We start from the raw sequence: 288,358 nt of genomic DNA, 5'->3' as shown, positions 1-288,358 counted from the left end.
AATTTCCCTAGATGGGGGCATATGGTGACCTAATTTTCCCAAAAACCCAGTGCTGGTCCTTCTTTTTTTGCAAGATAACAACGTCTGGAGCTGAATGAACATAGCAGGCCAAGGGGCATCAGAAGAGGAGGAAAGCTGATGTTTCAGGCCTAGACCCATCATCAGAAATTGGAGAGGGAAAGAGGGTTCTGAAATAAATAGGGAAAGAGAGGAGGCAGATTGAAGATGGACAAGGGAGAAGATAGATGGAGAGGAGACAGACAAATTAAAGAGGCAGGGATGGAGCCAGTAAAGATGAGTGTAGGTGAGGAGGCAGGGAGGAGATAGGTCAGTGCAGGGAGGACAGACAGCTCAAGGAGCGAGATGAGGTTGGTAGGTAGGAAATAGGGGTACGGCTTGACGTGGGAAGAGGGGATAGGTGAGAGGAAGAACAGGTTAGGGAGGCGGGGACGAGCTGGGCTGGTTTTTGGGTGCAGTAGGGAGATGGGAGATTTTGAAGCTTGTGAAATCCACATTAATACCATTGGGCTGCAGGGTTCCCAAGCGGAATATGAGTTGCTGTTTCTGCAACCTTCAGTGGCATTGTTGTGGCACTGCAGGAGGCCCAGGATGAGGAATTTGAGGGGGAGTTGAAATGGTTCGTGACTGGGAGGTGCAATTGTTTATTGCAAACCGAGCAGAGGTTTTCTGCAAAGCGGTCCCCAAGCCTCCGCTTGGTTTCCCCAATGTAGAGGAGGCCACAACGGGTGCAGCAGATGCAGTATACCACATTAGTAGATGTGCAGGTGAATCTCTGCTTGATGTGGAAATTCTTCTTGTGGCCTGGGATGGTGGTGAGAGGGGAGGTGTAGGGGCAGGTGTAGCACTTCCTGTGATTGAAGGGAAATGTGCCACTTGTGGTGGGGCTGGACGGAAGTGTGGAACAGACAAGGAGAGAGTGGTTCCTCTCGAAAGCAGGCAAGGGTGGGGAGGGAAAAATGTCTTTGTTGGTGAGGTCAGTTTGCAGAGGGCAGAAGTGTCGGAGGTTGACGCAATGGATCGAAAGGTTGGCGGGGTGGTATGTGAGAACGAGGGGGATTCTGTTTTGGTTGTTATTGCGGGGATGGGGTGTGAGGGATGAGTTGCGGGAAATGTGGGAGGCACGGTCGAGGGCGTTCTCGACCACTGAGGAGGGGGATTTGCGGTCCTTGAAAAATGAGGACATCTGAGATGTACGGGAGTGGAATGCCTCATCCTGGGAGTAGATGCGGCAGAGGCAAAGGAATTGAGAATAGGAAATGGCATTATTGTAGAAAGGAGGTGGTAGGAGGTGTATTCTATGTAGCTGTGGGAGTCGGTGGGCTTGAAATAGATATCAGTTTCTAGGTGGTTGCCCAAGATGGAGACAGAGAGGTCCAGGAAGGTGAGGGAAGTGTTAGGGATGGTCCAGGTGCACTTAAGGTTGGAGTGGAAGGTGTTGGTGAAGTAGATGAACTGTTTGAGCCCCTCGTGGGTGCACGAGGCGATGCTGATACAGTCATCAATGTTACGGAGGAAGGGGTGGGGTTTAGGGCCAGTATAAGTATGGAAGAGGGATTGTTCCATGTAACCTACAAAGAGGCAGGCATACTTTGGGGTTCAGGTGGGTGCCTGTGGCCATGCCCTTTGTCTGTAGGAAGTGGGAAGAATTGAAGGAGAAGTTGTTGAGGGTGAGGACAAGATCGGCTAAGCAGATGACGGTGTCAGTGGAGAGGGGCTGGTCAGACCTGCCAGACAGGTCGAAGCAGAGGGCCTTTAGGCCATTGTATGGGGAATGCAGGTGTCTAGGGGCTGGACATCCATAGTAAAAATGAGATGTTGGGGTCCGGGAAATTGGACGTTCTGGAGGTGGTGGAGGTCTTGGGTGGTGTCACAGACATAGGTAGGGAGTTCTTGGACCAAGGGAGAGAAAATGGTGCCCAGATAGGTTGAGATGAGTTCAGTGGGGCAGGAGCAGGCAGAGAAATGGGTCAACTAAGGCAGGCAGGTTTGTGGGTTTTGGGAAGGAGATAGAAGCGAGAGGTGTAGGGTTGGGGTAGGGTGAGGTTAGAGGCTGTGGGTGAGAGGTCATCTAAGGTGGTTAGGTTGTGGATGGTTTGGGAGATGATGGTTTGGTTCTTGGGGGTAGGGTAGTGATCCGGCGGCAGTAGGAGGCGGTGTCAGAGTATTGGCATCTGACCTCTGCAATGTAGATGTCAGTGCACCATACGACAACTGTTCCTCACTTGTCTATGGCTTTTGTGGTGATTTGGGATTGGCACGGAGGGCTGCACATTCTGTGCGGGAGAGGTTGGAGTGGGTGAGAGGGGTGGAGAGGTTGAGGCGATTAATGTCTCAACGGCAGTTGGAGATGAAGAGGTCGAAGGAGGGTAGGAGGCCTTGAGGTGGTGTCCAGGAGGAGAGCTTGTGTTGGAGGTGGGACAAGGGGTCATTAGAGGGAGGGTTAGGCTCAAGGCTAGAGAAGTAAGCGTGGAGGCGAAGGCAGCAGAAAAAATGTTCAATGTCCAAACATGACCAGTATTCATTGATGTGTGGGTGGAGGGGAACAAAGGTGAGCTCTTTACTGCGGACTTACCGTTCGTCCTCAGTAAGGGGGAGGTCTGTGGGGATGATGAACATGCAGCAGGGCTCTATGTTGTTGTTTCCTCTGGAGCTGCTGGCTGTGGAGGCTGTGGGTGGAGTAATGTCAGTATCGGCTGTGGGCAGTGTAGCATCGGCGGTGGTGGGTGGGGTTGCGTCGGCGTCAGTGCTGGGTGGTGTTGCTTCAGGGTCGGCGGTAGGCGGACTTGTGTTGGTGTCAGTGGTGGGCGAAGTTGCGTCAGCGGTGGACGGAGTTGCGTCCGCATCCATGGTGGGCAGAGTGGCGTCGGCGGTGGGCGGAGCGGGGTAGGCAGTGGCAGTAGCAGTGACGGTAGTGTCTGTGGTGTTGGTCTCGGAAATAGAGGCGGTGGCTTCAGCAGCATTGGCATTTGCTGCCCCAGAAGTGGTGTACCCGTTGGTGGCGGATGTTACTTTATCTGTGGGTTCTCTGACAGTGGCCTCATGGCTGATGGCAGCGGGTACATTGTGGGGAAGGTCCAGGGTATGGCTGGGGATTTGGGAGGTGGAGGAATCCCATTTTGGGTGGCAGGCACCAGTAAGTTTACTGTACTTACAATTTTTAGTGTCCAATAAAGCTGATTTTGGCCTTCTGTGTTCATCCAGCTCCACACCTTGGCATCTCGGATTCTCCAGCATCTGCAGTTCCTATTATCCCTCTTTTTTGCAGTTGGGAAGCTGGCCACTTTCATGCTAGTGGTAACCTGGCCAATAATATGCCTTTCCTTCCACTTTCCCCACCATTTCAAAGTAGGGGGAAATCTCACCCTAAGAAATGCTTGGAGATTTTAGAGATATACAGGAAAGAAAGGCAGCGGTGTTCAGGGCTTGGAAAAGTGCTCATTGGTGCCCATTTAGAAACCTTTAGCTAACCACCTAATATATAACATGGCCAGAAGGTGATAATGATTGATATCCTTGTAAGATTCTTAATGAATCTGAATGTGTTGTTTTATGAAGAGTATTGTGAAAGGCTATGTGACTAAGAATTTGGCCACATGTTAGTGCATTTTCAACCTAAACTTTGATCCTCATACAAGATTTCCAACAGATCATTATGTGGGCATGCCTTCCCTGAGCAGATGAGGTGTGAGGATATCACAGAACTCAGTGATGAATAAATAGGTGCCAGCAGCAGTTATAGGATGACTACCTTCCCTAAAAGAAGTCCAAGCTACCCATACGAAGATATTTTTCTCTATGAAATAGTGTTTCCTTGTATTGAATGGTAATGTGAGAATGTTAAGGCTTATAATTTTGGAACTTACATTGAGTTGTGACTTCCCACACCTAATCTAACCTGTAACAGTGCTGTTTACCTTACTGGCAGATGGGCAGGAATGGAATTATCATCAAAAGGAGACATCATGATGATTTAACAGTTACGTCAGAGTTAAATGATAAAGTAAGCTGGAAACAAATGGTAGCTCCAGCCTGATACGAAGAGAATGTGTACATACATTAAGTTGTCAATAAAACGTTCTTGTAGCAAGTTCCAAGAATTTCAGCAGCATTACTTTGGGAGACTATATGAAGTCAGGCTCAAAAAAAAACAATGAAGTATGATGACAGCAGGGAAAGACGAAAGAGAAATTGATTTCAATAACTGAAGTGAACCTCATTGAAAAGAAGAACAGAAAGAAAGATCTTCCAAGGCTCACTTGGATGTCAGGGACATCATGGATGCAGTAGATGGCTGGAAAACAGGCCCAGAGGCCAAACTATAGTGAACACTAACCTGAAACAACAAGCAGCAAGCCAGACTCAGGAATAGCGCCAAAATGCTAAAGAAGAACTACACAACCTAAAATTCCTGGATATATTTCAGGGAATTGAAGGAACACACTAGGCCCAAGGATGGGAGAATTGGAAAAGAAGGTTCACCAGGTACTAGTGATAATGGGAACTACAGATGCTGGAGAATCCAAGATAACAAAGTGTGAAGCTGGATGAACACAGCAGGCCAAGCAGCATCTCAGGAGCACAAAAGCTGACGTTTCGGGTCTAGACCCTTCATCAGAGAGGGCGATGGGGAGAGGGTTCTGGAATAAATAGGGAGAGAGGGGGAGGCGGACTGAAGATGGAGAGAAAAGAAGATAGGTGGAGAGGAGAGTATAGGTGGGGAGGTAGGGAGGGGATAGGTCAGTCAGGGAAGACCTAGGTCAAGGAGGTGGGATGAGGTTAGTAGGTAGGAAATGGAGATGCGGCTTGAGGTGGGAGGAAGGGATGGGTGAGAGAAAGAACAGGTTAGGGAGGCGGAGACAGGCTGGGCTGGTTTTGGGATGCAGTGGGGGGAGAGGGCGAATTGGGCTGGTTTTGTGATGCAGTGGGGGAAGGGGAGATTTTGAAGCTCGTGAAGTCCACATTGATACCATTGGGCTGCAGTCCCTCTTCCGCACCTACACAGGCCCCAAGCCCCACCTCTTCCTCCGTTACATTGATGACTGTATCAGCATCGCCTCTTGCTCCCCAGAGGAGCTCGAACAGTTCATCCACTTCACCAACACCTTTCACCCCAACCTCAAGTTCACCTGGGCCATCTCCAACACATCCCTCACCTTCCTGGACCTCTCAGTCTCCATCTCAGGTAACCAGCTAGAAACTGATGTCTATTTCAGCCCACTGACTCCCACAGCTACCTAGAATACACCTCCTCCCACCCAACCTCCTGCAAAAATTCCATCCCCATTCCCAATTCCTCCGCCTCCGCTGCATCTGCTCCCAGGATGAGGCATTCCACTCCCGCACATCCCAGATGTCCACGTTCTTCAAGGGCCGCAACTTTCCCCCTGCAGTGGTCGAGAACGCCCTTGACCGCGTCTCCTGCATTTCCCGTAACACATCCCTCACACCCTGTCCCCGCCACAACCTCCCCAAGAGGATACCCCTCATTCTCACAAACCACCCCACCAACCTCTGGATACAACACATCATCCTCCGACACTTCTGCCTTCTACAATCTGACCCCACCACCCAAGACATTTTTTCCATCCCCACCCTTGTCTGCCTTCCAGAGAGACCACTCTCTCTGTGACTCCCTTGTCCACCCCACACTCTCCTCCAACCCCATCACACCTGCACCTTCCCCTGCAACCTCAGGAAGGGCTACACTTTCCCCCACACCTCCCCCCTCACCCCCATCCCAGGCCCCAAGATGACTTTCCATATTAAGCAGATGTTCACCTGCACATCTGCCAATTTGGTATACTGTATCCATTGTACCTGGTGTGGCTTCCTCTACATTGGGGAAACCAAGCGGAGGCTTGGGGACCGCTTTGCAGAATGCCTCCGCTTGGTTCGCAATAAACAACTGCACCTCCCAGTCCCAAACCATTTTAACTCCCCCTTCTATTCCTCTGATGACATGTCCATCATGGGCCTCCTGCAGCGCCACAAAGATGTCACCCGAAGGTTGCAAGAACAGCAACTCATATTCCTCTTGGGAACCCTGCAGCCCCATGGCATCAATGTGGACTTCACAAGCTTCAAAATCTCCCCTTCCCCCACCGCATCCCAAAACCAGCCCAGCTCGTCCCCTCCCCCCACTGCATCCCAAAACCAGCCCAGCCTGTCTCTGCCTTCCTACCCTGTTCTTCCTCTCACCCATCCCTTCCTCCCACCTCAAGCTGCACCTCCATTTCCTACCTACTCATCTCATCCCACCTCCTTGACCTGTCCATCTTCCATGGACTGACCTATCTCCTCCCTACCTCCCCACCCATACTCTCCTCTCCACCTACCTTCTTTTCTTTCCATCTTCGGTCCACCTCCCCCTCTCTCCCTAATTATTCCAGAACCCCCTCCCCATTCCCCTCTCTGTTGAAGTGTCTAGGCCCGAAATGTCAGCTTTTGTGCTCCTGAGATGCTGTTTGGCCTGCTGTGTTCATCCAGCTTCACACTTTGTTAGCTTCACCAGGTACTGAACTGCTTCTAAACTAAATAAGAAACATGAGAAAGACTAGATCAGTCCATTATGTTACATGGTATGAACCATCACTTAGTGTTAAATTCATTGTAGATGTTCAATAATTATTTCAATCTTCATCTAACTATTCAATGCCAAATTTTAATAGAAGAATTCAGAGCAGTAGACAGCACAGATTTGTTCATTAATAATCTTTAAAGCTGGCAAATAATTTCATTTTTGAAGAATGTTGATTGCAGACTTAATTCATAAATGGACTGAGGTCACACAAGCAGATGCAAACTTGTCAGATATTTATACGCCAAAAATATCTTTCTTTAGAGAAAGCAGCAGAGATTATTTGACAATGGAAACATGAAAACAGGTGTACATTGAAAGGGAAAATGATTGTGCCTTTGAGAAAATTGATTGACAATTTTCAATTTTTAAGTTGTAAGGGAGAGAGCACATATAAACTACATCCCATCAAAATGGTGAAATTCATGTTGGGCACTATTCCAGCCAAAGGTTCTTGACATGAATGGGAATATGTGACATGAACAAGAAAAAAAATGAGGGGGAATAGTGTCACAATTATTGAAAAGTTGGTAATTCTAAAGAAACTTGAAGAAGTACCTATAAACATCCAGGACAACAACATTCATACTGACCAAAGGAAGGATGCAGAGCATTCTAATGTTAGGCTGAGATCAGAACCAGATCAGGGAGATTTCTCAAAATACCAGAGTGATTGACATTTTGAAGCCTGAGACTTTGTGGGCAAAGGAGGTGATTACAATTTATACATATGGGAGATAAAGACAGGGGAGAAGAAACATTGAGGAATTGGATTAACATCAGAAGAGTACACAATGAAAATGAAATGCTGCTGTCAGAGTTATATGGTTAAGTGTAGAGACTTGGAAGGGAGGAGAAACTGTAAAATTGTGTGAAGAGAATATGTGTCCATATACATTCAGCTGTTAGTAAAGAGTTCTTTCAGCCAGTTCCATGGACTTTGAAAAACTGAGCAGATTTAGACACCTCAAACAAAAAAAAATGAGGAGAGATAATTTTTTCTCAACCCAGGACACTTGCCTAAAATAGGCATTTGGTGCATTGCATATGCACCATGTTGAAGGAAAGTAAAATACCTTGGGTAAATATTGTCAGTGTTGGTACCAATTAAGCTCATTCATTCACAGAATATGTGCATTACAGGCAAAGCCACATTTGTTGCCTATATGTATAACTAGAGAATTAGAGTGAGTTTTACATTAAATGGTGTGGGCACTATTTTGGTATTGGTAATATGCAACGCAGAAAGGAATTAAGATGGGAAATGATAAACAGTGACAGAAAGAGACAGAGAATGCAGATATAAGAACAAATTAGCAGATACAACTAGAGATAACAAAAACATTAAAAGACAAAACTTTATGCACTATATTTGAATGCATGTATCATTCAAAACAGAACTGATGACCAAGTTTCTCCCCCTTGGTCCTGGAACTCCCTACCTATGTCCGTGACACCACACACGCCCTCCACCCCCACCAGAATTTCCATTTCCCCGGCCCCTAAAACCTCATCTTTACCATAGAAGTCCAGTCCCTACACACCTGCATTCCCCATACACATGGCCTAAAGACCCTTTGATTCTTCCTGTCCCGCAGGCCCGACCAGTCCCCCCCCACTGCACTTAGCCGAACTCATTCTCACCATCAACAAATTCTCTTTCAATCCCTCCCACTTCCTACAGACTAAGGGAGTGGCCGTGTGTACCCGCATGGGCCCAAGCTATGCCTGCCTCTTTGTACGTTACATGGAACAATCCATCTACCATAGCTACACTGACACTAAACCCCACCTCTTCCTCCATTACATTGACGACTGTATTGGCGCCACCTCATGCTCCCACAAGGAGATCAACAGTTTGTCCACTTCACCAACACCTTCCACCTGAACCTTAGGTTCACTTGGACAATTTCTAATACCCCTCTCTCTTTCCTAGACCTCTCTGTTTCCATTTCTGGCAACCACCTAGAAACCAATATCCATTTCAAGCCCACCGAAACCCATAGCTACCTAAAATACACCTCCTCCCACCCACCTTCCTACAAAAATGCCATCCACTATTCCTAACTCCTTCGTCTCCACCACATCTTCTCCCAGGATGAGGCATGCCACTCCTGTATATCTCAGATGTCGTCAATTTTTCAAGGGCAGCAACTTACCTCCCTGAGTGGTTGAGAACACCCTCACCCGTGTCTCTCACACTACCTCCATGCAATAACAACCAAAACAGAATCCCCCTTGTCCTCACATACAAGCCGACCAACCTCCAGATCCAGCGTATCATCCTCTGTCATTGCCGCCATCTGCGATCCGATCCCACCACCAAAGACATTTTTCCATCCCCACCCTTTTCTGCTTTCTGGAGGGACCACTCTCTCCGTGACTCCCTTGTCCGCTCCACATTGCCCTTCAGCCCCACCATACCTGACACTTTTCCCTGCAACTGCAGGAAGTGCTACACCTGCCTCGACACCTTCTCTCTGACCCCCATCCCAGGCCCCAAGAAGACTTTCCACATCAAGCAGATATTCACCTGCACATCTGCTAATATGGTATATTGCGTCCAGTATTCCCGTTGTGGCCTCCTCTACGTCAGGGAAACCAAGTGGAGGCTTGGGGACCATTTTGCAGGACACCTATGCTCAGTTCGCACTGAACAACCGCACCTCCCACTTGCGAACCGTTTCAACCCTCCCTCCCATTTCTCAGATGACATATCCATCCTGGACCTCCTGCACTGCCACAATGATGCCACCCAAAGATTGTGGGAACAGCACCTCATATTCCGCTTGGTAGCCCTGCAGCCCAATGGTATCAATGTGGACTTCACAAGCTTCAAAATCTCCCTTCCACCACATCCCAAAACCAGCCCAGCTCGTCCCCACCTCCCTAACCTGAACTTCCTCCTACCTATCCCCTCCTCCCACCTTAAGCCCCATCCCCATCTCCTACCTAGCAACCTTATCCTGCCACCTTAACCTGTCCGTCCTCTCTGGACTGGCCTATCTCCTCCCGACCTCCCCACCTACACTCATCTTTACTGGCTCCATCCCCGGCTCTTTGACCTGTCTGTCTCCTTTCTACCTATCTTCTCCTTTATCCATCTTCTATCCACCACCCGCTCTCTCCCTATTTATTTCAGAACACCATTTCCCTTCCCCATTTTTGAAGAAGGGTCTAGGTCAGAAAGGTCAGCCTTCCTGACCCTCTGATGCTGCTTGGCCTGCTGTATTCATCCAGTTCTACACCTTGTTATCTCTGATGAACAAATAGTACAAGTTGAGATAAATACGTATGATCTGTTGGTCATTATCAAGATGTGGGTGCATGATGACCTAGATTGGGACCTGAATAGAATACCATATATTGAATTATGGAAGGACAGGAAGCTAGGAAAGCGTGCAAGAATGGCTGTGTAATTAAAACAACATAGGGATTGTTGACTATAATTCAAGAAACCAGAATATAGCAGCAGTCCGATCTGCACAGAGATGGGGAAAGATGAAGTAAAGAGTTCACTTGTGGGAATTGTGTATAAGCCTCCTAACTGTAACCACAAAGTAAGACAGGATATCAATGATAATATCAAACACAAAGAAAAAACATCTAGTTCTGCAAAGATATATGCAAGTCAGAAGATTGGAAATAATACAGAAACAAAAACAAAGGATTAATATAAGGATGGAAACTTAAAGTACAAGAGAATATTAGCCAGAAATATTAAAACAGATAGGAAATGTTTCTTCAGATATTCAAAAAAGTAAAGAATTAACAAAAGGAGTGTTGGTCCAAGAGAAAATTAATCTGAGGAACCAGTAATGAAGGATAGAGAGGTGGTAGATGATTTAAACAGATATTTTGCATCCATCTTCTCTAGACAAGCTACAAATAGCACTTCCTCGAAATAATTGTCGATTGTAATTGAAAAGGTGGGAGGAACTCAAAAAAAAATCACAGTTACCAGGGAAGTAGCACCAAGTAAGTTGTTGGAATGAAAAGATGACAATTCCCCAGGTCCTGATAGATTTTATCCAAGGGACTTAAAAGGAGGAGCCACTGGAATAGATAATATTTTGGTTTTAACTTCATAAAACTGATCAGGGTAAAGAAGGTTCCTTTAGATTGGAACATCACTAATGTAGATCATTTTATTCAAAAAGGAGGGTCGGCAGAAAGTAGGAAACATCAGCACAATTAGTCATAAGGAAAAATTTGAGGATAATGCTCACTTGGTTTTGTCAAAGGGAAATTCTAATTAAATAATTTATTGAAGCCCATTGAGGAAGTGTCTTGTGCTTTAGATCAAGGGGAACTAGTGGATTTAATGTATTTAGATTCCCAAAGGCATTCGATAGGGCACCACGCCAAAGGTTGTTGTAGAAAATAAAAGCTTATCGTACTGGGTAATATATTGGCATGGATAGAAGATTGGCTTTCCAACAGTAAGCAGAGAATAGGAATAAATAAATATGTTTTAGGCCTATAGGCTGTCAGGATGAGGTGTGGGATAAGGGTTGATGATGGGTGTCAACTCTTTACAATTTATATGAATGATTTGGAAGAAGGCATTGAAGGTGTAATAGCTAAATTTGTTATCTTTCCAACAAAGGTAGTTGAAAAGCACATTGTGAATAGGATGTAAGGAGCCTACAATGGGATATAAGTAGCTTAGATGACTGGACAAATATCTGGCATAAGGAGTAAAATGCAGAAAGTATGAAATTGTTCATTTGGGCAAAAAGAATAACAAAGAAGCATTATCTAAATGGTGAAAAGCCACCTAATGCTGAGATGCAGAGAGATCTGGATGTTGTAGCATTTGAATCACAGAAGATAAAGAAAGTACTTATGAGAGCTAATAGAACATTATGATTTATTGAAAAGGGAATTGAATGCAAGAGCAGGGAGGTTTTGCTTCAGTTATACATGGCACTGGGGAGACTGCATCTGGAGTACTGTATACAGTACTGTTACCATATTTATGGAAGTATCTTAACACATTGGAAGCAGTTCAGAGAAGATTTACTGGACTAAAATGTAGAATCAGCGATTACTTTATGAGGAAAGCCTAAATAGACTAGGCCTGTATCCTCAGGAGTTTAGAAGAATCAGACGTGACTTAATTGAAACATATGAGATCCTGAAGGGAGTTGATGGGTGCCTGTGAAATGGCTGTTTCCTCTTATGGGTGAGTCTAGAACTAGGGGTCATAGTTTCAAAATAAAGAGGTACCCATTTAAACAAAGATGAGGAAACATTATTTTTCTCAAAAGAGCTGTGAATCTTTGGAATTTCCTTCCTGAAAAGGCAGTGTGAATCCACAATATTAAATATTTTTAAGGCAGAGATAAATAGCTTCTTGATTACCAAGAGGACGAAAGATTTTTAGGGATATGCAGGAATGTAGAGTTGAGGTTAAATTCAGATAAGCCACAATCTTATTAAATGGCGCAGCAGGCTCAAAGGGCTAAGTGCCCCATTCTCATTCTTATGTATGTTCAAAACTATAGAATCTTGAAAGGTCTTCATGTTAGTAACAGCAGTTTCAAACACATCTACTTCACAGTCTCTGACCTGCTCTTGTAGAGACAGACAATATTTATATGGCTGATCACATTCAATTTCTGAATGTTGATCGTGTCAGATTCAGAGAAGGTAATACTAATGAATCTCAAGGGGAACTAATCAGATTCTTCCTTGTTGTAGATGGGTGCATATGTATCTTGTTAATTACCAGTCCACAAGCCTGGATGCTCTCCAGGTCTTGCTGCAGATGAACACAGACTCCTTTAGAATCCTAGAGCCATCGTTAGGGAACAGCATCACTTCTAACATTGTAATAGAAGGTAGGCTATTGCTGAAGCAGCTGGAGATGGTTTAATCTCGATAACTATCCTGAAGCCAGACTTGGTGAAATGTTGTTCAATGCTAAGCACACTCGCTCTCACCTTATCTCTGAACTTGTCCATGTTAGGACTAAAGCTGCCGTGAGTGAGGGGCCCTGGCAGAACAGAAACTGAACATCAATGAGCATTTTATTGTTGAGTATGTTGCCACTTGATAGCATTGTCAATGATCCCTCTCACTCCATAGCTGATGATCAAGAATTGACTAATGTGACAGTAGTTGGCCAGGTTGGATTTGTCTTGCTGTTTGTGGGCAGAAAAACAAAACTTGGCAATTTTCTTTTTTGTTGAGTGGATACTGGTGCGGTAATTGTAATCAGAACAGGTTGATTAGGGGTGCAGTTAGAAACATTCAAGCAGCCAATTAAGCATTCATTTTTGAGAGCAATTTTAACATTTGCTAACCTAAAGAAAATTATTTCAGACAGCACATTGAATATATATTTAAACTCAGGTACAATGCTTAAAAGGAGATAGTTTCCAGCACGAGAAAAGGAGATAAAAGAATATGGAATTTAAAATCCTTAGTGTGTTCTTGGTGATTGAATGTTTCTCACCAGCTTGTGTTATCACCGTGTGCTTTACCCTTTAAGAGATTGAGAGAAAGCAAACTGAGAGAGGAACACTTCACCAATTACAATTATAAATGCATCTCAGTTCTCTACCAAGATAGCAGCTCCCTATGAAGTAGAGATAGTAGGAACTACCGATGCTGGAGAATCTGAGATAGCAAGGTATAAAGTTGGATGAACACAGCAGGCCAAATAGCATCAAAGGAGCAGGAAAGCTGACGTTTTGGGTCTAGACCCTTTCTCAGAGAAGTTCTTCATTTCTGAAACAGAGTCTAGACCCAAAATGTCAGCTTTTTGCTCCTCCGATGCTGCTTGGCCTGCTGTGTTCATCTGGCTCTACACCTTGTCATTCCTATGAAGTAGATGTCTTTGAAACCACTGTTACTAAGATGAAGACATTTCTAGATTCTACAATTTTGAACATACAAACAAATGAATGAGAGTAGGGCACTTAACTCTTCGAGCCTGCTCCACCATTGAATAAGATCATGGCTGATCTGAATTTAACTTCAACTCTACATTTCTGCAAGCCAGGTAGCTGGTTAGTGCATTCCAATATCCGAGTTCCTTGTTTTCAAAGTTGGCTAATTGCAGGCATCTTTGTTATCTTAAACATGTGAATTTTCCATAAAGATGTAAATCCAACAGGACAAGAGATCAGATCAACTGATTTCAGTCTGTTTGGTAACATGTTGCCTTTAGTTCAGATTGGTTCTTATTTATGATTTCATACAGAATTTCATACAGCTTGGCTCAATCTGTAGTCAGGTAATCATTGCAGCCATTTTAACATGAGCGTTTCTTTTCCCTTTCCATACTAGTCCACAAAAAACACAAGTATTAAAATCAGATGATGGAAGCTGAAAGCCGATAGCCCACATTTTACCACATTAAAGATAAAAGATGAAAGGGATATGAGGAAAAGACAGGACCTACATGCAGCATGCTTGCAGATCATCCTAGATCTTTGTAAATGATGTGATCAGAAAAATGGGATAAGAAGTGGCATGGTTTGGAATTCTTTTACCACTTTATTTCACAGAGAATCTGACATCAGGGTGCACATTTTCAATTAAAAATTAGTCTATCAGCATATAAATAATAAAAGCATTGGAAAAAGAGGATTAAGTATGATTAGAACCAAAAAAGGGGATTTACGCATGGAGGCATGGAACATGGCTGAGGTGTTAAACAAATTAATACTCTGACTTCATCAAAAGATAAAAATGCCACCTCGGCCATGATGAAAGAGGAGGTAAGTCTGTTACTAGATGTTTTCAATATTTATGAGGAAAAAATGTTATATAGATTATTGATACTTAAAAATGACAAGACATGGGACCAAATGAGATGCATCAAAGGATATTGAAGGAAATGAGACTGGAAATTGCAGGGGCAGGGACCACAATCTTTCAGACACCGCTTGACTCTTTGAAAGTACCAGAAGACTTGAAAATTATGGATTTGTTCAAGAAAGATTGTAAAGATAAATTGCAGTCAGTTTAACTTCAGTGGTGGTGATGATTCTCAAAACAATTATTTGGGATACAATCAGTAGTCAGGTGGAAAAAATTGGGTTGATTAGGAAGAGTCAGTATGGGTTTTCAAAGGAGAACAGAAAGGCTTGATGACGATAATGCTGTTGATGTGGTGTACATGGATGACCAGAAGTCATTTGACACAGCACTGTAAACAAGCTTGTGAGGAAAGTTATAGGTAGGTCAGTAAAAGGGCTCGTATTAACATAGATACAAAAAGCTGAGTGATGGGAAACAGAGAGTAATGGTCAATGGATATCTTTCAGGTTGGTAGAAAGTTTATAGTGGGACCTTGCTTTCCCTGATATACATTAAGAATGGAGATTTTGTGGAGCAGGTGACAATTTTAAGATTTGCTGATGATACAAAGCTTGGAAGAATTATAGATTGTGAGGAGGATGATATTGAAGACAAGACAACATTGATAAGTTGGCAGAGTGGGCGGAGAGGTGGCAAATGATTTTCAATGTGGAAAAGTATGAGGTAATACATTTTTGGAGGAGAACGGTGAAAGAAAATATAAGATAGAGGGTACAATTACAAAGGGAGGGGCTTACTTGAGTATGTAAGTCATAGCATCACACAGTACAGAAGAGAACCTTTGGCCCATCAGTCTGAACCACCAAAAATATACTACTACCTATATTAATCCAACTTCCCTGTGCTAGGCCCATAGCTCTGAAAGTTGTGGCAATTGAAGTGCTTGTCTAAGTACTTTTTTTAAAGTTTGTGACATTAGCAGCCTCAAATGCCCTCCCAGGCTGTGCATTCCTGATCACCACCATCCTTTGGATGAAAATGTTTTTCGACAAATCTTTCTAAACTTGCCTCACTTCACTTTTAAAAATGCCCCATCATTATTGACCCTTTGACTAATGGGAACAGCTGTTTTCTATTCAATCTGTCCATGGCCCTCATAAGCTTATGCATATCTATTAGGTCTCCTGTAAAACCTCTCTGCTCCAAAGAAAACAATCCAATCTTATCCAGTCTCTTTTCATAGCTGAAATGCTCCAACTCAGGCAATATTCTGGTGAATTTCTTTTGCAACCCCTCCATTGCAATCCTATATTTCCTACTGTGTAGTGACCAGAACTGCATGTAGTACTTCAGTTATGCTGAAACAATATTCTATACATTTCCAACATAACCACCTTGCTAATATAATCTATGCATGACAGATATAGGCCATCATGCCAGAAGCCTTTTTAACTACCTTCTTAATCTGTCCTTCAGAGGTCTGTGAATGAGCGCCCCAAGAGCTTTCTGTTCCTCTGAGCTTCCTAGTGTCCTGCCCTTCATTGGGTACTCATTTGTCTTGCCGTTTCTTCCGAAGTGAAAACTTATCAGAGTTAAATTACATCTGCCATTGATCTGTTCATCTGACCAATATGTTTATATCCTCATGTAACCAAACACCTTCCACATCACAGTCGAGCACCCAGCTAATCTTTGTGTCATTCACAAAATTACTTATTGCATTCCTCTCCCCCACAGCATTCTCATCGACACCATTTATGAGGTTCACAAACTATCTCTACCATGTTCCTTGCAAAGTGTCATTAGCTGCCCTCCAATCCTTTAGCACTTTGCCAGATATGATTTAAATATTTTGGTCAGGGTTCCTGTAATTTTATTTTTTAAAATTCACTCAACGTTCGTGAGTGTTGCTAGGTGACCAACATTTTATTGCCCATCCCTGTCTGCCCTTGAGACAGTGGTGGTGAACTGCCTTCTTGAATCACTGCTGTTCAGATGCCATTAGGGAGGACATTCCAGGATTTTGACCTGGTGATAGTCAATAAATGGCATGGTATATTCAGATCTTTTGCCCATATTTGCATCAAGGCTGTAATGACATCAGGTGCTGAATGGCCGAAGTGAAACCCAGAACTGGGCACTAATGAGCAGGTTATTGATGAGCAGGGGATGATGATGACACCTTCCATAACATTACTGATGATTAAGAGTAGACTGATGAGGTGGTATTTGGGCAGGTTTGAATTGTCCTACGTTTTGTGCAGAGCACTTACATGAGCAATTTTCCGCATTTTTTTAATTCACGGGATGAGGGTGTTGCTGGCTAGGCCAGCATTTATTGCCCATCCCTCATTGTCAGTGGGCAGTTAAGAGTCAACCACATTGCTGTGAGTCTGGTGTCACATGTAGTCTAGACCAGGTAAGGATGGCAGTTTCTTTCCCTAAGGGATATTAGAGAACCAGATGGGTTTTTCTAACAATCAACAGTGGATTCACGGTCATCGCTAGATTCTTAATTCCAGATATTTATTGAATTCAAATTCCACCATCTTCCATGGCGAGATTCTGGTTCTCTGGATTAACAGCCCAGCAATAATACCACAACATTGTTGATCTAATGCCAGTACTGTGACTGTACTGGAAGGGGCATGTTCTGGAGCAAGTCTCCAGTGCTGATGCCAGAATATCGTCTAGACCCATAGCCTTTGCAGTAGAAAAGAAAATAGAATTAAAAAATGAGGAAAATAGCTCATGTGTAGTTGTGCACACAAAATATAGGACAAATTCAATCTGGCTAAATACCACCTCAACAGTCTACTCTTAATCATCAGTAAAGTTATGGAAGGTGTCATCATCAGTGCTTTAAAGCATCGAGTGCCTCCAACCACTCTTTGACATCTCATGGAGTGAATCAAGTTGGCTGAAGACTGGTATTTATAATGAAGAGGACTACTGGTGGAGGTCAAGATAGATCATCCATTCACCACTTTCAACTGAAGATTCCTGGGAATACTTATCTTTTGCACTGATGTGCCGGGTTTTTCCATGATTGAGGATTGGTATGTTTGGGACCAACATTCAGTGAGTTATAGAGTCATAACATCATTGAGCTGTACAGCATGGAAACAAACCATTTGGACTCACTCATCCATGCTGACCAGATAACCTAAATTAATCTCTTCCCATTGGCCAGCATTTGGCTCATGTCCCTCCAAACAATTCTAATACATGTGCCTATCCAGATGCCTTTTAAATGTTGTAATTTTACCAGTCTCCACCACTTCCTCTGGCAGCTCATTCCATACATGCACCTTCCTCTGTGTCAAAATGTTGTCCCTTAGGTTGCTTTTAAAAATTTCCCCTCTCACCTTAAACCTAGTTTCCCCTCTAGTTTTGGACTCCCCTACCCTGGGGTAAAGACCTTGACTATTCACCCTACCTGGGCTCCACACAATTTTATAAGCTTCTGCAAGGTCACCCCTCAGCCTTCGACACTCTAGGGAATACTGCCCCAGTCCCAGACATAACAGCACTATTTATATCCATAAACATTCGCCTAGCCAAAGAAATAATTGCGACACAGCTGAACAAATCAAAGTAAGCAGACAAACCAGAACACCAACAACATCAGTAAGAACACCACCATGAAACTATTATAGGTGTGCCTCACAATCCATTACACCTTCAACGATAGCACGTGCAAATAAATCAACGGAACACCAATGAGATCCCCAATATCAGGGCTAATTGCAGAAGCACTAATGCAAAGTTTAGAATGGACAGCCCTCCCCACTATGCAACCCAAACTTTAGGTTCGATACGTAGATGACGCCTTTGTGATTATTAAATGCACACAACTAGAAGAAACCCATTGACATATAACCAACATTCTTACTGGGATAAAATTCACACAGGAAGAAGAGAACAGCAACCGACCACCCTTCCTGAGCATAATGGTAGAACACAGAAAAATGGGGAATTTGTCTCATGACACACACAAGAGGGACACAAATTTGATTGGGACAATACATTGATAATCGCACAAGCCAAACAGAGACACACCAGGGAATTCCTGTCGGCTTGGTATTCCAACTGGAACTTGATCAACAAACATGTCGAATTAGATCTTGTTAACAAACCACTGAGAAGCAAAACAAGAATATCAACCACAACAACAAACTGAGGCATATAAATAACAAATGGGACAGAATAATTATGCTTCCCTGGAAACATATTGATGATGTTACCTAGTAGGGTGATGAAACATTCGCAACCAAACCCATCGGCTTGGCAAGCATTTCTACAATCTTAGCCCCGGTCTATTTAGCTTCTCCTTGTAGCTCAGATGCTCCAACCCTGGCAACAACCTTGTAAATCTTTCCTGACTCTTTCAAGTTTCGCAATAGCACTCCTATAGCAGGGAGACTAGAACTGAATGCAGTATTCCAAAAGTGGCCTAACCAACGGCCTGTACAGCCACAACGTGACCTCCCAACTCTTACACTCGATGCACTGACCAATAAAGGCAAGCCAAATACCATCAGCACTATCCTGTCTATCTGCAACTCTACTTCCAAGAAACTATGATCTTCACTTTCAAGAAACTATGATCTTCACTTCAAGGTCTCTTTGTTCAGCAACACTCCACAGGACCTTACTATTAAGTGTATAAGATTTGCCCTGATTTGACTTTCCAAAATACAATACCTCACATTTTCTAAATTAAACTCCATCTGCCACCTCTCGGCCCATTGACCCATTTGATTAATGTCCTGTTGTACTCTGAGGAAGCCTTCTTGGCTGTCCATTACACCTCTAATTTTAGTGCTGTCTGCAAACTTACTAGCCATACCTTCTATGTTCACATCCAAATAATTCAAATGAATGCCAAAAAGCAGTGGGCCGAGCACCAATCCATGTGGTACACCACTGGACACAGGCCTCCAATATGAAAAGCAACTCTCCACCACCGCCCTCTGTCTCCTACCTTTGAGCCAGTTTTGTATGTAAATGGCTAGTTCTCCCTGTATTCCATGTGATCTAACCTTGTTAACCAACTTACCTTGTTGAACTGAAGTTTATATAGATCAAGTTCACCATTTTGCCTTCATCAATCCTCTTTGTTACTTCTTCAAAAATCTCATTTAAATTACTGGGACACGATTTCACATGCACAAAGCCATGTTGACTATCCCCAATCAGTCCTTGCCTTTCTAAACACATGAAAATCCTGTCCCTCAGGATCCTCAAACAACTTGCCAACCATTGATGCTAGGCTCACTGGTCTACAGCTCCTCGGATTTTTCTTACCACCATGCTTAGTGGCACGACTTTAGCCAATCTTCAGTCTTCTGGCACCTCACCTGTGGCTATAGACCCACTTCTGTTCATGACTGGATATGGTTGAACCGCTGACTTAGGTCTGATCTGTTGGTTGCAGGATCACATATCTCAGTCTATCTCTTGCTGCTTAGGCTGCTTGGCATGTTGATATTTTCACCAGGTTGGCACCTCTTTTTAGGTCTGCTTGGTGCTGCTTCTACCATGCCCTCCTGCACTGTCTATTGAACCAGAGTTGATCCCCTTGCTTGATCGTAATGGTTGCATGGGCATATGCCAGTCTGCAAGATTGCTGATTGCTGTTGATGGCCCACAGTGCCTCAATAATGCCCAGTCTTGAGCTGTTAAATCTGGTTACAGTCTATCGTATTTAGCACGGGTCATAACATGATGGAATTTATTCTCAATGAGAAGGCAGGATTTCATCTCCACAAGGACTGTGTACTGGTCAACAGTAACAGTACCAATACTGACATAGACTGATTAATCCGTGGCTGGCAGATTGCTGAGGGTGAGCTCAAGTAGTTTTTTTTTCCCCAAGATAGTAGAAACTGCAGATGCTGGAGAATCTATAATATAGCCAGAAATAGGTTTGAGGATATAAAAAGTGATTTCAGGGAGTTAGGATGGAAGCTGCAGAGCAGGACGAACAGAGTAGTGTTCTCTGGTTTACTACCGGTGCCACGAGATAGCGAGGTGAGGAACAGGGAGCGGGCGCAGCTGAACACGTGGCTACGCAGCTGGTGTAGGAGGGAGGGCTTCAGATATGTTGATAATTGGGATGCCTTCTGGGGAAGGTGGGACCTGTACAAGAAGGACGGGTTGCATCTGAACTGGAAGGGGACCAATGTCCTGGGTGGAAGGTTTGCTCGAGTAGTTCGAGAGGGTTTAAACTAGTATGGCAGGGGGGTGGGAACCTGAGCTGTGTACCAGAGGTGAGTGTTGATGCAGGTGAGGCAGTAGCAAGAGGTAGACCAGCTAGTGGGAAGGATTTTCCTGGGAAGGAACCAAGGGATCGGTTAAAGTGTGTTTGCTTTAATGCAAGGAGTATCAGGAATAAAAGTGATGAACTTAGAGCATGGATCAGTACCTGGTGCTATGATGTTGTGGCCATAACAGAGACATGGGTTTCTCATGGGCAGGAATGGTTGCTGGATGTTCCAGGGTTTAGAACATTTAAAAAGAATAGGGAGGGGGGAAAAAGAGGAGGGGGTGTAGCACTACTAATCAGAGAGAGTATCACAGCTACAGAAGCTTCCATTGTCGAGGAAGATCTGCCTACTGAGTCAGTATGGGTGGAAATTAGGAACAGCAAGGGAGTAGTCACCTCGTTAGGGGTTTACTACAGGCCCCCCAATAGCAGCAGGGAGATTGTAGAAAGCATAGGTCGACAGATTTTGGAAAAGTGTGGACGCAGTAGGGTTGTTGTAATGGGTGACTTTAACTTTCCTAATATTGATTGGAACCTCCTTCGAGCAGAAGATTTGAATGGAGCTGTTTTTGTAAGGTGTGTTCAGGAGGGTTTCCTAACGCAGTACGTTGACAGGCCGACGAGGGGAGAGGCCATTCTAGACTTGGTGCTCGGAAACGAGCCGGGGCAGGTATCAGATCTTGTGGTGGGAGAGCATTTTGGTGATAGTGACCATAACACTCTCTCATTCTACATAGCTATGGAGAAGGAGAGGATTAGGCAGAATGGGAGGATATTTAATTGGGGAAGAGGAAACTATGATGCGATTAGACACGAGTTAGGAAGCATGGACTGGGAGCAGTTGTTCCATGGTAAGGGAACTATAGACATGTGGAGGTGGTTTAAGGAACAGTTGTTGGGAGTGATGAGTAAATATGTCCCTCTGAGACAGGCAAGAAGGGGTAAGATAAAGGAACCTTGGATGACGAGAGCGGTGGAGCTTCTAGTGAAAAGGAAGAAGGTAGCTTACATAAGGTGGAGGAAGCTAGGGTCAAGTTCAGCTAGAGAGGATTACATGCAGGCAAGGAAGGAGCTCAAAAATGGTCTGAGGAGAGCCAGGAGGGGGCACGAGAAAGGCTTGGCAGAAGGAATCCGGGAAAACACAAAGGCATTTTACACTTACGTGAGGAATAAGAGAATGGTCAAAGAAAGAGTAGGGCCGATTAGGGATAGCATAGGGAACTTGTGTGTGGAGCCTGAGGAGGTAGGGGAAGCCCTAAATGAGTTTTTTGCTTCTGTCTTTACGAAAGAATCGAACTGTGTAGTGAATGAAACCTTTGAAGAGCAGGTGTGCATGCTGGAATGGATAGAGATAGAGGAAGCTGATGTACTGAAAATTTTGTCAAACATTAAGATTGACAAGTCGCCAGGCCCGGATCAGATTTGTCCTCGGCTGCTTTGGGAAGCGAGAAATGCAATTGCTTCGCCACTTGCGAAGATCTTTGCATCCTCGCTCTCCACTGGAGTCGTACCTGAGGACTGGAGAGAGGCAAATGTAATTCCTCTCTTCAAGAAAGGAAATAGGGAAATCCCCGGCAATTATAGACCGGTAAGTCTCACGTCTGTCGTCTGCAAGGTGTTAGAAAGGATTCTGAGGGATAAGATTTATGACCATCTGGAAGAGCATGGCTTGATCAAATACAGTCAACACGGCTTTGTGAGGGGTAGGTCATGCCTTACAAACCTTATCGAGTTTTTTGAGGATGTGACTAGTAAGGTTGATGAGGGTCGAGCTGTGGATGTGGTGTATATGGACTTCAGTAAGGCATTTGATAAGGTTCCCCATGGAAGGCTCATTCAGAAGGTCAGGAGGAATGGGATACAGGGGAACTTAGCTGCTTGGATACAGAATTGGCTGGCCAACAGAAGACAGCGTGTGGTAGTAGAAGGAAAATATTCTGCCTGGAAGTCAGTGGTGAGTGGGGTTCCACAGGGCTCTGTCCTTGGGCCTCTACTGTTTGTAATTTTTATTAATGACTTGGACGAGGGAATTGAAGGATGGGTCAGCAAGTTTGCAGACGACACAAAGGTCGGAGGTGTCGTTGACAGTGTAGAGGGCTGTTGTAGGCTGCAGCGGGACATTGACAGGATGCAGAGATGGGCTGAGAGGTGGCAGATGGAGTTCAACCTGGATAAATGCGAGGTGATGCATTTTGGAAGGTCGAATTTGAAAGCTGAGTACAGGATTAAGGATAGGATTCTTGGCAGCGTGGAGGAACAGAGGGATCTTGGTGTGCAGATACATAGATCCCTTAAAATGGCCACCCAAGTGGACAGGGTTGTTAAGAAAGCATATGGTGTTTTGGCTTTCATTAACAGGGGGATTGAGTTTAAGAGTCGTGAGATCTTGTTGCAGCTCTATAAAACTTTGGTTAGACCGCACTTGGAATACTGCGTCCAGTTCTGGGCGCCCTATTATAGGAAAGATGTGGATGCTTTGGAGAGGGTTCAGAGGAGGTTTACCAGGATGCTGCCTGGACTGGAGGGCTTATCTTATGAAGAGAGGTTGACTGAGCTCGGTCTCTTTTCATTGGAGAAAAGGAGGAGGAGAGGGGACCTAATTGAGGTATACAAGATAATGAGAGGCATAGATAGAGTTGATAGCCAGAGACTATTTCCCAGGGCAGAAATGGCTAGCACGAGGGGTCATAGTTTTAAGCTGGTTGGTGGAAAGTCTAGAGGGGATGTCAGAGGCAGGTTCTTTACGCAGAGAGTTGTGAGAGCATGGAATGCGTTGCCAGCAGCAGTTGTGGAAGCAAGGTCATTGGGGTCATTTAAGAGACTGCTGGACATGCATATGGTCACAGAAATTTGAGGGTGCATCCATGAGGATCAATGGTCGGCACAACATTGTGGGCTGAAGGGCCTGTTCTGTGCTGTACTGTTCTATGTTCTATGTTCTATGTTCTAATCTGAGGTAACAAGGTGTAGAGCTGGATGATCAGAGCAAGCCAAACAGCATCAGAGGAGCAGAAAGGCTGATGTTTTGGGTTAGACACTTCTTCAGACCCTCTGCTTCCTCACCATCTGCTGCAGTCCCAGTCTAATGCTTAGGATCTGACAGTCTTGCCACTGTTGAATGATTCATAGCGGTGAACGTTGAAATCCCCCGCCCAGAGTACATTTTGTGCCCTTGCCACCCTTAGCCTGAAGTTCAACATGGAGGAGTACAGATTCATCAGCCAAGGGAGGATAGTGTGTGGTAATTAGCTGGCGGTTTCCTTGCACATGTTTAACCTGATCCTTGAAACTCATGGGACACAAAGTCAATGTTAAGGATTCCCAGGGCAACTCCCTCCTCAAGTAGCCAGGACTTGTTGAGAGACCAGTTAATAAAACATATGTTATTCTCGGCTTCAAGACCAAAGAGATGATGTCGAACTTGTAGAGGACACTTGTTAAACCTTAGCTTGACTATTGTGTATAGTTGTGAGTGTCACATTATAAGAAGGATCTGACTATATTGGAGGGAGTACAGAAGTGAGAGACAAGAATGAGATGGGTGAGAAATGTTACAAGGATGGATTAAAGAAGTAAAGATTGTTCTCCTTGGAGATAATAAGACTAAAAGGATATTTCATTAAAATTTTCAAAGTTGTAAGCAGTCTGTTTGGAGTAGAAAGGAAGAAGCTGGTCCCAATCATGAGGGGATCAAGACTGAAAATGCATAGATTTAACATAATGTGCTGGACAAGTAACGATGATGTGAGAAAAAACTTTTATTACGTAATGACTGGTTAAGGTATGGAAGGCATTGCCTGGAAAAGTGATGGCAGAAAGTTCAATCTGAGGCATTCGAAAGGGTGTTGGATGATTATTTGGATAGAAATAATTTGCAAGGGTATGGGAAAAGCAGATGGTTGGCACAAGGTAACAATGCTCATTTGAAAAGTTGTTGCAAATACTCTGGGCTGAAAGGCACTTTTTTGTAGTGCAATACTTCTGTGATTTAAATTGAACAATACAACAAAGCCTGTGATTTTATATACAGACCTATATTGCTCTTTATTACTCATGTTCTATAATACTAAATTTTGACTCCAAAAGGGTTGAAGGAATATGCATCATAAATGACAGAGAGAAAGGCTCGAAAATTTCACTGTAAACTCCAAGGTTTTGCTGTCAAGTTAGTTGGAATAATGGATTGGGAGATGAAACCAGATAGAGTGATAGAGTAACTAACACCAGTGAAATCGATTAAATGTCTGCAACAGAACTAAATAGACAACAACAAGATTGGTTGATTGAGAAAGAAGGGATCGAGGGACTTTGGAAAAGGTCAGTTTGTGTGCCTGACCAGTCAAGAGAAGATGGTTGACTCAATGTTGCAATGCAGCTACAGCATGCCTCACATTGGATTCTGTTGCCACCTCACCATAAACCATGTTCCAAATTCCTGCTGGGATTCCCAGAATTGACGAGCATTTGTGGTGTATTCACCGTATTCAAAAGCCCAGTGTGTACCCAGACAAACACTGTCAGTCCAGAACTGCCCTGCATAGTTTAGCATAGACATGGCAGATATGGGATACTTGGTGCTCCACTCTTTAGGCAGGGACCAGGAGGCCCCGCAGAATGAAGTGGTACTGAAGCACAATGTCCTCTTCCCCAGGACCAAAAGAGGTTGGCAAGACCATGTCTCAGAGATAATGGGAACTGCAGATGCTGGAGAATTCCAAGATAATAAAATGTGAGGCTGGATGAACACAGCAGGCCAAGCAGCATCTCAGGAGCACAAAAGCTGACGTTTCGGGATGAAGGGTCTAGGCCCGAAACGTCAGCTTTTGTGCTCCTGAGATGCTGCTTGGCCTGCTGTGTTCATCCAGCCTCATATTTTATTATCATGGCAAGACCATGTCTGCCTAGTTCAAAGTTTCCACCCAGGTCACTGCTTTAGCCACCTGGAGGAATGGCTCACACTATAGGAAGAAGGTCAGTGAACCTTTCCACTTAAGCTACATAAGTGCACCCATCTTCTCTGTAATACCTAATGCTCACTCTTTGTTGCTATACAAAGAGCACCTTCCACCAAGGGTCATGCTATATTAGTCTTATAATTGTCTGCAACAACTTCTCTCACTTGCTCTCCCCGTCCCAAAACCCTAACACCACTAAATTTGCATCCCTGCATGATGCCTACTTACTCAGAACATCTATCCGCTTGCGCTAACAGTAACAGCTTTACTACCCACTTTCATCTCCCAAATTACCGGCGTCTCTTACAACCCTGGGAACAAACAGCTCATAATAAAACAGGAAGAGTCAAGACAGGTGGGCCCAAATGTCTAACTGACTGTTCTGAGTAAGTGTCACCGGACCTGAAACATTAACTCTGATTTTCCTTCAGAGATGCTGCCAGACCTGCTGAGATTTTTCAGCAACTTCTGATTTTTTGTCTGACTGACTATGCCCAAACCCCTAGGCTGGCATTGGAGACTGTTCTTGACTACAGGACTCCATGACTGAAGACTGTCCTCCATAAATTGACTGAGATCTGTTGACAACCATGTCAAGCCTCCTGGCACCATCTCTACATTAAACAGCACAACAATACAACAGAACTGTGAGCCTGGTATCTATGGCTGAGGAAACAAGATGCAAAAGGGAAAGGCAGGGATGCAGTGAGGATCCAAGTAGGCGAGTGAGTGCCATGACAGCAAGCAAAGAGTCTGGTGATATAGTTTGGCCCAGTTCCTGAGCTGGGTGTGTGCCCCTGAGTGCATAGTGTCCTTGCTGCAGCATAGCATTGTTAGTTGCTGGTGGACCCTGAGGTGCAGCGCTGAAGTGTATAGGCATCCTGAAAGTGAATGTAAGATGTACCAAAAGGGTTCATAGAAGCTGACACCTGTCCAAAACTAATGACTGTGGTGCACATGGCTATGCATGCTCTGAGATACTGGTACCCTATGCCCAACATGGAGATCTTTAGGAGCAAGTCACCAAGTCAACTTCCATTTGAGGATTTGCACGTTGAAAATGTTTGGCTTGTTTCTTGCATTTAATAAGATAGGAGGCTCAATATTAATGTGGCAATTTGGGCTGCTAAGAAGGCCATTATCAATCTATAATCCATCATTGCTGTCCAGTGAGATATTCAGCTCACGCTTTGGCAGCGGCATAAAAAATAAAGCGAGTTACTCTCAATGTTAAAATGGGCCTCGTCAGACTTCTCATCTGATTTTACCACAAATCTTGCCACAGCCCACATTGTTCCAATCCCTATAGGATTCCAATTGGTGTTTTTTTTTGTGTTGAATAGCCATTTCCTAATCCAAAATCACCATATGTTTTTATTTAACAGAGAATGACTAATTTTGACTCAGATCTTGTTAGTTAAAACTCTTAACTTTGTTGCATTTGAGCTTCACTCCAGCATATGAACTGTAAAATATCAATGGAGAAATATCATTTGACCTCAACTGCTTTTTTAAAAAATATATATGTTCTAATACAATAAGAATAGAAGACTTCACATCAGATACTTTCTAGTCATCTAAATAAATCACTCAGTTGCACATCCAGTGCTAAGCTAGATAATGAGCACTTAATATGAGGCGATGATTTGTTGAAGACTTTGGTATAACAGCTCTGGTACTGTGACAGCCCGTAAACCAATATAGATTTCTACTGATTTAAGATGGCAGTTTAATTCCATGCCTTAGCCTTGACTGCAAAATCTTTTATGCACCATATATGCAAGAGGAGACCAAAAGAAATAATATTTAGAAAACAATTTGAAATGCTGTGTAAAGTAAAAGCTTCAGCATGAGTAGAACCAACATACTAGTTTAAATGAAGGTATTCGCAAGATGATTTAAGAAAAAAAGAAATTTGAAGCTTCCTTGGTCATTTTTGGGTCCTTAAAATCTGGTGATTTTTGTATTTTTCCTTTGCAATAAATATTCTAATGAGTTTTTAGCCATCTCTGCAATCCACTGATATTTCCAGCTCTTGATAATTTACCTGAGGAAGTCTAATAAAAGGTAAAGGGTTTCTGTGGAAAATTATGACCTCTATATTTATTTCCAACATGGAGAAAATTGCTTTTCTAATAAGCATAGCATTAGATGTGAATCTTAAATATCTGATCCATGTAACTGGCATTTATTTTTCTTTCAGCAGTATTCTCATGATCAATGTGTTTCGATACACAACAGTGTTGCTGTCACACTATGTAGACAGTTGGTAAGCCTTCAAGGAGCTAAGCACGTTATGTTCCCACACCGTTTGCAAGTTTTCATATGGTCCACATGCTTGTTCAAGACTATTGCACCTATCCAAGTTTTATACATCACTGGACTTGACTTCATGTTGATCATGCCTCTCAGGGTCATTCCCTGCGGTTCCTACATCGAACTTTGTCCCCTGAAGTTAATTGTCTCTCTCGCTTAGCAGAGGCTCGTGTCCAGCATTGGTGATCCTGATGCCATTTACCCTGCGCCCTCGGTACAGGAAGATCACATTTAACCTAACGGAGGGCCTTCCTCCCATTAGCGTCTCTGCTGAAGCTGTAGTTGCAAGAATGGTAATCCTATAATCAAATGGGAACTAGAACAATTTGATATCTAGTGAAGATTTAAGCTGTTTGTTTAAGCCTGCCTTCAAAGTTTGGGCTATTCTTTCTGCCAGACCATCAGAAGACAGATTGTAGGGAGATACCCTCATATGCCAAATACTATTTGGCTTTTGGAAATGCTCACTCTCCCTGCTGGCAAACGATGGCCCATTATCTGTGACCAACAATTCCATGAGTCTATATATTGCAAAAGATGCGCACAGTTTTCTATTGCCTTCCCCATGTTTGATGAATGCGCGTCCATAATGAATGGGCTTCCACAATGACTAAGATGATGCTAGTCTGGGGTTTACCCGACCATTCCCATGATTGTGGCTGAGCTGCGCTGCTGGTGGTTGACTCTCTGGGCACTGCACCACCAAGCGAAAATGTCTGAATCTATCTCTGGTCACCAAACATAACTTCTCGCTAACACCTTCATTTTCGAAACACCTTGACGGCACTAGTGAAATTTAGCCAGTATCTGGCAGCAACTTTTACACAGACAATTTCTTTTGCTCTCCATAATAATACGCTGCCCTCTACTATGATCTGGTCCCTTTAGGTCCAAAAAGATTTCAGTTGTGGTTGTGACGGCCCATTGGTTTCCTCCAGGTGTCTGGGTTTTGCCAGGATCGGATGGTTCTGTGTCTAAAGTCTGATATTGTCAGCTGTGACTGGAACGGCCCAGAAAATTTAAAACCATGAAAGACTCTTTCAGTTGTGTATCTACCAGTGGGAGGTGGTTCAATGCATCCATATTTGCCACTTGGCCTCTTAGACGGTGTTCCGATTTAAAATTATATGCACTTAGTATTAGAAACCACTTCTGAATTTGACCTGAAGCTATGGGCGGGACTTCATTGGCCTTTTTAAGTAGGTCTAGCATGGGTTGTTGAAAATTTATATCCGTAAAGGTATAGGTAGAACTTACTGGCTCCAAATATGACCGCCAAACCTTCTATCTGGGTATATTTATGTGCTGCATTAGCCAAAGTCCTAGATGCATGTGCTATTGGGAAATCCTCTTTATTGGGCTACATACGAGCTGAAACTACTCTGATGCCATATGGGAAGGCATTGCAAGATAATATCAGATCTTGCTTGGGATTATAGTGTGCCAACTGAGAGGATGATCACTGTTTCTTCACTTTCCTGAAAGCTATGGCTTGGCCACGTTCTTATTTCCAAGGCTGACTCTTTTATAAAGTTGAGGAAAAAGTGCCAGAATAGAAATCAGGTTATATATGAACTTTCCCTAAAAATTCACTATTCCAATAAAAGACCAAGCTCCAGGTCAGTGTGGAAGCTGTGTCACTTTGATCACGCTCACTTTGTCTTTCAATGGGTGCAACCTGGTCATGTTGATTCTATAATCCTAAGTAAGTCACTTATGGTGCATGGAACAAACATTTTTTCCCTTCTGAGGTGTTATGCCCACCTGGGAGAACTGTCTAAGGACTATGTCCAAGTACTAAAAGGGCTCCTTGTTGTCGTCCATGTTATTTGCATATCATGTTTCTGCTTCAATGTTTGCCTGTGAAGGCAAGTGACACTGGGTGGGCACTGCAGAAACATGGAATTGATTCCTGGTCAACATGCGAGATGGCCTTGGCTCTTTTGGTAGTCTTTAGATCTTCAGGTAGCCATTTTCTATTCAAAGAATGTTGAGTCAATCTAGATGAATCTTCCTCAATAAAATTTGCCTTCCAAGCTTGTACCCAAGCCTTTTACTACAATCAGCAGTAACTGATCTAGCAGTTTTTCAGAAGAGACCATAACCAAAATTGTACCCTCAATCCGGAAAGGTTCCCCGCTATAAGTTCTCAATCTAGCTGAGGTCTTTCACAAGCTTTAGGATTGGAGTCCAGAACAAATTTTGTTAAAGACTGGCTCTGCAATCACTGAAACAGCCATGCTAGTATTGACTTCCATTAGAACTGGTTGACATTTAACCATATGTTTATTTTGATTGGTTCTGATTTGGTAACGGTTCCAAACAAATAATTTAACTGTTCCAAACCAGATGTAGGTGCACTTGCCAGAGCATGCACTCACCTGGATCCTAGCCTTTGAGTTGTCTTACTCAATTTAGATCTAGTGGGAGGCTTTTGCTGTCTTGAGTCTACAAAATGGCAGCAACTACAATAGCTTCCCAGCCCAGATCCTGAAGAAAAAACAACTGTTTGGCCGAGGCTTGGCTTTCATTTTGGGGTTTTGCTGTGGGCTAACCTAGAGCCTCTCCATTCAAGATAAATGCTGAATGAGGCTGTGCAATTGCCTTCACACGCGTGGTGCTTCCAAGCTCAGTTGGCCTGGTAAGGGTGTCCACTTCCATTGGAATTTTCTGAGATTCATATAGCCCATTTGCCACATTTTCCAATGATAAAGGCAGTGTAGTGTCTATTTGAAGTCCACTTGGGCTTCAACTAGTAGGTGCTTTTGTGTGGTTACATCAGTAATCCCAGTACTGTCTGTCAGCATCTCATTAAATCAAATGTTAAACCAAAGGCACATGCATCCGCCAGTCCTCCTAACCCAGTCAAAAATCCTGACATGAATTTCCTTGGGTCTCGAATTGCCAAGTAAAACCGATAATGTCTCAGAGTTAGAGGAGGCTTGGGGTCACAATATTCCTTAACTAAATCCATCAACTCTTGAAAGGTTTTAATATATGGTACCTCAGAAAAAGTTAGGCTCCTAATAACCAAGAAAGCTGTAGGCTGCCAGGCTGTCGGGAGAATTATTCATTGCTTTTCATCTGTCCCAATGTCATTTAACCAGAAAAAAATAACACATTCTTTCCAGATACTGGACCAATCTTTCACAGCAGGATCAAACAAGTCAGGCTTCCTAAATAACAGCATGATGCCAGAAATAGTTACCCCAATTTGAAGACGACTATTGCAAGTTAATTTCTTCAGGAACCTGCTTTTCTCTCATCACCACTGAAATAACTCCACAGAGACTGGTATCCTATCACCCGGTCACTATCCAATTACACGTGGTAAGTCCTTGACATCGATCCTACTCTTTCAGATCCAGGTCTCAGAATGAACAGGATGTCTGATGTCTGATAGTTTTGTTTTTATCTGTCAGCCAGGGGTCCTTGATTGGACTAAGTTAACAGTCCAGATTGGGGAACTCATATTCTATGAGATTGACCTGGCTGACCTTGTTACAATCACTACAGTGCATATTTTAAAAGATGCTGTGATCACAGTATATCTGCAGAACTGTGTGTAGCCACAAGAATCACAGCAGGATACTAACATTTCTGTGGATACCTCTCAATCGCTGAGGCCTATAATGGTCTGTTATGCACTACACATACACATCTGTTCTTTCAATAAGTGATAGAGATGGTCCTGCACCATGAATAAATTTACAGCTATTTCATAAGAAAGTGTGACTGTGACTTTTCTCATTTGCACCTTTATATTAAACATTGAGATTTGTAGCAGCATATCTCCAAATGTAAACTGTCCAAAGAAATTGAGGTTTTTAGAGAAAGATAAAAGGGGCTGATCAGAAATGTTCAAAATGAAGTGTTGGCAAAGATCTGACAAAAGTATATTCAGTATATATGAGTGCAAAGTAGATCCTGCAGAATAGGATTACCACCAACCCTCCCTAATCCTGTAATATTGTTGAATGGATTCACCATGTGTTCCACTCTCAGCGGACAGAATGCTACAAACATCACTGGTAAGTTAATAAATTGGTTTTCTCCTTCACTGTCAACATTTTAAGACATAAAAGCAGAAGCAGACCATTGAATCTGTTCTGTATGCTCTGTTATTCAATGTGATCATGGATGATCTGAAAATCCTCAACTCTACTTTCCTGACTTCTTCCCATAAGCCTAGATTCCCTTCCTGAGTTAAAAAAAAACTCTTCCAGCCTTGAATATACTAAACAACCAGGCCTTAACAAACGTCTGTCATAAGGAATTCCACAGACTCGTATCCTCAGAGAGAAGAAATTTCTCCTCATCTCTGTCATAAAAGTGTGAAGCCTTAATTGGATGTTATGCCCTCTGGTTCTAGACCTATCCCACAAGGAGAACCAACTTTTTCACCCCTACTCTGTCATGTCCTCTAAGAATTGTGGAGTGAAGGGTATTGGCATGATTCCATTGGCTGCTTTGATCTCTGCTCATCTCACCATTGGCCAAAGGCCATAGAAAATTCAGGATGATCTGGGATGAGGGGAAAAGGGATACACACCTGAAAGCCACCACCTCAGTGAAGACACACAATGAAGACTCGACCTGTCCCAGCAGTGAAGTTCCAAACTTCATAATGAGAGAGCAGATCTGTCCTAATCTGCGAGACCTAACTTTGTGGAAGACAGCCAGCCCTATGTCAGGAAGGATATTCCAACAGTCCAGCTCAAATATGTGGATTGTTGTGGGTAATATCCCTTCTTAGACAGATTGAGCTGGATAAACAACATATATTGTGGGAATTTGGAAAATGTTTACATGGTGCTTTTAATAAGGAATATCATGTTAAAAATTGAGTTGAACTGCAAACTGAATTCTGTGGCCCTTTGTCTGCCTCACCCACAAGAGGATTTGAGTAAAATGTTTTTAATACATAAACTAACCAAAGTGACCAAAGTATGGCAACACAATTTTATATGTTTCAAAGGTCATTTCTTACAAATCCAACCCCCAATTATTATAGGCCCAACCAATTCAACGTCTCTTCATAGACATTCCCCCCCCCGACTTGGCATCAGCCAAATGAGCTTTCTCTGCACTGCTTCTAATTCCAGTGTATCTTTTTTTTAGAGAAGAATGAGTTATTGGCTGAAATTGGATAAGGGAAGAAAGAAAGGTAAAAACAAAGTTACCACACATGTATAAAAATCCAGACGGCTGGTAAATTATGTTGGCAAGTTACAGAAGCAGATTGCAACATGGTATTATGATGTTGCTGCCATGATAGAGGCTTGATTCAAGGATAAAATATAGAACACTACAGCGCAGTACAGGCCCTTCGGCCCTCGATTTTGCGCCGACCTTTGAAGCCAACCTGAAGCCCATCTAACCTATACTATTCCATTATCATCCATCTGATTATCTAATCACCATTTAAATGCCCTTAACGTTGGTAAGTCTACTACTGTTGCAGGCAGGGCATTCCACGCCCTCACTACTCTCTGAGTAAAGAACCTACCTGTGACATCTGTCCTATATCTATCACCCCTCAATTTAAAGCTATGTCCCCCATGCTAGCTATCACCATCCAAGGAAAAAGGCTCTCACTGTCCACCCTATCTAATCCTTTGGTCATCATGTATGTCTCAATTAAGTTGCCTCTTAACCTTCTTCTCTCTAATGAAAACACCCTCAAGTCCCTCAGCCCTTCCTCATAAGACCTTCCCTCTATACCAGGTAACATCCTGGTAAATCTCCTCTGCACCCTTTTCAATGCTTCCACTTCCTTCCTATAGTGCAGCGACTAGAGCTGTATGCAATACTCCAAGTGCGGCTGCGCCAGAGTTTTATACAGCTGCAACATGACCTCATGGCTCTGATACTCAATTCCTCTATCAATAAAAACTAATACACCATTTGCCTTCTTAACAACACTATCAACCTGGGTGGCAACTTTCAGGGATCTAAGCACATGGACACCGGGATCTCTCTGCTTATCCACACGACCAAGATCTTATGATTAGCCCAGTACTCTGTATTCCTGTTACTCCTTCTAAAGTAATTCACCTCACAAATTTCTGCATTAAACTTCATTTGTCACCTCTCAGCCCAGCTCTGCAGCTGATCTGTGTCTCTCTGTAATGTGCAACATCCTTCTGCACTACACACAACGCCACTGATTTTAGTGTCATCTACAAATTTACTAACGCATCCTTCTACGCCCTCATCCAGGTCAGTTATAAAAATAACAAACAGCAGTGGCCCCAAAACAGATCCTTGCGGTACACCACTAGTAACTGAACTCCAGGATGAACACTTCCCATCAACCACCACCCTCTGTCTTCTTACAGCTAGCCAATTTTTGATCCAAACCGCTAAATCACCCTCAATCCCATGCCTCCATATTTTTTACAATAGCTTACTGTGGGGAACCTTATCAAGTGTTTTACAGAAATCCATATACACCACATCAACCACTTTACCCTCATCCACCTGTTTGGTCACCTTGTCAAAGAACTCAATAAGGTTTGTAAGGCATGACCTACCCTTCACAAAACTTGTGTTGACTATCTCTAATCAAATTATTCCTTTCTAGATTATTAAAAATCCTACACCTTGTAATCCTTTCTGACATTTTTCCCACAAGGAAGTAAGGCTCACTGGTCTATAATTACCAGGGCTATCTTTACTCCCCTTCTTGAACAAGGGGGCAACATGTGCTATACTCCAGTCTTCTGGCACTATTGCTGTAGACAATGACGACATAAAGATCAAAGCCAAAGTCTCTGCAATCTCCTCCCTAGCTATCCTGGGAATCCTAGGATAAATCCTATCCAGCACAGGGGACTTTTCTACTTTCACACTTTCCACAATTGCTAACACCTCCTCTTTATGAACCTCAAGCCCGTTTAGTCTAATAGCCTGTATCTCAGTATTCTCCTCGACAACATTGTCTTTTTCCTGTGTGAATACTGACAAAAAATATTCATTTCGCACCTCTCCTATCTCTTTGGACTCGATGCACAACTTCCCACTACTGCCCTTGACTGGCCCTAATCTTACTCTAGTCATTCTTTTATTCCTGACATACCTATAGAAAGCTTTAGGGTTTTCCTTGATCCTACCTGCCAAAGACTTCTCATGTCCCCTTCTGGTTCTTCTTAGCTCTCTCTTTCGGTCCTTCCTGGCTAACTTGTAACTCTCAAGTGCCCTAACTGAGCCTTCACACCTCATCTTTACATAAGCCTCCTTCTTCCTCTTGACAAGAAATTCAACTTCTTTAGTAAACCACAGTTCCCTCACTCGACCACTTCCTCCCTGCCTGACAGGTACATACTTATCAAGGACATGCAGTAGCTGTGCCTTCAACAAGGTCCATATTTCAATTGTGCCCAGCCCCTGCAGCTTCATTCCCCATCCTATGCATCTTAAGTCTTGCCTAATTGCCTCATAATTGCCTTTCCCCCAGCTATAACCCTTGTCCTGTGGTATATACCTGTCCCTTTCCATCATTAAAGTAATCGTAACCAAGGTGCTCACCTACCTCCAAATCTAACACCTAGTCTGGTTCATTACCCAGTAGCAGATCCAATGTGGTGTCGCCTCTTGTTGGCCTATCTACATGCAGTGTCAGGAAACCCTCCTGCGCACATTGGGCAAAAACTGACCCATCTAAATTACTCGAACTATAGTCTTTCCAGTAAATATTTGGAAAGTTGAAGTCCCCCATAACAACTACCTTGTTACTTTCACTCCTCTCCAGAATCATCTTTACAATCCTTTCCTCTGCATCTCTAGAACTTTTTGGAGGCCTGAAGAAAACTCTCAACAAGTTGACCTCTCCTTTCCTGTTCATGATGAAGGGTCTGGGCCCGAAACATCAGCTTTTGTGCTCCTGAGATGCTGCTTGGCCTGCTGAGTTCATCCAGCTCCACACTTCGTTATCTTGGATTCTCCAGCATCTGCAGCTCCCATTATCACTGATGCCTTTTTCCTGTACCTGAGGTGTGGCTACCTCCCTGTAACTCCTCTCAATTACCCCCTCAGCCTCCCGAATGATCCAAAGTTTATCCAGCTCCAGCTCCAATTCTTTCACACAGCTTCCAAGGAGCTAGATTTGGGTGCACTTTCCACAGATGAAGTCAGTGGGGACATTAGTGGTGACACTCATCTCCCACATTCTACAGGAGGAGCATGCAACTGCCCTAACATCCATTCCCACTGTTCTGAATTCCCAAACAGACTACTGAAAAAAAAACTAGTAACCTACCAAATCGGCGCTCAGAACCTTTTATTTGGTTAGAGTAGGAGGATGGGTGGGAGACACTACCTCGGGTAAAGCAACCACCCAAATATAATACCTCACTTGCTCAGCCGTCCCGTGTCCGGCCCTGCTCAGCATGCGGTCCACCTATTCAAGAGGCAAGTTTTTAAAGGATTAAATTACCTTCCCGGCAGCCCACTGGTCCTTGCTGTCACTGCACCTGCCGCTGCTGCAAAAATGCCACATTCACACGAGGTAAGACTTTTATAGTCAAAAAGCTTACCTTCCCAGGCTGCCCACATGCTTCCTCTTGGAGTCCTGCTGGGAAATTTGAGGAGGGGATAGGTGAGAGGAAGGGCAAGTTAGGGAGGCGGAGACAAGCTGGGATGGTATTGGGATGCAGTGGGGGGAGGGGAGATTTTGAAGTTTGTGAAATCCACAGTGATACCATTGGGCTGCAGGGCTCCCAAGCGGAATATGAGTTGCTGTTCCTGCAACCTTTGGGTGGCATCGTTGTGGCACTACAGGAGTCCCGGGATGGACATGGCGTCTGAGGCCTCCCGAACCTGTTCTTCCTCTCACCTATCTGCTCCTTCAACCTCAAGCTGTGCCCCCATTTCACACTTACTAACCTCATCCCACCCCCTTAACCTGTCCGTCCTCTCCGGACTGACCTATACCCTCCCCACATCTCCACCTACAGTCAACTCTACAGGCTCCATCCCTGCCCCTTTGACTTGTCTCTCTCCCCTCCATCTATCTTCTCCTCAATCCATCTTCGATCCGTCTCCCCGTCTGTCCCTATTTATTTCAGAACCCTCTCCCCCTCTGCCTTTTCTGATGAGGGATCTAGGCCCAAAACGTCAGCTTTTGTGCTCCTAAGATGCTGCTTGGCCTGCTGTGCTCATCCAGCTCCACACTTCGTTATCTCGGATTCTCTAGAGCCTGCAGTTGCCATTATCTCTGATACAAAACTGAAACTCTTACTTTTACTTCAAAAGTAAATCTGATTTACCAATCAGCTTCTTCCCTAACACTCATGTCATGCTGTGGTTCTTGATGAGACTCTACCACTGGTTTCCCTGCCAGGTCCCTCTTGAACTATGCCTTTTATCTTTTCTCAATTACCTCTTACTTTGGTAAGTTTATTTCTTGCCGCAAATCCTAATTGAAGCATATCTGACCCCTTTCACACTGAAAATCTATGTTGAATCAAATTTCCAAGAGTTGTCTCACTGTTGTAGTTTCCTAACACTGCCTGTGCTCCTAACCTACTGTGCAGTATAAGAGTTTCCTTTCTTATGTGAATCTGGCCAGGCATATGTTTTAGCTGCTTTGATAAACACCTCAATTAGACAAAGGAGTTTGGGTAAAGCAAATCCAGACCTATGGAGGCCTGAGAAGGAATATACCTTGCAAAATACTTTGAGTACATACATACATGGTAATACAAGTATCCCATTTTAACAAAGCAATGAAGAGCTTTCTGCAAACCAGATTGAAAGCAGCAATTTGTAATCTGCTATTTCCAGTTGAAGAAGCACTGAAAACTATAAGCCTCACCAAATGTGATTCATCTATCTTTGTCTTTGTCCTCATTCTATAACATTGCTTCCATGTTGACAAAGAGGCAGGAACAACCTTGAATAATATGTTGACTCAAATGATAACCTCCATCCATGCAGCGTGGTGATCTTCACATGCAAACTTGGCCACCTTAATTCTCGGTTTGGTTTTCCCAGTGCTCTCTACTCCTGCACTCTTTGTACAAGAGCTGAACTCCAGAGGTGAGATGAGATTCTTAGAATCCCTACAGTGTGGAAACAGGCCCTTTGGCCCAACAAGTCTACACCAACCCTCAGAGCATCCCACTCAGACTCACCCACCCATAATGCACCTAATCTACACATCCCTGAACACAAACAGCAATTTATCATAGCCAAATCCACCTAGCCTACATGTCCTTGGACTGTGGGTGGAAACCAGACCACTCAGAGGAAACCCACACAGACACGGGGGGAATGTGCAAACTCCACACAGGCAGTTGCCTGAGGGTGGAATTGAACCAGGTCCCTGGTGCTGTGAGGCAGCAGTGCTATTCACTGAGCCAACATGCTGCCATAATGCCAAAATACAAATTGACAACTCAATTGCAATAAAAAGAAAGGATGAACTATCACTTTGTGAATGATGGCTGTTAATGGGATTTATGCATGGCCACATTACTGTGAAGCAGAAAATCTCAGGATGTTGACCCAGCAGCGGTAAAGGAACAATGGTATGGTTCCATGTCAAGATGGTTAGTGCCGAGGAGGGGAACTTGCAGATAGTCGTTTTGCCATGAATCTGCTACCCTTGTCCTTCTTGATGTTAGAGATCACTTGTTAGGTAGGACCTCCGAGATTGTTCTTATTCAAAAATGTAATTATTTTCAAGGGAAACATAAAAGTGGAGGGTTTGATGAATTTATTGATTGTATAACAATTGTACCCAGCAACACACCTTCCAAATGAATTTTGAATCATTAACAACACATTTAAATTTGTATCATTTTGCAATAGACTTCCTATGGTGCTATCAATCTCATTGGAGTACTAATGGAAGAAATATAGACAGTTACGCTGTCAAGTAGGTAATGAAACCTCAAAATGTGTGTAAAGCCTGAAATCCAACCCAATATTTTTTATATTAACATACTCAATCAGTTAATTTGTACAAAACCAACCAAGGTAGAAATGGCTAAGGCACCATTCTCACCCTCTTTCCCCACTTTCCTAAACCCAGATCACGGTCTCCATGGCATATATGCATTAGATTTTCTGGCTGGAAGTTGAGATTCTATGAACCAACAACTTTAGTGGAATAAGCAGCAGGGCTGTGATGCATCCAGAGGTTTTCAAGGTCAAATTATTCTGAAAGCAATATCACTTTTATTGCTTTTATAAGAAAGCTCGTCTTTTAAAGTAAATAAGATCTGACATTTGGGCTTTGCTTTTTCCTAAATGTTTCCAAAATTAAAATCCAATGCCTTTCTTTTCTACTCCCTTTGCACATCATGAACTGCCTTCCCCAGACATAACATCATTTTTAAATCTATGGAAAAAATGTTTTTTTCAGCAGTTGTGATAAATGCAAGATTTAAACTGATAATACATCAATAACTGGGAAATACTGGAGAGAGTAGTTTCTAAATGTCACAATTGACATGTCCCTTTGAAGCAGCATAATCTCAAGGAAGAATATATTTATCAAAGCTTTTTTTTCAGTATTAATAATAGTACAATTACATAAGTATATTGAAGTACAGCATTAAGTTGGTATGTGTGACATGATCATGACAACAGTGGTACAGCTGTTCTCCGCACCCTGTTAAAAGCTATTTGCCAACCATTTTTATTAAAGGTAACATCCATTTAAACTCAATATTTAATATATCAATAACATAGTTGAGCAGTTTAGGATGCATGAAAAATGACATCACTTAGTGAGGTAAAGTAATTTATAAATGCAGCTCGTCATGTGTATACTGATACTTTTCTCCAATCTTTTCATAAACATCTTTGTTTTCTTCACATTTTGGCATAGTCTGAGCAGACATTTGGAGCATCTCATCACACATATGAAATTTCGCTCATTTATGCTGAAGATGTGTGTGGGTGATCTGATTTCTAGTTTAAAAAAAGTTACAGCATCTTACAGTGAAATACTGAAGATTTTTGTAGTGGTAATCGAGTCCTGGTAAATTAGATGAATCACTCTTTGGAACAGAAGCAAATATTACAGCATTGCTGTAAACAGGCTGGCATTGCTCAAAAAATTAGTAGATATTTGAAATGCTTCGGCAGAAAACACGTTTCCCAAAGTGCATGAACATATTGAAAATCAAAAATGTAAATAAAATGGTAACCAGATATCAAAGACCAACACATCAAAACATCTGACAGTGTATAGTATTATGATAGCACATCATTATGGAGAGATGATACTGATTGATGTGTGATGTAGACTAGTGGTTCTGAAACAGTTAATGTTTGAGTTGTGTTAAGCTTCAGCCAATCTGATGTCACACATTATTTGGACAGAGAATCAAGCACCCTTGCACATCATCTTTAGAAACCGTGGAGCTAATAAGTTATACTATCATTTGCATTTCTTTCACAATTACAAGTGAATAAGTTGGCAAAGAAGGCATCCAGATGGTTGCCATCATTAGTCAGGGCATTGAGTGTAGAGGCTAGCGAGTCATGTTGTGCCTATACAAGACTTCAGTTAGGCCACATTTAGAATATTGTGTGCAGTTCTAGGCCTTAACTACAGGAAGGATACAGAGGCTTTGGAGGTGGTGAAGGTGAGGTTTACCAGGATGTTGCTTGGATCAGTTTGCATTAATTTGTGTGGTACTCCTCATGTCTATTTGGCTGCTTCTTCCTACAGTCTAAAGATATGCAGGTTAGGTGAATTGGCAATGCTAAGTTGTCCATAGTGTTCAGGGGTGTACAGGCTAGGCGGATTAGCCATGGGGAATGCAGGGTTATGAGTAGGGGAATGGGTTTGAGTGGGATGCTCTTTGGAGGGTCGGTATGGACTTGATGTTCCGAATAGCCTGTTTCTACACTGTAGGGATTCCATGATTCTAAAAGTGATGGAACAGCCAGTGACACCCACATTCCATGAAGAAAAGGAAATAATTAATGCACAAATGCCTCATAATGCCTCTACAGACACAGAAAAGTTAATTTTATATTTGTGGAACGTCTAATTCACTGCTGTAATCATAAAATCTTCAGGTATTTCATTTTCTTAAATCATGCTTATCTTGATATTTTATCTTTTAACTAAATCACATTTATTTCAATACCTGAAAGCAAAAATTAAAACTGAGAATTAATTGCTTACAACATCTGGTTTGTCACTTGTAGGATAGCTGCAGTATGATTAGCTGCTCAAACTGTACTTTTTATTTGTTCATGGGACGTGGGCTTTAGCAGCTAAGCCAACATTTATTACCCTTCCTTAATTGTACAGAGGGAAGTTTTGGTGGTAAACTACATTGCTGTGGGTCCAGAGTCACTTGTAGGCCAGACCTAGTTAAGCAAGGTAGATTTCCTTCCCAAAAAGATATGAGTCAACCAAATGGCTTTTTGTAACAACTAGTGGTGACATAAAGATAGACAAAGTACTGTGGATGCTGGAAACCTGAAACAAAAAAGGGACAATTGGTGAAACCCAGCAGGTCTGGAGGCATCTGTGGAAAAAGAAATATTTCAGATCTGCTGTGGGTCTTCTTTGGAGATTTAGACAATTGTTACATGGTCATCATTAGGTTCATAATTTCATTGAATTAAAATTTTACTGCTTATCATTATGTGATTCAAACTCATGCCACTAGCACATTATCCTCAGTTTCTGAAATATTAGGCTAAGAATATTACTATTACCCACCGTATCTCCTCTTGCTGACATCATTCCTGCTGTAAATCTGGAGATCTTCTTAGTTTCATGCTTGATTAAAATTACATCTTTTGGAACAAAGAGGTCTGTACTACAGAAGTCACTAGAACTTTAAGCAGCTTTCTTCAAAAGTCAAAACCTAGCCCAGAATTTCATTAGATTTTAACTACATTATCATGTCACTTCAAGGCTGCATGTGTGTGGCCAAGGGACAAAAAAGGAGGCATGCTACCATGAGTTTGGTAGGATGAACCCCTGCCCATTTTCCAAGTGGAACTAATGGAGGACTGTGGAGGGTGTCACTGCGAACTGAGATGGAACAGCATGTTGGACCACTTGGAATCTTTGGTGGAAACCAAAGCATGATCTTATGCTTGCATTCAGGTAGTGGTTGGAAGCTGTTGGGAAAGTCTCATAGTGGGGGGAGGGGAATATTCTAGAAAAAGTGGGTAAAACCCTTGGAAGAGGAGGTTTGGAAGAACAAATAAAAAGCACACCTATTTAGAAATCATTGCACATTGTAAAACTACGGCCTGTTCACTTTCATCTAGGTCTCCTCTCCCCTCACAACATCAAGTTAACATCAGAAACTATTAGAAAGCTGATTTTAACTCCGCACTTCCCTGCGCAAATTCCCTTGGCTGGACGATATTTAAATACCCCTCTGAAAGCAAAGGGTGTTTAAAATCACCTGACCTTTTAGGCAATTTCTTAAACTTCAAGGACAAATGGTTTGCTATTTGAATCTTCAATCTTACCTGTATACATATTTACAGTTTGTTCAAGTTTAATTAGATGCTTATCAGATATCTTTTCCTTAACCAGTGTTACATTAATCACTGTCATCCTAGAAGAACACAGAATGAGACACAAAAAAAAACTGCCATTTGGATGTCCTATGTAACATGAGGTTATGAGGATCACACCTGAATTCATGATATCACCATAATAAAATCTCCATAATAATTTTTCGTAGTGAGAACAGAAAGTGGGAAATATCATATCGAGAAGCTTTCTTCTGTTACTTTCTAATGGAAAACTACTTTATTATTTTTCATTTGCACTGAATTTCCAAACTGCAATATGCAGACTACTGATTTAAATGATATTTTATTAACACTTACCTTTGAACATGTTCAAAGAATGAATTTGCATAGACCATAGATAATAACCATCTAAAGACAAATTTATTCAGCTTTCGTGTTTGCAAGCTTATCTCCTCTTTTCATAGAGCTCAATAAATTTAATCAAGCTTTGTAATAGTTGCAAGAAAGATTTACCATTAATCCTGTCTTCAGAGGATTGCAATATTTACTTTGAAGTGTTTCAATTGTTCTTCCAATGACTGTTAAGCCTCTGTGATACACTTTGAATGGTGAAATTTTGTTGATGCTTTTTTGATTGAACACATAAAATATTTTGTAAAAGTAGAAAATCAAGTCAAAGTGTCTTATGCGGTGTCCAAATTAAATGTAATTCTGCAATTGGACAGCAGTTGCTGGATAATCTTGAATATGCGAGGAATTACACTGACAACTAATTTAGTGTCATCAATGGTACATCTGTGTTTACCTGAAGCCTCATACTCTAGTACAGTGGCCCTGTTCTTTGCAAACAGAAAGAATGTTTGATGGTATTGCAACTGTTTCAACTCATCAAAATAGGGAGCGACCATTTGCTGATTCATTTCTCAAGCAATGCCCTGACTAAGCAAAGTCAACCTGCCTGATTAAAATTTAAATATACCTGGTTGTCAGCCATCAATGAGGAATAATGGCTGAAATTCCCATGGCAGTACAAGTCAAAGTCCACTTGCCAACCAATCAGCATTGTCCTCTCTGTATATATGTAGAATTCCCCTTAATTTGTATTCTTTTGAACTGCCCTGATGAGGGGAAGGTGAAAAGCTTCAAAAGAATCTGTCTTTTTCAACAGTACCCAAATTTTGGAATAGCAAATAACTGCTTAAATTTTTAATGTAACTGATTATATTTTATGATTAACCAGTAAATAGCTTTCAAATAGAACATCAGTTCAAATGTTAAATCTAGGGGAAAAATTGACTTTAAACGACTAAAAATGACTAAGCAAAAAAGATTTGATGGAAATATATAGGTCAGTCAGTACAGTTGAATTAATCGTTGAAATTTAATAATTCAATGTGTATATTTAATTTTTTGAAAATAATCTCGTGTAATGATAAATTATATTCAATAACTACTGTGCATTGTATTGCACTGCAGGTTATAAGTACGATATTACTAGTAGCTGCCCTAGATTCTGCTTCTTTGTTCTAAATGTGCAGCCTTGAGAGTTACGTAACCCCTTGTGAAATAAGACCGTGCTGAAAGAGACTCTATGCCTGCTGAAGACAAAATGAACTCTCAGATAAAAGTAGTTTTATTTATGGCAAAGACCTCACATTAGTTGGCAAAATATACATATACAAACAGAACAGACTTCCTGCCAAATGATCTATACAATGACATTAGGCATAAATCTCAGAGTCACATTTGGCACAATGATAGGGACTGAAAACACAATGTCCTTCATTTTAGATCTATGTGTTAAAGACAACAAAAAAAATGCCTGGGATAATGTGTGTGACAGGTCTATTGGTGCATTCAATAGGTGATTGGAACAAAATTTTCAAGAATGTCTTTATCCAGTGTAAACTGTATAAGTGATTTGTGGAAGAAAGAGGGCACTGTAGTTATCTAAATCCCTCAGACAACAGAGGGAAATATATATCAGGGTACCTGGCAGCAAACAAATTGAACTGAGTTGGAGAGGAAAATAGATAGGAAACAGGGAATATTGAAAATAATGAGAATAAATCAAATGATATATTACACTATAATGTCTGCAATCCACAGAAGAGTGGAGAAAAGATTTAAGAAACGTTTCATTTATTCATTGGATGTTAAGCAGAGTAGAGTCAGCGCTTCAGTGATGTTAGGAACAGATCTGGAAGAGAGACTGTAATGATCACATCGTAATCAGTTCTTTCTTACACAATAATACACATGTCATCTTTGCCAGGTAAGGCAAATTAAAATCATGGCTTGCCCACTTTATCTTTGATTTTATATTTCACTGATAAATAATCATACTCTAAAGACACAGAAATGATGAAAGAATCACTGAGAGACATGCAACTCCAAGCATCATTAATTAAATCTACTTCCCTCAAATCATTTATTGCGTGAGTAATAATAGATGGTTCAAGCCATCATATTGATAAAGTCATGCAACAGAGATTTGAATTATGTCACAATGAGAAAAATACTTGCGATAAGAACAGATACCAGTGCCTGGGCATCAAGTTGATGTGCTATGTTGGTCCATATTATGTGTTGCAATGCACAAACTATATTTGGTCTCCCTTGACGCTGTTTTCAAGGCAAACATGAAGCAATAAATGTCAGTTTCTGTGAAGACCACTCCCTTTCATTTTTCATTCATTCACAGGATGTGGCCTTCATGGCCAGTTCAGCATCTATTACAAATCCCTAATTGCCCAGAGGAGAGTTAAGTATCAAACACATTATTGTGGGTCTGGAGTCACATATAGGTCAGACCAGGTTAGCACAGCAGTTTCTTTCCTGAAAGATATTAGTGAGCCAAACAGATTTTGCCCTGAAAAATGACAATGGCTTCACGATCACCATTAAACTTCTCATTCAAGATATTTATTGAATTAAAATTCCACCACTTACTCTAGCAGGATTTGAACGTGAGTCCTCAGAACACTTATCAGAGTCTTTGAATTAGTAGTCTAGTGATAGTACCACAGAGGTCAGCACCTCTCCTACATCCTATATCTGTCCCTAATCTCTGCCTTGCTGTCTCGTTCCTTCATTACTTCCACTTTTCCTCCTATCCTTTCTCTCTCTCTCTCTCTCGCTCCCTCTCTCTCTCTCTCACATTTCTTTAAACAGCTTCATTTGCTTGGTGTATCATAACAATTCTGCTTGTGGCTTTTACTTCCTCCATTTGATGTGAGAATCGAGATTGAACATAAGTTGAATCTTGAAAGAATATAAAGATTTTCGCTAGCTTAGGCTAGGGCTTTATTCCCAGGTCAGATTTTGCCTCTTCTACATGATTGATTGATTGATTGATTGATTGATTGAATTATTGTCACGTCTACCAAAACACAGTGGAAAGTTTTGTTTACGAGCGGTACAGACAAATCACAGCAAGCAGAGGATGTAGAGACCAAAGAGACTTAGAGGCATACAGGTTGCATTGCAGCTTACAATATTTGAGGCTAGATTTCATTCAACAGTCTGATAATGGCTGGAAAAAGCTGTTCTTGAACTTGTTCATGTGTGTGCAAGCTTCTGTATCTTCTGCCTGACAGAAGAGGTTGTAGGAGGTCATGGCCAAAAGTGCAATGGGTTTTTGATGACTTTGGCTGCCTTTCTGCAGCAGCGAACCATATAAATAGAATCTGAAGAAGGGTCTAGATTCGAAATGTCAGCCTTCCTCCTCCTCTGATGCTGCATGGCCTGCTGTGTTCATCCACCTCCATACCTTGTTATCCATGGATATAAGGTTGGCTTCTGTGACGGTCTGGGCTGTGCATACCACCTTCTGTAGTTTCTTACAGTCCTGGGCAGACCAGTTGCCATACCAGACCATCATGCACCTGCAGAGTGTGCTTTCAGTGGTGCATCTATGGAAGTTGATGAGGGACATTATGGACATGCCAAATTTCCTGAGCTGCCCGAGGCAAAAATGGTGTTGTTGTGCCTTCTTGACTCTCTCATTTATGTGGGAAGCCCAGGACAGGTTGTCTGTTATTATCAAGCTGAGGAATTTGAAGCTGTTGACTTTCTCAACCTCAATTCCATTGACGTAGATGGGGCATTGTCTCCTCCTCTCTTTCTGAAGTCGATGCTCAGTTCTATAGTTTCGCTGATGTTGAGAGAAACATTGATTTCATTGTACCATGCCACCAAGCCTTCTATCTCCCTTCTGTATTTTGACGTGTCATTGTTAGATATCTGTCTCACTACAGTGGTGTTGCCAGCGAGTTTCTGATGGCATTCATTTGGAATTTGACAACATGGTTGTAGGTGTACAGAAATTACAGTCAAGGGTTAAGGATGCATCCTTGGGGATCTCCAGTGTTGAGTGCTGTGGAGGAGGTTGTGGAGGAGGTGCAGCTTCCTATCCTCACTGATTGAAGCCTATGGTTCAGAAGCCTGAGGATCCAGTTGCAGTGAGCAGAGCTGAGGCCAAGCTCACACAGTTTTAAGTCAGTCTGGAGGGGACATTGGTGTTGAAGGTGCAGCTGTAGTCAATGAGCAGGAGTCTGGTGTAGGTGTCTTGGTTGTCCAGATGTTCCAGAGATGAATGTAGGTCTAGGGATACAGCATCTTCTGTGAACCTGTTATGCCAGTAAGCAAACTCTATTGAATTGAAGCAAGTTGGGAGACTGAAGTTGATGTGGGACATGGCCAGCCGCTCAAGACGCTTCATGATGGTTAATGATAGAGCTATTGGACAGTAGTCAGTAAGGCACACTGCATATGTTTTCTTGGGTACAGGGATGATGGTAGTCTTTTTGAAGCAGGTGAGGACTTTGGCTTGTTGGTGGGAGAGGTTGAAGATGTTGGTGAATACTTTTGCTAGTTGGTCCACACAAGATCTGAGTGCTTGGCTGTTGGCACTGCCTGGGCCCATTGTTTTCCTTGGGCTGACTCCCAAGAAGACTGATCTGACTTCTGAAGCAGTGACGGAGGGAACAGATGTGTCTGAAGCTGTCAGTGCAGGCATCGCCACGTTTGTGGTATTCTGCTCAAACTGAGCATATAAAACATTGAGAGTGTCAGGGAGGGAAGTGCCACTGTCCGCCATCTTACACTGTTTCATTTTGTATCTCATAATGTAGTATAGGCCTTGCCATAGAAGGCAGGGCTTTGTTTGGTAGGTCTAGGCCTCTAACTTGGTCCAGTACTGTCTTTTGGCCTCCCTAATGGCTTTGCGAAGGTCGTATCTCGAGTTTGTATATTGGTCCAGGCCACCTAACTTGAATACTGCACATCTGGTCTTCAGTAGGGAGTAGATTTCCTGGTTTCCTGGTTCATCCAAGGTTTACAGTTGGGAAACACTTAGAACATAGAACATAGAACAGTACAGCACAGAACAGGCCCTTCAGCCCACAATGTTGTGCCGACCATTGATCCTCATGTATGCACCCTCAAATTTCTGTGACCATATGCATGTCCAGCAGTCTCTTAAATGACCCCAATGACCTTGCTTCCACAACTGCTGCTGGCAACGCATTCCATGCTCTCACAACTCTCTGTATAAAGAACACGCCTCTGACATCCCTTCTATACTTTCCTCCAACCAGCTTAAAACTATGAAATCATTGTACCATGCCACCAAGCCTTCTATCTCCCTTCTGTATTTTGACGTGTCATTGTTAGATATCTGTCTCACTACAGTGGTGTTGCCAGCAAGTTTCTGATGGCATTCATTTGGAATTTGACAACATGGTTGTAGGTGTACAGAAATTACAGTCAAGGGTTAAGGATGCATCGTGCTTGCCCTTTCTGCCCTGGGAAATAGTCTCTGGCTATCAACTCTATCTATGCCTCTCATTATCTTGTATACCTCAATTAGGTCCCCTCTCCTCCTCCTTTTCTCCAATGAAAAGAGACCGAGTCAGTCAACCTCTCTTCATAAGATAAGCCCTCCAGTCCAGGCAGTATCCTGGTAAACCTCCTCTGAACCCTCTCCAAAGCATCCACATCTTTCCTTTAATAGGGCGACCAGAACTGGACGCAGTATTCCAAGTGCGGTCTAACCAAAGTTTTATAGAGCTGCAACAAGATCTCACGACTCTTAAACTCAATCCCCCTGTTAATGAAAGCCAAAACACCATATGCTTTCTTAACAACCCTGTCCACTTGGGTGGCCATTTTAAGGGATCTATGTATCTGCACACCAAGATCCCTCTGTTCCTCCACACTGCCAAGAATCCTATCCTTAATCCTGTACTCAGCTTTCAAATTCGACCTTCCAAAATGCATCCCTCGCATTTATCCAGGTTGAACTCCATCTGCCACCTCTCAGCCCATCTCTGCATCCTGTCAATGTCCCACTGCAGCCTACAACAGCCCTCTAAACTGTCAATGACACCTCCGACCTTTGTGTCGTCTGCAAACTTGCTGACCCATCCTTCAATCCCCTCATCCAAGTCATTAATAAAAATTACAAACAGTAGAGGCCCAAGGACAGAGCCCTGTGGAATCCCACTCACCACTGACTTCCAGGCAGAATATTTTCCTTCTACTACCACTCGCTGTCTTCTGTTGGCCAGCCAATTCTGTATCCAGACAGCTAAGTTCCCCTGTAACCCATTCCTCCTGACCTTCTGAATGAGCCTAACATGGGGAACCTTATCAAATGCCTTACTGAAGTCCATATACACCACATCCACAGCTCGACCCTCATCAACTTTTCTAGTCACATCCTCAAAAAACTCAATAAGGTTTGTGAGGCATGACCTACCCCTCACAAAGCTGTGCTGACTGTATTTGATCAAGCCATGCTCTTCCAGATGGTCATAAATCCTATCCCTCAGAATCCTTTCTAACACCTTGCAGACGACAGACGTGAGACTTATTGGTCTGTAATGGCCGGGGATTTCCCTATTTCCTTTCTTGAAGAGAGGAATTACATTTGCCTCTCTCCAGTCCTCAGGTACAACTCCAGTTGAGAGCAAGGATGCAAAGATCTTCGTAAGTGGCAAAGCAATTGCATTTCTCGCTTCCCAAAGCAGCCGAGGACAAATCTGGTCCGGGCCTGGCGACTTGTCAATCTTAACGTTTGACAAAATTTTCAGCACATCAGCTTCCTCTATCTCTATCCATTCCAGCATGCACACCTGCCCTTCAAAGGTTTCATTCACTACAAAGTTTGTTTCTTTCGTAAAGACAGAAGCAAAAAACTCATTTAGGGCTTCCCCTACCTCCTCACACTCCACGCACAAGTTCCCTATGCTATCCTTGATCGGCCCTACTCTTTCTTTGACCATTCTCTTATTCTTCACATAAGTGTAAAATGCCTTTGTGTTTTCCCTAAATCCTTCTGCCAAGCCTTTCTTGTGCCCCCTCCTGGCTCTCCTCAGACCATTTTTGAGCTCCTTCCTTGCCTGTGTGTAATCCTCTCTAGCTGACTTGTGATGACTTCTTTGATACACAGTCTCCACACATTGGCTAATGAAGTCTGTGACAGTGGTGGCATGAGTTGTCCATGCTTTGATACATTTCACAGGCTCAATATGTAATAAAGGTGAAATTGACTCTATAGTAATTATTTTTTGGTGATGAACATTGATATGATGTCTGTGGTACTCATATACATATCCAATGGAAAATGTACCAAATATCATCTTTGCAAAGGTACTACTGCATGCAGCAGCATACAGACCAGACAAGTCAAGATGTCAACCAGCATGTAAAACTGACTCAATGCTCAAGCTACATGTTTTAGCATCTACACTTCAGCATACCCCATGGCGCTGGCAGCCACCGACTTTCTATTGCATACCAAAATACAGAGGATTCACACTCTCAGGCAAAATATTTTTAAGTCAGGATTTTGTACAGCTTGAAAGGTAACTTGCAGATGATGAAGGTTCACTGGATCAACAATGTTAATTCTGATTTCTCTCCATTGGTGCTGAAAGAGCTTCTGAATTGCAATTTCTGTTCTTGTTTTTGTCTCTGACTTTCAGCATCTGCAGTTCCTTCAGTTTCTTTGCCGACGACGGTGGTCCATGTGCCAATAAACTTTGGCTTCCTTTGTGGTTGAGGTCACAGATTTGGAAGGTGATACGAAAAATGCCTTGACAAGTTTCTGTATCATCTCACAGTTGGTACATGCTGCACCTATAGTCTGCTGGTGGTGGAAGGAACAACTGCTTAAGATGAGCAAAAGCAAATAAATTGGTTACTTTTTCTTGAATGAAGTTCAGCTTCTTGAATGTTGTTAGATTGCACTCTATATGTATTCCATACATTTCCGCTATGTCTCTTGTTAATGATGGACAGGTAATGAGGAGCCACTCACTGTGTAGTAACCAGCTTCTGCCCTGCTCTTGGTGCAAAAGTATTTATGCAATCATTCCAGTTGAATTTCTGGTCAATGGAGAGCCCAAAGGAGTTGACAGTAGGGCATTTGATTTTGTTGATGCAACTGAAGGTCAAACAGAGACAGCTTCATTTTTGAGGAATTGCTGAAGCCCCCAATAATAATTGAGCCTAAGACATTACCCTGAAGAATTCTGACAGAGAGGTCATGAGGCTGAGATGACTAACCTCCAAGAACTGAACTTCTTTTCCTTATACACTAATAGACTGTCTCTTGACTCATTTACAGACTGGCTATTTGCTAACTAACTGAAAAAAGAATAATTTGAGTTTTTTCTCCTATGTTAAAGGAGGTAGTGGCATTGTGGTAATGTCATTGAACTGGGAACTCAGGCCATTTCTCTGACATGGGTACAAATTGCCATCATGGCAAATATTGAAATCTGAACCTAATACAAATTTGGAAATGAAAAGCTAGCTTAATTGCAAACCTGGAAACATTATTGATTATCATTTTAAAAAAATATAACATCTTTCTCACTAATGTCATTTTGGGAAGGAAATCTGCTTTCCTTATCAGGTCTGACCTCCATGTTACTCCAGACCCATTGCAATATGCTTTATTCTAACCTCCCTCTGGGCAATTAGGGGTGTATAATAAATGCTGGATTTACCAATGATGCCTGCATCCTATGAGTGAATTAATAAAAACTTCCCACTGACTTCATTTATACTACAAGTTTTTTTCATACAAATGTTGTCATGATGTTGAGAGCAGCCACTCTTACTTCACTTTTGGAATTGAACACTTTTGTTTATGCTTGGACCAAATCTGTAATGATATCTAGAGCATAATGGCCCAGACAGGCCCAAACTGGGTATTAATGAAAATGTTCATTAAGTACCCTTTTATGGCACTGTTGGTGACCTGGCTGTGATGTTGCTTTCTGTATGGTAGTCCATGTAACATATGTCACAAAAAGTAGAGTTCTTGTTGAACCAGATGTCTTGAAGTTTAGTAGTGGTTGTGTACATGAATACAGCACCTCAGATTGAAAATATATAGTCTTTGCTACCTGCTCATTTTGATTACTATTATATATAGTTAACTGGCTCATGAAAAGACTGACTGTTGACTCACTAACAGACTGTTTCTTGACTGACTAACCGGCTGGCTGCTTGTTAGCTAACTGCAAAAGGAATAAATAGAGACCTCTGTACGCAAGAATCACATGCTATAATGTTATCTAGCTGTCTTAAAGGCATAGTGCCTTTCTAAGATCTGTGTAATAATAAAATTGACCACTTTCATCACAACGCTGATGATTAAAGTTAGACTTATGGAGTAGCAATTGACTCAGTTAAATTTGGATATGTCCTGCTTGCATGGACAGGATCTGTTAAGGGAATTTTCCACGTTGCTGGGTAAAGGCCAAAGGTACAGCTATATTGGAAAAGCTTGGTCAGAGGTGCTGCTAATTATGAAGCACAATTCTTCAGCACCGCAGTTGAAAGATATTAGTTCATATTTGTTGCCGTACACAGTTCCTTCAGACAAATCTTGATAGTATGTGAAGTGAATGCTAAGGATGTATGCTTCAGTAAGGTATTTTTAAACCATTATCGAAATGCCCTTACCCAAATGTGAATAAAATAATTGCTATGTCATTGGCTGTGCATTTGCCCATTGAGTGAGGTAGTATCATATCCAAAAATGCAAACTGTAACAAGGTTATGGGACAGTGCAGATAAATCAGGATAGAAATGAGGAAAGACGAAAAAAAATTGTGTGGAAAGAATGAGAGCGTGCAATCTTTGAGTTTACCCAGGCTTACCTTAAAAAGCCAGATATCAAATCATCAGATACAGGGCATGGATGACCAGGAATCTCAGATATATGAGGGAAAGCTTCATGCCAGGTGACAGAGAGAGATCACGAAGTCTGATCCCTACATTCATAACCACCACCAATTAAAAACACACACATGGGCTCCAGCAACTTACATGGGTAAAAAAAAGGTAATGAGTAGGGATAACTTCGTATTATAATCCTAGAGACAGTGACACAGGGAGTTTTTAAAGAAAAAAAAATCAAGAAGTCTTAGGATTTTCCATTGTTCTCCAAATAATAAGTTTACAACATAACATGACAGTGGGGATGATTAGCTTACAAAGAGAAATGAGCAAAAATTTTGCTTAAGGCATTTTTGGTCAGAGGATAAAGATTCTAAACATGCTAGAAGGTCATTGTGAATAGGTTCAGGAATGCTACAGAAAATCAAAAGAAAGGACCATAAGTAGGCCTGTCAGCCCCTTGATCTTGCTATATCAGTGAATATGTACATGGTTAATTTGATTTGGCCGTAACTCCAATTTTCTGCCCTTCTACATAATCTTTGACTCCCTTAATGAAGTCAGCATGACTAGAGGGAAGAGTAGATTCCCTACAGTGTGGAAACAGGGCCTTTGGCCCAACTAGTCCACACCACCTCTTGAAGCATCCCACCCAGAACTATCCCCCTATAACCCACATACCCCTGAACACTACAGGCAATTTAGCATGGCTGATCCACCTAGCCTGCACATCTTTCAACTGTGGAAGAAAACCCGAGCACCCAGAGGAAACCCGTACAGATATGGGGAGAATGTGCAAACTTCACACAGACAGTTGCTCAAGGTTGGAATTCAACCTAGATCCCTGGTGCTAAGAGGCTGCAGTACTAAGCACTGAGCCACCCCGTAGGCACAGATCTGATCATGAACACAAAGGGACGGGTGGTCTGAGGTGCATTTGTTTCAATGTGAGAAGTGTAGCAGATAAGGCAGATGAACTTAGGGCTTGGATCGGTACCTGGGAGTATGATGTTATTGCTATTACTGAGACTTGGTTGAGGGAAGGGCATGATTGGCCACTAGATGTCCCAGAATATTGATGCTTGAGGCGGGATAGAGAGGGAGGTAAATGGGGTGGGGGAGTTGCATTACTGGTCAAAGACGATATCATAGCCGTACTGAAGGAGGGCACTATGGAGGATTCGAGTAGTGAGATTATGGGCAGAACTCAGAAATAGGAAGGGTGCAGTAACAATGTTGGGGTTGTACTACAGGCCTCCCACCGATTATGGAAAGGTGTAGGAGCAATAAGGTGGTGGTGATGGGAGATTTTAATTTTCCCAACATTGACTGGGATTCACGTAGTGTTAGGGGTCAGATGGAGCAGAATTTGTAAGGAGCATCCAGAAGGGCTTTCTAGAGCAATAAGTATGTAGTCCAACTCAGGAAGGTGCCATACTGGACCTGATGTTGGGGAATGAGCCCGGCCATGTGGTTGAAATTACAATAGGGGACTACTTTGGAAATAGTGACCACAATTCCGTAAGTTTTACAATACTCATGGACAAAGATGAGAGTGGTCCTAAAGGAAGAATTCTAAACTGGGGAAGGCCAACTATACCAAAAATTGGCAGGATCTGGGGAATGTAGATTGGGAGAAACTGTTTGAAGGTAAATCCACGTTTGATATGTGGGAGGCTTTTAGAGAGAGGTTGGTTAGCATGCAGGAAAGACATGTTTCTATGAAAATGAGGGATAGAAATAGCAAGCTTAGGGAACGATGGATGAGAGGTGAAATTGTGAGACTAGCTAAGAGGAAAAAGGAAGCATACATAAGGTCTAGGTGACTAAAGACAGACAAAATTTTGGAAGAACATCAGGAATGTAGGGCGAATCTGAAATGAGGAATTAAGAGGGCTAAAAGGGGACATGAGATATCTTTAGCAAACATGGTTAAGGGAAATCCCAAAGCCTTTTATTCATATATAAAGAGCAAGAGGGTAACTAGAGAAAGGATTGGCCAACTTAAGGACAAAGAAGGAAAGTCATGCATTGAGTCAGAAAAAATGGGTGAGATTCTTAACAAATACTTTGCATTGGTATTCACCAAGGAGAGGGACATGATGGATGTTGAGGTTAGGATAGATGTTTGATTACTCTAGGTCAAGTTTGCGTCAAGAGGGAGGAAGTGTTGGGTATCCTAAAAGGCATTAAGGAGGGCAAGTCCGCTGGTCCTGATGTGATCTCTCCCAAGTTATTGAGGGAAGCGAAAGAGGAAGTAGTTGGGGCATTAACAGATATCTTTACAGCATCCTTAAACATGGGTGAGGTCCTGGAGGACTGGAGAATTGCTAATGTTGTCACCTTCTTTAAGAAAAGTAGCAGGGATAATCCAGGTAATTATCAACTGGTAAGCCTGACATCAGTGGTGGGGAAGCTGCTGGAGAAGATACTGAGGGATAGGATCTATTCCCATTTGGAAGAAAATGGGTTTATCAGTGATAGGCAACATGGTTTTGAGCAGGGAAGGTCATGTCTTACCAACTTACTAGAATTCTTTGAGGATGTGACAAAGTTGATTGAGAGTTGATTGATGAGGGAAATGCTGCAGATGTCATATACATGGACTTCAGTAAGGTATTTGATAAGATTCCCTATGGCAGGGTGATGGAGAAAGTGAAGTCACATGGGGTCCAGGGTGTGCTAGCTGGATGGATAAAAAACTGGCTAGGCAACAGGAGGCAGGGAATAGTAGTGGAAGGGGGTTTCTCAAATTGGAGACCGGTGACCAGTGGTGTTCTACAGGGATCTGTGCTGGGACCACTGTTGTTTGTGATATAAGTAAATGATTTAGAAGAAGGTATAGATGGTCTGATTAGCAAGTTTGCAGATGTTGTGAAGATTGGTTGAGTGGCCGATATAGATAGATTGGAGAGTTGGGCAGATAAATGGCAGATGGAGTTCAATCCGGGCAAACATGAGGTGATGCGTTTTGGAAGATCTAATTCAAGAGCAAACTATACAGTAAATGGGAAAGTCCAAGGGAAAATTGATGCACAGAGAGATCTGGGTGTTCAGGTCCATTGTTCCCTGAAGATGGCAACGCAGGTCAATAGAGTGGTTGAGAAGGCATACAGCATGCTTTCCTTCATCAGAAGGGTATTGAGTACAAGAGTTGGCAGGTCAGGTTACAGTTGTATAAGGCTTTGATTTGGCCATATTTAGAGTACTGCATACAATTCTGGTCGCCACATTACCAAAAGAATGTGGATGCTTTGTGTAGGATGCAGAGGAGGTTCACCAGGATGTTGCCTGGTATGGACGGTGCTAGATATGAAGAAAGGTTGAGTAAATTAGAATTATTTTCATTAGAAAGACAGAGATTGAGGGGGCGACCTGATTGAGGTCTAAAAAATCATGAGGGTATGGGCAAGGTGGATAGGAAGAAGCTTTTTCCCAGAGTGGGGGACTCAATTACCAGGGGTCATGAATTCAAAATGAAAGGAGGAAAGTTTTTGAGAGATATGCGTGGAAAGTTCTTTATGCAGAGGGTGGTGGGTGCCTGGAACGCGTTGCCAGCAGTGGTGGTAGATGCAGACACAATAGTGTCCTTTAAGACATATCTGGACAGGTACTCGGATGGGCAGTGAGCAAAGGGATACAGAATCTTAGAAAATAGATGACAGGTTTAGACAGAGGATCTCGATCGTTGCAGGCTTGAAGGACCGAAGGGCCTGTTGCTGTGGTGTAATTTCCTTTGTTCTTTGTTCTTTGTTCTAAACAATGAAAATCTGTTAAATTCTGCCGTGAATATGTTCATTGAGACAGTCTCCACTGTTTGCAAGACAGAATTCCAAACACTAACAATTTCCTGATGAAGAATATTTCCTTTTAACTCTGACTTAAATGAAAGACTTGTTATTCTTGAATTGTGTTCCCAACTGTTAGGTTTCATAAATCCCATCTGTATGATATTGGATCCTGACTTCCATCTTAATGTCACTCCTGGTGTACTGAATCTCGCTAAACTTAGACTGTGGCAATTTTGTAAGCAGAGAACTTGGAAGCTAGTGCAAACATTAATACAGAAAGTACCTATGTACCTGCAGACCTTCCTTATGCTTTGCTTGACAATGTACTTTTTTTACACCTGAATTCATCTTTCAACAGGTACCTTACAGTAAAAGTAACCTTATCTGATCATTTCTCTTAAGTTGGTTCCATGTACATCTTTTATTCTCTTTTGAAAGTTGATGCCAACATCATCAACAATTTCTGAGCATTTTCTCAAAGCCACAACTTGTCCAAATGAGCCAAAATGTAGCTTCCAAAGCTGATCTGGAATGTGGTTTCTTGTCTACAAGCCAGTAACAATTTGTTGAAGCAATGCCAGCTTTACTCAGAAGTCTCACACAGTTATTTCCACGTTGTTGATGTTATTTATTTTCTTGACATTAGTTTGTGTTTGACTTAACTGATTTTATTTTCAGCTGATATATTATAACCGTAAAAGCAAAACAAAATCAGGACCTTCATAGAAAACAGATAGAATTACAACTGTTTTAAGATTGTACTCTAATTTACCCTTGGATTTTTGTTGTGAAAATAATATTGTTCTTTGGTCTTTTTGTTAACATTTTTAATGCATGTATGTACTGAGTTGATTGGTGAGCTAAGACTACCAGTGATGCATTTGGACAGAGACTGATTTTATTTCAATTGCCCTATGTTATAAGATGAACCACTCACATGAATAAAGCAGCAATACTCTGAAAAAAGTAGCTGTTATTCTGACTATACCCCTTGTGGGAGTTGTCATACAAGCCTTCTTAATACAAGATCATAATACAACTATGCTGCAAAGTTACGGAAAAATATCCCTCAAGCATTTTGTGAAGGAAATAGAATTGAGTGAAGCTATATGAGTAATAAAGAATGTCTATTGTCATTGGAGATTTGATATAACTTGGATCTAGTGTTGATGTATTTGATGGGCAAAGGGCCAAATATAGAGGTTGGTATTCAAATTCTTAAGGTAACAATGGTCTTGATATGGAGTCTATTTGACCATTCTTAGACTAGATTACTTTGGCTGTAATTTCTTTGAATACCCTCTCCATACTACAACAAAATTGATGAAAGACTTAAGAGCCGGCTGAACTTTTTATAACACACTGTTTGCAAACATTTTTAGGGTCAGTACTTTATCTTATACGTCCGCAGGATTTCTTGAATCTTGAGAAATGAGAACGACATCATGTCAGACCTCATTAAATATTTTATGCAAATATCTTTGCAATGAACAAGCCAGAAACAATGTTAGATTGTTCAAATGTGTAGTTATATTAAAATTGTATTCTTGTAGCTCAGTTTGGATATTCATCTCAGTTGATGGATTTTATGGTGGAAAAGCAACAATCATGAAACTGCTATCATTTAGACCTACTACTCTGAATTACAGATGGACTTCAGAATATGTGAAATACAAAATCAACTCCAAGACTTGAGCATTTTACTGATTGCCATCAACGGCATTATTAATACCATCAATTAATTTTCACTTCAACCCTCTTACTGTCTAACAATAAGATTAAAATTAAGCATTTCTGTTATGCTATTGTGTCATCATGAGCAACGGCTCCAATTTGTATGTCTGTAATATCTCTGTTTTTGTTGCATTTTATTGCTTCAATTGTTTTTTTATCCTGTAGCCAAACTGCTTTTGTATATTTTTGCACATTCTTAAATTTAGCTTATCAGACCCCTTTCCTGTTTTTCTACATGCTGTTTTTCCTCTGTAGTTTACTTTTAATTTTGTAATTCACATAGAATTACCTTACAGGTAGAAAACAAAAATAACCAATTCAGCCTAACTAGTCCAAGCTGGCATTTATGCTGTTCTTGCTATCCCATTTCATTTAATACAGACAGCATAACTTTCTCATCCCTTCTTGTCCGTGTGTTTATCTAGGTTCATCTTAAAGGGGCTGAGGACCATCCTTACTTCGTGTTATGCATTTGCCAGTGACCTATATGTCTTTGATGTCTGATTATTTCAAAACAATGCAAAGATGACGTCAGTTCCAATTTACGACAGGTTTATTTACCACACATTCAAATATCTCAGAACTTATAGGGTTTCTATACACAGACATCTCAGCCAGAATCTAGGCCTTTAAAGTTTTTGAGAAGATTTGTAGCTCAGATTGTGGGTGAGATTGTAAACACGCTTGCCAAGCCAGTGCGTTTGGTTGCAAATATTTTGTCACCCTGTCCAGTAACATCATCAGTGCCCCTCCGGTGAAGTGTCGGTGTTCTATCCTGATATTTATATGCCTCAGTTTGCTGGAGTGTTTGGTATCTTGAAACCGGAAGTAATACCAACCACCCCAGAAAACCGAGGCATAGAAATAACAAGTGGGACAGAACACCAACACATCACAGGAGGCACACCGATGATTTTACTTAGCAGGGTGACGAAATGGTGGCAACCAAACCCACTGGCTCGGCAAGATTCTCTACAACCTTAGAATCTAGGCTTTTTACACCAGAAGCTTTTCTTTAAATTAACATCACTTCCTGGTTTAAGCAATCAAGAACTGTTACACAGATCAACAAACAGGCAAACACAATCAAATACAGAGCAATCAGAGCACTGAAAACAATAATTACAGCTTTTTTCTTGTTAGGTATATGTTGTCCTCTAAACCAGCACTATTACTCAGCAATTTTGAATGGATATCACAACACACCTGGTGCGGATTAGGCAAGTCGACATTTGACATAATTCAATGTGAGGTACACAGTATATTGTTCTATGTCACTTTTATTTCATGTTGTCTCTTTGTTAAGACTTTGAAAGAGAAGAAAATTGAAGCTGCCTGTTGTTCACTTTCACAAGCTTAGTACAATAGATATATCTGGCTCTTCCACTGTTCCAAAGCTGCTCTTATCAAAACACAGTAACATTCAATATGAATGTGACAAAGGTAGACTTTCCCTTTCACCCTCATAACCTGTGTGTACACATCAATGTGGTTTCAGTCAGCTGGGTTTCAAGTTTTACCAATCTATTCATAACCAGAATATTAATGGTTTCTCTTCAGCTCCCATAACAATACCTCTGCTGATTCCTAAGGATTGATCATTGAGGCCATCCCTACCATTCCCTATTTGTCACATTCACACTCTTCCATGGAGAATTGTCAAAAAGAGCATGACTAGTTTTTTTTTTATTTTTACCTTAAGGATGTCAAGCTTTACTTTCCCATCACCTTACTTGACTCATTCACTGTTGCTACATTTTCAAAATTCTAATGTGCAAGCAATGTTAGATGAACTGAAATTTCTTGCCATTAACTATTGCGAAGATTGTCCAATGGACCATTGATCCAATGCTTCAAATCCTGCTCCTGGCCTCCATCTCTCCCTCTGTCAACTGTCTGAAGTGAAACCAGATCCTTCTCAAATGTGAAATTAAATTTAACAATGAGTCAGGTATCCAATGTCTGTCCACTCACTAAGATCATATTTCCAGCTTTGTGATAGGTCACCTCTTTACACATGCTTCAGCTTATCAGCTGCTGAAACCTTGATTCATTTCCTTATTGTTATAATATTTGGCTACACCAATGTACTCCTGGCTGGCCTTCCACATTCCACCCTCAGTAAATTTAAGGTCAGACAAAAGTTGGCTTCCAATGAACATCTTTGCAACAAGTCCAGTTACCTTATCTTAAAAACACACAAATTAGAATCATAGAATCCCTAGAGGGTGGAAACAAGCCCTTTGGCCCAACAAGTCCACACTGACACAAAAAGCATTCCACCCAGACCTATCCCCCTAATCTACACATCCCTGAACACTACAGGCAATTTAGCATGGCTAAGCCACATAGCCTACACGTCCTTGGACTATGTGAAGAAACTGGAGTACCCAGAGGAAACCCAGAGAATGTGCAAACTCCACACGAATAGTTGCCGGAGGCTGAAATTGAACCCAGGTCCCTGGCACTGTGAGGCAGCAGTGCTAACCACTGAGCCACCATGCTTTAGGAGCAGAGCTAGGAGCAGAAGTCGGCCATCAAGCCAGCTCCACTATCCAATACGATCATGGCTGATCTATTTGTGTTTCAAAGTCCATATTTCCATTAACAGCCATTGATTCCTTAATCAAGAATTTATCTTTCTTCACCTTAAAAATATTCAATGATCCCACCTCCACCACCTTCTGAGGCAGCGAGTTCAAAAGTGACATAATCCTCTGACAGAAAAGAAAATCCCCTCACTGCTACCCTGAAAGGGCTACTCTTAAATTTAGAAGTGTGCATCCTAGTTCAGGACTTACCCATGAGAGTAATGTTATTTTTTCACATCCACCTTGTCAAGATTACTCAGGATCTTATTCACTTCAATTATGTACTTCACATCCTTTTAAACTGCAGTGCAAACAAGCCCATTTGGCCCAACCTTTCCGCATATTTGAGGTGTGATCCTACCCTATATAACTCGGCAAAGCATTCTTATTTTTGTGTTTAGCTCCTTTTATGTTTAATGTTAAATTCTATTTGTCTTCTTGTACTGGTTAAGGTTACCACGAAAGGCTCTCCTTTTGAACCTCTCCCCTCACCTCAAGTAATGAGTGATAACGTAGTGAACATATTTTTGATCTACTTTGTATCATCTCCAAATTTACTTATTGTGTCTTTAGTCCACTCATCTAAGCCTTTGATGTAGTGGATAGTTAAGAAGATTATCTTGGTTTACAATGGAAACTTGATCAGATTAGGATGGCACAGTAGCTCGGTAGTTAAAACTGCTGCCTTACAGTGCTGGGGGACTCTTCGATCCCACCTTTGGGTGACTGTCTGTGTGGAGTTTTCACATTCTCCCTGTGTCTTGGGTCGGTTTCCTTCAGGCGCTCTGGTTTCCGCCTACAGTCTAAAGCTGTGTAGGTTAAGTGGATTGGCCACGCTAAACTGCCCATTGTGTCCAGGGATACATAGGCTAGGTGGATTAGACATGGGAATTGCAGGGTTACGGGGATAGGGTAGATAGGTTTGGTGTTTGGAGAGGTCAGTATGGGCCAGATGGCCTGCTTCCACACAGTAAGGATTCTATGAATCTAGATGTGCCAATGGGCTGAGGGAGAACAGATAGAGTTTAGTTAAGATAATTGTGAGGTGTTGCATTTTGTTAAGGCAAACTATGGCAGTCTTGTGTAAGGCTCTGGGAACTGTTGCCAAAGAAAAGAGGTTCAGGATTGCAAGTGCATAGTCCCTTGTAAGTGCAGTTGCAGGTAGACAAGATGGTGAAGAAGGCATTTGGTACTCTTGCTTTCATTGCTCATAACATTGAGTAAAAGAGTTGGGATGTTATGTTACAGCTGATATTGGTGAGGCCACTTTTGGAATACTGCATATAATTCCGGTTGTCTTTCTAAAGGAAGGAAGGGTGTTGTTAAACTTGAGATGGTACAGAAAAATTTACAAGGATGTTGCTGGGACTGAAGGGTTTGAGCTATAAGGAGCAGCTGAAGAGTCTGGGTCTCTTTTCCCTGCAACATAAGGCTGACCTAATCGAGGTTAATAAAATCATGAGGGCCTTGGATAGATGAATAGCCAAGGTCTTTTTCTCGGGTGGGGAAGGACAAAACTAGAAGGCATAGGTCTAATGTGAGAGGGAGAAGGACCTGAGGAGTAATCTATTCACACTGAGGAAGTGGTGGAGGCGAGTACAATTACATTTAAGAGACATCTGGATGGGTGTGTGAATAAAAAGGGTTTAGAGATATGGGTCAAATGTTGGCAGTTGGGACTAGGCCAGATTGTGATGTCCAGTTGGCGTGGATCAGATAGACTGAAAGGTCTGTTTCTGTTCTATATAAATCTGAAACTCCATAACACGACCGCAGCATAAGACATTTTTAAAAAATTCATTCATGGGATGTGGGTGTCATTGACCAAACATAGTTTATTATCCATCCTCAGTTCATAACATACGAACATAACATTAGGCTATTCAGCCCCTTGAGATAAGATCACGACTGAATGTGGCCTGACCCTATTTGCTTTCCTTAGGCACATATCACTTGACAGTCTTTCTTAATAAAAGGTTGTCTATCTCAGATTTAAATTTAACAGTTTAATTCACATCAATCAATGTTTGCAGAAAAGTTTCAAATTTTCACTACTCTGTGTGTGTAGAATTGTATCCTAACATTTCTCCTGAATGACCTGGCCCTAATTCCTCGAATATGCTCCTCGTTCTATATTCTTCAATCTGTGGAATCTTTATCTATTTCCCAAAGGACTAAATTAGTCCTTAACCTTCTAAATTCTAGGGAGATCTAATTTGTCTAACCTGTCCTCACAACTTAACTCCTAAAGTCCAGGTATCATTGTGCTCCCTCCAGGGCCAAAATATCCTCCTAAGATGATTGACCAGATCTGCCCACAGTATTCTAAATGGCGTCTAAAAAGCATTTTGTACAACTACATTCCTAAACTGCAGCCCTTTAGATATTAAAGTCAGCAATTGACTAACCTTTTCAACTATTTTCTGCACTGGTTCATGGCATTTTAAAGCATATGCACTTGAATCTCAAATGTCATTGGACACCCACTGTATTTAACTTTATGCCTTCGAAAAACTCTTCTAAAAATATCCTATTTCCATTTGAAATGGACTTCACTTGCTTATATTGAAAGCCATGTGCCACATCTTTGCCCAATCACCTAATCTATCAAAATCTGATTATAATTTTATGCTGTCATCAACACTGTCTGGAATGCTGCCCAAATTTGTGTCATCAGCAAATTTCAATATCTGATATTTTGTGCCATCATCCAGGTTGTTAATGAATTTGGTAATAATTGAGGCCCTAACACAAGCTCTGTGGGACACCACTAGTCACGTCCTACCAATTTGAATAGTTATTATTTCAACATTCTATTTTCTGCTACTCAACCAGTTTCTTATCCATGGCAGTAATTTGCCCTCAGTTCTGTGGGCTTCCACCTTAGTTAGCAGTGTCATATGTGGGGCTTTATGAAAAGCCTTCTGGATGCCCAGGTAAACAATATTCATTGACTTACCACCTGTTATCTTTTCAGACAAACGTTATGAGATTTGTCAGACATGACCAACACTTCATGAATCCCTGTTGATTTTACCTAATTACTTGACGTTATTTGAGGCCATCAGTTACCCTATTCTTGATTATAGATTCCAAAAATTGCCCCATCACAGATGGGTGGCTCATTCATCTGTAATTACCCAGTTTCTCTCTGCCACCCTTCTTAATGAGCAAATTTCCAATCCAGAAGTATACCTCCTGAACCCAAGCAATTCGGAAAGATTATGGTACAGGGTATTGGCAAGTTGCACCCTTGAGAAGATGAATTACTGCAGTCCATGTCATGTTGATGCACCTACAGTGTTCTGACGAGTGTAGCTCCATCACTTTGGCACAGTAACAGTGAAAAAAAAAGAGATATATTTCCCAGTCAGGGAGGTGAACAACTTTGGTAGTGGTGGTGGTCGGGGGTGGGGGGAGGGTGGGGGTGGAGGGCGCGGTGTTTGCGGGGGTGAATTGAGGACTCCAAAGAATAAACAAAATTTCTTCACATGACGGCAAATCTTTGAATCCTTTACCCTAGGCGGCTTTGGCGTCTCAGTCATTGAACAGGTTCAAAACAGAGACTGATAGATTTTTAGATATAAAACATATCAAAGAATGTTAAAATTGAGGTAAATGATGGGCCATGATCTCATTGAATGGAGGAGCTGGTTCTAGGGGCTGAATGCCCCCCCTTACTACTCCTGTATCTGATATTCTTTCGGCAAATCTGAAAGACCTTTGGAGCCTGTTGCCTGATGACAACTTTCCATTCACAGCAAAAGTTGTAAAAGGATGCTCAACTTTAAGCCAAGTCAAAAACAAATTTTCAGGCCAAACCATAAAACGTGTGTACAAGCAGACCACAATTTTTGAATGTCCGATCTAGAAATGTTCGTCCTTATGAATGCAATCCCGTATGAAGATTAATTTTGAAGATTCGACTTGAAAACGTTTGCTCAAATTTACAATCTTCATTTTAAGTTTGTGAGTTTATATTGCTCCAACTTGTATGCAAATCAGCCCACAGACAAATGTACTCGGGAACAGAACTCGAATATATTCATAAACCGGGACTGTCTGTACGCGCTCCTCAGTTGGAGACAGGATAAATGCGTCTTGATTTTGCTCCGAAGTTTTAGTTTCTCAGCTGCACAAGATTACATTTTTTACTAGATAACAAAGTGTGAAGCTGGATGGACACAGCAGGCCATGCAGTATCTCAGGAGCACAAAAGCTGACGTTTCGGGCCTAGACCCTTCATCAGAGAGGGGGATGGGGAGAGGGTTCTGGAATAATTAGGGAGAGAGGGGGAGGCGGGCTGAAGATGGAGAGAAAAGAAGATAGGTGGAGAGGAGAGTATTGGTGGGGAGGAAGGGAGGGGATAGGTCAGTCTAGGGAAGATGGACAGGTCAAGGATGCAGGATGAGGTAGTAGGTGGGAAATGGAGGAGCGGCTTGAGGTGGGAGGAAGGGATGGGTGAGAGGAAGAACAGGTTCGGGAAGCGGAGACAGGTTGGGCTGGTTTTGGGATGCAGTGGGGGGAGGGGAAGAACTGGGCTGGTTTTGGGATGTGGTGGGGGAAGGGGAGATATTGAAGCTTGTGAAGTCCACATTGATGCAATGGGGCTACAGGGTTCCCAAGAGGAATATGAGTTGCTGTTCTTGCAACCTTTGGGTGGCATCATTGTGGTGCTGCAGGAGGCCCATGATGGACATGTCATCAGAGGAATGGGAGGGGGAGTTAAAATGGTTTGGGACTGGGAGGTGCAGTTGTTTATTGCGAACTGAGCGGAGGTGTTCTGCAAAGCAGTCCCCAAGCCTCCGCTTGGTTTCCCCAATGTAGAGGAAGCCACACCGGGTACAATGGATACAGTATACCACATTGGCAGATGTGCAGGTGAACATCTGCTTAATATGGAAGGTCATCTTGGTCCTGGGATGGGGGTGAGGGAGGAGGTGTGAGGGCAAGTGTAGCCCTTCCTGCGGTTGCAGGGGAAGGTGCTGGGTGTGGTGGGATTGGAGGGGAGTGTGGAGCGGACAAGGGAGTCGCGGAGAGAGTGGTCTCTCTGGAAAGCAGACAAGGGTGGGGATGGAAAAATGTCTTGGGTGGTGGGGTCAGATTGTAGATGGCGGAAGTGTCGGAGGATGATGAGTTGTATCCGGACGTTGGTGGAGTAGTTTGTGAGAATGAGGGGTTCTTCTTGGGGCGGTTGTGGCAGGGGCAGGGTGTGCGGGATGTGTTGTGGGAAATGCGGGAGACGAGGTCAAGGGCATTCTCGACCATTGCAGGAGGAAAGTTGCGGTCCTTGAAGAACATGGACATCTGGGATGTGCAGGAGTGGAATGCCTCATCCTGAGAGCAGACGCGGTGGAGGTGGAGGAATTGGGAATAGGGGATGGAATTTTTGCAGGAGGGTGGGTGGAAGCAGGTGTATTCTAGATAGCTGTGGGAGTCAGTGGGCTGAAATAGACATCAGTTTCTAGCTGGTTACCAGAGATGGAGACTGGGAGGTCCAGGAATTTGAGAGATATGTTGGAGATGGCCCAGGTGAACTTGAGGTTGGGGTGGAAGGTGTTGGTGAAGTGGATGAACTGTTCGAGCTCCTCTGGGGAGCAAGAGGCGGTGCTGATACAGTTTTCAATGTAACGGAGGAAGAGGTGGGGTTTGGGGCCTGTGTAGGTGCGGAAGAGGGACTGTTCCACGTAACCTACAAAGAGGCAGGCATAGATTGGGCCAATGTGGGTACCCATGGCCACCCCCTTTGTCTGTAGGAAGTGGGAGGAATCAAAAGAGAATTTGTTGAGGGTGAGGACGAGTTCGGCTAGGCGGATGACGGTGTCTTTGGAGGAGGAAGGGTCGAGCCTGCCGTACAGGAAGAAGCAGAGGGCCTTGAGGCCATCTGCATGAGGAATACAGGTGTATAGGGACTGGATGTCCATGGTGAACATGAGGTGTTGGGGACCAGGGAATTGGAAGTTCTGGAGGAGATAGAGGGCGTGGGTGGTGTTACGGACATAGGTAGGGAGTTCCTGGACCAAAGGGGAGGAAATGGAGTCCAGATAGGTGGAGATGAGTTCGGTGGGGCAGGAACAGGCTGAGACAATGGGTCGACCAGGGGAGGCAGGTTTGTGGATTTTGGGAAGGAGATAGAAATGGCTGTGTGGGGTTGGGGAACAATGAGGTTGGAGGCTGTGGGTGGGAGGTCCCCTGAGGTGATGAGGTCATGGATGGTGTTGGAGATGATGGTTTGGTGCTTAGGGGTGGGGTCATGATCAAGGGGACGGTAGGAGGAGGTGTCAGAGAGCTGGCGTTTGGCCTCGGCGATGTAGAGGTCAGTGCGCCATACTACCATTGCGCCTCCCTTGTCTGCGGGTTTGAGGTGAGGTTGGGGTTGGAGTGAAGGGAGCGGGGGGCTGCCCGTTCTGCGGGGGAGAGATTGGAGTGGGTGAGAGGGGTGGAGAGGTTGAGGCGGTTGACGGCAGTTGGAGATGAAGAGGTCAAGGGAGGGTAGGAGGCCTGGGGGTAGTGTCCAGGAAGAGGACTTGTGTTGGAGGTGGGTGAAGAGGTCAGTAGAGAGAGGGTTAGGCTCCCGGTTAAAGAAGTAAGCGTGGAGGCGAAGGCGGCGGGAAAACTGCTCGATGTCCAAACGTGATTAGTATTCGTTGATGTGTGGGTGGAGGGGGACAAACGTGAGCCCCTTGCTTAGGACTGACCGTTCATCCTCAGTCAGTGGTAGATCTGAGGGGATGGTGAAGATGCGGCTGCGCTCAGTGTGGCTGTCTGCTCTGGGGTTGCTGGCTGTGGAGGTTGTGGGCGGAGCGATGAGGTCGTCGGCTGTGGGCGAGGTTCCGTTGGCACCGGCTGTGGGCGGGGTATCATTGTTCACCACTCCAATTGGTTCAGACAGCATAAAAAATGATCTGTTTTCCAATGAATTGGAGCAGAAGAGGTCTCCATTGGGAAAGAAATTGAAATTCTTCTCATCTTTGAAGCTGAGTTTATCTTTGAAAGAATTAAAAGAATAGATCAATTCTCTCCATAGTGCAATTATATGGAGTTGCTCTCAGAGACTGATTCCTTTTAATTGTAAATCAGATCTAATCTTTTGCTTGGAAGTGCCTTATCTGACATCCTAGGAATTCACTATCAGCAGAAGTTTAATGAATAATATTGTCCAGAAGAAATGAATTGTACAGGTCCTGTTTTGCCCAGCAGTTTTGATCCATTGCTGGATTGCAACCTCTTTAAGCCAATTGATTTTTGTCTGAATGAAAACCTTGACTTGATACTGTGCTTTACTTGGATATGCATAGTTAAAGTTAAGATCACTGAATTATGGTTGCTTCTTTCCCTGTACAATACATGGCATGATTGCCTTGCAGGACCCAATCAGATAGCTAAAAAAAAATATGATTTTCCTTTGGTGAAGGGGCAGGAAATTGGTCAGGCATGACCAATACTTTTATTTTTCAATAATTTTCAACTTTGAAGTGCCTTCACAATCCTGTGCTATTTTGTCTGGCCTTTACTGGAGAAAGGAAAGAATTTAGTCAAGCTCACACATGTTGGACATGAGGGGTCTTACCAGAACTTTTAATTCCTTAAAAACATAAGGCAGAAAAATGTAGGGCAGAAGTCGTTCATATAGCCCTTCGAGTCTGCTCCACCATTCAAAGAAATAATGGCTGATATGATAATCCCCAACTTCTGCCTTTTTTGTATGACCCTTGATTCTTTTACTGATGAAAAATCTAGCTCAGCCTTGCATGTACTTTATAGCCAATTTCAGCAGTGCTCTGTGCTCAAGCCTCTCCCTCCCAAATGCCTTTTTATGATAGTATGAGTCTTGGGAGAAAATCCATGGGTAAAGAAAAGTAACATCATATGAGTTCAAAAGAGTAGAAAGATATGCTGGAATATCATCCTGTAAAGTTTGAAACTAACTTAAATTTATTGAGATCTTTACCTTTGAAAAATAAAGAGTCCTGTTGTTGAACATTTAATACAAATATGTTCACCTGTTCCACTGCATTGAGTGAAGGTTAATCTGTTTTGAAATATAAAATAAACCATCTGCACCTGAGACAAAACTGGTCAGACCTCACTCTGTATTCTTTTGTACATGTGTTAAAGCATTCCCTGTATTATCTGGAACATTTTCTCGGATTTAAAAGCAACAGATGAAATATTATTTAACTGCTGTGACGAAGGCACATTTTTACAAATATATGCAAATGATGATGGAAGAGAATGTACTATCACGAAAAAAGGCTGGAAAAACAAGAAGTGAGAACAACACAAAGAGTCTGAAACGGGGTATATAAAGGTGAAGACAGTGGGCAAAACCTTGGCAGATGCGAAACAATATAGGAATATGTGAGGGTATGCACTTTGGCAGGAATAACAGAAGAGCTAAATATTTAAATAGAGAAAGACTGCAGGAAACTAGAGAACAAAGTTTTTGGCAGTCTTTATCCACGTCTCACAAAATGCCAGCATCTAAGTTAAGAGCACGTTAAAAGGAAGACAAATGGAATGCTGACATTTATTTCAAAGGAAATGGAGTATAAAAATAGAAAGTCTTGGATATACAACAGGAGTTAGACTTAAACCTTGACTACTGTAAACAGTCTTGGTCCTTTTATCTAAGGAAACAAAAGATATATTGGAAACAGACCAGAGAAGTTTCATTAGATGGGTCCCAGGCACACAGGGATATTCTTATGAGAAGAGATTGAGTGGGTTGGGTTTGTATTTGTTATATTGATCTTATAAGATGGAGAGGTGACATTCTTGATACATTCTTGACAGGGTAGATGTGAAGAAGTTGTTTTCCATCATGATAGCATCTAGGACCAGAACATACAGCATTAGAATATGGAGGTGTCCAGTTAAGACTATTCAGGGCTGACATGGACAGATTTTTAATCAGTAAGGGAATCAAGCACAATGAGGAAAAGGCATGAACGTGGATTGGATTAGATTCCCTATAGTGTGGAAACAGGCCCTTTGGCCCAACAGGTCCACACTGCCCCTTGAAGCATGCCACCCAGACCCATCCCCCTATAACAGACACACCCCTGAACACTACAGGCAATTTAGCATGGCCAATCCACCTAGCCTGCACATCTTTGGACTGTGGGAGGAAACTGGAGCACCCGGAGGAAACCCACACAGGCACAGGGATAATGTGTAAACTCCACACAGACACTCGCCCGAGCCTGGAATTGAACTCAGGCCCCTGACACTGTGAGGTTGCAGTGCTAACCACTGAGCCACCTTGCTGCCCCCGAAAGTGGAGTTGAAAATGATCAGATCAGTTATGGTTTCATTGAATGGCAAAGGAGACCAGATGGACTGATTGGTTTACTTGTGTTATGACATTTTATGTCCTTATGCATCAAGAAGGAAGTCATCATAATGATGTTTGTACCATCTGAGTTATATCACTATAAATTCCCGATAAAATGTAGAAAATTGCAGCCCAGATTTAACCTATAAATTATGTTATTTTCAGTCCAAAATTTTCCCAATGTTTACTTGCTTGGGAATTTCATGAGACAGCTTATAGACAGATCAGGAAACAAGACAAATAATAAATTTATGGTGCTAGGAGATTCTAATTACATTCTAATTGATTGGGAGAAGAAACAAAAAAGGTGCGACACAGAGAAATTAAATTTCTTAAATCAGCATCTTGGTCTGCATAGAGCTATGGAGTAATAGAGTTGTACAGCATGGAGAGAGGCCTTCAGCCCAACTCATCTATGCGACCAGATCTGATCTGATATAAACTGATCTAATCCGATTTACCACCTTTTGGCCCATATCCCTCTGTATCTTTGATTATAACTTGAGATACATTATACATTAGTGATATATAAAAGTTTTGAAATGCTAAATCTGTCAATCACGCCATGAATCCCTGACTAAAGCATAAACAAATTACAACGTCCTCTGGACTGACCTATCCCGTCCCTAACTCCCCATCTACATTCACCTTCACTAGTTCTAACCTCCCCTCTTTGACCTGTCTGTCTCCTCTCACCCTATCTTCTCCTTTATCAATCTTCCGTCCGCCACGCCCGGTCTCCTTATTTATTTTAGAATCCCCTTTCCATCCCCCATTTCTGAAGAAGCATCCCAAACCAAAATGTCAAGCTTTCCTGCTCCTCTGGTGCTGCTTGGCCTGCTGTGTTCACCCAGCTCCACACCATGTTATCTCAGATTCTCCAGCATCAGCAGTTCCTACTATCTCTCTACAACTAAATATTGTTTTCTCATAAAGGAACCAAGAAGAACAAAATGTTAATTGAGTTTTTTTTTTGTTTTGAGTTATAAGCTAAATCAAACTCTTTTGAAGAGGAATTACGCACTGTCCAACCCAGAAATCATACAAATGCCTACAACAATTAACCATCTCCTCACAGGCATAGTGAAGACAAGCTAAGAGCACAAACTGTCCAATTGTGTTTCCAGGCTTCAGATTATCAGGAATCAACATTACAGTGCATCAACCAGCCATAGAATCATGGAATCTCTACAGTGTGAAAACAGGTCATTCAGTGTATTGAGTCAACACTGATCCTCTGAGGAGCCAGGCTCACACCTCACCCCCTCACTTTAGCTGATAACTGACATTGTTGTGTTCGAAGTGAGGCTGACACAATATAACCTGATTAGGTAGTTCATAAAAACTGTTATTAGATTAGACCCCCTTCAGTGTGGAAATAGGCCCTTTGGCCCAATAAGTCCACACTGCCCCTTGAAGCATCCCACCCAGACCCATCCCCCATATCCCACACATCCTGAACATTAAGGGCAATTTAGCATGGCCAATCCACCTAGCCTGCACATCTTTGGACTGTGGGAGGAAACTGGAGCACCTGGAGGAAACCAACACAGACACGGGGAGAATGTGCAAACTCCACACAGACTGTCACCTGAGGCTGGAATCAAACCCAGGCCCCTGGTGCTGTGAGGCTGCAGTGCTAACAACTGAGCCACCATGCCGCCCCAATCAAATTATCCTCAGAAGTAGGATGTATTTATTAAATCACACTGTTGCTTGCTTTTCAGTTCATATCATCTGTGTAAAATAATTTGTAATTCTGTTTCAACTCAACACGATGGGTGAGAACCATCCTCAGGTCCATTTCTCAGGGCAATAACGTAATCAAACACAATAAATTGGCCTGCTTAAAATTTGAACAAAGCTTAGCAGTTCTTTATTATTCATTCATGGGATGTGGGTATCGCTGGCTGGGCCAGCATTTATTGCCCATCCCTATTTGTCCCTGAGGAAGTGGTGGTGAGCTGCCTTTTTGAACTGCCTCAGCCTATGTTCTGTCGATAGACCCACAATGTTATTAAGCAAGGAATTCCAGGATTACAACCCAGCAAAAGTGAAGCAATGATGATGTATTTCCAAATCAAGATTGTGAGTGTCTTGGAAGGGAAATTGCTCGTAGTAGTGTTCCCATGTATCTGCTACCTCTGACCTCCTAGGCAGTTGTAGTCAATGGCTTAGAAGGTGCTCTCCAAGATGTCTTGGTGAACTTCTGTAGTGCATCATTTGATTGTATGCACTACTATTACTGAATATTGGCTAGGAGGGATTGAATGTTCGATCATCTCAAGCTTCTTGAGAGTGTTATTGGAACTGTATCCATCCAGGCAAGTGGGAAGTATTCCATCACACTCTTGATTTGTTCTTTGTAGATAGTGGGCAGACTTTAGGGAGTCAAGTGCTGAGTTACTCACTGGATGGCTCCTAACTGTTGACCTGCTCTTTTAGCCATAGTCACTATATGGCTAGTCAGTTTCTGTTTAATCATAACCCTCAAAATGTTAATAGTGGCTTATTCACTAATGGTAATGCCAATGATATCAAAGGGTGATGGATAGATTCTGTCTTGTTAGAGATAAGCATTGCCTGACATTTGTGTGGCGTGAATGTTAGTTGCCACTTTTCAGCCCAAGCTTGCATACAGCCCAAGTATTATTGCATTCAGACATGAACTACTCCAGTATCTGGCGAGTTGCAAATCATGCTGAACATTGTGCAGTCATCAGTGAACTCCCCCACTCTTGATTTGTGATGGATGAAAGGCTATTGATGAAACAGCTGAAGATCGTTATGCCTAAGACATTAACCTAAAAAGTTCCTGAAGAGATGCCCTGGAGCTAAGGTAACTGACCTCCAACAATCACAACTATCTTCCTTGATTCCAGACATGACTCAAACCAGCGGAGAGTTTTCTCCCTGATTCCCATTGACTGCAGTTTTACTTAGACTTCTTAAGGTCATTTTAACTGTCAGTCATTATTAAATTGAACATTCTTAATGGCAATACCTTTGCAAACTTGAGTTTTCAGCAAATCCACACTCTCCTCTTATATATTGTAAATATTGTTTTCTCTTTACTTTGGTCTTCTTGTGTATTATTCTAATGATTGCAAGAAGAAAAGTTTCAACAAAATGTAGCAATACTCAAGTTCTGGACTACTGGCTGACTTCCAAATTAGTAATCAATAATGTTTCTAAATTTGAATGATGTGACATTTATTGCTATTAAGGGCTTCTCAGACACCCAACCCTGGCACCTTTGACTCCACCCCCTCATTCCCAGTCAACCATCCTGCATTCCTATTCAACTAGCATATCCAGTTACCCCATCCCACATTGCTGATCCCTTACCTCAGCTGCCTCACATCTTAGTTACCCAACTACCCAAAGGCATGGCTCCACATGTGGATCATCACTGCAGCAGGGAAAGCTAGGAAGGTATGTATTCAGCAGTGTACACCTCCCTTTCACTACTCACTGCAAAATTCAGATGGTGTCCTTAAGTTCCACATTATTAGTAAGTATTAACTAAAAGAACATAGAGCATAGAATAGTACAGGCCCTTCAGCCCACGATGTTGTGCCAACATCTTATCCTACTAAGATCAATCTATCCTGCATGCCCTACATTTTACTAGCCTTCATGTGCCTATCCAAGAGTCACTTAAAAGTCTCTAAAGTATCTGACCCCACTACCACTGCCGGCAATGCATTCCACATGGCCACCACTGTCTGTATGAAGAACCTACCTCTGACATCTCCACAACACTTTGCTCCAATCACCTTAAAATTATGCCCCCTCATAATAGTCATTTCTGCCCTGGGAAAAATTCTCTGACTATCCACTCTATCTATGCCTCTCACCATCTTGTACACCTTTGTCAAGTCACCTCTCATCCTTCTTCACTCCAATGATAAAAGTTCTAGCTCCCTCAACATTTCATCATGAGACCTGCCCTCCAATCCAGTCAGCCACAAAATGACCAAGTACTTATCCTAAACCAATTTTTTAAAAAACCCACTGGATACGATTTCAAAATGAATTGAAGGTTCAATTGAGCAATGTAAATGTGACGATAAGACACTTATACCTCTATTGTTGTAAAATTTTGATTCACATTTTCCTAAATTGATTTCTGTTGTTTTGCCATATTGGATGAATCATGGCAGATGGGATAAAGTAGAGTTACTGAGTCAGTTGGCCTCTCACCATTGATAATCAACAATCTCATGCCTCTGTTCAACAAGTGATTGGGAAATGGGAGTTCTTTCCTTTGATGTTATGAAGCTCTTTGTTGGCCATCTCACATGGTTTTCCCAACCTTCTCACCATGAACTTCAGGGGCTGGGAGTATTCTTCCGTGTGCATATTATTGATGGGTTTTATTCTGCTATCAGTTAATGAAACTCCACTCTTCTTCACTTAAGAAAACCATGGAATTAGCTCTCCTTCATTTTCAAGTTGGGTAACTAAGATTAATCAAAATGTGATAGCAACATGCCAAAATCAAAAAGAAAGATATTTGTTGTGAGTGACCAAGAGGAGGTTTTAAACAGGGGAGCCAGAGAGCTCTTCACCTGGTCATCTCACTGAGCTGGCTTGATTTTGTTCATTGAACAAAATCAAGCCAGCTTGACAAACAAGCCAGCAACCTTATCCACAACCCGAGCCACAGATCTTTGCCAATATTTCAAATAACAGTATTGTAATAATGCATACAAATATTTTTCATTAAATTATATTTTGTTATATTAAACCAGTTGGAGGTGGTTGAAGTGCAATTCTATGTTGATGGAGTTGATTTTTACGCTGCAGCATAAAAAGGAAACATACTCTCTGTACAAAACAGAGATTTTGTACTGATTAGCATATTTTATTAGTGTGTGAAACTCTGATTAATCCAGGAAGAGATATATTTCTTCTGTGAATAACTCATTTAAATGAGATCAGTGATTTTAAGTCAGCCATATGTATATTATAAATTACTGGAACTTATGAAGTTGATTGTTGGCTTTCCATTTTCAAAATTTTCAATTCCTACAATTTACTGATCCTGATATAATTTAAATTGCATTAATTTTCCAAGGTTGCAGGTAGCAGTGTACATCTCCCTTTCATCATATACTGCAAAAATCAGGTTGTGTCCTTGATTTCTACACTATTAATAAGTATTAAGCAATGACCAAATGTTTATCATAAAGCAATTTTTGAAAAAAATCTCAACTTCAAGGAACAACAGCCTATCAGTGAATACAATGGCAATGTTTTTTTCAGCTATTTGTGTATTATTAAAAGACCTTTCACTTTCTGTCAACAGTGCTTTCAGCTGAATTTGACTGAAAACAATATCAGGGAGTTTCAGGGAAGTTTTTACCTTGCACACTCCAGTAAGATTTCCCATGCAACTCACTGCAGTTCACCTTAGTAAATATGCACCATGCCTGTACAGTGCCACTCTCAGACAATCTTATGCACAGTGGAGGTAATCTGCTTCACGGTGACAAGACTTCATGGCATTTACATCACTTACACCATATTTAAAAGCAAAATGCACAGTATTTCAATCATTGCTAACCTAATCTATAGTAGCCAGTTGCGTCAATACAGTGCCTGTCGTCTAGAGGAACATATGGCGCTACAAAAACCTTCTGTACTCTACAAGGTTATGTGCTGTCCTTCTATTACCTCACACCTACTCTAACTCTGGTGCTGCGCCCACCTCCAATTAAGGCTCATGGTCTACGACTCTCACGATTGCATGCAGTATCTTCCCTCACTTGAATAATTGACTGATTTGTTGAAAATTAATGATTAGGAAGCTGTTCCCACTCATAAAAGCAAACCGAACTAGAGTGCATAGATTTTAAGTGATATGCAAGTGAAGTAGAGGTAAGTGAGAAAAAACTTCTTCACATAGTGAGTAGTTAGGGCAAAGACAGGATGGCTCACAGCACTAATGACAAATCCCTACCAACACCGCCCAACATCTGCAGTGATCTATATTCTACAATATGTTATTATCTTTCCAATTTATATTTTGAATTGCGGCTCCTTACAATTAATGCCCTTTATAAATTCTGGTGTGCAGTCTCAAATTTTACAATTGAAATCTTCAGTTTCCTTATCACAGCAGTGGTAGCACCTCCTTGACTTTCATTGAGCACACCCCAGGACTAAAAATGGCTCACACCATGACTGACTTAGACAGGCAGCCCTGAGTGATTTCTGTATAGCTCTGATTGACCTCCAGTGAGTGCATAAACTGTCTGTACTCAAAATGTAGATCTGACTGTGGCCCAGTATCCGGTTTACAATGATACCAAACCTCTGACCCTTAACTTACTGTGCCTTAGCCCCTAGATTGAGAATGGACACTGCCATTGACTGACTTTGCCTGTGACCAGTGGTGTGCCACAAAGATTGGTGTCAGGCCCACTGCTTTTGTCATTTATGTAAATAATTTGGATATGAACATAGGATGTGTTGTTAGTAAGTTTGCAGACAAAACTTAAATTGGTGGTGTAGTTGACAGTGAAGAAGACTGCCTCAGAGTATCATGGGACCTTCATGGATCAGATGAAGGTCCCATGATACTCTGGGACCATTGGGCCAAGGAGCGGCAGACGAAGTTTAATTTAGATAAATGTGAAGTGCTGCATTTTGGAAAGGCAAATCAGATAGGACATTACAAATGAAGGTAAGGTCCTGGGTAGTGTTGCTGGACAAAGAGACCATAGAGTGCAGGCTCATAGTTCTTTGAAAGTGGAGTTGCAGGTAGACAAGATATCAAAACAGGTGTTTGGCATGCTTCTTAGTGAATAGAGAAAGGAGAAAAGGAGTTGGGAGGTCATGTTATGACTGTGCAGTACAATGGTTAGGCTAGTTTTGGAATACTGCATTCAATTCTAGTCTCCCTGCTAAAGGAAGGATGTTGTGAAACTTGAAAGGGTTCAGAAAATATTTACAAGGATGTTGCCAGGGGTGGAGGGTTGAGCTGTAGGGAGAGGCTGTAATCCCTGTAGTATCAGAGGCTGAGGGGTGACTTTGTAGAAGCTTATAAGATCATGAGAGGCATGGATAGGGTGAACAGCCAAGGTCTTTTTCCCAGGGTAGGGGAGTCCAAATGTAGACTGCATAGGTTAAGGTGACAGGGAAAAGATTTAAAAGGGACCTACAGGGCAACATTTTCATGCAGAGGGTGGTGTATATATGGAATGAGCTGCCAGAGGATGTGATGGAGGTTAGTACAAGTACAACATTTAAAAGGCATCTGGATGAGCATATGAATAGCAAGGGTTTAACAGACTATGGGCCAAATGCTGGCAAATGAGACAAGATTAATATAGGATATCTGATTGGCATGGACTGAAGGGTTTCTATGCTATACCACTCTATGACTATATGACCGTGGCAGGGCCATCTGACTAATGACAAATTTCTTAACTTGTCTGAGGAATACACTGATTAGACTTTGACTCATGGGCATTATTTAAAGCACATGCAGTTTGTTTGCTGTGTAAGTTGCTGGCACATGATTTAGGCATGCAATTGACATATGACTGTACTATACAAGAAGATGTCCACCTCCCTGACTGCCCAGTGCTGACAACCATGACAAGCTGCCTGGATTTGTGACTGTGCTGAGCAGTGAAGCAAGACAGGTGTATAATCAGTCTTTAAGTTCTTAATAATGCAACAAAATGTGAAAAGGCAAGGCAGAGCTTCTGTGACTGTCCGAGTCGTGACAAAATGAGGGACTGATAAGAGAGCAAGGAACAAACCCTGAGCTGTGCCCTGCTCCAATTCCATGGGTCCTATTTCATACATTCAAACTGTCTTGTAAGCCCTATTACAGTAAAAGGTGTCAGTACATTCAAAAGTGCAGAATTAAATTAGAGAACCATATTGTAGTGAGTCAGAGACATGCTAAAAGATGTGGGGAGGTTGGTGTGAGTCCAGTGTCAACCTTTGTGGTTAGATAGTGCTTGTAACAAGGTCAGTCAGGTGTACCTCATTGAACTGAGTTCCCAATTTGAGGCAGTAATCCTGCCTTCGCAGTTCAAGAGCCAGACAAACCTGCATTAGGATTTTTGAGGCAGAGGCACATGACTTTGATATAACCCAAACGAGATGCTGAGAGACCACTCGGTATGTAGAATTAATGATGTGACCATGCAAAAGTGCTGATTAGCTGAAGCTCAACTGCATTTCAAACAGACACTACAATGGCCATTGCCATGGAAAATATAACACATGGAGCATATGAGTTACAGGGTATGCCAATTAAAGTGGACACACTCATGAGGTTGACTGAGCTTGGGGAACACTCCTTGAGTGAAGACAATTTCACAGCCTCATTCGAGACATATCCTGAACAGAGGGATTCAAGATCAGACCACAACAAAATGTCAAAACAAAGCCAAGTCTCGCGCAAATGGCCACAGTTTCCTTCAGGGTTGGCAAGCCATTGTAGTTGCTGCTGGTATGTGGGCTCAAGGTGACAAAAGAATCCCACTAGGTCTGAATCAAGTAAGGGAACTCATATGCTGATATCCAGAAGAGTGCACACCCTGGAAAGCCCACCTATATCAGGCTTGGAACAATTAAATTTCTCAGCAACATCCAAATAAGAACCAATCAAAATAAGCATCTGGTTAAATGGTCACCTAGTTCTAATGGAGGTCGACACTGGTGCAGCTGTATCATTGATTGCAGAACTAATCTTTGACAAAACCATTCTGTACTTCAACCCTTAAATTTGTGTGAAATCTCGGCTAGATTGAGAATCTCTACCGGAGAAACTTTACAGATTGGGGGTACAACTTGGTTTTGGTCTCTTAGTAGAAGCAGTTGGGTCAGTACAAGGCTCGGGCACAAGCCTGATGGAGAGCAATTGATTAAGAAAGATTCACCTTGATTGGCTCAACACTTTTCAATTTGACAATGGCTGCCTGAGTGAAGTCCTAATTAAAAATCCATAAGATTTTCAGGAAGGTCCAGGCCCCATCACAGGAGCCAAAGCCAACTTGCATGTTAACCAGGAAGCAATTCCACAATTCCACAAGACCTGCCCAGTGCTATTTGCCTTATGTGCAAAATAGAGGCAGAAGTCAGGAGGTTGAAAAGCAAAAGAATCATTTAAACAGTCCAGTATGTGGAATGGGCAGCACCGTTAGTACCAATTATGAAGCCCAATGGATTGGTTCACTTTTGTGGGAATTTTAAACAAAAGGTAAACTGCTTTCTGTGGCTGGATGAATATTCAATCCCTTATATCTAGGACTTATACGCAAAGCTGGAAGGGAGGCTGTTCTTTGCGAAGCTGGACATGAGCTAGCGTACTTGCAATTGCTATTAGATAAGCATCCCCAGAAGTATGCTATAATTAATGTGCATAAGGGTTTGTACCAACATACGTGACTGCAATTTGGGGTATAAACAGCTGTGGATGATAGAGAGCATTTTACAAGTTCAAGTACCTCAGTTCCTATTTATCTGGATGACATGCTAATAACACACAAAGACCAATAAAGAGCACATAGTCAACATGAAAGTAGTCCTTAAAGGATTCTCCAAGGTAGGTATGTGCCTCAGGAGGGAAAAGTGTGTATCCAGGCATTCCAAATGACCTCCTTCAGCTAGAGAGTTGACAAGGCTAGATTGCACCCATTGGAAGATAAAGCGAAGGTGATCAAAGGTGCCCAGGCTCCAATGTCTGTATTCAAGCTTAGATCTTTCCATGGATTAATGAATTATTATGGAAGGCTCAAAACTAACCTAACCTCCATCTCGGCACCCTTACATTTGCAGTGGATTGTCAGCCTCGGAAATGGTTCTCAGAGCCAAACATAGTCTTTTTCGAAGTGAAGATGCAGCTATCATCATCTAAGGTGTTGGCACACTATAATCCCATCACCATGTACAGTGGATGCAGTATACCACATTGGCGGCTGTGCAGGTGAACATCCGCCAGATGTGGAAAGTTATTTTGGGCCCTGGGATCAGGGTGAGGGAGGTGGTGTGGGGCGGGTGTAGCACTTCCTGCGGTTGCAGGGGAAGGTGCCGGATGTGGTGGGGTCGGGGGGTCGGGGGCGGTGGGGGGGGGGGGGTGAGCGGAGTGTGGAGGGGACAAGGGACATGCGGAGAGAGTGGTCTCTCCAGAAGGCAGACAAGGGTGGGGTGGGAAAAATGTCTTTAGTGGTGGTGTCAGATTGTAGATGGTGGAAGTGTCGGATGATGATGTGTTGTATCCGGAGGCTCCGGTGTGGCTTTCTGTACATTGGGGAAACCAAGCAAAGGCTTGGGGACTGCTGTACAGAACACCTACGCTCGGTTCGCAGTAAACAACTGTACCTCCCAGTCGCAAACCATTTCAACACCCCTCCCATTCCTTAGACAACATGTCCATCCTGGGCCTCCTGCAGTGCCATAATGATGCCACCTGTAGGTTGCAGGATCAGAAACTCCTATTTCGCTTGGGAACCCCCAGCCCAATGGTATCAATGTGGATTTCACCAGCTTCAAAACCTACCACCCCTCCCCCACTGCATCCCAAAACCAGCCCAACTCGTCCCCGCCTCCCTAACCTGTTCTTACTCTCACCTATCCCCTCCTCCAACCTCAAGCCGCACCTCCATTTTCCTACCTACTAACCACATCCCGCCTTCTTGGCCTGTCCATCCTCCCCGGTCTGACCTATCCACTCCCTACCTCCCCACCCATACTCTCCTCTCCACCTATCTTCTCCTCTATCTATCTTCGCTCCGCCTCCCCCTCTCTCCCTATTTATTTCAGAATCCTCTCCCCATCCCCCTTTTCTGATGAAGGTTCTAAGCCCGACACGTCAGCTTTTGTGCTCCTGAGATGCTGCTTGGTCTGCTGTGTTCATCCAGCCCCACACTTTGTTATCTTGGATTCTCTAGCATCTGCAGTTCCCATTATCTCTGATAACTTGTCTATCCTTTCTTTCAATCCCCCTTCCAATGAAGGCAAGCATGCCATAGGCTTTTTACATAACCTTATCTACCTGTGCTGCCACCTCCAGTGATCTGTGGACCTGCACACCCAGATCCCTCTGCACAGCAATACTCCTAAGGGTTCTGCCATTCACTTAAAATTTTTACCTGTACTTGACTTTTCAAAATGCATCACCTCACATCTGTCTGGATTAAACTCCATCTGCCATTTCTTTGCCCATGCTGCCAACTGATCTATATTCTGCTGTATCCTCTGACAATCCTCCTCACTATCTGCAGTTTCACCAATCTTTAAATCATTCATAAATGTACTAATTGGACAAGCTATATTTTCCTCCAGATCATTTATGTTGACCATGAACTGCAGAGGTCCAGCACTGATCCCTGTGGAAAACCACTAGTCACAAACCCCCAATTCAAAAAGCATCCTTCCACTGTTACCCTCTGTTTCATATGACTAAGCCAGTTCTGCATCCATTTGCCAGCTTACCCTGATACCATGTGACTTCACCTTTTGTACCATTCAGCCATTGATTTTTAAATCCTCCAAACAGGAACTCCATTGTTAGAGTTAAATTTGAACTGTGACCAGAAATTCATGTGTGTGTCTCGTGGGGATTAAATACAATTTTGTAGAGGTGGGTTAAAACAGGAGTAAGACAGTAGTTTACAATCTAATACTGTGAGACTTTTTTTTGGCAGGCATGAATCTTGAACACCCTAAAGATCTTCTTCCTCAGAAATTATTGAAGAAGCACCTTGCATACCCAAAGGCTTGTGTCAGCTTTGAAAGCAGATTCCTGTAGACAGGATAAGGCAAAGACCTAAGATGGAACATTTATGTGTATTATACAGGAATGACTTGTAAACAAAATGTGCAGATATGATTGCAGGGTATAAAGCTTGATGGTTTTCTGTATGTATGAGATCAAGTTATTACCGAGTTCTGTTTAACCAACTGAAAGCAGATTCACATGTTTTTTGCATAAACATGAAGTTAACCTGCACACTCAAGTCCTCCTGTGGTCTGAGTAGGAGATTCAACAGTTCGATTGAAATAAAGTCCTTCCAAAGTCCATTTATATTCCATTTTTTAAAATGTAACTCAGGTTTGTTCATTAATGCTCAAAATGATGGTTTTCCCGAAACTATAGCACAGAGACTATTTGCATACTATGGGAACACCAAGTCACTAACACAATCTGGAAATGCAAATATGGTGGTCAACTTCGCATTTATAAAACACACTCCACTATCTAAAAACAAAATTAAGATTTAGCACCTTTATAATAGGGATTAAGTCTTGCTTACCTGCCTTGGTTGAGTTAATCAAGCTGAGCTTTCATGAATTTCACTTTCATTTCTTGGATATTAGTTTTGTTTTAAAAACAATTGATTTTAAAAAAAGGAAAGAAAATGTAACTAGAGGGAATTGTGAATAGATCCCAAGAGTCTTTTAGATTTTCCTTCAATTAATTTCCATGAAAAATCCACTGATCTTTGGAGAAGTGTATTCATACTTACCGTACTAGCTAGCTTGGTATAGGCAAATGAATTCAACCACTGCTGTAGCTTGCTTTCACTTTAGTTGTATAGAAGCCAATAATGACATTACTTGAAGGAGCCTCCATTACTAGTATGCAATCCTCTGTACCTATTTATTTATTTTTTCACTTCAAACAGGTAATGTTTGATGCTGAGACTGATTAAATGAATCAAGTAATTATAGCAGCTTCTGTGCTCTCCAACTGCCAAGAACAACATGGGAGATCAACCAGCATTTTAACAGAACAGTAAATTATTCCAGAGAGGCTTTTTTTAAAATTGAATTTTCTCCTAAAATTTGCAAATACTTGTTAACAATGACATCATTACAATGGTCACAAAAGACAAAAACGATATTTCCAGCTGAAAGTATCACAAACATGTGCTTAATAATATTTTAAAACAAAATTTTGATTTATAATTATAAAATAATGAAATGAAGAAAGTTAATGCTTCTAAATGAATGAAAGTTATTTGCATAAAAGCTGTAGCAACATTTTGGAAGTTAATAAAAACCGATAGCTGGGTACCACACATGCTAGATTATCATGACAGGATGTAAATGGATTATTTGTGCAAGCACTACATTATAACTCATCTCAGTGCAAAGAAAATAATTAAATTGAGAACGCTGAGCATCTGACTGACCATTTTAATCTGTACATATTATAGTCATGTAGAGATACAATTAATTACAGTAAATATGGAAGATATTTTAAACTTTGTAAAAAGTTAATTAGTTGTAGTATCTGGGGTCTGCTGATCTGCATATGCAGAGCTGAGATGAAATATTAAACTGTCACAGATTGTTTTGCAAATTGGACTGCAAATAACAAAATGCTACTGCCAAAAACAACATGAACTTAAGCAGTCGCCTCCCGAACTTACCCCTGCTGGTTGATAGCAGCTTTGATATTGTAATCAGAATCTTGTTATTTGATATATGCCAACACTTTAAATCTGTTTAATAGTCCCACTCTTCTGCTCACACTTACACCTCCCACAAAATCCCTCCCACTTCAACGTAGAAACTGAAATTGCCATGATGATCTGAGACACAGCACTTTACATGAACAGAATGATTCATGAACCCTGCATCATAGTGTCTTATCAAGCTTGTGGCAGAAGAATATGTAAAGAAAGTCTGATGCCAACACTAAGAATGTTCATCACAGTATCTAAAATGGACCATTTTGTTTTGTTGTTAATTTTATTGGGAGCAACAAATTTTTCACATTTTTGGACTGAACCTGAAAACCATTAATTGATCTATATTAAGGTTATTAAAAACTAAAAGCAGTGACAAGGAATGTTACTAAAGTTAAACAATTTTTTTATTTATGGGTAATTAGTAAGAAACAGTACTGGGAGCAAAACAGCAGCGAATCAGCAGTAAAACAATCAAACCTATTGTGTAAATACTGACCAAATCGCAGGAACAGGAACTATACATTCAAAGACTATTCCTGACATACCAACAAGAATAATAACAAGTCTTCTTCTAAAGAGCACATTGTTAGAATTCAATCTCCTTTATTTTCTGCTATTTGCTGTCCAGCAAACAACGGAAGATTTAAGTGCTTGGAAGTAAGCTGATAAATGGGACATTAAGCCTTTTAAGCATAGATGTGTATTTACATCCAAGGCGGTGTCCCTCACCTGTTTCATAGCTGGCCAATGTGTTTTCCAGTTCATTCATATTTTGAGGCATGTCAATGAAGTATGGATGATTCCTTTAACATCAGATTACAGACTTTTTTTATTGTTAATATAGGTGCCAGAGTATGGCGACTGAAACACTTCTCACTGTATTTTATGTAAAAATGCAAGCGACAATAAATTACTCTATTCTATTCTGTTCTAAACTGTACCATCCAGATGGACAAGGACAGCAAACACATGCTTCTTTCAATATCACACAGTAACTTGACTTGAAATTATATCTTTATTGTTATTTCTTCCCTGTCAGTGGGTTAAATGCCTGGAACTCCATGTTAAATACACACTCAGTGTATTTACACTACACAGACTAGAGCTGTTCAAGAAACACCACCTTTACAACAGGATTAGGCCACACAGCTTGCCCTAGCAATGTTCTCACATTCCGTGAAAGAATCTTTGAGGAATGACCTTTCTATATTTCTTCTATCCTTCTACGGACGCAACAAACATGATTTTCTTGCCTTTACTCCAATATGTACCATTGTTGGACTAGAGCTTACTGGATGCATAGTATATTTTCTTCAAAATGATGAGCTATTTTAGGGATACAAATGATGTGAGCAAGAGCAACATTTCATCTCTAGTAGCTCTGACAGAAAGTGTGATGAGCATGATTCTTGAACCACGATGTCCATGAAATGATGGTACAACCACATAAGAATGCATCAGAATGTTATAACTGAGATAGTATATGATTGGGAAGGGAACTTGGACATAACAATACTCCCATGCTTCTGTTCCCCTTGTCAGCCTAGGTGGTTGAGAATCTTTTGTCATGTGGTTTTATGACCACAACTAAGAGATAGGCGTTCAAACAGACTGGTCAAGGAGAAAACAAGAACAAGAACAGCCTTCAGGCTAATTTAGAATGTTTTAGTTACATATTAACACAAACGCAACTGTAAATGGTAATCTCAGAGATAAACAGTCTTGCAAATTAGTAGTAATTTTGGAATATGTAAATTGTTGGTTGGGCTAGCATTTGTTGCTCATCCCTAGATAAACTTGTGAAGGTGGTGGTGAACTGCCTTCTTGAACTGTTGCAGTGCATGTGCTTTAGACAGGCTATCAATACTGTTAGGCAGGGAATGCCAGGATTTTGACCTAGCAACAGAGAAGGAATAGCAATACACTTCCAAGTCAGTATAGTGAGTGGCATGAAGGGGAAGTTGCAGGTGATGTTCTGATATATGTGCTGAACTTGTCCTTTTAGGTGGAAGTGGTTGTGCATTTAAAATGTGCTGTCTAAGTGATAATGGGATTGAAAGATGCTATCTAAGTATCTTTGGTGAATTTCTGTACTGCGCCTTGTGGATAGTACACACTTCTGCTATTGAATGTCGGTGGTGGAGAGAGTGGTTATCTGTGGATGCCAGCCAATCAAAGAGGCTGCTTTGTCTTGGAGATAGCAGAAACTGCAGATGCTGGAGAAGCTGACATAACAAGATGAAGAGCTAGATGAACACAGGCCAAGCAGCATCAGAGGAGCAGGAAGACTGATGTGTTGTTCTTGAATTTTGTTGAAGCAATTGTCATGTAGACAAGTGGGACATATTCCATTGCAGTCCTCACTTGTGCATTGCTGATGGTGGTCAGATTTTGGGGGGTGAGAAGTTTAGTTTCTTGCTCCTGTATTCCTAGCCTCTGACCTGCTCTTTGTAGCCATTGTATTTATATGGCAATGCCAGCTGAGCTTTGGGTTAATGGTAAGCTAGCAGGATGTTGATAGTGGGCATTCAGTGATGGTAACATCATTGAATCTCAAGGGGTAGTGGTTAGATTGTCTGTTATTGGAGATAGTTATTAACTGAAAATTCTTAGAGACTATTCCCTGCATGAACTTACAGCTACAACTCATACATGGTAGCGTTCATATGTTTGGACAATGTTGTCAAAGATGCCTAAGTTTGCTGAGTTACATTTGCTGGATAGTGCAAACTCAGCCAAATTCTGCTGGTGAGAAGTTGATGGATTTCCAAGGTGAGCTGCAAACCAGGCAGAATGCTTCTTTTCTGAATGGTATGGAGCTTCTTAAATTTTTTTTATCCTCCACCCATGCAGATAGGTGGAGTGCATTGTACCTGTTTTTGAGAGCCAAAGCTTTTATTTTGTGACGAAGTACAGTGATTAGTACAGTACTACAAAATGTGATGGCCTATTTGCACATGATAAGATCCTACAAACTGCATTACGGGAGGCGATGGCCTAATTATACTATTGCTGGTCTCATTATCCAGCATACCAGATAATGCTCCGAGGACCCAGGTTTGAACTTGAATGAAAAAATGGTGGGATTTGAATCAAATAAAATAAGTCAAAGAGACAAACAATGGCCATGAATCCATTGCCAACTGTTAGAAAAAACTTTAACTGGTTCACTAATGCTGTCAGGCAAATTGTCCTCTCTACCTTTTAGGCCTATATATGCTTCCTGAGCCAGAGCAATTTAATGGCCCAGCATACCACTCAGTTTTCACCAACACCTTCTCAATGACAACTAGGGATGGACAATCAGTGTTGCCCAGCCAGTAATGCCCATATCCTCCAAGTGAATCAAAAATGTGATAATATTGAGGTCACTTGATTTAGTGGTTGCATCAAACATGTTAACCGGGGCCCTCCAACAAAATAATGCCCTGAAATTTATTTTATATTCTTTTGGAAATGAAGACAAGAGGTGGAACTTTTTCCCTCATGAGATGCAGCAGGGAAGGCATCTGGAAGGGCAGGCTGACACTGAGGAGACAACTGTCCTCTCACATGAACTCAGAAATTAAGTTCATGTTGAGCACCTACCAATTAAAGCCCTTGAGGTCACTGAATGACCACATAATGGCTTTGTCCCTCATGAGCTGCAATTGCTTCAATTCTAGGACAGATAAGAAAGTGCAAGTCGAGCATAGAGTCATTAAGGTCTACAAAATAGAAATAATTCCTTCAACCCATCAAGTCTACACCAGTCAAAGACAAGCACCTGATTATTCTAATCCTATTTATCTAGCACCATGAATGAACTGGTGAATCAAAGCAGGCAGGCCTGCAATCAATACAAATGCATATGTGTGATTCATGGACAGGACCTTGGGCAGGGTTGTGGCCTCTGACAGTCAACCCCTGCAGTCACTTCCAACGGTCATGCCCGCTAACCCCTGTGACTCTCAACTCCATAAACAAAACCCACCTTTCTCAGCACTGACCCTGCTTCTGGGAGTTTGTGGAAAGTAGATGAGGTTGTACGATGGAGTTGCCCCAGCTGGTCGGCTTCATTGGGCGGATGGATTTTACTTTACTGGACTCGCAATTCCAACAGAGAGTTTTCCAGGAGCCAATCAGTTACCCAGTTAGCAGGCTACCCTGTAGACCTCCTATGCATGGGAGGCCTTGGATTTCTCTTCAGGAAACTCTCACTTTCAAACTTGGTCCAAAAGCAGGAGGTTTCAGGCTAACTGCTTATTGTCCTCAGACTTGTTCCGAACTTGTTTTGTTATATGTGCTCAAATTTCTGGAGTTGTTAACCTGAACCCAAAGACTTCTGAATCAGGTCGATGCCCACTAAGTCAAAGCTAACGTTTTGAGTATTCAGCTTCCTGAAGCAACAGTTGAGATTAATTAGACTCATTAAGAGGAATAAAAATATTTCAATACTAGCATGAAATATAAGATTTGCATCTTTCATCAATTAAGGCTCTGCTAATGTTGTCACGTCATGTGTTGCAATAATTTCAATAAACATCTTGATTTCCTAGAGCAATGGAGACCTACATAATACTACTGTAGTTAAACTGACTATTAAATTAAAATATGTGTATTTTTAATTCTTCAGAATCACTGTTGCCATGCTTATCTGCAAAACTGTGCTATCTTGTTTGATATATAAAGTGAGATGCAAGTTTCAGTTCTCGAGAGCAAGATCTAAAGAGGCAAAGTAAGTTGGATTGAATGGAATTAGCATATTATAATACAGATACCTCAATTATCTTGCTGTTACAGAACAGTGGTCTTATTGCATATTAGACCCTGCAAAGCCCATAATATGCATGGTCTGAATTGCAGGAATAATTAAGTAAATCTAGAATGACATACAAATGTGACAACCTTGTCGGTAAAGTGTGTGAAATAAAATTTCACGTGGAGGCATAGAAGTTATTAAATAAATGTTTTACTGTTTCTTAGAAAGCAGTGTGGCGAGGGACTCGACATAATTTCTGGGTCTGCATTTGTGCGAGATTGAACACATGAAATTGTTTCAAAACACAACTTGATGCCTATTTTTTGGTGACTGGACATTCACTAATTGGCTGATCATGGGCTGGATCATTTCATTGCCCTGCAGCACTGTTCTGAATATTCAGCCAGACAAACATATAGTTTATACATGTTCCTGATGCAGCAGAAAAACAAAACTCTTGGGTCTTTGGGCTTTACAGGTTCAGCCCTACCTCCAAAATCTGATACTGGGCAAGACTGAAGTCAGCACAAGCATGTAAAACAATGTGCTCAAAAATCTTGAACTTCAGGGATTAGAAAGAAATTTGAATTCAAACTAACCCAGCTCATTGAGGAATGTGGTATGGTCTCAAAGTAGAAAAGAAGAGGCCATTTTCTTCAATGAGTGAGTAATGCAATTTAAGGGAGGAGAACTGAAAATCCCAAAATTATTCAAAATAAACTTCTCAGTTCTTTATGGATAAAAATTGCAATAAGCTGAATGACTGTCCACATCTGTGTTTTACTTGTTAATGAGCAAATAACAGAGAATTAATCAGAGAACATAAAGAGGTTAGATGTTACTTTGTATAACATATTCTTGTATTTGCAAACAGTGGAAGATTTATATAAATGATTTGAATGTGAAAATAGAAGGTATGTTTAGTAAGTTTATAGATGACATCAAAACTGTTGGTGAAATAGAGAAGCAAGAAGGTTATCTCAGAGCACAATGGGACCTTGATTAGATAGTTCAATGAGCCGAGGAGTGGCAGATGGAGTTTAATTTAGATAAATGTGAGCTACTGCATTTTGGCAAGGCAAATTAGGGCAGGATGTATACACTTAATGGTAAGATCCTGAGGACTGTTGCTGAGTAGAGGCCTTGGAGTTTAGGTTCATAGTTCCTTGAAAGTAGTTGCAAGCAGATAGGATAATGAAGATAGTTTTGGTATGCTTCCCCTTGGTCAGTGCATTGAGTATAGGAGTTGGGAGGTCATGTCACAGCTCTACAGCACATTGGTTTGACCACTTTTGGAATATTTCATTCAGTTCTGGTCTGCCTGCTATAGGAAGGAAGTTTTGAAACTTGAATGGGTTCAGGGCAGATATATAAGGATGTTACCAGAGTTGGAGGATTTAAACTTTTAGGAGAGGCTGAATAGGCTGGGGTTATTTTCCCTAGAGTGTTGGAGGCTGAGGGGAGACCTTGTCGAAGTTTATAAAATCATGAGGGCCCTCGATAGGATGAATAGACAAGGTATTTTCCCCAGGGTAGCAGAGTCCAAAACTGGAGGGTTTAAGGTGAGAGGGAAAAGACTTAAAAGGGACCGAAGAGGCAACTTTTTCACGCAGAAGGTGGTGCATGGATGGAATGAGCTGCCAGAGGAAGTGTTGGAGGTAGGTATAATCATTTAAAAGGCATAAGATGGGCATATGAATAGGAAGGGTTTAGAGGGATATGGGCCAAATGCTGGCACATAGGACTAGATTAATTTAGGATACCTGGTCACCTTGGATAAATTGGACCAAATGGCCTGTTTCCATTGCAATACAGTTCTATGCCTCTAACTAAATAATAGAGAGCACATGTTTTGACCCAATTTCTCTCATTTGTGCTGAAGATGTGTTCACAGGGATAGAAAATAAATGACAGAACCTCACTCTATAAGTTTCTTCACTATAAAAGGAATTCAAAAACAACATTCAATAGTAATACATTAAATAGAAATCCCTCTCCAATAGAGGCAGGTTCAGGACTGAGTAGGGTGAAAAATTTTCAGATTGAAGTATGCCTTTGCTGGCTTATTCCAGCGTGATTTGATGGTTTTGATCATCTGTTGACTGAGTAATTGTATAGTTGATGATGTCTTTAAAAAAAATTAGAAGGTGAGGTATTGTTCTTAATCATGGATTTTCCAGGCGTGGAATGTCAATTTCAAATGGTCAAAATTTTACTGGGTTACCAAGTTAAGTGCACAGTGAGAAGAGTTCCTTTAGTGCAATTGACAGACTGGGACGGCTTTAATAAGTTATGCTGAAGATCATCAGCCATGGCCATTGAGAGATTGTTGTTTAAAATCCTTCTTTTCTCAGAGAGTGCTTCTCTCTTGGAAAGCATTTCACCGACCTAGGCTTTCACTCATGTTCAGACGCAATTCCCTGCAGCTAGCCTTCAATACATTGGCAGAGGAAGAGCTTATATAACTCTATATTCCACCTCTACTGAGGGCCAAAAGCAGAGTCCACACCATTATCAGCACTAGCGGTCACAACATGTGCAGAAGCAAAAACAAGCCTCATCCACAGGACAGTTTTTACATATCTGCGTATTGGTATCTCAGGAGGATCAGTCTGTCATGGAAGTTAATTCTGACACATAAAACCTTCTGGAATGTGAGGTTATTTCTGGTGGACTAGTTGGAAATGCATCGGCATTGGTTAACAAGGTACTTGTCTGTATCTGATAAAGAACAACTGCTGGGTGGCTATTATCCCACTGGACGCAGTATTCCAAGTGCGGTCTAACCTAAGCTTTATAGAGCTGCAACAAGATCTCACGACTCTTAAACTCAATCCCCCTGTTAATGAAAGCCAAAACACCATATGCTTTCTTAACAACCCTGTCCACTTGGGTGTCCATTTTAAGGGATCTATGTATCTGCACACCAAGGTCCCTCTGTTCCTTCACACTGCCAAGAATCCTATCCTTAATCCTGTACTCAGCTTTCAAATTCGACCTTCCAAAATGCATCACCTCGCATTTATCCAGGTTGAACTCCCTCTGCCACCTCTCAGCCCATCTCTGCATCCTGTCAATGTCCCGCTGCAGCCTACAACAGCCCTCTAAACTGTCAACGACACCTCCGACCTTTGTGTCGTCTGCAAACTTGCTGACCCATCCTTCAATCCCCTCATCCAAGTCATTTACAGTAGAGGCCCAAGGACAGAGCCCTGTGGAACCCCACTCACCACTGACTTCCAGGCAGAATATTTTCCTTCTACTACCACTCGCTGTCTTCTGTTGGCCAGCCAATTCTGTATCCAAGGAGCTAAGTTCCTCTGTATCCCATTCCTCCTGACCTTCTGAATGAGCCTAACATGGGGAACCTTATCAAATGCCTTACTGAAGTCCATATACACCACATCCACAGCTCGATCCTCATCAACTTTTCTAGTCACATCCTCAAAAAACTCGATAAGGTTTGTGAGGCATGACCTACCCCTCACAAAGCCGTGTTGACTGTATTTGATCAAGCCATGCTCCTCCAGATGGTCATAAATCCTATCCCTCAGAATCCTTTCTAACACCTTGCAGACGACAGACGTGAGACTTACTGGTCTGTAATTGCCGGGGATTTCCCTATTTCCTTTCTTGAAGAGAGGAATTACATTTGCCTCTCTCCAGTCCTCAGGTACGACTCCAGTGGAGAGCGAGGATGCAAAGATCTTCACAAGTGGCGAAGCAATTTCATTTCTCGCTTCCCAAAGCAGCCGAGGACAAATCTGGTCCAGGCCTGGCGACTTGTCAATCTTAATGTTTGACAAAATTTTCAGCACATCAGCTTCCTCTATCTCTATCCATTCCAGCATGCACACCTGCTCTTCAAAGGTTTCATTCACTACAAAGTTTGTTTCTTTCGTAAAGACAGAAGCAAAAAACTCATTTAGGGCTTCCACTACCTCCTCAGACTCCACACACAAGTTCCCTATGCTATCCCTGATCGGCCCTACTCTTTCTTTGACTATTCTCTTATTCCTCACATAAGTGTAAAATGCCTTTGTGTTTTCCCTGATTCCTTCTGCCAAGCCTTTCTTGTGCCCCCTCCTGGCTCTCCTCAGACCTTTTTTGAGCTCCTTCCTTGCCTGCGAGTAATCCTCTCTAGCTGAACTTGACCCTAGCTTCCTCCACCTTATGTAAGCTACCTTCTTCCTTTTCACAAGAAGCTCCACCGCTCTCGTCATCCAAGGTTCCTTTATCTTACCCCTTCTTGCCTGTCTCAGAGGGACATATTTACTCATCACTCGCAACAACTGTTCCTTAAACAGTCTCCACATGTCTATAGTTCCCTTACCATGGAACAATTGCTCCCAGTCCATGCTTCCTAACTCGTGTCTAATCGCGTCATAGTTTCCTCTTCCCCAATTAAATATCCTCCCATTTTGCCTAATCCTCTCCTTCTCCATAGCTATGTAGAATGTGAGGCAGTTATGGTCACTATCACCAAAATGCTCTCCCACCACAAGATCTGATACCTGCCCCGGCTCATTTCCGAGCACCAAGTCTAGAGTGGCCTCTCCCCTCGTCGGCCTGTCAGCGTACTGCGTTAGGAAACCCTCCTGAACACACCTTACAAATACAGCTCCATTCAAATCTTCTGCTCGAAGCAGGTTCCAATCAATACTAGGAAAGTTAAAGTCACCCATTACAACAACCCTACTACGTCCACACTTTTCCAAAATCTGTCGACCTATGCTTTCTTCAATCTCCCTGCTGCTATTGGGGGGCCTGTAGTAAACCCCTAACGAGGTGACTGCTCCCTTGCTGTTCCTAATTTCCACCCATACTGACTCAGTAGGCAGATCTTCCTCGACAATGGAAGCTTCTGTAGCTGTGATACCCTCTCTGATTAGTAGTGCTACACCCCCTCCTCTTTTTCCCCCCTCCCTATTCTTTTTAAATGTTCTAAACCCTGGAACATCCAGCAACCATTCCTGCCCATGAGAAACCCATGTCTCTGTTATGGCCACAATATCATAGCACCAGGTACTGATCCATGCTCTAAGTTCATCACTTTAATTCCTGATATTCCTTGCATTGAAGCAAACACACTTTAACCGATCCCTTGGTTCCTTCCCACTAGCTGGTCTACCTCTTGCTACTGCCTCACCTGCATCAACTCTCACGTCCGGTATACAGCTCAGGTTCCCACCCCCCTGCCATACTAGTTGAAACCTTCTCGAACTACTCGAGCAAACCTTCCACCCAGGACATTGGTCCCATTCCAATTCAGATGCAACCCGTCCTTCTTGTACAGGTCCCACCTTCCCCAGAAGGCATCCCAATTATCTACATATCTGAAGCCCTCCCTCCTACACCAGCTGCGTAGCCACGTGTTCAGCTGCGCCCGCTCCCTGTTCCTCGCCTCGTTATCTCGTGGCACTGGTAGTAAACCAGAGAACACTACTCTGTTCGTCCTGCTCTGCAGCTTCCATCCTAACTCCCTGAAATCACTTTTTTTATCCTCAATCCTATTTCTGGCTATATCATTTGTGCCAATATGTAACACGATTTCTGGCTGTTCGCCCTCCCCTTTTAGAACCTTATACACCCGATCGGAGACGTCCCGGACAACATACCTTCCGGGAATCCTGATCCTGACCACAAAATCTCCTGTCAATTCCCCTTACTATAGAGTCCCCTACCACGAGTACTTTTCTATTCTGCCCCCTTCCCTTCTTTGCCACAGTGTCAGGCTCAGTGCCAGAGAACTGACTACTATGGCTTTCCTCTGGTAGGTCATCCCCTCCAGCAGTATCCAAAATGGTATACTTATTGCTGAGGGGAATGCCCACAGGGGATCTCTACACTGTCTGTCTGTCCCCTTTCCTCCCCCTAACTGTAACCCATCTATCCTTGTCCTGAGCCTTAGGAGTGACCAACTCCAGGTAACTCCTCTCAATTACCCCCTCTGTCTCCCGAATGATCCGTAGTTGATCCAGCTCCAGCTCCATTTCCCTAACACGGTTTTCAAGGAGCTGTAGCTGGGTGCACTTCCCGCAGATGTAGCCAGCGGAGACGTGTGCCATGTCTCCCAACTGCCACATTCTGCAGGAGGAGCAAGCAACTGCCCTAGCATCCATACCCTACTTATCTGAACACCCACTCAGTACTAAAGTAGAAAGCTTACGTCAAGTAATAATAACAAATTAATAACAAACTTATATTCAATAGAGAAAGTTTAGAATGAACCTTACCTTATTAACTAGGTTAGAGGAGGAGGGCGGGTGGGAGACACTACAGTTGTAGAGTCTCGGGTTTAGCCGCCTTGCTGATATATATACTCACTGCTTTCCTTCCCGGCTGCCCCTCTGGTCCTCGTCACTTCCTCCGCTGCTCCCGCTCCTTCTCTGAAAGAGGAAAAACACCGCTTCCCGCTACCGGTAAGTAATTTTAAAAATAAACTGCTTTACCTTAGCTGCAGTCTTCCGGGTCCGTCTTACATCCGCTGCTGCTCGCACTCAAAAAAAAAATGATGTTGGCAAATTAGAGCAAGATTTAAAATTTAATTCTACTTTAATTTGCTCACAGGATATTTTGCGTATATAGGTCAAGTATTTCTCAGTTCATAGATGCTGACTTACCTGGTTATTATTTTTGTTTTGTTTCAATATTATACAATTCTAGAGGATGGAAGAGGATATTTTATGGGCCAGAACACCTAAAATAACATTTCACATAAATTCATTATATTGCCTGCTCCCTTTATTCAAAGATATGTGTTGGCTGTTCTAATTCACATTTTATATTCTTTAACATTAAAGTAATGAAAAATATAAAATATGATGAGAATTAACTGAAATAATGAATGTTGGTTGCAAAAGTAATGAGTGTTTGTATTGTGTATGATCTAAGATGCAAATATAATTTCAGCTCCTTGAACAGGTTGTCTTTCATGTACTTATATTGTGAAATACATCTACATGCACTTTACATGGAAAGAATAAACATGGGTGATCGTCACAAGGTGTTCTATATATGGCTTTTGGGGTTTTACTTGAACCTGACCTTCTAGTCTGAAAAAACCAGCATATGTGCTGGAAATATTTTGTATTGTTGGAATAGTGCTGCTTTCAAAAGCACCTTGTGTCTCTCCTGTTGCAACTGGTGCTTGCAGTCCCTGTGTCATAATAGCCACAGATGTACGTTCTTGCATTGCTTCAAGCTTGAAGCTGAGTTCTCATCTTGTCCAGTGATGTTAGCACAGCATAGCAGATTTCACTAACACAACCTCTTCGAGACCCAAGCAGATAGATGCTTTCAACTGGTGAGCAAGCTCTGTAAAAGTCAACACTAATTTTGGATTCAGCTCCTCAACAAAAAAGCAGAACAATCATTATTGACTGATGTCTTTTGCTGAAGTTAGACGTCAGAACTCCAGATTCCATGGATGTTACCAATAAGTCATTAATACTGTGCTAGGTGAAATTTTGACCTGCCAGCATGGCCAATATTATTTATAACAATGCAGATCAGATCAGTGAATGCCTGCACGTACCCCAAATTATTGCGCAATGTTTGGCAATAGAGACAAGCAGCTGCTTTGTACACTGTTGTGTATACAACACTTTCCCTTGAGAATTGCTAAAGAGAGACATACTGTGTGTCAAATACAAATCAGATTGAAATTGAAGACTAATATAAAGGGGAACAACGTCTTTACCGCCTGGGAAGCTTACCAGTTAACTGCCAAGCATCAGCTAACTGGTGCTTTCTCTATGACACCACCTCTATCCATCAGTACGCTTTTTTCATGCAGTATAACAATTTGCTTTCCCTTTATTATTTTATTTCCTGCAAATGTCTTGAAGAGTACAAGCTTCAACATTTGTTTTTCAGCAATACTCGTAGAATCATAGAATCTCTACAAACAGGCAACATGTCCACATCACCCCTCTGAAGACCATCCCACCCAGACCCACTCACCTACCCTCTGCCTGTAACCGTGCATTTCCCAAGGCAAGCCCATCTAACCTACACACCTGGACACTATGGACAATTCAGCATGACCAATCCACCTAACCTGCACATCTTTAGACATTGGGAAAAAACAGGAGCACACAGCAAAAACCCACACAGACATGGGGAGAATGTGCAAACTCCATGCAGACAGTCACCTGAGGGTGGTATTGAACCTGGGTCCCTGGTGCTATGAGATTCTTCTGTACCTCAAATCATGCTAGTCTCTCTCCTATGTTTTCAGCCTGGAACACCCCCATTTCCTATCTAATGTAGTACATATTGGCTGAGATTGACACAAGTAGTGGCACAAATTGTGTGGAAAGTTCTTGGGTGTTTAACTCCCAAACTTGACTGGTGAGAATACTCACCAGATCAAGAATCAATTGTATATCTAAGACCCTGACCAGCAAACTTAATGTTCCAACAGGAGCCTTGCCACTGAATTCAGTCAGAAGAGTTATCTCAGCTGTCTGGGTGACTGGTTTGTGATGTGAAGTGACAGCAACAGCATGCCTAAAATAATAGTCACTGGACCTGAAACATTAACACTGCTTTCTTTCCACAGATGCTGCCAGACATGCTGAGTTTCTCCACTAATTTCTATTTTTGTTTCAGATTTCCAGCATCCAAAATTCATTGTTTTAAATTACCTATAGTGTCTTGCCCAATATCCTACAGTCAGCATCAGAAGGACAGGTTACCTGTTCTTTATGAAATAGTAGGAGTTTGCTGTATGCAAATTGATTGATATTATCATAATGAATGCATATAGAAAGTATCACATTAGCTGTAAGGAGCTTTTGAAAATCCCAAGGTGCCAATGTTATTTTTAGCAACCTGTTCAATCATGATGCACCTTTGAATCAGATGGGATTTGGATCCAGAAGTTGCTGGAAAAACTCAACAAGTCTGGCAGCATATGTGAAGAAAACGTCAAGTTTAACATTTCCTGATAACTGTTAAGGGAAAATGTCACCGGACCTGAAAGGTTAACTCTGATTTTTTTCTTCACAGATGATGCTTGATCTGCTGAGTGTTTGCAGCAATTTCTCTTTTTGTTCATGATTTATAGATTCTGCAGTTATTTTGAAATTTGAGTCCAAAAGTAGCTCAGAGGTAGGGATGCTAGGGCTGCACCACAAGACCATAACATATACTTTTAATACATATACAGTACATCTTTGCTTTCTCCATATTGGCAAAACATGCATGGCACTAGATACATGCTTGGGTTTAATTGTCAAGTAAAGGCAAAATACTATGGATGCTGAAAACCTGAAACAAACACAGAGAATGCTGGAGAATCTCAGCCCTACTGGCAGCATCTGTGGAGAGAGAAACAGAGTTAACATTTCAAGTCCAGTTTGACTCTTCTTCAGTTATGTAATACAGCCACATCAGACTCAAAGAATTAATTCTATTTCTCTTTCCACAAAGCCTACTAGATGTGCTGAGCTTCTCTAACACTCTCTGAGTTATTTAGGGATAATTGCTTAGTTCAGCACAAGATGTGAATTCTGTTTCAGGTAGGCCTCATGGAGGGATGGCACCTTGACACCTGGCTAAATAGAGCATGGAATGCTGTGGCCAGGCAGAAGATGGGATTATGAAAGTGACTGTTACAGCTAGCAGGGTCAAAGAGTACCTAAAGAGGAGGATTTTCTCCGATGGAAGGAAGTGGGCAGTGCATACCTGTTGTTTCTGCCATAAGTCTGTATGCAGCAGAAATGCCCATGGCTCCGTGAAGAGGCCTTTAAATTGCCACATAAGTAGCTTTATTGCATTCCAGATCAATGGGGCCATCTGTCTTTTATGCCATTAAATTGTTCATATAATGGCAAGGCAGCAGCTAGCTATGCCACCTGACACACCCCCCCATTCTCCTGACATCAACTTTCTGAATGTGGCCACCTCCCGGGCTATCCCCAAAAGGAATCACTTTCTCTCTCTCTGTAAATGATGTCAGACCTGCTGAACATTTCTGACACTTTCTGTTCTTATTTGTGGGTTCTCCAGGGTCCTGGTCAATATTTAGCCCTAAATTGGATAGTTTCAATGTTGTTTGTGAGAGCTCATTGTCTCCATTTTGTGAATATTACCTTGTGACAGTCACAACACTGTATCTCCTTGGATTGTCAGCTTTCAGCCCATTATCTTAGCAACTAGTTCCTGAATGGACATTTAACTCAGGGCCATTCTAAAGCCTGCTCCTCATGTCTCTGCATTTTCTTCCTTTTCAGTCTAATTCGCTTCTGAATAATTTGTATGAATCTGCCTCCTCCATGCTCGCAGGTGTGGTTGCACATTCCAGATACTTGGTACATAAACAAGTTTCTCGTCATGTCAATTTTTTTTGCTTCCTTTGCCAATTATCTTAAATCTGTGCTCATCATCATCGATATTGTCAAGAATCCCTACAGTGTGGAAATAGGCCCTTTGGCCCAGCAAGTCCACGCTGCCCTTCAGAACATCCCACCCAGATCCAGACCTCTATCACCCACCTAATCGACACATTTCTGAACACTATGGGCAATTTAGCAAGGCCAATCCACCTAGCCTGCAAATCTTTGGACTGTGGCAGAAAACCCGAGCATCCAGAGGAAACCCATGTTGACACGGGGAGAATGTGCAGACTTCACACAGACAGTCGCCTGATGCTGGAATCGATCCCGGGTCTTTGGCGCTGTGAGGCAGCCATGCTAACCATTGAGCCACCATGGTCTCGCTTTCTTCATAACACTTCATAATACTTCATAAATACTTTGAGTTCATAAAAGGCCCAATATAAGCTTATATTCTCTCTGTGTGTCCTTTACCTGTCATCCAAATGCTTGTACAGCTCCTCTGTCCTGTGGGAAACAAGCATTTCTTTCTGCTTCCACTGTGGTCTTTATCCCCTTTAACCAATGGGAACATATTTTTGGATTAATCTGTTTAGAGAAGTTATTACACACCTCCAAAGCAGGTAAGACTTGAATCCAGGCCTGTTGGCTCAGACGTAGGAACACCATCATTGCACTAGGAGAGCCTCTTTCCAGTCCCACTAGAAGACAAATCAGTAATGAGCAGGTAGAAATTCAGGCTCTGGCCTTCCAAATTGTTGGCTATTAGTTAATAGGTTTCTTGTTGGTGGGAATATTATTTTACCAACCTGCATGGACAATTATTCTAGTTGCTTTGCTTTGTGGCTGTAAGTACACTAGAACAATAATGTGCTTACAGTGCCATTTCATACAAGAGCTATAGTAACTCTTCTCCCATTAGCAAATTTTCCAGCTGTGGAGAATGGAATATATTTTACATAATGCAGTTCAGTTTTCTGGGTTATTTTTAGGTATAATCAGTTTCACAATCCAACATACAGAACCATTTGTTTCACTCTATCAGTCCACATACAAATCAATATGGTGTGAGACCTTTTTACTTTTAGTGTTATGTTACAATTAACATGGTGCAGTTAACTCTGAATGGGAATCCTGTCTTCTATGAACATGATATTAGAAATTCTCTAGCAATGCAGGATATAATACTTCAGTGACATTCTGACACTGATGCTAACAGACTGAAATGTTTTACAAATGCACTGCAAACAATTCCGTTGACAATTCCAGTTGAACAGAGCTCTTCAGCACCTGGCCATCAGTGTTTCCTCAGCGCTTTAACTTCTGAAGCAAATTAGCACCCTTTTCGCTCTAGTACCCGTTTCAAAGAAATTACAAGGTCCATTATTCTTAACTGCACCTCGATGAAGAATAATGAATTCTAATAAGCAGCAAACTGAAATGATTAACATCAAAAAATTGAGCAAAATTGTTTGATCTCTCAGGATAGGTAGCTCACAGTGGAATGTGCATACTGCTGCATGTAACGAGTACAAGCAAGACATCCCGCATAAATGATCCACAATCCTTTTTCTTTATATGTGATGATGCCTTTTGTTTAAAAGGAAAACTGCAGCCAAGCTTACAAATCAATCAGAATGTAAGTAAATCTTGTATATTAAACTTTAAGTTTTCATCTTCACTATGACAGTTTTTGTTTAGAGTCAGGAAACCTGTAATCAGGACAAACATGTGTTTTATTATCTGTATATACTTTCATGCAAAATGGGGATTGCTGGAAAGATAACCAATATTTGATGCCCATCTATACTTGCTTTTGAAATGAGAGTCGTATTGGATCATTTCAGAGTGTAAGTAAGATTAATCTACATTGCTATGAATCTGAAGTGACATGTAGACTGGATTAGATAACAATGGCAGATTTCCTTCCCTAAAAGGGCATCAATGAACCAGAAATAGTCAGAATTGCAGATGCTGAAGAACCTGAGATAACAAGGTGTAGAGCTGGATGAACACAGGAGCTTGAAAATCCCATTAGACCAGATGGAAAACTTTGAATTCAACCAAACTCTGAAACATGAAAGTAGCCTATTGGTGACCATATATCCACTGTAGTTTATTGTAATAGACCATCTGGTTCACTGAGATAATAAGGTGTAGAGCTGGATGAACACAACAGGCCAAGCAGCATCAGAGGAGCAGGAAAACGGAAGAAGGATCTAGGCCAGAAACGTCAGCTTTCCTGCTCCTCTGATGCTGCTTGGCCTGCTGTGTTCATCCAGCTCTACACCTTATTATCTCAGTGAACCAGATGGTCTATTACAATAAACTACAGTGGATATATGGTCACCAATAGGCTACTTTCTAGTTTCAGAGTTTGGTTGAATTCAAAATTTTCCATCTGCTCTGATGAGATTCAAACCCATATACCCAGAACAATAGCCTAGAATTCTGGATTTATGAGCCCACTACACCGCATCCTCTCCACATTCACTACAGACAGAACTAGTGCAAGGCTGATGTCTCATAGAGCAGTGCAACTGTGTACAACATCCTCAGTGAACCCACCACAACATCTCAACATGCTAGAACCTAATTGCAGTACAAGGTTGTTTACATATTTTAAGAGAGCATTGCACATTTTGCCTTCAAAAATAAGTAGTTTTGAGTTGTGATGCTTTCCTAGGCACGCATCTGATCCTGTCCAATCACCACCAAGATGACTGAGATACATGATCACTGGAAAACTTAATTTATTGAATAGTGTGTAGCAAGGTGATTTTCTATTATCATCTAGATCAGCAGCTTTTTTTACATCATAACATCTCAGTCAGAAGAAATTCACTTATAAAAAGGCAAACAAAAACATTTTTATTTCTCAGATATATTCTTCAAGAAATGTAGTGTCTATTGTACACTTAGCACAACTGCCTGATTGTGGCATCCATTTTTTTTTAAATTCTTGAACGTAAGTATAGAGAATCATATGTGCTGAATTTTCCGAATAGGCAGATCACTATCAGTAAAATGTTAGGAGAAGGCCTGTGCCCCCTATGCCTGCTGCACCATGTTCCTGAATTATTTTCTAAATTCACCTGCTCATCAGTTATACAATGTGGGCTACAGTCTAAAGTATGCCAATAGTGAAGTAGTCTAGTTTAACTGGCAAGTGATGTCACTTTACAAATTTTCATGGAGGGCCTGTCACAAGCCAAACATTAAGTGATAATGCTAGATGGAACAGAAATCAGGTGTGAGAGGTGCCATAGGGGTGGAATTGATAATTAATGAGATAAATTTGCTAAGACACAATGAGAAAACTTATTGAACCTTGAGAAGTCAAATCATCCAAGAAACATGAGGAAACTTGTATTTAGTCAAAAGAACCCATAAAAGGTGAACAAAAAGAATAAAGAAGGAGAAAATAAGCTTTGAGGGTAAATTGACAAGTTATAGCAAGATGGACAGCAAGAGCTTCATCAAATATACAAAGAGTAAGAGGGATGGTGTTGTAAACATAGGGTCCTCAGACAATAAGGCTGTAACATAATAACAGGGAACCATGAAATGTCAAAGGAGATGAGTAAATACATTGTATTAGCCTTCATGCTGGAGGACAGATTAAATTGAAGATAATATGTGATAACAAATATGTTTGTACATTGATTTTGCATCACAAAATTAAAGGCCTGTATCTGTTGTTGAAGGAGGTTATCAGGAATCATCATTCTTAGCGTATAAATGAGACAGCAACCTGTCATCAGAACACTCCACTTGACAAAAACAAATGGGACTTTCTCATGTTTTGTCTTGGTCCTCCTCATGGTTTGCTATAGTAGCATCTCACTGGTAGGTGTAAATATTTGAAATGCTTGAAGTGTGAGACTTTCACAGTGTTTATTTAGCAAGAAGGTCAGAAAATGTTAAGGCTGATGAAATTAGGTATAAATGAGTTAAGAAGTGGAGTGCCACAAGGAGTAGTGCAGGAGATGCAATTACTTAAAGATATTGAAATGACTTGGATAAGGAAAATAATTGTACAAGCATGAAGTTTGTGGATTATCAAAAGCATATGAGAAGGCAAGTAGTGAGGATGACACAAAGAGTGATATAGACCAGTGAAACAACTGAGGAAAAAGTTGGCAGATGGAACACACTGTGGGGAAATCTTAGGTTATTCACCTTGTCAGGAAGAACAGAGGTACTAAATATTACTTGAGTGGAGAAAGAGTGGCGAGAGTAATAGAACAGAGAGATTTTTGAGTCCTTGTCAATGGATCACAAAAGTTAGCATCCAAATTCAGTAAGTAATAGGAAAGACATATGGAAGATTGGTTTTTATTTCAAATTGAACAGAGTATGAAAATGGGGCAATTTGGTTTCAAGCTGGTACTAGTCAGACCATTGTTGAAATACTGAACTGATTTGGGCTCCTTATCTAAGGAAAAATGTACTGGCACTGGAGACAGCCCAAAGAAGTTTCACTAGGTTGATCCAGGTTTGGAGCAATTTTTCACGAGGTGAGATTGAGTATTTTAGGCCTGTAATTATTGGAGTTTCAAAAAATGAAAGACAAGGTTTTCTTTTACTAGTTTACTGGATTAGGGTGTCACTGACTGGCCGTCCCTAGTTGCCCTTGTGAAGGTGGTGATGAGCTGCCTTTTTGAACTTCTTCAGTTCATCTGCTGTGTGTTGACCCATAGGGAGGTAATTCCAGGATTTTGACCAGCAACAGTGAAGAAACGGAGATATATTCCCAAGTCAAGATGTGATGTTGTTCCCATGCATCTGCTGCCATTATCCTTCCAAATGGAGGTCATTATGGGATTGGAAGATGTTTTCTGAGGACCTTTTTGTGAATTTCAGCAGTCCATCTTGTAGATAGTGCACACTGCTGCTACTGAGTGCCCATGGTGGAGGGAGTGGATGCTTGTGGATGTCATGCCAATAAAGCGGGCTGTTTTGTCCTGGATCATGTCAAGCTTCTTGAGTGTTGGTGGAGCTGCACCCTTCCAGGCAAGTGGGGAATATTCTATTATACTCCAGACTTGTGCCTTGTAGATGGTGGACAGGCTTTGAGGAGTCAAGAGGTGAGTTACTTGCTGCAGTATTTCTAGCCTCTGACCTTGGGTTGTAGCCGTTGTGTTTATGGTGTGAGTCCAGTTGAATTTCTGGTCAATGATAAACCCCAGGATGTTGATATTGTGGATTCAGTGAAGATCGCTCAATGTCAATGGTGGTGGCTAGGTTGTCACTTATTGGCAATAGTCATTGCCTGCCATTTGTGTGGTGTGAATGTGACTTGCCACTTGTCAGCCCAACCCCGGATATTTTCCATATATTGTTGTATTTGAATATGGACTGATTAGTATCTGAGGAGTTGTGAACATTGCTAAACATTGTGCAATCATTGGCAAACATTCCCACTTTTTACCTTATGATGAAGCAAAGGTCATTGATTAAGCAGCTGATGATGGTGGGCCTGAGGAGCTCCTGAAGAAATATCCTCAATCTGAGATGACTGATCTCCAACAATCACGACAATTTTCCTGTGTGTCAGGCATGACTCCAACAACCGTAGAATTTGCCACTAATAACCATTGCTTCCAGTTTTTATAGGGCTCCTTCGATGCCAGACTCGGTCAAATGCATTCTTGATGTCAAGGTTTATCACTCTCATCTCACCTCTGGAATTCAACTCTTTTGTCCAAGCCAGCACCAAGATTGAGGTCAGGAGCTGAGTGGCCCTGACAGAACCCAAACTGGACATCATTGAGCAGATGCTGCGTGATAGCATTGTTGATGACACCTTCCATCATTTTGCTGATGATTGAGAGTAGACCGATGGGGCAGTAATTGGCCGTGTTTGATTTGTTCTTCTTTTTATGTACATGACATACCTGGACAATTTCCCTCATTGGTTGGTAGCTGCCAGTATTGTAACTGTACTGGAAGAGATGGGCTAGGGGAGCGGCAAGTCCTGGGGCATATCTTCAGTACTATTACCAGAAATTAGTCAGAGGCCTTTGCAGAATCCAATTTCTTTGTTGCTATGACTTGGAGTGAATAGAATTGACTGAATACTTATACCTGTAATGTGGGGATGGGGAGGAGGCCAAAATGAATCATCCACTGAGCAGTTTTGGCTAAAGATTGCTGTGAATGCTGCAACCTTACCTTTCGCATTGATGTGCTGGTTCCTTCCATTATTTGTGGAGCCTCCTCCTCCAGTGAGTTTTTTAATTGTACACAACTATCCATGTCTGGATGTGGCAGGATAGCAGAACTTAGATCAGGCCCTTTGGTTGTGGAATTGCTTAGCTCTATCTGTAACTCACTGCTTATGCTACTAGACATGCTAATATTCCTGTCTGGTAGCTTTGCCAGGTTGACACCTCATTTTCAGGGATGCCTAATGCTGCACCTGGTACACCCTCTTGTACTTTCAATTGAATGAGGGTTGATCCCCTGGCTTCTTGGTAATGGTTGAGTTGGTGATATGCCCGGACATGTGTTGGAGTACAATTCTGTGGCTGCTGATGGCCCATGGTGTCTCTTGGATGCGTAGTCTTGAGTTGCTAGATCTGTTCAAAGCCTGGCCCACTAAGCAAGGTGCTAGTGTCCACTCAACATGATGCAGTTTATTCTCCATATGAAGACGGGAATTTGTCTCCACAAAGACGATGAAATGGTTGCTGTTCCAATACTATCATGGATAGATGCATCTGCAATTGGCAGGTTGGTAAGGATGAGGTCAAGTATGTTTTTTGGACTTGTTGGTTCCCTCACCACCTGCTGCAGACTCAGTCTAGAAACTATGTCCTTTACGACCCAACCAGCTTGATCAATAGTACAACTGCTGAGCCTGTCTCGGTGGTGGACATTGAAATTCCCCATAAAACCAAAAAAACTGCAGATGCTGTAAATCATGAACAAAAATAAAAGTTGCTGGAAAAACTCAGCTGATCTGGCAGCATCTGTGAAGAGAAAATCAGAGTTAATGTTTTGGGTCCAGTGACCCTTTTTCAGAAATTCCCCATCCAGAGTACATTTTGTGCTCTTTCTATCCTTGGTGCTCCCTGTAAATATTGTTCAACATGGAGGTATACCAATTGATCAGCTGAGGGAGGATGGTACTTGGTAGTCAGCAGGAGGTTTCCTTGTCCATGTTTAATCTGAGGCCGTGAGACTTAATGGGGTCTGGATTCTCTGTTGAGGACTCCTAGGACAACTCCCTCCAGACTGTAAACCACTGTGCCACCATTTCTGCCAGGCCTGTCCTGCCAGTGGGACAGGACACATCCAGGCATGGGCATGGTGGGCTCTGGGGCATTGTCTGTAAGGTAAGATTCTATGAGTATGACTGTGCCAGGTTGTCATATTAGCCTGTGAGTCAGCTCTTCCAATTTTGGCATTATCTCCTAGATGTTAGTAAGGTGGACTTTGCAATGTTGACAGGGCTGTTTCTGCTGCTGTCTTTTCCGATGCTTACATCAATGCCAGGTGGTCTGTCCAGTTTCATTTCTTTGAGACTTTGTAGCAATTGGTGCAATTGAATGTCTTGCAAAACCATTTCAGAGGGCAGTTGAGAGTCAACCATATTGCTATGGGTCTGGAGTCATATGTAGGCCATACCACATGAGGATGGCAGATTTTCTTCCCTGAAGGACAATAGTGAACCAGATGTTTGTTTTTCCAACAATCAACAATAATTTGATGGTCATCAGTAAACTCTTAACTCCAAATAAATTACTTCTTAAAAATTGAATTCAAGTTCCATCTTCTACTGTGTGGAATTCAAACAAGGATCCTCAGAACAATAGCTGAGTTTCTGGATTAATAGTCTAGTAATAACAACCATCGCCTCCCCAATTACTCAAACTGACTGATACTTACTGAAAATTTTAGCGCACTTGACAGAATAATGTGGAGAGGTAGTTGCCCCTTATGGGAAAATCCAAGGTCAGAGCACATAATCTCAGAATAAGCAGCCATACATTTAAGGCCGAAAAAGCAGGAGGAATTTCTTCTTGCAGAATCAAAGGCAGGAATGTAGGTTTGAGAGTTATTATAGCAGTTCATGATATCATTGAAAGTCCAAGCAGACTCGATGGGGTTTATATCCCAATGTTATTCTTATGTCTTATTTCTTATGATAAAGATAAGAAATGTGAAGTCCACAGAATGATTGAGAAACAAGGACATGAACTTTAAATATTTTTTTTTAAAACTTTAGACAGTGTCGAACTAGGAGCCAGCAGTGAGCACAAGTGTGATGGTGAATGGAATTTGGCACAAGATGGAACTGAGGCAGCATGGTGTTGAATATCCCGGGTTTGCAAAGAAAAAAGATCATGTTAGTCAGTCAGTAACATATTGGAATATGCATGCCCAGAAGCAATAAAAAGCAGAAGAGTATAAATAAAACAGGAGGAGAATCATTGTACATAAAACCTGTTCTATTATTTAATATGATTGTAGCTGATCTTTCCTTTTTCTTGTCCCTTGAATTCTTGAGCATCCAAAAATCTGTCCACCTCAACCTTTAAATATGTTCAATGATGGAACACCTATAACTTGTCTACATACATAATCTTGTATGCTTCAATGAAATTGCCTATCACTCTTTTAAACATCAGAAAGAATAACTTCTCATCTCAGGGCCTAATTGCCTGAACCTTTGTTATTCTGTCTCCAATGCAGGCATATCCTTCCTCAAATGAGGAAACCAAAATAGCACACAATAATCTAGATGAGGTTCCACCAAAGTGTCACACAGTTGTCGCAAGAGTTTTCTTTTTCCTGCCCTTCATGAATGCCTTTGCAATAAATGCCAACATATCACATGCTTTCAAAGCTGAGTGCTGTACCTAGAGGCTAACATTTGAGCATTCTTTGTATATGTACCCCAAATGTCCCTGATCACCGGCATTTGCAAGTTTTGTACCTTGTAAAGAAGATCCTTCCTATATTTATGATTGAGTTGAATGACATAATGTTACGTTTTGCCAAAGTATGCTCATCTGCCACCAGATTTTCTGATGATTTAACCTGTCTGTATGTCTTTGGAACCTTTTAAATTCCTCCTCACACAGTGCATAACCTTGTATCATCAGCAAAATTATGGATTATTCTTAGACAATAGACAATAGGTGCTGGAGTAGGCCATTCGGCCCTTTGAGCCAGCACCACCATTCATTATGATCATGGCTGATCATCCACAATCAGTATCCTGTTCCTGCCTTATCCCCATAATATTTTCTCATCTATGTTACTAATGCAAACTATTTATGCCTCAGGCCTCAGCACTGATATATGTAGCACTCCACTAGTCACAGACCGCCAACTTAGAAAAAAATATGCTATCTCTCTGCTTTCTAAACATTAACCAGTCATCTATTATTCCTATTTACATGAGCCCATATCTTGTGGATTAATTGGTTTTAAAAACTAACATGTATATTTGTTTCAATCACACCATGCTTTGTAAGTACACTGTTAATACATCCTTAATAACACATTTCAGCACTTTTCTGGTGACTTCTGTCAGGTTAAGTGGATTGTAGCTCCCTGTTTGCTCTCTTCCCTCCTTTCTTTAATATCTCCTGGGACCCATTCCAGAATCCAGAAAATTTTACAAAATGATAGCACATCCATAACATCTATCACAATCCTTTTTGGAACCCTAATAAGTAGGCCATCAGGACCTGGGGATTTGCTGGAATTTCTCCACTGCTTTATCTCTATTGATATTAATGATCCAATTTGCTCACTCTTAACAGCCCTCTTATTTCCATACACTGCATATGTGTTTTATAGTGAAGGTGGATACAAAAGCCCTGGTCAATGTTTCTCATTTAGGGTGGCACAGTGGTTAGCACTGCGGCCTCACAGCATCAGGGACCCAGATTCAATTCCAGCCTCAGGTTACTGTCTGTGTGGAGTTTGCACATTCTCCCTGTGGCTGCATGGGTTTCCTCCAGGTACTCCGGTTTCCTCCCACAGTCCAAAGATGTCCCGGTTATGTGGATTGGCCATGTTAAATTGCCCGTAGTGTTCAGGGGTGTGTAGATTAGGTGGGTTTATAGGGGGAATGGGTCTGGGTGGGATGCTCCAGGGGGCAGTGTGGACTTGTTGGGCTGAAGGGCCTGTTCCCACACTGTAGGGAATCTAGTCTAATTTCCTCAAACACCATTATGATTTCTCCTGCCTGCTTCGCTAAGAGACCTATGTTGACTTCAGCAACCCTCATCCTTTATATAGATCTCTCCAAGCTCTTACAGTATTTTTCTACATTCTGGAATAGTTTATTCTCATATGTTAATCAACTTTTTGGTACACACTTTTTTTAACACAATCCCAATTCTTAGTTATTACAATTCCTTGCAATATTGCATGGGACTGTCTTTAATTTATGCCAAATGCTCTGCAGCAGTTCAAGAAGGGAGCTCACCACAACCTTGTCAAGAGCAACTAGGCACAAACAATAATTGTTGGCCTGGCCAGTGATGCTCACATTGCATTAATGAATAAAGTAAAACACTCCTTGAAAGCCATGAATAGGCCGGTCTTGCCAATCATTCAATTTTTTTCACTTTTTTTAAAATCGAGCATGCTGAATTATTTCCTTAATTGTATCTTTTTGATTATTTGTTGCAATATATTTTACATTTTTTTATCCAATTAATATTAGCTAGTTTTCCTCTCTGTCTATGGCTCTGTTCAAGTTTAAGATTCTTGTCTGTGATTAAAATATGTTGTTTTCAGACTCAATGAGGAATTAAATAATATTATGATCATTAGTTCCAAGTGGATCCCTTACCACTAGATTACTGATTAACTCTGACTCATTGCATAATCTTGGATTTAAAATAACTTGATCCCAAGATGGTTTCACAATGTATTTCTCCAGGAAACCATTGCAAAATCATTCTAAAAGCTTGTCTTCTACTTTGCCTTTGTTAATTTCATAGACTCAGTCTATTCAAACACAGTTTTGCCTCCCTCACAACTCTCATATCCCCTTTGTTTGTGAGGGAATTGAGCAAGTAATGGATTATTAGTAGAATCATGTCACAAAAATTAAAAATCTAAGTAAATTACCATCAGGACAGGTTAAGAAAATGAAATTTATTTAATTGTGAAAATATTTTTTGGGCAAATAATATTTAAAGTTTAATACTTTCCTGTAACTTTTTTATTTCATATTTATGAAATTAAAATTATTAATTAAAATATTTGTGCAAATGAAGTTAATTGAGTGAACAAATCTGTTGGCTACAAAATTCACTTCAAATAAATTACTTCATAGAATCAATTTTAGTCGACTTTTCAGTATTTAAACCTATCCAATTCAGTCAAAAAGACAACAGGACAAATATTTTTGCATATTATTTCATAAAAAAGCTTTATCTCATATCTTAAATCATATTTTCAACTGTCATCCTTTAATTTCCCACATGGGATAGCCCCGCTTGTACAGACATATAACTTAAAACACAAACATTCTCTATTTTATCACAATCTACTGTGTTTGAAGCAAAACAGATGTCAGGCCAATTTTAATAGTGCTTTCTGTTTGTGCACTGAATGTTGGAATACTGGTATGCTGTGGATTTAAAAATCAATCATACCATCACTTACACTGCCTCTTGTATGGAGCACAGAATCAGTTGAATAACATCAAGAATCGACTTTGTGCTGGCTATGGCCTGAATTTTGTGATCGATATGAAAGGAATTGCTCTAGCTATTTAAAATATTGATAACTTCCCACAGGCTTCAAGTGGGCCTTTGAGGAGAAACTTAGAGTATTTAACAATTACATTCACTACCGCACTTTACAGAGACTCTGTCAACATGTAAATAGATTAAGCAAAGTAAAGGAGCAACATGTAAAGAGGCATGCCTCTTTAATCAATCATATTGAATGTTCTTCTCTGAGCCATGCAAAGTTTCAATGAGGAAGTCTGAATTAGAATATTTACTTCAATATAAGATCATGTATAGAATGGAAAATAAAGATTTTGAAAATTAAGTTGATAAAAGAGACAGAAAATGTTGCTAAAAATGTAAAAGTTTGCAACAATAATTCACTTCTGAAGGATTGAGATTTCCTACTTATTTATTTTTAAGTAATCAAAAACTAATTAAACTCTAAAAGGATGAGATTCTATTATTATAACATTATATTTTCTGACCAAATATTCTGACAATGACTAAGACTTTTCATAAGACCACATGTTGCAGGAGCAAAAGTAGTCTGTTTTGCCCATTGAGCCGGATCTACCATTCAAAGTGATCATAGTTGACCTGATAATGCTCAGATGCACTTCTTTGCCTTTTTCCTGTAATCCTAATTTCCTTACTGATTAAACATCTGCCTATTGCAGCCTTGGATACACTTGACCTAACCTCAACAGCTCTGTGCAGTAATGAATTCCTTAGATTCACTACCCTCTGAGAGAAGAAGTTCCTCCTCATTTCTGTCTTAAATTGCTGACTCCTTATTCTGAGATTATGTCTTCTGGTCCTAGACACTCCTATGGGGAAACAAAATGTCCGCATCCACCTAAGTTCCCTAAGCATTATGTACTAATAAGGTCACATCTAATTCTTCTAAATTCCAATGAGCAGAGGGCAAAGTTATTTAATGTGACTCAGAAAACAGTCCGTCCTTGCCTGGTATAATCCGAGTGAACCTTCTTTGATATGCCCCCAATGCCAGGCCATTCTTCCACAGATAAGGGGCCAAAACTGTTCACATATTTCAGCTATGACAATTTTGAGAAGGGTTGTGTAGCAGTGAAGTGCTGCTGCAAGGTTAAGTGTGAGCTTTGCTGAATACTGGACTTCAATAAGGAGGGTGATCAGCAATGATGTTAAGAGTAAGGTAAGATCCTGTTCTTTGCCTTACTGTGAAGGGTCAGAGATGGCAGTTAGGGTAGTGATATGCTCCACCTGCCACATGCGGGAGATTAGGGAGCAGTCTAGTGTCCGTGACAACTATGTCGGCAAGAATTATGACAATCTGCAGCTCCTCACAGACAGTGTGCTTCATTTGCAGAAGGAGTTGGACACACTGAGGAGCATACCGGGTACAGAGAGTGTGAGAGACAACATTTACAATGACGTAGTCACACCACAGATTCAGTCAGGTAGACAGGTGGCCATCAGGAGAGGCAGGCATGTAGTACAGGAGCCTCATGTGGCTATTTTCCTCTTTAACAGATAAACTGTTTTGGACATTTTCGAAAGGGATAGCCTCTCTGGGTAGTACAACAGCAGCAACTAGGCCTTTGGCATCATGATTGGCTCTACTTTAGGCCATGGTCAGGAAAAGTCCAAGCGAGCAGTGATAGTAGGGGACTTACCAGTGAGAGGCTGACTTACCAGTGAGAGGCTGCATTTCTGTGGCTGCAATCAAGACACCAGATTGGTATGTTTCCTCTGGTGCCTGGGTTGAGCAGTTGCATGAAATCCTTAAGGAGGAGAATGAGTAGCCAGAGGTCGTTATATGTATTGGTGCTAATGACATAGATAGGAAAAGGGATGAAGTCCTGAAGAGTGATTGGAGGGAGTTAAACATAAAATGCAAGAACTCAAGGGTAGTAATTTCTAGATTATTTCGAATGCCATGTGTCAGTGAGAGTAGGAATAGGAGGCAGATGAATGTGTGACTTGAGAGCCGGTGCAGGCGACAAGAATTCACATTCTTTGATCATTAGAACCTCTCCCAGAGTAGACGTGACCTGTGCAAGAGGGATGGCTTACACCTGAACTGGAGGGGGACCGATATCCTGGCAGGGAGATTTGCTGGAGGGTTTAAATTAATCCGGAAAGGGTTGCGATCCAAAGCAGCAGGGAGATGAAAGAGAAGGCTAAAGATAGTATAGAAGTTAATGAGAGCAAGTCAGATAGTAACGGCAATGGTGGTAATCCAAATGTTATATAGGCCAGGCAAAAGCACTGCAGGATGTCCGGGTTAAACTGCATTTACTTCAATGCATGAGGCCTGACAGGTAAGGCAAATGAACTCAGGACATGGATTGGTGTATGGGGCTTAGGTATTATAGCTATAACAGAAACATGCCTGAGGAAGGGACAGGACTGGAAACTCAATGCTCTGGAAGACAGATGCTACAAGAAAGAGAGAAGGGGAGGCAAGAGTGGAGGGGGGACTTGCATTTTTAATTAGGGAGAATATCATGGCAGGACTGAGAGAATATATTCTTCAGGGTTCATTCACTGAGTGTCTATGGGTAGAATTGAGAAATAAAAAGGGGAAGAACACTTTGATAATATTGTACAATAGGTTCCACAATAGTCACCAGGACACTGAGGAGCAAATATGTAGGGAGATTACAGATTATGAGTAAGAGTAATGGGGTTGTAATATTAGGAGATTTTAACTTTCCAAACATTGACTAGAACTCCTGTAGTGTTAAGGGCTTGGATGATGAGAACTTGGTTAAGTGTTTTCAAGAAGAATTTCTCATACAATATATAGATGGCCCTATGAGAGAACAGGCAAAACTAAACCTCGTCTTGGGAAATTAGGCAGGTCAAGTGATGAAAGTGTTAGTTCAGAAGCACTTTGGAACCAGTTCCCATAATTCCATTGGTTTTAAAACAGCTATTAAAAAGGCTATGTCTGTTCCACAGGTTAAAGTTCTAAATTGGGGCAAGGTCAATTTTGATGGTAGCGAGTTTTGAGAAGATTTGTAGCTCAGGTTGAGGTTCCGGATGTGAGTTTGCTCGCTGAGCTGGAAGGTTAGTTTTCAGACGATTCGTCACCTTTTTTATTGTTTGAAAAAATATACTTTATTCATACGATGTACAAAAAATAAAACATATTTATACACCTACCCAGTCATGCAAGCCGCTCCGGATTACCCAGGGGGTACGTACACCAACTAAAGGAAAAAAAACAAAGAAGAAAATAAGAAAGCAAAGAAAATACCCCGGCAGTCGTCACCCCGCACAATCCCCGTTGGCCCGCTGACCAGTTGGGGAAGGCGCCAGCTGGGCCCAGTTACCAGATAGGGCCCTTTTTTTCATTCTGGTCGAGGAGTTTTATACAGTGGTCTTTCCCCACCGCACCTTGGTGGCGGCTGCCCCAAGCATTAGCGCGTCCCTCAGCACATAGTCCTGGACCTTGGAGTGCGCCAGTCTGCAACACTCGGTCGGGGTCAGTTCTTTCAGCTGGCAGACCAGCGAGTTGCGGGCGGACCAAAGAACATCTTTCACCGCATTGATGGTCCTCCAGGCGCAGTTGATGTTGGTCTCGGAGTGCGTCCCGGGAAACAGTCCATAGAACACGGAGACCCGCATCACGGAGCTGCTCGGGACAAACCGCGACAAATACCACTGCATCCCCCTCCAGACCTCCTGCGCATAGGCACACTCCAGAAGGAGGTGATCGACAGTCTTGTACCCCCCACAGCCGCCTCGAGGGCAGCGTGCGGTGGCGCAGAGATTCCGGGCATGCATAAAGGATCTCACTGGCAGAGTGATGTCCAGTTGACTCTCCCCACCCGCTGTCCCCACACTGGATCTTCCATCTGCATCGATGATGCAGTTGAAGTCTCCGCCTAGGATGACCGGCCTGGACGTAGCCAGCAGGGGTGGAAGCCGCTGCAGGACAGCCAAACGCTCATTCCGTACCGCTGGGGCGTACATGTTGATCAGCCTCAGGGGGGCATTCCTGTAGGTGACGTCAGCCACTAGGAGGCGGCCCCCCACCACCTCCTGAACTTGAGAGATGGTGAAGTTGTGCCCCCGCAGCAGAGTAGCCAGGCCCGAGGACCGACAGTCGTTACCCCCCGACCAAATCGAAGGCCCACAGGTCCAGGCGCCAGACCATTTCCTGTACCTGCTGAGGTGCGGTATCCCGCACTCCTGCAGAAACAGGAGGTCCGCCCTGACGGTGGTCAGGCAGGCCAACATGGACACACATCTTGCGGTGGACTTGACGCTGCGCACATTAATGCTCGCAACTCGTACCCCCATTGTGGGCAGTGACCGCAGTACCCTCCCCAAGTCCAAGGTCCAGCCCCTCTATCTGTCCCTTCATGCCCATTGCTCGGGCTAACTGCTGGATGCTCTCCGGGCTCAGGAAACCGTCCGTGCTGCCTTCCGGGTGGCATCCCCCTGTTGGGAGTACGAAGGCAGGAGAGTCTGGCTCTGGGTCAGGCTGGGGACGCGATGTTTCCTCCTTCCCACCTGGAAGTTCCGGGGGGCCCTCCAGTGCCCCTGCAGCAGGTGACTGGGTGTCGGAGGGAGCCTCAGGACGCCTCCCGTCACCTGAAAGTGTGGTGCTGCTTTCCTTCCCCCTTGAGATCTTTAACTTCTGCTTTGGGCGGGCCCTCTCCGAATCCCCCTCGTCAGAGGAGCTCTTATAGCCCCCCTGTAGCTGCCTCTTCCCGCCTGATGGTTGCGGTTCCTGGGTCCGCCGACGCACCTTCCTCTTCGCTTTCCGGACCGTCGTCCACTCCCCTGGGTCGCCTGTCGCTGCCTCCATCGACTCCGGGTTGTCGACAGGGAGCAGAGCCTGCAGGGGCGTTTTGCTGGCCTCGGGCCCATCCTGAGGGGCTGGGCCCTCCTGCACGACCTGGGCCTCCTGCACATTAGTGGGGTCCTTGCAGGGCCCTGGTGCCTTCCTCTCCTCGGGGGGGGGGGGGGGCTGGCCCCGCATTGCCCCTGCTGGCGACCTGGACGTAGGTGGTCTCCCGCTGCGGGCATGCCCTATAGAGGCAGCCCGCTTCCCCGCAAAGGTTGCAGCTTTTCTCTTGTGGGCAATCCTTTGCAAGGTGAACCTCCTCCCTGCAGTTCCTGCAGATGGTGGCTTTGCAGTCAGCCGCCACGTGACCTGACCTACCACAGGCATGGCAGACTTTAGGTTGCCCTGCATAGGTCAGGTAGCCCTTGCTCCCGCTGATTGCGAAGCTGGATGGTCGGTGTACGACGTTCCCGTCCTCGCCCATCCTCAGCCTCACCTTGATCTGCCTCTTACTGGTCCAGATGCCAAAGGGGTCCATGATGTCAGTTAGGTCCCCTTCCACCTTCACATACCTTCCAAGGAAGGTCAGGACGTCAACTGCTGGCACATGCGGGTTGTACATGTGTACAGTCACCATACGGCTCCTCTGCGCTGGCATCACAGACAGCGGGATAGCGGTCAATTTCTCCTTGAAAACCTCCAGGAAGCGCTCGCAAAGCTTGGCACTCCTGAAGGTCACATCGTAAAAACCTCCTCCAGGGAAATTCTGCAGGCAGTAAATGTCCGCAGCAGCGAACCCACAACAGTCCAACAGGGCCCTCTTCATGAAGAAGGTGCGGTCCACAGGTGCACCTTCATCCACCTTCTTCACGGAAACACGGATGGTGTTCCAGACCCCCTGACCTGGGGCACGAGCATTTGCCGCAGCCATCGTTGCAGGTTGGCTGCTCCCCTGAACCAGCGTTAGGCCGAAGCCAGCATTAAGATCCACTGGTTGCAAGGGTGCACAGCCAACCCAACGTCTTCCTTTCACCTCCAACACAGCACTCTCCTCCTCTCGGTTCACAAGAGAGTGGGTCTTTATTTTGTTCCTGATGTAAGCTGGTTCACTGAGCTTGAAGGTGTGTTCCCAAATGTTTCATCACCATTCTAGCTAACATCATCAGTGAGCCTCCGACGAAGCGCTGGTGTTATGTCCCACTTTCTATTTATCTGGTTAGGCTTCCTTGGGTTGGTGATGTCATTTCCTGCATTGGTGATGTCACATCACCAACGCAGGACATGACATCACCAACCCAAGGAAACCTAACCAGATAAATAGAAAGCGGGACATAACACCAGCGCTTCGTCGGAGGCTCACTGATGATGTTACCTAGAATGGTGACGAAACGTCTGAAAGCGAACCTTCCAGCTCAGCGAGCAAACTCACATCCAGAACCTCAACCTGAGCTACAAATCTTCTCAAAATTTGTGATGCACAATTAGCACTGCAACATATTTGTCATCACATTTAATTTTCAATTTAATCTGAAATTTAAAACGTAAAAATTGGTCTAATGCAGGGATAGTTCCAACTAAGCATCAATACAAACATATCTTAAATTTACCAATCCAATTTTATGAACCTACAAATACAAGTGTGAGATTGTGAAGGTGAACTACTGCCATTCTATTGACAATAATTTATTTCTGATACCTGAATATTATGATAAGATTAATGAAAGTAAAGTTGTATTTAGCAAAGATTTGATTACTAGTTACTGTAAAATCTAATCTCTACAAGCCACTAAAAAAACCATAAATTACATTTCAAACATGTTCCATTGACACGATGAATAAATAAGCATTTGATTTAATTAGAATCTTATTCCATTGTAATACATTTATTCATGGATTAAGCAAAAGTATGTCCCAGAATGCGTCTCCATCCAGCTACAAAAATTGCAATCAGAAAATACCTCCCTCCTAGTTTTTTTTCTGAAATATAAGATCAGAGAGGAAATGGCAATTGTACCATGATTCAATGTTTTTTTTTAAAAATCACTCATGCAATATGGGCATTGCTAGTTAGACCAGCATTTATTGCCCATTCCTAAATACCCAGAGGGCAGATAGGAGTCAACTATATTGCTGTGAGTCTGGAGTCACAAATAGGTCTGACCTGGTAAAGGTGACAATTTCCTTCCCTAAAAGGATATTAATGAACAAGTTTTTTTTCTGACTGTCAACAATGGTTATCATCAGACTCTTAATTCTAGACTTTTATTGTATTCAAATTCCATCATCTGCTGTCATAGATTTTGAATCCAGGTCCCCAGAACATTACCTGCGTTTCTGGCTAATATCAGGATAGTACTACTAAGTAACACCTCCTCTTCATTAGATAATGACTGACATGTATCAGATTTAAAAGGGACCTAAGAGGAAACATTTTTTCTCGCGGACGGCAGTGCATGTATGGAATAAGCTGCCAGAGGAAGTGGTGGAGGCTGATACAATTACAACATTTAAAAGACTGCAGGGTAGGCATAAGAAGTGGGTGGGTTGAGAGGGATATGGGCCAAATGCTGGTAAATGGGACTAGATCAATTTAGGATACCTGGTCAGTATGGACAAGTTGGAGCGAAGGGTCTGTTTCCATGTTGTACAGCTCTATGACTCCATGAATACTCCATTTAATCCTATATTTGAATACATGTGTCTTTAAACTCATTTTTCTCGATCTTAGTTTTGGAGTTTTCAATTGAGCTAACCTCAACAGCTGTTTTGGAAATGCAGCTCCAGAATTCAACCAACCTTTGTACATGATGCTTTTTGACATCACGTTTAAGGAAAGACTGATAAAAACCTCTAAGGCTTTCCAATTATAATATAAACTGAAAGCGTCCATCTGCTAAGGAAATCGCTTCATTTGTTAACACACATCTTGAGTATAGCTGAAAAGAAAGACACATTGAGTTGAACTTTATTGTCTTGGTGTCACCAGGATAATTTGTAGGAAATGCCACTGTGGGTGGAAAAACTATGTTTATGCCACATGAAAATAGAGTGCTAGTTTGTTGATAAATTAACTCTGATGGGGAGAGATGCTATCCAGGAGAATAATGACTGACAATAGCTGTCAAGTCTTATTTGAATTGATCAGGATGTTGCCTTGATAAATGAACCCTAAAATGGCTTTCACCTATTTTTGTTCAGTAAAACAGATGCAGCTACTAATAGTTGAAATCCAAAGAACAGGGACGAGATAGAAAGAAAGTAGTGACAATTACATAAAAGATAAAGGGAGCGAAAAAAGTGTGTTATAATAGTGGCAAAAATTGATGACCAAATTTTGACTTGCTTCATCTGATTTCAATATCTGGGACCTTTAGTGGGCTAATATGGTTTTACAAAACACTAACACAGATTTAAAGAATAGTGAGTGCAGAGATCGCCTGATCAGGTCAAGTCAAGTTTCGCGAAAGTGACAAGAAAAACCCACTATGAACTAATTAACATGTCACCAAAATCAAAAAAGCAATCAGTCAGATTGATATTTCCTTTTTAATTTTCACTCTCCTGGAAGTTTCAGGCATTGGGATAAAAGATGCACCTGCAGATTATCTAGGCTTTTCACAATGAAGCCAAACACAGCAAGACTGTATTTCAGTCAACTGATTTTAGAAAGAGGGTTAAGGAGAAAAGAAATTGATAAATAACAGCTGAACTGAAAGGCTTGCTCTCTCTGTCTGTCAGTTTTTGTCAGCCTCTCAGATGCTGACAACTGATGAGAAACAAATTGGAGGAATATCGATTTGTCGAGGAGTCATATATATCTCTCTACCAGAGAATTGTGGTAGCAAGATCATTTAAAGTGTTTAAAGAGGAGTTAGATAGATTTCTGAAATATCCTGAACTTGACAGTGATGCTAAATGGTACAAAAGAGGAGTTGAGGCCTGGGTTAGAGCAGCCAAGATTTTGTTGGTTGGTGGGAAAGGCTTGATAGGCTGATTGGCCAATGTTTGCACCTCTTTCTTGTATTCTTATGTATTGACAAATCTTATTAGTGCAGATACAACCCATCAATTCATCCACCACAATCTTAGGCTTAAAACCTAACACCTCATGGACTTTAAGAACTTTTAAGTTGCACATTATTTTATCTTTCTGCAAATTCTGGGCACTCTCCCCTTCTTGATAACTTTATGCTTGTATTTGCAAGTTTGATCTGACATTTTCTTTGGGATAGCAATTAATAAGATTCCTCTTCTTTTCATTCAGGCAACTTTGCAATTGGCTTATTAATTTTGAACAAATGAACAATGTTAGTTAAATTATGATATAGAACATAGAACATAGAACATAGAACATTACAGCACAGCACAGGCCCTTCGGCCCTCGATGTTGTGCCGACCTGTCATACCGATCTCAAGCCCAACTAAATTACACTATTCCATGTGCGTCCATATGCTTGTCCAATGACGACTTAAATGTACTTAAAGTTGGCGAATCTACTAACGTTGCAGGCAAAGCATTCCATTCCCTTACTACTCTCTGAGTAAAGAAACTACCTCCGACATCTGTCCTATATCTTTCACCCCTCAATTTAAATCTCATGCTCGCCGTCACCATCCTAGGAAAAAGGATCTCCCTATCCACCCTATCTAACCCTCTGATTATTTTATATGTTTCAATTAAGTCACCTCTCAACCTTCTTCTCTCTAATGAAAACAGCCTCAAGTCCCTCAGCCTTTTCCTTGTAAGACCTTCCCTCCATACCAGGCAACATCCTAGTAAATCTCCTCTGCGCCCTTTCCAAAGCTTCCACATCCTTCTTCTAATGCGGTGACCAGAACTGTACACAATACTCCAAGTGCGGCCGCACTAAAGTCTTGTACAGCTTCACCATAACCACTTGGTTCCGGAACTCGATCCCTCTATTAATAAACGCTAAAACACTGTATGCCTTCTTAACAGCCCTGTCAACCTGGGTGGCAACATTCAAGGATCTGTGTACATGGACACCGAGATCTCTCTGCTCATCTACACTCACTAAAGAGTACGATTGTCCACCTAGAAAATTCCATGGGTCACTGATTATGGGTTCTGAGAGTCCTTGCCTGGCTGATAAGTCTGATCGTAGATCCTCATTTCCAATCACACATTTGGCATTTATATTTGTGCATTAAAAAGAGTATTGAAAGCCTGTTGATACAGCCAACTGAGAAGCTTAAAAAGAGGAGAGGCTATTCACCTCTTTTCTCCTGATGTTAACTCTGTGAGGAACATCAAGGTCAAAACAAAAGGAACAAATACAATTGGACAATGCTCAGATATAACCCAACAATAAGGGAGCTGAATCATCTCTAGTGGCTGCTTCTGTTAACCTATGTTTTGAATTTCTTAAAGCATCTAAACTATCTCAATGATATCATCAATAATATAAACGAGGGAGCTAAGTGCATGCATGCTTAGCAATACACAGCCGGTGTTACCATGCCTTGCAACCACACTAAACCACAGAGACCTACAGCTTTGACAGTACAACAACACAAGTCATGCCACCACTGGCCCCAAAGGGGAGACAAGAGGGCAAATCAATTCAAGTTTCTTCTTTTGTTTAATATAAAGGTTATTTGAATTCAATAAAAATCTGAAATTATTAAAAAAACTAACCGAATGACCATTTGGCCACTCTTGACTGTTATGAAAATCATCTCATTCACTCATAGAAAAAAAATCTGTCGTTCTTACCAGATCTGGCCTACATGTGAGCCTAGCCCCACAGCAATGTGGTTGACTATTAACTGCCCTCTGGGCAATTAGTGATGAGCCTAAATGCTGGCCTATCCTGCAACACCCATGTCCATTGAACAAGTACAAACATGCTGGAAAGATTATCTGGAGCAACACCAATGGATAATGAACCCCTAAATCTCCTGAAGCAGCATAATTTCACACATTATTCCAAAGACCAAAGTCTTCAATGTGCGCATTTATATTGAAGCGAAATTGATTTTGCAGTTCACACAAGCTGAGAAGTATTTTGAGCTTTGAGGAATTATTAAGATACAAGCTGATGGGGTGGAAATTATCGTGGCTGATGAAATTCAATGCAGAGGAGGGCAGTGCAAAATATTTTTATAGGAAAAAGAAGAGTTGAAATAGAACATAGCAAACTCTATTATTGTGATGATTAAGACATTTTGAGTGCTCTGCATCATTTCAGAGAAGTTGCTGGAGTCCAGGGCCTCTTTAATTTTGCTGTTTATTCAACACTCTATAAACTAATTAAACTTTTAGATTGAAAGCAGGGTTTAGACAGGAGCATCTCTCTACAGTTATGTAGTAATAGTTGCTGTATTTATTATTCTGTTAATTTTTCCAATAGACTTGTTCTTTTTTTTTCCAATTTCTTCTTTGTTTCATTTAATTTTAACTACAGTGAGTGCATAAAGTATGTTTTTCTTTAAATCCTTTAGTTTGAGCAATCAAGTTGCATCTGGAACACAACACCTTACATTTACCTTTAAAACAAGAAAAAGGTTAGAGTCTAGACTATCTTCTGAATATTTTGAGGGGGTTTATTCTGGTCCACAACAAATTAGGAACTTTGTCAGGATCAAAATCTGTAATTTCAAGTTGAATTTAGAATGATTGGACTCGAAGGCTGCGAGCGATCAGTGTTCGTGTCTTTTATTTCGGGTGTTGCATTTGGTTGGTTTGAACTCTGTGTGCCTAGTAATAGTTCTGTCAATCACTGAGTTTTATAATGGGTGGAAGAAGTCACTTCCGGAATTTACAGACAGTGAACAAGGCAAGGCTTTTGGAAATTGCCAAACAAGCTGGAGTTGGGTTTGCCTATATCCGTTGGGAAAGATGGGATAGTTGTAGCAATTATGCCACATTTATAATTGCCAGGAATGTCATCAGAATATTTTGAGATGGATAAAATTCAACTGCAAATGAACCTGCTTGAACTTGAAAAAGGAAATAAAATTGTTTGAATTACAGTTAAAAGCAGAAGAAAGGCAGCAAGATAGTTAGAACTTCAGAAGTTGGCAATTAGAGAGAAAAAATGACCTTAAAGGGCAGAGGCGAAGGTAGAAGGTAAGTTTAGTAAAGTGGAGTGTGATGACAAGCAAATTCATCATTGCCAAAGGCCTGGTGGGAATCTATTTAAATCTGCCCAAGCATTGCCAAAGTTCAATCAGAAGGATATAGAAGTATTTTTCAATTCATTTGAGAAAGTGGCTAAACGAATGAAATGGCTGGTGATCATATGGTTATTGTTGATCCAAACAAAGTTGGTCAGTAGTGCTAATGAGATATTTGCATTGCTATCAGAGGAGGCAGCATCTGCGGAGTATAATGAGATGAAAAATATCATCTTAAGCTCATTGGAGCTGGTATCTGAAGCCTACAGGCGGTGTTTCAGGAATCTAATGAAGGATTCTGGTCAAACATATATTGAGTTTGAAAGGATCAAACAAAATAATTTTAATAGGTGAATAAGGGCATTGAAACTAGATCAGACCAAACATATGAAGCTGTAAGAGAGATAATTATTTGGGAAAAGTTCAAAAATTCACTTCCTTGCAGTAGTGAGAATTCATGTGGAAGAGCAGAGAGTTAAAACTGCAAGATTAGCAGTGGAAATTACAGATGATTATGGGTTGGTTCATAAATAAAAGTTGAGCTTCTGACTTCAATTTCACTCTGTGAAAGCTATAAATTGGGGAAAAGAGGTGGTAAGGGAAAAGGAGATCTCATTAAAGGTAGTAAAAATAGTTTAACACGGTAAAAATGACAAAGTGGATGTTTTTACTTCAGATAAATTAACTGATTTAATAGAAAGATGAAAAACTAAAGCAGTTGTATTTAAAAAAACAACATACAGAGAAGAAGAACCTGAAAGTACCACAGAATGTTACTATTTTAGAAACAAAGCCTTGATGAGGAAATAGAGACCATCACATTTGCAGGCAAATGAAAACTGAGCAGAAGTTCATCAATGATAATGGGAACTGCAGGTGCTTGAGAATCCAAGATAACAAAGTGTGGAGCTGGATGAACACAACAGGCCAAACAGCATCTTAGGAGCACAGAAGCTGACATTTTGGGCCTAGACCCTTCATCAGAGAGGGGGATGGGGAGAGGGAACTGGAATAAATAGGGAGAGAGGGGGAGGCGGACCGAGGATGGAGAGAAAACAAGATAGGTAGAGAGGAGAGTATAGGTGGGGAGGTCGGGAGGGGATAGGTCAGTCCAGGGAAGATGGACAGGTCAAGGAGGCGGGATGAGGTGGTAGGTAGGAAATGGAGGTGTGGCTGGAGGTGGGAGGAAGGGATGGGTGAGAGGAAGAACAGGTTAGGGAAGCAGAGACAGGCTGGGCTGGTTTTGGGATGCGGTGGGGGGAGGGGACGAGCTGGGCTGGTTGAAGTTCATCAAGTTGTATTGCCAGTGGGTTATAGAAATGAAGTATTGCAAGTCGCACATAAATTACCAGTAGGAGGTCATTTGGGCATAATGACAGTTCAAGCCAAAAAGCAAAAACATTTTCATTAGTTTGGAATGCATAAGATAGTAGTTGAATTTTGCCAAAATGTCATATGTGTCAGGCAATTGGAAAATCTCTGACAGTAATAAAAACAGCACCCTTAATATCCATTCCTGCATTTGAAGAACCCTTTACAAGGGTCTTAATAGGTTGTGCAGCATCCCTGCCTGAAACTAAAAGTGGAAATTCGTATTTGTTGACCATAATGAATATGAGTACTAGGTTTCTAAAGGCTATGCTACTACGCAGTATTGCAGCTAAAAGGATTGTAGAAGAGTTACTCAATCTTTGTTTACTAGGCACAGACCACTCACAGAGATACTATCAGATCACGGGTCAAATTTTACATCAGTGTTAGTAAAGGAAGTTACAGGTTGCTTAGGAGTATAATAATTTAAATCCACTACGTACAATCCAGAATCTCAGGTGACATCAAACTTTAAAGATCATGATGAAGGCTTATAGTCCAGACTGTCCACAGAATTGGAATAAAGGAATTCCATTTGTACTATTAGCGACTAGGGTTAGACCTAATGAATCTACTAAATTCAGTCCATTAGTATTAGTTTTTGGGTATGAGGTGAGAGGACCACTGAAATTAATTAAGGTGAATTCAGTAAGTCAGAGTTCAGAGACCACACATTTGAACTATGTATCAAACTTTGGGGAAAGATTAAATAAAGCAGGTGATTTGGCTGGACAGCATGTAAGAGTAGTACAATATGTAATAAAACAGGAAGTAGACAAGATATCAAAAATTCTGAGACAATCGTATATACTGAAATTTAAAGATAAAAATCCCAGACTGTGTGGATGAAGCTTATTATTAGTAATTCAACTTGAAAAGTAAACACATGGAAGAATGAAAGAATGCAATTGCTGACTCATTGTTGTGACTTTGATGAAGAAAAATGCAGGTATTTGACCACGGGGAAAAGAAGGACCAAGATCAAAGATTTTTAAAAATGAAGTCATCTTTATATATTGATGGCTCTATCCTTCAGGGGCGAGGTATGACAATACTATGGCTTTTCGGAGTATATTTTGTCCTGGCTTTCTTTTGGAGAGAGGTTTTGAGCTGTCTCCTCCAACCCAGTAAAGTAAACATCTTGTGAGTCCTTTTTTTTATTATAAGAACAATAGAAGCAGCCTGAATGGGTCTGATCAAGATCCCATAGAACCAGGATTTTCATTATTTCAGTTGTAGCAGTTATTCCTGGGGGCACAGCAAGGTTAGAAACCATAGTAAATCTCTCTAGGCTGCGACAGTCTCTGAGATTTCTCCTGATGTTTTTCCTCTGGGGCTGCTGGAGTTATAAATGAGACATCCTGTTTTCTGACTTTGTCTTTTTGCCCAGGGTGTGTTTATGAGCTATTACTATATTGGAACAGCTAATTAGTAGCAGTTACTGTATTCTTATCCTCTTAAGCTTTCCAACGGAGTTAAGTTATTCCAATTATTTCTTTCTTTTGTTATATTTTAACTACAGTGGATGAATAAAGTTGATGAATAAATTTTAAATCTGCAGTTTGGCCATTGAATTGCACCTGGAATGAATGTCTCATATTTAAATAAGAAAAAGGTAGGATCTAGACTATCTTCCAAATGTTTTGAGGAGTTTTGGTATGCTCTATAGTGACAGTTTTGGCAGGCATGTTTTCTACTCCGATCATCACTAAAGCAACATCAGACAGCAAAAAACAAGAAAGTTAGTGAGATAACACAAATATTGAGGAAACTAATAAATCACAGAACATAGAACTGTGCAGCACAGAAATAGGCCCTTCAGCCCATGATGTTGTGTCAAACATGATGTCAAATTCTGTTTGCCCTTGGCTCATATCCCTCCATTCCTTGCATATTCATGTGCTTATCTAAAAGTCCCTCAAATAGCTCTACTGTATCTGCCTCCACCTACACCCCTGGCTGTGTATTTCACGTTCCTACCACTCTCTGTGTAAAAAGCTGCTCCTCACATTTCTTTTGAACTTTCCCACTCTCACTTTAAGTGCATGCTCCTAGTTAGAGATTTCAATTCTAGGAAGAAGAATTCTGACTGTCAATCCTATCTGTACATCTCATAATCTTACTGATTTCTATCAAGTTTCTCCTCAGCCTGTGCTGCTCCAGAGAAAACAACCGAGTTTTTCTAACTTCTCCTTACAGTTCATGCCTCCTAATCCAGGCAGCATCCTGGTAAACCTCTTCTGCAGCCTCTGCAAAGCCTCCACATCTTTCCTGTAATGTGATGACCAGAATTGAGTGCGACACTCTAAGTGTGGCCTAACTGAAGTCTTACAAAGCTGCAAGATGACACCCTGACTCTTGTACTCAATTCCTCAAGCAGTAAAGGCAAGCATGCCATACACCTTCTTTACTGTCCTATCTATTGAGCGGTCACTTCAGGGAGGGATGGACTTGAACCCCAAGATGACTCTCTACATTCATGCTGTTCAGGGTCCTGCCATTAACCATATAGTACAATACAAGTATGCTCTACTTCAGTTATTGATTCATTTTCAACTGAGGGACTCAGAAAACATATCAGGTTAAATTTTCACAATCCAGAAAGACATGTGAGTAAGTTAGGGAAATATAACAAGTTCAAAAATATTAGATTCTCAATGTTGGAGAAAGAAAATTCCAAACTTCCCAGCAATGTTTGAACTGTAAGATGGAGTCTCACTAGTCAGCAGCGAGAAACTTATTTCATCCATTTATTTGCTAATAGTGCTGATAGTTGCCTCATTGACAGGCACTATTAATAGTACTGTACTCTTCTCCCTTATGCCGGACAGCAACGATTTCAATACGAAATTACATGGTGGCTGCTTACTCCTCCAGTCACTCTGGCGGACAACAGTCCTCAATATTTCATTTTACCCGCTATGGGCAGGGACCACCTACACCTTCTCTCCACAGAGGTCAGCATCAGACAACCTCACCACATCATCCCGGCACATTACTAACGCATTAGAATAGAGTTCTCCACTTCAATGTACTGCTATCTTTTATTGTATTGTTGCTGCCAGAACAGCTTTCCTGTAGAGATGGGCGCTCAATTCATGGATAGTAACAGGGTGCATCTCAAGGTTCCTTACTTGCTGTCTTAGCATTTAGTCACTTTGGACCTATTTGGATGCTTACTGGAACTCTGCCTTACCTTGTCATGTTTTACATTTCTGCCTCATTGAAAACTTAAGAACGTAAGAAATAGTAGCAGGAATAGGCTATCTGGCCTGTCGAGCCTACTCACTCTTTAATAAGATAACAGTTGATCTTCTTGTGGACTCAACTCCACTTGCCCACCAGCTAACCATAAACCCCCTTAATTCCTAATTGTTCAAAAATACGTCTTTGTCTTGAAAACATTCAATGAAGTTGCCTCAAATGCTTCACTGGCAGGGAATTCCACAGATTCACAGACTTTTGGGTGAAGTTCCTCCTAAACTCAGTCCCGAATCTGCTCCCCCTCATTTTGAGGCTAGGCCACCTAATTCTAGTTTCACCTGCTAGTGGAAACAACCTCCTGGCCTCTATCTTATCTACTCTCTCCATAATTTTATGTGTTTCTATTAAATGCACCCTCACTCTTCTAAATTCCAATGAGTATAGTCCCAGTCTACTCAGTCTCTCCTTACAAGACAACCATCTCAACTGCTGAATCAACCTAGTGAACCTCCTCTGTGCCCTGTCCAGTACCAGTACATTTTTTTTTCTCAAGTAAGGAGACCAAAACAATACAAACTACTCTAGGTGTGGCCTCACCAGCATCCTATACAGCTGTGGCATAGTCTCCCTATATTGAACTTAAAGGCTGAGAGTAGTTTGGTCTTGCTTTGCCATGTATTGCAGACAAAAACATAAGCAGTTGGCCATTGTTGTCAGCACTGATCAGCCAAGGATGTGGACACGTCGCTGAATGTGTAATCAGAAAAGAGCAGCTCAGACTGTGAACACATTTGTATAAAAGTTAGCAGCTAGACAAGACACATTTGCGTTTACCACCCTTTCAAAAATGCAGAGGTATAGGGGTTAAAAGTGAACTTCAATTCTAGTCTTTGTGTGTCAGTGGCCTGATCTTATTGTGTGTGGATTTGTGTACTGTGAAAGTCACAGCTCTTAGATCAGCTATTCAAACACCTCTGCACTGTACATGATGCAAAAGACCCCGTCTCACTCTGAGTACTATTAGTCAGCTACTGCTAAAAGGAATCAGGACAGAAGTGTTTCAAACAACCTTCAAACCAAGAATTTCAAAATTAATTGTTCAGGTGCCTTTGTCAATTCTACCAATAACCTATACTGCAACGACCACGATGTTCAAACATCTACGCTTCACTAACAATCCAGAGACTGGTCAGTTTTTTTTTATTAACTGATCTTTTCAGATTCATTTCTTGTTTCTTATCTGTATGTATGTATATTAATTCTACTCACTTTTAGTCATTAATAAATCTATTTGTTTTGTTAATTTAACAAAGCCTGGCTAAATTGGCTTCTTTTAAAATAAATGTTCAAATAAGTCTGGGAGAACAGAAAGGGAATGTTTTCAAATTAACATTGTTGCAACTGAGTGAGCAAGAGGATAACAAAGGGAAGCCAGTTCACCCCTCCTCACCTGGCAGCTCAGCAGTTTGCAGTATCCTATCTGGACACATAATAAACTGGAGAACATTGTCCAGGAATTGTTTGCAGTAGCGTTCAAACTATTTAGCAAGCCATTTATTTTATCAAAGATAGTGGATGAAATTACAAATTTATGCCTTGAAAGATTGGGAATCCCTCATTAAATTGCTTTTACTAGAGAAAAAGAGAAAGGAAAATTATTGGAAACTATTTTTATTGTAGCAGAAAGGGGATAAAGTCAGCCATTTTAGTAAACTCATAGAAACATATCAGAAAGTCAGGAAGACAGATCAAAGACAGACAGAAAGGTAGTCCACAAGTCCAGGAACATCAAGAAGCATATAAATAGAAAATTAGCACCTTAGTCTCCCGAACCAGAAGAAATCGATCTCCCTGAATTTCTAGTTATATCACAAAATAAGTTTGTGACTGAAGCTCGTCTTTTAATGTTAATTAGACTAAATATTAGTAATGTTTAAAACATTAGTTGGTCATACCTCTGAATTCACAAAAGATTTAAAAAGTAAAGCTTGGAGTAGGATAACTCTTGGTTAAATATTATACAGATATTTAATTTTTGTGAGGGTTCATACAAAATCATTGTGAGAGTATTGGATAGCTGCTGAAATTTACAAGAGACATGTTTATTCATCCTAGCATAAATAAACGAGTTCCAAAAATAGAAAAAGTAACTATCTTTGAAGAAAACACAAGTTATGTGTGAAGCTTGTTATCATGTGACAGGCAGCATTTGTGAAGGTTGAGCATTTAATATTCTCTCACAAAGTGGCATGTTGTGGGTTCATGTTCATAATTGTCCAAGCCTCATTTATATCATCCAGGCAAGTGCTGATTGAGATTTGGAATTGTTTCAGATGTTGATAGGTTATGAACAGACTTTTAACTTTCTGCGTGTTTTTCCTAAATCACACAATACACATGCACTGAAATATGTAAACAATTAATTTATTTTGATTTTGTTTGTAAGTGAGAAATTGCTACAGTTGGCTGTGCGCCAATGTGCCCCATTAAACATAGCATGCTACCATTGTATCCATAGTAAAGTTAAAAGGAACTATTTTGGTGATGCCTTGATATCTGAGAGTGGATATCCTGTTTGTTTTGCATTCCACACCTTGTAATGTCCCTGTTTCATAATGATTTCAGTCTGTTAAAAACCATTAGTGAGAAATCAAGACATATGTTTCTCACTCTAAGATCCCTATTTTTGTATCTTATAAACTTTCCATAATTTTGCAACTAAACTGTTTTTGCTTGGATCTCATATGCTGCAGTTTGCAGAAGAATGCTGAGGATGCATGACCTTAGAAACTCCTGTCTACATACACTATTCAGCAAATTATCTAGGCTCATCTTGAATTAGTCAGTGCCTGGTTAGTATGTGTAGTACCCATTAACCTCGTGGAGAGCCTGTTAGTACCCCATTACCACCAGGGAAAGGGTAAGGAATTTAGTCAAGCGTGAGGGATACTCCCTCCATTCAGTGAGTTGGTGAGTCTGTAAAGGGATAAAACATCAGTAAATGTTCAAAAACTTTGAAAATGAAATACAATGATAGCATGTCAAGAAGGAATAATAAGTGAAGAGATTAATTGATATTCAGATTGGACATATTGATAAGCATCATTTTTCTGTTCAATGTGACCGTAGTTGTTGCAGTTAGAACTACTTTGATTTGAGCTTATAGATTGTTCATTTCAAATAGGTTACTGCTATGTCAATGAAAAGCAATTTGAAAACTTGGATGATTTTGTAAAAGAGAAAAAAAAAGGACTCAATAGCAGATAGAAAATTTTGGTCTCTACTTCTCCCTACGTAGAAAAGTGAATTTTCTGTTCGCTAAGGCAGTGGCTCAGCAGTTAGCACTGCTGCCTTTCAGCATCTGGGACCTGAGTTTGACTCCAGTCTTGGGCAACTGTTTGTGTGAAGTTTGCACATTCTCCCTGTGTCTGTATGGATGTCTCCCATTTCTGACCACAGGCCAAGATGTGCAGGTTAGGTGGATTGGCCATGCTAAATCACTCATAGTGTCCCAGACTGTGCAGACTAGGTGGATTAGACAAGGGAAATTCTAGGTTACAGAGATAGAGTAGGGGCGTTAGGGTCTAGATTGAATGTTCTTCATAGACTTTGTGTGGTTTCAATATGCCAAATGGCTTGCTTCCACATTGATTCTATGACTCTATATGAAGAGTGGGATACTTTTTAAGAGTACAGTTTTCTATTCCAGAGGTAATAAAATTAATAGCCAGACATAAGAAAAAAGCAATAGCCAGCATAATGAGTTAACCGAGCAAAGATCAAATTCTTCTTGTTGAGATAAACTTTTCGTGATTGAGGTCTCCCTCCTGAGAGATTTTGATCACTTTCTCACAAATAAGTAGCAAGAATCCTACCTGTCTGAACTTTCATCTCATTAACAACACTACTTACATGAATTAAATTCCCATTCCCAACTCAGTCTTTCACAGATAGTAGGAACTGCAGATGCTGGAGAATCTCAGATAACAAGGCATAACGCTGGATGAACACAGCAAGCCAAGCAGCATTAGAGGAGCAGGAAGGCTGACGTCTTTCTGAAGAAGGGTCTAGGCCCAAAATGTCAGCCTTCCTGCTCCTCTGATGCTGCTTGGCCTGCTGTGTCCATCAAGCTCTACACCTTGTTATCTCAGTGTTTCACAAACCTGTTCATAGCAAATGTGTTCCTGTCAACCTTGTCCTCTGGCTCCATTCCAGATGATTATATGACTGCCGCAAGCATGAGAGATTCATTGTTTGATGTCTTTGCTTTTGCTGTTAGCTCGACATGTGCTGTCGGTTCATCCAAGTGCACCGAGGCAGGGTGTGTCCATAGCTTATGATAAAACCCAACTCAAAAGCCTCACAGCGCCAGAGACCCGGGTTAAATTCCAGCGTCGGGCGACTATCTGTGTGGAGTTTGCACATTCTCCCCACCTGCGTGGGTTTCGTCTGGGTGCTCCGGTTTCCTCCCACAGTCCCAAATGTGCCGGTTAGGTGGATTGGCCATGCTAAATTGCCCATAGTGTTCAGGGAGGTGTAGATTAGGTGGGTTATAGGGGGATGGATCTAGGTGGTATGCTCTGAGGTTTAGTGTGGACTTGTTGGGCCAAAGGGCTTTTCCACACTGTAGGGATTCTTAATCTCATAATTCTAATTCTAATTCTAATTCTAATTCTAATGCTCCAGTCTGATCTACAATGGTGTTGCAGAGGCTGCAAAGCAAATCACAATGTGCTAATGACTGGTCAGAGTGTTTCCACCAATTCTACTTCTGAAGATCTATTAATTTATCTGGTTCACTGTGATAGAGTATAACCTAACAGAAAGAATCAAGAGTGAGTCTTACTGAGAAAGAGTAACAGATGTACTTTTTTGCATAAGAAAGCAGTAGGCACAAGTTAGTGTGGAGCTGAAGGAACACAGCAGGCCAGGCAGCACTAGAGGAGCAGGAAAGCTGACATTTCAGCTGTTCGTTTACTTTCAGTGAGTCAAAATCTTGGAACTCCCTCCTTAACCAGCATTATGAGCTTCTCTATATTGCATGAATTGCTGCAGTTTGTAAAGGCTGCTCACCAGAGAGCTTTCTCCAGAGAGATGACTTGCTTAATTGCTCGAGGTTGCAGGCATCTCACTGCAGTCAAACCACATCTATATTTCCTTGCCTTCCCAACATCTTCTCAGGGTGGGAAGACAAAGAACAAAGAACAAAGAACAAAGAAACCTACAGCACAGGAACAGGCCCTTCGGCCCTCCAAGCCTGTGCCGATCAAGATGCTCTGTCTAACCTGTCATCTATTTTCTAATGGTCTGTGTCCATTTGCTCCCTGCCCATCCATGTACCTGTCCAAATATATCTTAAAAGACGCTAACGTGTCTGCGTCTACCACCTCCGCTGGCAACGCGTTCCAGGCGCCCACCACCTTCTGTGTAAAGAACTTACCATGCATATCTCCCTTAAACTTTCCTCCTCTCACTCTAGACTCAGTCCAATGTTTGAGTTCTGCTGATATTTTAGATGATTGCCTTTTGTAGAAATGCAATAATATGTTCTGGCACACTTTACTACTATCAGATGCTATCATACCATATACAACAAAAATAATGTCCAAATAATGTTTTACAGGAATGGATATCTTAACATCTTCAATCTTTAGCAAAATATACCCAGTCTACTTGTCAAATTTTTTGAGCCAATATTTATAAAATTTTATCAACTTCATTCCTGTGGGTCTTTGAAATTCCCACTTATTCTGTTCCTAACAGACCAGATCATGTTTAATCCCAAATACTTCTGATCTATGTTCAGTGATACATTCCCACCCATGTAATTTATCATTAGTTGTGTTCCATGACAGCAGTTCACATGTCAGACTTTCATCTCCCTGAGTCATTAGGTCTTGTTAACACCACTTTCCTCTTTTTAACTGCATCACTAATCCACTGAATAGACCAGATTCACAAACAGGAACTGATTAAAAAAAACTCACTGGAACCCATGCAATCAAAAGGTAATGCAGTGTGCTGAAAATTTCATTTAATTCTATTTCAGTCGTATGGACATCGTTCACTCATTTCTGCACTTTAAATGATTTTCTTGGGTGCTTATTTTACTTCAATGTAAAATTAAAGATTCAGAATTTTTATCTGCTCGCACAGCTTTGTACAGAACTGTGCACTTGCTATTCAGAGAGCTATGAGAGGTGGTGGGATGGCTGCAGTCAGAAGACAGTCAGCTATCCCAATTCCGACATAGATCAACTAGTCATTGGTCCACAAGCATAGTGGTCACGACAGTGAGGAGTTATATTTAGGAAACCAGAGAACTTCTTTTTGTTTGATCCAACTAGGGGAGCATTAGTTGTTACGTGCTGTTCAATAGCTGTTGCAGTTCTACGGATGGAGATAGCCCTTCCCTCCCCAAAGCTCAAGGACATGGAAATGGATTTGATTTCATAGAGAGAGATTGGAGATTTTTAAAGCCAAAAATGCAAAGTTGTATGCTCAATGATCTGCATAGCTTGCATATTTTTTTCTATTCATTTGTGTAAAGTGGACATTGCTGGCTGGCTAGCATTTCTTGCACATCCCTAACTGCCCTTGAGAATTGGCTGAAGACTGTCTTCTTGAACTGCTGCAGTCCACCTTCTGTAAGTTGACCCACAATACTATGAGGGAAGGAATTGTAGAATTTTGACCCAGCGGTAGTAAAGGAACAGCAATATATTTTCAAATCAGGATGAGTGGCTTGGAGGTGGTGCTCCCACATATCTGCTGCTTTTTCCTGCAAGATGGAAGTGGTTGTGGGTTTGGAAGGTGCTGTCTGAGGATCTTTGGTGAATTTCCTCTGTGCACACTGTTGCTACTGAGCATCAATATTGGAGGGAATGGATGCTTGTGGATGTTGTGCCAATTGTCCTGAATGATGTCAAGTTTCTTGAGTGTTAGTGGAGCCGCACCTATCCAGTCAAGTGGCGAGTATACTCGCTGTAGTATTCCTAGCTTCTTGTCTGCTCTTGTAGCCACTTTGTTTTATGTAGTGAGTCCAGTTGAGTTTCTAGTCAAGTGTAACCCCTCAGGATGTTGATAGTTGGGGATTCAGTGATTGTAACACCATTGAATACCAAATGGTGGTGGTTAGATTATGACTTGTTGACGATGGTCATTGTCTGGCATTTGTGTGGCATGAATGTCACTTGCCACAAGTCAGCACAAGCCTGGATATTGTCCAGGTCATGATGCATTTGAACATGGGCTATTTCAGTATCTGAAGAGTCGCAAATGGTGCTGAACATTGTGCAATCATTGGCTAACATCCCCACTTCTGACCTTATGATGGAGGGGAGGTCATTGATGAAGCAGCTGAAGATGGTTGGGCCAAGGACACTATCCTGAGGAACTCCTGCAGAGTTGTCTTGGAGCTATGATGATTGACCTCTAACAACCACAGCCATATTCCTAAGTGTGAGGTCTCACTCCAACCGCCGGAGAGGTTGCCCCCTGATAGCCATTGTTTCCAGTTTTGCTAGGGCTCCTTGATGACACAATCTGTGAAATGTACCGTTGATATTAAGACTAAGACTCTCACCTCACCTCAGGAGTTTATCTCTTTTGTCCATATCTGGACCAAGGCTTTTTTGAGGTCAGGAGCTGAGTGGCCTTGAGCGAATCCAAACTGGGCATCACTGATGAAGTTATTGCTGAACAAATGACGGAGAGTAGTCTGATGGTGCGGTAATTGTTTGGGTTGGATTTGTCATGCTTTTTGTGTACAGGACATACTTCGGCAATTTTCCACATTGCTGGGTAGATACCAGCATTGTAACTGTGCTGAAACAGCTTGACTAGGGAGCAGCAAGTTCTGGAGCACAAGTCTTCAGTACTATTGCTGGAATGTTGTCAGGGCCCTTAGCCCTTGCAGAATCCAATATTTCCAACCATTTCTTAATATCACGTAGAGTGAATCAAATTGGCTGAAGACTGGTGTTTGTAATGCTGGGTGCCACTGAAGAATGCTGAGATGGATTATTCACTCGAATGCTTCAGCCTTATCTTTTGCGCTGATATAATCAGCTCTTCCATCATTGAGGATGTGGATATTTGTGGTGCCTCCTTCTCCAGTGAGTTGTTTAATAGTCCACCATCATTCACGACTGGATGTGGCAGGACTGCAGAGTTTAGATCTGATCCGTTGGTTGTGGGATCACTTAGCTCTGTCTATCACTTGCTGCTTTCGCAGTTTGGTATGCAAGCAGTTCAGTTTGGTGCCTACACCAGGTTGACACCTCATTTTCAGATATGCCTGGTGCTGCTCCTGGCATGGCCTCCTACACTCTTCATTGAACCAGGGTTTGACCCCCTGCTTGATGGTCATGGTTGAGTGGAAGATATGCCCGACCACGAGGTTACAGATTATGCTGGAGTACAATTCTACTGTAGTTGATGGCCCACAGCTCCTCATGGATGCCCAGTCTTGACTTGTGGGATCTGTGTGAATTCTGTCCCATTTAGCAAGTGGTAGTACCACTCAACACGATGGAAGTTATTCTTAATGTTAAGGTGGAACTTTGTCTCCACAAGGACTGTGTGATGGTCACTCTTACTGATACTGTCGTGGGCAGATGCAACTGCAGCTGGCAGATTAGTAAGGATGAGATCAAATATGTTTTTCTTCTTGTTAGTTTCCTCACCACTTGGTGCAGACCCAGTCTAGCATCTAAGTCCTTTAGGACTTGACCAGCTCAATCAGTAGTACTGTTGCTGAGCCACTCTGGGTCGTGGTCACTGAACTCCCCCACCCAGAGTACAGTTTGTGCCCTTGACATCCTCTGTGCTTCCTCCAAGTGGTGTTCAACTTCGAGGAGTACTGGTTCACCAGTTGATAGTTGAAGGCATGTGGTAATCAGCAGGAGGTTTCTTTGTATATGTTTAACTTGGAGCCATGGGGTCCAGAGTCGATGTTGAGGGCTACCAGTGCAGCTCTATTGCAACCTAATCAGGAAGGCCATGAGAAGATTTGATCAAAGTTTTCAAAATCACAAGGGTTTTGGACAGAACAGGTAGGGAGAAACTGCTCCTGATTTTGAAAGGGTTGAGAATGACAGGGCACAGATTTAAAGAAGCAAGGTCAACATCAGAAAAATGTTTTTATACAAGTGCTTTGGATCGGGCATAAATTGAACAAATCCGGTCTGGAAAGTGCCTGTCAGGGTGGAAGAGGCAAGCTTAATTGAGGCACCCAAGAGAATAATGGATGATCATTTGAATTACAGCATGCACGGGGTTATGAAGAAATGGCAGGAGAATTGCATGAAGTCATATTATGTATTCAGAGTGTGATGGGCCAAATGGTTTTTTTCTGTCTACTAACAGTTTTATGATTTCATCAAATGCACAAGTCCGAAGTTAACATTCAGATAACAATAATTACTTACCCTAATATTGTCTATCACCACAGTGATACAAATCTGAGGGCAAAATGAATGATGCACACAGTCAGCATTTACAAGGTGCACACGTAATAAATAGCTTACAGAATGCAAGGTCTTTCTTTTTGGTATAAAGTGGTGCAGATAGCTTACATGGTATAATTCATTCCTTATTGAAGTCCATTCTGAATTAATTGGAAAATGAACTATCTTTCAAACCATTCCAGTGCAAAATCTTATATTTTTGAGACTAAGTGCAGCATCAAGCCAAAGAACAGAATGTACTCCTACTTGGAAATGTGACGGATTTATTCACATGATTGCTTTCTTCTCAGCTCATTGTATGTGCAAACATAGATAAAGCATCAAAAGTGATGTGCAGGTGGGCAGGATTCTGTTCTTTGCTAGGACCTTCTGGGCTTTAGATTCCATGCATCATATTTCAAAAGGCACTTCGATAACATTTCACTCCCTGTAGCGCATTTCATGTGGTACCACACCCTATGACTCCTGAGAGGTTTTCCTGAAGGCAGTTCAAGAGAGAAGGGAAGTTATTTTCTCTATGGACAATAACAAAGGTCTATTTTGATTGAAAGGACCAGCCTGGACAGAGGTGCTTGCAAAGGGCAGAACCTATAGCTAGCTCAAGAAACCTGGCTCCAATATTACAAGAGGATGAGTGATTTGCTGCATCATTTTACTCAATGTTTCATGACCATATGAAGGAGTTAGCATTCTAATGTTACCACTGCAGAGCACTCTCACATACAAAATTGGATGCCAGACATCTGCATCAGATGCCTCATATGTAGCCAATATCTGTCACTTCATTGCAGCTACTAACATAACAATACTGGCACCATAGTAATACTGGGTCTCTCACATCAGCTAAGGCTCATATTTAAAACATGAAAGGAACCACGTCAATCAGCAACTCACTCACCATTAACTCACTGATCTTATATCACTGCTGAGGGAATATACCAATCTGATAGATTTTACCAATGGCTTTCATAGGACAAACAGAAACCTCTAAAAGATAACTTTGACATGAATATCTCACAGATACCTCAGGTGCACACATGTTTTATTGTTTTGGTATCAATTGCAGCTGTTTGAGAACCCTGAATCACTTTTCATTCCAAACCAATTAAAATATAACTTTCCTCATCCCACATTCACCTTAAAAGTAGTCATGATGTGGAGGTGCCAGTGTTGGGCTGGAGCAGATAAAGTCAGAAGTTACATGACACCAGGTTATGGTCCAACAGGTTGATTTGAAATCACAAGCTTTCAAAGCACTGCTCCTTTGTCCTTCACCTGAAGGAGCAGAAATGCAAAGCTTGTGATTTCAAATCAACTTGTTGGATGGTAACCCGGGGTCATGTGGTTTCTGATTTTGTCCTGAAAAGTAACCCACAAAGTCACAGCTCTGGGGATTGACACCTCTAATTGTAGCTAGTAATGCAGGTTCATGTGCCTGCTCTGATGTTTTGTAATGCTTCACTCTTTCTGCAGGAGCATAAAATGCACAATAAACACAGATGTACCCAGACAGAAGAATGTGGAGGGTGGGGGGGGTCTTTCAGACACAAGCCTCCTGGCTCACTTTGAAGAGAAAATGCTGAGCAAGCAGGAGAGCAAAGAAAATGTTCAATGAACTGAAGAAGAGATTGAATATCCACAACTATCTAGCAAGAAAGCTGGCAATCTATCACTCCCAGCTGTAAATCAAGCACTGAAATTTTAATGAAATTGTAGGTAAGAGTAGCAGCTGGCAACATGAACAAATCACAATGTTTCTCTATGCAGCCTTCACATTCCATTTTCAAGTCAGGACAAACAAAAAGAACTCCAGCCTTCAACCTTTTCTACCTGACTCTCAAATCGCACACTGAACTTCATTTCCACTTCCTCCCGAGAGCCCCAACACCATAGATGTTAGTTTTTAAGGAAGTTGATTACCTTCATATAATATCAATAAATGGCCAAAGGCACTGGGCACTGCAAAGTGGATACGGCTCCTGAAGACTTTCCAGCAATTATATAGCAAATCTGTGTATTGGAAACTCTGATTCAAGATGTGTGTTCCAGAATTTACTGCACGATTAACCAAGCTGTACTGCTTCAACTACAATACCGACCTCAAGCCAACAATGTGGAAAATTGCCTAAGTCTGTCCTGCAAACAAACAACTGGACAAATTCAACATAGATAACTACCCCATCAGTTTTATCTCGATCATCAGAAAGGCAATGGAAGGTGTCATCAACATTATTATCGAGCAGTACCTGCTCAGTAATGACTTGCTCACTGGCACCCAGTTTAGGTTCTACCAGGGCCATTCAGCTGCTAACCTCATTACAGCCTTCATTTGAACATGGGCAAAAGAGATGATTTGCCGAAATGATGTGATAGTGACTGCCCTTCACATTAAGGCTACATTTGATATTTGACCAGACTTGGAATCAAAGAACCCTAGCAATGTTCAACAACATTCATGACTCAGAGATACTGAAGTATTCCACATCCAAATGCAGCAAGACCTGGACAATATCCAGGCTTGGGCTGGCAAGTGGAAAGTAGCATTCATGCCACACAAATGCTAAATGAGATAATCTCTCACTAGACAGAGTCAAACATTTTCCCCATCATGCTCAATTGTATCACCATTACTAAATCCCCTAATATCAACATCCTAGACGTTATCAAGACCAAAAACTGTACCTGATCAGACATATTAATCCTGTAGCTACAAAAGCAGGTCAGAGGCTAGAAACCTTACAACAGGTAACTCACTTTCTGATTGTCAGCCAGCTACAAGGCACAAGTCAGCAGTGTGTTGGAACATTGTCCATTTATCAATTAGAAATATATCACTGTTGCTGAATCAATATTCTGGCATTATCTCCCTAACAGCATTACTTTGAGTTTATCCATATCAAATGGACTGCATTGGTTAACCTCATCCTGCCTCCTTGATCTGTCCGTCCTCCCCGGATTGACGTTTCCGTTCCCCACCTCCCCACCTATACTCTCCTCTCCACCTATCTTCTCCTCTATCCATCTTCGGTCTGCCTCCCTGTCTCTCCCTATTTATTTCAGAACCCTCTCCTCATCCTCCTCTCTGATGAAGGGTCTAGGCCCGAAACGTCAGCTTTTGTGCTCCTGAGATGCTGCTTGGCCTGCATCATCCAGCCCCACACTTTGTTATCTTGCATTGGTTCAGAAAGGCAGTTTTCACCCTTACCATCTCACGGGCATTAAGTATGGATGATAAGTGCCGACTTAGTCAGCAACATCCAGGTCCCATAAATAAATAAATAAAAGCTTTTGAAAAGGAAAAGCCATGAGCCTCAGCAGGTGTACCATTAGGGCTTTCCATCCCATCTCCCACATGTGCAGAGAGAGTTCCCTCAGTAGAGTATCTTGAGTAGGTTCAGGATCACATTTTGGTGAGCACACACTGATATAGGCTTATAGCTAGACTACCAAGGTTTCTAATACTCAGCACATTGTTGGAGAACAGGCTGCTGCCGATCACAGTGCAGAAAATGAGCTGCTGGTGGCAGCAAATAGTAAGCTGAAAGAGATGCAGATGTTGGTTGGAGAACATCTGACAGAGGTGCCAGAGAGCATGTGCGAAATGGAGTGAAGTGCAAATCAGTCTGCTCTCAACGCACTCTGATGTTATGAATCCATTGTGTGACTTTATGATTGCTTACATGGAATGTGTAGTGACTGTTGTGTAATGTGAAGATTCAGGTCCAAAAGGAATTAGTATCTGCTGGATTTAGGCAGGGATCTTTACCCCATCCCTCAAACCTTGGATGCTTTAATTTGCTTAGCTCGTGAGAGGGGTCAAGGGCAATTGATGTGTCTCCATATTCCCCATTCCTTCATGGGGGAGGTACAAAATGCCTTTGTACATTGACAAGGAAAAGGAGAGAAGCTCATGAAGCCTGACAGATCGTGCACCCAGGGATTGTCATTTCAGTACAATTCAGAGTTGCCTTGCCTCATCACTTGCCCTCTGCCTCTGACCCAGACACTACCAGTAGGTCTGCCATTGTTGTTTATTCCAAGAAAAATAAACTGGAAAAATTGCAATGTTTTATTGTCATTGTTCACACTATTGATGTGCACAAATCTGGTCTCTTTATTTAAGAAGTGGCGTAATTGCATTACAAGCAATTCAGAGGCAGTTCACTTGACCCATTCTTGGGAAAAGGAGGGTACCTTTAAAGACACCTGGTTGTCATTGGAGTTTAGAAGAATGAGAGAAGGTTTTACTGAATCATATAAGATGCTGGAGTGACTTGACAGAGTGCTTGCTGAAAGGATGTTTACTCCATGGGGAAACTGGAACGCGGGGGCTCAGTTCAAAAGTAAAGGGCCTCCTCTCCATAAATGGGAGAAGGAACATTTCTTTCTCAGAATGTCATGAGTCGTTGAAATTATCTTCCCCAGATAGCAGAGTAGACAGGATCATTGAATATTTTTTAAGGCAGAGGTTGACAGATTCTTGACCAACATGGGGAGTTAAACAATATCAAGGGTCAAGCAGTGAAGCAGAGTAAGGCCATTGTTAAATCATGCATGAACTTATCAAACAAGATCTTAACAAGTGACCAAGCATATTGTTGGGATCAAATGGCTATTTCCAGCTCTTTATGTGTATGTTCATATGAATATCCATCTATTGGAAGCAATTTTCATGCTCAGATTTAAGGTAGTGTATTGCTCATTGACAACATTTTACTATGATAGTTTGGCACTTGTTTTAGACTGGTACAGACCAGATAGACCAAGGGACCTTTTTTTTTTATCTGTGCTGTAGTCTTTATGACTTTATAGGAATACATAGGAAGGAGAATAAGCCACTCTGCCCCTTTCAGCATGTCTGCCATTCAATGAGATCATGGCTGAGCTGAATTTGAACCCACAAAGACATGTTGGAATCTCCCACAGAGTTCAGTAAGCTAGTTATGCCTTTGGTACCATCTAGCAAACGGATAAGCAACTTTGAATTCCAATTAAATTATATTGAGGAGCAAATTACTACAGATGCCAGAATCTGCACCGAAATCAAAAAAATGCTGGAAATCACAGTGAGTCAGGCAACATCCATGGAGAGATCAAGCTAACATTTTGAGTCTAGATGAAGAGTACGTTGAGAGTTGGTGAGGCAATCCTAGGAGCAGACCACAGTAGGTTAGATATTATTTTAGTGTGTGATCAGTTTGGGTACAGAAAATGAAGGAAGGCTCCTTCTGATGTCATGACCCTTATTTTAAAACTCTTCTCTATACCATTCTTTAAAAGCCTCCTTCTGTTCTTTCCAGAGCCACTGTTCAGGTCACTTTATGTTGACCAATTTGTTTCTAAACCTTGAGATCTTCCAAACATCGCTAGATCTCTATTTTATGTTGGTTAATGAAGCTCTGTTTTTTTTAAGTTTTCTGGCTGACAACCATTCCCATGCCCTTACCAAAATGGCAGTAGCCTTGATATATTTAGAATTGCCTACAGTGTAGATGCAGGCTATTCAGCCCGCTGAGTCCACACTGACCCCCTGAAGAGCATCCCACCATAACCAACCCCTGATCCTATCCCAGTAACCCTGCATTTCCCATGATCAACCCACTTAAATAACCTGCACATCCCTGGACACTATGGGCAATTTAACTTAGCCAATCCACCTAGCCTGCATATCTTTGGAGGAGATAATGGGAACTGCAAATACTGGAGAATCCAAGACAACTAAATGTGAGGCTGGATGAACACAGCAGGCCCAGCAGCATCTCAGGAGCACAAAAGCTGATGTTTCAGGCCTAGACGCTTCATCAGAGAGGGGGATGGGGTGAGGGTTCTGGAATAAATAGGGAGAGAGGGGGAGGCGGACCGAAGATGGAGAGAAAAGAAGATAGGTGGAGAGAGTATAGGTGGAGAGGTAGGGAGGGGATAGGTCAGTCCAGGGAAGACGGACAGGTCAAGGAGGTGGGATGAGGTTAGTAGGTAGATGGGGGTGCGGCTTGGGGTGGGAGGAAGGGATGGGTGAGAGGAAGAACAGTTTAGGGAGGCGGAGACAGGTTGGACTGGTTTTGGGATGCAGTGGGTGGACGGGAAGAGCTGGGCTGGTTGTGTGGTGCAGTGGGGGGAGGGGACAAACCTGTTCTTCCTCTCACCCATCCCTTCCTCCTACCCCAAGCTGCACCCCCATCTACCTACTAAGCTCATCCCACCTCCTTGACCTGTCCGTCTTCCCTGGACTGACCTATCCCCTCCCTACCTCCCCACCTATACTCTCTCCACCTATCTTCTTTTCTCTCCATCTTCGGTCCGCCTCCCCCTCTCTCCCTATTTATTCCAGAATCCTCACCCCATCCCCCTCTCTGATGAAGGGTCTAGGCCCGAAAGGTCAGCTTTTGTGCTCCTGAGATGCTGCTTGGCCTGCTGTGTTCATCCAGCCTCACATTTTGTTATCTTTGGAGGAAACTAGATCCTCACGTGAATGTGCAAACTCCACACAGAAAGTCACCTGAGGGTAGAATCAATTTAGAGTCCTTTACTCTGTGAGCAGCAGTGCTAACTATTGAGCCAATGTGCCACCCCCATTATTACAATTAATTAAGGAGAATTTATTTCCCTATCCTTTATAACATCAATCCTGCCAGAGGAATTTATTCCCAGAATTATTAAACACCATGGTAAAGTAATTTTAGCAAACTAATGTTGTATTTTGAATGGCTAGCTAGGAAATAATAAAAGTGAAAGGTAAAAGCCAGCTGAATATGTGTTAATATTTATATATAAGATTTATAAGATATGATAGAATGCCTTGACAGATGCAAAATCTGCACAACATTGTTCTATGCAGAGTACAATTCTGAATAATAAAAGGAAAGATAAAGATAGGTGTATAGAAATAAGACCTACAGTAACAATTAATGTAGCATCTTCTGTTTGTGTTGTGAATTATTATGTTTGTACCAATATTTTTTCTATTTATCTCGACTTTAAATGACTCAACATAATGTGATTCAAATGTAAAAACAGAAAAGCTCAATAAAATAACAGTCTAAATGGTAGAAACAATTCTGCAAAGAAAAAATTCATTTACGTAATTAAAACATATACCTCTCGCTGAATGTGCAAATATAATATACTATGGTTAAAGCAAGCGATTACAATAATCTATTAACAACAAAGAAAAAAAGTCAGGGTAATTCAAAACTGCTATTGTTTTTGCTGTGTATGCAAAAATCCAATTATGAAATATTACGGCTATTATCATAAAGTGTTTTGATTTATACATTTTAATCATAGAAGCACATGTGGCTAATAAACCTAATGTATGAAAATTGCTTTCTATTTGGATGTGTAGGAACTAACCTGAAAGATGACAATGTGAGTTTACACATAAAACTGTGTTTCTCTTCCTTTTAAGAAAAATCTACTTCTTCAAAACTTTTCATTATGCATACTCGATCCCGTTTTTACACTCAAGTTCGGTTTTTTAAACTTAACCCTTGTGTGGTCAAACGTGTTGAAAGAAGGTTCTGCATCAATGCAAGGCGTTGCTGCATCTCAGATGGATGTTCATGCAATGAGGGAAACAAACATAATACATTGCTCCTTGATAGGCTTAGACAGGCTGTGTTCAATTTTAAACTCTCACTGTCTTGCCAGATCTGCTTACATGTATTTGACTAGAGCAGATAAGTGCTCAAGTATGTTCCCTACACTTTCACACAAGACAGTAACATCACTCACCAGTGACAAAATAAGCTACATTGAGATATAATACATTGAGGTGTGATACATTCTGATTTTTGACATCTCTTTTACATAAAAATTGAGATTTACACTTGCTTTATGAATATGAGCAAATGGTTATAAATAACACGAATGAGTAAGATCGGGAAGAGAGGGAGGCAAAGAGTAATTAAAAGCGTACCTACGCATGTTCAAACTGCCTTAGAACCAAGAAGTCAATTTGGTCCAGCTACTGATTGTCATCTGCCAGTCTTGGAATATTTAATTTGTCTGTTCCACTGCTGAGATTGAAAGCTGCAAGGCCATCAGATAAGAACCTGTAATAAACTCAGATTTTTAACTGAAATCAGCCTGTAATTGGGTATTTCTTTCTCCTATCTAAGATGTCACAGAAGACTTGAACAGTGTCGTTTACATGTGTCATACTGTTAATTACAACACTTGCCCAGGGCACTCCAAAATTGTGGTGGCAGAATAGGAAGTTGGGCTATTCTGAACTGAATCCTGTAATCATCCTCAGCAGTGTTATTGGCACAACATTGTGCTCATTTAAACCCTGCATTGGCCCAGACTAGCTTAGTGCTATTGTTATATAAGAGTAAGACAATCTGTAGAAGTCATAAATACAATTTGGAAATTACTGTTTAAAGCAGCTTTACTGTCTTCCTACTCTTCTTGTGACTTCCATCAAGACTAATCCAAGGTCTGAAAATTAACAACCTGTAGGTTCTAATGTCACAGAATGAGTTGATTGACTTATTCATTTCCAAATACAAATTAATTTCTTTTTATTTATACGAGCACCAACACCTCAAGTCAAAAAACTAAGGATCTCAGACTTCAGTCGTCTTCTTTTCAGGCCCAGAGTCATTGTTGCCCCGGTGATGAAGGTCGAACAGTGGATGTGGTGTATATGGATTTTAGCAAGGCATTTGATAAGATTCCACATGGTAGGCTCATTCAGAAAGTAAGGAGGCATGGGATTCAGGGAAATTTGGCTGCCTGATTACAGAACTGGCTGTCCATTAGAAGACAGAGGGTGGTAGTTGATGGAAAATATTCAGCTTGGAGCTTGGTGATCAGTGGTGTTCCACAGGGATCTGTCCTAGGGCTTCTGCTCTTTGTGATCTTTATAAATAACTTGGATGAGGAAGTGGAAGGGTAGGTTAGTAAGTTTTCCAATGACAGAAGGATTGGTGGAGTTGTCGATAGTGTGGAGGGCTATTGTAGTTTGCAATGGGACATTTACAGGATGCAGAGCTGGGCAAAGAATTGACAGATGAAATTCAACCCCGAAAAGCGTGAAGTGGTTCATTTTGGAAGGTTGAATTGGAATGCAGAATATAGGGTTAATGGCAAGATTCTTGGCAATGTGGAGGAAAAGACGGATTTTGGGGTCCATAACCTTGGATCCCTCAAAGTTGTGACCCAAGTTGATAGGTTGTAAAGAAGGCATATGATTTATTAGCTTTCATTGGTAGAAGAATTGAGATTAAGAGCCGCAAGGTTATGCTGCAGCTCTATAAAGCCCTGTTTAGACCACACGTGAAATATTGTGTTCGTTTCTGGTTGTGTCATCATAGGAAGGATGTGGAAGCTTTAGAGAGGGTGCAGAGGAGATTTGCCAGGATGCTGTCTGGAATGGAGGGCAGGTCTGATGAGGAAAGGTTGAGGGAGCTAGGGCTTTTCTCATTGGAGTGAAGAAAGATGAGAGGTGATTTGATAGAAGTGTACAAGGTGAAGAGACGCATAGATAGAGTGGATAGCCAGAGACTTTGTTCCAGGGCAGAAGTGACTATTACGAGGGGGCATAATTTTATGGTGATTGGAGGAAGGTATGGGGTGATGTCAGAGGTAGTTTCTTCACACAGAGAGTGGTGGTGTGTGGAAAGCGCTACCGGCAGTGGTAGTGGAGTCAGATAGATTAGGGGCTTTCAAACGACTCTTGGATAAGTACATGGACGATAGTAAAATGTAGGGTATGCAGGATAGTTTGATCTAACGGTAGGATAATAGGTCAGTTTCACATCATGGACCAAAGGGCCTGTTTTATGCTGTACTGTTCTATATTCCATTTTCTATGTTCTAAATCCTCCCTGTTCATATACTCATCCAGATGCCTTTTAAATGTTGTAATTGTACCAACCTCCACCATTTCCTCTGGTGGCTCATTCCATACACACACCATCCACTGTGTGAGAAAGTTGTCCCTTAGGTCCCTTTTAAATCTTGCCCACCTCACCTTAAACCTATGCCGTCTAGTTTTGGATTTCCCCATCCTGGGGAAAAGACCTTATCTATTTACCCTATCCATGCCCTTCATGATTTTATAAACCCGTATAAGGCCATCCCTCAGCAACCGAAGATCCAGAGAAAATAGTCCCAGCCCATTCAGCCTCTCCCAACAGCTCAAACCCTCCGATTCTGGCAATATCCTTATAATCGGTCCTGAATCCTTTCAAGTTTCACAACATCCTTCCTGTAGGAGGGAGACCAGAACTACATGCAGTATTCCAAATGTTGTGTTCTATCCAATCTCAAAGCTGCTAGTTATACCATCATAACTGCTCATCATAGTTTGAGCAGAATCAGCCCTGTTATGCTGACCATTTTATGAGGGAATGAAATAAAGTAAATCTTCTATATTAATAAAGTCACAAATTGTGAATTAACCTATCCAAGCCAAAAAATGTGTAACAAAATAAAAATCAACTTCTGCAGGCAAAAATCACATATGCACAATTTTTAACCTATTTTAAATGAGCTGCACACCTGTGAATCCCATCATTCATGGGGGTTCTCAGGAACAGAACTCTCACAGATGTAGAGGATTGACTTTATATGTAAAGAACTCATACTTGATTGAGAAAAGTCTTGATATTGGTTTTTAATGGGAGGAAGATGAACTAAATGCCAATACTGATGGAAAAACCAGGCAGAATAAGTGCTGCAAGCAATGTGTTCCACTACAAATCTTTCAATTTTCTTCCAGTGACCACAGGTTTTACTCAAACGCCGAAGAGAATTGAAATGAATGAGTAAAACTTTGAATGGGATAGATTTTACATTGACCCAAGGAAAAAATTAGTGATGTTACTACTAAATCTCAACTGGGCGGTGAGTGGAAGGTTGAGATATTTAGATAGACCTTTTTTTAAACAATTAAGGTGTATGTAGAAATTCATGGCCTTTCTATTCTGAGAAAGGTAACTCATGCTGAGGAATACTTTCAAATAATCTATGACTGTTCATCATGCAACTGCTTGGATTGTGAGTAATAGTGAGCAGTTAGTCACAACAGGCATCACAGTGAAACATTGTATGTTTCCTGTGTTCACACAGATACACCACAAGTAAGGATTGCTAGATATCGATCTGGAACTGCACCTTCCCTCTGGTTCCCTTTGTGAGGTCAAGGCTTCTTTCAGTGTTAAGTTCATTACATTCATTAACGGGAATGGGAAAAGTAACTTGCTTACACTTGCAACAAAATTGTCATCCTGCCAAACTAAAATGACAAAGAGTCATGTTTGCTGCATGACTAGAACTAACTAACATCAATATGAGGAACAAAAGCACAAGTTGCTGGAAAAGCTCAGCAGGTCTGGCAGCATTTTTGAGGAAATTCAGAGCTAATGTTTCAGATCTGGTGACCTTCCCTCAAACGTTAAACCTGATTTTTTTTCTTCACAGATGCTGCCAGACCTGCTAAGATTTTCCAGCAACTTCTGTTTTTGTTCCTGATTTACAGCAGTGTTTCAGTTTTTAGCAATATGAGAAATTTATAGTTTTTGTTCTTATCAACAAGCATGTCTGTCAGGGTTGCCAGAAATCAAATGGAACTGGGGAACAAAGTGATATCCAAAGTCAAGCAAATGTCTAGTAATTCAGGGACATTTGTTCCTGCTAGCAGTATTAGACAAGAGTAAGAAACAAATGATCAAAGGATAAACATGACCATCGTGGCCAAAGAAGGAGCTGCGAGTCTCAGATCAAGGCAGATTTCCATGTGCTTCATTATCCAGCTGATTAAAATGATCAGTTTTATATTTACTCCTCAAATGCTGGAAAATCTATAATAAATGAACTATGATTTTCTATTCTTGTATATTCCCATCATATCAGTTGAAAGTTGGGAAATATGTCCACTTCAAGAATGCAATTCCGAACAAAATCAATTTTCTGTGATCAAGAATGGTCATGATAGTTAATTGAGTTTTCCGTCAGCTCCCCTTTATTTGAAAGTGACACAGCCTCTTTAGCAACTTAAAATGTTTCAACATCCTTTATAATTGTGTAGAGAAATGCTTTGAGTCTGTACAATTTCAAGCTCCAGTCCAAGAACCAGTACTTTATGTTTTGCTGATGCTTAACCATATGGGCATGACTTAAGTTACAAGCAAAGATCAGAATGGTTTTCCATACAGCAATAATGGGTGGCATGGTGGCACAGTGGCCACCACAGCTGCTTCACTATACCAGTATGTGGGATCAACTCCAGACTTGGAATTGTCTGTAAGAAATTTGCGTGTTCACAATGTGTCTGACTGGGTGTTCTGGTTTCTTCCTTTAATCTTAAGATATGCAGGTTAGGTGGATTGGCCAAACTTTAAAAAAAAAATCCGGTAGTGCCCAGTGTTTAGGTGGGTTAGCTATGATTAGAAAAGCATAATGGGTTGGGATGGCACTTCAGAGGGTTGGTGCCGACTCAAAGGGCTGAATGTCTTCATTCTGCACTGTAGGAATTTTAAGGAATGATTTCAAGGGTTGATGTTTCCTAGATAGAGCTCATGATTTTTCACCCACAATTTCTCAATAAACACTCCCTGGGAGTGTTGAATTAAGTTTCTTGTCACACATACTCAAATGAGTGCAGTGAAAAGTTTGCAAGTCAACAAATATGGCAACAAATGTGACTCGGTACAGAATTTTGGTACAATGCAGGAAAATAAAGAAAACAAAGTTAAAAATTTAAACATTACAGTTCTTCTTATGAAAAAATAGAAAAAGAAAGAAACACAGTTAACAGTTCAATACTACAGTCCATAAGTGCCTAGCCAGGGCTTGCACTCCTCGCAAGGACTCAACTTCACCAGCTTCAGGCTCAATCTCGCTCTCGCCTGTGCCCAAGGCTGCCTGCTCCTACCCCTCGCAGCCTGCTTTGGCTCCCACTACTGCCTTTGGCTGCCTGCTCTTGCTGTCATTATATAATGCAATTACCCCTTCTGTTTTAGGAGCAGAATAGAACAACAAATAAAATCGCACATTGCATACACAAGAGAATTAGCCAATGTTTTGCAAATTGAACTCAATAAATGCCTGCTTTGCAGTCAAACAAAGGGCTCAATAGCTTCATTGGATGTATGCAGTAGCTGATTCCACTTATTTGGAGCACATCTGTGATGCAAAGACATGTGCAATACTGCATTGGAAGAAGTCTATCTCATAGCAAGCTAGTGGTCAACTGCTTGAAAAATTTTTTGTACTTTAGGACTCAAAATCAGTTTTTCATTTTATTCTAATTTTTCCATTAATGTTGATATTGGAACTATTTTTTTCCTCATTTTCCAACTTAGAAAGAGCAGATTTGATTTCCCTGTTGGTGCTCCTTACAACCGTTGGTGATTCTTTGCTGGACAGTTGGTCAGGTTATGCATATGCCAAAGGGAATTGTATTTAAAATTAACACACAAAATATTGTAAATGCAGTGTAAGTTTATTCTCATTTCCAAAAGATAGTTCAGTATTATGAGTAGAGAGGCATCTTTCTTCAGAATATATAAATTGTGTATTAATTAGAACCTGTGCATGCAATCTTTCATACTGAGTGAAATTTTTCAAATCTATTTAAGAAAAAAAATCAATAAATATCACTTACATCATCAAAACAATACACAAAAGGAATCCAGAGAAGGAACTAAAGTCCCACTCCCCTGTTTTTTTTCATCTGATACCATAATTATTTCTGTTTCAAGCCTTTATCCAGTTTGCCTTTGAAAATGTAGATCAGGTGAATCTGGTCAGTGCAGGAAGGCAGTCTTGGGGATTTGTCAATGAGGTGGGAGGAGTGGATAGGTGGGAAAGAAGACGGATAGGTCCAGGAGGCGGAGATGAGAGGGAGGGTTGGTCATGGGATGAGGCTGGGGGTGAGGAGAATTTGAAACTGGTTAAAGCCTGCATTGAGACCATTGGGTGGTAGGGTCCCAAGGCAGAATATGAAGTGCTGCTCCCCAGTCATCGTTGTGACACCGGAGAAAGCCCAGGGAGTCATGTCATCCAGGGAGTGAAAAGAGGCGTTGAAGTGGTTTGTGACTGGAAGGTGTTGTCATTTGTTGCAAAAAGAGTGCAGGTGCTCTACAAAGTGGCCTCAGCCTCCCACTGTCACAACGACATCACCCGAAAACTGGAGGAGCAGCACGTCATCTTCTGCCTTGGGAGCCTACAACCCGATGGTCTCAATGTGGACTTTATTAGTTTCAAAATCTCCCCACCCCCAGCCTCATCCCATGACCAACCCTCTCTCTCATGACATGACCTGCCCATCCTCCTACCCACCTACTACTCCTCCCATCCCACTCACCAATCCCCACTAATGCCTACCTGCACTGACCTAACACCATCCCACCTACCTTTTGCTGGCCCCACCCCTCCTCTCTATTTATTTCAGAGCTACCTTCCCCCTCCCCCATTTCTGAAGAGCGGTCCCTACCTGAAACATCAGCTTTCCTGCTCTTCTGATGCTGCCTGGACTACTGTGTTCCTCCAACGCCACACTGTGTATTCTCTGACTCCAGCATCGGCAGGTCCTACTATCTCTGTTGAGCTATTCTTCCTCCTCTCAGGCTGAATGGACTTCTGGAGCACTGGAGTAGGTGTGAATGGTTTTTCAATTGAGCTGAACGGTTTTGATGGCTTGGAATGCCCAGCATTTTCCGTGGATGGGTATCTGTTCGGTTCGTATAGTGGTATGAAGGTTTATTTTTAACATCCAAGGTGAAACAGGTTTGCATGTAGCACAATGGTGTGGAATGTTCAGTAACTTTGTACCTGAGCATCGGAGTTGAATGAGTTTATACTTGTGTAGGCTTCAAAGGGTCTGAAGTTGTTTGTTTCCTGCAGACTGGCTTGCATTACTTTTAGTTGAGGCATGAATGGGGGTCTTTCTTTCATTTCAGTTAGCTAATGCCTGTCCCAGACATCTGCCCCGGGTTTGTTTATTTCCCTGTCTATCCCATCCAGCCCCTTACTTTCTCAGTTGCAGTTGTGGTTTCTGGAGTCCCAGTGACTTTAATCTGATATAATATAAATCCCACAACTTCTGCCTTCTGCCTTTAAGTCCCAGGTATGTCCAACAAATGATGGGATTTTTGCCCCACCTTACATCAGATTATGGGACCAGGCTATTGCAGTTCCTCTGGCATTCTCACGTTCAAAATGCTCCCTAGATCTACTACTCCAGTTGTTCAAAATTTGATGTTCCTGTGTTCTGATGTTAACTTGCATAATAACAGTTATGAACAGGGGAGGATGCATAACTCTATTTTTCTATTCCCACTTATTTAACTGTAACTGATTTTTGAATTTTAAAAGGGTATCATTTGCAATACAGTATATAAATATGTTTGGGTAATTGTAAAGATTAACCAGTTAAGTATTCCTGAGTTTAAAAAAAAATGAGTAGTATTTTTGCTAGAATTCATTTAGGAAAAGAATTAAGCATTGAAAAATATAAATACACTATACATCCTATTGCAGGCAAATACACACACTCCCAAAGCATATAAAAACATATAGAATTGACAGTGTATCAAATGTTTGAATTTGACTGCATAAATGGAAAGATAATGCACAAAAGTGAATAAAAATCTCACTGTGTCTGAAAGTTTTTTGTTTTTTTTTACTGAAGCATTTGATTTGCAGCAATGGCTGAAAGATCTTCTGGAATCACTGTTTGGGTGAAATCTTCGTTTAAAATGAGCTGTTTTCAGTAAGGGAGTTTTTAGGCTGGTTTTGAATTCATGATAAAAAAAGGTCAAAACTTTGTGAGAAAATTCAGAGAAAGAGAGTGAGAGAGATAGAGGGTTGGGGGTTGGGGATGGGATGAAGTGGAGCACTGCAAGAACATGACCATTGCTATCCTGTACCATTTGCTGCCTGGAAGTTCAAATCCTGCAGTCACATACACCAAGCACACAGTCACATGAACTAGAGGAAGGTAATCGGTTTCTCCTGAAAGCGAAGTTGATTAATTTAAATTTCCAAACATTCATTCTTTTAATAATCTCTCTTTCATTGTGATGTGACTGGTAGCTCATATTTCTAGGCATTCATTGTTTTTGGAGAGATCCCTACCTCATCCCAAGGCTGTGGCAATGCAGTGTAGCAAAGGACAATTGGTTTCATCTGCCCTAGTTTCAATCAGTGTTTTTGTTTTGTTTTAAAAAGTGCTTCGTTTTATACTAAAGCCCCATGTATGGAAACAGCTGATGAAATTACAATTTAATAATCCACATTGCATATCTTCACAACGCTAACTAAAACAACAAGGGAGATAGACAACTTTTTTTAAAATGGAGAGATACTGTTTATTGACTTAGGCTGGTTGTTAACTACAAGGCTCATGTAATGACACCTTTTATAAGGTGTGTATGTACTGTCTTTGGCAGCAATAGAGAGGTAAATAGCTGGAAATGGTAATTTGTCAGTGGACAAGATGTTCCATTACTGGTTAGATTTGATTCTGTTATTAACTTGAGCAAGTCTCTCTTGAAGTGTTTCGATAGGCCTCCCAGATAATTTCAGGAGATATCCAATTTAGTTAATGAGAGAAAGAAGAGAAACCAAAGCTGGAAACTCCTTATAGCTACAATGCTGTTTAAAGTTTTTGAGAAGATTTGTAGCTTGGGTTGTGGATGGGGTTGTAGACTTGCTTGTTGAACCAATGTGTTTGATTGCAAACATTCAGTCACCCTGTGAGGCAACATCATCAGTTCGTCTCTGGTGAAGTATTGGCTTTTCGTCCCAATGTTATTTATATACCTTGGTTTGCTGGGGTGGTCGACATCATTTCCAGTTCTGTTTTTCAGTGGTTTGCATATCAGGTCCACTTCAATTTATTTGTTTCTAGAGTTCAGGTTGGAAAGTCAGGCCTCCAGGAATTCAATGATGTGTCTCTGTGTGACTGGTGCTATTATGGATGTGTTATCCCAGTCAAATTTGTATCCTTCTTTGCCTGTTGTATTGACACCACTGAGAATTGGTTGAGTCTCTTGGTGGCTAATTGGTGTTCATGTATCTTTATTGTCAGTTTTCTAACCTTTTTCCCAGCCCTTGCATGGTATTGTGTATATTTAATTTGCTTTATTGGTTGTGAGTTGGGAATGCTTTGCGTTCATTAGTAACTTCACAAGGTTTGTGGGCCACCCTGATACCTAGGAGTCTGAACAGTCTTGTGGCCATCTCTGATACATCTCGGACGTATGGTAGGATGACTAGTGTGTCTGGTCATGTTATGTCTTCTTGTTTTGGTGCATCATGGAGACCAATTCTCTCTGGACTCAACAACCCCAGCAAACCAAAGCAGATAAACAACAAACGGGACAGAACAACAATGCTTCACCAGAGGCACAATGAAAATGTTACTTATCAGGGTGACAAAATGGTTGTGATCAAACACACCAGTAGGTGAACAAGTCTACAATGCTGTGTTTAGCTCTGAAGAAGTGAGAGGGCATTGAAGTCCAGAAGCCATTTAGTAGCACTACACAGTTGGTCTGGGGAGAATTCCCAGGAGACATTTGGTCCCATGATGTTTGACAGGGTTAGGGCTCAAAAGAAGTACTGTTATACAATTGGTACAGCTGGATGTGGGGCTCAAGAAAACACACAAGATGCGTTTGCTTGATGCATCTTGTCAGAATGTCGCTGAGCTCCAATCAGAGTCAGTGCCAAATTCACTAAAGTTAATCATCTATGAAAGAGCCAGATTCACACTGGTGATTCAAAGCATGAATGCATCTTTGTCATTCAGTGAATTATCATAGGAGGAGAGATTGAATGACCAGGTAATGAACAATCACTGAGGCAGCCTGGGCAGAAGGAGTGGTTGAAAGAGTTATGAGACTTTGTCTTTCAAATTCAAATTTAAAACCCCTTGAGGAGGTGGCAAGTAATTTCCTGAGATTTGTTAACTAACTATGTGACAAATATTTGTGGGGAATATTGAGAAACCGATGGGACCGGACTTGGAGATAACAAGGCATAGAGCTGATGAACACAGCAGGCTAAGCAGCATCAGAGGAGCAGGAAAACTGATGTTTCGGGCTTAGGCACTTCTTCAGAAAAGCAGGAGGGGAAAGGGGTTCTGAAATAAATAGGGAGAGAGGGGGAGGCGGGTAGAAGATGATAGAGGAGAGGATAGGTGCAGAGGAGACAGGCAGGTCAAAGTGACAGGGATGGAGCCAGTAAAGGTGAGTGTAGGTGGAGAGGTAGGGAGGAGATAAGTCATTCCAGGGAGGACGGACAAGTCAAGGGGGTGGGGTGAGGTGAATAGGTAGGAAATCGATGTGCGGCTTGAAGTGGGAGGAGGGTATAGGTGGGGGGAAGGACAGGTTAGGGAGGCAGTGATAAGCTGGGCTGGTTTTGGGATGCAGTAGGGGAAGGGGAGATTTTGAAGCTTGTGAAGTCCACATTGATACCATTGGGCTGCAGGGTTCCCAAGCGGAATACGAGGTGCTGTTCCTGCAACCATCGTGTGGCATCGTTGTGGCACTGCAGGAGACCCAGGATGAACATGTCGTCTGAGGAATGGGAGGGGGAGTTGAAATGGTTCGTAACTGGAAGGTGCAGTTGTTTAGTGCAAACCGAGTGTAGGTGTTGTGCAAAGCTGCCCTCAAGCCTCTGCTTGGTTTCCCTGATGTAGAGGAGGCCACACGGGGAACAGCACATCCAGTACACCACATTAGCGGATGTGCAGGTGAACATCTGCTTGATGTGGAAAGTCTTCTTGGGGCCTGGGATGGAGGTAAGGGAGGAGGTGTAGGGGCATTTTTCGCACTTCCTGCGGTTGCAGGGAAAAGTGCCAGGAGTCGTGGGGCTGAAGGGGAGTGTGCAGTCGACAAGGGAGTTGCAGAGAGAGTGGTCCCTCTGGAAAGTAGAGAAGGTTGGGGAGGGTAAAATGTCTTCGGTGGTGGGGTTGGATTGCAGATGGAGAAAGTGTCAGTGTATGATGCATTGGATATGAAAGTTGCTGGGGTGGTACGTGAGGACTAGGGGGATTATGTTTTGGTTGTTATTGCAGGGAGGGTGTGTGAGGGACGAATTGTGGGAAATGCGGGAGACACAGTCGAGGGAGTTCTTGACCACTGAACGGGAGATGTTGCAGTCCTTGAAAAGTGAGGGCATCTAAGATCTATGGGAGTGGAATGCTTTACCCTGGGAGCAGATATTATGGAGGCAAAGGAATTGAAAATAGATTGATTGGATTCCCTACAGTGTGGAAACAGGCCCTTTGGCCCAGCAAGTCCACACTGCCCCTTGAAGCATCCCACCCAGACCCATCCCCCTATAACCCACACACCTCTGAACACTACGGGCAACTTAGCATGGCCAATCCACCTAGCCTGCACATCTTTGGACTGTGGGAGGAAACCAGAGCACCTGGAGGAAACCCATGCAGACACAGAGAGAATGCAAACTCCACATAGACAGTTGCCTGAGGCTGGAATTGAACTCGGGTCCCTGGCGCTGAGATGCTGCAGTACTAACCACTGATCCACTGTGCCACCCATATAGGTGATGGCATTTTTGCAGGAAGGTGGGTGGGAGGAGATGTATTCCAGGTAGCTGTGCGAGTCAGTGGGCTTGAAATGGATATTGGTTTCTAGGTGTTTGCCAGAGATGGAAACAGAGGTCCAGGAAGGAGAGGGGGGTATTGGAGATGGCCCAGCTGAACTTAAGGTTGGGGTGGAAGGTGTTGGTGAAGTTGATGAACTGTTCAAACTCCTCGTGACAGCACGAAGTGGTGCGGAAACAGTCATCAACGTAACCAAGGAAGAGGTAGGGTTTAGGGCCAGTGTAGTTACGGAAGAAGGATTGTTCCACGTAACCTACAAAGAGGCAGGCATAGCTTGTGCCCATGCGGGTACCCATGGCCACTCCCTGTGTCTGTAGGAAGTGGGAGGAATTGAAAGAGAAGTTGTTGAGGATAAGGACGAGTTCGGTTAAGCAGATGAGGGTATAGTGGAGGGGGACTGTTCGGGCCTGTGGGTCAGAAAGAAGCAGAGGGCCTTTAGGTCATCTGTATGGGGAATGCAGGTGTATAGGGACTGGATGCCCATGGTAAACATGAGGTGTTGGGGGTCGGGGATTTGGAAGTTCTGGAGGAGGTGGGGGGAATGGGTGGTGTCACGGACATAGATAGGGAGTTCCTGGACCAAGGGGGACAAAATGGGGTTGAGATAGGTGGAGATAAGCTTGGTGGGGCAGGAGCAGGTGAAGACAATGTGTCGACCAAGGCAGTCAGTTTTGTAGATTTTAGGAAGTAGATAGAAGCAGGCGGCATGATGTTGGGGAATGATGAGGTCGGAGGTTGTGGGTGGGAGATCACCTGAGGCGATGATATTGTGGATGGTTGGGTTGTTGAGGGTCAGGCAATGATCAAGGGGGTGATGGGAAGAGGTGTTGAAGAGTTGGCGCCTGGCCTCAGCAATGTAGATGTCAGTGTGCCATATGACAACTGCGCCTCCCTTGCCCACGGGTTTTATGGTGAGGTTGGGATTGGAGCAGAGGGAGGGCTGCACGTTCTGCGGGGGTGAAGTTGGAGTGGGTGAGAGGGGTGGAAAGTTTGAGGTGATTGATGTCTTGATGGCAGTTGGAGATGAAGAGGCCAAGGGACGGTAGGAGGCCTTAGGGTGGTGTCCAGCAAAAGGGGTCAGTAGAGGAAGGGTTAGGCTCACAGTTGAAGAGTAAGCGCGGAGGCAGAGGCAGCAGAAAAACTGCTCGATGTCCAAACGTGATCGGTATTCGTTGATATATGGGTGGAGGGGGAAAAAGATGAGCCCTTTACTGAGGACTGACCAACCGTCCTCGGTAACGGGGACGTCTGGGGGAATGGTGAAGACTCAGCAGGGCTGGATGCTGCTGTCTGTGGAGGTGGTGGGTGGAGTGATTTTTGGCGTCGGTGGTCGACCGTGCGGAGTCAGTTGTGGACGGATTTGCAACAGCAGTTGTGGGTGGAGTTGCGTCGGCAGTGTCTTGATTGCCTCTGCTGTTGATGTGCTCTGTGGAGCGTTTGACCATAGTTTGTCCGTTCACTTGGATTTAACTCGTGTTAATTGTAAATATTAGAGTACAAGTTGTATCTATAGATTATTTTTATCTTTCTAAATTCCTGCAGTAAAGTTCATTTTGTTTCATCAAGATGATGAAACCTTATGGATTAGTTCTCTTTGTAAACATCTGGGATTTCAAACATTGTCCACTTTGAACAAAGAGACTTTATCAGTCTCTTATGTCATCTAAATTTAGCAGTCTTCTCTAGAATCATAGTAATTATAATAGATTGTTACAATAAGTATCAATGCTTTCAACATAAGGGATCTATATTACAGTGAAAATTGAAGTCTTTTTTTCATTCTTCCGTGACACGTGGACATCACTGTCTGGCAACCATTCGTTACCCATGCCTAATTGCCTGTAAACTGTGTGGCTCCCTGGCTGTTTCAGAAGACAGTTAAAGGGTTAATCACATTGCTCTGATTTTCATGGCCACTATTACCGAGTCTAGCTTTGTATTGCAAATCTATTTAACTGAATTTAAATTCCACCAATTGTTGTGGAAATGTTCTCACCGAATTCAAGTATAATGTCAAAGAATTGGGGAATTATGAATTTAGTTTAGGTTAGATTAGATTACCTACAGTATGGAAACAGGCCCTTCAGCCCAACAAGTCCACACTGCCACTTGAAACATCCCACCCAGACCCATCCCCCTATAACCCATACACCCCTGAACACTATGGGCAATTTAGCATGGCCAATCCACTTAGCCTGCACATCTTTGGGCTGTGGGAGGAAACTGGAGCACTCTGAGGAAATCCACGCAGACACGGGGAGAATGTGCAAACTCCACACGGACAGTCGCCCGAGGCTGAAATCGAACACGGGTCCCTGGTGCTGTGAGGCTGCTCACCACTGAGCCACCGTGCCGGCCCAAGTTTTTATAAATGGGAGTGAAGGATAACTGAATAATTATAGGCCAGTCGGTCTAAACCAAACAGTTAAGAAATTCAGAAATTGTTCTGAGGAAAGTTCAAATTGTCATGTAGACAGGCATGGATTAACAAAGGACAGTGAGCATAATTCTGTTAAGGGAATATCCTGTCTGACTAACTTGATTGAATTTTTTTGAGGAATTAACAAAGAGAATTGATGTGGGTAGTGTAGTTAATGCAGTTGAGATATATTTTAGCCAAACCTTTAAAAAGATTCCACATGGCAAACTGGTTAAATACATGGTACAAACTTGGCATCATGGCTGGAAGCAAACAGTAACTATCCATGGCTGTTTTGGTGACCAGAAGGCTGTTTCAAGAAGGGTTCTGCAAGCCTCAGCAGTAGGCCCTTTGTTTTTTACAAACTGATGCTAAATACTGTAGCACCAAAATTTTCTTGATCAAAATGGCAATGATATCCTTTATGGCTGTGATAGTTAGGTATTACCCTTCCTCTCTTCTTCAACATTTCTTGAAAGACTTGGTGTGGTGATCATGCTACCAAACAATATTCCTTTGCTGTCAAGCTCAGCTGAGGGAACATCCTCAGTCAGACCCACTTTCATCTTTACCATGTTCAAAAATGCTTTCCCTTCCAGCCTTCACACCATCTCCTCCACAAGCCTCATTGACAATTTATTGACAAGCTGTAAACACTGAAGTGCCTACAAGACATTAATCGATCGGAATAAGTGATATATTTGGCAGCTCCCCCACTGATCCAGGCCAAGAGTAATAAACTAACAAGATGTGACTGTAATCATGATAGGGCAAAGAGATAGCAGTTTAGAATATTATTGTGGATCTTTCATACAGCATCTTTTGTGAGAACAATTGAGGAAGGACAATGTTGATGATATGTTATATCATTGTAATGTTGTGTATTGTTACAATATGTTGTATTCATATGTGTTGTAGTAATATTATAGTATTCTATGCATTACAAAATGTAATATATGCTATTATCTGGTATGCATTAATGTATATACTGCACACTTTGCACTTACAGGTATCTCAAAAATAGTTTAATCTCCTCTCTACATATTAGCATACAATTTGCATATTCAAAAACAAGAGGGTTTCTTTACTGTTTATATGAAGATCTGAACAGAAATGGCAGGCGTCATATTTGGAGCAATAGCAAGATAATAAATAGTGCAGTGTTGTGTTCAGGTTCTCATCACCTTGGTCCCATAGAGATTCAGATTTTACTAAAGCTGTAATCGATGGAATAATCTATGCAAATGTAAATAGCGATGTTGATCAGTAAGATAATGTTCATTTTTGGATCAAACTTTTAGTGAACGTTTTCGTTTCCCTGTGAAGTTAAATACAAATCATTTGCAATAGGGTGGAAAGTTGAAATTTTTATTTGTTAAAAGTAACTACTTTCTGACATTCATTATGGAAACCTTAGCCTATGTAGGAGTGAATTAAAGTGCAGAAGTATACCCCCGTAATCTGACAAACATCTATTGATATAGGGATGTAAGGCATTTGAGGGATAAATTAAGCTTCTCACTTGCATTGAGTAATGCATACTCTTAATTAGTTTTTGTGGAACCAATCTACAATAATTAAATCACTGACATTGGTATTGATAGTTTCCAGATTTCATTCACTGTGTATTCCCTCATCTAAACATAGCAGCAACATTCTTCTTCCAAGTCCATAATTCTGATTCACTTTTGTGCTATGTCACATACTTAACAAAGTATCATCATGTCAAAACAAAATTTAATAAATACCTGGCATAATCACAAACACTTAAAACCATCTCAGGTAGCAACTTGTAAAAAGTGAATGCTAACAGCCAAGGCATAGAAAGGGCTTTGCTCTGAAACAGTGGAATTTCAATAGGTTTATGAAATAAATTATCGAGGAATGTGTGTATATACTAATGTACAATCTTAAGTCTCACTTGAAAATGGCCATATTCAACATATTAGCTTTTTTCATATGACTTTGGGTGTTTCTGTGTCATCAAATCATTTTATTAGAAGTTATTTTAACTCAGACTGGATGGGAAACAGAAATGTTTGTATGTGAACTGCTTGGTTTGCACTCTGTTAATATATTCTCCATTCAAGTAAGCTGAATAGTCAAACCTGCCCATATCATTTTGGGCAAGTCAAAACAAAATAACCCCACATTTCTTCCCCAGATTGTAATATATTTTTATTTATAGCAATTGGATGGAGTTCACAATCATCCTTTAAGGAAAAGCTATGCATTAATAACAGTGCTGTAACCCTAACAATGTTAATGATTGTAGATATTTGATTGTACAAAATAGCATTAGAGGTTTAATCATTGTCACAGCAATACCAATCAGCCATACCACTTCTTCAAACAAAGAGCTCCATGTGCTGAAGATCTGAAATAAAAACAGAAATTGTTTGAGGAAACCCTGTAGATCTGGCAGCATCCGTTGAGAGAAAGCAGAGTTAATATTTTGAGTCCAGTGACTGTCTTCAGAACTGTATTGAAGAGGAGTCATTAGACTCAACATGTTAATTCTCCTTTTTCTCCACAGATGTTGCCAGACTTGCTGAGTTTCTCCAGTAATTTCTGCTTTTGCTAAATATTTCCTTTTATATAGATTTAATATCTAATATTGTGACCAAATTTAATATACATCTTTTTGCAATATGTGCAAAATCTACTGTTCAGTTACTTTTTGGTCTTTTGGTGAAGTATCACTTTATTATGATGAAAAGTTCATCCTAAGCACACCTGTATTCAGAAAAGAATGGAGAATTTGAAAATGAAGGGCTTCTTCTCAGACTCAACTGCTATGTTGTTCCTTACTTATATATTGATAAAAATTATCACAAGCAAAGATAACTGCCAGAAATTCTTTCTTTTGTCTGACCACATCATTCTGTGTATTTTAGGATTATAATAATAAACAACCTACTATCCTTGCTGCATTAGGGTATGCACCAAGTCCTAAGTCATTGGTATCACGCTGTAGGATGACTTCATCATTTACCTTGCGGTATTTCAGTACTAGTGTCGTTGTGACTAGTTGTTTGATTTTAGTGAATCCTGATTCTTGTTCTGTGCCCCAATAACACTGCACATCCTTGGCTATCAATTGTTGTAATTGTTCACAATCTGATAACAAATTGGTAAATGTTTTGCCAAATAATAACTCTTTGCTCTGCATTCATATCCTCCATTCATATTTCGCTGTGAGTACATTGACCATGCATTTGACTTTTGACATCTTAAATTGTAATCTATTTTTTCCAGATTCAGGGTCACTTGGTGAGCTCTGTCAAATAGATGTTATAGATTTCTATCACGGTCAGCAATGGCTTCTTCCACAAAGTGTCTGCATCCATAAAATAGCAAATTATCCAATATAATTCTGAAGAAGAGTCACTGGACTTTAAAACCTTAGCTCTGCTTTTTCTCTACAGATAATCCCAGCCCTGCTAAGTTTCTCCAGCAATTTCTATTTCAGATTTCTGGCATCTTTGCTCTGTTTACTTCATTCAGTCTTGCTTCTGCTCCAGGAAGATCACTGGCTCATATTATCTGTTTCAAACTCTTCTGGAGCAGTGAAGATGTCCAATTTAACATGCAATCATATGTATCCCCTTAAGAATGACCAGAATATATTTAGAAAGATATTGCTTTCATCTAGCTTCACTTTTCAGTAACAATCCTTCACTTCCACAGTGGTGTAGATATTTGCTTTTGAAGATGTTGCAAAATTTCCTTTGACAATTGACACACAGCAGTAAGATCTTTTCAAGCTTAAGTTTAATCTTTTCAGTTGATCCATACTTCTAACTTTCTGGGTTGTTTCACTGCAACCACCTGTGAAATCCATGTGATCAGAGTTGTAAATTTCTTGGTTACAGCTTCCTTTTCCAACTCTTCTAGGTTTTCATTCATTCTGGCCTTTATTTGGCAGATGCTAAATTGGTCTTACAACCTCAGTTATTTCAAAGTGTTATTCTCCTGGAAAGCATCTTAATCCTACTACCACACATTGCAAATTTCTTTTGACACATTTAGGGTTACCAGTTTTGACTTTCTCGGGCTGAAAAGTGTGGCACTTGCTTGCTATCCATGATCAGGAACTCCAGCTCCTTGTTAATGTTGCTGCAATGGGCTTTCACTTTATGCTGGCCTAATGTTCTCCCTCTGCAATTCCTTTTCCAACAGTCACAATCTCATATCACCTGTCAATCTGATCCAATTGTATGGTATAGAATAATTAATTAGAATCATCAGCTATTGTCTCTCCAGAGTCCAAATGCCCCTGCTCCTTGTGTTTCTTTTTAGCCAGACACTATACGAAAAATGCTTCAGCTCCTTGCTTTAAAACATTGCTTTCCCATTCTTGATATGCCGCCTTCTCTTTTGTGTGATGTTCTCTGTGCTGTTTGCATCCTGCCCTCTGTTCTTGATTGTCTTGCCCTTTACACCTAAAACGTCTATCTACATTATGCAAATCTTGATATATTTTGCCATAAATATTTTCGAGCTATTGATTTGCAACCTCAGCTCTTCCACACATGTCAATTGCTCTCCTGCAGATAAGTTCTTCTCTTAGTAAGGATGCTCTTTTGGTGGCATCTATTAAACCTAGTACAATCCTGTCTTGAATTAGATCATACTTTAATTACACAAATTCAAAGATAACTATGAGCTAAGTGAATGATGACTTGTATCAATCAATGAATATTTTTTGGTTTGGCCCTGAATAATGAACATGTACCTTTCCTTGGAATTCAAAGGGTGTCTTCAAAGTATTTTAAATTACTGCCTTCTTTTCTTCACTTCCAAAAGGTTTTTTGTGGAATATATTTTGAAATGGTCTCTTCCCAATAGTGATTAAAATGTAGTGGCTTGTACTTATCCTGGTTTTCTCAACAAATCCATTGCTAATTCATAAATTTGCATGGAAGAAATTCCAGTTTTGCTTCATATGCTTTGTCATTTTAACAGGTGCTCAGAGGAGAAAAGCTGCAGCCATTTTCCCTGAATTAGTGTTTTAATTATTGGTTGGTTCATTATTCATGAAGGTTCAGAGCGATCTTAGAGGCTGGCACACATCAGATACCAATGTCTGTGGATTTTGAATATGAGTCGCCAGTGCCCATTGAATTTGCACTGAGATGTTGATGTTCAGTTTCCAGCAGGGAGGTCGATCGGAGTAAGTGATGAGCTAATATCCCCCAATTAATCTCTTTCTTTCTTCAGTTTTCACAACGCCAGCTAGTTTGGCAAGTTTGGTAAAATGGGACTCTGAATGTTAATGAGGTGAGTTGAGCCATTACAAGGCGTGTAACTACTAATAATGACCATCAATTTGCATCCCACTGTTGCCAAGTGAGAATCTCACTGCTTCTTTGCAAAAAACGTAAAAGATGTTGCAAAATGATGGTGGTGTCAAAATGGATCTTGCTGCGCTCGTCACCCAACACTGCTACATATCTTAAAGTAGCACGTGATCCTCTGACTCCAGATTCTGTCCAACAACTTTATTCAAAAGACAATATGATACCTACCTACAATGTATGTGCCACCTGATAGAGCATGGAGAAGCATTGAAACAGGAGTAGAACATTCAGCCCCTCGAGCCTATTCCACCATTCAATGAGATATTGGCTGATTTATGCCCAAACATCTTTGGCCCATATCCTTTAATACCTTAGTTTAACAAAAATGTATCAATCTTGGGTTTAAAAATATCGACTGACCCAACATCTACTGTCATTTGCAGAAGGGAGTTACAAATGTCTGCCACACTTGAATGTAGAAGTGCTTCCTAACATCTCTCCCAAAAAACTGGCTCTATTGCTCAGACTATACCTCCTAATTCTAGAATCGTCCAGTGGAAACTGTTTATCCTTATATACCCAGACTTTTCCTGTTATTATCTGGAAAACTTCAATCAGATTACCCCTTAACTTTGCAAATTTTGGAGAAAACAGGTTTAATTTTTATAATCACTCCTCATAACTTAGCCCCTGAAATCTAGGTATCACTTTTGTAAACCTATATTGTTCTCTCTCTAATGTCAATACATTATTCCCAAGTGTGATCCCAAATCTGCAATATTTCAAGTAGAGTGTAACCAGGGTTTTCTATCTCTGCAGCATGGCTTTTATATCCTTGTATTCCAGTCCAGTGGTCATGTATTCTCAATTTGAATACCTACCCATTATCCATACTTTGTCACCTGCCACTCAACCAGTGCCTCAGCTATGTCAGTAATTTGTCCTCCATAGGTTTCTACCTTAGGTAACAATCTCTTATCAAATACCTTCTCAAAGTCCACATAAACAAAATAGAATCCCTGTAGTGCAGAAATGGACCATTCAGCCCATTGATCTGCCAAACATCAGCCCATCTAGGCCCAGTGCTTTACCCTATCTCTGAAAGCCTGTGTTTACTGTGGGTAATCCACTTAGCCAGTATATCCCTGGACATACAGGTCAATTTACGATGGCCAATTCACCTAATTGCATATTTTTGGACTGTGACACGAAACCCAAGCACCCTGCAGAAGCCCATACAGACAAAGGTTAAAATTGCAACCTGCACACACATAGTTACCCAAGGCTGAAACTGAACCCAGATCCCTGGAGCTTGAAGCAGCAGTACTAGCCACTAAGCCACAGTGCAGCCTCAGTATCCATGGACATTCTCTGTCTACTATCTGAGTCATCACTTCAAAAATTCAAGGAAGTTTGTCAGACATGACCTACATGGCATGAATCCATACTGGTTCTCCCTGATTAACTGAATTTTTTCAGACTGTCTATGATTATAGACTCCAAAAACTTCCTCATCAAATCTGTTAGGTTAAACTGGTCTCTAATTTCCTGTGTTTTCTCTTTAGATCTGCTTAAAGAGTTGGGTGATATGTGCAATTTTCCAAACCAGAGGATGACTCACTTATCTAGGAAACTGTGAAAAATTATAATTAGAGTATCTATAAAATGCTCCCATATTCCTTTAACATTCTCGGATTGAAACCATCAGGTCATGGGGATTTATGACTCTTTAATTCTTATTGTTTTATTTACATTAGATGAGGCTCTGAATGCAGGTATATGTGTGGGTTCTGTCAAGCCTGAAGTAGAGCTATGTAAATGAGGATAACCACCTTGCTGCTCTAACTAGAAGAGTCTTGTTGAGTAATAAGAAGCCATTGCATTACTGCAACTATTTACAGACTGGTTGACTATGATCTATCTTATCACAGGCACTTCTAGAAAGCACAAGACTCAGCTCTATCTCAAGCAAACTTTTTCTTAACTCTGAACTGTCAGTATCACAGTGGATGGTGTTTACTATACTCAATCAAGTATTAATCTTTCAAACCCATACACAAGAGAAGGCTATGCCGGAATTGTATAAAACTTTACTGAAGCCAGAGTAGAGAGTTCACAATCTCTCCATAGCACTCAGGAACATTATGATCACAACAACGAAGATACTGTGGAAATTTATGGAGAAATGGAAAACTGTCAAAGAAATAATTAGTTCAGTGGAGGTTGTTTTCTTTGGAATTGAAGAAGCTGAGGGAAGAATTAATTGAAGTTGATAAAATTATAAGGGCCTGCAGAGGGTACATAGCAAGGAGCCATTTCCTTCAGCAAAGTCATCAATAATTAAGGGTGCAGATTTAAATTTATTGCCAGAAGTTTGAGAGTGGCTGAGGTGAAATAATTTCGCCAGGATGGTGACAGGAGTTTAGAATTCATTACTTCAAAGGGTGTTTGAGACAGAAATCTTGAATACATAAAAAAAATGCTTGGATAATTTAGAACAGAGTTAGTTTGTGTAATTAGGCAAGATAGCTCTTTTTGAACTAATAGAAGCATGACCATCGAATAGTAGAATGGATCATAAAATCACAGAATGGTGACAACACTGAAGGAAGCCATTCAGCCCATTAAATCTGTGCTGCTTCTCTCGCACCACTCTTCCAACATCTGCCCTGTGACCCAGCATATTCTTTCTTTACAGAAAATAATTCAATTCCCTTTTGAATGCCTAGTTCATGACACCATTTTATCTTAAATCTAGGCCTATTCAGTCTTGATGCTGATGCCAATGGGATCAGTTTCTCCCTATTTATTCGGTCCAGACCCCTCAGGATTTTGAATACCTTGCCAAACCTCCTTTGCAAACAGAACAGTCCTAAATTCTCAAATCTATCTGTACAGCTGCTTTGTTCCAAGAGCATTTTCCACACTGTCTTTCATGCTTTCACACCCTTTGTGAAATACGGATGCAATACTCTAATTGAGGCTGAATCAGTGTTTTATTTGAGTTCACCATAAATGCCTTGTTTTTGAACTCCACACCTACATGTATAAAATGTAGGTTTCTGTCTGCTTCACTTACTAAAATCTTAGCTTCCCATGTTACCTTCATTGACTTATGCAGATATTAATTCAGGTCCTTCTGTTCCAGCGTCTGCTTTAGAATTATGCCTTTTTGTTTAATATTTCCCATTGTGCTGAAATACAAAATGAATAATTTAACTTTGCAATGTCACATTTCATCTTCCATTTGGCTGCCCATTTGATCAGCCTGTCAAAATTCTTTTGAAGCATTTACCTCACACTTCACAATACAACCAAGATTTATATCGTACATTGAAAATGAACCCTATTCACCAAGGTCAAAATCACTGGCAAAGGTCCTAATAACAATCCCTGGAGGGCCACACAACAAACCTTCCTCCAGTCCAAAACAGTTCACTGGATACTCTGTTTTCCATATGCAGTTAATTTTGCACCCATTTATATTGGTTTTTATTCCATGAGCTTTACCATAACTCAAAAGTTTGAATCGGCCAAAAACTCAAACTGAAAGCCTTTGAGGGGTGATGGGGAAATAATGGAGCGTAATTGATAGCTTTTTTCCAAATAGTTAATTGAGGCATCATGGATCGAATTTTTTTTTCTCCTTTAATATATTTTATTGTATATCTTCTCTATTGCAAGATTAAGATTCTATAGACTCTTATGACCAGGGAGAGCCTTGCCCTGGAGTCCTGTATGTTGGATTTAAGGTGTTGTGTCTCTAATTCTCCATTCATTAGCTATGGGTATTCGTGAACTGCACGTGCACAATGTGTAATCTTCAATTTGCGCAGCCAGTGACTGAAGTTCCCCATTGGCAGTGCAAACACAAAAAGTAGGTCACACACAATAAGTGGATCAATTCCACACAGACAAATCAGTCAAATTATGTACATTTTGGAAAAAGACAGCTAATTACATGAAAACTGGCTCTCAACATTACACTTGACTTTGCACCTGATAATTTCTGTACCCCAGCTATGAAAGATTCACCTCTTAGATTTATTTAAGAGCAGTTCACATGTTTGTTTAACATCCAAGTGAGTGATTTGTTGATTTCACTAATCACGGTCGCCAATGCTGCATATTTCTGAGACAGAGATTTTATCTTTGTGGATCATCAACCCAAAGCTAAATAAATACATCGAAATGCCCTATACAACTCAACGTTTATGCATTTAATGATGTGTGTATGCAAGCAAAGCAAATCAACCCATTATTATAAATTGGTTTGCAAAATTAACTGTCTTCAAGAAGTTAAAAAAAAACTTTTAACAAATTGTACTCTGCAAACAAAAATTACAACATTCCTCCATTCTCTATTTCAATGTCAGGATAAAGGCACTCAATTTCACACTAAAAACATTGTTAAGCATTAGGCTCCAAATATCAGTACTAGAAGTGACTAAGTATGAATTCAATCAATTAATGGGCATCGAGTCATACAGTACAGAATCAGACCCTTCAGCACAACTCATCCATGCTGACCAGGTTTCCTAAAGTGAACTAGTCTCATTTGTCTTTGTTTGACCTCTATCCCTCTCAGGGTGGCATGGTGGGTCAGTGGTTAACACTGCTGCCTTACAGCACCAGGGACCTGGGTTCAATTCCATCCTTGGGTGACTGTCTGTGGGTGATTCTCCCCATATCTGTGTGGGTTTCCACCTGGTGCTTCAGTTTCCACCCACAGTCTGAAGGTGTGCAGGGTATGTTGATTGGCCATGCTAACTTGCCTGTAGTGTTCAGGGATGTGTAGATTGATGGGATGTTCTGAGGGCCAATGTGGACTTGCTGGGCTGAAGGGTCTGTTTCCCCACTGCAGGGGTTCTATGATCTAAACCTTTTCCATCTGTATACCTGTCTAAATGTTGAAATTGTACTCATATCTATTACTTCCTCTGGTAGTTTGTCCCACATACACATAGCTCTCCATGTGAAAAAGTTGCCCCTTAGGCCCCTTTTAAATCTTTCCTCTCTCACCTTAAACCTATCTCTTCTAGATTTGGACTTTCCTACCCCGGAGAAAAGAGATTGGCTATTCAACTTATCTACACCTCTCATGATTTTGCAAACCTCAAAGGTCACCCCTCCATTTCCTTCACTCCAGGGGAATAATGCCCCAGCCTACCCAACCTCTTCTTACAACTCAAACCTTCCAGTCTTGGCAATAGCCTTGTAAATCTTTTTTGCACACTTTTCAGTTTAATAACATCATCCTTATAGGAAGCCGATCAGAACTGTGCACAGTATTCCCAAGGCGACCTTACCAATGTCTTGTACAGCCGCAAAATGATTTCCCAATTCCTGTACTCAAAGCACTGACCAATGAAAGCAAGCATGCCTAATGCCTTCTTCGCCACCCTATCTACTGTGATGCCACTTTCAAGGAACTACATACCTGCGCCTCTAGGTCTCTCTGTTCAACAACACTCCCTGGACCCCAGCAATAACTGTAAGTCCTGCCCTGGTTTGACTTACCAATAGGCAACACTTCATGTCTATTTGTATAAACTTCATTTGCCATTGCTCTGCCCACTGGCCCAGTTGATCAAGATTCTCTTAGGTAAGATTCTTCACAGCCCATTATACCTCTAATTTTGGTGTCATCTACAAGCTTACAAATGATGCCTCCTACATTCTCATTCAAATCGCTTCTATAAATGACAAACAATAGTGAACTCAGCACCGATGCTTGCAGCACATTGCAGGTGATAGGCCTCCAGTCTCAACACAATCCTCTACCACCACCTTCAATCATCTACTGTCAAGCCAACTTTGTATCCAATTGTCTAGACCTCCCCGGATTCCATGTAATCTAACCTTACTAAAAATGCGGGAATCTTGTTTAAGGCTTTTCTGAAGTCTTAAATGAAATTCCAATTTGTTCTTTATAAAGCATTAAAAACATTAATGGCCTCCTAAGCTAAAGTCTCTGTTAGATAATTCAGCTAGCGACAATTACCATTCATATAAAGTATAAGGTCAGGCAAAGGAAAGATTTAGTAAACAACAATAATGGTGTTGCCGAAAGAATTTCTAGATGTCCAGCAATTCCTTTGTGGATCTGAACAATCCTGAAAATCTCTGAAGTTGACACTGATTGCCAACCATAATTTTGGGTAAAGGGACTGGTAACAAACTAAACAAAAGCTGCAAATAGCCAACACTCTGCAATTTACCTTGTTGGTCTGAAAGTTCCAGTGATGTAACAATCGGATGCCAGGAGACATTCCTATGGTTAGAATAGTTAAACCATGGTTTACAATACGAGTTTACAGCATCAACTACATTCACTCCTTTATTCCAAGTGCAAGGTGTACATGACAAAAGACTGAATGAAAAATCAAAATATATCAGACTCTCACATCATTTACTCAAAGGATGCATTGCAACAGGATGATTTAATTGCAGTTATTGCTTTACTAATATTTTGTGTTGATACTGGTGAATTTTCCAATTACTGAGATTTTTCCACAAGTTTCAGGCTAAGAATAGGTGCAGAGAAGCAGTTTTGCCACTGGCTTCTGTTCTCACTGTCACATTCTTGTCAGTTGCTGGCCTGCAAGCTTCTAGGACACCTATATAAATGCCAGATAGATTTTTAGATATGCCAGGAGATTAAATACAGAAAATAAAATAAAATCTTGCATTTATATGGCATCTTTCACTTCAAGATGTCCTTAAGCACCTTACCATCGATAAGGCTTATTTAAAATATATATTATGTAGAACGTAGGAAACATAGCTCACAGCAAGCAACCACAATCATCAGTATAATAAGGACTGGATCACATGTTTTAATGATGTTAATTGAAGGATAAATATTCATGTAGATACCAAGACCTCCAGTCTTTTGTGAAATTGGGCATTGCAGTCTTTTGCATCCACTTACATGAGAAAATGAATATAATATCACGTTCATGAGATGACATCTCTGATGGTGCAAAACTCCTTCTGTGCAGCTTTGGAATTTCAGCCTTCAGTTTGATACACAAGTCTCTGGAGAAGGCTTGTGAACACACAAATTCCTGACACAGATGTGATAATGCCAACAAAGTCAGCCATAGCTGAACAAGTGGGCATCTGAGTACCTGTAAAAGTAAATGTTTACTTTCAGGACTTATCTTGCAATTGTGTAAGTTTGTACCTGAAACATTTACCCTGACTTTACTCTTTATCAATTCTTTAGGCCATGTTGTGAATTGCCATCAATTTCTGTTTTTGTTTCAGACTCACTGTAGAGTTTCATTCTTCTATTTAGTCTTGGGAAGTACCTGAACGTTTGAGCTACACCAAGTTTTGCCAATAGTTACTTCTTCTGATATAAAATTGCATCTACTCTTGACTTAGTCAAGGGATAAACAGCATTAGATTAATAGAAAAAGGTAGCTTAAGACTGATACTTAAACAGCAGAAAGCTCACAATATACAAGAAGGAACTTAAAAGGGAGTTTAGGAAAGTTAAAAGGGATGTGAAAGCATAATGTCAGGTTAAAATCAAGGAAAATCATAAGTTGTTTGACAGGTTCATTTAAGCATTAAAAAAAATCGAGGGGAAAAAGTAAGGTCCATTAAACACCAAAGTGGTCATTTTTGCCTGGAACCAAAGGATGTAGTAGGTTTCTAAATGAATATTTTGCGTTGGTTTTCACTAGTGAGAGGATGACATGGGTATAGAAATCAGGGAGAAGGTCTGTGATATGGTCAAAGAAATTGGAGACGAGTTTCTAAGTGGCCTTGCAGGCTTACAAGTAAATAAATATCCAGGATTACGTGAACTGCATTTGAGGCTGTTGAATGAGGCATGGGACGAAAGAACAGGTGTGCTTACAAAAACGTTCAATTCATCTTTCGCCAAAGGAGCGGTGGTGGAGAACTAGAGGATTCAAGGGGGACTATGGGGATAAACCAGGAAATTACAGACCAATTAATCTAACCTCAACGGGGGAAAACTACTAAAGCAATTTTGAGGGACAGAGTTTATCTGCATTTGGAGAGGCAAGGATTAATGAAGAACAGTCAGCAAAGTTTTGTTAAGGGGATGGGTTGTCTGACTAACCTGAATAATATTTTCAAAGAGGTAACAAAGTGTACAGGTGATGACAATGCTTTCAATGTAGTCTAATTGGGCTTCAGAAAGGCTTTTGGTAAGGTCTCACATGAGAAGTTGATAGCAAAGCTAAGAGACCATGTAATCCAGGGAAATTTGACAAACTGGATCTACAATTGACTGAGTGGCTGGAAGCAGAGGATGATGGTTAAGGGATGTTTTTCAAGCTGCAAGTTTGTGTCCAGTGTGGTCCCACAGAGGTTAGAGTTGGGGCCTTGCTGTTTGTGGTTAATATAGATTTAGACTTGAATGTAGGCAGGCTGATCAAAAAGTTTGCAGGTAATACAAAAATTGGTGGAGTGGTAAATAGTGAAGAATATAGCCTTAGAACATAAGTGAATTTGGAAGGACCATTCAGCTAAGTTGATCAGTGACAAGTAGCATTCAATACGAGTAAATTTAAGGCAATACATTTTGGGCAGGACAAATATGGCAAGGGAGCACATGATCAAAGGTAGGACCCTGGGAAGCACAGAAAACCTGGTGTCCATGTCCACCAGTCCTTTGAGGTAGCAAGGCAATGGATAAAGTGGTAAAGAAGGCATATGGTAGTACATGCTTTTAGGAGTAGACAATGGCCTAATGGTGGCGTATTAATCCAGGGACCCAGGTAATGTTCTGGGAACCTGGGTTCAAATCTCATCATTGGACCAAATAGCAGAGTGGCACAGCAGAGCATGCTGGGCCCATAACCAAACAATCGATGGATCATAGCCATCCTCTGCAAATGGGTGGCTCAGTGGTTAGCACTGCTGCCTCACAGCACCAGGGACCCAGGTTCAATTCCAACCTCAGGCAATCTTTGCACATTCTCCCCGTGTCTGTAAAAGTTTTTTCCTTGTAGTCTGGTTTTCTCCCACAGTCCAAAGATGTGCAGGCTCAGTAGATTGACTATACTAAATTGCCCATAGTGCCTGCGGATGTTTAGATTAGATGGGTTAGACAAGGGAAGTGCAGGGGTGGGAGAATGGGTTTGGGTATGATGCTCTTTGGAGGGGTGGTGTGGACTTGTTGGACTGAATGGCCTGTTTCCACACTGTATACTTTCTATTATGATTTCTATGACAGATGGTGGAATCTGAATTCAATCACAATCTGAAAATAATAGTTTAATGAAGACCATGAAACCATTGTCGGTTGTCAGGGAAAAATCTGCCTAGTTCATTGATATCTTTAGGGAAGAAAATCTGCCATCCTTGCCTATTCTGGCTTATATGTGACGACAGAGCTACATCAATATGGTTGACTCTTAACTCACAGCAATTAGGGATGGGCAATAAATGCTGATCCAGCTACTGATGCCCACATCCCATGAATGAAATAAAAAGCTGAGGCATGGAGCTTAAGAGCAGAGAGCTTATGTTGGAACTGTATAAACATTCGTTAGGCTAATGCTACAGTATTTTGTATACTTCTAGCATCCACATTACAGAAGGGATATGATAGTACTGGAGAGCATGCAGGAGTGATTTACCAGGATGGTGCCTAAGCTGGGGAGGGAGAGAAGGTTTAGAATCGGTTGTGGGGGAAAAACTTTTTCACCCAGTGAGTATCTGAAACTCACTGCCCGTAAGGATGGTAGAGGCAGAAGCCCTCATAACGTTTAAGAATTATTTTGATGTACTCTTGCGATACATAGGCATACAAGGGCTGTGGGCCAAGTGCTGGAAAATGGGTTTAAATAGTTAGGAGGTATTTTTAACCAGAAATGTCACAATGGGCCAAAAGACCTTTTCCTACACTGTGGATCTCTAAGATGCTAGTGATATTAGTAAAATTGATTCATAGCAGAAACTGACAAAATAAGAGGTGGCATCAACCAGCATACTGTTCCCCTATATTAGATTATGTTCATTTTTTGCAGAAAGTTTTGAGGAGATTGACGGCTCATCTTCGCCTTGTCATGTGGAGTTTTCATGATTAAAATTCCTTGAGAAATTTATCATCCCTGCGGACATTCTGGCTAACCATTTGGAAAAGTCAATGATAATATATGCTGTTAATATATTGCACTTCACCCTTCTCAAGTTGGCCTTGTAATTGTTAACAGATCTAATTGAGCAAAGCCACATAGTCGCAGTTCAATCAGGTTTTAACGAGTTATATACTGGAGTGCTGTGTACTTTATATGAAGGTGACGACAATGTCATGTATTGCTGTTGCAATGTTTTGGTTTATTCATTCAGCTGGAAGAAAACAATCCTACTAATACTGAAAGAAAATCTTTGATACCTTTCCTCTAGATTGCAGCAGCAAATGTCAAAAGTCGGTCTTGTTTTCATATATTTATGATAAAATGAGGTTTCTAAAATCCAAAAGTAATCTTTACTTTCCACCCACCAGAAGAGCCATCTGTACAGCCATCTGATTAGGGTGGGCAGCAACTCTACCAGTCGTAACACCAGAACTGTCTCTCCATATGACTGATAGATTAAAGGTATTCATTGGTTTCTGAAGGCACAAAATAAATGGTAAGTGAAACCTTCAATCTTGAGTCGCACAAAACAGCATTTTCCAAAGAGGTGACAAATTCAATAAAACCTGAAATACTTGATAATTAGATGTTGCAGTTCACTGATGCGGAGCACCCCTCCATTCCCAATGGTACTTTATTTTGGAAAACTGCTGTAAGTTTTCTCTTGAACAATATATGTTGCATTTTTGAAGCTTACTTGGTTTTTCCAGATGGAAACAAAATATATATAGAGGTTGGATATATAATCACAGCCATAATATATTTGAAATTACACAGTATTCTGGAATTCAAAATGCTGCAATCAACAGGAAAACATGGTTAATGTCTGAACAACTTAATGTCTTGACTCTATTCTACAATGTAAGTTGTACCAATACACCATGCAGATACTGTGGTGTTTAACTAAGCTTGCCTGATAAGATTGTTATACAATACTTGATTGCATCAGCCCATGTGAGAAACTGTTGAGTGAAGAGACTGGCTCCTAAGCCTCAGAGGCAGGATTCACAAGAAAGTAGGGATGCATACCTAAGCATGGACTATGTGTGTATTGGAAGTTCTGTTATTTTCTAATATGTTTTTAAGTCATGTAAAAAATAGTCCTGAATTTAGAACTATCTTTGTGTTACTCATAGAAAAGTAAGATAGCCAAAACTCAATCCAAGCAAAATGGGTATCAGACTTAAAGCGGTTCATGAGTTCTAATTTTTTAAAAAATTTCCGATCTCAAAGATGAAATTTGCTGTCCTAAAATGGGTATTAATAGTTTGTGTTAATATCTGTCAGTATAATGCGCATTATACGTATCTATGCATCCACCTAACCATCTAACTACAGCTATCCACTTGTCTCTATTGGTCTACTGATACTTCTATCTACCCAGGTGCTCAATAATCTGCCCTCATTCATGTTTCTCCAGAACTTTATTTTTCTTTAATTCTGTGATACAGACATGTGGCTTTTAAACCCAATATTTACTCACCCATTTCTAGTTGCATTTGGCTTTTTGAACCACTGCAGTATTTCTGGTGAAGGTATTCCTGTAGTGCTTACAATGAAAGGCCTGAACTGATATATTGAATCATGGTAGTGTGTGGCTTAGAAGGGAAATCTAAAGTGTTGGTGGATCTTTGGAGCTGCTGCCATTATTGTGATGGTCATGGGTATGAAGGTCATTGGTACTGCAGAAAGAACCTTGGTAAATAGCTGCAGTACTGTGGCTGTAGCTCTATCTTCACTCTCCTGCTGCGCACACTGCTACCATTATGCACCACTGGTAAAGAGGTACGCAGTTAGGCAATAACGTTCTCTCTAGTGTTTTATGTATGACCCATGTGTTTGTTATTAGGATCGTGATTCAATGCATCTTTCTTTTTAACTATCAATTTAACTAAAACATTATCAATAAAAGCAATAATCTGAGGAAGAAATTGAATTCCTTTCATTGCCTCAACCACAGCCCTTGTCCTACTCATTAGTCCTCCTGTTTAACATAGTAAAAAGAGGACACATGAGCTAGTGCGATTTTATTCTGTTGATACAGCAGTTGGTCATGCTAGGGAATGGTTCAAAGTCCCATTGCTAGGCTAATTTCTGGGTTGACCTCTTTCTTGGCAAAACATATGCTGAGCAATGATGCATAAAATTTGCAGCTGTCTCACTAGTGCCAGTGTTATCCAAGCTAACTCCACTCCTGCCTGTTGATATTTGGTCTTTCATTGTTATTGAAATAAACAGCATATTCTTCCGGTCCTCTGTAATGAGATTGATAGTAGCTGTCATTGCAAATTCTTTTCTTCCATAATGCCACATTGCACTCATTCTAATGCCTTATTAGCCACAGTTGGCAAGAAACGGTGTTTCAGCTAAACTGATTTTACGGTAAGTTAATAATTGCCAAAGTAATGAATGCAAAGACAATTATATTGAACCTAGTGAGTGGAGCAGGGTTAGGGGCTGAAATGGGGCTGTGGGAAGTCGGTGGAGAGGGATTAGGGCCATTCTGGATTTAGAAGAATCGCCATGTTCCTCTTGACTTCACAGATTGTTTTTTATTTTCCTGCAGTTATTGTTTGCAAAGGATCCAAATTTTAAATCCAGTTTATTCCTTGTTTCTATCAAAAATTGTGTTGTCACGCAACTACCTTAAAGATACACTGTCTGCCTGGTCTGGGATCTGCACAATAATACATCACTTTCCTTTAAGCATAGCACACAATGTCATGCTGCCACATTTCCTCTGCTGGCCCAGCCAGCAATGCTACGCCCCATTAAACATTTTTAAAAATCCTTCCTTTTTCATCTATCAGATTGGGAATGAAAGGTTGTTGGGGATAGGTGGAAATTTGGAGTTGAGGTCAATCACGATTCTGATAAAATACAAAGCAGGTTTAAAAGGCCTACTCCGAAATGATATGGTCCACCAGCACCAATTTCTTCACTCTCTCAGCTTTTATGGCTGTGCTTTGGAATTCCAATGAATTCCAGGATTCAGAGAAAAACAAAACCAGCAACTAGGATTCTACTGAAAGTATGACCAGTGTTATGTTTGGCCCATAAATGTTTATAGTCTTTAGCCTTTTCTTAAGCTCACCACATTGCAAAAAAATTAAGTTAACACCTAAAGATTTGCTGACATAATGTGACAGGTGTAAGTACCTCATTGAGAAAGAAGAGGGAAATTGTGGTGCATTAGGAAAGGAAAAGGAAAGAAATTTAGGGTGAAATTTACCCAAGGCCTGAATGACATATGCTACAGTGAGAAATTTGGAAGAATCAGATGTCAAGTCAAGCCTTTCTCAATGCTGGCAGCAAGTTGGAAGGGCTGGAAGATGGGGCAAGTGACAATAAACCAGAGAGTTGTACAACCTAGCTCTTAAACTGTGATTAAAGGAGGAATGTACAGTTGTGTATGCAAGGATATGTATGCCATGCCAAATCTGAGCTGTCAGAAGCACTGGTTTGTGGCTATTGAGCCGCCATGTTAACAGTAAAGGGCATTTTCAGACTGACAATGCTTGACAAAGTGCTTGTCTGGAGTTCAAAAATAACAAGATTGTGGTCTATCCTTGGATTTCCTGGCAGTTGCAGGTTCTTCTTGCGACAACCACTGGTCAACTTCAGCTAGCATTAGATGAGAAGGATGGGAGAAGAGAAGGTAGTTAATGAGGTGAATTTTAGATAATCATATAAGAAATCCTGCTGAGCTTCCAGCAGAGAAACCTTCTATGAAACTCAACGAAAATGACACTTGGCCAAACAAAAAATAGGATTCAACCTTTAAATTTGTGATAATGGGAACTGCAGATGCTGGAGAATCCAAGATAATAAAATGTGAGGTTGGATGAACACAGCAGGCCCAGCAGCATCTCAGGAGCACAAAAGCTGACGTTTCGGGCCTAGACCCTTCATCAGAGAGGGGGATGGGGTGAGGGTTCTGGAATAAATAGGGAGAGAGGGGGAGGCGGACCAAAGATGGAGAGAAAAGAAAATAGACGGAGAGGAGAGTATAGGTGGGGAGGTAGGGAGGGGATAGGTCAGTCCAGGGAAGATGGACAGGTCAAGGAGGTGGGATGAGGTTAGTAGGTAGGAGGTGGAGGTGTGGCTTGGGGTGGGAGGAAGGGATGGGTGAGAGGGAGAACAGGTTAGGGAGGCAGAGACAGGTTGGACTGGTTTTGGGATGCAGTGGGTGGAGGGGAAGAGCTGGGCTGGTTGTGTGGTGCAGTGGGGGGAGGTGACGAACTGGACTGGTTTTGGGATGCGGTGGGGGAAGGGGATTTCCACTCCCCCTCCCATTCCATAGATGAGATGTCCATCATGGTCCTCCTGCAGTGCCACAATGACGCCACCTGAAGGTTGCAGGAACAGCAACTCATATTCCGCTTGGGAACCCTGCAGCCCAATGGTATTAATGTGGACTTCAGCTTCAAAATCTCCCCTTCCCCCACCGCATCCCAAAACCAGTCCAGTTCGTCCCCTCCCCCCACTGCACCACACAACCAGCCCAACTCTTCCCCCCCCACTACCCACTGCATCCCAAAACCAGTCCAACCTGTCTCTGCTTCCCTAACCTGTTCTTCCTCTCACCCATCCCTTCCTCCCACCCCAAGCCACACCTCCATCTCCTACCTACTAACCTCATCCCACCTCCTTGACCTGTCCATCTTCCCTGGGCTGACCTATCCCCTTCCTACCTCCCCACCTATACTCTCCTCTCCACCTATCTTCTTTTCTCTCCATCTTCAGTCCGCCTCCCCCTCTCTCCCTATTTATTCCAGAACCCTCACCCCATCCCCCTGTCTGGTGAGGGGTCTAGGCCCGAAACGTCAGCTTTTGTGCTCCTGAGATGCTGCTGGGCCTGCTGAGTTCATCCAGCCTCACATTTTATTCAACCTTTAAATTTGTTGGCTTGATGATGGTTTGCTCACTCATAGCTTTCAATTCTACTTTTACTAATTTAATTTCGATTGCATCAGTTGTTATGATGGAATTTCCACCCATAAATCAAGAGCACCGTCCTGCACCAAGTCTGAGCACATTACGAAAATGTCACCATCTCTTCTTCAACCCCCAGATTTTACTAGAGTGCAGCTGTAATGTATATAGTCATGTGTGTCTGAAGCAGTTTTAATTCCCTGAGATTGTCAGGGAATATGTTCTGTCCAGATCATTTTTTTAAGAGAAAGCTGGGCATTAGATAAACAGATGATGGAGAAAAGGCACAGAACATTCAACTGAGATGGTTACGAGAAGTTGGAATGAAATTTAGGCATATAAACATCAGCATGGAGCAATTGGGGGTGAATGGTCTTTTCTTAGTTTTGTACTATCCAAATAATAATTAACGTGACATCTGATAATCTAAGTGGCATAGAGTGAGTGTTGAGAACTGGCAGCGGCCATGGAAGTTTGGTTTCTTGGTAAATGTCCTGGTTCTTCCGTCTGAATTTGCTGTGTATGTGAGTGAGAGATGAATAGATTCCTTTTGAATACAAAGAGAAGAACGCTGAGCACAGAGCTCCTGTTGTGTAGAGTTTCAAAGAATGAATAGTGGTCTCATTGAAATTTCCAAAATTCTTAAAGGGACAGACGGCTTAGATACTAAAATGTTTCTCCTGGTTGGGGAGTCTAGAACAAGGGAACACAATTTAAAAGTAAGGGGGGTCCACTTGGGCCTGAAATAAGGATATGGTAGCAATGAGGGGAGGCGCAGATGTTGGATTGGGGCGAGCAAAGTCAAAAGTGACATGATGCTAGGTAATCGGAGACTGACTGAGGAAGGGCCACCGTACCCCTGAATTGCTGAGCTTTTCCAACAATTTCAGTTTTTGTTCATCATTTGCAGCATCTGCACTTCTTTTGCTTTTTGACTGGAGTAACATGAAAGCTATAAGAGTCGTATGCTGAGGGTCTAACCAAAGTAATAAGTAATCCAAAATTGTATAAACTAATTGAGAAAGATCATAATTTATCAAGATGATTGTGTCAAAACAGGATAATAAGGAAGATTTGACACGTACAGAACAGTGTGGTGTGGTCACATGTAGCGTGACATGAACCCAAGATCACAGTTGAGGCCATCTTCAAGGGTATGGAAATTGTCTATCAGTTTCTGCTTGACAATTCTGTATTGTTGTGTATCTCAGAGGACACTGATGATCAGAGGCTCAGTGTTCCTCACTGCCGAAGCGTTCACCAACGGGGAGGGACGATTCCTGTCTGACAACTATTGCGTGGTGTCCATTAATTTTTTTGTCGTAGCTTCTGCATGGCCTCACCAGCATACCATGCCTCGGGGCATCGTTACCTGTTGCGCGTGAGAAAGAAACATTGGTCGAGTCACATGAGTATCTGCCATGTACGTAGTGGGTGATGTTCCCACGTCCATGTTGATGATCTGAAGCATCTTGCAGAGGTTGCCATGGCAGGGCTGTGTGGTGTTATTGCTGTTTTTGTCCTGAAGGCTGAGTAGTCTGCAGAGAATTATGGCCCATTTAAGGTTGGGTGGTCGTTTGAAGGTGAGCAGTGGAGGCTTAGGGATGAACTTGGTGAGATGCTTGTTGCCATCAATGACATGTTGAAGACTGCAAAGAACATGGCACAGTCTCTCCACTGTGCCATAGTAATGGACAATGAAGGGTACTCTAAGTCATATCATGTGTCGGTCTTCTGAGGAGGTTGTTGCAGTTTTTTGCTGTGACACGTCTGAACTGGTGATCGATGAGTTTAGCTGAGTATCCTGTTGTTATGAGGGCTTCCATCAAAATCATTACGTATTGGTTGTGTTCCTCCTCGCCTGAGCAGTTCCTGTACATGTGCAGAACTTGTTCGTAGGGGATTATTTCTTTAATATATTTAGGATGGAAGTTAGTGAAATGCAGCATTGTGAGGTTATCCGTGGCCTTGTGGTTTCAAATAAACCTGTTGGACTATAACCTAGTGTCATGTGACTTCTGACTTTGAAATAAGGAGAATTTTGATTTTACTTAGAAGTTTGTGAACTTTTGGAATTCTCTACAGCACAGAGTCACGAAAGCTCAGTCTTTGACTATGGAAATGGATAGGTGAAAGGAATTGAATTGTGTGAGCATATTGGTTTGTGGGTCAAGCTTGAAAAGCTGAATGGCCTAATCCTATGTTAAAGTAACAAACATTATGTTGTACTCTTGTATGATTTGTTGTGTTTGTCACTGGAAAATTAATATCTCTTTTTAGAAATGATCTGTCTCCATGGGTATTGTAACGCAATTATAAATAAAGAGCAGTAGAGGGCTACTCACTTTGTGCTATACCCCTGGCCCAACAATTTGACAAGGAGGCAATCATACAATTTGCGATCAGCAGGAAGCTGTACCACACTATAATTATGGTGACAGTTTGAAAGTAAACGAAACTGGTTATATAAAGAAACACTGAGCTCACGAACTGGAAGTGCACTTTGGAAACTCGGACAAGGTTTCCTAACCATTGATTTGTTAATTAATTTTATTTTCTCTGTTAATTTAAATGAACTGAAAATGATATGTTACTCTCACACACATTTTTCGAAGGCTAGCAAAGTACATGGCCACCAATACAGACCTGTAAAATTACTGCTATAATGTTCTGTGCGGTTCATTAACTGGATATGCTTGTTAATGTGTGCATTATAATTAAAGCACTAATAGAAAGAGACAAATGCAATTGCAAGGTTCAAAATAAAACACTTGTTAAATCACATACAGCAGCATGATATTTTCGTGGACCTTCACGTTAAATAAATCTTGTCACATTTCCTTGTCAAATGATTCAGTGCAATGTCAATGCTTGTCAATCAACAGCACGATTGAGAGCCTAATGTATATTACTCTCAACTAAGTCACTCTCTTAAATACATAAAAAGGCATAGGAAAGAAATTGGTGCAATGTTGAACAAAAATAGAAAGAATTCAAAGATTTGCAAACAATTCACCAAGTTCAATACAATCATTAGTTGAGTATCACGTCTCAGGAGAGGCACAATGGTTCTGTGGCTAGCTTGGCTGCCTCATAGTAGCAGGAACCTGCGTTCAATTCCACTCTTGGGTGACTGTCCATGTGAAGTTTACATATTCTCCACATGTCTGTGTCAGTATCCTCTGAACATCAGCATCCTTCCCCCACTCCAAAGATTGTCAGAAGCTTGACATGGACTGAATAGCTTGCTTCCACATGGTAGAGATTCTATGATCTTAGCTTTTGGACAATTCACCTTTGTCTGCCATATCCAGCAATATCAGAAACATATCCACAATATAGACATACAATACATTCATGATTTTAAAAGAAATACTCAACAAACAAATTCTCTCAAGCATATCTGTGATGTTGCTACGCAAAGTACGCAGGGGGATTCTTGCATAATTTAACGCTGGGGCACAGCATTGACCTGGCGTATCAATTTGCAATGTCTCGACAATTTTCCCCAAATTACCAAGCAGGGTCTAGTCCGTCTGTTTACAGACAAGCAGCCTTTTTGAGGTGTGGTATTTTCTAGGTGACTACTGCTGGCACCTTTTGATACTTCTACCAGTAAGTTGTACTGGGTAAAAGTTGGTGTGAGATGGGTTATTGCTACCTATCTTAATTTGTCTTTCCTTATGTTGAATCTAACTCCTGAGCAGTGGTAGTGAATATGCCAATGTGGAATATCTACAAATGAGGCAAATTTCTTGAATAACAAGAATGCCTATTGTTTGATAACAGTAAGTCCAACTACATTTGGTCAGGTATAATGACTAAGATCTTAGAGAACTGGTACAGATACATTTGCTGCCTCTGAAAGCTAGATGGGAATTCTTAAACTCCATTCATAGCTGTATGTGACATCAGTACAATCCCTTCAGATCCTTTATATAATGGGAAGTAAATATACAAAATTGTGTACACTGCAAACCTGAAAGCCCAACAGAAATATACAGCCACTCAGGCAACTCTTCAAAGAAAGAAATGTGTTTAATGCCTCTAGTTTATTTCTCAGAAGAAGAAACCATTACAGATAAAACTTGTCAAAGCCAGTACAGAGATGGGGGAAGGTTGCAGCTGGGCCTGGGAGGGAAAAGACCAAAGGGCACAGACTGTGGTAGGATAGCTGGCAGTACAATCTAATGAACCACAGGATCCATCAGGATGGTCTCAGGGCTCTCTACTTCTTCCTGGAAAAACGAGTTTGAACTATCTCCATCCACAACCTCCCTCTTCTCTCTGACCAAGTTTGTCCTCACTTTGAACAACTTCTCCATTAACTCCTCAATTCCTTCGAGTCAAAGGTGTAGGCATGGGTACCCCCATGGGCCCATATCTGTGTCTTTGTGGGGTATGTGGAACAGTCCTTGCTCCAGTCTTATTCTGGTCCCTACCTATAACTCTTTCTTCGGTATGTTGATAACATCATCATCGAGTAATACAACACAGAAACAGGCCTTTGGGTCCAACTAATCCATACCGAACATAATCCGAAACTAAATTAGTCCTATATGCCCGCCCAGACCCATATCCCTCCAAACCTTTCCTATTCATGCACTTATCCAAATGTCTTTTAAACAATACAAACTGTGCCCACATCAATCAGTCCTCAGGAAGTACATTGCCTGTGTTAGAAAACTAGCCACCATGTCTTTTTTAAAGCCTCTCTCCTCTGTCCTGAAAAATATGCCCCCTAGTCTTGAAATCCCTCATCCTAGGGAAAAGATACATGTCATTAACCTTATTTATACCCCTCATGATTTTATAAACCTCTATAAAAACACCTCTCAACCTTAACCCCAGTTAAAAAAGGTCCCAGCCTATCCAACCTTTAATTATAACTCAGACCTTCAGTTCCTGGCAACATCCTGGTAAATCTCTTCTAAACCCTCTCTAACTTAATAATATCCTTTCTTTATCTGGATGACCAGAACTAGACACAGTGCTCCAAAAGGGGCCTCACCAATGTCCTTAATTTGACTTCCTAACTCATGTATTGAAAGGACTGAGCAATAAGGGCAAACATCTAAACAACTCTTCAACCATCCTGTCAATCTGAGACACAAATTTCAAAAAAATGTGTACCTGTACCCCAGGGCCCTCTGTTCAATAATATTACACAAGACCCTACCATTAATTCTAGAAGTCCTACTCCTGTGTGTTGTACCAAAATGCAAAACCCTGCTTTTATCCAGATTGAACTCTATCTGCCATTTTTCAGCCCATTAACATATTAATCAATATCCCTTTGTAATCTTAGAAGACCTTCTTCACTATCTACTATGCCACCAATTTTGGTGTCATCCACAAACTTACTAACCATGCCTTCTATATTCTCATCCAAATTATTTATATAAATGACAAAGAAGAAAGAACCCAAAACTGATCCCTGTGGAACACCCTCTGGTGCCAAGCTTCCTGTCCAAAAAGCAACCCTCCATCACCACTGTCTCCTGCCATTAAGCCAATTATATGCCCAGTTGGCAAGCTCACCCTGAATCCCATCAGATTTAACTTTACTAATTAGCCTACTATGTGAATCTGCTTTCTTCTTTTGTCTGGAGTTGGAAAAGTTTATCTATTTCATTTTCAATTTTCGCCCTGCTCTCAGCTTCACCTATTCAATCTCTGACTCCTCCCTTCCCTTCCTTGACATCTCTGATTCCATTTCTGGGGATAGGCGAGCAGCCAATATCTTCAGTTACTCACAGACTCCCACAATTACCTCGGTTATACATCCTCACACCCTGCTTCCTGTAAAGACACTATTCAATTCTCTCAGTTTTTTCATCTGCCATGTTTGTTATGATAGTGCCAGCATCTAAAACGGGGCGTCTGAAAAGTCCATCTTATTGCTTAACCAAAAATTCCCCACCACTGTGGTTGACAAGTTCCTCAGCCATGTCCAACCCATTGTCACACTTCATCCCTCATCTCTACTCTTCCCTCCCACATAGAACATAGAACAGTACAGCACAGAACAGGCCCTTCAGCCCACAATGTTGTGCCGACCATTGATCCTCATGTATGCACCCTCAAATTTCTGTGACCATATACATGTCCAGCAGTCTCTTAAATGACCCCAATGACCTTGCTTCCACAACTGCTGCTGGCAACGCATTCCATGCTCTCACAACTCTCTGCGTAAAGAACCTGCCTCTGACATCTGCGGTAAGATTCTCCTGGCCCACTTACCATCCCAGCAGAAGCCACAACTAAATGATCAGTCACAACGATTTACACCAGCTCCAGCAGGGAGTCACTACTATTTACAGATTCCCGTCCCCTCTTTTGTTAGCCTTCCTCAGGGGCCGTTCCCTCCAGCTTGTCCTGGTCCACTCCACCTCCCTGTACCTACACAGCATCTTCTGATGCAATCACAGAAAGAGTAACAATTACCTGTTTACTTCTTCCTCCATTTTTCAGGGCCCCAAATACAATTTCCAGATGAAGCAGCAATTTACCTGCATGTACTCAATCTCACCTACTGTGCTCACTGCTCATAATATGGTCTCCTCCAAATTAGGGAGACAAAATGTAGGCTTGGGGACCATTTTCTTGAACACTTACATTATGAAAAAGATTGAACATCCTGCTGCCTACCACGTCTATAAATCCTGTGTTTCCTGGCCAACAACTCTGTCAGGCTTGCTGCAGTGATCAGAACAACATCTCATTTTCTGCTGGTAGGCTCTGCAGCCTTCAGAACTCAATACTGAGTGCAATAATTTTAGAGCCTGAGCACCTGTTCCCATGTCCTGCCCCAATTTTCACACACCAGGCCTTGTCATCACATGGGCTGCTACAGCAATCATCCCATTGTCAGACATTAATAGCTCCCATTAGCAGGTCTTGATTCCCCTAGCCTGGCCTTTACCCATTCCTTTCTCTGTCCAACTATTAGAGTATCAGAGAGTCATAGAATCATATAGCACAGAAACAGACCCTTCAGTCCAACTAGCCTATGCCGAACATAATCCCAAACTAAAGTAATCCTACCTACCTGCTCCTGGCCCACATCCCCCCAAACTTTTCCTATTCAAAGATCTATCCAAATGTCTTTTAAACGTTGTAATTTTACCCACATCCACCACTTCCTCAGGAAGTTCATTCCACAAGTGAACCACTCTTTGTGTAAAACAATTGCCTCTCTCTGGGCTTCATCTCCACCTATTATTTACTTCTTCCCCCTGCCCCCACTCCATTTTTAGCATATATACCAATCTTTTTCTAGCTACAATCAGTTCAGAAGGGGGGTCAATGGACCTCAAATGTTAGTTGTTTTCCTAGCAATTTCTGTTTTTTTTAATCTGTCTAGGCTTGTACCTGCTGGAATTTAAAAGAGTAAGAGATGACTTGATTGAAACATACAAGAACCTGAGGTACCTTGATAAAATTGGATGTGGAGAAGATGTCTCTTCTTGCAGTAGTATCCAGAACCAGTAGTCACTATTTAAAGATACAAGGTCATCTATTTAAAATAGACAAGGAAATAATGGGGTCCAGTTCAATTCTTATGCAAAAATGCACAAAGCTGTTGGAATGCACAGTAAGGCCAGCCACAGCCCAGGTAATGTTGACTCTTCTTGCTTTAACTTGATTCCTGGTAGCTCAGAAACAGCAAGAGAGTGCATTAAGGGAAGGATTGGGCCAAGCTTCCATCCCCTACATTTTTCCAGTTACATTGGACCTGGACACACAGATCTGCATTGCTTACTTTGCCAGGACTATTTTCTCCCAGCTCTTAAACATACTTCCCTCAGCCGAGGAGTTCTCCGTTGTTTTTACCTCCCGGCTTTGCAACCTTTATCCTCAGCATGAGTAAAAATCAAAAATCTAGTTTTTATTCATTCGTTGATGTGAATGTCAGTGGTTAAAACTAACATTTAGTAGGGGTCAATTGGCTCATTTGGTTAGATGGCTGGCTTGCAATGTAGAGTGATGCCAATAATGTGGTTTCAATTCCAAGAGCAACTGAAGTTATCATAAAGGACTATCCTTCTCAATCTCTCCCCTCACCTGATTTGTTGTGACCCTCTGGTTAAATCACTTCAATTGTCTCAGAATAGCCAAATGGTCTGACAGAACTATGGCAATTTTAATTTAATTACACTTCATATGGTTATTGAGCAGCTATCTTGAACCATAACAGTTCATGGGTGGTGATAGGGCTATTATGGAGGGAGTTCTGATCTATTTTACACAAGCTCACTTATTTTCTGCTATGTTGTTAGTTGATGCCATCATATTTATTCAAAGACTATGTAATTTTTTAAAAGATAGATTGAACTTCAAAAAGATGTGCTTTTTGTGACTTGGCCAGCAAAACAGCGGCAAATAAATAAGATCACAAATAATAATTAGAAATATTGGGAATACTGGTGGCAATGAGCTTGGTTGCTCACTTTAAATCTCTTATTTTCTGAACCATTTTTTCGCTTATACTCCTCTCTTGAAGATGTGGTGCCTTCTTTTTTGGAAAATATTTCATAGATACCCTTCATCTTTTGCTTTCTCCGCCATTAATTCACGTTGGAGTAATTTGTTCCTCAGTCTATCCGCAGAGGTAACACAGTGCCCAGTGAATAACACAAGGGTTTATAAACAGCGGCCTTACCGCAGGCCATTGTCACCACTCCAGGGTATTGATCTATTCCTAGGTTATTCACCTGACCCATGTTACAGCCACAGTTTAAAATGAGTTACCCATTTAAAATAGAAATAAGGAGTATTTTTTTAAGGGTCCTGAGTCTTTGAATTTATTTTCATTAATATGCAATGGAAGCAGACTCTTTAATTTTTTTTAAATGCAAAGGAAGATAAATTCTTCATAATCAAGGGGTTTAAGGGTTATCAGTTGTAGATAGGATCATGAAATATTCAGATTAATCATGATTTCATTGAATGGCACAGCAAGTGACCCAGTCCTGCTTTGCATTCATATTGTTTCTTGTTTGGAAACTGTAGGCCATTTACTAAATCAAAACAGACAAGGAAATGAAATTGAAATTTGGATGATCTACTCTGCTCAGCACTAGATATATTTCCCAAACCTTGAATCTTTGCATGTTTTAGATAAAACTGAATAAATCCCTTGCAGCTGACAGGCTGTGAAATTCTGCCAGCGGAAGTGGTGGAGGTTGATACAATTACAACATTGAAAAGGCATCTGGATGGGTACGTGAATAGGAAGGGTTTAGAGGAATATGGGGCAAATCAAGGTAAATGGAGCTAGATGTGCATAAATCCCTGAAAGTTGCCATCCAGTTTGATAGGGTTGTTAAGAAGGCATACGGTGTGTTAGGTTTTACTGGTAGAGGGATTGAGTTTTGGATCCATGACGTCATGTTACAAAACTCTGGTGCGGCCACATTTGGAGTATTGTGTACAGTTCTGGTCGCCGCATTATAGGAAGGATGTGGAAGCATCAGAAAGGGTGTAGAGGAGATTTACCAGGATGTTGCCTAGTATAGAGGGACGGTCTTATGAGGAAAGGCTGAGGCACTTGAGGCTGTTTTCATTTGAGAGAAGAAAGTTAAGAGGTGACCTAATAGAGACATACAAGATGATTGGGGATAAGATAGGGTAGACAGTGACAGCCTTTTTCCTCAGGTGGTAATGGTTAGCATGAGGGGACATGGCTTTAAATTGAGGGGCGATAGATATAGGACAGATGTCAGAGATAGGTTCTTTACTCAGAGTAGTAAGGGCGTTGAATGTCCTGCCTGCAACAATAGTAGACCTTCCAACTTTAAGGGCATTTAAATGGTCATTGGATAAACATACAGAAGATAATGGAATAATGTAGGTTAGCTGGGCTTCAGATTGGTTTCACAGGTCGGCGCAACTTTGAGGGCTGAAGGACCTGTACTGCTCTATGTTCTATAACTGGTCTGCATGGAAGAGTTAAATCAAAAGGTCTGTTTCTGCACTGTATAACTCAACGACTCTATTTCCTTTGATCTTTTCTTTTCAATGACCTTATCTATGTATTCATTAGATCATCTCGTAAAGCTATGCGAGGCCTATTTTCCTGGAGTGCATAGGTTTTGTGGATTAGTCTGACTGAACCAACATTAACATTAGTCAGTCTTTCACATTCCTCCATCCACATTCAAAGTAATTAACACATGAAATCTTCTCATTGAAGCATGTTGAACAAATCATTTAGAATAAAGAACCCTTATTAATATTAGAATTGCTAATGTTGTATCATCATGAACAATATATGCCAAATGACAGCCTACTGAGAATAATGGGTTGGAATTAGTGCTTCGGAAAAAAATACTTTCATCCAGACTTTTAAATAATCATTAGCAGGAAGAGTGAATGGCAGAATTGCTGCAATTACTGAAATAATAACATTGCTTGTCTTCATATTCTGCATTTAAAGAAGAATCAATTTAATATCTAATCAACTTCCAGGATTCCTCTCAAGAGCTGCTGACTTAAATTAATGGTAGTCCAGAAATGTTTTATAGGTCATTGGTAGCTGCATATATCAGAGGTGAATATGTGGTAATTTGGATGAGCTGTGTACAATTATGAACAATTGGGACAGAATAGTTGGGGGCAGACTGCTTCCAAGAATGAGGCATCTAGAATGCAGTAGAATAAGACTATAGATAGGAAAATTATGATAGAAATCAGGAAATGTGTCATTTTTTCATGAAGATGCTTGAGGCTGTGGACTGCATTATTGAAGCTCATTCTTGGGATAGATTCTAGAAAGGGATCATAAAGATACGGGAGTGAAAGGGGGTTCACGTGGGGCTATGGTTGCAACTCAAATGGGAGATAAGCATCAAAACATTGGCTGGGGCAAACAGCCTATTTTTATGTTGTAACAGCTGCATGAATATATTTGTCACAGCATGATATAACATGTGGCTCAATACTGCAGTAATTGAAATGGTTACATGATGAAGACTAATTGAAGATTTCAAGAATTAGCATAAGCTAAAATGCTTAAAGAGCTTTTAGTCCCAGAAAATTTTGTCTGGACTTGGAAACTCCATGTGGAACTAGTCAACATTATGACTGAGGATGGAAGTGTGTTTCAGCTTATCACCTTTAAATTTAATTATCACCTTTAATTTAAATTGTATTCACTTAAACAACAATCAGTGAATTAAAACAGTTGTTGGATCAGTCTCATCTTAGGTTTCACACTCAGAATAATTTATTAAGTGTGCACTGCACATAATGTTATTCCCCAGTCATCATTATCCAGCAGAAAGCGACAGATCTACTTCTATGGAACTATCAAATAATTGTAACCTAGGGAGACACTTCCAAGAAGAAGAAGAAGAAGAATGCCTACCTTAACTGCCACACTCTTTATGGGATATAACACTAATTATGTATATATTGTAATTGAGATCAAAGTGCACAGCAGCAGCCATAAACTAGATGTTCACACTTCCGTACAACAGTCGAACTGCCCTCCCCATTCCCAAACCTTGCTGACGTGGGTTTATAGCCTTTAATGGGTTTGCCATTTGATAACTTTCTGCCAGTTATGAATAGTTTACACCTATTTTTACAGTAGACAGGAACGTTACTTGCATGGCTATATTTATATGACATAATTGGCCTGAAATGGGATGGTAAAACAGATGGTCAATCCAAACCTCTACTTCAACTCTTCTAGGGTGCCAAACTTCAGAAGACTGATTCATCTTGTATCTTTTCAGTGCAATTTCTCAGATCTTCAGTCAATTCTTCTATTGCAATTGATCCTACCCATCTATCATATTACTGACTAGTCCAGAATTTGCTGGAGCAAGGCATTATTAAGATTTGCTTCTGCACTTTTTGACATGTGCTGTTCTTTTCTGCAATGTTGCTGGAAATGAGAACTAGTAATAAGGGCGATGGGGCATTTTGGACTTTATTTTCCAATAGACCAATTGATATATCTTAGAATCATAGAATCTCTACAGTGCAGATAAAGGTTGTTCAACCCCTGAGCCTAAGCCGACTCAGAGTTCCAGCAGCATACGTTCAATCTCTATTCTAGCTGGGTGGAATCAGGACCTGTCTCTTTGCCTGACCTATTGTAGAGATCTCTGTGTCTTAAGACAAAGAACTAAAGAAGAAGTACAGACAATTAAATTGTCTTGACAGAGAAAGTGGGCCAGCAATCATCACTTTCGGGTATAAAGGGGAAGTAGAAAGCTATTGACTGCAGCAGCACTTGGCAAAATTGAATTATATATATTTTTTATTATACTGTGTGTCTTTTTTACAATAATTGCAATTGGAAATAATTGCTGTTTTCTTGTTGTTGGATGTAATTATAAAGAAATGAATTCTGAAATTTTAATAAGACTCGATGAATGATGTTACCATCTATATTCTGAGATAGAGTTCAGGGACATAATTAGTTCATGCCTTAATTGGCTGAAGACCAAACATTAATATTACTAATAGATCACTTATTATAGCTATAATTAGACAAGATCCAGGCAGTATCCTGTCTCACATTAAAAAACTTCAATGAATATGAATTTTGACAAAGATTAATTTCTGCTCTGTAACCAATCAGATGTGTTTTTTTTTAAGAACAACCAATTAATGAGCAGTCTTCTGAAAGATTTCGATTAAGAGTTGTGTCATCTAAATATTTCATTTGGATCCTTGACAGCACTTAAAGTTCTATTCATTCATTTATGAATGTAAATTCTACTCCTAACAGCTGGAATGAAGAATTCTTCTCATCGATGACTGCTAAGGCTTATGAATTAAATGAATCCAGGGAGTTTCAACTCAGCATTCTGAACGAATCCAAGTCTATAACATTAAATTGGTTCTCATTCGCTCAGAGAAGCCAGAAGTCTAATTCAATGGAGAAATAAATAAACAATTCAATCAACAACACAGTGTCCTTCTAAGATTAGTACTAGAACATTCAAGAGAAACAGAGCTGTTAACCTGTGAGAGGCACTACAGGCCTGTCTTCACAAATCCTCAAGATTCAGTCGCCGATAGGTTGTGAAAGGAAATATTCCTAATGGGCTGCATTCTGTGGAGCATACTGAAATCAACAAGGTAGCAGGATAGTAGGGAGAATGTGTGGGAGATTGTAAGAAACACCCAATAGTGGGAAAAGTGTAAACAGTTAAAACTAATGATAACAACAAAATGGGAATCTCAAAAGTTGACATTTCGGGTCAATTTTCCTGCTCCTCTGATGCTGCCTGGCTTGCTGTGTTCCTCCAGCTCCACACTGTTGTCTCTGACTCCAGCATCTGTAGTTCGTGCAGTCCCAAAATGGGAATCTTGTCCATAGTGGCATGTTGCTCATAGATCTGTCTGATTTTGCATTTGCATTTAATCCAAATACAATTTGACACAATTGATTCTTCCCTTCCTGATTTAGTGAAACTCATGCAGTTTCTCGTATGTTCAGTAACTAAACTCATAAAGACTGCAACTTATATCAAGCTTCCTTAACTCAGTTCGGGAGTCATTTCCTACAACTGTCATTCCATTATAGCCATATTTAGATCTGTGGTCCTGTGCTCGCCAGAATAAATGCCGAGAAGATACTTCCCTATATGGGAGAGTCAAGGAGCAGATGGCATACTCTTAGAATAAAATAGCTTAATTTACAACTGACATGACAAGAAATTTCATTTATGAGAGGTTTGTGAATCTTTGGGACTACTTGCCACAGAGATCTGTGGGGACAGAGTCTGTGTGTACATTTAAGACTGAGGTAGATAGTGTTTTACCCACACCATATGCTAGGTTCTGAAAATGACATGTTTTCAGCACAGCCACCCATTTTAACCCAGTCATAGTCCCCATTATAACTTGTTTAGCATTTCTTCTTCTTTCCTGACTTACTATCAACAATCCTTTGACTGCCTAACTGTTTCTCCTTTCTCTTTCTGGGCTATGTCTCTAGTTAGGATGTGGGTACAATTACCATGTTTAAATGATACTCAGGATAAACAATCCCTTTTCCCTAAATGTTATCTGTTCGAATGAGGGTCACTAGACTCAAAACAAAAACTCTGTCTTCTCTGCCAGACCTGTAGAGTTTCTCCAATAATTTCTGTTTTTTTTTCAGACTTTTAGCATCTGTAGTTCTTTGTTTTAATATGATTGATAGATTCTTGATCAGTAGTGGAGTCAAGAGTTACTCAGGAAAGTAGATGTGAAGAATATTGGATCGGCCAAAATTCTGTTGGATGCAGACCATGCTTGGAAATGTGAAGCAACCCATTCCTGTTCCAATTTCCTCTGGTCTTATGGAGCAGCCATTCAGTTGAAAGGTAGTTGCATCGTTGGAGAGTAGCCAGATATGGTCATGGGACAGGTGTAATGGATAGATGGGTAGGTGAGTGGGTCGGTGAGATGGGAATGTACGTTGTTGGGGGATACCCAGATCTAGCCAGAGGATGACTGAGTACTTGGCAGGTCAGTTCAGATGTTGTTTGGATGAATATGATGAAGTTGTGAGGGTGGCCAGCAGATAGTTTGTTAGGAGCAGTGGTAATCAGATGTTGGGTTTTTGTTAAAATTTATTGGTAGTCAGGTGTGGTTGGATCAAGTCAAGGGTTGGTGGAGTGGTCGGAGCAGGAGGTGAACGATCACGAAGTAGTTATGTGATCATGAAGTAATTGGATGGTGTAGGAGCTTTTGTGTGATTGGAATAGGATTTTGATTGTGATGGCCCATTGAGTTACATCGTGGTTGGACCAGATTTGAAACTGTCTAACATTTTCAAGATAATTTTCCAGGGTAGCCCTGCATATCTGGCCTCAGCATCCAACCTAAGCTCAGTGTCAGAGACAATTGTGGGGGACATCAGGAAATCAGCTCATTGGAAATTTAAGTTTCCTAGGTAAATCCTACATATGTCTTGCATCAGGACTTCTGCAGATTCCTGACACATATCTTCCATAGTATGTGCCACCCCTGAGACCAGAGGATTTAGGACATTGTTTATATAACAGTTACTTCATAATCTCAAGTAAGTAACTGAATCAAATTCATATTCAAATCATTTGAAAAGAGAAATAGTCTTGCAGTCATCAGGACAGATACTGTGTAAGAAACAATGCTGATTGATTGATAAGAGAAGTTGGCTATGTTTGAGGCATTGTCGCAGCAAATGCACAGGATTGTTGTTCATGCTTTTTGGTAACTCATTAAAAAGTGTAATAACTGAATGTAATGCTTTTGCTTGTATTTGAATGCATGTTTTCAGCAATACTTAAGATTCACACTAGCAAGTGACTGATTATTTTGGTTCTAGATTCTCTTTTAAAGTATATTAATGTTTTTATTTATCTATCTAAAGTTGCTGATTTTGTTTTTATCTCTATCTCTTGCATATTATTTTTGTTATGTCATCTGATAAATAGAATATAGATAAAATTTGCATGTGTAGAATAAACAATTAACCAAAATTTCTCATTTTCTGCCATGCCTGCACCACTTTAACAAAGACAAAATTCATAAAATAATTTCCCTCTGATCATTTAGTTCTAGTTCCCTGCCCTGTATTTAGTTGCTCAAGAATTTTCATAATCTTCTACTTTTTTTCCATTCCTCATGTACTGCTTTATGTTACTTCAAGTCTTGTTCCAAAATACTCTCTATCTCCTGGTTTCAGCACATTGTTTTAAACTGCTCCAGGTCATGCTTGCGATTGAAAAGTGTAAAGTTTATCAGGATTCGCATGAAGGCCTGATTAACATCTTGACTTATGCACTTACAAGTTATGATGTTATTGAAACCACTGGTGTTTTACGACCCAGCAGCATACTCAAGCTTGTGTGTTATCCTGCATATAAATCTGAGTTTACATGACATTGAAAGTTACACAAACTCAGTGTTGTGTCAAGGTTACAATTACATTTCTGTCTTGGATGACATATATCAAACACTCAAGGTTCTCTTCAATGGTTTATGCATTACTTGAAGGCATGGGTGAGATTACAGCCTTCCACCTCAACCTTCAGTTCACCTGGGCCATCTCCAGCACATCCCTCACCTTCCTGGACCTCTGTCTCCATCGCAGGCAACCAGCTTGCAACTGATGTCCATTTCAAGCCCACCAACTCCCACAGCTACCTAGAATACACCTCCTCCCACCCACCCTCCTGCAAAAATTCCATCCCTTATTCCCAATTCCCCTGCCTCCGCTGCATCTGCTCCCACGATGAGGCATTCCACTCCCGCACATCCCAGATGTCCAGGTTCTTCAAGGATCACAACTTTCCCCCCCACAGTGGTCAAGAACGCCCTTGACCGCGTCTCCCGCATTTCCCGCTACACATCCCTCACAACCCGCCCCCGCCTCAACCACCCAAAGAGGATCCCCCTTGTTCTCACACACCAACCCACCAACCTCCGGATACAACGCATCATCCTCCGACACTTCCGCCATCTACAATCCGACCCCACCACCCAAGACATTTTTCCATCCCCACCCTTGTCTGCTTTCTGGAGAGACCACTCTCTCCGTGACTCCCTTGTTCGCTCCACACTGCCCTCCAACCCCACCACACCCTGCACCTTCCCCTGCAACCGCAGGAAATGCTACACTTGTCCCCACACCTCCTCCCTCACCCCTATCCCAGGGCCCAAGATGACTTTCCATATTAAGCAGAGGTTCACCTGCACATCTGCCAATGTGGTATACTGCATCCATTGTACCCGGTGTGTCTTCCTCTACATTGGGGAAACCAAGCAGAGACTTGGGGGCCACTTTGCAGAACACCTCCGCTCGGTTCGCAATAAACAACTGCACCTCCCAGTCGCAAACCATTTCCACTCCCCCTCCCATTCTTTAGATGACATGTCCATCATGGGCCTCCTGCAGTGCCACGATGATGCCACCCGAAGGTTGCAGGAACAGCAACTCATATTCTGCTTGGGAACCCTGCAGCCCAATGGTATCAATGTGGACTTCACCAGCTTCAAAATCTCCCCTTCCCCCACCGCAACCCAAAACAAGTCCAGTTCATCCCCTCCCCCCACTGCACCACACAACCAGCCCAGCTCTTCCCCCCTACCCACTGCATCCCAAAACCAGTCCAACCTGTCTCTGCCTCCCTAACCTGTTCTTCCTCTCACCCATCCCTTCCTCCCACCCCAAGCCGCACCTCCATCTCCTACCTACTAACCTCATCCCACCTCCTTGACCTGTCCGTCTTCCCTGGGCTGACCTATCCCCTCCCTACCTCCCCACCTATACTCTCCACTCCACCTATCTTCTTTTCTCTCCATCTTCGGTCCACCTCCCCCTCTCTCCCTCTTTATTCCAGAACCCTCACCCCATCCCCCTCTCTGATGAAGGGTCTAGGCCCGAAACGTCAGCTTTTGTGCTCCTGAGATGCTGCTGGGCCTGCTGTGTTCATCTAGCCTCACATTTTATTATCTTGGATTCTCCAGCATCTGCAGTTCCCATTATCACAGATTACAGCCTTGTAGCTTTTGTACTGCCTCCAGATACAACACCATTCTGACATCTCCTAACCAGTATAGGACCACCCAGCCAGGTGTACAAGATTCAACTAGTATTCTGAACAGTGCAGCTCAGGTTAGCTTGAGAAGTGAGATTAAATGAAACAAATTGGAATGAAATTGAAGCAATTGAAACTGCTGATTAAATGGTCTTGTGACGTGGGATGCTTTCAAAGTGCATGTTGAGAAGTCATGTGGGAGCAGTGCCACAATTTGTTTTCTAAGTCAGAAAATCAAAAGGGATTAGCTCAACATCAGAATCTGATTAGACCAATCAGTCATCTCTTCTTTTGTCATATCATTCCAGTAAAGCAATGGAGATTTTCCCTCGTCACTCACACTTTGCCAAGCCAATTATAAAATTATCAGAATCAAGAAACATGCTCTTTATCCTCTCCTGGCCTGTAATTCCCTCAGTGACAGGGAGCTTTAGAAATGGAGTTGGCTAAATTTTATATTTCCCAACAAGAGCAATGGGATGTTTTGGTTGTTGTGGCAATTTATGTCCACATGTAATAGTTAGGGTTCAAGACTGACTGGTCAAGCGAAGAGAAGGTCAAGAACTATCTTTAAGTTTAGATTTCTTTGGAAGTCTGTTTGTTGTATATAAATACGAACTGCTACAACACCTGATGAACTAAGATATACCCAGCTCTAATCATATTGTTACATTTTTGAAATTCTATTCACCACATGCTTCTCTCTATCCATCTTGCACACATCTCTCTCAAACTTCAAATATATGTTGCTGTTTGTGCCTAATGGGGAGCAAGTCTGTGACATCATTGCTAAATTTCTCCAGGATCATAAAGCCCTTACATCAGAGAGGCCTTGATGTACAGTTATTTTGCATTAGAGACAACATGAGTTGTCACTCTGGCAACATCTGTGAAGAGAAACCAGAATTAACATTTCAGTTCCAGGGATGATTCCACAGAACCTGCCAGCTGAGCATTTCCAGCAGTTTCTATTTTTGTTTCTGATTGTCAGCTTCTGGAGCTCTTTTGTTTTTTTTATAACTTTTAGCTCATTTTAATGATTTCAGCATCCAGCCAGCACCCCCTCAGTCAACTGGCTGGACATAACTACTGAGCGTCAATAATGTGATTAGTTAGTTCTGATTAAATCTTCTTGCTTTGCCTGAGGTAAACTTGTATCTCTGATGGTGAATGCTAGCTGAAAGTCATGCTGGCAATTATTCAGGAAGTGAATCTGAGCTGGGGAAATGTTGAAGAATAGCATAATGTGAAAAGACATCAATGTCCCTGCTTTTAGGGCCTGCACTGGAGGAGTGGAATAGAGGAGAGCTACTCTGCTTCACAAGGTCAAGAGGTCCTTTGGAGACATGTTCTGAAGACAGTGCAGCAAATTACCTTGCACATCAATACTGAGAGAGAAATAGGTGGAATGTGGTGTTGCTAAGTATTCATTTACCACACAGGAATGATCAACTGTCAATAATTCATTAGAACTCATCAAATCAACAATCTCTATTAATCAGGAATCCTGCTATAATCCTCATATTTACACCCCACAGTTTGAATATGCTATCAATTTTATTATCTTCACAGCTGCAAAAGTCAAAACAGATTTCATCACATATCTCAATGGCAACATCACCCGTGAGAGACACAGAAATTAAGATGATACACTTGGACAGAACAAACAAGGCAAGGCATGATGAATGGTAGCACTGGAAAGAATTGTGGATCAGAGATACCTCAGTGTGTGTTTCCACTGGACCCTTAAAGTGGTGAGACAAGTATAAGAAGTGGCAAAGGCATACAGAATGCTTGTCTATTAGCTGAGGCAGAGAATCTAAAAGCGGGAATATTATGCTGGCACTGCAAAAGAAGTTGGTTAGGGCACAGCTAGAATATTGTGAACAGTTCTGGAATTTACATTATAGGATGGATGTGATTGGAAAGAGGAAATTTACCAGGATGTCACCTGGACAGGAGAGTTTTAGTGATGAAGAAAAACTGGGATTGTTTTCCTTTGAGCAGAGGAGATGGAAGATGGAGATATTTAAAATTATGAGGGGCATAGGGAGGGTAGACAGGAAGGAACATTTTCTCTTGATGCAGGGATCAATGACCAGTGCCATAGATTTAAGGAAAGGGGCAGAAGATTTTGAAGGGATAAGAGGAAAATAATTTTCACCTGGGGGTTTTGGGTATCTGAAACTCACTGCCTGTAAGGGTGGTAGTGGCAGAAACCGTTGCAACAGTTAGAAGTATTTAGATGTGCACTTGCGATGGCAGGGCATACAAGGGTCTAGGCCAAGTGCTGGAAAATGTGATTAGAATAGACAGCAAAGACATTGCATATGAGACAAGCTTTTTATTTTAAATTTGTATTTTAGCCAAGGGTGTGTTTATGGGATGTTACTAAATTGGGACCATTAATTAGTAATATTTACTGTATGTATTATTCTGTTAAGTTTTTCAATAGAGTTGTGTGCTATCAACCTCTACAACTCTATGACTCAGTGTGTTAAGTTGCAGCTCTGTTTGGAAGTTAGTCTGCACACTGCATTAATATAAATCAGTTGGTTTGCTGTAATGTCTGTTTTACATCATGTAATATGTTTTAGTGTTTTAGCTAAACTAACATACAAAGTTAATCAAGGCCTGATGAGTGATTAATTATTAAACCATCATAATCCCACTTCATAAACTGTAGTACACTGATGAAATTATGTCACCAGTTGTAAAATTGTTTCAGAGAACATGCAGGTAAAAGCTAAATTTTTTAGAACAATTGGAATGGAGTTTCACAGAGTATGCATCAGGGGCCCTGTGCTTGTCAGTGACCTCTAAATGATGAATCTATTGAGGTTAATGTGTCCATATTATATGAAGCTGTTTTTATGGACCAGACCAGCCCCTCTCAAAATATAAAAATAAAATAGCGTTGACGCTAAATTATTCTTACTTTAAAAGTAAATTTGAGGTGCTGTATTCCAGATGCAATTCAATTGGCCAAACTATTCAATGCTAAGCAAACCACAACTTATTCAAACACTATAGTTAGAATACAACATCAGAAAGAGGAACTTGGCATAACAACTCTATTGAAAAACTTAACAGAATAATAGATACAGTAAATATTACTAATTAATTGTCCCAATTTAGTAACATCCCATAAACACACCCTTGACTAAAATACAAATTTAGAAAAAAGCTTGTCTCATATGCACTCTTGAAGCAGGCAAAAAGCACCCAGCTTTTGGTTGTAGCCAAGAGAGGGACAAAACAGTTACCACCTCTTCAAGACCCCAAGAGTATCAAAAGCTAAACTAAAGATCCCTGGTTCTATGGGAGATTGGCCTAACTCATTCAGGCTGCTTCTATTGTTCCAGCTTTACAAAAATGACACCCAAGACTTCACAAGTTGTTTATCTTCACATAGATTGGGGGACAGGTGAGGAGTAGTCTATCTCTAAAAGACACCAGGACAAAACACTTAAAGCAACAGAGATATCAAGTGATAATGGGAACTGCAGATGCTGGAGAATCCAAGATAAAGAAATGTGAGGATGGATGAACACAGCAGGCCCAGCAGCATCTCAGGAGCACAAAAGCTGACGTTTCGGGCCTAGACCCTTCATCAAGAACTGCAGATACTGGAGTTAGAGGTAACAATGTGTGGAGCTGGAAGAACACAGCAGCCCAAGCAGCATCAGAGGAACAGGAAAATTGATGTTTCAGGTCAGAAGCCTTCAGAAGATAAAAAGGTGGCATTACTTAAAAAATGCCTTTAGTGTTATACTATCTCTGCACTACAACACATATGCATTACAGTGACACTAGAAATGCAAACATTCACTGCTACATTCTGTTTCAGTCCATTTTTCCCACCATCAAAAGCTTCCATTTTCCTTCATCAAAGATGCAACAACGCATTGCCAATTACATTCTCTTGCCCTGCAACATGTATAATTTTCAAATTGAATGGTTGCAATAACAAGCTTAAACAGTCTGGAAATTTTGTCCTTAAATTTCTCCAAAACCTTTAAGGGGTTACGATTAGTGCATACAATTGTCTCAGAAAAATTACTGGTAATATGAAAATTGAAGTGTTGCAATGCCAAGCAGCAAGCTCAAGGCCTCCTTCTTAATCATGGAATATTTCTGTTGATGATGAACCAATTTTCTGCAAAAATATTCAATAGGCCATTCTATCTTCTTGCAACAGTACACCCATGTCATTCACAAGGACAACCACTTTGAATGGCTTTGCATGGTTAGAAATGGTTGACACTAGGGCAGTGGTTGACATAACTTTCAGGTTGTCAAATGCTTCTTGACATTCATTGGTCCACAGAAATTTTCTGTTCTTCATCAAGTCAGTCAGTAGAGCAACCACACTGCTAAGGTTCATTAAAAAATAACTTCTGATTAAAAAAAACACTCAATTTCGGGAATTATAGTACTGCCCTCTTCATCGATGGTATCGGAAACTCCCCAATACCCTTTGTTTTCATATCCTGTACAGTCATCTGTATATGTCAAATGACTTGGCTCAGGAACATGACTTGGGCTTTTGTGAATTCCGTCTTAGACAGGTTTATCACCAAGCTTGCTTACCAAAGTCCATAGAACAATTCTGATAGATGTTGCAAGCATTCCTTCCACGTGTGTCTAAAAATCATCAGGTTGTCGGTGTGCATCGCACAAGTTGGTAATCCAGAAATGACTTTATTGGTTATTGATTATTGGTTAGTCATTATAAATGGCATGACGTTAAACTGGTGCAGTTCATTCGGTGTCACGGAAGCCAAAATTATCATTGCTGTTTTGGGTTAAGGCACCTACCTGTATCCTCTGAGTAAGTCCAACTTAGAAATATAAGTTATTTGTCCCATCTTCTCAATACAGTCTTCCAAACATCGAATAGGACATGAATCAGATTTTGTAACTGTATTGACGTTGTGATAGTCCACATATAATCATAGGGTACCATCTAGTTTTGGCACCATTATTATGGGTGAGGTCAAGTTGCTGCAACTCATTCCAATTATGCTGTCTTTGAGCGTGCATGCAATCTCTTTTTGGAACTGTGCCAACTTTAGTGGCTTAAGTTTGGGGCAGCACGGTGGCTCAGTTGGTAACACTGCAGCCTCACAGCCCCAGGGACCTGGGTTCAATTCCAGCCGCAGGCGACTGTGTGGAATTTGCACATTCTCCCCATGTCTGCATGGATTTCCTCCAGGTGCTCCAGTTTCCTCCCACAGTCCAAAGATGTGCAGGCTAGGTGGAGCAGCCATGCTAAATTGCCCATAGTGTTCAGGGGTGTGTGGGTTATAGGGGAATGGGGATGGGAATGGGGATGGGTCTGGGTAGGATGTCCCAAGGGGTGGTGTGGACTTGTTGGGCCAAAGGGCCTGTTTCCACACTGTAGAGAATCAAACCTTTAAGTCTGTAAGAATGTTTCTTAACTGGAATAGCGTTTCCTACATCTACATCATACACAATTTGATTAGTACTTCCCAGTTAAATCACACATACCTTCCCATGTGATGGTAATTAATCTTTCGGGTTATTACAATTTTCCTCAGGAAGATAACTCAATAATGTATCCCAGTTTTTGAGAACTTTCTTATTGTTCAATTTTGTTTGAGGAATGTCCAATTCAGAATTTTCTGCACTTGGTTCTTCACTCTCTGTTGTAACCATTAACGCATTCTCCTTTTGCTTTCCTTCCCTATCAAAATACCTTTTTCGCATATTCATATGACACACCGTGATATTTCTTTCTGTCTGGTGTTCTTAACAAATAAGTCACTTTGTTCAATTTCCTTTCAGTTTAATAAAGCCCACTAAACCTTACTTTTAAAGGTTCACCTACCACTGGAAGTAACACTTCATCGCCACAAGCAAAATTGCAATTTCTTTTCTTCTTGTCTGCTTCCCATTTCATCACATGCTGTGTTACTTTTAAATACTGTATAGTCAACTCACACACTTTATTGAACTTTTCCCTAAAATTTGACACAGTCCAAATGTGTGGTCTGTGAACTCTGACTTACCAATTTCTCCTTAATTAATTTTGGTGATCCTCTCACTTCATGCCCGAGTACTAATTTGCATTGACTGAATTTGGTCGATTTATTGGGTGCGTCCCTCATTACAAATGTACAAATGAAATCCCTTTATCTCAATCCTCTGGAGCATCTTGATTATAAGCTCTCAACATGGTCTTTAAACTTTGATGCTACCATTCAAATGCTCCCTGCAATCCTGGATGATTCACAATAGACTTGAACTGTTTTATTCCTAAGCTATCCATATCTTCCTTGAATAACTTTGATGTAAAATTTGACCATTGATCCGATCGTATCTCTGTGGGTAGTCTGTATCTCATAAAACATTTGAAGAACTCTTCTATAATCCTTTTGGCAGTGTACTGTATGATAGAATGCTCTCTGAAAATCTGGTGAACATCTAATTTGGTCAACAAATGCTGAATCCCAAGGGTGCTGGTTTTATTGCTGCCTGAGGTTTTCCAATTACCTGACACATATGACATGTCGGGTAGAAGTCAACCACGTCTATATGCATTTAAGGCCAATAAAATTGTTTTTGTAGTTTGGCTTTAGTTTTCCTTACTCGTGAATGACCTCCAATTAGTAATTCATATGCTATTCACGACAATTCCTTTCTCTAACCTACTGGTAATACAGCTTGATGAACTATCTGTCTGAACATGATGTGGTCTCCATTTCTTCATCAAGACCCTGTTTTTTTACATGGTAACATTCTGGGATACATTCAGGGTCTTCTTCTATGTATGTTGTTTGATACAACTGCTTCAGTTTCTCATATTTCTGTTATAAGTTAATTATTTTTTTCTGAATAGAATATATCCACTTTGTCCTCCACCTGTTCCGTTCTTTTCTCAATCATTTGATCAAACGCAGTCTCTGACAAATGAACTTCAACTTCTTTATTTTAATTATTTGATTTCTCTCTGCTTCAACTTGTGGCTTTGCCACCTAGTTACCACGCAGTCATGCAAAATCCCAGGATATACTTCCTGTAATACCTCAGTTGTCAGATTTTCCACTGGCTTTTCAACCAGAGGATGCATCACTCCCACCTGTGATCCAGCTTTATTATTACCAAGGACAAATTGTCTTTATGGAACTGAGAATTTCTCTATTACTCCTACCACCACTTCACCACTTATCATCCTTCTATCCAATTTTATGTTATACAACAGAACATTGCTCTTCTCACCATGAATTCCATATATTACCATTTTTTGTGGCAATATTTCTTCAGAATTACATATCTCCTCCTCTCTCATCAAAAATTAACTTGCTCTCGCTTCGCTCAAAATTTGCTCCTCTTGGCATGCACAAGTAAATATTGCCCTCACAAATAATTTCTTTGAAGAAATCTAGCACTTTGTTCTCAATCAACCCCTGACCAGGTCGAACATTCTGGTGTGGCTTTTTAGCTTCCAATATGTGCTACTTTACTACTTCAATAAAATTCACTGGCGTATACTATTTTCCCACATCTATTATCCCAGTGCTTCTTCTAAGCCACCAACACCACAACTTCATGTTGCTTACTTTATTGAAATGAAAACACATGAGCATTTGTACTTCTCTTTCTACCTCATGGGTTTTCTTTTCACCCAGTGGTAAACCATCTTTACTATCTTCATTGAGATCTCCTTTTCCCCAATTTCTATCCCTCATAGACTGGAATTGATGTCAGAAGCCAAACTTTGGTTTCTGGACCAACTCATAGTCGTAGGCCATTTCTGCTGCTAACTTTGCAGTTTTAATTCTCTGCCCTTCCACATAAATTCTCAGTCCTTCAGGAAGTGAATTTTTGGACTCCTCCGAAATAATCATGTCTCTAGGAGCATCATGTGTTTGATTTATTTTCAATGTCCTCCTCCACCAGCAAAATGACTTAGTTTGATCCTTTCAAACTCAATGTATTTTTGATGAAGGCCCATCCTTCAAATCCTGAAATATTGTACGTAGGCTTCTGGTACTAGTTTATATGCACTTAAGATGGCATTTTTCACCTCCTTATCCTCCCCAGATAGCTCTTCCCATAGTGATGCAAATACCTCACTAGTGCTACCTACGAACTTTGTTTGGATCAACAATTACCCACATGGTCATTGGCTATTGCATTTGATTTGAGAATATGGCAAATTGAGTGAGAAGAATTCCACATTCTTCTCATCAACCTTAGAACATGCTTGGACATATTTAAACAGATCCCCACCAGATCTTTGGCTATGATGGGATTGTTCTCTATCACTGTCCTCCTCACTACTCCGACTTGTCATCTCCACTTCTGCTGTCTTAAGTCAACTTTGAGTTCTCAGTTCCAATCTCTAAAGTTCAAAAACTCTCTCTTTCTCCCCTTTTCTTCTCCTTTCAATTGTAATTCAAACTGTTTCATTTCCCTTTTGCTTTCTTTTTACTCAGCCAGGGCTTTTCTTTCCATTGCCATTCATTGCCTTTAGTTCAAGCTGATTCATTTACAATCGAGTTTTATTCATTTTCAAAGATTCTGATAGCATTCCTGGTAATAATTTGTTGGATAGAATCAAACTCCAATCTTTGTTCTTTCATGTGCTACTTTACAGAACTGTACTGCTTTAGTGGCTATGTAGTATAGAACCTCTACAGCATGGAAACAGGCCCTTTGGCCCAACAAGTCCACACTGAACCTCAGAGCATCCTGTCCAGACTCATCCCCCTATAACCCACCTAATCTACACATCCCTGAACACTATGGGCAATTTAGAATTGCTAACCGACCTTGACTGCACATCTTTGGGCTGTGGGCGGAAACCGGGGTACCCGGACGAAACCTACACAGACACGGGGACAATGTGCAAACTCCACACAGTCAGTTGTCTGAGGGTGGAATTGAACCTGGGTCCCCGGCGCTGTGAGGCAACAGTGCTAACCACTGAGCCACCGTGCTGCCTCCACAACATGGTAACAATGCTGTAAAACTATTCTCAGATATCAGTGGCTGTAACTGTGCACCAAGCTATTCAGGAGCTTCACAGTCATTGAGTGAAACTTTTTAAATGTACTCATTGGACGTAAGCGTTGCTGATGGCCAGCATTTGTAGCCCATTCTTACTTGCCCTTGAAAAAGTGATGGTGAACTGCCTTCGTGAACTGCTGCACTCCATATGCAATAGATTCACCCACAATATCCGAAGGGAGAGAATTGCAGGATTTGGACCCAGTGACAGTGAAGGGACAGCAATATATTGACAAGTCAGGATGGTGAATGGCTTGGATGGAAACCTGCAAGTGATAGCATTCCCATGTAACAATCTGATAGAAGTTTGTAAAATAATGAGAGGTATAGATAGTGCTAATAGTTGGTGTCTTTTCCCTAAGATGGGACATTTCATGACTTGAGAACACATTTTCAAGGTGAGGAGAGAGAGATTTAAAAAAGATATGAGGCAATTTTTTTTAGACAGAGTAGTTCACGTGTGGAATGAACTTTTCGAGGAAGTGGTGGATGTGGATACAATTACAATGTTGAAATGGCATTTAGGTACATGCATGAACAAGAAAGGCTTGGAGAGATATGGGCCAGGATAAGGCAGGTAGGATTAGTTTAGTTTGGAAATAAGTTCAGCATGAACTGGTTGGACCAAAGATTCTGTTTCAGTACTGTATGACTATCTGACTCTATGACTCTATCTACTGCCCTTGATATTCTAGGTGGACATGTTTTTTGACTCCACAACCTTCCTCAGCACCCTTTGGTTAAAGAATACCTCCTCATTCTCAGTTCTAAAGGCCATTCCTTTACTCTGTGGCTGTGCCTTTATGTCCTAGTGTCTCCTACTAATGAAAACATCTTTTCCACATCCACTCCACCAGCACTCTCAGTATTCAGTAAGTTTCAATGAGACCCATCCTCATCTTTATAAACTCTATTAAGATCCGACCTAAAAAAGTCCTCAACCACTACTCGTATGACAAGCTCTTCATCCCCGGGATCATTCTTGTGAACCTTCTTTGGAACCCCAACAAGGCCAACACATTGTTCCTTAGACACAAAGCCCCAAAATTGCTCACAATATTTCAGATGTTGTCTTACCAGAGCATTATTTAGACTCAGCAGTACATCACTGTTCATGTATTCTAATCCACTCAAAATGAATGCTATCATTGCATATGTCTTCCTAACTGGAAAGTTGACTTCAAGAAAATCCTGAACTAGAACTCTTACTGCCCTTTGTGCTTCAGATCTCTGAAGTCCTTCACATTTATGAAATAGTTTATGACTCTATTCTACCTACCAAAGTGCATAACCTTTCACTTTCTGACATTATATTCCATTTACCACTTCTTTGTGGCCTCTCCTAGACTGTTCAATGTCTTCTGGAGCCTTCCTGCTTCCTTAATATGACCTGTTCCCCACCTATCTATGTGACATCTGCAAACTTAGTAACAACGTCCACAGTTCCTTTGTCCACATTATTAATGCATAAAGTGAATGTATGTGATCCCAACACTGACCCCTGCAGAACTCCAATTGTCACCAGCTGCATCCTGAGAAAGACCCCTTTATTGCCACATTCTGCTTTCTGCCAGTCAGTCAACTCTATCCATACTAGGACCTTGCACTTAACACCATGTGCTCTTATTGCATTTTGTTGCCTTTTGTGTGTTACCTTGTCAATGACCTTCAGGAAATCCAAATAAATCACATCCACTGGCTCTCTTTTGTCTATGTTGCTCATTACCTCGTCAAAGAATTCTAACAGATTTGTCAGGCATGATGTCCCCTTGATGAAGCCATACTGATTCAGACCTATTTTCCAAAACACTTCAATAAGTCTGCAGACTCATTATTAATAATGAACTCTATATAATCTTACCCATGACTTGAGGTCAGGCTAACAATTGTATAGTTCCCATCTTCTGCCGCCTTCCCTTCTTAAACAGAAGTGTTACACTTGCCAATTTCCAGTCTTCTGGGACCCTCCCTAACTCCATTGATTCCTCAAAGATCACCACGAATGCCTTCCTAATGTCCTCAGCCATCTCCTTCAGAACACTGGTTTATACTCTATTCAGTCCAGGTGATGTATTGACCTCAGAACTTTCAGCTTTCCCAACACTTTCTCCTTGATAATGGCCATAGCACTCACCTCTGCTCCCTAACGCTTTTGAAGTTCCGATATGCTACTGGTTTCTTCTACCATGAAAACTGATGCACAGTAGTTACTCAGTTACTCCACAAAATTTTTGCCCTGCATTACTACTTCTCCATCACATTTTATAGAGGCCCACTGTCTATTCTTGCCTCTCCCTTACTGTTTATATGTCAACAAAAGCTTTTGCAATCTTCTCTTATATTCCTAGCTAGATTACCTTCATAGTTTATCTTCTACTTTTGCTTTTTCTAGGTGTCCTCTGCTGGTTTTTAAAGGCTTTCTAATCTTTTTGGGTTCCCATTAATCTTCATCACATTGTTTATTTCTCCCTTTGCTGCTATGCTGTCCCTGACTTCCCATTTCAACCATTGTTGCCTCATCAACCCCTCAGTATGTTTCTTCTTCCTTGGGATGAATTTCTGCTGTGCCTCCCCATTTACCATCAGAAACTACTGCTGTTGCTGTTCGACCATCTTCCCTGTGAGGCTCCCCTTCCAATCAGCTTTGGCCAACTCACACTTATGGTTTGCAGGCACCTTCACTCAATTGACATATTGTTACATCAGATACCAGTTCTCCGTCTCAAAGTGCAGGTTGAATTTTACCATATTGTGGGCATAGCCCTCTCGAGTTTCCTTCACCTTAAGCTCCCTGAACACATCTGCCTCATTATACATTACCAAATCCAGAATTTCCTGTTCCTTCTTGGGCTCTACCACAAGCTGCTCCAAACAAAATTGCGTAGACATTCTACAAATTACTTTTCTTGGGATCCGCTACCAACCTAATTTTCTTAGCCCACCTGCATGTCGAGGTCTTCCATAATTATTATAATAGTACCTTTCTTGCATGCCTTTTTCATTTCCTGGTTTATTTTCTGCCCCACATCCTGACTACTGCTAGGATGCCTGTAACATGACATTCTTTCTCTCCTTTTATGTTGTCTCACCTCTCCTTCTAACTCAATCCCTTCAGTCCTGGCAACATCCTTGTAAATTTCTTCTGCACTCTTTCCAGTTTAATAACAAAATTCCTATAGCAAGGTGACCAAAACTGAACCCAATACTCCAAGTGTGGCCTCATCAACTGCAACATAACTTCCCAATTTCTGTACTCAATGGCCTAAATGATGAAGGCCAGTGTGCCAAAAGCCGCCTTCATTGCCCAATCTACCTGTGACTCCACTTTCAGAGAACCATGAACCTTTACTATCGCTTGCTCTAAATTCTGGAAACCCCTCCTTAATAGCATTGTGGTCAACCCACAGCAGCTAAACTGCAGTGGTGCAAGGTAGCAGCTCATCAACACCTTCTCAAGGGCCACAATGGACAGGGAATAAATGCTGGCAAGCCAGTGATGCCCACATCCCACACGTGAGTTTTTAAAAAAACTGGTTCAGCTGAACCCATCACAACATTCTTTCCAGTCCCAATACTGATGCTACTGCCCTACAAAATGGGACATCGCTTTCCCGGACTGCTCTTTTAGCCACATGTTTACTTCACCAATTTTATTTTCTCTATACCATTTTGCACATGGCTTGGGTTAAAGCTCTTGATGTCCTGTTCTTTAATGTTATTCCTTATAATCCCAAAACCAGGACCTCTTTCCTACTATTGTCTGTGTTATCAGTCCCGGTATGGACCTGAACAATTTGATCCTTCCCCTTCCACTCCAATATTCTTTTCAGCCTGCTCAAGATGTCCTAACTTGGCACAAGGCACCACACCATGCAGGATACATGATCTGTTTACAATGGATGGAATCTGTACCCCATTTGTAGAATCGCCAACCACTAGCATTTTTCCTTCAGCTACCCTCACTTGCGTGACCTCCTGTACCATGGTACAGCGGTCAATTTACCTATTCACCTATAATTTTCTTCCTCATCCACACAGGGAACCAGTACCCCATACCAGAAGAGCAAGGTCAAGAGATAAGAGTCTCTCAATGGTAAATTCAGGATCCCTCAGCCAGCTTTACTTGTGGCCACACCTCCTGCCCTTGTCTACCAGTCAAATTTGAAGCACATAATCTGCAGGATGTGTCTGCCTCACGTAACTGTGCCCCTCACTGATGTGTTGCAGTGTTCAAACCTCAGAGTCCAGCTCATTAACTCTGAACTGGAGTTCCTTGATATAGATGTAGTCACTATGAACTCAATGGGATCTGCCAGTGCCCACATCATGCATGCACAACACATTGTTTGACCCTGCATCTCCAGATTGTGTAATTGGTTTTAAATTGTATTTTTAAATTTTCATTCTGGTCTTTAAATTTTAAAGTGTAAAATATTTCTCCAATTTATCATTAATATCAAAGGAACTTAGAGCAGGTATTCAAATTAGGAATTACTAGCCAGCCAATGAATTTACAGTTCTTCCTGAAATGTCAGTGTTTTTCTTCACTGTTTCTGATCTGTGAGTCTTCTCCTCTCCTGCATCCTCTCTTTGTCTCCAGATTCCCAGGTAAGTGTGCAAGCTTCATGCCTTGTTCTCACTTTTCTTCCTGCTCAGTCTCAGCGTCCTCCTCCACTGGATCCTCTTTCCCTTTATGTTCCAAATTCTCTGAGACAACACTTGAATATGAAAGTGCAGAAGTACTCACTAATGGGAGAAAAGGTGGTAATGATGACCTCCTCCCTCTTTCACCTAACTCCCTGTTTCACAAACTCTATTTCTTTTCTAATACAGTAAGTAGCATGGTGGAGAATGACACTGGTCAGTTGAGAGAGTAAAAATGAAAAGAGATAGTAAAATCAATTGGCAGAGTGGACTTCAATGGGACAAATCGATCTGGACAGTATAAAGTGGGATGAGAGGTTGGCAGAAAACTATAACTGAGCAATTGTCTACCTTCAAAGAGCAGATGGTTTGAACACAATCAAAGGATATTCCCTGAAATAAGAAAGGTAGGACAACAAATCCAGAGGTCCGTGGATGACAAAGGAGATAAAAATTAAACTAAAGAAGTATATTTATGATAGGTAACAAAGTGTGGAGCTGGATGAACACAGCAGGCCAAGCAGCATCTTAGGAGCACAAAAGCTGACACTTCGGGCCTAGACACTTCATCAGAAGAGGGGGAGGGGGAGAGGATTCTGAAATAGAGGTCCCCTGAGGTTTGTCCAGAGCGATCTTCTTCCAGGGATGCCTAATCTGAAGACGTTACACTCCTGCCTCCGGACAAACCTCAGGGGATCTCTATTTCAGACCCCTCTCCCCCTCCCCATGTCAGCTTTTGTGCTCCTGAGATGCTGCTTGGCCTGCTGTGTTCATCAAGCTCCATACATCTTGGATTCTCCAGCAACTGCAGTCCCCATGATCTCTGATACTTATGATAGGTGGCAGGTAGAAAATGCAATTGCAAAACAAGTGGAATACAGAAGGTTCAGAGTGCAGGTGAAAAAGCAAGTTTAAAAAAGCCAAAATAAATTATGAGAAAAGACTAACAGTCAACATAAAGGGGTGTTTCAAAATCATCTGTAGGCATATAAATAGTAAAAATGTGGTAAAAAGAGGAGTAGGAATGACTAAAGCCAAAACATGGGACTCACAGATGGAGATGGGAGCTTGGTTGAAATATTAAATGAATCCACTGCACCTGTCTTTTCCAAGGAGGGAGATGTTACCTGGGCCACAGCAACAAACAGAGAAACACTTTCACTAGAAATGTACAAAATTGATAATGAGTAAGTCTTGGGTAGACTGTTGGTGTTTAAATTTAACAAGACATCAGAACTGAATAAGGTGCTTCCAAGGAAGTGAGAGTGGAAATTGCAGGGATACTGACTACAATCACTCCAGACTTGGGGGAGGTACCAGTAAACTAGATAATCACAAACATTGTGGTACTGTTTAAGAAAGGTTGTATGGATATCCAGCAATTACAGTGCACTCAGTCTAACATCAGTGGTGAGTAAACTTATAGAAACAATTGTTTAAGAAAGGATTAGTTGTCACATCAGAAAAGTTGGGCTGATTAGAAAGAGTCAGGCTGGATTTCAGAAAGGGAAGTCATGAAGGGGGAATCAACTAAATAGCTTCAATACTTTTGAGGACCTAACAGCAAGGCTTGATGAGGGACACACAGTTTATATGGTCTCATGGACTTCCAGAATGCATTTGATACAGTGCCTCAAAATCGACTTGTGACAAAAAATATAGATCATGGCATAAAAGGATCAGTAGCAGCATGGATCCAAAATGCGCTGAGTGATAAGAAACAGAAAGTGATGGTGGATAGATGCTTTTTGGACTGGAGAACATTTGTATTGGGGGTGTTCCCACTTGTCCATATTAGGACCCTTGTTTTTCCAGACGTAAGTATTAATGATCTAGACTTCGCATGCAGGGTTCAAAGTTTGCTGATGACATGCAACCTGAAAGAATTATAAGCTAACATGGGGAGGACAGTGTGGAACTCTGAAAGGGTATTGACAAGTTGGTGGAGTAGATGGATAGGGGACAAATGACGTTCCATGCAGAGAAGTGTGAAATGTTATACACAAACAAAGTGCGGTTCCGAAGGAATGGGCAATGGCCTCCATTGCACTTAATCAATCAAAAGGGAGTAAGGTGCAGATCCCCGAATCTGAAATGGTGGAGATGGGCACCAACTGGAGAAGCCGGCGGGAGCCCTAGGGAGAATCTTCTATTCTTTGCGAAGGGCAGGACTCCCTGTCATGGGTTTACCCTGAAAGAGTGGCCCGAGTCTTGGAAAGGGCCATGTTCCGGTGACTTCCAGTGAGCACTCACTGGCCCTTGAAAATCCGGTGGGGATGGTGTAAATTTCGTGCCGGGCCATGTTCATATCTGCACCAGGTCTCCAAAGTGAACAGCATCTGACATGTTATATCAAAGTAGGTAAAAGAAGTCAGCAAATCAGATTCATAACTTCAGGACAAGGATTGACCTTAAGGGCTGGGTCACTTGGGCTGGGGTGTGGAGTAGGACTGCGTGCCAGAGCTGGATGACGCACTGCCCCCTCCCAAGGGCCAACGGTGACTCTGGATGTGTGCTGTGCCCTTCCTGTGGATTCCCAGCTGTGGTGCCCGTCGTTCTTCCACAGCAGGTGGATGGTCTCAACTGATACCTGGCAGCTGACTTAGAACTGGTGCAGATGAGGAGAATCTGGTCAGTTGAGCATTGAAAGCTAATACAAAGTTGGAGGTACAATTCTAAAATGGGTGCAGAAGCAAAGCGACCTGTGGCTATACATGAACAGTCATTGAGAATGACAGAACAGGTGGAAAAAGAATAATTAATAAACCCTTGGGTTTCTTAAAAAAGGATTAAATCCAAAGGTCTATGGTTTGCCTCCTTTTCATTAATCTCCACACAAACACTCACATTGTATCCTGCAATTTAAACATCATTTTGAGTTCACTTCCCCCGCACCCCCCTCCACCCCCTGCCACTGACATTTTCTGTTTCTGTCTTTATATATCTGAAAGAAACTGGTGATACTTTCATTGAAACAGGAAAACCTCTCAGATCCTACATTTCTCTTACCAGCATTCATATGTATGAGTGGAACAAAGAGCATCATGGATGATATTGTTAGTAAACACAAGAGATCACTCTGTGAGACATAACTTATTAGTAAGGAGGAGTGCGTTGCTGTGGCAAGAGAGAAACAGAAACCTACTTATCAAGCAGCCACACACGGTCAGGAGAAATTGCTTGCAAAGGTTTTGGTACTATTGGGAAAAGACAAGAAAATAGAGAAAGAAAATATTGATTTGTATTAGACCTACAAAGAGATGAAAAGGAGTGTGCTGATGATGATGACAACAAAATGTGAGGCTGGATGAACACAGCAGGCCGAGCAGCATCCCAGGAGCACAAAAGCTGACGTTTCGGGCCGAGAGCCTTCTTCAGAAATTAAATATCCAGCATGAGCAGTTCCTACTATCTCAGTGACAATTATTTGTGGAGGTTTTATTCTCAAACATCCACTTTTCCATTTGGTGTGAAGGTATTTGAATTCTTTGTTCAGGCACACGTCCAAAGTTGAATGATAGACATTAGGCTCCCGCAAATTGATCTTTGTAATCACCTCATGATCTCAATTATTCTGAGGGGATTCTTATGGATTCTTCGAAGACTTGACAAAGTAGATGCAGAAAAGTTTCTTTCCTTCCTTCAGAGTCCATGACCTAAAAGCAAAATCTCAGAATATGGAGTTATTCATTTAAAACACAGATGAGGAAAAATTTCTATCTCAGAGGGTGTGAATTGTTGAGGATATTCAAAGTTGAGAAAGACAGATTTTTAGTGAGTAGGAGAATCAGAAGTTATAATGAAAAGGCAGGAACTTTTTGTTGAAGGTATCAGATCAGCCATGATGTTACTGAATGCCAGAACAGAATTGATGAGCTGAACACACTACTTCTGTTACAACACCTTATGAACTTTTGGTTATTTTAGTTCTGATCAATGATATTGTCACAGAGTTTCACAAAAGCTCTTGTAGAGAAGTCCACGTTCGACGTAGTTTCTAGCTTGAAAATCACTTTGTCTTTAGTTTTGTTCTGTCAGCCATGCAGACTGTTATCACTGTAAACTGGGTCTTCTAATGTACAATTTTCACTAGAACTACTATCAAACCTTTCCACTTCACAGTTTGGTTGCTGGGCACATCAGAATTCTTGGACATTTGATCCATATAACTCACGTGGCTCAATAAAACAAAAACTTCTCCTTTTAATTGGGAACTGGTTTCATTGGTATTGAGGTATTTTGAGAATTTCTGACTGATCTTGATTGCCTATGGCATCAAGAGAAATTTTCATTTTATAAAATGTTGACATCAGTTAGCTGTTTTTCTAATATCTTTGGTGGACTAAGGATTGGATAGCTTATTAAATGTTTACATCCCCATTTTATTTCTGGTGCTGATGTATCCATACTGATGATTTTTGAGGATCTATACTTATACATGCTTCTTAAAACCTGGCCAGTGACTGTTTACTGTTCTGATGACATATGTTCTTCGGGTGAATTCCGTCTTTTCATTCTCACATAAAGTTTTCATGAACACTGAATTCTTTCACTGTAACATAGCTTCGGGAGAAGTCAGCAAATAGCTTAAAAATATCTTCAAACTTCATTCCCTTGACTGGATGTTGCATTTCTGTTCACTTTGCCATGTGCAGTCTGTTCTATAAAGTCATGTTTTAAACTCTCACTATCCTCTTGGCAGCATGGTCCGTATTTTCTGCTGGATACCTTGCATCAAAATTATAAGATGTGTTAAATAAGTATTTCTGTCGTGAAAATTCAAAGATCGAGGATAATGTGAATGTAGGTCTTTGTTTAACAGGAAATAGAGGTAATCTTGCATGCAGCTACAGGTCCAAGGGGTTTTTTTTAGCACCAGAACGGTAAGGTCACCTTGTATGCTACAACCGGCGACCTGTTTATCACTTTCCGGAATCAGGTGCGTCAGGATATCTTTCCCACTCCATCAAAGAAGGAAGGCTTACTCATGTTCTTTAGAAAAGGAAACCCACCATCCACAACTGGTCAGACCCTCAACATGCAGTCGACTCTCAACTACCCTCTGAAATCGTATGCCAACCCTCTCCATTCCAGAATCAATCTACAAGGTCTCCTTTTCACCCTTTCTATTGCCAGTACCTCCTTTCTCAAGTAAGGAGGCCAAACATGTACACAGCGCTCCAGGTGCAGTATCATCAGCACTCTCTACAAATGCAATATAACCTCCTTACTTTTAAACTCCATCCCTCCAACAGTGAAGGACATTATTCCAGAGATAACAAGGTGCAGAGCTGGATGAACACTGCAGGCCAAGCAACATCAGAGGAGCAGAAAGACTGATGTTTTGGATCTAGACCCTTCAGAAGAAGTGTCCAGACCCAAAACATCAGCCTTCCAGCTCCTCTGATGCTGCTTGGCCTGCTGTGTTCATCCAGCTCTATACCTTGTTATGTCAGATTCTCCAGGATCTGCAGTTTCTGGTGTCTCTAGGACATTATTCTGTTTGCTTTCTTAATTACCAGCTGCACCAGCCAACCAACTTCTTGTGACTGATACACAAGGACACCCAGGTCCTTCTGTACAGCAGTATTCTGCAGCCTTTCACCATTTAAATAATAGCTTATTTTGCTGCTTTTCCTACAAAAGTGGATGACCTCACATCTGCCAACATTACGCTCCATCTACCAGACTCTTGCCCACTCACTTATCTATATCCCTCTGCAGACTTTCAGTGTCCTCTGAACACTTTGCTCTACGGCTCATTTTAATGTCAGTTGTGAACTTTGATACACTCGTTATGAAGCAGAGATCAACCTCTGTTCCACCCCCCACCATACCTGATACCTGATAACTGAAACCGAAACACCCAGAGAGGCTCGCCTTGCCGCATAATCTGTTAAAAATGTATGAGAAGTGTTATAAACTGCCTCCCAAACGCCAAATTATTATAAAGGAGTGGTCAAATGAAATTAAATCCTTTCACTCACTCTATAATCAACAAATAACAATTTATTTATCTAACTCTAACAGTGAACAAATTAACAGAACTATCAACAAACCAAGTAATTCCCCCTTCACTACTAGCTATTCCTGAATAAAATAACATTTTAATGGTATGTTGTTCCAATAAATGCACATTGAACTTATATAAACAAAAATAATTAAAACTTAATCTCTCAAAATTCCAGCTAGAATCCATTTTCTGGAATGTTCTGTGCCTTCTCTACTGATCTTTAGTCAAGAATGCCTTTCTCTGTAAAATTCTTGTGTCAGGAATATTAGCTAAGAATGCTGCTGAACCTTTAGTTAGATGATGATTACTCTAAGAGCTTAGAGAATTCTGTGAGAGCTAATGATTTTCTCTTTGGAGGCGATGGTTGTTAATTCTCTCAGATGACAGCTCCTGTAATTCCGAGTTTCAAATACCCTCTTCTTTTGTATCCTTGATGACCCCTTAATTTCTTACAATAAGATTGGTTCTAGTTGCCAAAACCATCTGATTTAAATTTAACCTTTCTTTTAGTTTCTAAGTGCCTGGTTTAAATTAATTGGCTAATTTTCAAACTGTTTGCTTTAATAACAAAACAAACTATTGCCTAGGTTGCTAACCACACTGCCTTTGATACAATGTTTCAATTTTAGTACCTCTCTCTGCACCTACACATTTTTTAAAATCTCCAAGCCTAGAAAAAGCATACCATCTTTTAAAGGGCCCACACACTTTTCCCCTTATCATTTTAAAAATATAAAATTCTAACATCCTGCCTTCCAATCCACAAATATTCCACCAAACTTCACAACACACTACACTTGGTCCCAAACTCTAAATTATCTATGTAAATTGTAAACAATTGTGGTAATGACACTGATCCCTGAGCCACTGATTGCCAACCAGCAAAAATATCCATTTATCCCCCTCTTTGCTTTCTGTTTGTTAACCAATCTTTTAACCATGCTAATACATGATCTGTAATGCCATGCACCTTTATCTTATCCAGCGGCCTTTTGTGAGGCACCTTGTTGAATGCCTTCTGGGAATCCAGCTATACCACATCCACCAGTTCCTCTTTGTCCACCGTGCTCATAATGTCCTCAAAGAATTTCAGTTAATTAGTTAAACATGATCTATATTTTATGAATACATGTTACATCCACCTGATGGGACAATTTTCGTGCAATTTCTATTTTAGCACACTGGCATGCCAGCCAGTGCCAAAACCTTTAATTTCTGCTGCTTTGACAGGGTGCTCTTTAATGCACACACATAGATAGGGTGTTGGCAGTAGGGATTGATCCAGGGTAAGAGAATACCTAGTTGAAAAGGAAACCAGGTTGCCAACGTAACACTTACAGCATGTGCCAGCAATCTGTGTGGTAAACATTGCATGTTCCTTCAATCAAATGAATATATCTGAAACTGGTGGAAGCTACTCCTTAGTATGGTCAAAGGAAGGTTGCTATCAGTCAGAGGGTCTCAGTAACATTAGTGAAGGGTACTGTCTGCGTACAGACCGTGAGCATTGACACGGTCAGTCAGGACACTCATGGTCAGGGTATCTATCTCACTACAATCTAGGGGCTTTCAGTGATGAGTCCTATAAGGCCATCACAACCATTCGGGAATCACATATCAGCAATTGGGAACTGCAAGCACCATGATCAGTGGCCTAGTCATTTAAATTTAAGGACTGCTCATTGAAGTCAGTCTGAGATCTGGAGCGAACACAATCTTAGGGATCTATCTGTTGGTTTTTTAGGAGGGTTCAAGGATTGCCTGTATGTGCAGCAGGGGATCACTATTGTGAGGAGTGGATGAGTAAAGGTTTTGGAGGGGCGGGGGAAATCAGAGGGATTTATAGATACAAAGATAAAAGCGGTGACAGAAGCATATTCAAGGCGAATGCAGGGTATTTGGAACAGCTTTTGCTGGACACCAGGGCACTTTACGAACAAATACACAAATCAGCCATTTGTAAAGCACTATGACATTTACTGTATAATTTGTTCATCGTCCATTTGCTACGTGTTAAAATTGAAGAGTTTCATTGTTTTGGGGTGTGATGCTGGTGAAAGCTGAATATCATTGGTGTTTTTAACTAAACCAGGGCATCTCAATAATGTTGAAGTTAGAAGCATTAAAGCATTAAAGTTAGAAAAAGTCAGTATTGACTGAAGGCAAATCACTATTCATACAACTTGCAAGTGCTCTCTGTGAGTCATCCAACATCATTTCATCACTTGTCAAGTAAGAGTGATGGTGGGTTTTATTATACATTCACGAGATATGGGCATCATTGTCTAAGCCAGCATTTATTGCCCATTGCTAATTGCCTGGAAAGCAGTTTATAGTCAACCACATTGCTGTGGTTCTGGAGTCACATGTAGGCCAGACTGGGCAAGGATGGCAGTTTCCCTTCGTAAAGGACATTTGTGAATCAGATTATTTTTCTGAAAATATGCATTGGATTCACAGGAGTCATTAGACTCTTAATTCCAGATCTTTACTGAATTCAAACTCCACCGTCTGCTGTGGCAGGATTTGAAACCATGTTCCCAGAAGACTATCTGGATCTCTCGACTAACAGGGTAGAGCAGTAGATGTTGCCTGCATAGACATCAATAAGGCCTTTGACAATGTCCCTCATGACAGACTGATGCAGAAGGTAAAGTTGCAAGGGGTCAGAGGTGTGCTGCTTGCAAGATGGATAAAAAAAAAACTGGCTCCATCATAGAAGACGGAGGGTAGCAGTGGAAGGGTGTGTTTCTGAATGGAGGGCGGTGGCAAGTGGTTTCCCTCAGGAATCAGGGTGGACAGTCAGAAGCTTTCTCTCAGGATGGAGGAGTCAATTACTAAGGGGCATAGCTTTAAGGTGCAAGGGGCAAGGTTTAAAGGTGATGTACAAGGGACTTATTTTACACAGAGTGTGGTGAATGCCTGGAACCCACAGCCAGGGGAGGTAGTGGATATAGATACTATAGTGACTTTTAAACAGCATCTTGACAAATACAAGAATATGATGGGAATAGAGGGATATGGTCCCTGGATGAGTAGCGGGTTTTAGTTGTGACGGGGCAGCATGTCAGGGCAGGTTTGGAGGGCCGAAGGGCCTGCTCCTGTGCTATAATCTCCTCTTTGTTCTTTGTACTTTGTACCCTTCCTCCAGCAGGGAGACCAGAACTGAATACAGTACTCCAGAAGTGGCCTAACCAATGTCCTGTACAGCTGCTACATGACCTCCCAAATCCTGTACTCAATGTACTAACCAATAAAGGAAAACACCTTCTTCACTATTTTGCCTACTCGTGACTTCACTTTCAAGGAACTATGAACCTGCATGCTAAGGGCCTCTGTTTGGCGACATTCCCCAGGACTTTCCAATTAAGTGCTCAAGTCCTATCCTCCAAAACCTTAGCACCTCAGCCCATCAGCCCATCTGATCAAGGTGTTGTTATATTCTTAGGTAATACTTACTGTCCACTACACCACCAATTGTGGTCTCATCTGCAAACTTACTAACCATGCCTCCTATATTCTCATCCAAATCATTTATCGAAATGACAAAAAGCAGTGGACCCAGCACCAATCTTTGTTGCATGCCACCCTTTGCTTTGTGTCCTCAAATCAATTTTGTTTTCAAGTGATTTCTTCTCCTTGTATTCCATGTGATCCAACCTATAACCAGTCTACCATGCAGAACCTTGTTGAACACCTTCTGAAGTCCATATAGACAAAGCCCATTGCTCAGCCTTCATCAATTCTCTTTGTCACTTCTTTAAAGGACTCAATCAAGTCAGTGAGGTATGAGTTTCTATGTACAAAGCCACATTGACTATCCCTAAACAGTCCTTGCCTTTCCAAATGCACATAAATCCTGTCCCTTGGAATCCCCTCCAACAACTTGTCCACCACTGATATCACACTCACTAGTCTATAGTTTCCTAGCTTTTCCTTACTACTTTTCTTAAATAATGGCACCACATTAGCTAACCTCCAGTTTTCCGGCACTTTACCTATGTCTATCGATGATACAGATATCTCAAAGGAACCAAACAATAATTTCCCTTGTTTGATCCAGTCCTGGGGATTTATCCACCTTTATGCATTTTAAGAAGTTCAGCACCTCCTCCTCTGTAAAATGGACACTTTTCAAGATGTTGCTATTTATTTCCCCAACTTCTCTAGCTTTCATATTCCTTCTCCACAGTAAACATTGCTGCAAAATACTCGTTTAGTATCTCACCCATCTCCTGCAGTTCCACACATAGATGGTCTTGCTGATCTTTAAGGGACCCTATTCTCTCCCTAGTTACTCTTTTGTCCTTAATGTATTTGTAGAATCCCTTTGGATTCTCTTTAACCCTATTGCCAAAGCTACCTCATGTTGCTTTTTTCCCTCCCGATTTCACTCTTAAATATATTCTTACCCTCCTGAACAGCCTTGCCCTTCAATCTAACAGGAACATACTGTCACAGGACTCTCGTTATCTCATTTTTGAAGGCTTCCCACTTTCCAGCAAATATTCAGCCCCAGTGAACTTTTGAAAGTTCTTGCCTGATACCATCAAAATTGGCCTTCCTCTAATTTAGAGCTTTAACTTTTAGATCAGGCCTATCCTTTTCCATAACTATTTTAAAACTGATAGAATTATGATCACTAGCCCCAAAGTGCTCCTCACTGAAACCTCAGTCACTTGCCCTGATTTTGGAAAGCTAAAATCCCCTACCATTATCACCTATTACTCTTGCTAATGACTGAGATCTCCTTGAAAATTTGCTTCTCAATTTTCCGCTAACTATTGGGTTCTAATAATACAGTCTCAATAAGATGATCATCTCTTACATATTCCTCAGTTCCACCCAAATAACTTCTTTGCATGTACTCTCAGAATAACCCGCCTAAATGCAGCCATAATGTCATTAAGTTGAGAAAAACTGTACAAAGTTATTGACTTAGAGTTTTGGGAGTCGTTATCCGTGAATCACAAAAAGGCTAGTATCTAAATCTAGTTGGTAATAGGAAGGCACATAGAAAGTTAACTGTTATTCCAAAGAGAATGGAATATGAAAAGGGGGAGATTATGTTGAAGCTATACAATGCACTATTCAGACCAGAGATGGAATACTGTGAACAGTTTTGAGTCTCTTATTCTGAGAACTATACATTGGCATTGGAGTAAATCCAGAGGAGATTAACTAGATTAATACCCAACATAGAGAGACTGTCGTGCCTTATGAGAAACTCCTCATTGGAGTTTAAAAGAATTGAGGAAACCTTTTTGAAACATATAAGATTCTTAGGGGACTAGACAGGGTAGATGTGGAAAAGTAGTTTCCCTTTGTGGAAAGACTCCAAGACCGGAAGGTTTAATCTCAGATTAAGGGGTCACCCCTTTAAGACAAAGATGAGGAAAAATTTCTTCTGACAGTTAGAAATCCATTGAGTGCTTTACTGAAGAGGACTGGGACCTTAAATATTATCAAAGCAAAAAGACACGGATTTTTAATCCTGCAGAGAATGAAGGGTCATTGGGCAAAGCAGGAACATGGATCTGTTAGTCATCAGATTGTCCACAGCCTAACAGAGTGGCAGAGCAAACACATTGGGCTGACTGGCCTACTTCTGCTCCAACATCTTAAAGTCTTCTTATCAGTAACAAAATATAAAATTGGTAAGTTGATGCAGACAGTTACGAAATGAATAGCCTTACAAAGTATTTGGCAAGTCAAGGAATGAATCAATGGACATGAGGAAGTGAAATCACTCACATGGCCATAATGTTTAACCCAACAATAATTGGGCATACGCTACCTAACCAATCTAAGCTTTATCATGCACTAACCAGGCATTGTCACCCAAATAAGATTTAGGATGTTTCTGCTCCTACGCTTTGCTAGCAGCTAGCAAGGGTTAATGAAGGATCATTCTTTGTGTTTCAGTGTGAAGAAAGCAAGACTGAAGAAAAGAGAAGAGAATAATTTTTGTTAATACAAAAATACATAAAACTGGCATTTAGACCAGTCAATCAATGTTGCAAGCTGGTATCCCAAAGAAAACCATTGAAAACCATCGCCATTTTTTTTAGATAACAGGGTGTAGAGCTGGATGAACACAGCGGCCAAGCAGCATCAGAGGAGCAGGAAAGCTGATGTTTCAACCTTAGACCCTTCTTCAGAAAATCGTCAAGGCTTTAGGCCCGAAACACCAGATTTCCTGCTCCTCTGATGCTGCTCGGCCTGCTGTGTTCATTCAGCCGTTCACCTTGTTATCTCAGATTCTCCAGCACTTGCAGTTACTGCTGTCTCTGAAGCCTTTCTTTTTTAACTGAGTTTCATTTCATTTGCAATTTTCCAATAAATTTAACTTCTGTGAAATATAACTTCTGTAAAAAATTACTGGTACCAGGAATGGGTCTTGTAAATAGTCAGGGCTTGTAAACTTTCGGACTAGTTCCATCAGATCAGGCTATTATTATAATTGGCTTAGATTGCATTAATGTTAGGTTTTGGAGACATATGTCTTGCTGCATACAGGCACACAGTAGTTTGCAATGAGTTACAAATGGAAGTTAACTTCTGGTTTCAACTGAAGTATGAAGGGGACAAGATCATTTATAAAGCAATTGAAGATCAATGAACCCATGAGACTGCCTGGAGGAATACAAGTATTCCTGAGCCTGAGCTAATTAATCTAATGGACCACTACCGTCTTCTTTTGTGCTTTGTATGACAGCAGCCACTGAAGAGGTTCCCACACATACCTTTTTCATCTAGAAATTCAAGCAGATTTCAACTTTCCAGAGGATCATTGTTGCCAAATGCAATCAAATGGTGCCCTGATGTTAAGGGCAGTTCCTCTCAACCAACCACAATGAATTTAGCTCTAATGCATATTTGAGCCAAGGGCAGAATGCGGCCAGAAGCCAAGTGATCATGATTCACACCACTAAACTTAGTAATAAAAGTCATCTGTGGTCACTCTTTTGAAGTTTGATTCAGGTAATGAATTATCACATCCAATTCAAAAACAAAGGCATAAATTCTTGGAAAAGCTCAGCTGGCCTGCAGCATCTGTGGAGAGAAATTAGGCTTAGTGTTTCATGCCAAGTGACCCTTCCTCAGAACAGATTTTAATGTGATCGATTAAGAACAGCTAGGACTCCAAGTTCTTGACAGATCAGTCATTCACTAGCCCAACACAAGAGTAAAACTTTGACCCACACCCAGCATCATGCTTTTAAAGAAAATTACTTTCAGAGTTGTTTGGGCTGTGAATACATTGGATTAGTTTTGGATACATTGCGTAGCATTTGCCCAGGCATGAAGAGGGAGTTTTTACTGCTTGAGGGCTGCTAAATTCACTACAATTGAAATTAATTGCTGTCCAGAGGGTGACATTGAAGGCAGGTGGGCTTACCCAACCCACCCTTTTTGATTTACCTGCTAAGTTATTAAGATAATTGAAAATTAACCAACTTTTCTAACCTGGATTCATATATTACCTAGACAAGGTGCCTATATCCTGACCAGTTAATAACTTGCAAGGGTCACTGAGTGAATGCACTGTGAGAAGAATATCTTCTCAGAAGCTGACAAGCTAGTTTAACTTTGATCAGTCACATTGAAGAGCTTCAACAATGGCCATTGTTTCAGAGACTGTGGTTCAAAGCACTTTTTCGATCAGAGCGTGCCTGCACTGTTTGAAGGATAATTGCTAGCTTCTTAAAAATACTTTACCATCAAGCACAAGATTCATTTTCAGATGCTTTCCACCGGTCCCAGCCACCTCCGTAGCATTGGAATAGTCTACATGACTCCACTTTGCACCTCTGTTGTGGAGCAAGATCATGGTGCGAATATTCTCCTTCCTCTTGTACAGAGGGACATCATCTCTCTACCGACAAGAGTGAGAGACTTAGGGAGCAGCCTCCCTAGATCTCCACTCCATTTCTGTGGTTACTGTGGCCTCAAAATCCCTAGACTCCTTTTGACACACGCCCTTGTTCCTTTATTTACAAATCCTTTCTTTCAGTGACACACCAAACTGTCCACGCTTCCAAATTGAGTGAGAAACTTGAAAGCTGGAAGGCAATGCCATAGATAATTTAAAGAGACAAGGCTAAGGCTAACAAATTAGTTTTCCCATCCAGAAAAGATGTTTAGCACAAGAGAACAATATACAGTCAAAGACCGGCTGACCCATCCAATCTGCCTCACAAAATTACAAGGTCTTAAACATTGCAATGTGCACCCTCCAACCTTACACAGAAGGCATGCCATTAATTAAGAAGAGGAGATAACATAAAACGCCAGGCCAATAAGACGGAGCAAATTTGAAAAATTCTTCTCCAACTCTGTCATGTTTCAGAATCTAGACTGAGATACTGCTTTGATCTTTATAAGCTACATATTTCTTGTAGAAGAATACCTTTTCGAATACCTTTTCCCCCAAGAGAAACATGTCCAGCTCTCACTTGGAGCGATTTAGTGAATTGCTATTGCTGAAGCTGACAAGCCTTTTTCATGAGTTCATTATTCCTTGGAAAAGTGGATCATCTTTGCAATCAACTGAATTCAGCCCATACATAGCTTGAGAATGTGAACCTTGAACCTACCCAAATGTGTAGCTGTAACTATCTAAATCCCATCATCAGCTTACAAACATCAATCAAATGACTCCTTGTCCACACTTCACGAAATTATAGAGGCACTATTCCTTGCACCCTTCTTGCTAATTAAAATGTTTTGACTGAAAATCAATCTTGTGAACATTCTCTAATGATTTTGCAATTACCCAACATCCTATACTATGTAATAAAGTCAAAATTCAGTACAGTATTCCAACTGTAATCTAACCAAGACTTTATACATAGCTTCTAATTAATTGTCCTGTAGATGACCAATAGCATCTCTTGCACTTTAGCAAATATTTTGTGGGATTGGATTTGTACCTTTAGAGATGCATGCTACTGAAATAGTTTTGTTGTATTGCTGAATATATTTAAATCAGAAAGACCTATACCTTTAAGATGAAGTACATTATCTGCATCAGTCATTCCATCAGGACCTCCTGGCATCTACTCACAAAATCGGTCATATCCACGTCAAATGTGACGTACAGGTGCTAGTGTTGAACGTGGGTGGACAAAGTCAGAAATGACATGGCACCAATTTGTAATCCATTGGGTTTATTTGAAATCACAAGCTTTTAGAGCATAGCCCTTTCGTCAGGTGAAGCATGCCAAATGTCAGTAGCTATGCACGGCAACCTGGGACTAACAGTGGTTGTTCAAGTGTAAAACAACTGCCTTTTAAAGACACAAAGGATGTCAGTGAATTCCAGTATACTGGCAGAGCAGTGAACTGTTTTGGGAATGGTCCATGATATGATGGGAACTGAATCAGACATGAGGGATACATGGGGCAAGGTGATGTGTTTATGTGGCGAGTTTGGTGAGAAAACCAGCTAGGCATCATGCTGGAATCCCTTCAAAATAAAAATCAACTCAACTCAGATATAGCTAAACAAATGTAAATGAGTCATATTGCATAAATCTGTAATATTGGAACCATGTAAATAATAAGTATTATTAATAAATTTCAAGAATTCTGTCCTAACAAGTGCCTAATTCTGTAGGATATGCGATATACAGACTGAAATATAAAAGACGACATACTACATCAACTTGAAAGCTCACCTGTCTTTCTTTTACTACCAATTTTAATACTAGTTCGTGAAAGATATATACACATCACCAATGATCTGCGACATGCACAGCAATGCACTTTTCAAAGACAGGGATCATTTGCAAGTCTTGGGATTAATGCATCAAAAATTCTAAATCACCTTATAAGTATGCAACCTCAATCTATATCTATTTAATTGAAGCAATTCATTGTCCCTAAACATACACCCATATCATGTTTAAAACAGAAAATAGCATTTACAAATGCATATCCATCTCCAACTATTTTCATTTACAAGTTTCCCAGCAGTTTTCATTCCATGACAGGAGAATGCTAGAACTTCCAGACAATTCAGTGCAATACCTTCAGAAAAATGTTCTAAATTCTAGGAAGACATTACTTCTGGGTTTTACTCATTAATTCTCCAGTGAATTCTTCAAACAACACAACACATTTCAGATAATATGTTGGTATTCCTGATATGGCTGGCCATCTCTGTCGATGTAATAATATTGTCCAATTGACTTAGTGTATTGAGCATCCTTCCCCTTACAATCATCAAGTTAATGGGCATGTAACAATCCAGATTAACCCTGTACCCTTTTTTGAAAGATTGGAGAAAGCTGAGCATCCTTTCAGTCTAAGGTGACAATTGCAGATTCTACTGAGCTGCTACAATATGGGCTCGCAGCTTTCAGATAATCTGACCCACCTTCCAGAAGTTTAATTAATCCAGGCCTGCCAGACTTACCTAATTCCACAATCCCCATTCTTGCAAGATGGTTAGCAGTTTACATATCAACATCAAGTATAGGTTTTATAAATTTACATATTCATAATATTAGATACAGAGAGCATTAGTGCATGGACGGAGCTTCGCTGGAAGGGAAGAACATAACGGTTCGGTCTGACTTCTCTTGCTTCCAAGTTTAGGACATTGAATTATTTTGGATTGGTCCACATTTATAGACAATTGCTGTAGTGACTTATCATTGCCTTCTCCATGGCAGTTGACCAGGAAACTCTCCCCTTGCTTGGTGAATCGTACAGCATATTGGAAAGGCTTTGGTGCGGACAACAACGTGCCTGGTTGTGTTACAACTGTACCTTTCTGGCCAACATGTCCTGACACGGGACTAGAACCCAGAAAATCTGGCCCAGTTGTAAGAATGCTACCATGATGCCACAAGACCTCTAAATGATGGTGCTAGGGTAGGGCAAGTAAATAGAAGACTGGTTTCAGTTCTTGCATTGTATAGCCATTACCTTTCCAGATGCAAAAGAGGAAAAAGAGGGAGGGGAATTTAAAATTAAAGAATACATAGTGATAAATATAATTGTCAGAGGAGTAAGAAAGTATTGGAATGAATAAATGAGCAAAGGCTGTGTGAGAAGAAAGGTAAGTTGAAAGGGTAAGAAAGAAAATATATAAACAAAATGAAAAATGAAGGATGCAATTAAAACTTCATTCTACACAGTATGTCAATGATAAGTTTGCAAAGGTAATCTTGGATTCTTGAAGACTAAGTGAAGCTTTGAAATGCAAATCTTTATCTGGGTGGAAAGACATGTGTAAAAATTGCTGTGTAACGGACAGAAGAGTCTTGACAGCCAGGAATCTTAATAAGTTGTCTGTCACATCATTGTTCTTTGAAATTTTACCACCGATGTGCATGCTACAATTAGTGTTACCACCCGGGGAGACAGAAACACAGAAAGAATTTTGAGGGAATGCCAGTGATACAGAGAATAATAAAGAGAGAGGAATCACAAGGAGAAACAAAATAAGAACAGCTGTCATTTTACTGGTGCTTGGACCCAGGCTTCGCTTTTAAGTTTATACATTTCCTGTTCCACAAAGGAAGGTCAATTGATTGAAATATTTAGTTTGCACTCCCAAGACTGGTACTTAGCATGCTGAATCATAGAATCAAGGAAATTCATCACACAGAAATAAAACATTAAGCCCAACATGTCCCTAATTGACAAGCCATGCAATGTACTTCCATTTTCTTGTTCCTCCTAGCACTTTCTAGTAGATGGAGGAATGTTGGCTCAGCTATAATTAAACTTAATGGTGGAACAACTCAAAAGGCCATACGGCCTATCGCTGTTCTTACTTCTTATGGCCTTTAATCTACAGCACTTCAAGCGCATATCCAAGTTTTCTTTTAAATGCAATGAGTTTACAGCTTGTACCACCCTCTCAGGTAGTGTGTTCCAGACTACCAGCAACCTCTCATTGAAAAATGCTTCACTAAATTCCTTTAATCTCCTTACCTCTTGTGTTAAATTTTCTGCCCCATATTCTGGACTCATCAACTAACAGAAAATAGTCTTTTCTATCCATTCTGTCTAAGTTTCAATTGAGAAGACATGAATAACGCAACTGCTAAGGGCTTGAATAATAATCCAACAATTGCACTGAAGATGTGTACTCCAGAGCTAACTTCACCACCAGGAACAACTGTAATATGAGCAATACCCAGCAATGTGAAAATGTACCTTGGTATTTCCTATTCACAAATCATAAGGCAAATCACATAAAGCGGGTTGCTCTCTCACCAATCTACGTTCAATCATCAGCAAACTGAAGGAAGTTATGATTGACAGAGGTACTAAACTGCAAGTATAGAGCAATACACTCTTCACCAAGGGTTCCACCAATACCCTTTGCTCCTGGCCTTATGGAACAAAATGGGACAAACTGAACTCCAGAGGTGAGGCGAGATGGATGCCTCTGGCATCAAGATGGTATTTGACTGAGTGCAGTATTTTTGAGCCCAAACAAAACTGCTTTCAATGGGATAATAAAATGTGAGGCTGGATGAACACAGCAGGCCAAGCAGCATCTCAGGAGCACAAAAGCTGACGTTTCGGGCCTAGACCCTTCATCAGAGAGGGGTCTAGGCCCGAAACGTCAGCTTTTGTGCTCCTGAGATGCTGCTTGGCCTGCTGTGTTCATCCAGCCTCACATTTTATTATCTTGAAATCTCCAGCATCTGCAGTTCCCATTATCTCTGCTTTCAATGGGAGCTGCAATCAATTGAAAACCCTCCATCAATTGAAGTCATACGTACCACAAAGTAAAATGTTGAGGTTTTAGGAAGCCCGTCATCTGAACACCATGATGTGCTGCATGAATTCCTCCAAATTACTTCCTTTCCATAATAAGATCAGAAGAGGGCACATGCACTAATGATTGAGCAATATTCATGATTGTTCAACACTGAAACAGTCTATGCCCAAATGCAGCAATTTCTGACCAATCAAAGAAAAGCCACCATAGTCCCATTCTCTCCTTAGAAAGAGGCAATAAATGGTGAGGTTAACATAAGGATCACGACACCTCAAGTGAGGGGCAAGATTAAATGAATGAAAGAATGAATGATCACATGTATTTTACCATGAGAAAAACAGTAAAATACAGTGAAAATATTTTCAACTGTAGCCATGATTCGGCACCACTTTGAATAATTTATGAATAAGAAAAAAAGAATGATTTCTCTTAAAGAGTGCCCATCAGCCTTAAACCAGCTCATCATCAGTGATGTGTGCTGCTATTCCTCCTCTACCACCTCACTGCTATCTAAATCAGACCCAATGAGAACTCAGGATCTTCATGGTGACCGCATATGGTACAGGAATTGAGCCAGCACACTTGGTATTACTTTGTACAAACCAAATGTTCACCCAATGGAGCTGCATTGACCCTAATACCCATGCTTGCGTTGATAAATAGCAAGTAACATTCCTGTAAACCAGTTTTCATTTCCGAAAAGGCAGAATCTAACCATCTACTTTGGTCATTCAATGGCATCATTAAATACTTTAACATCAACTTTCTGGATGTTTCGAGTAATCATAAACTGACCTGGACCAGCCATATAAATATTTTAACTACAATAGCAAGTCAGAGGTCATGTATTCTGAGGTGAGCAGCTCATTTTCTGACTCTCCAAAATATATCCTGCATCTGCAAAGCACAGGTCAGGGGAGTGATAAAATGGTCTCAACTTGCCTGGCTAAATAGATTTCCAAAAATACTCAACAATTTTGACACCATCTAGAACAGAACAAATTATTTGATTGACAGTTCATTCACCAACTAAGCAGTCCCTACCAACATAAAGTGTATACCTATACCAATGAAGTACAGTGATTCAAGAACACAGCTCACTACCACGGTCTGAAGGAAAAATAAGAATGGGCAACGATTTCTGGCCTAACCAACAATATCGACAACTTTTAAGCACTTAAACTATGTCTTTTGTCAGTCTCCTCTATCCCAATGGAAACTGTCTTGGTCTGTCTAATCTATCCTCATACTTAAAATTGTTTAACTAAGACTGTTTAAATAAAACTCCAGGACACACCCTCCCAAATCTCTTCTGTACCATCTCTACTGCTATGATTATTTTACTCTAGTGGAGTGATCAGATCTGCACAAAGTCCTCCAACTGTAACCTAACCAGTTCTTTATACAATCCCATCATTACCTACCACTCTTATATTCAAGCTTTGGCTATTGAAGGTCAATATCCTGCGTGACTATTTTACTACCTAATCTATCTACCCATCTATCTTCATGGATCTGTGTACATGCTCTCCATGGTCCCTTTGTTCCTCCATACATCTCAATATGCTACTATTTATTGTCTATTCCATTGTTTTGTTAGCCTTCTTCTAATGTGTTACCTCACACTTTTCAGAAATGAACTCCATTTGCCCTTGTTTAATTTATGGACCAGATATTTTCTTGAAATCTATAGATTTTTTTCTTCAGTTTCAACCATAAAACTCAGTTTTGTATCACTGGTATACTTTTTAGTAACACTTTCAATTATTGATATATACACATCAGCAAGGGACACAGTACTGAGGCCTGCAGAAGCCCATTGCTTCTGCCACATAAACATCCTTTGACCGTAGCATTTTTTTTCTGCCTCCAAGGCGACTTTGGATCCCATGTGCAGCCTTCTCTTAAGTCTCGAAAACAAAACAGAAATTGCTGGAAAAGATCAGCACATCTGGCAGCATCTGTGAAGGAAAAAAATAAAGTTAACGTTTTGGGCCCAGTGATCCTTCCTCAGAACTTTCCTTAAATCTCATTGGCTTTAAATTTTCTGACTGATCTGCCATGTGGAGTCTTATCAAAAACCTTGTTAAAATCAACTTCACCAGTTGCAGTACCCTCTTCAACCCTCCTTGTTACTTCCTCAACAATTCAATCATGTTAGTCAGACACACTCTACTGAAATTCCTATTGAGTGTTTCTTGCTTCTGTTTTAGTTGTATCAGCATCAAAAGGAATATACATATTCTGTGAAATGCTTACATCATTAGTTCTAGCTAAACCAGTGTGGCCTGTTGAGATGAAAATGAAAAATATAAAAAGTATAAACGAGAATGAACCTTGAGGATTTCATGTGATGCGGCTGCGCCTGTTTCATGTGGGTGTTTGTTCTATTCTTGATTATCCTTCCAAAGAAAGATTGTTGATTTACTGTCTTGGAAACCATTAATCTTTGGAGTTTGTATGCTTGAATATCTCAAACTTTGTTATCGCCAGGCAGCACCACATGTTCATTTCTGTCAGTTTCCCTCAGTCCATTCCAAATTTAATGGAACATGGTCAGTTTATCTTTCTCTTTGCTTTGAAGCAGTGATTTCTACTCTTAAGTATTTGATCAAGGATGTATCACTGGATGTATTTTCTGCATTAAGTTGTGCAGATTGAGAAGCATATTTTTGGATTATTTTAATCTTAGTTCTATCTCTCACCATAAAATGATCTTACGCACAATGTCTAAACTCCTGGACTGGGCCAAATAAATGTTTGGTAAGCTATAATTCTGGGTTTTTTTTAGCAATGTCAAAGATTCCTCTTCAGAAATCCAAAAGAAAATCCTGTTTGTTTTGGATATAATCTGCTGAATGTGGAATCCCATCTGAAGTCTGTTTTTAACATGAATCACAGGGTATAGTTGTGTACTTACCTGTTGAGAATTTGATCACAGAACTTAAAGATATCTGTCAGTAGATCATTTTTCTTTTGTTCCTGCTATACATAATATTGCACATTTTTGCCAAAATACTACTTCCCATTCATCTTGCTATTTTGCAATTCCAGAAGATCTGCTTGGATTGAATTAATATGAATTCAAATTTTCAATGATCATTTAACCATTGTCATCTGCAAATAATTACACTTTATTTTACAATTTGTTGGCAAGACTATTGAAATATGTCAAGAAGCATAAAAGCTGCAACATATTTCCTTGGAACAAGGTACAGAGGATGCCTGTAGGAGAGGAGGATACACTAGTATGTGTCACTCCCTGTCTTCTTTTAGTAAGTAAATTCTGGATTCAGTTTAATTATCTTCCCCAATTTGAATATCATGAACATTGAAAAAGAGATTTTCAGAACATAGTTTTTCAAGAGCATTTGTGGAAGCCATTATTCCTACATGAGTATTTTCATGCCTTTTGGAAATAGAAGCTAGATTAACAGCAGCTGGTAAAAGCAATTTTTCAACTGATCATTTCCCCCAAAAACCATACTAACTATCGACCATTATACTGTGAGATTCAAAATGCTTTATGAAAAGAGAATGCTCAAGCAATTTTGCAAAATGATACTGGTGAGAGAATTTGGGTCTATATTTTTCTAGCTACCTTTCGTTCCCTTTTCTCAATATGTCATAGACATTAACAACAAAAACAAAGTTACTGACAAAGCTCAGCAGGTCTGGCAGCATCTATGAAGGAAAAAGCAGTTAATGTTTTGGGTCCGGTGACCCTTCCTCAGAACTGACTCAGTCAACAGACCCAAAATGTTAATTTTTTTTTCCTTCACAAATGCTACCAGACCTGCTGAGCTTTTCCAGCAACTTTGTTCTTGCCCCTGATTTACAACATCTGCAGTTCTTTCAGCTGTCGTAAACATTAGCCTGCTTCCATTGTTTTGATAAGAAATGGATGTGAACTGGCTCTTGAAGGACATTTATCAATATTTGACTCCAATGTTCAGTTGTGAATTTTCAACTACACGAAAGGATTTCAAAGCACCCTCATTTCTTATAGTGGGGCTCGGTATGCCTGTTAGTTGGCCACCATCCGAAAAGCATCCCACCCAAACCTACCCCACCCCTTTCCTGCCCCCATAATCTTTCATTTCCCATGGCTAATCCACCTAACTACACATTTCTAGACACTTTAGGCAATTTAGCAAGGCCAATCTACCGAACCTGTACATCTTTAGACCGGTTCTACCAATTGTGCAGACTGACGATTCTGTTCGCCTTTGTGGGGATTTTAAGCAAATGCTAAATTGATTCTCACAGCTGGATAAAAATCCAATCCCTCACACAGATTTCTTGTACATAAAATTGATGGGGTGCTTGACTGTTCTTCACAAAGTTAAACATGAGCCATGCCTACTTGCAACTAGATGAGGAGTCCCAGAAGTATGCCACAATTAATGCCCATAAGGGTTTATCCCAATATACAGGACTGCAAATTGGGATACCATCAGCCTGTGTCCTTTCCAGTGGATGATGAAGAATTTTTTTACAAGGGCTACCCCAGGATGTCATATAGCTGGATGAAATGCTAATAAATGAGAAGACCAATAAAAAACACTTGGAGAACTTGGACATTACAGCTTAAACTTTTCTCCCGGGCAGCAATTGCCTTGGAAGGGAAAAATCTGTGTTCCAGGTGCCCCAAAAGGCCTACTTGGGTTTTAGAATTAACAAAACTAGGTTAAATCCAGTGGAAGGTAGAGTGAGGGTGATCAAACTGCCCAGCCTAAAATGTCTGTACCGAAGCTCAAGTCTTTTCTTAGGTTGGTGAATTATAATAAGAAATTCATATGTAACCCGACCTCCGTCTTACAGCCCTTATGCCTACTATTGAAAAATGGTCAGATTTGGAAATGATCGCAAAACCAAGAAGTAGCTTTTAGGGAAATCATCTAAGGTGTTGGTCCACTATAATCCAAAGTAAGGGGTGGTATGTGATGCCTTCCTGTACAGTACTGGGGTAGTGTTTTGCTCACTGGTGGCTTAACAGAGAGGAACATCCAATTCCATATGCTTCCCGGACTTTGGCTGATGCAGAACACAAGTACACCCAGATGGAGAAGGAAGGTTTAGAAGTCATTTTCGACGTGAAAAAGTTGCACAAATACCTTTACAGATTTGAATTTGTCATAGTAATGGACCTCAAATCCTTCCTAGAACTACTTAAAGAAGACAAAAGAGTGCCATCTGTTGCCTCTGGTTGAATGCAGTGGTTGTACCTTACTCTCAGTGCATACAAGCTGGAACACCATGCAGGAGGCCTAGTTGATAATGTGAATGCCTTGAGTTGCCTCCCATTGGCAGATACTCCACTAGTGGTGCCTTGCCTGGAAGTGCCCATTCTGATTCTAAACTTTCTGGACCCCTTTCCGGTCACCACTGACAATATCCAACTGTGGACACAAAAATATTCAACCTGCCAAAACCAAAATAGCTGGTGGCAATGGAGAAAATCAGAAGGGCCATCACAACCAAAGTTGAAACTTTTCTGGTCTCGGCGAGACTATATCACCACAGAGGATGGTACATTACTCTGAGGAGCCAGAGTAATTATTCTGAGTAAAGGTCGCCACCAGGTATTGGATGCACTCTACCTGGGTCATCAAGGGGTTTCCAAAATGAAGATGTTGGAAAGAAGTTGTGGCTGATAGCCAAGATTGGATGCTGACATAGCAGTGTTGATTTAGCAATGCCCCAAGTGTCATCAAGGGCAAAAATTGCTACCATCAGTGCACCCATATTCATAGGAATGGCCAGGTAAACCCTGGATTCAGATACATATAAACTATGCTGGTCCTTTCATGGGGTCATTGTTCCTGGTCATTGTGGATGCCCATTGAGAGTAGTTGGATGTGCATAGAGTTCATTCAGCAATCTCAGAGATGATGATTGAAGAACTGGAAACATTGTTTGTGATACACAGTCTCCTGGTCATGGACAATAGGACAACATTTACCAACAGGGAATTGGAGTATATTTCCTAAAGTCAACTGGTATGCAGCATGTTCAGATAGCTCCATAACATCCATCATCTGATGGCCTGGCAGAAAAAGCAATCCAAAAGTTGAAGGCAGGCGTAAAGAAATAGCCTACGTCTTCATTTGATACCAAACTGCCCCAGCTCCTACTTGATTATAGGACCATCTCTCATGCAGAATTAGCTCCAGCAGAGTTGCTGATGGGGCAAAGACACTGTTCAGGTTAAACCTGATATTCTTGGGGGAAGATGAAATTGCAACAGGAATGCCAATGCTGGTCACAAGCTTAAGTGAAAGAGACAGTTTGCTATAGGAGGCGAAATTTGATGCTGGAATCACGGAAATCATCCTGCATGGATATGAGGAGTGGTCAGTATGAGGTCACATTCCATAACGTACAAATTTTGGATAGGTGAGGCGGTCCTGAACAAAACATGCGGATCAGCTGAAAGCTGTCAAACAGTGCAGAGCAAAACATACCTGCGCACCCCCCCAACCCCCACAACAGCCAGAGGCCATTTAGAAACCATGGATCCTCCCCCTCACCCCCATCTAGTATTGGGGAAACCTGAGTCCTAGTTGGGTGTAGCCTTGATACTCTGGTGGGGGGCTGCTTTCTTGCTACAGTTTTCATGCAGCAGTCTGTGTGCAGCTGCTACACCCACAGTGTTCTTAGGGAGAGAATCCTAGGAATTTGTCCTAACAATATTAAAAGAAAGGTGATATGATTCCAAGATAGTTTGGTGAGTGGCTTAGAGAACTTAAAAATGGTGGTGTTCCCACATACTATCAGGGATGGCAGTGCAGGTAGATGAATGCTCCTCCTGCATGATGTATGAGGTGAGGGACGCCATTAGTGTCCCATCCAAATCTGCAGGAAGTGCACCCAACTCTTGCTCCTTCAAGACCGCGTTAGGGAACTGGAGTGGGAGCTGGATGAACTTTGAATCGTTCGGGAGGCAGAGTCAGTGATAGAGAAGAGTTACAGGGAAGTAGTTACTCCTAAGCATGAAGAAAGCTGGGTAACTGTTAGAAGGAGGAAAAAGCAGTCAGTGGAGGGTCCCCTGTGGTCGTTCCCCTGAAAAACAAGTATACCGTTTTGGATACTGTTGAGGAGGATGACTTACCAGGAGCATGGACTGGGGTGCAGGTCTCTGGCACAGAGTCTGTCCCTCTTGCAAAGAAGGAAAGGGGTATAGGAAGAGAGTGTTAGTCATTGATTAGATTAGATTATGATTAGATTTCCTACAATGTGGAAACAGGCCCTTCAGCCCAAAAAGTCCTCACCGCCCTTTGGACCATCCCACCCAGACCCATCCCCCATAATCCACACACCCCTGAACACTACGGGCAATTTAGCATGGCCAATCCATCTAGCTTGCACATCTTTGGACTGTGGGAAGAAACCAGAGCACTCGGAGAAAACCCACGCAGACACGGGAGAATGTGCAAACTCCACACAGACAGTTGCCTGAGGCTGGAATCGAACCCGGGTTCCTGGTGCTGTAAGGCTACAGTGCTAACCACTGAGCCACCTCAATAGTTAGAGGGACTGATAGAAGGTTTGTTGGGAACGAAAGAGACTCATGGTTGATGTGTTGCCTCCCAAGTGCCAGGGTCCGTGATGTCTCGGATCGTGTCTTTGGGGTCCTGAAGGGACAGGGTGACCAGCCCCAAGTAGTGGCCCACATAGGCACCAACGATATAGGTAGAAGGACTGATAGGGATGTCAGGCAGGATTTCAGGGAGCTAGGGTGGAAGCTGAGAGCTAGAACAAACAGAGTGGTTATCTCTAGTTTGTTACCCCTGCCACATGATAGCAAGGCAAAGAACAGGGAGAGATTTCAGCTGAACACGTGGCTGCAGGGATCGTGCAGGAGGGAGGGCCTCAGGTACATGGACAATTGGGGCTCATTCTGGGGACGTTGGGATCTCGACAAACAGGACGGTCTCCACTTGAACCAGAGGGGCACTAATATCCTGGGTGGGAAATTTGCTAGTGCTATTCGGGTGGATTTAAACTAGCTCAGCAGGGGGATGGGAAACAGTGGTGGAGTTCAAGTACACAGGAGGATGAGAGTAGCGAGGACATGGAGAGGATCTCACTGTCACAGGAGTGTGCTGGCAGACAGCAAACTGGATTGAAGTGTGTTTACTTCAACGCCAGGAGTATCCAGAATAAGGTAGGTGAGCTTGCAGCATCGATAGGTACCTGGGACTTCGATGTTGTGGCCATTTCAGAGACATGGATAGATAGGGTCAGAAATGGATGTTGCAGGTTCCAGGGTTTAGATCTTTCATTAAGATCAGGGAAGGTGATAAAAGAGAGGGAGGTGTGGCTTTGTTAGTCAAGGACAGTATCACGGTGGCTGAAAGAATTTTTGATGAGGACTCGTCTACTGAGGTGGTATGGGTTGAGGTCAGAAACAGGAGAGAAAAGGTAACACTTCTGGGAGTTTTTTATAGGCCTCCGCAAAGTTCCAGGGATGTGCAGGAGAGGATTGGCAAAACTATTCTGGGCAGGAGTGAAAGGAACAGGGTGGTCATTATGGGAGACTTTAACTTCCCAAACATTGACTGGAAATGCTATAACTCTAGATCGTCGAATGGGTTAGTTTTAGTCCAATGTGTGCAGGACGGTTTCCTGACACAGTATGTCGAAGAACCGACAAGAGGGGAGGCCACACTGGATCTGGTACTTGGTAATGAACCAGGCCAGGTGTTTGATTTAGTGGTCCTTGAGCACTTTGGAGAGAGTGACTATAATTTGGTTATGTTTAGTGTAGCGATGGAAAGGGATAGGAACATGCCTCAGGGCAAAAGTTATAGATGAGGGAAGGGAAATTATAATGCGATTAGGCAAGGCTTAGGAGGCATAAAATGGGGTAGCAAAATGCAGGGGATGGGGACAATCGAAATGTGGAGCTGGATTAAGGAACAGATATTGCGTGTCCTCGATAGATATGTCCCTGACAGGCAGGGAGGAAGTGATAAGGTAGGGAACCGTGGTTTACTAAAGAAATTGTATCTCTTGTTAAGCAGAAGAGGGAGGCTTATGAGACAATGAGATGAGATGGCTCAGATGAGGCGATGGAGAGTTACAGATTAGCTGGGAAGGATTTAAAGAGAGAGTTAAGAAGAACAAGGAGGGGACATGAGCAGACATTAGCAGGTAGAATAAAGGAGAACCCGAAAGCTTTCTGCAGATATGTGAGGAATAAAAGGATGACTAGGGTAGGAAGTGGGTCAGTCAAAGACAGAAGTGAGAAGTTGTGTGTGGACCCTATGAAATCAGAGAGGTGCTAAATGATTATTTCTCATCTCTTTTCACTGAGGAACAGGAAAATATTGTAGAGGAGATGACTGAGTTACAGGCTACTAGAATTGAAAGAATTAAGGTTAGTAAGGAAGAGGTGTTATCAATTCTAGAAGGTGTGTAGGTAGATAAATCCCCGGGCCAGACGGGATTTTTCCGAGGATTATCTCGGAAGCTAGGGAGGAGGTGGCGGAGCCTTTGGCCTTGATCTTTGAGTCCTCATTGTCTACAAGTTTAGTACCAGAGGACTGGAGGATTGCAAATTTGTGCCCTTGTTCAAGAAGAGCAGTAAGGATGACCCAGGTAATTATAGACCTGTCAGCCTTAGGTCTGTTGTAGGAAAAGTTTTGGAAAGGATTATAAGAGATAGGATTTATAATCATCTAGCAAGCAATTTGATTGGAGATAGTCAGCATGGATGCGTCAAGGGCAGGTCGTGTCTCACAAACCTCATTGATTTTTTTGAGAAGGTGGCCAAGCATGTGGGTGAGGGTAGGGCAGCTGACGTGGTGTACATGGATTTCAGTAAAGCCTTTGACAAGTTTCCACATAGTAGGCTATTGGAGAAAATACAGAGGCATGGGATTGAGGAAGATTTAGCAGTTTGGATTAGAAACTGGCTTTCTGTAAGAAGGCAATGAGTGGTGATTGGTGGAAAATATTCAGCCTTGTGTCAGGTCACTAGTGGTGTGCCTCAAGCATCTGTTTTGGGACCACTGCTGTTTGTCATGTTTATAAATGACTTGGAAGCAGGCATAGGTGAATGGGTTAGTAAGTTTGCAGATGACACTAAAGTGGAGTGTTGGACAATGTGGAAGAATGTTGCAGGTTGCAGGGAGACTTGGATAAACTGTAGAATTGGGCTGAAAGGTGGCAAATGGAGTTCAATGCGGATAAATGTGAGGTGATTTACTTTGGGAAGAATAAGAGGAAGTCAGGATACTGGGTCAATGGGAAGATTCTTGGTTGTGTGGATGCACAGAGGGATCTCGGTGTCCATGTTCATAGATCCCTGAAGGTTGCCACCCAGGTTGACAGTGCTGTTAAGAAGGCTTACGGTGTGTTAGATTTTATTGGTCAAGGGATTGAGTTCCGGAGCCGTGATGTCATGCTGCAACTGTACAAAACGCTAGTGCAGCCTTACTTGGAATATTGCGCACAGTTCTGGACACCCCATTACAGGAAGGATGTGGAAGCATTGGAAAAGGTGCAGAGGAGATTTACCAGGATGTTGCCTGGTCTGGAGCGCAGGCCCTATGAAAAAAAGCTGAGAGACTTGGGTCTGTTCTCATTGGAGAGAAGGAGGGTAGGAGGGGATTAAATAGAGACATACAAGATGATTTCAGGATTAGATAGGGTGGACAGGGAGAGTCTTCTTCCGAGGATGATGGCTTCAGCTTGTACAAGGGGGCATAGCTACAAATTGAGGGGTGATAGATTTAAGACAGATGTCAGAGGCGGGTTCTTTACTCAGAGAGTGGTAAGGGCGTGGAACGCCCTGACTGCCAATGTAGTTAACTCAGCCACATTTGGGGCATTTAAACAGTCCTTGGATAAGCATATGGATGATGATGGGATAGTGTAGCGGGAGGGGCTTAGATTAGTTCACAGGTCGGCGCAACATTGAGGGCCGAAGGGCCTGTTCTGCGCTGTATTGTTCTATATTCTATGTTCTATATAACTGCTAGTCTAGTCCTTCTAGATGTGTGGGTTTGGAAAGTACTGTTGAAGGAGTCTTGGTGAATTTCTGAAGCACATCCTTTAGATCGTATACACGGTAGCTACTGAGCTTTCATGGTGGGTGTTTTGTTAATTGTCAATTCAGTGCCTAACAATGGACAGAATTTCTTTGTTTTGGAATCTGTATCTGCAATGGACATGCTTAAAATTATTTAAGGTTATGCATATTTCTTATTGAGCAAGTGGTTGAGAGAAATTCATCACTACAGTCTGGCTTGGATTCAAATTCAAGTCACAGATATTAAAAGATAATTGGTGTGTACAGTATTTGCGGGCAACCTGCTACACACATTTGTAGCTGGTTGAAATTGTGGCTTTAAGGCCAACTAGATTATCTCGGCAAGCTCCTGGACATGAGATAGGCCATCTGAAAGCTGCACTTTTCAAGTTGGAGTTCCTAATTGTTGCTAGCCCATGTACAGGTCTATGGCAACAATGTAGTTCATCTTACTTTGGATTACATGGGTAATTATGTTATTTTTAACAATATTTCAACAAAAACTTCCAAATCATAGATAAGATCAAAGAGGAAAAAAAGTGAATAATAATCTCCAATGTATTCTACATCAAATAACTGACTTGAAGTGCTGCGTAAGAAGTCGTTTTTGTTTTAATGATGCTCTGTTTTCAGAAAATTCCAATTTCTTCCCATCACCCTGGTGGATTTTGCAGGGAAAAGCAGAATTATTTTTGATTCTGGTATTTTTAGGACAGTAAAAGCAATCTCAGCATTCTTCCACTGTGGTAAGAGCAATTCTTCACACACTGTACTCATGGGCTTGCCAATTAGAGCAGATAATATATGCACCCTGTCTGCAATTGGAGATGCAGCAGGCAGGCCAGGACCATTTACTGGCAGCCTCAACAATATGGACCTGTCCCAAAGATGCCCAGGGCAACACAAACTAACAACCTTCTTACCACTATAACATGAAGTGCATTGATATTAAGCAGTATGCAGGTAGAATCCTCAATACTTATGCCTTCCTGCCAAACCTCAAGGGATCATCATCAAAATGATTCTAGTACACAAACAATATGTAGTTTGTCAGAGATTATTAACACCAGTGGAGCGCTGAATGTGAAGAATGTAATGTCCAAATTTTCAATTTGTATGCATTTAAAAATATCAGGCTAAACTTCGTCCTCTTTTCTTACAACTGCATGTAAGAACTGAACTAGAATTTACAGATCATGTCAAAAGATATCACATTCATCTTCTCTACATCTGGTGAAAATTACCCTGAGGTTTGCACATCAAGCAAAGTACAACATATTACAGAAAAGCAGCAGTAGCTTTGGCCCTTGAGCTTTCTTTGCTATTCAGCGCCATTATGCCCATTTACCTCAACTCCACTTTCTTGCTCACTCTTAACTTCGCTCAATTTCCAGAAAGACCAAAAACTCTGCTGATCCTGGCGTATATGATACTCCATGTTGAAGCATACATTTACCTCTGGGCTACAGAAACCCAAAAATTCACACTTCTGTCCATGAAGAAATTTCTCCTCACCTCTGTACTGGCTGATCAACCAAGTAACCCAAGACTGAGTTTCATTTTTCTAGATTCCCCAATCAGTGAGTGAAATGAAAGGGATGTGCAGGTAAAATTCTTAAATTGACATTGCATCTCAAGGAGTCGAATGGCCTACTTTGTGTTCCTAGATCACACAATCATAGTCGCAAGATGTACTTTACAGGCAGCCAATGAGCTATTTGTTGCAGAATGGTGTAGAAAATTTGACAACTAAATTAGCCACAACAAGCTCCCATGAACAGCATTGTTATAATAACCACAGAATGTGATCTTTGATGTTGAATGAGGAGTAAACAGACCAGGGTACCAGGGAGATCACCCTACTCTTCTCCAGAATAATGTGATGGGCTCTTATGTATCCACCAAAAAGAGGGGACAGAAACTATGTCTCTTCTGAAAGACATCACATTTAGTACTCCTGAATGGTAGTGCATGAGAATGACAATCTTAATTTCAGTGTTTATATCCAAATAAGTTAATATCCTCCTGTCTAAATACTCACCAACGAAATGAAATGCGATTTCTATAACTATATCCACTTCATTTAGCAATATTTGTGTTTTTTTTCACTCATGGGATGAGAACGTTGCTATGTGGACCAGGGCTTATTGCTTATCTCTAATTTGTCCAGACTGTAGTGAAAATCAATCACATGGAGGCAAGATCAGAGAAGGATGGCATTTTTCTTCCCTCAAGGACATTTTAGAACCAGATGTTTTTTTTTCCTGACAATTGACAATGGATTCACAGTCATCATTCGACTCTTAATTCCAGATTTGTATCTAATTCAAATTCCACCATCTGATATTCCAAAGGTATGCAGCTTAGATGGATTGGCCATGCTAAATTGCCTCGTAGTGCCCAGCGATGTACAGAATAGGTGGATTAGCCATGGGAAATGCAGCATTCTGGGGTGGGTGGGTCTAGATGGGATTCTCGTCAGACTGTCAGTGTAGACTTGAGGAGCCAAACGCCCTGCTTGTACACTGTAGGGATTCTGTGATGATTATCAGGGCCTCTGGATTAACAGTTCAGCATTAATACCACTTGACTATCACCTTCCCTTTGTGTTAGCATCATTATTATTAATATCAAGAACACATTGTGAATTGCAATAGTTACTTGAGTATCCATTTTTTACAAGGCTATATGATTATAATTAGATAGTATGTAAATCATTACAGACACAGAGGTAGTTTACAGTAAAGTATCAGGTTCTTTTTGCTCAAGAGGTGAGGTGAGAGTGACTGCCCTTGACATTAAGGCAGTATTTGACTGAGTTTAGCGTTCAGGAATCCTAATAAAACTGAAGCCAATGCAAATCAGGAGAACACACTCAGCTAGTTGGAATCGTACTTGGCACAAAGGAAGATGATCATTTCATGTCCATTTCAAGCCCACCGACTCCCACTGCTATCTGGAATACATTTCCTCCCACCCACCTTCCTGCAAAAATTCCATCCCCTATTCCAAATTCCTTCACCTCCACCGCATCTGCTCCCAGGATGAAGCATTCCACTCCCGTACATCCCGGATGTCCTCGTTCTTCAAGGACCGCAACATCTGCCCCCCCCCCCCCCCCCCCCCGCCCCCCACCCCCGCAGTGATCAAGAACGCCCTCGACCATGTCCCCTGCATTTCCCACACCACATCCCTCACACCCGCCCCCGCAATAACAGCCAAAAGAGAATTCCCCTCGTCCTCACATACCACGTCACTGACCTCCAGATACAGAGATTCATCCTCCGACAATTCCGCCATCTATAATCGGACCCCACCACTAAAGACATTTTTCCAACCCCACCCTAGTCAGCCTTCTGGAGAGACCACTCTCTCCATGATTCCCTGGTCCGCTCCACGCTCCCCTCCAACACCACCACTCCTGGCACTTTCCCTTGCAACCGCAGGAAGCGCTGCACCTGCCCCCACACATCCTCCCTTACCCCCATCCCACACCCCAAGATGCCTTTCCACATAAAGCAGATGCTCACCTGCACATCAACCAATGTGGTATACTGCATCCGCTGTACCCGGTGTGGCTTCCTCTACACTGGGGAAACCAAGCGGAGACTTGGGAACCACTTTGCAGAACACCTATGCTCGATTCGCAATAAACATCTGCACCTCCCAGTCGCGATCCATTTCAACCCACCTCCCATTCCTGAGACGACATGTCCATTCTGGGCCCCCTGCAGTGCCATAATGATGCCACCCGTAGGTTGCAGGAACAGCAACTCATATTCCGCTTGGGAACCCCGCAAGCCCAATGGTATCAATGTGGATTTCACCAGCTTCAAAATCTCCCCTGCCCCACTGCATCCCAAAACCAGCCCAACTCATCCCTGCCTGCCTAACCTGTTCTTCCTCTCACCTATCCCCTCCTCCCACCTCAAGCCGCACCTCCATTTCCTACCTGCTAACCTCATCCTGCCCCCTTGACCTGTCCGTCCTCCCCGGACTGACCTATCCCCTCCCCATCTCCCCACCTATACTCTCCTCTCCGCCCATTTTCTCCTCTATCCATCTTCAGTCTGCCTCCCCTCTCTCCCTATTTATTTCAGAATCCTCTACCCATCCCCCTTTTCTGATGAAGGGCCTAGACCCGAAACATCAGCTTTTGTGCTCCTAAGATGCTGCTTGGCCTGCTGTGTTCATCCAGCTCCACACTTTGTTACCTCGGATACTCCAACATCTGCAATTCCCATTATCTATGGTCATTGTTGTTGTTGGAGGCCAACTCAGTCTCAGGACATGGCTTCAGGAGTTCTCCTGGATAGTGTCCTCGACCCAATCATCCTCAGGTGCTTCATCAATTGGAATCCTTCCAATATAAGGTCAAAAGTAAGGATGTTTACTGATAATTGTATAACTTTCAACACCAATTCCAAATGCTGAAATAAATCAGTCCTTAGCTGAATGTTGCAAGAGTTGGAAAATGTTCCATGTTAGGCTATTCAATAGCTGATAACATCCATGCCATACAAGGGTCATGTAAAGATCATCACTTTTGAGAAAATCTACCAATCACCCTGGGAGACACAAAGGTATAGCCATTATTTAAACAGCTCTTATCATTATTCTGAGAGTTACCTTTAATCAGGAATCAAACTGGACTAACTATATAAATTCTGTGGCTATAAGAGCAAATCAGAGGCTCGTATCCTGCAGTGAGTAAATCACTTCCTCACTCCCAAGACCCGTTCATGATTCATAAGTCGAGAATGTAATGGAATATGCAAAAACAAATATGAGGAGCAGGAGCGGACAATTTGGCCTCTAGAGAATCCTCTGACATTCAATAAAATCACAGTGGCTTTGATTGTGACCACAATCCCCTCCACTTTTCTGTTCAGTTCTCTGAGCTCCCCTGTCGATCAAAATTCACCTTATTCAATCTTGTATATATTCAAAGCCCATGAGGAAAAACTATTCAAGAGACCAAAAGCACTCACAGAGAAAAAAGAAATTATCTCAGCGTTGAGTGGGAGATTCCAAATGTTTAAGATGTGTCTCCTAATTCTTGACTCTCCAACAAGGGAAAATATTTTGGACCGTTGTCAAATCTCCTTCAGTAAGATCACCTTCATTCTTCTAAATTCCAAAGACAAGATTGAAGTGCGCAACATTTTCTCTTAAAGTAGGTATCCTGCAAATCAGACAGGTGACTGTAGAAGATAGAGTATAAACAGTACAGCTGAAATACAAGCTATTCAACTCACCATGTCTGACTTGTCAATGATATCATTCTAAACAAATCCTATTTGTCTGCACATGTTCCGTAACTTTCTACTCCCTGTCCATTCACGTGTCTGTCAAAATGCCTCTTAAACTTTACTGTTGCATTTTGCATCTAATATCTTGCTTGGCAGTGTATACCAGGCACCTAACATTCACTCTGTAAAAACTTGCCTCACACATCTCCTTTAAACATCCCCCCCCTCACCTTAAACCTATACCTCCTAGCATTTGACATTGCCATCCTAGGAAAAAGACTCTGACTAACCATGCCTCTCCAATTTAATGTACTTTCATCAGGTCTCCCCCTCAGCCTCTAACACTCTAGGAAAGCAATCCAAGTTTGACCGTCTTTTACCTGATACATTCCAATCTAGTCAACGTCCTGGTAAACCCCATTTGTACTGTGTCCAAAGCCTCCAAATTCTTCCTATAGTGTTCTGACTACAACTGAACACATACTCCAAATGTGGCCTAAACAAAGTTTTATGCAGCTGCCTAACATGACTTGCCAACTTCTTAATCAGTGCCTGACTGCTGAAGGTGAGCATTGTGTAAGCCTTCCATATCACCTTATCCACTTGTGCTGTCACTTTCAGTGACCTATGGACTCGCACCCCAAGATCATTCTCTATATCAATGCTCCTAATGGTCTGCCATTTACTGCGTACTTTCGTCTTGCATTTGAACTCCTAAATGCATCATCTCATGCTTGTCTGGATTAAACTTCAGCTGCTTTTTCTCTGCTTAGTTTTGCAACTGATGTATTTGTTCCTTTTGACAATGTTCCTGGCTATCCATCAATTCTTTTTGTCATTTGCAACCTTATTTTCCCTTGTTGGAGAGTCAAGAATTAGGAGAACATCTTAAAGATTTGGAGTCTCTCACTCAACATTGAGATAATTTTTTTTTCTCTCTGAGTATTTTTGGTCCCTTGAATACTTTTTCCTCATGAGCTTTGAATACATACAAGGTTGAATAAGGTGAATTTTGATTAACAGGGGAGTTCAGAGAACTGGACAGGAAAATGGAGGGGATTGAGGTCACAATCAAAGCCATTGTGATTTTATTGAATGTCAGAGGATTCTCTAGAGGCCAAATTGTCCACTCCTGCTCCTCATATTTGTGTTTTTGCATATTCCATGACATTCTCCACTTTTGAATCATGAACGGGTCTTGGGAGTGAGGAGGTGATTTACTCACTGCAGGATTCCAGCCTCCGATTTGCTCTTATAGCCACAGCATTTACATTTTCATCCAAATGATAGCGGAGATTTCAGTACTGGTCATTACAGAACACTATTGATCACAGACCTCCAGTCAGAAAAAAAAAACCCTCTTATAACTACTCTCTGTCTTTTAAGATCAAGCCAATTTTGTATACGACTTACCAACTCTCTGTGTACCTCAATGTGACAATCTCCTGGACCAACCAACCATGAGGGACATTATAAAATGCTTTAGTAAAGTCTATGCAGACAACAGGCACTGCCCTACCTTCGTCAGTCATCTTCATCATTTGCTCAAAAAACTCAAGCAAATTTGTGAGCCAGGACCTGTCAGAACAAAGCCATGCTGACTATCCCTAAGAAGTCCATTCTTTTCCAAATGTGAGTAACTCCTGTTCCTAGAAATCTTCTCTAATGATTTTCTTACCATTAAAGTAAGGCTCGCCAGCCTATAATTTGTTGATTATCTCTGTTGTCCTTCTTAAATGAATAAACAGCTCCAGCATCTGCAGTTCCTACTATCTCTGAAACGGTATTAGCTATTCTCCAAAATTATGGGGCCTCACTTATGGTTTAAGAGGATACAAACAGCTCTGCCGAGGTTTCAGCAATATCTTCATATCCTGGAATACATCCCATCAGGAGTTGGGGCTTTATCTACCTTCATATTTTTCAAGACACTCGGCACCTTCTCCTTCTTAATATTGATGATTTGGAGGTGCCTGTGTTGGACTGGGGTGGACAAAGTCAGAAGTTATGCAACACCAGGTTATAGTCCAACAGGTTTATTTGAAATCAAAAGCTTTCAGAGTCTCACTTGTGGCCAAGAAACATCGATCTGTTCCCTTGATTATAGTGTACCCTATCACTACTGCTTCCCTACACTTTGAATTTCCTTGCTATACAACAATGCTAATTGTAGTTCCACTTAATTCACATTGTCTCTGAACTGCTTCTACTGCAATTATATCCTTTCTTAAGGAAACCAAACTGTACACAGAATTCCAGATGTTCTCCCTTTGATATATGAGTGCAGTTCCAACAATATTCAGGAAGCTTGACATTATTATTATGACAGTTTACTGACAAGCCTTCCATTATATTAAACATTAATTTCCTCCATTGCTGTTGTGCAGTGGCAGCATATTCACCAAAAATGAGATGCACCGTAGCAACTCACCAAACCTACCTCACCAGCACCTTCCAATTGTCAACTTCTACCAATGTCATGGATAAAGACAGCATAGGCATGGAATTGCCCCACCTCCCAGTTCTTCTTCAAATCACAGACCACCCATACTTGGAATTTTATTCCTACTCCTTTATTCTCATTGGGTCAAAATTCTGGAATATCATTTATTCTGGCACAAAGTGCACACTTAGTTTGGGATGGGTTGGCCATGAAAGGGTGTCATATACCATGACCCTGTATACTCTTGATCTTAGGCTACATTTGTGGCATGGTGGCTCAGTGGTTAGCACTGCTGCCTCACAGACCCAGGGACCTGGGTTCAATTCTACCCTCAGGTGACCGTCTGTGTGGAGTTTGCACATTCTCCCCATGTCTGCATGGGTTTCCTTCGGGTGCTGCGGTTTCCACTCACAGTCCGAAGATACACAGGGTATGTGGATTAGCCATGCTAAATTGCCTATGGTGTTCAGCAATGTTTAGGTTAGGTGGGTTAGACATGGGGAAATGCAGTGATTGGGCATTGGGTGGATGCTCTTCAGAAGGGCGGTGTGGATTTGTTAGGTTGAATGTTTCCACACTGTGGTGATTCTGTGATAGGTTTGAACCTGGTCACTAATGTTAATTGGTCAGTAATCCTATTCTGTCAATAATTTATTTTTAGATTAGAGAAGTGATCCTAAATCTTTATGTAAACTACTATAGTAGTACAGTGTGTTGACTTTCTGTCAATTTCCATTTCAGGCTCTTCCTCTAAATCATCATAGAATCTCTGCAGTGTGGAAACAAGGTCTTCGGCCCAACAAGTCTACACTGACCCTAAGAAGAGCATCCCACCCAGAACCATCCGCCTATAACGCACAGAATCTACGCATCCCTGAACAGTATGGGCAATTTAGCATGGCCAATGCACCTAGCCTGCACACCTTTGGATTGTGGGAGGAAACCGATCCCTGACACTATGAGGCAGCAGTGCTAACCACTGAGCCACCATGCCACCTACTTTTTAGATTTTGTCATGATTTCATAATCAATTACATCACTGACCAGCACACATTAAGCCCTTACTGCACAATACCCAGCCCAAATGGACAGTAGCAATTCATTTAGGCAGATCATCACGACCTTTCAAGAGCAATTACAGGTAGATAATAAACATCATCCTTGCCAGTGTTCATGCCTCAAGTACAGATTTAATGTTACATTCCAATAAAGTTATATTCAACAAGTGGTATTATGGTTTGGAAAGGATAGCATTAAATTCGAATGGGAAGGAGGAACTGTGATATTAGTAATAGGGTAAACTCCACTGGGAGATCAGAGTGATTCCTCGCCAATTTTATTTCCTAAGTATTACTTAAGTAGACCAGTGAAATCCCCTTCACAACACCAGGACTTTGTGCAGTTCTATAGAGTACTGTAGGAAGCATATGATAGCACTGGCAAGGATTTGAAGGAAATTCACTTGGATTTTGACTGGGCTGGAGTGCTTCAGTGATAAAGAGAGATTGAACAGACTGGTGTTGTTTTGTTTAGAGCAGAAGAGTTTGAGAGCGAATATGATTGAGATGTAAAAAAATTATGAGGGAAAGGAAGGAACTTTTCCACTTGTTGGATGGATCAATCACAGGCGTTATAGATTTAACAGAGAAGACAGAAGATTTAGAGGAGATGTGAGGAAAAACTTTTTCACACAGAGGGTCGTGGGAATCTGGAACATAGTGCGGTATTAGTGTTAGAGGCAGAAACATTCATAACATTTCAAAAGTATATAGATGAGCACTTTCAATACCAAGGTTCTTTTTTTCTAGTGCAGGCACAATATCTGAATGAGATAACAGAATGTGAAGCTGGCTGAACACGGCAGGCCAAGCAGCATCTCAGGAGCACAAAAGCTGATGTTTCGGGCGTAGACCCTTCATCAGAGAGGAGGATGGGGAGAGGATTCTGGAATAAATAGGGAGAGAGGGAGAGGTGGACTGAAGATGGATGGAGGAGAAGATAGGTGGAGAAGAGAGTATAGTTGGGGAGGAGGGGAGGGGATAGGTCAGTCTGGGGAGGACGGACAGTTCAAGCAGGTGGAATGAGGTTAGTAGGTAGGAAATGGAGGTGCGGCTTGGGACCCAAGATGACTTTCCATATTAAGCAGATGTTCACCTACACATCTGCCAATGTGGCATACTGTATCCATTGTACCCATTGGAGATTCCTCTACATTGGGGAAACCAAGCGGAGGCTTGGGAGCCGTTTTGCAGAACACCTCCGCTCGGTTTGCAATAAACAACTGCACCTCCCAGTCGCGAACCATTTTAACTCCTCCTCCCATTCCTTAGACGCCATGCCCATCGTGGGCCTCCTGCAGTGCCACAATGATGCCACCCGAAGGGTGCAGGAACAGTAACTCATATTCTGCTTGGGAACCCCCGCAGCACAATGGTATAAATATGGACTTCACAAGCTTCAAAATCTCCCCATCCCCCACTGCATCCCAAAACCAGCCCAGCTTGTCCCCGCCTCCCTAACCTGTTCTTCCTCTCACCTATCCCCGCCTCCCTCCTCAAGCAGCACCTCCATTTTCCACCTACTAACCTCAACCCACCTCTTTGACCAGTCCGTCCTCCCCAGACTGACCTATCCCCTCCCCACCTCCCCACCTATACTCTCCTCTCCACCTATCTTCTCCTCCATCCACCTTTGGTCTGCCTCCCCCTCTCTCCCTATTTATTTCAAAACCCTCTCCGCATCTCCTTCTCTGATGAAGGGTCTAGGCCGGAAACGTCAGCTTTTGTGCTCCTGAGATGCTGCTTGTCCTGCTGTGGTCATCCAGCTACACACTTTGTTATGTTGGATTCTCCAGCATCTGCAGTTCCTATTATCTCTGATCACAATTTTTTAATGATCTTTTCCTGTGCCGTAGATCTCTATGGCCCTGTGGAAAACAGATGAGACATGAAGGCTAGCAGCAGGGTGCAGAAATGGAATCAAAAGTTTCGGCGTCAGATAGAACTTGGCTTAAAGTGTGTCCTGGGCAAGGGCTCCAGGCAACTGACGTCAGAACTGAAAGTAGAAACAATGCAAGGGCTATTTCTTTATATAAATGCTTAGGCTTTGCATTTAATGTATTGCTGACAAATACGTAGCTTCAATACACCAGTTGTATTTTTGCAGTTTGAACAGTTTGTCATGTTAATTATCATATCAGCTTGAGATCATATACCTAATGATGCAGAAGCAGAAGCAGGCCATTCAGCCCAGTGGTTTGCTTGGCCATTCAGTGAGACTACAGTTGACCTGGTAACCCTCAACTTTACTTCCTTGCCTTTTTCCCATAACTTTGATTCCAAAGCCAATTAAAAACTTAACTCTCTCAACCTTGAATATACTTAATGATCCAATCTCAACAGCACTTTGCAATGCAAAAATTTTGCAGATTCACTAACCTCTGAAGTATGAAATTCCTCCTGATATCTGTCCTAAATTTGTGATTTATTTATTCTGAGATTATGCTTAGACGCTCCTGTGAGGGGAAACAATCTTTCCACATCTGACCTGTCAAGACCCCTGAGGGTCAAAAAACACAAAACACCAGTTAGCAGTCCAGCAGGTTTATTTAAAGACTCATGTTTGTGAAGTCTCACTCCTTCTTCAGGTGTCAGTGCCAAATCCCAGAATGTTCCAATGTCACATCCCAGAGTGCAACATCCCAGGATTCACATTGCAATTAGTTCTTAGCTCCATATGAATACTATAAAAATCTAAGACTTCTCCTGCTTCAAAAAGTGCTGCACTTCTGCATCAATGTAATTACTCCATTTGTTATCTTAAAAAAAAGCTGGTGAATATTAACAATAGACTTTTAGAAATAATTTCAACACCTTTAGAGCCTTTTATAGCGTGTTTTCTCTTCCAATAATATCTCTCACAATATCATTCAGAAGATTAGGATTTTTTCTTTCAATTTACAGATTTAGCATTTATTGTCCTCAGTGATGAGTTGTCAGACTACTTGCTGTACAAGTATTTATTTTGAATTTGGTCAGGGATGAAGGAGATGCTGGCTAGTTCAGCATTTATTGCACAGCACTAATTATACAGAGGAGAGTTAGTATTAGCCATGTTACTTGAGTCACATGTAGATGAGATCAAATAAGTATGTCATACATCCCCCCTAAAGGAAATGAGACAATAAGAATGGGTTTCTACAACAGTTGACATTAGTTAACGTTAGGTTTGTTTATGTCTTCAGTCGCAGATTACTTATTGTAATTGAATTCTAATTTTCCTATTTACCATAGTGGAATTTGAGTCCAAATCCCAAAAACATAAGTCTGGCTTTCTCCATTATTAGTCCAGTGACATTACATAACACTGCCACCTTGTCCAAATGCTTTTATGTCATAAGAGTAATGCCTTGGAGATTACTGCTATTGTGTCACTTGGTGGTGACAATGTTGATGTTTCACTGTTTGTTAGTGATGCTGCAGATGTTGTTTTTCTGTTTGATGATGTTTATTCTCCTTTCTGTTTTTCCAGCTTAAGTATAGGTTGTGTAGCACTCTGTTCCTTTTCATTTTCTTGTTGGTTTCAATCTCAATAATGTCTGACCTTGGAGCTGTAGCTTGATCAATAACTCCTGCTGGGTTCCACATTTTCACAATTCGATCATGTACATGTACCGTCTGTCCTTTCAACCACTCAGTAAGTGATTTGTTAGCTGGTTGAAATGTTGACCTGTCCCTCCCCATGCAGACTACAGGTGCTGTCTTATTCCCTTCTGACTGAAGGAGTACCTTGCTTGACAGAGTTATCTTAAATGTGCTCTTATTCAAAAACACTGCAGGCAGTTTTTTGAAATGAAGAGATTAGAATGAAGATAAGGCAAGGTTTGGGTCTTCCCTTCTCCCTCAGGACTTCTCTTCAAGGTCTCGGAATCTATAAACTAATTTCCCATTGGGCAAAATGATAATTTTGAACTTATCTTGCTCAGAAAATTCATTAAATTCTCGGGAGATGAATTGGATCAGGAGCATGTCACTCAGTGAACAGAATGTATACTGCTGAGATGATTATTCTAACATTCAAATCTTTCATCTTTCAGATCAAAGGAAACTTTGAGTAGTATTCTGTGACAATGAGATACTGTTCTTGATCATCTGCAAAAAGTCAATTCTCATACCATGTCATCATCCGGGTGGTGTTTCAATGGATATCATCTCTTTCTGCTTTGTAAATCTGTATTTCTGTCATATGTTATATGCAAAACCATTTGTTTTGATGTTTTTCATGGGTGCCTATACAATGTCCAGCTGATCAAGGCTCTGGACTTACACTTCTCCAATCCCATGTTTTCTTCATATATCTTCTGGACGAATTTGTCCTCTTGTCATTTTCGGCATGTTTATTCCGGATCCAACTAGCTGACCACCACCTTATAGTGAAATGCCATCTGACAGAACAGCACTGTTACTGGTTGTTCCTGTTCTATCTTATCAGAACATACACTTCCTGAGAGAGTATCTGTAGCACTTTGTCAACTCTGTCTAATCTGCCTCCATTTCAGTGGTGTGACTAGTTGATAGATCTTTACACTATTATGAATTGTGTAGAGATAGTAGAATGGTTCTATTTATTCATCCTCTCATCAAAGTCAGAAAAACAATGTGTTTAACCCAAAATGCTGTCACTCTTGAGAACAGACAAATGATAATAAATATGAAGGATAAATATTTATTATTCAATATCCAAAATGCAAAAAGGACAAAATCCACTCAGGCAATTGCACTGGTACAAACTGACATATCAAGAAAGTTCATTGCAAATACAGTGGCCATGTCCTTAGGTCTTTCCAAAATCTGCTATTATTTATGCTTCTTTAAGGGGGAAAATTTAAAACCTATTACCTCATGTACCTCTTTTGATCTACTAAAGAACTAGAGAATGGATGCTTATGAGAACAGATTCATAATGGCTTGTTGCCTGCAGTAGTAGGTCTTTTTGACCTCAGCTTAGCAAAAGGTTAGTCAAACCTTTGGGCAGGGAGAGACAAGTCAACATTTCAACCAGCATGCCAGGGGTTTGCAGCAAAAAATACTGGTTTGATTCCTCAAAATGTTGGCAAAGACCATGCCAAATTCTTGGCTTCTGATAGTTTTGAGGTTGTAAAAAGTCCACAGAGGCTGATATCCCATCATCAAGTCTCCCTTTATTTACTCATGACCAGCCCTTGAATTTATAAGCATCAGGTACCAAGAATCGGGTGTGTCTGACATGCACCCTTTTTATATGTCAGCCAGGGCTCCCTGACTGTATCAGATTAACAGGTCAATCAAGGAACCATTATTCTAAGATGTCCAGTTGGCTGACCTCATTAAAATATTACTGCTTAGCTATTCTCAAATATGATTGGAATGTATATCTTATTAGCATCTGTTCTTTATTGTCCTCACAAAGCATCTCTGATAACCTGACCGTAGATATACAATGAGTTCAAGTTTCACCTATTTACATTTCCTTGACATATAATGGGATTGTTCTCACAGTCATGCTTTGGAATTCCATTGCAAAATCAAGTATGCTGCAAATTAGTTTTGAAGAAGTTATTCTAAGTAGTTGGACAATGGGGCTATTATTACACAACAAAGGTTCATTGAATTTTCATGCCTTCTCAATGGCATGCCATGAAAGGTCATTTTAATATCCTGTCTAGATGTGCAGGTTAGCTTCCACATCCCTTTGTAGTGTCATACAAATTATCAGAAAAAGGAAAGAATTATCTGATGCTCAACTTCATATGGTTTCAAAAGCAGGCCGTGTATTCCTACTTTCATTTTGGAGTAAAATGCCCATTTCAAATAAATTCTGGAGACCTTCCTACACCTACTATCTTCTCAAAATCATCATCGTCGTCTTCCAGAGTATGAATAGTTTGCCTTCATTTCCTTCTCATTTATATTGTTTTTCTGTCTTCAATAGCTCATTTCAGGTTGTTTCTTTTCTTACTCTCAGTGGGTGGCCTTTCCACCAGCATTGCATTTTAATCTATTAATGAGACCTTTTTTTCTACTTGTGAATACTTTGTGATCATCCATACCTTCTGCAGATCATACTCTCTCAGTCTAGTGTACATTCCTTTGCTACTATTTCTCTGAATCAACACTGCTACATTTCCCTTGACTTAACTAAAGGCTAGCAGTTGGGGTAGATGGTGTCTTCATTTGTTTACCCGTGTCGTTCTAAACACTAGCAGTGTATAAAACCCATTATATAATTGCGCTTTCCAGTTACAGCTTCCTGTATTTGGTATAAAAACATCCCCTATGAAATATTAAATCGCAAGACATTCTCTATAAAATGTTAAATTGTAATTTCATTGGTTGTTTCCATACATTGCACCTTTTTAAAAGGCAGCTTCAACTGGAAGAAATGACAGTTTGCTAAAACAAAGAAAATTATTGGGGCATTAACATGCTTGAAAGTAATTGACATCATCTTGTAGATATATAATATCTTCATGAAATGAGGGCAGAGATTAGCAGTGTAAACTGAGTATTTTGTCGACAGTCAGGATGGCTACTTAGGGTATTGAGTAAATTAATCAGCTATGAAACTATGGCTGAAACAGAAGCAATGCAAGATATGAGCTGATCCTCTATTCTTTAGGCTAAAGATGGAAAGTGTGCGATGCATCCTCTGTGTGAATGTTTGAACTTCGATCTTAGCAGGGATTACATAACCTGCCAGAGTGAACACCTCTCTCTGACTGAGATCTCACAAGAAAGCTGTGAGATCTGCTTATGGTTTGAAAATTAGTCAGAGAACCTCCTTGCTACAATCAAGGATTTCAACCCAGCAGCAATGATTCCGGGAGAAAAGAAAATATCAGCCATTAAAATGGAAAATGAGTTTTCCAGCTGAAAACTGAACATCTGGATACCTAGTCAATCTTCTTTTCATGACAATTTCCTTTATCTGTATTGTCCTTACTTGGTTAAGTCTAAAAATCTTGTATTTCCTTTCTGCATATTTGGGGAAAGTATGAAGATATTAGAAAGTACCAGGTCATATTTACACATATATAAAAATCATTTTAATACTTCTATCTGAGCACGATTCAGCAACGAAATCAATTGTTCATGTAAAAACCAAAGAATGTGTATGCCGTAAATCAGGAATGAAAGCATAAGTTGCTGGAAAAGTTCAGCAGATCTGGCAGCATCTGTGAAGAAAAAATCAGAGTTAACACTTCGGATCTGATGGCCCTGGCTGTGAAATCAACTGTTCATGCATTTGACTCAAGACAATTGGCCTGATTTATTTTTTACAAGACTACACACAGTCATGTGCATACTAAATTGGAAATCATTGTCAAATTCAAAAACCTGTTGGGGTAAAGAGAAACAAATGTTTCCCTACTCTGTCTCACACTCCTTAAAACTGGCCATAACTGTAAGCAGTGTTACATGCCATTAGAATCTTACTCTTTATTTTATGCATTCTGTTCACATCCTTGCCCCCCAAAATGTATCACTACACACTTCTCTGCATTACATTTCATCTGTCACTTGTGTACACAATACACCAACCTGTGTATGTCTTCACAACCATTTTGTTAATATCCCTTTTATTCCATTGACAACTTTGCTGGCAAAACATTTTTGTGACATATTTCCAAAAGCCTTTTAAAAATCCACATACACCGCATCAGCATTAATCTCATCAGCTCTCACTTTTGCCTCATCACAAAACGTAATTAAGTTATTTAAGTATCATTTGACATTAACAAATCTATACTCTAGATTTCCTTAATTTACCCACAATTAGCTTCGTAATCTTTTATTTAAATATTCCAACAGTAAATTTTTGTTGGTGCTTTTAAAAATGTCAAATCATGCTATTAGCTCATATTTCCCACAAGTAACAGCACAATTTCTTTATAGAACTGAGTGGGCAGGATGCTCTTAAGCACCTTGGCTTTAGGAGCTTGTTAAGATTAAGTAAGTGTACAGCTTTTACTGCTGTAATTTTGAAGTAACAAAGCATATTGTCCATGTCCTCCAACAATCCAGTTTTTTGGATTCTTTCTTTCCATGAACATGTTTGACTTTGATGCAGTGGATTTGCTTCTATTTAACAAGATTACTCTTCAGTAATGAGCTGGAGAAACTGATGTATGGGCAATTAGAATGCACGACAGGAGGTCAGGACCAACCGATTGAATGTCATGCTCCCTGTATTATGACAATAACTGCACTTCAAAATCTGGCTACAGAGTTAGTAGGGTAATCTTCCTATTCCCACCACTTGACTAATAGTGACAAGGTGTCTTTTAAAAGAAGAACTGTTTAACCCCTTGAATGCAGTGGTTTTCAAGAACAGATGCAAGACAAACTTTCTCATTAGTTAAAAGAAAACATAAATATTATTTATTATTTTATGATTATTTCCCAATACCAGAAACATAATTTGAACTGCATCTCTTTGTTCATTCATATAAGACATATATACACTGTGATGATATTGTCACTTTAAAAAGATTATGTTTTTCCTTACACACACACACACACACACACACACACACACACACACACACACACACACACACACACACACACACAGACACTTACAGAGTTCAACAGTTACTTTCACTTCTAGTTTATTGAGATGATATCTGGAAATGTTACAGATCTATAGATTTCCTTTAGCTTCACTGAAAACAATGGAGATTGGAAGGTCCCGGTTATTGACTCTTCATCAGAACTGGTCACTGATCATGAAATATTAACTATGGTTCTTCCCACAGAAGCTTCCAGACCTGCTGAGTTTCACCAGAAATTTCTGTTTGTTTCATATTTCCACGTGTGCAGTTCTTTGTTTTATCACAGTCAGGATCTTGACCATTTGCACCTTCTTATGAAAAGTGGTTTTCTTTGCTGTAGTCTCAGATGCCATTACGGCCATCAAACTATATGCTATAGTCATAATCACTAAAGCAATCTGAGCTTCTTTGGGTAAATGCCCTGTTCTTTTATGCAGTAGTCTGTCACTGATACTAAATGTAGAAAGATGTCACATAATCTCTTTGATGGAATAGAGTGTCAGTCTTGCTAAACATAATAGGTTTGCCACCTAATGCTTAATAATTAGATCATCACATTTAAGATTTACAAGGGTCCTTTCTAATGCCATAAAGCTATACTGCAGTGTAAATACACATTACTGATATTGAAACATCTGATACACAAGTCAGAAACAACCAACAGCTGGCTAGCTCCTCCCAACAACAGTCCTTTATATCCTGATGGTTGGAGCTTATCTCATAATGTTAGTTAGCCTATTCATCTAAGAACCATGATATACAAATCACCTCATGCTTAACAAATCTATTGGAACTTTTTGGAGATGTAATGACTAGAGTTGATAAGGGGGAGCCATTTGATGTAGTTTATTTGGATTTTCAGAAAGCATTTGTTAATCTTTCATAAGAGATAAACGTGTAAAATTAAAGTGCTTCCAATTGAAGGTAGTGTACTCACGTGAATTGAGAAATAGTTGGAAGGTATGAAACTAAGACCAAGAATAAATGGGTCTTTTGCTGAGCAGCTAGTGGGGTCCCACAAAAATCAGTGCTGTTATTCACAATATATGTTAATGCATAAATGAGGATAATGAATGTATTATCTCCATACTTGCAATTCATACAAAGCTAGATGGAAGGGTGAGCAGTAAGCAGGAAACAAAGATGCTTCGGTGTGAGGCAAATACAGCACAGATGAACTGCAAAGTGCAATCTTATCTAATTTGCTGTCAAAGACAGGAAAGTCAATGGGGAAGGGAAAAGTAAAAAGAAATGGGCGTATCCTTGTACATCAGTCACTGAAAGTCAGCATGCAGATGCAACTGCCAGTGAAGAAGACAAATTTTATGTTGGCCTTCATAGCAAGAGGATTTGAGTACATGAGCAATTGTACTGCAATTGTACAGTGCATTTTTGACACCATGCTGATAGTATTATGTACAATTTTGGTCTTCTTATTGAGGAAGGATGTTTTTGCTGTACAGCAAGTGCATATAGTTTTACCAGGCTGATTCCCAAGATGGCAGGGCTGGCATTCGAAGAGAGACTCTTTCAGTTAAAACTATGTTCACTGGAGTTTTGAAGTGCTCTTTGAATGAGAAGGGATCTCGAAGAAACCTGTAAAATCCTAACAAATCTAGACAGGGTAAACACAGGAAGGATGAACCTAACAACTGGGAGTCCAGAACCAGGGTCATAGTCAAAGGATTAAGGATGGTTCATTTAGGTCTGAGGCTCAGAGAAATTACTTCATCCAGAAAACAGTGAACCTGTGGAATGTCCTGGCACAGAAAATGTTTGAGGACAAAACATTGATTATTTTCAAGAAGAGTTAGCTATCATTCTTCAGGCTATAAGAGAACAAGGGATATGGGGAGCAAATGGGAACAGGGTACTGAGTTGGCTGATCGACCACGATTATATTGAATGGGACAACACAGCCAACGTTGTGAATAACCTACTCCTGCTCCATTTTAATATTATGGAACTTCAACTTGCAAGCATTTAAGCAGGTTTGTTAAGCCTGCAGGAGACAATTGGTGCATTTATTGTATCTTAGAAATATCCAAAATTTAATTCATATTTAAATGCACTGTCCATATAACTAGGCTCCTTCCGGCAATGGGCAGTGTCATGTACTTGCAGAAAGTCAGTGTGAGGGAGGCTGTTGTAAAGGTGGTCTATGCACAGGAGGGTCGCCTGACCTTATGCAAAGATAAATTGTCAATTTTGCAGTTTTATTTTTTGTAAAGTAAAATGTTCAACTTCCTTCAAACATCTGTGGGCATATTTGATGGCCATGACAAGGTAGGAATTTTGGAAATATAAACAGGAAAAGGGCTTTGGGCCACATGAATTTGTTTCGTTGTCATTCAGTAACGACTAAACTTCACCACTTCATTTTCCTGCATTACCCTGCTCCCCCCCACCCCTGTCAACTGATTGTCATAGATTCAAAACAAAATTACACATTCACTTCAAAGGAGCATCTGCAGATCTCTGAGGAAAGGAATGGCAAAGGTATGCAACTCGCTGAGTGTGCAGTCAGTATTCCTAATCAAAATAGTAGAACAATAAATTCCTACATGTTATTTTACTGATCCTGTGCCTACTAGTGCTTGAATCTTGAGCAAAGTGTCTACTCAAAGCATCTGCTTTGTTAATCTTCTTCAAATCCTATTTTTTCTCATTTCCAGAGAACCCATTCTATTCAAACATGTGTCATGAGACAACCCTCTTACTTTAGGAATCATTCAAATGATTCTTAGCTGCACCCACTCCAAGAAAATATACCTCTCCTTAAGTACAGAGACTGATGCTATGTGTTGTACTCCTGGCATGGTCTCAACACATTCCTGTAACATTGCAGCAAGGCTTCCTTTGTCTTCTCCTCCAACTAACTTCCATAAAGATCGACGTGTAATTTGTCTTTCTAACTGCTTGAAGCAGACATATTTTAACTCCGTATTTCATGCACAAGAATATCTAATTCTGTCTGATTGCTGACAATCAGTCACATTTCTTTTCCAGTTCAATTTTCTATTCTTCCTTGTCAAACAATCCTTCTGGCACTGTCAATAAATTTTGCAAGATTTGAGTCTCATTCCTTCAAATTGTAATTACTGTCAGAGATCTTAAAATTGAGAAAACAAATTTTGCTTTGTTTTTGCTTTCTGCCTCTTGTACCTCCTTTCCTTTCAATCTCATTTATCTTTCCATATTTTTATTTTACTCTCAGCATCTGATTTCACTCACACTGACTTTTTTTGGTCCAGATTCAGCAAGAAATAGTAAGAATTATTCAGTTCGATTCTTAAAGTACATACACCATTATTTGGTCTGTTAATACAAAATTACTGACCAACAGCTGTAACTGTCTAATTACTGAAGTTATCAAAATAAAATCCCACAGTAAGTTCATGGGCAAACAAATTGAGCACCATTTGATCACTGCTAACCACAAAATCTGTTGACAAACTAATGGCATGGTTTACAGAAAAATCAAAAGCCCAGATTCTCCGTAAGTAGCAAAACAGCATTATTGAATATGCCGATCCCTTTCTTGGCAAAATCCTGCAAACATTTCTGTATTGTAATTAGAATTTAATGAGCATAATGAAGAATTAACAGCAACACAGTGTTCATAAAATAAAGGGGATAATTTAAAGGCATGAAAATACTTATACATATATGCAAAGCCAAAGTCTGGTACTTATCCCTAAAGGACAAGCTTTTCTCAATACAATCTGCACCAATCAGATTGCTAAGTTGACTTTCTTCTATTTGAACCACATTGTTGTCTATAGAAGTTGAATACAGAGGTTTCACATTTGTGCCGAAACTGTTTTCTAAGTGCAGCTGTAATACTTTCAGATGTTTCTAATGTTGATGAATGTGCAAGCTAGTTGGCAATATAATCATGCAAGAATTGGACGTATGTTTAACAGAAATGATTTGGAAGTCAGGGCACCAATGATTAGTTTAAATGTACTTGGAAACAGTGTGAAAACTGGCAATAAGTTTGCAAACCCACGACTGCTATTGATTAATTGGGGGATGGATTATTATAGTTAACTGAAAACTGTTTTCAATGAGCTTCCACAGAAAAATTAGTACAGCCTTGGTAAGCCATTAACTACATAATTTCCTTTATCTTTAGCATAGTTTGAGGGTCCTGATAACGTGTGTGCAATTAGAACGGCACAAGCTCCCAGAATACATCCTTTCTATTCAGATATTCAGTTACCTCTTAATAATCAAATGTCATCTGATCCTTGTGAATAAGTCTAGGGATGGAATATAGTAATGATAGGTAAGGTAAAAACAAGGTATTATTGTATGAGTAAAACATTATGAAGGGAAAAGTATCATTGTTCAGTCAGCAAAATGCCAGATTGCACAACAGCTTGAGATTTGAAAACTATTCCTGCTGACAGCAAATTGCCAGCAGATGCAGGAATGGAATGATCTCGTCCAAATGTAAATTTGAAATGCTGTCCTGTATAAGAGTGTGCCAAATTAAGAAGCTTGCAAAAACAGCACAATGGATGGAATAATTTCCTCACATGAAACCAATTGATACAATTTCGACAGAGAGAATACAAGACAGGCATCGAGATAATTTGAAAATCAGTTTAGCTGCAGCAGAAGATAAATGGACTATTCTCTGCCAGGGAAGATTAATGACTGGTGTTCCAAATGGATCCATTTTGTGTCTTTTTTTTAACAATATTTGTGAATGATATGGAACAGCATGTGTATAGTGACACTGAAAATGCAAAGCACATAATGTACTGACAGGAAATTAGCTACCTTCAGAGAAACTTGGGCCATCCACACAGATTGGCTGAGATTCGTCAGATGAATTTTAATATAGATAAATATAACATAATGCAATTAGTTAGAAGTATGGTTGACCTGTACCTTATACGAAAGACTCTGATCTTCATTCTACTCGAGAACATGGACTAAGCTATTCAGTCCCTTGAGCCTTTGCATCATTTAATTAGATTGTAGCTGATCTGTATTTTAACTTCACTTAACTGCCTTTGAACCATATCCCTTGATGCAAGTTAATAAAAATATATTGATTTTAATCATGAAAATATCAATTGTCTATGTATCCACAGGAGAGTGTATTCCGGCTTTCCACAACTTTTCGGTATAAAAGTGCTTCCCTATTTTAGTCCTGAGTAGCCTCACTCCAAATTTACATTGTACCCCTTCATTCTGAATTAATTGCCCGGAAGAAATATAATTTTTTTTGGTATTAAAGTGATTGAATCCTTCATTTTTTAAAATTTCAAACAAGACCATCCCCCAGTGATAATGTTTATATCACATTTTTGGGAAGGTTCAACACAGCAGTAACTGCAAACAATTAAAGGATTAAAATATAAATTGAAACAAGTTTTAGGGAGCATTGAACTCATTGATTTTGGATATTTTGTAAACAATGTGTCATCAGAAGTCCTGTTTGGAGAAATGCACATTGAAAGTTGTTTGTTTACTGGAAATGATTTACAATGTTAAACGCATTGAAACATCACAGCAGTATTATAATGTACCATGTAACAAGAATGATTATTGTTTGTGCATTGAGTCCATTTATATTATGCTATATTTCTACATTGTTCTGTGGATGCAATCCTGTGGAAGGTAGTTGGTAATTATCTAATTGTTGCTCAACAAACACACTATTATTTAAGTGGCAGCACCCAGGCTACCAGGAACTGAATAGCACCGTGACTGAAAAAGAGCATTGCCCCAACTGTGCAAGTTTCAAAGTGTGTTTTATTTTGACTCACTTGAAAATCTTCAGCTGGTACTTCAACTTTTCCTCTCAATCTGCCCCATTTCAGGATTGCTTTCAAACCCATGACTGGATGGGTTGTCAAGATTATTTTCTCGAAGTAGCTTCAGAATGGAAAGCAAAAGCAAGGCAAGTTATCAATATATCCTTTAACTGTCCTTTACAATGACTTCACCTCAATTCAATCAATATTCCAGAGATGAATTCTTTGAACTTTTCTTCTTCCAATAAATGGATCCATCAGGCTCATAGATCAACTAATTCTGCAATTACTGAATGGATGAGTTGGATTTTGAAGACTTTGTAGGATTAAAGGATCCAAAGATTTTGGTTGTGAGGGACAAATCCAAAGGTCCCCATAGTTAATCATTTAATATTATCAACTTATTCAACTGCGTACAGATTATCATGAAACAATAGATAATATGCAAAAAAGCTAAACTTGTTTCTCATTTCATTTATGAAGCAATATGTCAACACAACAGTGACTTGTATTTCTATTGTACTTTTAACATAAAAATTCCACACATGCTCCATGGAGGTATTATGAAGCTACATAACAATATATTAGGGCAGATGATCAAAATCTCATTCAAAGAGGTAAAAGAAGGCTCTCCTTTTATTTGTCTCTTCTCATGACTGTTGTACAACCTCAAAACACTTTTTAGTCAATGAAGTACTGTTTGAAATGGTACCATAATTGTCATAAAGGAAATACAGCAGATATTTTTAGCCAGAGCATTAAATAGAGCGCTCTTTCTCTTCTTTGAAATGATGCCTTGGGGCCTTTAGCATCCACTGTATTGGACCTCGTGCTATATTATTGTATTATAAGATGAGGAGCAACAATATTGTCATATATATTCAAGATTACACATCACTCACTACTGCATTACAGTCAGTGTAATAAAGCAACAATTTATGGTTTCACAGCATTTGAAGAGATATTGAAAAATACACAAAATGAAAACTCCAGAATTTGTTTTTGAAAGTTAGTATTTTAAACATTTGGGATCAATGAGACATCAGGGTAGGAGAAAGTGTTTGTGAGTCGAACCAAAACATTTCGAATGAAAGAGGGGATACCAAGGACATCAGATGTTGAAAGTCAGAGTCAATGAAATATAGGGGTATGAGAAAACCTTCGCAGGTAGAATCAAGGAAAATTACAAAGCTTTCTATGCTTATGTGAAGAACAAGAGTATGGCCAGAGTGAGGATAGGGTTAATCAGGGATAGTGGAGGGAACATGTGCTCAGAGTCAGAGGAGGTAGGGGAGGTCCTTAATGAATATTTTGCTTCAGTACTCATCAGTGAGAGGGGCTTTGACGTTTGTGAGGATAGCATGAAACAGGATGATATGCTCGAACAGGTTAATGTTTGGAAGGAGGATGTGCTAGAAATTTTGAAAAACATGAGAATAGATAAGTCTCCTGGGCCAGACGGGATATACCCAAGGTTACCACAGGAGGTGAGAGAAGAGATTGTTGCCCCTTTGGTAATGATCTTTGCATCCTCACTGTTCACTGGAGCAGTACCAGAAGATTGGAGGGTGTCAAATGTCATTCCCTTGTTCAAGAAAGGGAATAGGGAAAATTCCAGAAATTATAGACCCGTCAGTCTTACGTCTTGGGTGGGAAGCTTATTCGAGAGGATTCTGAGAGATAATATTTATGATTATTTGGAAAAACACAGTTTGATTATAAATAGTCAGCATGGCTTTGTGAGGGGCAAGTCATGCTTCACAAGCTTTACTGAATACTTTCAGGATGTGACAAAACAGATCGATGAAGGTAGAGCAGTGGATGTGGTGCATATGGATTTTAGCAAGGCATTTGATAAGGTTCCACATGATAGGTTCATTCAGAAAGTAAAGAGGCATGAGATTCAAGGAAATTTGGCTGTCTGGATAAAAAAAAACAGTCTGTCCAACAGAAGATAGAGGGTGGTAGGAGATGGAAAGTATTAAGCCAGGAGCATGGTGACCCATGGTGTTCCACAGGGATCTGTTCTGGGACCTTTGTTCTTTGAGATCTTTATAAATGACTTGGATGGGGAAGTGGAAAGGTGGGTTAGTAAGTTTGCTGATGGCACAAAAGTTGGTGGAAATGTGGGCAGCGTGGAGGGCTGCTGTGTGTTGCAATGGGACATTGACAGGATGCAGAGCTGGGCAAAGAATTAACAGCTGGAATTCCACCCAGAAAAGTGTGAAGCGATTCATTTTGGAAGGCCGGATTTGAATGCAGAATACAGGGTTAATGGCAGGATTCTCAGCAGTGTGGAGGAACAGAGGGGTTTGGGGGTCCACGTCCATAGATCCCTCAAAGTTGCTACCCAAGTTGATCGGGTTATAAAGAAAGGCGTATGGTGTGTTGGCTTTCATTGGCAGGGGAAATAAGTTTCAGAGCCATGAGGTTATGCTACAGTTCTATAAGACTCTGGTTAGACCGCACTTGGAATATTGTATTCAGGTCTGGTCATCTCATTATAGAAAAGATGTGGAAGCTTTAGAGAGGGTGCAGAGGAGATACCTAGACGGGAGGACAGGTCTTATGAGGAAAGGTTGAGGGAAACAGGGCTTTTCTCATTAGAGCGAAGAAGGATGAGGGGTGACTTGATAGAGGTTTGCAAGATGAAGAGAGGCATAGATACAGTGGATAGTCAGAGGCATTTTCCCAGGGCGGAAATGGTTATTACGAGGGCGCACAATTTTAAAGTGATTGGAGGAAGGTATGGGGAGGTGTCAGAGGTAGGTATTTCACGCAGAGAGTGGTGGCCATGTGGAATGTGCTGTGGCAGTGATGGTGGAGTCAGATTCTTTAGAGACTTCTAAGCAACCCTTGGATCGACACATGGGGCATAGTAAAATGTCAGGTATGCAGGGGAGATTGATCTTAGTGCGATAATAGGTCGGCACAACATTGTGGGCCAAAGGCCCTGCACTGTGCTGTACTGTTCTATGCTCTATGTTCTGTGTCAAATCTGGAGCACAGTGGAGGGGCACAGCAGGTCAGACAGGTCCAGGTCCAAAGCCTCGAGTTTCCTGCTACTCTGATGCTGTCTGACCTGCTGTGCTCCTCCAGCTCCTCATTACAAATGAAATATGTGTAAAATTAAATCTGAAAAATTAGCCCAAGAGATCGTCAGTACCAGCACTGCCGAACAATGAGAGATGATATTATTTAGATGGTGGTGTTCAGCTGACCAGATCCAATCATACCAGATCCAAGACAATTCAGAAAGAGCTTCATTGAGAAGACACATGAGGAAGGGAGAAATATGAGCTCAGAATCAGCTAAGTGCTGGGCAGTATCAATAAAGACATAAAAGGAGTAATTTCTGGTGCAGGGAATGCCAGGAGTATAGAAATACACGGCCAAGACTTTAAATTATTGTTGTGAATTGCCAGAAAATAACTGAGAGTGGACACTGAGAATGATCATAGTATCATAGAATAATATAATATGGAAACAAGTCCTTTGGCCCCAACTGGTCCATGCTGACCATGGTGCCCACCACCAGGTGTCTTATTGTAGCAGAAAGTTACTCAATGTTCAAAGTTTTGACAAAGGTCTGTAGCTCGGGTTGTAGGTGAGGTTGTTGACTTGCTCGCCGAGCTGGCCTGTTTTCATTCAGATGTTTTGTCACCGTGCTAGGTTAAATCATCAGTGGAGCATCCGGTGAAACGGTGTTATTCTAATTCATTTGGAATTTATACTATTTGCTTTGTTATGGTGACTAGTGTCATTTCCAGTTTTGATCAGTATGGGTTCGTATGTGGGGTCCAATTCTATATGTTTGTTGATGCTTTACGGGTGGAGAACTATGCTTCGAGGAATCACCATTTGAGCCTATGTTTGGCTTGGGCTACAATGGCTACCTTGTCCCAGTTAAACAGATTGCCTTTATTGTCTTGAGTGCACCAATTTTAAGGAAAGTTTGTTGTGCTGTTTTGCTGCTAGCTGTCATTCATGTACTCTGATGGCTATTTTCCTTCTTGTAACGTAATGTTTGTGGCAGTCTGTGTACGGTATTTTGTAAACCATGTTGGTTCTGCATGTTGTGAGAATGGGGTCTTTAATCCTTGTAAGTGTGTGTCATAGAATGGATGTGGGCTTGTGTGCCACTATGATTCCTGCTGGAATCATGACTGTGAAGTATGTGAAATTAATGTAGACAGAGCAGGCACGAGGAGATTTAGCTGTATTAAAAGTTGATAAATTCACATGAGATATATTCTAGGCTGTTGAGGGAGACAAGCTACGAGATGTCGGGAGTCTTGGTAGTAATTTTCAAAACGCCTTTGGCAATAGGTGAGGTGGCAGAAGAATGGCGGACCAGGAATGTGGTCTGTGTCCAGTCCACATCTTCTAGATCTACATTCTCATTATCATTATGCACCCTAATAGACCAGACCATTTCTTGAGGTACCCTTTTACTCTTATGTACTTTTAAAACCCCTTTGTGTTCTCGTTTAATTTAGCTACCAACACACTTTTTTTCATGTGCTTACCTTGCTTTAATTATTTCCTTCTAAAGTTTAAAAAAAACTTTAAAAAAGGAAGCAATATATTCAGAAATTGCAGGCAGTCAATCTAAAGATTAAAGATAATCTGAGGTAAGAATTAGGAAAAATTCTAAGCGACAGAATATAACTTTGCTTGGAGAGACAAAAATGAATCAAGAATAGTCTGAGCATTTGTTAAGGGATGGTTCTGTGTCACAAATTTTTGAGGTAACCAGGAGTGTTGATGGGGCTAATACATTTGCTATGGTTGACATGGACTTTAGCCAGGCTTTTGATAATGTCCCTCATGACAGGCTGGTCAAAAAGTAAGAGCCCATAAGCACAAGAGCGGTTGCAGAGGAAATTTACCAGGATGATGCCTGGGCTGGACGGTCTAAGATAATAAGAAATTTTGGATAGGCTGAGATTGTTTTCCTTGGAGCAGAGAAGGTTAAGAGGATTGATAAAGGTTTACAAGATTATGAGAGGCGTAGACAAAGACGACAATCTCAAATAATGGGGCAAATGTGGGCAAATTGGGATGAGTGGACAATTTGTCTGCCTTCATCAGATGAGTACAGAAGGTGCAATACATCACATTAAAATTATCAGAAGAATTGAAGAAGTAAGAAGAGTTTTCATCAAAAAGGAATTTGATTCTAACAACAAAAAGAATACTTCCTTTATAAGAAGACATTTGCTCAAACACTATGTCTGATTATCATTCATTACAGCTGCAAAAGCTGGAATGGAGACATCAATAATAGTCAAAAACCTCAGAGCCTTTTAAACTCACACATCTCAGAGAATGTGTTGCGTCCTTCTACCTGAAATAGGTATGGATTTACAGCAAGCAATCCATTTATGTGGGGGTGTCTTTATTCATGATATCTTTGCAGATGGCTGTGGCTTGTTGTTCTAAGCATTGCTGTCTGTTGCCAAGCTGCTGGTTTTTTGGGCACCAATGTGTCAATGTACAGGAAGTGTTACCATTTAACTTTTTCACTAGCTACACACTTCCAGATATAATAGTCAACCGTCATGTTTGCAAGCATCCTTGAAGCTGAGGCTTTGTTATCACACTGACTATCTGCTTCAACCACCACACTATACTGAAGATCCTTGTATGCGTGTGAGAACATCTTTCATCTTGTAAACTTGCATGGCCCATCAAAGCTATTTCAGCAAGGTTCTGAGAACACAGGCCTGAAGGGACAGAATCAGCTTCAGTTATTTAAGTGTTAAATTTTCTGTCATATTGTAACAACAAATGGGAATCATTGATGTGTGACGGAAGGAAAGAAGTGAAGGAGATGTAATACCAGTAGGGTAGCACCAGGCTAGTGTAAACATGAAAACTGCAACAGGTACGTTGTTGCATTTTGCTTAAAATTGGAAGGTGTCTAACCCACCAGAGTTGGTTTAACACTTCATGGTAATAAACCAAGTAACAGCCTAGTGCTATTATCACAAGGCTGTTAATTGAGAGACCAGTTAGTGCTCTGAGGACAGGGGTTTGAATCCCACCATAGCAGATGGTGTAATTTGAATTCAGTAAAAAATCTGGAATTAGGAGTCTATGCATGACCATGAATCCTTTGATAATTGTTGTGAAAACCCATCTGGTTCACTAATGTCCTTTACTGAAGGAAATCTGCCATCCTCACCTGTTCTGTCTTACATGCGACTCCAGATTCACAGCAATGTGACTGACTCTTAAGTTGCCCTCAGGGCAACTAAGGATGGCAATAAATGCTGGCCTGACCAGCAAAGCCCTCATTCTGTGAATGAATGAATATGTATGAAACAAATTATTGTAGACCTGATTCCTCTTTGCTCTAATTAATTTGCCAAGATGTCAAATTGTAAAGTTGTTCATAGTGGGCCTTGTTAGCCATCAACTCAAAAGCATCAGGATGGATAGACTAATGCAATGCATCCTTGTATGATTGGTTTAAAAGTATGCAACTTTAAAAGCACATTACAAATTGCAGTAAAAATGGTACACTAAAACAGTGCTCATTGATGAACTTCAGGAGGAGTACATTCATTAATTGGTGAGCTCATGTTGGCAGGGATAAGCTGAGATAAAATCTGCCAAATCTTCATTTCAAACCTGAAATCCAAAGAAGAATTTAAAGGCAGAGGCTTTAAAGAGTTAGTACACTCAATCTTTCATTTCTGCTCTCGTCCAATGCCACAAGAGAAATTGAAGTTTAGTTTACAAAAGTAATTAAATAAAAACTACTTAATCGTTATTAAATTACAATGCCTATTTAATATCTTTGCTCAAGAAAATTAAATTGTTATTTAAATCACCATTTCATTTCATCTCTTGCAGTCCATTTTTAGCCAGACCAAATGATAAATTTTATCTGTGAATGATTAATGGTCATGCTATATTACTTCATTAAATGGCTATCTTGTACCTTGAAATTTGAGTTCTGGTCATTAATTCACCTGGATATCAATGAGCTGCACATTTTAAAAAGTAAGCTTACTTGTGATTTACAGATTTATCCGCATATACCTATTAACTCCTATTCTTTTCTGTCCAGTCTACCGATCAACAAAATATATTGGTTGTTGGCAAAGTAAAGGACGTTGTAAGTGCTTACTGCCCTTTACGATCAGTAGTTTTGAAATCAAGAGAGATCTGAAATGTTAAATCATACCCTCTTCTCAGTAAAATAAACTAATTAAACTGCCATAAAGTCACTAGATTGGCAGTCTTAAGCTATTTACTTTGCATATAGATTTATTACATGGAGACAGTTCCTTTTAATACATTAAATCATGGACAGCCACAGTGATATATCAAATGCTTCGTCTTGGCTTCTTTATAGGATTATATGCTCAAATAGCTACAAGAAAATTAATAGGGAAAATATAACTTGTTTTGCAGAAGAGTTTCAATTTTGATATACATTAGCTACTACAATCAGTCAGGACTGTAAATATGATTAAAATGACTCACAAAGTTTTGTTGAATTTGAGTTTAGAAGGTGAAAGAAATTATAGCATGATGAGGAATGTGAAGCAGTGCATGCTTGTACAAAATGTAATAACTAGCTGATTACTGGGGATAGCTGGGTGACATGAAAAACACAAGTGATTTGAGGGTTCTAGTTCAAGCGCCAATGTGCATCATCTTATCAACCCTGCTGTGGCAGAACTGGTGGAGGAAGCAAAAGAAAAATTGGAAAACAACAGACAGTGGACAATATCCCAAAGTGTTCTCATCTTTGAACCATCTTGTCAGAGGTGGAATCAATCTGGCAGTAGATAGCCAGGTAGTCTTAGTGAGCAGCTAGTTATTGTCATAAAAAAAACTCAATTTGGAGCATGTGGATAATTACACTTGGGATCTTGCTGACCATTAATCCACTTGCCCTCCCCCTCCCTACCCGACTGAGGCTACAGTCCAGCAGTTACATGGAGATGACTTCCCAGTGGCAAGCTGAAATACCAACACAATATCCTTTCAATTCCTGAGTTTGAACAACTTTGTGGTAGGATTCTTCTTGCACAATAATAGCAATAAAAGCCACAGCCACTCTTTATCCTTAAGTTTTCAGAAGGTTTCAGGGAGCAGAATTAACTTGAGTTCTCCTTCCAGCCTCATCTGCGTCTACTTTTTGAATAAAAATTTGATCCATCTGATTCTAACTTAGAAACTTGCCTGCCAGTCCTCAATTAAACAGTGAATGTGGGGAAATGAGATGGAAGCAGCAAAACAAGCCACCCACTTCCATTGGAATTGGTACAGGCATGTAATAAACTGTGAATTCTGTGTCTGGAAACCACAGTAAGTCTATTTTTAGCCAACTATTTCCAGTAAATAAGTGTAGAATGGTGGCATATGAAGACAACAAAATGAACAAGATTCAGCTGCGCACAAAAGTTAGTGATTGAAGCTGTGTCTTTTCAGGAGTGACATTCACAGTCAGATTGATGCTCCTTTTGATGCATCTTTTTATTTACCCTTCCCAGACCTATATGTTGGTGTCACACATTTCCAATTTGGGACTCTCGAGAAATGTGGAGTTTCACTGATCTCAAAGTCTTCCATCACAATGCAGTATCAGCACTAGAGCCTAAACAAAACTTCTCTTTTAAAACAGTAACTGCCTTATTTTGCGGGTTTTAAGGTCCAAAGCCCCTTTGACAAACCATACAGAGCAGGTGGGTGTGTAACTTATTTGGATGAGGGGTAGGGTGGCAGGTAAAGGATTAGGGTGCAAGGAAGTGGGTAAGTAGGGTAAGATGGTAGGTGGGTCAGGAGTGGCAGGTGGATGGGTAAGAGACATGAGGACAGCTGGATGAGGAAGTAGTGTGATGGGTGGTTGAGGGAATATGGCAACAAATGATGAAGGGGATACAATGGGAGACAGATAAGTGAATGGGTAGAGTGTAGGTGGGTGAGAAAACAGGATGGCAGGTGGGAAGATAGGGTTGGTAGAGCACATCATGAGTAGGATCTTGGGTAAGGCAGAAGATATGTGAACCACTAAGGGGACATGAGGATGAAGGGTCGGGCGGTATGTTGTCAGATGATGGAATCATGTGTCAGGTAAAGTGCACAGAATTCTAAGATACAAAATGGGTGAGAGGAAAAGTAGCTGATGAGTGGGGCAGTAATGTGGTAGGGGATTGAGGGAGTAGAGTCATAAAAGTAGGTATGTATGTTGGTTGACAAGTCCATGGATAAAGGACAGTTGGTGATAAGATCGCAAATAAATAGGTGAGGTAGTAAGGTTGAACATAGATGAAGAGATAGGGTGGCGGGTAGGTAAATGAGAGACTATGGTGACATAGAGTTGAAGAGCAGGATTGGTTTGGGGGAGCAGGTCAGATTGAGTGAGTAGGGGTTCAGAAGTTTGGATCAGGGGCTGTCAGGGCAAGGAGTAGTGCCAGGCTAAAGGGTGGTGTCAGATTGAGAGGCGCCACATCAGGGGGGTATTATATCCTGGTTGTTTCAGTTGAGGGAGGTGTGCTGATGGAACTGGGTCAGAGGTGTGATAGGTTCTGGGTATCAGAAATGTTGAGTTTGTAGTATATAAAGTTGTCAGCCATGGGATGTTTTATCAGGATGGTGACAGGTCCTAAGTGTGTCAGGCTAAGATGATTTGGGCCGGAGATCCCTGGAGTGAGCTCGATCCAGGTTTCAGTTCAGAAGAGTGTCAGATTGAACCACGGGAGATTGTCAGGTTCTCTCAGGTTGAGGACAAGGCCAGGGAGTTGGTTAGGGGTAATCGAGGGAGTTGTGGAAAGCGGCATTGGTCAGTTTTATAGTTGTTAGGGATTAAAACATGTTTCCATCCTTATATTTCCAGGTCTGTCACTCTGAAAGCTGAAAAGTCTCTGACTCTAACTCAAAGTTGGAAGCTACCTTGAAGGACTCTAGATCCTGTAATTTTCTTTCAGATGTTCAATATTCCTTGAAAATTATTCAGTAGTCAGTGTTTCTGGACTTCCAAGAAGTCTCAATACACGTCTGTCAGGCTTTGCTAGGGAATTTTTTAGCTGGTAGGATAAATTCTTTACCACAGAGAGCTGTCAAGGCTGGATTGTTAAATGTATTCAAGGCTGAGATAAACAGATTTTTAATCAGCAACAGAATACAGGGTTATAAGGGATAAGGCAGGAAAGTGGACTTGAGGGTTTTCAAATCAGCCATGATCTCATTGAAATAAGGAGCAGACTTGATGGCTGCATGGTCGACTTCTATGCCCTTGACTTATCAGTATCCTGGAAGATCTCGGCTCAGCTCATCTTTTAAGATGTGGCTAAATAGCTGTTGAAGCAAAAGATATCAAATGGTTGTGGAAGCATCGCTGTCGCATGCAATTAGGGTCATTAGTCAAGGAGAGGCTAAACACAGAGACAGCTGGTTTGGTCAATCAGTGTATTTCCAGTTTGAAGTTTTAATATACATCCTTTTTCTTTGCTACAAAATGTGGCAACATAGAAGGTTCCTATATGGTGACAACCTTTGGCATGATGCACTGTCTTCTTATGATCATTGCTTTTCTGGTTACAATCGAGCACAGGTCACAAAGGTTCCCCAATGACAAAGTTGTGCAAATATTGCTCCATATACTCTTTAATGGACACCATTGAAGATTACTTACTTCAGAAAACTAACTTTGTGAATTGTTTGAAGAATTGAGGTGAAAGACCCTCTTGTAGTGTATTCACATTAAATCCTCTATGAGGCTACTTGTTAGCCTGCACATTCATTTGCAACGTTAGGTTAGCCTACTGTGTAAAACACTGGAGAAGCAATGCCCAAGAGCACATTCATAGAAAGAAAAATAGAAAGTACTAGAAAACCTCAGCAGGTCATAAAGTCATAGAGTCACACAGCATGGAAATAGGCTCTTCAGTCCAACAAGACCATGCCAAACGTTAATTCCAAACTAAATTAGTCTCACCTCTCTGATGAAGGGCCTAGGCCCAAAACGTCAGCTTTTGTGCTCCTGAGATGCTGCTTGGCCTGCTGTGTTCATCCAGCTGCACACTTTATTATCTTAGTCTCCCCTGCCTGCTTCTGGCCCATATTCCCCCAAACCTTTGCTATTCATGTATTTATCCAAATGTCCATTAAACATGGTAATTGTACCGCATCCATCACGTCCTTCGGAAGATCATTCCACCCAAAAACCATACCCTGTGTAATTATTTTTCTACTCATTTCCGGGGTGTAGGCATCACTGGATGGCCAGCATTTCTTCCCTATAACAAGGTGCCCTTGAGAAGGTGGTGGCGAGCTGCAGGCTGACCCACAATGCTATTAGGGAGAAAATTCCAGGATTGTGACCCAGTGACAGTAAAAAAAGATGATATATTTCCAAGTCAGGATGATGGGTGACTGGGAGAGGAACTTGGAGGTGGTGGAGTTCCCATATGTCTGATGCCCTTTTCCTTCTAGATAGAAGTGGTTGTGGGTTTGGAATGTGCTGTCTGAGGATCTTTGATGAATTTCTACAGTGCATTTTGTAGATAGTATATACTGCTGCGACTGAGCATCGGTGGTGGAGGGAATGGATGCCTGTGGTTGTAGCGTCAATCAAGCAGGCTGCTTTGTCCTAGATGGTGTTGAGCTTCTTGAGTGTTGTTGAGCCTGCACTCATCCAGGCATACGGGGAGCATTTCATCACACTCCTGACTTGTAGATGGTGGACATGCTTTGGCGAGTCGGAAGTATGGTCTGCTCTCGTAGCCACCATGTTTATGTGGTGAGTCCAGTTGAATTTCTTGTCAATGATTATACCCAGGATGTTAGCAGTGGAGGATTCAGAGATGGTGACACCACTGAATGCTAAGGAGCAATGGTTAGATTGTCTTTTATTGGTGATGGTCACAGCCTGGCATTTGTGTGGCATGAATGTCACTTGCCACTTGTCTGGATCTTGTTGCATTTACACATGGATTATTTCAGTATCTGAGGAGTCACGAATGGTGCTGAACATTGTGCAATCATCGGCAAACATCCCCACTTCTGACCTTCTGATGGAGGGAAGGTTATTGATGAAGTACTGAAGATGGTTTGGCTAGGACACTACCTAGAGGAACTCCTGCAGAGATGTCCTGGAGCTGAGATAGTTGACCTCCAACATCCATGACCATCTTCCTCTCTGTCAAGAATGACTCCAACCACCAGAGAGTTTGCCCCCGTGATATCCATGAATTCCAGGTTTGCTAAGGCTCCTTGATGCCACACGCTGTCAAATGTAGCCTTGATATCAAGGACTGTCACTCTCACCTCAGCTTTGGAATTTAGCTCTTTTGTCCATGTTTGAATCAAGGCTGTAATGAAGTCAGGAGCTGAATGGTCGTGGGGAACCCAAACTGGGCAGCTCTGAGGAGGTTATTTCTGAGCAGGTGCTACTTGATAGCACTGTTGATGACACCTTCCATCACTTTACTGATGATTGAGGTTAAACGGATGCAGTGGTATTTGTTTGGGATGGATTTGTCCTGCTTTGTGTGTGCCTGACATACTTGGGTAATTTTCCACATTGTCAGGTACATATCAGTGTTGTAACTGTACAGGAACAGCTTGGCTAGGGTAGTGGCAAGTTCTGGAGCACAAGTCTTCAGTGCTATTGCCAGAATGTTGTCAGGGCCAGTAGCCTTTGCAGTATCCAGTGTCTCCAACCATTTCTTGATATCAGGTGGAATGAATTGAATTAGATGAAGACTGGTATCTGTAATGATGGGGACCACTGAAGAAGGTAGAGATGGGTCATCGACTCAGCATCTCTGACTGAAGATTGCTGCAAATGCTTCAGCCTTATCTTTTACACCGATGTGCTGGGTTCTTTCATCCTTCAGGATGTGGATATTTTTGGAGCCTCCTCCTCCAGTGAATTGTTTAATTGTCCACCACCATTCACGACTGGATGTGGCAGGCCTGCAGAGCTTAGATCTGATCCATTGGTTGTGGGATCGCTTAGCTCTGTATATCACTTGCTGCTTTTGATGTTGGCGTGCAAGTAGTCCTGTTTGGTGGCTTCACCAGGTTGATACCTCAGCTTTAGGTATGCCTGGTGCTGCCCCGGTATGCCCTTCTGCACATACTTTTGAACCAGGGTTGAACCCCTGCCATTCGGGTAATGGTTGAGTGGGGGATATGCTGGGCCATGAGGTTACACATTGTGCTGGACTACAATTCTACTGTTGTTGATGGCCCACAGCACCTCATGGATACCCAGTCTTGAGTTGCTAGGTCTGTGCGAAATCTGTCCCATGGAGCACAGTGATAGTGCCACACAACACAATGGAGGTTATTCTCAATGTGAAGGCGGAACTTCGTCTCTACAAGGACGTGATAGTCACTCTTACCGATACTATCATGAAGAGATGCAACTGTAGCTGGCAGATTAGTACGGATGAGGTCAGGAATGCTTTTCCCTCTTGTTGGTTCCCTCACCACCTGCTGCAGACCCAGTCTAGGAGTTATGTCCTTTAGGACACAACCAGCTCAATTGGTAGTACTGCTGCCGACTCTCTCTTGGTGGTGGATATTGAAAACCCCAACCAGAGTACATTTTGTGACCTTGCCACCCTCAGTGCTTCCTCTAAGTGTTGCTCAACATTGAGGAGGACTGATTCATCAGCTGATGGAGGACAGTATGTGGTAATCAGCAGGAGGTTTCTTTGCCAATATTTAACTTGAAGCCATGAGACTTCACAGGGTCCGGAGTCAATGTTGAGGACTCCTACAACAACACCTACCTAACTGTATCCCATTGTGCCGCCCCCTCTGCTGGATCTGTCCTGCGAGTGGGACAGGATATATCCAGGGATGGTGATGGTGGTGTCTGGGACATTGTCTGAAAGGTATGATTCTGTGAGTATGATTATGTCATGCTGTTGCTTAACTAATTTGTGAGACTGTTTTCCCAATTTTGGCACTGACCCCCAAATGTTAGTGAGCAGGACTTTGCAGGGTCGACAGGGCTGTTTCTGCCATTGTCTTTTCTAATGCCTAGGTCAATGCCAGGTGATCGTCCAGTTTCAATTCTTTGAGGCTTTGTAGAGATTTCTACAACTGATAGGCTTACTAGGCCATTTCAACAGTAATTGAAAATCAACCACATTGCTGTGGGCCTGGAGTCCATGTAAGCCAGAGCAGATGAGGGGTGGCAGATTTTCTTCCCAGAAGGACATTAGAGAACCAGATAGGCTTTTTCAACAATCGGCAATGATTTCATGGTGATCAATAGATTCTTAATTCCAGACATTTTTTTGTAATTATTGAATTCAAATTTGACCATCTGCCTTGGTGAGATTCAAACTTGGGTCTGCAGAACATTAGCTGCGTTTCTGGATAAAGTGCCTAGCACTAGGCCATCACCTATCCTGAACTCTAGTGTCTTTTAAAAATGTCTCGCTTCTCTAACATCTCCAGAAAGAAAGCATATTTAAAATTTTTGGTCCAGTGACCATCCTTCAGAAGTGGTAATTCTGGATTGTGAATTTGTTAAGCAAGTTCTCAGCCTCTACACTGCAGCCATTCTGACAAAGCCTCACCATCCAGGAATACAGACATCTCTGAGATGTTCCTTGAACTGCTGTATTTTCCACATCCTGAGCTCCACACTCAGTGCCACGTAATACTATACGTGCATACACAGTGTTTCTCTCTATCAACAACTGACTTACGTTATCTCAAAAATGAAATCTCATCTTTTTTCATCACAAGAAACTTCTCCCCTTCCTTTCAGGTGTTAATGATGCATGTGATTGTCCCTGTGCTGCTCCTTTAAGAGGTTTGCTGACGCAGAGTCAGGGCTAAGGGAAGCATCCGAAAATCGTTTGTGGAGCTGAGAAGACCCACAATAAAGTAATCCCTGTTCAATCTCACCTTCCGTTTCCCTCGTGCTCTATTTATGGTTCAAGTGAATGGCAAAGATAATAAATGGCAACAAGAATAGAATCAGGCCATGAACTGTGTACGAACACCACTCTTTTTTTGCCAGGAGCAGGGACATCACCTGGACTTTGCAAATGGTGCAGAATTGTGGAGGTAATGTTGAAGGAAATGGTTGTGAGGGAATTCAGGTTGTGATTGACACCAGGGAAGAATGGTGCACTAAAACAGTCAGTGATGGAGTGGCCAATATGGAGAGCACTCACCAACAGGACTTGGGCTGTAAACAACTACTAGGCTTGATTCCTGCTGACAGAAAACACAATGTTGGGCCAATTTAGAGTGATGGGACCATTTGATAAAGAGACAGAGTTGGAATCTCTTCACTGAACATTTTAATACCTACCTTAAGACAAACAAAGTGACTGAAGACATAACAGCACCATTAGGAACAAGACCTTTGCAATTTGAAGGAGTCTGTTGCAAGCAGAGAAACCCATGGAGAAGTCATAACAAGAACTATAGTCGGATCGTCCTGCTATATGAAGGATGTTGTTAAACTGGAAAGGGTGCAGGAAAAAAGAAACTTTACAAGGGTGTTTCCAACACTGGAGCGTTTTGGACCTTCTGAGGAAGGGTCACCACACCCAAAATGTTAACTCCGTTTCTTTTTCTTTACAGGGACTGCTAGGCCTGTTGAGCTTTTCCAGCAACTTTGTTTTTGTTTCTGATTTACAGCATCTGCAGTTCTTTTCGGTTTTAATCCAGCATAAAGTGGAGCCTGAAGTAGAATGACTGGTGAACCTGAGAGCATTGGAAATAGTAACAATCAGTGAATGGTCCATTCTAATTGTCCTGGTCTTAAAAACAGATGGAGATGTGAGGATTTCTGGTGACTTTAAGGTCACAATCAACCCAGTCTGTGTGTGGATCAATACCCACTTCCGCTCATTGAAGACCTGTTCAGTTGACTGGCTGGGGAAAAGAAATTCTCAAAAATGGATCTGTCTCAGGCCTCCTTGTACATAGGGGTTGTGAAGGAGTCCCAGCCACTGCTGAAGACAGCGGCTGTTCCACTGTAAATGTTAATAAAGTGTGGAGCTGGAGGAACACAGCAAACCAGGCAACATCAGAGGAGCAAAAAAGCTGAAGTTTTGGGCCTGGGCCTTCTTCAGAAAATCCACTGTAATTGACTTTGTTTTGATGTCACATTAGTGTTTGATCAATATATAAGGGTCATGGACTGAATTTTGAGTGAATTGCCACGTGTTCAGTGCTGGCCCGACAATATTTTGGTCACTGGATCCTTCAAAGAAAGCATTTAAAAAACCTAGCAGAAACAGGGCAGCACCATGGGCCAGTAGTTAGCACTGCAGCCTCACAAGGCCAGGGACCTGGGTTCGATTTCAGCTCAGGCATTCTCCCTGTATCTGTGTGGGTTTCCTCTAGGTGCTCCAGTTTCCTCCCACAGTCCAAAGATATGCAGACTAGGTGGATTGACCATGATAAATTGCTCCTAGTTTTTAGGGAGGCATGGGTTATAGGTGAATGGGTCTGGGTGGGATGCTCTGAGGTTTGGTGTGGACTTGTAGGCTGTAGGGCCTGTTTCGACACTGTAGGAATTCTATGATAAACTCTAAAGAGTTTACAGGAGCATACCATACAAGTAAAAAGGGAGAAGTGTGAGTTTTTAAAGGCTCCCCACAGTGTCAAGGTGCCCAAGAAGATGAAGGCTATCATGAAGGCCCCAAGACCAAAGAATGTATCACAACTAAGATCATTCTTGGGATTTGTAAATTAATATAGCAAGTTTGTGTTTGATCTGCTAACTGTGTTAAAACCTTTGCATTGAATGTTGGGAAAAGGGCTCCAATGGAAACGGATTCAGAAATAGGAGGAGGCTGACTGGGGTGAAGCAAGCTCTACAGATGTCAGGCATGTTGACTCATTTTGACCCAAGTTTGCTACTGCAGTTGGCATTTGATGCCTCGCCTTGTGGGGTTGGTACAACACTGTTACACATCTTGCCGAACAGAATGGAAAGGCCCATTGTATTTGCATTGAGGTCACTAATGAAGACAAAGGAGAAGTATGCCCAAGCAGCAAAGGAAGGATTAAACTGATAGACCACAGGCTGCTAACTTCAATTTTCGGCCCATATATGGCAATACCATCAATGATAGCAGCATGTCAGTAGAGGTGGGCACTGATTCTGTCAGCCTATTCATACAAAATCAGATACCAACAGGCAGAAAGCATAGAAATGCAGATGCTGTGTTAGAGTTACCTCTACCAGGAAATAAGGATGTTCTGACTGGAACCTGAAAGTTATGTACTTTTGCAGAGAGTCAAGGTACAGGCGTCAATGAGTTAGGTGCAGAAAGCTACCCAAAATCACTCAACTTGAGTCTATTGGTGGACTTAGAATTGACAGGAAGGACTTGCCACAGAAATTGTCCAGAATTAGGTTCTTGCCTGTCCAGGAGGTGGGAGTTGTCCATATCAGATGGGTGCTTAATGTGAGGAATGACAATTGTTGTCACTTCCCCTGGAACAAGTGCACCATGGTGTAGTGGAAATGAAAGAAATAGCCAGAAATTACTTTTGGTCATCAAAATTGGAGGAGAAAGTGGGATCATGCAAATTATGTACATTAGTAAGGAAGGCACCACCACTTTCACCCCATTGTCCATTGGAGTGGCCTCAATCACCATGGCAGTGGTTTCACTTTGGTTTTGCAGAAACAGTAGAGGGAAGGATATTATTAGTGATCGTGGACGCCCCCTCCAAGTGATCCAAGGTGACGGTCATGAAGTCAGTATCAGTGAAAGCAACATTAGAACAACTGGATAAAATATTTGACAGGTTCAGGAACTCCAAACGAGTAATGAGTATCAAAGTTCCGCAATTTGTTTTGCAGGAGTTTGAGGAGTGCCTGGAAAGCCAGAGTCAGACATGTGAGATTGGTTCCATATCACACTGTGACAAACAGCTAGTTTGAGAGTTTTGTGCAAAGATTGAAACAAGTCTTAATGGCCTCACAAGGAGAAGGTTAGCTAAGATGGCCACTCACAAATTCCTCAGCATGTATAGGAACACACCACACATGACGACCCAGTGCTGGAATCCTTAATGTTCAAACACCAGCTGAGAACAATGTTTGACTTACTGCAGCCAGAAGAAACCAGAGATGTGGTAGAGCAAATCAAGAAGGACAGGTGGTCAGAATAGCAGAAACATTAAGGTTGAAGGTAATCCAAAGAGGTAAGGCCATGTGGCCCAGGAGTTGTGTGGCTGGGGAGAAATGGATCCCAGTGGTGTTGATGGCTCAAACAGGAGCATTGTCATAAATGGTGCAGTCTAGGGATGGACTGGTCTGGATGAGACATGCAGGCCAGCTGGCTACCGTATCTCACCAATGGCAGAATGCCCCTCAGTATGCTGAATGTCCATTATTTATAATTGTTGGTTATATCTATATTCTTAAGGGGAGGATTGAAATAAAAGAGGAGGATGTTATGTATGCATTTGGCTGTGTGCTGTCTCTTTAAGAAATTGGATCGGGTGACCCAGAATAGGCTTCAAGGGAGGCAGTCTAGAATTGGCTGTAGAGCTGAGAGAACAACTATAAAGCATTCCTGTTCAAGTTTACCCTCCATCTATCTTGTGTTCTACTGATGTTTGCAGTGAACCAAAAACGTTACAAAGGAACATTGGCTTCAGCAACTCACTGGAATCAATGGTCCTCCAGACCTTCCCTTCCTCCACTTCACTGTGAACCCACCCCTTCTTCGAATTCCATTTCCTGTTGTGTATTCACAGACCCACTGACCTTCTCTCTGACATTGACCCTCTTTGCCCAACAAAGAATTGAGTTTTATCTTGTTATATACCACACCTGAATTAATTTCAGGAGCAGCATACTATTGAACTGTTCTTCTATTGCTTTAACCTCTGTGCCTACTTCCTTAGTCCTCTCCCTGCTGAGAGGACACTTTCACCAATCTTCAATACATCACTTCTGTCTTGAGCACTCCCTCTAGCCTCTTAATGCTCTTGATTTCTCCAGCAAAAACTCTCAGCGTGACGTCAGCCACCTGAGTTCCTCAGCTTCAAGAACATATCCAATCCATTCTCTCAGGTCTAATGCTGATATCAAATCTTCTGACTTGGGGTGATGATGTTGTCATCTGACATACTTGCAGATGGTTGAGTATCATTTTTCAGACATTTCCTCCTATCTCCCCTGGGCTATGGTCCCACCACTGAACATTCTATCTTTGTTTCCATCGAATTACAAGCAGTGGCCACTTTGACTTTTATTTCCTCCCTGTCCATTGTCCAAACTCCAAACACTCCTTCCAGGTAAAGTAGCAAATAGACGCGCATGGGAATTCCTAGAGGCTTGGTTGTCAACCCATAATGCAATTAAAAAAACATATAGAATTGGACATCATCTCCAAACCCATATAAAACAAAACCGGAAATGACACAACTCACCATATCAGATTGGGCAGCATAAGTTCCAAGTGGTGTAGAATAATATCACTTCATTGGAGGCCTCACTGAATATGTTACCTAGCATGGTTATGAAATGTCTGATGAAAACAAGTCACAACCTACAATAGCAAATTTTGGAAGTATTATAAGTAGTCTTATGGTCACAATGTGGTCTCCTCTACATTAACAATTTTATCTTCATAATAAACACAATTTTCTGTATTTCTTTTTGGGCCACACTGAACTTTTTTTGAATGATAACATCAGAGAAAATAAATCAAAATTGTAACACAAACAATAAAATTCTGAATGCAGTATTTTGCAACTAAACAAATGAACATAGCACTTTCATTTCTTAGTAACTGATGTAACTCATTCACCCTCCTTCATCAGCAGGTATCATTCCAGAACTGGTTTCGCATTTATTTGTGTTTGGGTGTTCTCAGTTAGCCCCTTGATCATTGTTTGTTTCAGATAGCACAGTGAATGTACTGCTGTATGCAGCAGATTCTTTCTGTGCAGCAGTGCACTCTGGCAATCCGTGAGAGTTAATGCCCCATATACTAAGATCGACTCTGCAACTGTGTTGCATCAGGTGTGATTGTTATGTAAAGATTTCAGAGCCAATGAAGAGGTTTTTGTTTCACAGAGCCATAGAAATGTACAGCACCTGAAAAGGTTAGCTCTCAACTCATACATTAATTTTGTCTCTGATCTCAAAGATTCACATTAAAAGTTACTGTTTATTTCTTCCCCAACAACTTAATCTACAAAGCTATCCATTGCTATTTAAATTGCTACATTTTACTGCAATATAATACCTGATCTACAGCTGTTAATATTGTTGCACTTCTATTCTTGACGTAACTCCCATATCTAAAATTGCTGGCATTCTGTGGAATACAATTCCACAAGCATCATTGAACCTCTAGTAGCATGTCCAAATCATCAATTTTCCTGTGTAAATTTGAAACAACAAAAGAAAATAAATGAGCATTTAAATTGTGCCCTATCATGCTGAATTGTTCCATAGTAATGGAATGCACTGACCAATGTTATGCAAGGAAATACATAGGATACAAAAACATAAGAGTAGAAGTAGGTCATTCAGCCCATCAAATCTGCTCTACTATTCAATGAGGATGTAGCTAATTTAATAATCCTTAACTGTACTTTCCTGTCTTCCATTCTTTGTGGATTCCTCTGACTGAGTGCTGTACACTGAAATCAGCAGAAACCCACAACTATGTAGGCAAAAGGAAGAATGATAGACCCATAACCTCAAAGGCTCCCACGTTTTGAAGCAGGAAATAACAATAAATGGGTCTTTTTCACCCTGGCAGGATGTCATGAATGGTGTGCCATGAATGGAGCCTCAGATCTTTACAATTTATTAAATGAATTGAATGAAAGAATCAAAAGGTATAGGAGCTAAATTTACTAATGACAAAAAGGTAGATTGAAAAGTGAGTTGTGAAGAGGATAAAAGAAGACCACAAAGGGATGTAGATTGGATAAGTGTGTGGGCAACAATCAAGAAAACAAAGTGTAGTGTTTGAACATCGACATTTCATCAGCAAGAATAAAACAGAAGCCTATTATTGAAAAGATGAGAGATTATAGGGCGCTGAGATGAAGAGACATCTGGGTCACCTTGTACATAGAACGTAGAACATAGAACAGAACAGCGCAGGACCAGGCCCTTCGGCTCACCATTTATGCATCAACCATGATGTCATTCTAAACTAATCCCATCTGCCTGTTCATGGTCCATATTGTTTTATTCGCTGCCTGTTCATGGGTCTGTATAAATGCATCTCAAGCATTGCTATCATATCTGTTTCTACCACCTTCCCTGGCAGCAAGTTCCAGGCATTTACTGCTCTCTGTGTAAAGGTTTGCCTTACACATCCCCTTTAAACTCTCTTCTTTTCGCCTTAAATCTATGCTGTCTGGGAAAAGACTCCACAGTATCCATACCTCTCAATTTTATATAATTCTACCAAGTTACCATTCAGTCTCTGATGTTGTTGTGAGAAGAAGAGCTGATACTTATAGCTGATACACTCGAATACAGATAACATCCTGGTAAACCTCTGTTGCACACCCTCCAAAGCCTCCATATTCTTCCGAAAGTGTTGGCAACCAGAAATGCACACAATAGTCCAAATGTGGCCTCACTAAAGTTTCATTTGGTGCAAACTGACTTGCCAACTTTTATATTCAGTGTTTCAACTGATGAAGGCAAGCATACTGCATGCCTTCTTTACCACCTCATCCACTTATGCTGCCACTTTCAGGGATCGATGGACTTGCACCCCAAGATCGCTCTGTAGACTAATGCTCCTCAGGGTGTTGACAATTATTGTATATTTTCCACTTGCATTGGGCCTCCTAAAATGCATCACCTCACATTGGTACAGATTTAACTCCATCTGTTATTTCTCCACCCAACTTTCCGACCAATTTATACCCTGTTGTATCATTTGACAACAGTGCTCACAATCCACAACACCAATTTTCATGTCATCTACAATCTCACTAATCTGACCACCTATATTTTCATCTATATCAATTCCAGTCAGGAAAAAAAACACCCTTTTACAATTACCCTCTATCTCCTATGACCAAGGCAATTTTCTGTCTAAAATACCAGGTCTCCATATGTCCCACGTGACTTAAACTTGCCGATGACATCAACTTTGGTGGTAAAGTAGTCAATGAAGAAGATTAACTAAGGTTACAAAGAGATCTCAATCAATTGGATCAATGGACTGAGAAGCGGCAGATGTCGATTAATTTGGATAAATTTGCATTTTGATAAAACAATTAAAGGACATGACAGACACCATTAATCATTGGTCCCTGGGTAGGATTGTAGAATAGAGTAACCAACGAGTTCAGCAACATAATTATTTGAAAATGTTGTCGCTGGTGGACAAGGTATTTAAGAAGGCACTTAGCAGGCTTGCCTCAGACCTTTGAATATAGGAGCTGGGAGATCATATTGTGGTTGTACAGGACTTTATTGAGTCCACTTATGGAGTGCTGTGTGCAGTTCTAGTCACTCTGCTATAGGAAGGATTCTATTAAATTCGAGAGGGTTCAAAAAGATTGACCAGGATGTTGCTGAGAATGGAAGGTTTGAGTTGTAAAAATGGGCTGGATAGGATGGGATTTTTTTCATTGGAGCAGAAAGGGTTGGGAGTAGCCTTATGGAGGTTTATAAAATCATGAGGAGCATTAATGAGATGAATAGTAATGGTTGGCAAGTTCAAAACAAAGGGATAATTGTTTAAGATGAGAAGAGAATGCTTTAAAAGAACATGAGGGTCAACTTTTTTTACACAGAGTGGTTTATGTATAGAAAAAGTGGTGAATGCAGTCACAACATTTAGAAGGCATTTAGAAGAGTAAATGAATAAAAAAGGTATGGAAGGGTATGGGCCAAACACAGGCAAGTGTGACTAATTTAGTTGGGAAAATGGTTGGTATGAATTAGTTGGATCGAAGTGTCTGTTTCCCTGCTGCATGGCTCTATGGCTGTAAGTAGCCCACAAGGAAGGACATTGTCAAATGCTTGAGTAAAGTCCATGTAGACTACATTCACTACCGTATCCTCATCAAACACCTTTATCAACTCCTCACATAAAGGCATGCCTACTGTCCCAAATAAGTCTTCTCCAAATGTGAGTAACTCCTATGCCTAAGCATTTTCTCCAATAAGTTCCCTACAACTGCTTTCCTGGATTATCCCTGTTGCCATTCTTAAACAAAGAAACAGCATTGGCTATTCTTCAGTCTTCTGGGACCTTGCCTGGTGCTAAAGAAGATACAAACATCTCCTTCAAGACTCCAGGAATCTCTTCCCTTGTCTCCCTCAATGTTCCAGAATAGATCCCATCACACTCTTGGGACTTACCTGATTTAATGTTTTTTTCAAGAAACCCATTACCACCTTCTGCTTAATATCAACATGCCTGGAACATCAAAATACCCATCCCTAATCTTGTCATCACCTTTGTCCTTCTGCTTGGTGAATACCTATGCAAAGTATTCATTAAGAATCTCACCCACTTTCCCTGCATGCATATATTCCCCCTTTTGGCCTTGAATGAAAGTACCCTTTCACTAGTCACTTACTTTCTCCTAATATAGGTATGAAATGCCTTGGGATTCCCATTTATCCTACTTGTCAAGGATAAATGACCACTTTTAACCATCTTTATTTTTCATCCTCAGAGGAGCATGCTGGTTCTGAACCCTGATCAGCCAGCATTCCAAAGATTCCCATATATCGGATGTTTGCTTACATTCAAACAGCCACCCCCAATGTAATTTCACCAATTCCTGCTTGATATATGAATCACAGAAGCTGAGGGTGCAGGTACAGTAAGTAATCAAGAAAGCTCATAGAATGTTAGGTTTTATTGCAAGGGAAACTGAATGCAAGAGTATGGGAGTTATGCTGGAGTTAAAAAGAGCATTGTTGAGACTGCATCTAGAATATTGTGGATGATATTGGTCACTGTACTTTCAGGAGGTTATTTTATTATTGTATTATGTAAATGCACTGTATTATGTAAATGCAGAGAAGTTTTACAAGACTACTACCCAGAATGAGCAGATTGTCTTATGAGGATAGGCTAGACACAGAACTCTTGTATCCTCTGGAGCTTAGAAGAGTCAAAGGTTGCTTAATTGAAACATAAAAGATTCTGTGGGGTCTTAACCAGATAGATGTTGAAAGGATTTTTCCACTTGTGGAAGATTCTAGAACAAAAGGTTATTAAAAATAAAAGCACGCAGAATTAAACCATAAATGAGGAAAGATTCTTTTCTCTCAGATGATTGAGAGTCTTTGTAATTTCTTTCCTCAAAATAAAGTTGATGCAGATTCGTTAAAGTAATAGTAGATAGTTTCTTGATTACCAAGTGGATGGACGATTATTGGAGATCTGCAGGAATGAGGAGTTGAGATTAAAATCAGATCGACTATTGTCTTGTTGAATGGTAGAGCAGGCTCAAAGGGCTAAGTGGCCCATTGCTGCTCCTTATGTGTGTATGTTCAGAAATAATATGGATACCCAGCATCAGTGGACTGCAAGTTTCATAAACATTTCTTTAACTTGGTTTTTGACCTTGTTTAAGAAATTGAATACATTTTGTGAAAGGCAATAACTTTTGTCACAGTCATTACAGCTGTTCTCATGTCACACAGAAAATAAGTACATGAATTCAACTTTAATATTACTCTCAATTTCATTGTTCTCCTCCAATTATTTTTTGAGTTCTTTACCACTAATTATCCCACATTTGAAGTACACAATTGTATAATAACACTGTTTTTGTCGGCATATTCCTGATTCATATTATCTGGAATTAAAATACATGTTTACTAAATAGAAATCATGGGGTTTGACTGCTGCAGGTTTGTCTATTGTTTTGTGCAAGATGTAGATAAATTTCTTCAACGTTTTTTCGTTCATTTATATATTATTTATAAAGCTGAAGATTGTTTGAACTTAATGCTTAAGAATAATTCTGAAAAGATTAGCAAGGAATTTGCCAGGTTTGGAGGGTTTCAGCTAAAGGGAGAGGCTGATTGGACTAAAGCTATTTTCCTTGGTGCATCAGAGGCTGAGGGGTGACCTTATAGAGGTTTATGGGGTGTGGATAGGGTAAATAGACAAGTTACTTTCCCTGGGTGTGGGGGTCCAAAACTAGAGGGCATAATTTTAAGATGAGAGGGGAAAGATTTATAAGGGACCTAAGGAGCAACTTTTTCATGCAGAGGGTAGTGTGTGTATGGAATGAGTTGCCAGAGGAAGTGGTGAAGGCTGGTACAAATACAATATGTAAAAGGCATCCAATGGGTATAGGAAGAGTTTAGATAGATATGGGCCAAATACTGGCAAATGGGACTAGATTTGTGTAGGATATACAATCAGTGTGGATGAGTTTGACCGAAGGGTCTATTTCTGTTCTGTACATCTGTATGATTCTATATACTTGAGGTCATTGTGTCTATCAGTACCGGATAAGGATAGAGTTAACTGGAGGCTTATCATAGGTTTTAGAAAGCCCAGCAGCAGTACTGAGCACTGATGGCACCTTGGAGATCATCCTTGGGTGCCGTAAAGCGCGCAATCTCAGAATTGACTCTGGACGCCATGAAGTCTTCTGACTTCAGGTTAAACATGGTCAGGGAAACCTCCAACTGATTATCACATTGCATTTT

This window comes from Stegostoma tigrinum, chromosome 3, assembly GCF_030684315.1.
Source record: "Stegostoma tigrinum isolate sSteTig4 chromosome 3, sSteTig4.hap1, whole genome shotgun sequence".
Lineage (NCBI taxonomy): Eukaryota > Metazoa > Chordata > Chondrichthyes > Orectolobiformes > Stegostomatidae > Stegostoma > Stegostoma tigrinum.
The sequence above is the reverse complement of the archived record's forward strand: the minus strand, read 5'-3'. Positions refer to the sequence as shown.